This window comes from Rhinichthys klamathensis, unplaced genomic scaffold (genome assembly GCF_029890125.1).
Source record: "Rhinichthys klamathensis goyatoka isolate OS25496 unplaced genomic scaffold, OSU_Roscu_1.1 h1tg000484l_1, whole genome shotgun sequence".
NCBI lineage: Eukaryota > Metazoa > Chordata > Actinopteri > Cypriniformes > Leuciscidae > Rhinichthys > Rhinichthys klamathensis.
In genome coordinates, this window is record NW_026606971.1 from 38,171 (window position 1) to 326,528 (window position 288,358).

Consider the following 288,358-nt stretch of genomic DNA (forward strand, 5'->3'; position numbering starts at 1 on the left):
TAAAAAAAAAAAAAAAAATCTTTGTTTTAGGCACACACAGATATCACGATTCAGTCAATGCATCTCAACAATGGTGATGAACAGAATATTCAATTAGGAAAAGTAAATTACAGAGACAATTCAGATCATAATTTATTCATACCGCAATGCATGATGGGAGCCATTAATGAGTTGTGATTGGTGGCAACAAGGATTATTATTGTCACCACGGTTGAGATTCACAGGCTGATTATTGATGTCTGCGTTTCTAAATAAATGCATTTGAAAGTGATTTGATCAGAACAATTTTTATTAAATGGTTTGGATTTTAAGAAACATACGATTATCATATGCTGTGCTGTAGAACCACTAAACTGTTGCTATCAAATTAAACAAGATCATCTGAATGAGTTTCATTTGTCAGATCACAGCATGAGTATGTCAAAACATAACCAACACTATCAGATCACACTTGTTTTTGTTCATTTGACTGTTATAAATCAATAACAGCAGACAAACTAAATTTAAACTTAAAGTATAAGGATCAAGAGCCCAACTAAAGCAAACACTGATCGCCATAACGGTGGCTTACAATTTTAGATTTTCTCCTTCAGTGATTCTGCTTGATAACATCAGGTGTCTTCAATAATGCTCAATCATCACTAAATGAATCACTTAATTATCTCATTAACTTTAACACTCATGTCTGCATCATATCTTCCATCTGAAAGCAGGTGAAGGCGATTTACTACTAATCAAAGAACCGGCTTTACTGAAGAGACGCGCATAACAATATCGTGCGATATATCGCCCAGCCCTACAATATATGGTGTATGTGCAATTGTATCAACATGCGTTTTCTAGTTGAAACAACAGTTATACTAGTTAATTCAACTTTTAGCTTAGTTGAGGACAATTAAACTTAAATGTTCTTGTTGTCTGGACAATTTCTACAAATTTAGTTGTGTCTACAAAAAAAAAAAGTTGAAATGGCAATTATTTTTTACAGTGTAATCATTAATTAATGGTTTAGTTCTTCATGAATCATACATTAACTCATGATTATCTATGCATTAGTTAAACATGAATTAATGCATATTAGTGCACCCGTATTGTAAAGTGTTACCAAAATTTTTTACAGTCATGGAAACGGATTGCTTTAAATTCCTCAAGCATGTTTTTTTTTTACAAAGTTGTAAGTTGTAATGCAAAGACATAAAAAAACAGTGTTGGGACAACAATGCAACTTTATTTAACTGAAAATATGCCACTTGTTGTATATAGGCCTTTATCTGAAATTTAACTGAATCAACACCAATTTTAACAACATACTAAAGTACTAAAGTAGTTAATAGACATCACTGCAATACAGTCACTGCCCTTTAAATTTAGCAACATGCAGCATGTCATCATGGAGGGGTTTGCGATACAGATGTTGTCTTAGTTATATAACCATAGACTGTAAAAACGCTGGTTATAATGGTTATAAATGGGTGTCAGATGCAGGCGCTGCTTCACTCCTCCAGATGGAGAGGAGGCGCTGATGCCTCGTGTTTGCACTCGGGCTGTCCTCACAGAAGAAGACATGGCGTCACGACTCTTCATAAACACTCTCAGGTGAAGAAGATATGGAGAACTTGAGCTGATTTCAACCTATGATTTCAACTCAGACATGTTTTTCGGTAAGATCATATTGCTGCTGTTTTCACGTGTGTGTCTTTATCGCTTCCAGTGACTTCGCCTTTACTGTCACTCATCATTCGTGTGAATTATCGGAGGCATTTATTTACCAACTCCATTAACCAGTCAACTCCCCCTTACATCACTTTATCAGTGTGTACTTTATATTTCTGCCTGTTGAACCTCTAATGATTGTTAAATACATACACCACACCAACATGAAGTATTTTATTCCTTTGTATTAATTTAGGAGTAATAAACAAGCGGCAGAAAGGATCCATGAGCTGAACTGAAGCGACATTTGATGTAATTTGACAGGTTGTTTTTGCACGTTTATTTATTTCTTTTTTTTCGTCAAAACACATTAATCTGACATTAGACTTGCTGTCATTATTATACAATATATTTATACCTAAATTTACAAATTGAAATATATTTTTATAATACATTTTATATTTTATATATTGGTATAACATTTATATTAGTATATATATATATATATATATATATATATATATATATATATATATATATATATATATATATATATATTTTAGGGCTGGGCAACGATTAATCACATCCAAAATAAAAGTTTGTGTTTACGTAATATTATGTGTACTGTGTATAATTATTTTGTAAATATAAATACACACACATGCATGTATGCATTTAATAATATATATATATATATATAAGATATTTATATTTAATTATATATAACATAAATGATGTATAAATATATATACAGTATACATGCAAATATTTCTTAAATATATCCATGCATATGTGTATATTTATATATACAAAATAATTATACACAGTACACACACATATATTAAGTAAACACAAACTTTTATTCTGGATGCGATTGATCATTGCCCAGCCCCTACTATTTTTTATAAAATTTGACAAAATGAACAAGATTTTAGGTTAAAATGGATATCTGTTATCCTAAAAAATAATTTTCTCAATAGCTTTTCGACAGTTCGTTTAAATTGTCCTATGCATAAACTAAGAACAAATATTCAATGTAGCCTTTCAATTGATATGAAGTCATTAAATTACATGCATAGTTATTACACAAGTGCTGTAATAGTTATATGTGACGCACAGCATGCTTGAATCCCGATGTTGTCTCTCTGTTGTTCTCTCAGCCTGACGGACTGTTGCGATGGAGATAATGGCAGTGAACCTGCCGTCGAGCGCCAGTCTCCCTGCGTCTCCGTGTGCCGAGGACTCGGGCTTCCCGCTGGGCTCTCTAGACAGCGAAGACTACGTGTTTGTGGAGGCTCGGCATCCCAACAAGGTGCTGGAGGGCTTGAACAGCCTGCGGCTCAATAAGGCCTTCTGTGACGTGACTCTGTGCTGCGGGGGGCAGGAGTTTCCCTGTCACCGCATCGTCCTCGCCTCCTTCAGCTCATATTTCCAGGTAATGACACATCAGGCAAGCTGAGGGCACTGCAAAAAATGACGGAGAAGGAGAGAGAGAACGCTCGAGGGAGTCATTCCGGCGAGCGTTTGCATCAGAAACGACGGCAGTGCGGCTCATGAGCGGCAGCTGCGCGTCTGTGAGAGGAGGCGGAGAAGGCGAGAGCGAGGCTCGAGGGAGGGAGTCCGGCGAGCGCGTCGCGGTGGCCACAGGCTCCGGCGGCCTTTGAGAACGGCGCTTATTTTGCGCGGTCCTGCAAAGGGCGGAGTGACAGCTTGAGGGTTGAACACTTCGAGCCGAGCCCGCAGGGTCGTGTTGTAGTTACTGTTGGTGTCCGAGTTGTCCTGGGTCTCTTCTGTGTATTCGCAAAATCCATTGCACTGCTTGCGAGTGTAGGCTACTTGCTGACTAGCGGTGGTGGCAGAGTGATCTGAAACGTTTAACATGAACGCGCTTGACGTCACATCCGCAGACAGCGCGGGAAAAATCCGACCCGACAGAAAATAGGAAAATTAGGATACAGGTTTATAGGTGCACCCACTGTGAGCGGACAAGGTGTCAGTATGCTCATCAGGAGATGTTTGAGTCATAAATGGTAAAATAAAAAGGCTATTGTTACGTTTATTTTGGGGGAAAAGTTGCATATAGCCCCTTTAAATCAAGATGTATTTACTAGATGAATGAAATTACATAAGATATTATGTCCTGTTTTCCGGGGAATTAATCAAAATTGATGCTATAGGATGTTGCGCGTACACGGTCAACACAAAATGATCGAATCACTCTCTTACTACAAAATGGCCATTTTGTAGTGGTGTCCGAATTCTGCGTGAACGACATCATTCCCTACATTCATTCACTACTTTTTATACCCACAATCCCCTCTGAATTCGACTGTGTATTCGATGTACACATTTGTTGAAGCTCTATTTACCAAAATCCAATGGGGAGAGGAGCGAGCGAGTTTGTTACTTTACAGCTTTCTTATTTCTGCTTTAACATTAAGTATGTGAGCCCAGCATTTTTCCTAAATATCTGCAAACATATTATGGTATTTTTATGCTTTAGTAGAGTGGAAAAGTTACATACCGCACCTTTAAAGCTGTGTTGTGTTGTCGGCACAGACCATGTTCGGTTTGTGTGAATTAGCTTATTCAAATATTTCAAGTTAAGAGCAATTCAAATGTATGATTACAAAATAAAAACCTGCAAGTTCTGCTTGCTTAAACATAACATTTCTTAACTTAAAAAAATGGATGTAACTGTTTACCTCAAATTATTTGAGTTTTGCCAACTTATTCAGGTGTACAGTGTAGAAAACAGTGATGAATGCTGAAGTTTTCAGTATTAGAGAGATGTTCCAGCCCCTGCTGAAAGCCTAAAGCTGTGTTGTGTTGTCGGCACAGGCCATGTTCTCCACCGACCTGATGGAGTCGCGTCAGGAGCGCGTGGCCATCAACGGAGTGGAGCCGCAGATGATCGGGATGCTGGTGAACTACGCCTACACGGCGGAGGTGGTGATCTCCAAGGCTAACGTGCAGGCGCTGCTGGCGGCCGCTAACCTGCTGGACGTGCTGGCGGTGCGCGAGGCCTGCTGCCGCTTCATGGAGCGCCAGATGGACGAGATCAACTGCGTGGGCATCCACTGCTTCGCCGAGGCGCACTCGTGCCGGGAGCTGGAGCGACGCAGCATGGAGTACATCCAGCAGCACTTCAGCTGCGTCTGCCAACAGGTCAGGCTTCACACACTCACACTGCAGTGCTGATTCAGGCTTCACACACTCACACTTCTGATCCTGAAGCCATGCTCACCTTACCACAGCAGGGCCATGCCGGCATCACACGTTACCGGTCACATTAAAGAGGTAGTTCACCCAAAAATGATAATTAGCCCATGATTTACTCACCTTGAAGTCATCCTAGGTGTCTATTACATCCTTCTTTCAGACGAATACAATCAAAGTTATATTAAAAAATGTCCTGGCTCTTCCAAGCTTTATAATGGCAGTGAATGGCTGTTTCTGTTTTGAAGTCCCTAAAAGTGCATCTATCCATGATAAAAGTGCATCTATCCATGATAAAAGTGCGTCTATCCATGATAAAAGTGCGTCTATCCATCATAAAAGTGCGTCTATCCATCATAAAAGTGCATCTATCCATCATAAAAGTGCATCTATCCATGATAAAAGTGCGTCTATCCATGATAAAAGTGCGTCTATCCATCATAAAAGTGCGTCTATCCATCATAAAAGTGCATCTATCCATCATTAAAGTGCGATAAAAGTCCATCTATCCATCATAAAAGTGCATCTATCCATCATAAAAGTCCATCTATCCATCATAAAAGTGCATCTCTCCATCATAAAAGTCCATCTATCCATCATAAAAGTGCATCTATCCATCATAAAAGTGCATCTATCCATCATAAAAGTGCATCTATCCATCATAAAAGTGCATCTATCAATCATAAAAGTGCATCTCTCCATCATAAAAGTCCATCTATCCATCATAAAAGTGCATCTCTCCATCATAAAAGTGCATCTATCCATCATAAAAGTGCATCTATCCATCATAAAAGTGCGATAAAAGTCCATATATCCATCATAAAAGTGCATCTATCCATCATAAAAGTGCATCTATCCATCATAAAAGTGCATCTATCCATCATAAAAGTGCATCTCTCCATCATAAAAGTCCATCTATCCATCATAAAAGTGCATCTATCCATCATAAAAGTCCATCTATCCCTCATAAAAGTGCATCTATCCATCATAAAAGTGCATCTCTCCATCATAAAAGTGCATCTCTCCATCATAAAAGTGCATCTCTCCATCATAAAAGTGCATCTATCCATCATAAAAGTGCATCTATCCATCATAAAAGTGCATCTATCCATAATAAAAGTGCGATAAAAGTGCATCTCTCCATCATAAAAGTGCATCTCTCCATCATAAAAGTGCATCTATCCATCATAAAAGTGCATCTTTCCATCATAAAAGTGCATCTATCCGTAAAATAATATTGCCAGCAGAGTAAAGGAGCAGAAGGAGATGCAAGAGCCTGAGAAATGTATGAACTTTGACAGCATTTATACATATATATATATACATCAGAGAAGGAACGGGTACGTTAATCATATAAAAAAAATATATCCTTTCTAAGAATCATCTCTGGCCTCTTGGTATTACATTCTGCAAGCGTAGCTAAACATTGAGGTTTTAACACTATAGAAGCAGAACGAGTCCATGTCCATGTCTGGACTTTATGCTAATAAACCATAATAATAAGTAAAACCACAAACTCATGTCACATTTGATATTAGACCGCATACCAGTAGAGCTGGTAAGTCCCGCCCCTTCCGCTTACCCCGCTGGACCTCTAGGTTGAAAAATTGTCAATGCAAGTGAATGAGAGAAAATAATTATTTTCTGATCCCGTTTGAATTTTGCAATGAATGTGAACATATGTTGTCTGTGAATTTTTTATATAACTTTTCGTGTAAAGAATGCTACAATTTAGCGGGTAGAATTTTCATACGGTTAGACTTTGTGTGAGAGCACTTTGTGGACTACAACTCTTCGCTGCTTTCGACGCGTTTGATATAGTCACCACCACTAGCACACGGATCCCGCTAAACATGCCTGTGTTTGAATGGTGACATTTGGGTACAAAACACACAGGCATCTCGATCTAATTCCTTAGATTATCGCACCGTGATTTGTGGAGGGAAAATGTGTTATGCGGTGACGTCACATATGCGACGTGTAGTCTTTCTCGTTATGTCTATTCCACAACTGCTAGCCAAAGAATCATACAATATACTGTCAAACATATGTTCACATTCATGGCACAATTCAAACGGGATCAGAAAATAATTATTTTCTCTCATTCACTTGCATTGACGCTTTTTCAACCTAGAGGTCCACTTGGAGTTTTACGGATGGGCGGGACTTACCAGCTCTATACCAGACATGTCTACACTTTTAGAGAAATGGCAGCAGAATTCAGACATGCACATTTTGAGGTGAACTAAAGGTCTGGTCTGAATAGAACTTATCAGTATATGAACTATGAGTATATGATATCAAAATATACCATAGAGAAAAAGAACATTTGTAAATGGTTTGATGCAAAAATAAAATTAATGAAAGTATATTTTTTAGGTTGAAAATTGTACAGTATGTGTGTGTGTGTATATATATATATATATATATATATATATATATATATAAATATATTCATAGAAATAACCATAAAAGAATAATCAAAAGAATACATTTTTATTTTATATTATATTATTGTTATGATATTCATGTAATTTAAAAAATTTAATACATAGAATGAAAAAAAGGGCCTCATTACAGGGAAAGGGTTACAAGTAAGGGTTAATGCCCTCCGAGGTGTCCTCCGCTGCGCGTCGGCCGGTTCACACCTCGCCGTCGTCCATTAAAACCTGACAATGGACACCTCGGAGGGCATTAACCCGCTTATACCATGGTCACTTGCCAAATAAAACATTTTTAAAACATTAGTTTATATTTTAATTAGGCTAAATCTAGTTTTTACAAATAATAACTTGCCTGACGGTTTATTTAGCAACCGGAGATATTTATAGTCCGCTCAGCTTGTAGAACCCTTCAGGTTCAAAAATGCTTTTTTTTTCATGAAACACAAAGGTAGGCATAGTTATTTTTTTATTACACATAAAACAATTAATCAAAAAAAACAATTAGTTCTGCGCTCCAGCGATTTGCGCTTATAGAGGGCAATAAATGAATCCGATCAAAGAGAGGGTCATTTGCCTACATGCTCCCAGTGTTATTGTCAAATTGTGTCGTTTCTCCGTTTTATTTACATTTTTTTCTTTCTTCAGCAGCATCCCAGTCGTCAAAGTTGTCTTATTCTCCATAAATGTAAAAGAAATAACGAAGTCGCTCATTGTTGTATTAGTAGGCTGTGTAATATCCAACTAACGTTAGATGTTTGTTTTGATAGAGCAAATTGTTAACGGATACTTTGACTGCCTGTTGCTATGGTTACTCACAGCTGTTGTAGGCAGCGCATTTATTTATTAATTTCGAATGGTAAACAGTCAGTTTCACCAGAGCTACTTTACTAGGTGTCCTCTATCACTTTTTAACGGACACCCTGCAGCCAATCAGAATCGAGTATTCACCCAGACCATGGTATAATATTATGACAAATAGTTGGTTATTGCCCTTGATATTGTAATAATAATTATTAATGTCAAATAACTAAATGCATTACAAATGCCTGTGTGTGGAGAAACGGCACTTTCTTTTAGACAAAACAAACCAAGAACCTTTTATTTATTCATCCAAACGCTTCTGATTGGCCGTTGCATTCATACGCTCAACAGATTTCCAAAAGTTGTGATTGGTCCAAAAACGCTGCAAAAAACAATGTGTAAAAATAAATCTTTGATGCAACATCAACAAACCTGTAATTCCAACACATTTTATACATTTTCACAGTATCCTGTAATATAAGTATTTGTATTATCTGTGTAAGTGTAATCTTATCATTGTAAGTGAAAATAAAACCTAGAATGTGTAGAAAACAGTGATGAATACTGCAGTTTTCAGTATTAGAAATATGTGACATGATTTTCCGCCTTGACTCTCTTAATTGTTAAATCATGAGGAATCTAACTGTCATTGATATTATTTTTTAGATACGAGTTATACATTATACTATGGATATACAGTATATCTATATAATCTCTCTGTCTCACCCTACAGGAGGAGTTTCTTTCTCTGTGTGCCGATAAACTGACCGAGATCATTTCCAGTGACGATCTGAACGTGCCGAAAGAGGAGACCGTGTTCGAGGCGGCCATCGTTTGGCTGGAGAAAAGCTCCTCGCGCAGACAGAGCTTCGAGAGGGTCAGTCATACTCATAACTCATATTAATATATCCCGACCAGCGCTTTTAGTAATGCCATAGCACTCATGGGGCAGTTACTATAGACTTTGAGGATGCACAATTTCTTTGGACACTTCAACAATCACACTCTGAGACATCTTATTTAAAACATAAATTCAAACAATTATATAATAATAAATTAAAAATGTGGAAATATGCAACTCCACTTCCCTGCAATACTACAAAATCACAGGCAATCTGAGGATTTCAAAACATTTGATGATAGTCCACTCAAAAGTTCTGTCATCATTCACTCACCCACATATTGTTACAAACCATAAAACACAAATTAAGTTATTTTTTATGAAACCTGAAATTTGAAAGTCCATTTCACCACCATAAAGTTCATAAAAACATCAACAAAGTAATCCATATGAATCGAGCATCAGGCAAATACGGTTGAGCTTCCGTTTACCATGTTTCACGTGCTCATCTGCATTGATCAATGTTTACATGTGAATATTAGCCTAGATATAATCTGTTCATTTTATAGTGTCTCTCCAGAAGACTCGGATTAAACCGCTCGATTCATATGGATTACTTCTGCGATGTGTTTATAACTTCTCAAACTGGGAAAGTTTTGGGGGAATGGACTTCCAATGGAAATGGAATGGGAAAAATGTCAAATGTCATGAGCATGTCATTATTGCAGCTCTTATATATAGTGTTCTTTATCGGCATCGATGGTTCCATTAAGAACTTTGAACATCAATGGAACCTTTCCTTTGCACAAAAGATTTTTTTTTATAATGGAATGAAAGTTCTATAGATTGTAACGATGTTCTTCACACTAAAAAAAGGTTCTATTAAAGGGATACTTCAGGATTTAACATTAAGCTTTGTATTAGTAGAAAACCTGTAGTATTTTCAAATTACCGTGCTTTCCACCCTCATATCCCCCTGAGACGAGAGATTTATGTATTTTTTATCTGTAAAAAATCCTCCGATGACGCAAAAATCGTCATTTTGCGTCATCGGAGGATTTTTTGGCCCGAGGCTAAAGACTACAGCCAGTAGTAGGGGCTGTCCCGCATGTTCTCAACCCGCCCATAGAGGGTGGATCTCACTCACAGAATGTACACATAGTGTCAGACATCTTTTTTTGGAAGCTAAGATAGCAGGCTCTTGTTCTGTGGAGAAAGCTGAGTAGTAGGGGTTACCATCCTCTTTTTCCCGGACATGTCCTGCCGTCGATGTCCGGGATTCAGCTTTTGCTTTCTGCAGTCGCCATTCACAGGGTTCCCGCGGGGTCTTAAAAAGCCTTAAAAGCATTGAATTTATTAATTTGGAAATAATACCTTAAAAAGACTTTAAAAAGTCTTGAATTTTTATGTCTGGGCCTTAAAAATTGTGCTATGTAACTTCTCCGTATTGTATTTTTCCTCAAAAGTTTCATTTGTCAACCACTATTATTATGATTTTCGATGTTTATTGTTCAGGGGTCTCTCAGCTCCCCATATTCCCAGCATGGAATAAGTAGCTAGCTAATGTTAAAAAACAACTTAACATTGTTCGGCAAACTTTCTTGTGGCCTACTGAAATGTTTTTATTTTTCACACCTGCTTGCCTTATCATCTTTTACCCATTCCACATTTGAAAAATAAATGAACACAAGTTCAAGGATTTTGTTTTTCTTTGCTGGTAGGGACGTGAAATAGGTATTAATTTTTTATATAAATGGTCTTAAAAATGTCTTAAAAAGACTTGAATTTAACTTGAAGAAACCTGTAGGAACCCTGCATTCATTGTTTACTTGCACACCTTTTGTTTCAATCTAACTGAATTCATTCTGATTGGTGAATCTGAATGTAGTGTTTACATGAACGCTAAACAAGTGATCGGTTGCGTTTTAACATTGCTAAGAAAATCCCCGCTCCTCCGTGAGAGATACGAGACCGGTGCGTCTCACAGGTGTCGCTCATCGGTAATCACGCCACCGGCCTCGTGCCGTCCTCCCGCGGCCCTAGTCTCGTCCTGCTCGCCACAGTAAACATAATGAATGGCGACTGTAGAACGCAAAAGCCGAATCCCGGACATTTTGGGCGATCTCGAAACACATTTTCGGGCAGACTCATCACGGAGACTCACTAGTAGCCTAGACTTGTTGTTTAACTACTGCGCTCTCTTACCGGTAGGCGTGGCCTCCTAGGGCAGCGAAGCAAGTGCATTCTGGGAGTGGTTGTCTTTCATCCACATAAGCCAAAAATACATTTTCTGTCTTTTCTCAGTCTAGAAAGCTCCAAATTCAACAATAATTTCACATTTCTTCTACATAAATGACCCATTTTAAATACACATTCATCTTTCCAGAGGTGAAGTCTCCCTTTAAAGCTACAATATGTAATTGTTTTCGCCGCTAGGGGTCGCTAACCTCTTACAATAACAAAGGCGTAGGTTGATGACGCATAAGTGGATTTATGGAACTTGTCGTCATGCCGATGGATCTAATAATGTTTATGGATGAGTGAATACACTGATGATCATGACTGTGGTGTGAAGCAGGGTGCGATTGCTAATGAGAGAGAGATCTCAGCGCCACACGTGAGTCTCGTGGATATAAAGGAATAAGGACATTTCATTCTACCAAACTACCCGCAAGTGCTGGATTACTCACACAGGTCAGTTTATTAGACGAATTAAACTTGTGAGGAAACGCAGCGCTGTTTCACTCGGTCTACACTATCACACTAAACTGCATTTGAGTGTGTTGAAAGTTAAAATGTTATTCTGTGTTAGTTTGTTTGCTATATGAAACTAGCAGTAAGCTAGATCAACATTAGAATAACATACTGATCATATTCTAACATTTCATCATGTTGAACTATATAACATTGATTCGTTTTATGTACATTTGCTCACCTGTCTAATAAAGCACATGCAAGAGCTCTGTCAAGTCGGAGTCAGTCGCGGACGTGGAGCTCTCGGCATCTCATAAACGCTACGCTGATATTGATCCTCGATTTAGTTCTCCTTTTTTCCCCAAAGTCTGCTTGCCACGGTCCATAATGTTTGAACAAAACAACAACAGCGTGCCGCTAGACGTTACACACTACGCTGTTGTCCACGTCTGTGGCCATGGTTACTATGGCAGTACTACTAGCGGAAACCAGGGATAACGTGGATATTACGTCAGCCAATTATTAAAAATGGAATCTCTCTGAAATTAAAAATCTTTGGGAACTTTTGGGAAATTGTAAGTATGCAGGAAATATATCACACTGTGCTAGTGATTCTTGGATATTTTATTACAATAATCTTACATATTGTAGCTTTAAGAACTTGCCACTGAAATGTTCTTTAGGGAACCAAAAATGGTTCTTCTATGGTATCGCTGTGAACCTTTATTTGTATGTGTAGGATAAAAAGGTGTTCATATAGGAAATAGCCTGGTTGGACAGTGTTTTTGTGACATGTTTCCAGGGGAGCCGGGGGTTTGTGTATCATGATCGCAGCAGGTGTTTGGGATTAGCCGCCTTTGTTTGTTTTGATGAACTAAGCCTGTGACAGGTCACATGCTCTTTACAGGTGGTGATTATGAAGAGAACAGTCAGACTGTGTGAGAAACGCTAAACTAGCCCTGATTGGATGGGATCGGATTGCTGTGTTTGCATATGGTTGCTATGCAGTTTTTTATAGACCTTAGTTGCCGCTCTTGAGAAAAGCTCATTGCAAATCTCATGGGAATGTAAACCAGTCTGAATGTGTTTAGGTTGCAATTAGTGGCATTTCCTGAGATGAGCATTATCATCACAATTAATCATAATGTGGTCATAAAATAATTGTTTGCCCAAAAATGAAAATTCTGTCATCATTTACTCACCCTGATGTCGTTCCAAAACCCTCCAACTTTTTGTTAATCTTTGAAACACACAAAATACTTTTTTTTTTTTTTTTTTTTTTTTACTCTTTATTTATTCAAATTCAAATAATAACAAACATAACAGAACAAAACAGAACAGCAGGGTGTTATGTTACAAAGATTCCCTTTTACACTTGGGTCTTATAGAATATCCATTTCTTCCATCTCTTTTCAAAAAGAGCTGATTTCAGCCTAATAAAGTGAGTGATTTTTTCCATTGTAAAGATTTCTTCCATTATCTCATTCCATTGTGACAATGTTAATGTGAGACTCTTCAGCCAGTTCCTTGTAATAGTTTTTTTGCTGGCCATCAATAAAACTTTGTAGAGATACATATCCTCTGTTCGTATAACTGAATAGGAAAGTAAACCAAGGTACATAGATTGGAAGTCAGTTGGAAACGCATAGCCCAAGACAACCCTTATTTCAGTTGCTATAATTTCCCAGAAGGGTCTGACTTTGGGACAAGACCAAAATACATGAGAATGATTGGCATTCGTACTGCCACAGAGTCTCCAGCAATGCTGGGGGGTCTTGAGTTGCTTACTTTTGATATGAGGTGTAATGAAATATCTAATTATGTTTTTCCAGCCAAATTCTCTCCACTGTCTTGAGCTGGTGGAAGTGTGTTGAAATAAACAAATAGAATGCCAATCATCCTCTGACACCTGGATTTGTAGTTCAGATTCCCACTTTTGTTTTATATACAGTGAATTAGTACCGTTACAGTTTTGCAGGCATTTATACAGTCTAGAAACAATTTTTGAGGGTAATTTTTGGTATGCTCCCGACACCAATTCTACCAGTTCACAGCCCTCCTGTGATAGGTGAGACCTTATCTCTAAATCATAAAAGTGCCGTAATTGGATGTACCTAAACAAGTCAGAGTTGTTCAGGTCAAATTCCCTCTTAACTTCCTCAAATGATTTAAACACCGAACCTTTGGTTAGCATACACACTGCCGTGATTCCCTTTCCAACCCACTTTCTAAATGTGCTGTCCAATTGACCACTTCTAAAATCAGGAGAGAAAGAAGGCCAAATCAAGAATTTACTTCAAATTTGTATTTTTTCACCGTGTCCCACCAGAGCTTAATGGTTGTTTCGACTATGGGACTCCCCTCTTTCAACTGTATACTAGTTTTCTCACCCAGTCTTGATTGAGGTAGAGACGAAGGGATATAGTTAACTTCAATTTGTTTCCATTTGGAATAATACTTAGGTGAGCACCAATAGATAATATACCTCAATTGGGCAGCTGTAAAATATTCTTTGAGATTCGGAAGGGAGAACCCCCCTTTCAATTTCTCCAACTGAAGCGTTTTAAATCTAATCCTTGGTTTTGCCCCTTTCCATACAAATCTACTCACTTGCTTATCCCATTTAGCAAACTGAGAATCTGGTATTACAACAGGTAGAGAAATAAATAAGTATAACAATCGGGGTAACAGATTCATCTTAAACACCTCAATCCTGGAATTAAAATCTAAAACTAGGTTTGTCCATTTAGTCAGGTCCTTTTGTATTACCTCATTTATTTTACTATAATTAGCCTCGTATAATGAACTGAGATCTCGCGTCAAAAAAATACCTAAATATTTAATTTGTTCTGAGTCCCATTTGAGTTTGTGTTTTCCCCTAATTTGATCAGATGGACTGTAACTAATACAGAGGACTTGAGTCTTAGCAATATTTAATTTGTAGCCTGATTTTCCTCCAAAGTCTTTTAAGATGTTTAAAAGTTTGGGGAATGTTTGATTAGGATTTTGAAGATATACTATTACGTCATCTGCAAAGAGACTTATTCTTTGTTCTTCATTGGACACCATTACTCCTTTGAGCTCTGATGTTTGTCGCAAGCATTGGGCCAGAGGCTCAATAAACAGGGCAAAGAGGGAGGGGCTTAAACAGCAGCCCAGAGTTTCTTGGAGGAAGATAACCTGTGCTTTACACCTTTTTAATTTAGTTAGTAACCTACTTCTCTTAATTGGATTGCCAAGACCATTTACATTTATTGAAACAATTTTGAGTTCACCCAGTCCACTCATGTTTGAAGAACATAGAGGAAAAGAAAAACCCCGCAAACAAACATGAACTAAGAACAAAAACTTCAAAAACAATCCGAACTGAACGATACCTGTGACTTCCATTCAGTGGGAAAATTGTCTGTCCCACGTTGGAGGGTCTAGGGATGATTCTCCAAAAAAAAGAGGTCCCTATGCAAAGGTTGAGCGGCGTAGATATCACCTCCATCCTTAAAGTCCAACGATATAGCGCCATCTACATGTGCCGCTCTACCTAGACAATGAATGAGGGAAGATTGAGAGATTGATTTGTGATTATGAAAATGTCCATATCCTAGAAATCAGATTCCGCTTCTTTGAAAGTCCTTCAGCCTCAATTTTGCCCTTTGCGCTGTAGTTGATACATAGTCCTTGGATGATTGGCCCTCCCGCTGCCATACGTTTAACTTTTGGAGCCAGATTTCCGCGTCCTCTTCCGTCACAGCCGGCAACTCCACATCGAGACCTCGCCTCCTTAGCTCTAGCCTCGCTTCGCGTGCGGAGCCGTATACTTTAGCACCGTCCTCCCAGTGAATACGCATATTTGTGTACGGCGTTTGAAAGCGAATGCCTTTCTCCTTCAGCACCTTTTTGATTTTCTGGTACTCCTTTCTCCTTTGGACAATTTCTGATGCGTAGTCGTGGTCAAAATAGATGTTCCTGCCGCTTAGTTGGAAAACTCCCCTTTTCCACGCTTCCTTTAGTATCATCTCTTTAACCCTCTGGGGTCCAAGGTGTTTTGGGCTCCTTGAGATGTTTTGACATGCTCTGACATTTGTGTTTTTTTCAGTTGCTTATAAACATATTAATGGCACAGGTGAAATTACACTCTATTTAGCACACACAGGACTACCATAATATGTGAGCAGCATGTATGTACAAGTTTGTATTTTTGAGAGAATATTGTTTATGCGTGGTTATTGAAAAAACTAAAAAATAAAGTTTTTGAAATAAGGACACAAAAAACATACTAAATATGTGTCCACAAGATTTTTGACTAATGGACGTTGTAGCCTAGAGTTTTTGCTTCAAAATGATCTGAAAATCACCCTTACTAATCATTCACATAAAACAATAGATTGTTTTAAATTGTGAAAAGAAATTTTTTGTTTGCCAAGGCAATATGCGGATGGGCGGAACGGCCCAACCCCTATCATGAATAATTAAGTGGTTCTCAGACAGTGACCCTGCATAATAATGAGCCTTTCATTCAGGGGTGTCACACAAGAAAGAATGCAAGGACAATATATATATATATATATATATATATATATATATATATATATATATATATTGTCATTGCATTCTTTCTTGTATATATATATATATATATACACACACACATACATTATATATATATATATATATATATATATATATATATATACAAACAATCAAAATATAAATGAAAGCCAAAAGCACATTTTTGTCATACCTGGAAACAAATCCTGGTCAAATGCTATATGGGCCATTCTACAGAATTGGTTCAAAGTTACAGTTGGAAACATCTTGAAAAGAAAATAGTCTTTTTCCATAAATGTCTTATAAAGTTTTATTTTTTAAAGTAGACCAATAAAATAAAAATAAACCAGTCGCATTTCAAAGTCGTTCGCGAAATGACCGCCAGGTGGCGCAAAGGGACATTTATCAAAACGTAAGTGGGGCTAATGTCAATTAACAGTAAGGATACAATTCTACAAGTTATGGTAATTTGCAAATAAGCCTACAACAAACATTTATTTTTAAACAAATATTTTTAAATATGCAACATGCACGTTTAAACAACAAACAATACAATCTGAACCAGCGCTTCCTGTATTGAGACATGCAGCGCGTTTCAGTTACGATCCTGGTTCCAGTGGCCTTAATACATTCACGGCTTTTTAAAATGTCAAAAAGCGTTTTGAGATGGTTTTGAATGAAATATTGAAGTTTATAATTAGGGTATTTTGGCACACCACGCCGAGTGGCTATGCATTATTGATTATTCTAAAATCTGGCTTTATTCTGGCATGTTGAATTAGAGTTTGACAAACACGGCGGCGCGTTCATTTGAATTTATTTTTCTCATAACAGCTAAAAGAACTTACTGCGTAATTGTTGGTCATACAGATAAGATATCATCTTTTAAAACTGTAAAAGGTCTACTTTTATTCATGTAGGCTAAAGTAGGCCTACACTCTCTGGCTAACGAGAAAACGTTTTCTCGCTCATGCGAGAAACATACGTTTGGGCATCTCTCAGTGAGAAAATTCATAGCCGAGCGGTAGAACTTACGGTCCGATCATCAAGATGACACGGGTTCGAATCCCGATCAAACATGGTCTAATGTAAATTTTATATTTATTAATGCAGAGAGATTTGTCTAGCTCTAAAACTCTGTTACACCATACAGTTTTTGCTTATATTTATAAAATAAAATTACCATGCATTTCCATTTTACACTAAGGAACAATAGTATCCAACAGAACGACTTTGCATCTGTATAATAATAGGCTACCAATCGTAATTTCAAAAGCAGTTCTGTTCTGTAAAAAAGTAATTTTATATATATAGCTAGCCTCTCTCTCTATATATATATATATTTTTTTATTTATTTTTTATTAGGCCTATTATTATTATTTTTTGATTCCCTATAGAGTTTTTAAAAACATGGTTTTAAGTAAAGTGTGATTTGCCAGAGGGGACGGGGATTTCCTTCTGGTCTAAACATCCCTGCTTCTGCTGAATTATTTGAATCCCCACACCCCTCCCTCCACAGTAATCAATGCTATAGGCTACTTCACCAATAGACCATATCAAATATAAAATAGAGATATGCAACAAGCATGTTTAAACGACAAACAATAAAATCAAAACCAGCGTTTCAGTTGTTCATTAGTTCAAGTGGCCTTAATGCATGCACGGCTTTTAAAATTTCACAAAGCGTTTTGAGATTATTTTGAATGAAATATTGAAGTTTATAATTAAGTGTTTTGGCACGCCGAGTGGCCCTATGCATTTTCTAAAGTCGGGTTTTATTCTGGCATGGTGAGTTAGTGTTCGACAAACGCGGCGGCGCGTTCATTTAGATTAATTTATTTTTCTCATTATTACAGCTAAAATAACTTAATAGGCGACTCCGTAATTTTTTGGTCATACAGATAAGAGTAGAGTAGCTTACATCGTTCAAAACTGTAAACTTGTATTCATATTAGGCTAACGACAAAAACAGTATAGGCTATCTGTCGTCTCTGTCTCCGGGACCTGCGCGTCACAAAAATGAACCGAAAGCCACTTCAGCTCAGTCACTATAAGAAATCGGCTATGTCTAAAGCCTTTTAATGTCTAAATATTCAGGCTAATAAATGTTATCTGATTATGTAATCCAAATGAAAACAAGAGGTACAGAGGATCTACTCAAACATGTATGTAAGCGCTTCCCAATGAGAAAATGACAAGGGTGAAAATCTCGCTCTAATTAAAGGTTCTCTAAGCGATCCTGGGTGACATCACTTCTTGTTGACGTTCGAACTATTGTCAAACAAAACGGAGGCTAGCTAGACCCTCCCTCCTCCTCATCCGCACACTAACCCCCCAAACCCCGCCCCCAAACCCTTCTTGTCGGTCATTGGCTGGAACAGTTTGTTATGTTTCGGGGAGCGGGTCGCCGCAGTTTGCTTTTGTTGCTGTTTGTGGAGCCTGGGCTGTCTACAGAGATCGCGTTTCTTTACAGTGTGTTCAGGGGACAGGCAGCCAGTGGATAGTGAGGAGGTGTTTGCTGTATGTGACAAAAAATGTTTTGGCCTAAAAAACGCGTGACATCGCTTAGAGCACCTTTAAATGTAGCAGGCTAAATCGCCCTGAATTAAAATGTAAAAACAGATCAAATAATGTATTTGTCGAAATGTTGCGATATTGTTTCATTTAAGTTCATAATTATTCTATACATGTTATTTAATTTAGCAGCATTACCACGAAGCACCGTGGTTCGATATTTATTTGAATAATAAAAAATAAATAAAAAAACTTAATTCACAAATTGCATGCCTGGTTGTAAGGATCCAAAGATCCCTGTAGAATTTAATATTGAGTTGAACATTTTGTTCATGACAACAAATTAACATGCGTTTTTTCAGATTATATTTAGTTTTGCTTGGAAAAAGCTGGCCCAAGCCAGTTTTATTTCATCAATTATTGAAATAATGAAATATTTAGTAATAAACTTTTATGACAGAAATATCACTAGGCTACATGTAACTTAAATCATTTAATTCCTTCATTATCAACACTGTCTAGAATAGCGATTTAAGTGTGAATTGCGACTTCTCTTTGTGTTAAGTCAGCCTCAGACAGATAGCCGGTGGGGGGTTGGAGGGACAGTTCAGTGTATCGTGCGCGCAGGACAATAGGCCTGTTAATGTTCCTCTTTCATATGGAGAGTGTCGGATAATGCAGCGACATATACAGTATTATCAGCTGATGTGTTTTTACCCTGTCCCTGAAATGCGTAATTTAGAGAGAGACCCGGCGCGCGCAGCGAGGGAGACTAAATAGACTTGTTAAAAAGAAATTCAGCGCGAGAGAGGCAAAGAAAAACGCATGTTTTTAATTTAATTATGTTTCTTTGGACAATTTTCGTTTTGTACTGTTTTAATTGTTTAATATAGCTGTCATTTCTTTGGCAATACAAATTTAAAATGTGCAAGAATAAGATTAGCCTACTGTTTCTTATTTTGCATCGCAAAAGAAATAAACTCTAAACCCGATGCAACCCTGTTTTAAATTAAAAAAAAAACTGTCCCGACACACTTTATTTAAACCTTGAAATGTTCGAACTTGGTTTCAAACTTAAGTAATTTTAGTGTTCTTTTACATTACACAATAATTTAGCAGACTAAAGACGAGCTTCTTCATTTTCATTTTCTGATGCAATCGGCTGACAATCTTCCTTCATCAGTTTTTGTCGTTTGTGCAGCGGCTGCGGTTCTACAGGAATGTAGCAAATTTATGTTGTAATGATAATTAAACAAAACTCTTGACTTTAAATAAGTAAACAGTTAGCTATTTAAGCATAAGGTGGTCAAATATAAACGCTGTTGGCCAACAACATGTATGCTACATTGAGATTCGATCTCGGGTCGCTTGAAGCTTCTTGAAGCTCATGTTATTACGTTGATCACTGAGCTATCGTCTGTACGCTGGTAAAACTAATGTCTTATGCTCTTGTAAAGCCTCATTGATGTAGCCTAAATGTTTTTATTGCAATATTTTATGTTTTCATTATTTATTCAATTTCATTTCAGTAGCCTAATTTCAGTATTGTGATTATGAATTATTTTAACTACGTTTCACTTGTTGAATTCATCTGCTACCAGCTTTCAATCGCTCTGAATGAGCCGCAGATTACGCATTAGAGAGAATAAACGAACACTTTTCAGAGTCTATGATTGTAGCGCCTCTTAGCGGTAAAAGGCAGAAAATACACCCCACATTTTACCGCCGCGGTGGAACGGCTGATGTGGGCATTGTCATGGCTTGCCTCGACATTTGCGTTTGAATAGCGCGCGTCCTCCGTGGGCGTGTCACATTAACGCGTAATGAAGTGTAATGAGCTGGGGAAAAAATACTGAAATCACTCTCTTTTCATACAGATTACATAAACTGAGAATATTTGTTTTTTATATAAATTACTTCTTTGAAAAGAAGAGAATTCAAGCTTCATAAAGAAAAATCTCTCGTGCCTGTATGACAAGTATTTGCAGAGTTATAGTTAATCTTAGGACGCGTTTCAGAATGGACTGCACTGACAGAGAGAACGCAGAACGCGCATCATGTTTATTTTTCTTTATTTGGCGAAAAGCACAACACTTTGTTTTTATTGTGAGGTTCCACAAAAAAAATACAAACTTAACAGGATCGAATGATGTATAACACTTATATGTAAGATCAAAATCAACAAAGTAATTTGAGTCTCTTTTGCACTGATAAGGAAAAAAGTGAGCTGGTATCGCCGGCGAGACCGCCGACCCCAGAGAGTTAATAGTGAATTCCTGGAAATTGACTATGATAGGTCTTGGTGCGGCACCGGGTCGCCTGGAAAGGGCTCGATGGGCTCGCTGTATTTTAAGGTCCAATTCAGCTGGTAATGCCAGCTGTCGCTGGAGTAAGTCTGCAACAAAAATCGCCATTGACGCCGGCTTTTCTCCTTCGTCAACTCCAAAGATCCTGATGTTATTTCTGCGGGATCTAGACTCCAGATCGGTCAATTTGTCTTGAAGGACCTTTTGTCGCTTCATTCCCTCCGCCAGCGCCACAGCCAAATCTAAAGTAACGTCCTCAACACGCCCCACCCGGGACTCCGCTTCTTCCACTCGGTCTGTCAGACCTCTCAAGTCCTCCGCCATCGTGTCAAGTTTGCCGCTTAGTTCCTGCTGTAAAGAGGTAATATCCTGTCTCACTCTGGTGTTGTCCTGTTCCAGTTCGGTTCTGAGAGACTCGATAGCTTGTAGCAAGACGTTCGCTGTAACACCATCTGCAGCAGGGTTAGCAATAGCTAGCTGCTCTGCGTGGCTAGCCTTGGACGACGAAGCGTTTTTATCCCGAGTTTTCGACATTTTCGTTGAATTACCGTCTTCTTCCTTTCTCGATCCACCTGTTGCGTGTTTAATCACCAAAAAGGATAAACCAGTCTCGAGTATATGGTGGAAAGGATTATCAAAATTGGAGAGCGATCAACAAGCACGTCTAGTCTCTACGCCATTACACCGGAAGCCCACAAAATACGTTTTTAATGAAAACTTGAGAGATTTCTGTGTCTTCGGTAATTTTTGACTGAAACTTTTTTCTATTTTTTTTTTTTTACTTTGTCAGTATGGTACGAAACTTGTTAAAATTGCTATGTGAACACAAAAAGAAATCGTGGAAATTATTCGAACAGGTTAAATTGTCCTTAACAAAAATTGTTACACAAAAATGAGCGCATTGGAAATAATTGGGAGACTAATGTTATCTAGTGGAAACGTTTGGTACTGCAGCCAAACAACATCTGACTGAAGCTCATTTTCTTTTAGATATCAGGCTCAAATTTGGAGCACACCTTGTTTAGATTTATGGTTTTGCAGTTTTTAATCTTTGTTTAAATTTTCTTGCAGTTTTTTTTAGAGTAAAACGTGATTTTTAAAATATATACGGGCGATTCCACAGTTTAGGTCTAACTGCAAGGACAACAGCCTGCTAAATCAATCTTCATGGAGAAAGCCATTCTCCTCAGGTTAACATTCTGAGAAAACCTGGGGTACAGCTGTGTGAAAGGCAGGATAAATCTGGCAATGGTAAACTAGTAAACTTTGATCAAAGTTGAGTTGATGTCAAATTTAACGTATGTAACATGGACGGAAAAACAGTGTAAGTTCAAGCAAAAAGTGTACTTAATCTAATTCAGTTTAATAAAATTCTGGTTGAATCCCATTTCATGTTTTGCTTTGTTCCTAATTTGGTATAGTTATGAGTCATGCGTTGTGTATGGTTCACAAAACTGTTAATAGGACATCCATTGCGGCAGGGTGGCCATCTAATATTATCTGTTCTATAAACTTAAAGGTGCATTTTGAGTCTGGTATGTTCATTAACTGATAGCCAGCAAAATGACTAACAAATACCACAGGTATATTTTTCAAATTTATTTGCCAAATGTTGAAGACAAAGGAACTCCTACAAGTGTGCTAAGTTATAACGTGTGTAACGTGGACGGAAAAAATTAAACAATCCTGCAAGATTGCCTCTGTAACACAAAATAATACCAGTATAGTAATATTTCAATATCATGAAAACTGGCAAAGAATAGAACAAGTTCATAACACATTAAAATAACCTGTTATCAAACTATCAAATTTAAAGATCCTACAGATTGTGTTAACGCACTATTAACGTGTTAACTTCGTCAGCCTAAGCTATATTCTTACGAACATTGGAGAGAAAAAAAAATTATCAAAAAAAAACAAAAACAGAAAAATGTCATTGACGATGTTGAATTTCATGAACAGCTTATTGAGTCAAAAATACGCCGAAAACAACGCTGGAAGTTGGACAGACTGAAAATTTCCATCTAATTTACGAACAAGATGTGCAGAATCTGTCAAAATGTATAAAACCACCATTCATGCGTGCTCTTTCACGGAGAACGCCGCTTTCGGTCCGAAACCACTCGCAATCATCCGACTTGCACACTCTTTTATCCTTTCTCACCACAATGATCCTATTTAATGTTTACTTAACAAAAGTTTACCACGTTCGTAACATTTTAACGTTCGTAAACTTTTGGACAGAATCCACAAACTTACCCACATTCGTCGAAATCCGTGAAATCCTTTTAACTCTTCCTCCCACGCAGAGCGACCGTGACCTAGGCAATCTTATTTCTGACAGGAGAACCGTTGAAACATTAGGAGATGGAAATTCAGCGTCAGAATAAAATGTTCGAGCGTTATGATTTTTTGACAGAAAATCTCGGCCCCTGTTTCGTCCCGATTTATTAACAGTTTATCATGTAGCAGCGCATATGAGAATTTAACCCACACAAGATGTTTTTATCGTTATGCTAATGATAGAATTACATGGAAAATGTATATCTCCGCTTCCTTTAGAATCATATTTTAACGTGCGTAACTGCTTGGACAGAAAGTGTAACGAACGTTAGTAAATGTTTCCATTGCATCGTGGTGGATTAAGGGAATTATACTTTAAGTGTTAGTAGTAGGATTTTGTAGAAGACGCACCAAAATAAATGTTATGCGCCAAAATTCAGGATTTTATTAAAGGAAATGAAAGAAATGACTTAGGAAAAATCCAGATGCACTGAATGTCCCACCCTGACATCCGCAATTTCTGGGGACGGAAATAAAATAAAGTCTCATTACACGATAATGCCAAGGCTTAGTGGGATAAAAGTAACTTTATTATTTCTTACATCTATCTTTAACAAAATGGTGAACTAAAAATAAAAAAAGACAACAACTGGGTATTATTCAATATATATTGTTCATCACACCCCTTGTGGACCGAAACTGTGGAATCGCCCATACATCAAAATTGAAAATAGTATTTTTATGCATTTTTCATAACAATAAACGTAAAATTCTGTTACTTTTTTTAAGTTCACTTTTTAAAACTTTTTTCACTTCAGCAATAATCTGCCAAGTGCCGCTTTGAATAGAGATCAAACTGAAGTCTGTGCTCTAAAGCATTCAAGATTTACGACAGTTTAAGGTGGAAGTTTAATTTTCAGGTCTATGCTCAAAAAGTGAATAAATGGATTATAAATACAGCGTAAATAGAATTAAGTATAAAAATAATCCCTAAAAAGACAAAATATTGAATAAAAAAACATTATTAAACTAAAATATAGTAAATTTCATTCACCCAAAAGAAAAACTTGAAGAGCACTGTCTAAAATGGATGTTAAAGTTTATTCCACCAAGACACTTCAAAAGGTTCATAAAGACATTGTAAAAGTAATTGAGTGGTTTAATCTTAGTGTTCTGAAGAGACATGATCGCTATATATAATGAACAGATTTAACTTATACATTTGATTAATTTATAGTCATTGATCAGTGTATGGAGCACACCAGAAATGGTAAACGGACGTTCAGACGTGCTTGTTTGATGCGTTGTAATCAGATTTTGTGCATGATAATGGTAGTGTAATGAAATGATGAGGCAAAATGACAGCTGATGTTGCTTCTGGTTCATTTGTCACACAGGACATGGTAAATGAGATCAAACGCATTGCATTATGGGATACAGTAGTCCGTATGTTTAAATGGTACATAATGATATGTCACAAGATCAAGGCAAATTTGATTTCTCATGTCATGACCCCTTTAATGGCTTTCCTGAAGTAAATGTAACATGAAATATTGTTTACAAGCTGTTTTCTTTTAATGATGTTTGCAGTTGAAACACTGATTGAGAGAAAACCGTTCTGCGAATCCCTGAACTCGTGTGACTGTGAGTGTGTTTCGCAGGTTCTCGAGCACATCCGTCTGCCGCTCATCAGTCCGTACTACATCCATGACGTGGTGGAGACGCTGGATGTCGTGAAGGAGTCGCTGAAGTGCCAGAAGCTGATCTCTGAAGCCAAGGACTATCTGCTGCTGCAGGACCGCAGAGGAGAGCTGTACGGGCCCCGGGCTCGGCCCCGACGCGCCACAGGTGAACACACACTGCCTATGAGCATCTAGACCTGTCCTGCGACAACACCTTCTGTGTGCAGGATCACCACACTTACACACGCTACCCATTACACTGGTTTCCACAGCTACATCCCAGCCAATTCCTTTATGATTCAGGAGTTTTATAGCCTGGTTAAAACCAGACAATTCTCAGTTGTAACTGAGTTATGGTCTGGCAAAGCATCATAGACAAATCATTTCCAGAGGGGCGTCACCAACGGCTGTCGCGGATAGACCTAAACCCAATCAGAGCGATGAAGGAGATTACGTATGCAGAGCGGCGGAGAAACATCTCCGAGTGTTGTTCTTTGCTCGGTTTTTAACAAAAAGGAAACGTTCAAATGGCTTAAAACAGACGCGATAGCTGATTCGAACGAGTGATGTTCGACGGCGGCATCCATCTTTGTAATGTAGGCTACAAAATCTGCTTCAAAATCCCAGCGCTGTCGTCATCGTGTAAAGCCCGCCCCAACGTTTCTGATTGGTGCCTCGATTTCGGCGGATTGGAAATGGGCTTGAATGAGCTCTTTGCCAGACTAACTTTCAGAGCAAATCTAAATTTGCCAGAAGTTGTCTGGGTTTTCCCAGGCTAGGAGTTTTGGGGGCCAAGCACCAAATTCTTCGTCCTTCTTCTTCCTCCTCTTCCTCCCACTTGCAGGAAAGCGGTTTTATGAAATTTGGCACACAGATAGAGGAGAAACTGGTCATTAAAGGCCCCCTGAAATCAAAATTTAAGGTTTTTAGCTTTTAAGTATGAATATGTTAGCCCTAAGTTTATGAATAAGCTGGTGTGTGTTCCAAAACAATGATAAAATTAGCATTTAGGCGATATAAGCATTCAAAACTTAGTCTCTCACCTCCGCTAAAAAGATTTTTATGACATCACCGCAGACTTCAGCTTCTCTGCCAATCTTCTGTCCAATCAAATGCTCTCTAGAATCTGAAGCTCCGCCCATTTTGCTATACGTTGGTTAAGAATGAAATGGCTAGAATTTATTCACTTCTACTATTGAATCCAGCGTATCATCAGCGCTCGGATTCGCTTCCATGGTGCCGTCAAGTACGACTGCAGTCTGAGAGGAAACTAAACGCCATTGGCTGTTTGAAAAGGGGGAGGAGCCATTCAATATGTCCCACCTTAACTTCCTTTTTCAGTGGAAATTACGTCAACGCATCTAACAAAGCTCAGCCTTCCAAGGCACTTCAGTGGGACTTTAATCACAACAATTTTTGAGTGTCTAACTCAAACCCTCTAGCGCCACCAACTGTCTGAATTTTCACAAATGTTTATGCTAATCATTTTTTTATCGTAAATTCAAATTTTTTATCTGATTCCTTGTCTCAAGATGATTTGATTGCAAAAACTCATATCTGATTTCCACCAAAGTTTGTAAAAACGTTTTGATAGACCCAACCGTTTTCATATAGCGCATCAATGAAGAACACGCCAAAATGATTGCGCTGCTGTATCTCCACAACAATTTGGTTTATTAAGACAAAACTTGGTACGTGTCATCACATGCATGACCTGAGTGTACATGCACAGTTTCGGCACAGCGCAGCCTAGTGGTCAGGAGAAATGAAAAATATATGTTTTTGCTTATAACTTCTGAACAGCTTGACCAAAAATCACGAGACAGGTCTCATTAGATTTGGCAGAGCAAACCAAGTTAAACGATACCCAATTTTACATTTTAAAATGCTATATTTTACAAACGCATCAACGTATTGTTATGAAATTCTGGATATGCCATCGGCACCATGGCCTGAAGACTCTTACCTTGTTGTCCAAAAATATAATGAAATTTCAAAACATACTAATAGCTTTTAAATGATTTTACCTGTTTGAATTTAGTTGAAAACCTACTTTTTCGAACTCCTGGTAAACCGTTTACATGACTTTTCCAAATTTGATTCAGATCATCTTCAGACCATGCTGGCAAAAAGTTATCAAGAGATTTTATGGACCAAATAGTTCTCATTTAACACACTGGCGAATTTGATGGCATGATGCCAAAGTGAATCTAAGGCTGTATATCTGCAACGCTTTCACATATTGACACCAAACTTTGTATGTGTCATTCTCACCTCACACTGACCACAACACATCAATTTGGTGACAGCACCACCTATTTTTTAACACTTTGCCTAAAATCATCTACAAATATTGGTGTGCTTGGCCCTGATAATTGCGGTTTGCAGCTATATTTTGGCTAACATTTTATTTTTAGGTGATACATGTACTTACTAATTACGTTACTAACCCTAAACCAAACCCTAACCGTAACACGTAAGTTAATTAATATTACTCAGTGCTTATTTGATGTAACTATGGAATAAAACCATATCTTGTCATTGTTATTAGATGGATCTGTTGAGCTAAGTTTACTGAACGCAGTTTGTTTGATAGGAGTCCACTTTCCACATTTTACAATGGTAGTGAAGTCATTGACACTCTGAAATAACACACATGGAAGTATGGGAATTATGCAATGTCCAAAGAAGTCCCAAGATAATCCTGTGATGCTTTGATCTGGAACAAGCATGATGTCTGGATGACCGTACTCATGCAGTGGCTGGTGTGTGTGTGTGTGTGTGTGTGTGTGTGTGTGTGTGTGTGTGTCAGGCACAGCTGAGGTGATTGTGACAGTAGGAGGAGAGGACGATAAGGTTGTTCTGCGCAGCGTGGAGAGTTTCGACCCGCTCACCAGCCAGTGGAAGAGTCTGGCCTGCCTGCCCTTCGCCGTCAGCAAACACGGCCTCGTCGTCTCCGGTGAGTTTGAGCTTTTAACATGCGCGATGACGATGAGGATGTTTGTGCTTTAGAAACGCACGTATTAATGCGCATGTGAACGCCATCAGCGTGTATCACAGGTTCAGTTTAAAGTCTGTGTAGAGAGAACGGTGTCATCTTAGTGGCCCCTAATTTAATAACAAATTATCATTTCGACGGAAGTGAATCAATCAAAACCAACTTTAGCTGGAAAATAACATTATTCAAGAACCGCTATAAAGCCAAACCAATCTCTGTTACCTTAAATTATATGTTTATCTCTGTAAAGCTGCTTTGAAACAATCTACATTGTTAATAGCGCTATATAAATGATGATGACTTGACTTAACGTATTCTGCTTGCTTCCAATCCCTCAAAAAAACTCAAATCATCAGTAAAATAATCTTCATAAAGTTTTGGAGAGGTTGAAGCGAATTCCAAGGACATTTGCGGGCTTCATTAGCTGCGTTTCCATTTACCCTTCAAATTGCGCAAATTGAAACTGCGAATTGAAAATACGCTCAATGGAAACACGTCATAAACAAAAATAAAAAAATACGTCTATATATTTTTTTTTTGCGCAGCATTTGGTGTGTAGGTAGGCTACAGTTCAAATTAAAATGTTGGTGTTCAACTTTGCGTTTTAAAAGTACAACCGTTCATTTTTCGTTTTGCAATTACGGGTAAAATAAGGAAAAACGAATGGACACAAAAGTACACTGACCGTTTGGACATAATACGATACAGAGTTCTTTATTAAATTCATAAAAGAAACAATAATTACAGGAATACTGGATTCTAAACCTCAAAGAAATGCCACAATCAAGACCTCGGAGCAGAAATGAGGGAGAAACAGCCAGGAATAGGCTATAAGTGGCGTTCTCAGTAAAAAAAAAAATTTATGTGCAATTATTTTTAAAAGTACTTTAAATTAAATATGTAATATGTAAAAAAAAAAAAAAAAAAAAAGATCGGTAAACTAATTAATTAATAAGAACAAAAGTAGATCAAGAATCGTTTTGGAATCGGATCGTGACTCCCAGAATCCCATCGGATCGCGAGTCGCCTAAAGATACTGGTGAGTGTTTGAAAGGAAGTGACATCGCTGTTCAACTTCCTGAGTCAATCGTTAATTGGCATATTCACTTTGTATTTGTAATGATTGTGTTGCCGATATAAAGTTAACTAACTAACATTGTTGCAATTTTTAACATTTAAAATGTAAAGATACATTGAAATATAACTTTTTACTTGTTCTATTGGTTCATAAATGAACATGATTACATATTTAGCTTGTGATCATTACAGTGCATCCGGAGAGTACTCACAGCGCTTCACTTTTCCCACATTTTGTTATGTTACAGCCTTACTCCAAAATGGATTAAATTCATTATTTTCTTCAATATTCTTCAAACAATCCCCCAATAATGACAACGTGAAAGAAGTTTGTTTGAAATCTTTGCAAATTTATTACAAATAAAACACAGAAAAATCACATGCTGTATTCACAGGCTTTCCGGATGCACTGTATATGAAAACACATCGTGACTAGTTTATCTAGTTTTAACTAGACTTTCTGCATATGGAAACAATACTTTTGTAAGCGAATACTTACGAGATTTCAAATACCATTCAAAAAATGTCTCTTCTGCTCACCAAGGCTGCATTTATGTTATCAAAAATACAGTAAAAACAGTAATATTGTGAAGCTTTAGTGTTTAAATCAGTGTTTAAAACAGTTGTGCTGCTTTATATATATATATATATATATATATATATATATATATATTAAATAAATGTAATACATTTATTTAAAGATGAATAGATTTTATTTATTTGATGAATAGGAAGTTCAAAAGAACCATATTTATTTTAAATAAAAATATGTATTTTTACTGTCACTTTTGATCAGTTTAATGCATCCTTGTGGAATAAAAGTACAACTTTCTTTAAAAACTAAACCTAATCTCCTATAGTCATGAAGGCTCCTCTTCCTTCATATTTCTGTGTGGTGCACAACTAGAAAAAAAAACAACTGCAATTTATTTAGAATAATAATCTTTTGTTGTATTATAAAAGTATTAAGACTCACGTTGGATTAATTTAATGCATCATTGCTGAATTTAAAATTCCTTTAAAAAAAAAACATACTGACCAAAAAAACTACTTTTTGTGTGTAGTGAAAATGAGTTGTTGAACTCAGGTGGCAGTTAATTAGTGTGTGTGTGTGTGTGTGTGTGTGTGTGTGTGTCCAGGCTCCATGCTGTACCTGGCCGGCGGTGAGTTTCCAGACGGCTCGGCCAGTCGCGAGATGTGGCGCTATGACCCGTGTTTTGACTCCTGGTTAGAGATGGCACCCATGAACGTGGCTCGATCAGAACTGGGTAACACACACACCACATCTGCACAGACTTATGCAACAGAGCAGCTCGTGCTGCGTTCCCTTCAGCTCCAGTCATGAACGTGCAGTGGAACGACACGAGGCACAGGGTCACATGTTTAATCTGGTGCTCTTCGTGTGGTGGGCAAAAATGACCGGATTTTTTTTTTAATGAGAGGATTGTACTATATTTTAGTTTGATAATGTTTTTTATTTAATATTTTGTGTGTTTAGGGGATTTTATGCTACTAACTTATATTTACGCTGTATTTATAATCCATTTATTCACGTTTTGAGCATAGACCTTAAATATCCAACTTAAACTGTCGTAAATCTTGAATGCTTTAGAGCACAGCCTTAAGTTTGATCTCTTTTTAAAGACGACACTTGGGAAATTATTGCTGAAGTGAACAAAAGTTACAAAATTTTACGTTTATTGTTATGGAAAAGGTGCAAAAATACTATTTTAAATTTTTAAATGAAATCTATATTTTCAAAAACATGTTTTACTTTAAAACGGCAAGAAAATCAAAGCCATAAATCTAAACAAGTTGTTCCTAATTTGAGCTTGATATCTAAAAAAATGAGCTTCTGTCAGATTTTGTTTGGCCGCAGTACCAAGAGTTTCCACTAGATAACATTCGTCTCCCATTCATTTCCAATGCGGCCATTTTTGACCGCGAGGAGCACAAGTGACTTTTTTTTTCAGGACTATTTAACCTTTTTGAACCATGTTCATGATTTTTTTGTGTGTTCACATAGCAAGTGCCAAAACCTTTACCAAGTTTCGTACCATTCCGATGAAGTAAAAAAATAATAATAATAATTTTTCAGTCCACAATGACCATTTTGAGAGGGTTAAAAGCGGTTCATGCTTCCAGCGACCACAGTAACTGATCGTCTGTGTGGATAAACACACACCTTCCAGAACCACTCTCAGTGTTTTTGATTGCTAGATGTGTTTTTGTTTACACCTGCAAAGCATTGCCCTTCTTCTTTTTCCCATTTTCCAAAAATAGCAGGCAATTAAATGCTTTCATGATCTGAAGTTGTTGGAATCCAGTAGAAATATCCCACATCCAACTTGCAATGGAACACAGCAATATATATATATATAGACCCTCTTGTTTGATAACTGAGGTAACCCGTGTTGTTCTCCCAGGGCTGGTGATGCTGGACGGGTATGTGTTTGCTGTGGGCGGCTGGGAGGGCCGTTCTCGCCTGGACTCGGTCGAGTGTTATAACCCTCACACAAACACATGGCAGTTCATGGAGTCGGTGAAGATGGCGGTCACCAGTCCGGCTGTGGTGGCGCTGGATGGGTTGCTCTATGTGACAGGTAGCAGGTTTCCTCCGACACACGCTCCAGGCACTGTCGCACACTGAACATTTGAGTAAAACACAACTGTATGGACTGAAAATAATGTACAAATAGACAATAAATGTCTAAAAGGCATCACTGCCGATCAAACCGTTTCAGAAGTGTGTGAAAAATGTGAGTTTGAAGGAGTAGTTCAATTCTGAATAAAAATTCCCTGATAATTCACTCATCCCCACGTCATCCAAGATGTTTACTTTCTATCGTTACGCCCCTACTGATAACGTTTCCCTTGTGAAATCACACAGGAGGAGCTGTTTTAGAAGATGGCGATGGCACAGACTTGGCGCAGGTGTACAACCCTAAGACCTGCGTGTGGGCCGAGGTGGCGCCCATGCAGATCGCCCGCTCGGGATCGGCTGCCTGTATCCTGAAGGGCAAGATCTACGTCATCGGTGAATATGGAGAGCTTGAGCCGTCATCCGTCAGTGTCACGAGTCTCGTCCTGTACAGTGCAAAACATGCCTTTCTCACAGTCCAGACGGCAAACATTTCTGAAATCAAGATGCATTTACTAAAGTAGGGAAGTGACATAAGATGTTCAGTCTTGTTTTCTGGGGATATAAATCAAAATGAAGCGAGTTTTTGCGTAAAACAAGCTAAATTATCAGCCAATGGGGTGAGAAAAATAATCTCATTTCTGTTTGAATTACGTTTATTTTCTTTTTTACCCCATTGGCAGATAATTTTGCCGTTTTTAAGCACCAACTCGCTTAATTTTGATTAATTCCCCCGTAAAACGGGACATAATATCTCATGGCATTTCACTCATCTAGTAAATGCATCTTGATTTAATAATCTTTAGATATTTGGACTGGGAACAAGACAAAGACACTGAGTAAGTAAGCATTGTTGCAGTGTGTCTGACAGATGTTCCCCTGTAGGCGGCTGGCACGCGTCCACCGAGAACACGGATAAGGTCGAGTGCTACGACCCCAAGACCAACCAGTGGACCATGTGCGCGCCCATGAAGGAGCGGCGCTACCGGCCCGGCGTGGCCGTGGTGGACGGCAAGATCTACGTTTTGGGAGGAGAGGAGGGATGGGACAGGTGAGGGATGATGCTACTCTAGAGTCCTGTGAAATTCCTGAACTTTCCCAGCACATTGAATTAATAATTGATTAATATTGAGTGTCAAACCGAGATCCGATCAGTTGTCCAGATACTTAAAGGGATAGTTCAGCCAAAAAATTAAATTATTATTTACTCACCCTGATATGAACCTTTGTTCATCTTCGTAACACAAATTAAGATATTTGTGATGAAATCCGAGAGCTTTCTTGACCCTCCATAGACTGCAATGTAATCACAACTTTCAAGGCCCAGAAAGGTAGTAAAGACATCGTTAAAATAGTCCATGTGACTCCAGTGGTTCAACCATAATGTTATGAAGCGATGAGAATACTTTTTGTGCACATAAAAACAAAACAAAAATACAGGCTTTATTAAAGAATTTAATTTAATTTAAATGGGGAAATGATTCGCCCTCTTGTGAAATTCCCATCCGCGGTGATTCCTATTGAAATGACTGGATTTTGCTCGTAAGAATATTTGCCGAAGAAAATGTGACTATAGTTGGGGTTCTTAAATCTGGCCCTCGAAGTCCACTTTCCCTGATCACACACACCTGAACAAGCCAGTCAAGGCTTCAGGACCACTAGAAAGCGACAGGCGGATTAGCCTATCCAGTACAGCGCGGTGCGGCTGCGTTGGCAATTTAAAGGTGCAGTGTGTGATTTTTAGCGACATCTGGCGGTTCGGTTGCGAGTTTTCACTAAGGGCTCAGCCCACTGCTCACCCCTCCCTTTCGAAGAAGCTACGGTGGCTGAAACGGGACAAACATATCGTCGTCTGGAGACAGCAGAGAATAGCCAGAGTAAGCCAAGAGTGTGTAACATTGTCACTGTTTCTGTACCACAGTCCATTATAAACCACATCATGGATAACGTTTACAAAGCCATAGTCAGGTGAGGATCAAGGGTCTTAATATATAATATAATAATAGTAATCAGCTAACCAGCACACGTAACCAAGTTCAGTGAATTGTAACGTAACCAGCACATTTCTCCCCACATAGCAAACCCATAATACAGCGAGGGAGAAGAACCACATGAAACTATGCAACTATATATGTTTTCTAACAGGGTAGTAAAAGTTTAGCTGGCTAATATGAGCTGTTACTGTGGCTGAGCTGGTTAAAGCGTAAAGCCTTGTTTAAACTCGACGCGTCCGCATTATATGAGCCCAAAGGTGCGCGAGGCAAAAATGACATGATTGTAACAGCGCGCGCCTCCGCATCCCCTAGACACCACTTACTACACACAATAGGCTTTTTTCTCTGATTTTGAAAATTCTTCGCGATCGACTTAAAATGCTTCCAAGATCGACAGGTTGGTGATTCCTGTGACATACTGTTTTACGGTCAATGACGAGTACTAATCAGCTGTCTCACGAACGTAACCAGCACATTTATCCCCACATAGCAAAGCCATAACACAGCGAGGGAGAAGAACTAAGTTACATGAAACAGTCCAACTACATATTTTACACCACCGACAAGGGAAAAGTCACTACTCACAGTGTCTATGGCTTCTAGGTTTCTGCGGCTTCTCTTTCAAGGTAGTGACGAAGTGCACTCTGTAGCGCTGTGTGTTCGCGTTCGGCTACGGTAGACGTCACAACATGTCGACCTTCATAGAAGGGGGTGCCCGCGGTTATGTAGATATAAATGCCTCATTCTAAGGTAATAAAAACATTACGGTTTATTAAGTAAGTTCTTTATACACCACTGAAAACATAGTTATGGATGTCATATTGCATTTCTGTTAATAGATACTCAAAATTATTGCACATTGCACCTTTAAAGAAAAAAAATGGTGAAAAAATGCTTCCAGCTGACAAAACCTCGCTGCAGATCAAGTGGACCGTCTGGCGTTTTAGACGAACCATATGTAGATGTGCAGTGAGTGGAAGTGGATTGTTTCTGAATGGCAGTTTGCAATCTTTTGTTCGGGTAGTAACGTACACATACACAGTTTTATGCACTATTGTAACCTTATTTTTCCTTGCATGCACATTTTTTAAGGAAATTACAGGACATATATTTTATATAACTTTAAGAACAATTGTTTCAAAAACGAATGCACTTTAAAAAGTGAATGTCATTTCATTTCAATAAAGGATGCGATGTTACTTTGATTTGGTTTATATTTGCCTGTTGCGCCCTCTTGTGGACATAGGAGACAACACAGTCCTTTTTCCCTGTAACGTTAAATATTGCCTTTAGAAATCAAGTTAAATTCAAATTTTGCTAATATTTAATAAAGAAATAAGAAATTTTTGCCATTTTGACAGCTCTTCTGACTTCCCTCCCCACACACACACACACACACACACATAGGTATCACGACACTATCGAGCGGTACTGCGAGGACTCGGACAGCTGGGAGCTCGTGGGAGAGATGCCCACCAGCCGAAGCTGGCTCAGCTGTGTGTCCCTGCGGCTCCTGAAGGACACACACACACACACCCGTCCCGGGACGGCCCTGGAGACCGAGTTCCCCGTGGACTGAGAGCAACGGTACCACACCGGCAGCAGAACCGGCCCGGGACCGAAGGCTTCAGGCTCTCAGAGCGAACGCTTCCGTAAGGAACGGAGAAGGCCTGACCCGAGCACTGGACGGTCTTCAGAAAACACTCATGTCATAAGCTAGTCTCCAGCGTGACCCAGCGTGAGGCTGGGTCGACGGATCGATGGTATCTGTGGTGATCGTAAGTGTGTTTGTGTGTTTTTGCGCCACATCTCAGAGTCTCCACAGTATCAGTTTAATGTGATGTTACGCTGAGCACCTCACGATTGTGACTTGTAATCAAGTACTGATTTGTTTTCTAATGAAGTATTGTGGTGTAAATGTTTTGTACTCTTTTTGTATGGTGATTTTTGTTGTATTTATTATGGGATGTTTTCTGTTGTACCGAGTAACTAGCACAGATACACTGAAACATGTTGACTGACATTCATCAGAACCGTGAATAGTCTGCGTATTGTGCACAGTATGTGATTTATTTCAGTATGTATACCCACATTACCTACTACTTTTGCCAAAATCTGCAGGATACAGCGACTGAGCACGTTGTGCTGGGTGCTGTATCCCACAATGCACCGTGTGTAACTTGATTGTCCACTGTATGATGAATGAACCTGAATTACAGCTTCAATTTTTACCATCTTTTCCCTGTCTCATTATTTGTTTGGATTTCTGGAATTTAAAGGATTAGTTCACTTTTAAAAAACCTTTTGCTGATAATTTACTCACCCCTATGTCATCCAAGATGTCCATGTCTTTCTTTCTTCAGTCGAAAAGAAATTAAGGTTTTTGATGAAAACATTACAGGATTTTTCTCCTTATAATTGACTTTACAGGAACAAATCAAAATGAGCTTATCTTTTTTCGAGTCATTTTGTTCGTTGAATGAATGAAATGACTCGAAAAAAGATTTGTTAATTTTGATGAACGAGTTTGAACAGGAGAGTCACGAACGTCCATCACAGAACGGAGCAAGGCGAGCATTTGTGCTTATAAAACTTAATCTTTTTAATTTATTTTTGAAATGACCGATCGTTTCGCTTTATAAGACCCTTATTCATCGTCTGGTGTCGTTTAAAGCCCTTTGAAGCTGCACTGAAACTGTCATTTGGACCTTGAACCGTTTGGTGCCCATTGAAGTCCATTAAATGGAGAAAAGTCCTGGAATGTTTTCATCAAAAACCTTAATTTCTTTTCGACTGAAGAAAGAAAGACATGGACATCTTGGATGACATGGGGGTGAGTAAATTATCAGCAAAAGTTTTTTTTAAAGTGAACTACTCCTTTAAGTGGGCTGTAATGTATAATTCATAAAGCAGTTGTTAGCGACATCAGGGGGCTGTTAAGTGAACTGCAGCCAGCAACACAATGCTCGTGCACAAAACACACATGCACAAACACCTCAACACGATCCACGGCCTGAAATAACTACACATTAAGTAAAGCATACATCAGCATCAACAAACAATACTTGATAAATGCATTCACAACCTTGCAAGCATGTTATTGAACTTTAATACATAAAGTAATACATTACTTTTCTATTAAACTTTTGGCCACAATAGAATAATACAATAGAATAATAACAATAGAATAATAACAAATAGTTTAGCTTTTAACACCTTTTACATGACACTGTATCTTTTCATGGCCATAGGTTAAAAATAAAATAAAAAATCTACTACACTATTTCAGTAAAAAGTCATTTCAGTCCTCCTGATGTTCTCTTGTAACTTTCCTTATGTGGGCTTAATAAATTGTGGAATTAAGCAGGATTGACACTCATCCCTGATTTGTGTTTTGTCTTTGGAAAAATGATTCAACTTTGCAATTAGTAATTAACTGTTCAGATGCAGGAGGAAAAACAAGAAAAAATGTGAACATTTAAGATCATCATATACAAATGTTTACATATGAAAGAATTGTACAAAAAATGTTCAGTGAATTGTATCTGTATAATATTTATGAATATTGTGCTGCATTAACATATCGGAAAACGCAAATCTGTTTTTCAAAGTAAACTTGTACAATATTTCCCTAAGATTATATTGAAGATGTTATATTGATCAATTAATTACAATCTCCAGTCATAACACACAAAGCTGTATCTGCATTTCTGTTGATTAAAAGGGGAGGGTTTTAGTTTTGTCACTTTGTTTTAGGCTACTCATATGCATTGCATAGTGGGCTACTCATTGCATAGTGTTTTAGGCTACTCATATGCATTGCATCCATCTACATTGTAATCAATATCTAGCAAATTTAAAATTGAAATTAAAAAACAAGAAACTGGTGTGAAGTCACACACACGTCAGTGTGATCTCGGTGTATGTCCGTGTCTTCAGTCTCTTTAGCGGCTCCTTTTTCACCATCAGCTGATCCTGAGGAAACTGGACTGACGTCTAAATACTGAGAGTCCTGCAAAAAAACACACGGACAGTTACATGATTATTAGAATAAGGGCATCTTCCTTCCTTTCTTCCGTCTATATCTTGTGTTTCATGTGTTTTTTGTTCTGAAATTTGTCTGATTTCAATATTAAATTAAAAAACAAATGATCAGGATGATACCCTGATTTTATGATACATTACTGCTAAATTACAGAGACTTAAAGTGCAACTAAATTATGATATTATGGTATTCGCATGTTACACATATATGAGGTCTGTTACTGAACTTGGGTCAATTTAAACACTTCAGATAAAATTATACTCACAATTTCTCCAGTTTATAATTTGGATCATCCTTCAGTGTAGAGAACAACTTCACGTTTGAATCTTTTAAGTTATTTAGGGAGTTAGTTAGAGGGGTTATTTTTGTTTTTTTATTTGATACAAGGGCTCCTTCCAGAGTATATTCTTACATATATTCCTACATATATTCTAACATATAATCCTACATATAATCCTACTGAGTATATTTTATATAATCACACTGTTCACAAAATATGAATATGTGAATGAGAGGGGACGATACAAGGTTTGAAGCAGGTCATTGCCCATGGTATGAGGTAATGCAACCAGATATAAATGGAAAGATAAGAATGTTTTTATTACTTTTTAATCACTGTACTCGCTATACCAGAGTTATTTGATAAAATAGAAAACTTTCAAACTCGTTTTCACGGGGCAAAAGATAAATTAATTATAAGCGCGGTCACCCATTGCTGGACCAGCTACACTGAAAAAAAATTGGACTAGGATTTACTTGAAAAAAAGCTAGGCAACTTTTTATACTCAGAAAATGCTAGTAAATTTACAAAGATTTGCCAAGTAAAAACCTAAACATATTTATCAGTAGCTTTAATTAGAAATCTTTAAGTTAAATTTACTTGGAATATGGAATTAAGTAAACTTTACTTAACCTAGTTAAGTGAAAGTAACAAAGAAAATAAGTAATTTTAACTTGGCTAGTAAAAGGTTGATTAATACCGATTTAGTTGAAATTTCCTTTGCATTACATTTTTACTAAAACAAAAATATTGAATTTTATTAGTCATTTTTAATATGTGCTTTACTTAGATCATCTAAGTAATTTATATTGCATCATATCAGATGTCAAGAATCATGTGAATGCAAAGACCTCAACACAATGGCGGTAACATTTGATGGGTCGTTTTTGTGTTTGAATGTGTCATTTTGAGCAAAAAATTTACTTGAAATGTCACAAAATGGCAAGTTACTAATACTGACAACAAAAATCAATTATAAAACAGTGTAAATACAGCTGGAAACCAGTGAAAAATGAACCTCATTAATTATTCAAGGTCCAGTGCATGATGGGAACCCCAGTATCAGAAAAGTTGAGTAATTTTTACTTAATTCAAGCGAGTAGAAATGAAAGTGTAAATATCAACTCAATAAAATTAAGTACTGATATGGAATTTACTTAGTTTTTTTTTATTCTTGCCTGAACTAACTTTTTCATGTAAATTACATTGTTGTTTTTTCAGTAGTATTTACTTCACCAAAAAATAATTTTTTACAGTGTAGGGCAGACTCAACTGGTGGTTTAAAAACCCGCTGTCTGCTCCAACCCCAGATAGCACTCCAGGCCACCGGACACGCCTGTGCAGTTCCTCTGGCTTCGTGGGACAACTCTACCCTCAAATCTGTACACTAAGAAATGTTGATAAAAACTGGATAACAGATGCCTACATCTCCCTAAAGAATCTTTTACTCCACTCTAGTCAGAGGGGTGGAGATGTTTGGTCTCACTATTCCCCCAGAGTGTACCTTTGTGACAAAAGCCTATTGATAAGAAAGACGGATGGTCTATCTTTGGCCATGATTGATAGATAACAGAAGGAGGCTTGCGCATGAAGATACATTCTGGGACAAACATGAAGGTGGGACTAGAATATGTACCAAAGGGGGGGATGTGTTGGAGGTTTTCCTTTGCCTCACGTAAAAGTCTGTATTGCTGTGTCTCAGTCAGAAACCAGGTTAAATCAGGTTTTTAGGTCAAAAGGGTCTGTGAGGATGGAAAAGTTCCTAACAAGCTCAGAGAGAAGATGTGTATAGGTAGATAAGATTATACTAAAACGTTAATTAAAAATGATGGATGGCACTAGAACACTGCAGGTGCAGGGAATCAGGTGACCTGAGCTTGATAGCTGATTGGCTACCTAGTGATAAGAAAATGTTTTAGACCTGGTGTTCCACCATTGCAAGTCAGATGAACAGCTGCATCTCACTTTGTTGCTTGTCAATAAAGTTACTTCTTCTGAAACCTGAAACTACGATTCTTGAAAGATTTCTTTAAGACCCGATTTGAAGACTTTGAATTTGCCACAACAATACTTACTGAACTGATCTTGATTCTTTAATCGCAGGCAGCAGCTTCTCAAAAACTTGCAGTTTTTCGTTGCCTTTTTTCTACAACAAATTCATTAATATCAAACTCATCCAGCATGTTCTCTGATGTCAACAACACAAAAACTAAAGCTGACCACTGAGATGAACAGAGTTTGGCATCCTTTATTCTTCCAGATTGCAGATACTTATTTGTATCTGTATCAGATACAAATACTTATATACTTACTAGATACTGTATTTCCTCCACTAGTGACCGATCACCCAGTTCATTCAGACAGTGGAACAGATTGATGGATTTCTCTGGAGAGTCAATGGTCCTGATCTTCTTCTTGATGTAGTTAACCGTTTTCTTCTTGTCAGTTTTGCTATCAGATCTGCTTGTCTGTTTCATTAGTCCTTGCAGAAGAACCTGATGAGACTCCAATGACAGACCCAGAAGAAACCGCAAGAAAATGTCCAGATGTCCATTTTTACTCTGTAGAGCCTCGTTCACAGCTCTCTGATGCAGCTCAGATAATGAAACATGTTTAAACATGCACTGAAACCAGTCATTAACTTTGGACCACAAGCTCTGTTGAATGATTGTGTCAAACACATTGATGTTGTTGTTTGTGAAGCAGAGGTGCACATATAGAGCTGCTAGATGTTCCTGAATACTCAGATGAATAAAGCAAAAGACTTTCCCCTGATCCAAGCCAGACTCGTCTCTGAAGATCTGAGAGCACAATCCTGAGTACACTGATGCTTCTGTCACATCAAGGCCACACTCTCTCAGGTCTTCCTCATAGAAGATCACATTGCCTTTCACAAGCTGCTGAAAAGCCACTTTTCCCAGTTTGAGGATTGTGTCTCTATCTGTCGCATTCTTCTCATAGTCCTTCTCATGTGTGATGTTGGTCTGAAGGATTAGGAAGTGTGTGTACATCTGAGTGAGAGTCTTGGGAATCTCTCCACTTTCTGCTTCGCTCAACATCTTCTCTAATACAGTGGCTGAGATCCAGCAGAACACTGGGATGTGGCATATGATGTAGAGGTTTCTTGAGGACTTCAGGTGTGTGATGATTGTATTGGCCAGATTCTGATCACTGATTCTCTTCCTGAAGTATTCATCCTTCTGTGGATCATTGAATCCTCGTACCTCTGTCACTCGATGGACACACTCAGAGGGGACGAGATCCGCTGCTGCTGGTCTGGAGGTGATCCAGATGAGAGCAGAGGGAAGCAGATTCCCCACAATGAGGTTCATCAGCAGCACGTCCACTGAGGCTGATTCACTTACATCACACAACCTCACATTGCTCTGAAAATCCAGAGACAGACGACACTCGTCCAGACCATCTAAGATGAACAACACTTTATATTTATCACTGGATATTTCTATATCTTTTGTTTCAGGGAATAAGACATGAAGAAGATCTAAAAGACTGAGTGTTTTGTCCTTCATCAGATTGATCTCTCTGAAAGGAAGTGGAAACATGAGCTGGACGTCCTGGTTCTCTTTCTCTTCAGCCCAGTCCAGGATGAACTTCTGCACAGAGACTGTTTTTCCAATGCCAGCGACTCCCTTCGTCAGCACAGTTGTGATGGGTTTGTCTTGTCCAGGTAAAGGTCTAAAGATGTCATTGCATTTGATTGGTGTGTCCTTTTTTACTGGTCTTCTGGATTGTGTCTCGATCTGTCTCACCTCATGTTCATTACTGATCGCTCCACTCTCACTCTCTGTGATGTAGAGATCTGTGTAAATCTTATTCAGGAGTGTAGGGTTTCCCTGCTTTTCTGTTCCCTCATACAGACGCTCAAACTTCTTCATCAGATTTGACCTAAAAATTGTGAGGACTTCATGGCTGTAAAATTTAAATTAAAATACCACATTATTACATGAGTAACTAAACACAACATATCTTTATACTGTACCATAATTAAATTATATATTTTACAGGAAGGTTTTACCTGAGATCAGTCTGTGTATCTCCACTCCTATAACCTAATAGCTGATTCATAGACCCGTCACCCATCATAGAGACACAGCTGGGCTCTGGCTCTGATCTCTTCTGATGAAATGAACTATAATAGACACAGATTAAACTGAATGCTTTTAATTACTGAATTTAACAGTTTTTCATTAATTTATCATAATCAAGACTATAAAGATCACTTTGTTTTTTTATTTGTACTGTCATTACAACAATTCTACATTTGAAATACCTATAAACATACAACAAGAGTCTTGTATATAATACTACTTATACTTTTCTGATAACATAAAATTGAACAGAACAAGAAATGGGAAAACAAAGCAGCTTTAGCAATACTAATTTGAAAAAGTTGTATTGTAAATTTGAAAAAGTATTGCGTTACTTTACTACACAGCAAAATCCCCAGTGTTAAAATGAACACTCCTGGTGTACATACACTCACCGGCCACTTTATTAGGTACACCTGTCCAACTGCTCATTAACACTTAATTTCTAAGCAGCCAATCACATGGCGGCAACTCAGTGCATTTAGGCATGTAGACATGGTCAAGACAATCTCCTGCAGTTCAAACCGAGCATCAGTATGGGGAAGAAAGTTGATTTGAGTGACTTTGAACGTGGCATGATTGTTGGTGCCAGAAGGGCTGGTCTGAGTATTTCAGAAACTGCTAATCTACTGGGATTTTCACGCACAACCATCTCTAGGGTTTACAGAGAATGGTCCGAAAAAGAAAAAACATCCAGTGAGCGGCAGTTCTGTGGGCGGAAATGCCTTGTTGATGCCAGAGGTCAGAGGAGAATGGCCAGACTGGTTCGAGCTGATAGAAGGGCAACAGTGACTGAAATAACCACTCGTTACAACCGAGGTATGCAGCAAAGCATTTGTGAAGCCACAACACGCACAACCTTGAGGCGGATGGGCTACAACAGCAGAAGACTCCACCGGGTACCACTCATCTCCACTACAAATAGGAAAAAGAGGCTACAATTTGCAAGAGCTCACCAAAATTGAACAGTTGAAGACTGGAAAAATGTTGCCTGGTCTGATGAGTCTCGATTTCTGTTGAGACATTCAGATGTTAGAGTCAGAATTTGGCGTAAACAGAATGAGAACATGGAACCATCATGCCTTGTTACCACTGTGCAGGCTGGTGGTGGTGGTGTAATGATGTGGGGGATGTTTTCCTGGCACACTTTAGGCCCCTTAGTGCCAATTGGGCATCGTTTAAATGCCACGGCCTACCTGAGCATTGTTTCTGACCATGTCCATCCCTTTATGGCCACCATGTACCCATCCTCTGATGGCTACTTCCACCATGTCACAAAGCTCTAATCATTTCAAATTGGTTTCTTGAACATGACAATGAGTTCACTGTACTAAAATGGCCTCCACAGTCACCAGATCTCAACCCAATAGAGCATCTTTGGGATGTGGTGGAACGGGAGATTCGCATCATGGATGTGCAGCCGACAAATCTGCGGCAACTGTGTGATGCCATCATGTCAATATGGACCAAACTCCCTGAGGAATGCTTCCAGCACCTTGTTGAATCTATGCCACGAAGAATTGAGGCAGTTCTGAGGGCAAAAGGGGGTCCAACCCGTTACTAGCATGGGGTACCTAATAAAGTGGCCGGTGAGTGTATAGGTCCAACTACAGGGTGTTAAAAATTAACACTGAAGCAGTGTTGAAGTTATTGAGATAATTAAGTGATGATTGGCCATTAGTGGTGACACCTAATGTTAATAAGAAGAATCATTGAAGGAAAAAGATACAACAAGAACAGAAAAAAGAGAAACACAAGAACTACTGACTCTGAGCCATTACACATTATTGCACTTATTAATTTGTACACCAGTTTGACGTTATTTCTGTCATACATCTACAGACAGTCTTATTTAGATTCACAGAAGTTTAGATGGTGATGTTTTATGAAATGTTTCGTTTCATGTTACCATTATGGTGATCGTTGTTTGCTTTAGTTGGGCTCTTGACCCTTTACTTTTTAATATAAGTATTTATCTGGCCGTTCCAACTCTGTGTTCATGAAGCACATTTGTTGTGGCAAGAGAAACTATGATCTGGGCTGCGTTTCCCAAAAGCATCGTAAGCCTAAGTTGATCGTACAGACCATTTGTTGCAATTGTTCTGCGATCAAGTAAGGTTTAAGATGCTTTTGGGAAAAGCAGCCCAGGTCAAGATAGTTATGTTTAGATTATATCAAATCCTTCATTCATGTAGTGGCCTGATACATTGAAGAAGCATTATAAACTGATTATACAAATGTATTCATATTCATTACAGTTGCAAATTCCAGCAGTGTTTTAATAATCTGAAGGTTTTAAAATCACACACAGACATCAAGAATCTACATATGAATCTCAACAATGGTGACAATCACACAAATGCTTTATGTTGCAGTATATGATGGGAGCCACCAATCAAAACACATCCATGACTCACATCATGCATTACAGCGTGAATAAATTATGCAGCTGAATTGTCCTGTAATTTTCATTGTTTTTTCCTATTTGCTTTTATTTTGCTATTGTTTTGTTATGACTTTAGTAGCTTGTTTTGTGATGTTCAGACTTGATCTGTTTGTCACTAGTTTGTTTATTGTCACCATTGTTGAGATTCATATGCTGATCCTTGATGTCTGTGTGTCCAAACACAATAGCTTCTGTGCAAAAAGTATTATCATAATTGTTCATGTTGTTGGATCTCAAACTGTAGAATCTCAGGGCTACAATCACCAATGCTAAAATTAGACATCAGGCATATAGTCAAATATTTAGACTCTGAATGTGAATCAGGTCTCTACATGATGATAATGTCATCATCAAAACATACTGTGAGCAGGTTTTCTCTTGCAGTAATAATTGTGCTTTATAATCACAATGTTGGAATAGACAGAGAAAATCTAACAATATAAAATAAAAGGGTCAAGAGCTCAACTAAAGCAAACGCTGACCAGCATAATGGTGACTTGAAACGAAAAATTCCATAAAACATTTCTAGTGCAATAATGTGTAATGGCTCAAAGTCAGTAGTTCTTGTGTTTCTCTTTTTTTCCTGTTCTTGCGGTTTCTCTTTCCTTCAGTGATTCTTATTAACATCAGGTGTCACCACTAATGGCCAATCATCACTTAATTAATCACTTAATTATCTCTTCAACACTGATTTAGTGTTCATTTTTAACACCCTGTAGTTGGACCTATATGTACACCAGGGGCCTCATGTATCAACACTGCGTACGCACAAAAACACGGCGTACGTCAGCTTACACGTTCACGGCCAGATGTACTAACAGTGAAATTAACTTAAGAATGTGCGTTCCTCCAAGTAAACTTCATGTCTGGCGTACGTATATTTGTCGTGATTTTTGTCCGTTGGCGACTCATAGAGGCAATAAAGTGAAGTGGCAAACATTACACTACAAATTGTTCTATCGCACCACCAGCTGTCAGATATTGCTTATAATTTGTAATTGATAAATTATTTGACATATTATTGTCACACGAGTCTTATTAAAATATTCTATTATGCAATTAAGTAAGAACATATATAAAGCATGTGCAAATTGATACAAACCGTCTAGCAATGGCAGTGTTGGCTTAACTAGGAATAAAAAATAAACTTCATTAATTCGGTCAGTAAAGATAAAAAAGAAAGTAATATTTTTGTTCAGCAAGGACACATTGAATTTGTTTAAAAGTGAGAGTAAATGCATTTATAATGTTACAAAAGATTATAAGATTTCTATATCTGTTTGATTTAAGTTTTTATTCATTAAAGAATCCTGAAAATACTATATCACGGTTTCCACGAAAATATGAAGCAGAAGCACACCTGTTTTCAACACTGATAATACTCAAAAATGTTTCTTGATCAAATCATCATTTTAGAATGATTTCTGAAGGATCATGTGACACTGAAGACTGGAGAAATGATGCTGAAAATTCAGCTTTGATCACAGGAATAAATTACACTTTCACACAGAATACATTTTCAGTGAAATTTCATTTCTTGCTTGAGCCATGTTCTTGCAGGTTTCTTTTGCCAAATTGGACTAATTACCATATTTAAATTAATTTAATTGGGGGAGGAGACTGGGTGGGGCGTTGTGCTCGTGCATGTGCGCTCAATTTTACGTTAATTGGGATGTACAAAGAGAATATGCGTGGAATCCTTCGTACGCAGAGATTCATACATCTGCTTTTTTTTGTGCGTACGCACATTTACAGCTTTGTCCGTACGCAATGCTTTAGTATGAATTCAACGCAAGTCTTTGTACATGAGGCCCCAGGAGTGTTCATTTTACACTGGGGATTTTGCTGTGTAGTTGCTTGTAAAAAGTAATCTGATAACGTACACTGTATATGTGTATATGTTTATATATATACTGTGTGCATATATATATATATATATATATTAGTGCTGGGCAAGTTAACGCGTTATTATCGCGTTAACGCATTTATTAATTAATGCCGACAATTTTTTTATCGCGCGTTAACGCAGAGGTTTTTTTATTTTTTATTTTGAAAGTCCGTTGCTCACTGCCTCTGAATACACATAGGCCTACAGTCAACCCATGATCACAGGAGGGGTGGGATGTTGGTCAGCCAGCAAATTACCCACCCAAACAAGCAGTGGAGAGGCTTTGGCAGGTTCTCTCAGGTGAACAGAAAGGGAGACAGCGCTCCGCGAGTGAATGACAGGCGCTCTATGGATAGTAACCATGGCACCGGCTTCTGTGCGCTACGCAGCTGTAGCCTTTTTAACTTTAATTAAAATTATAGATAACTTTACCTGATAGGCCTGCGTTTAGTTTAGCGGGGATGCTCTGCCATGTGAATTCCCTCCTGTTGATGTCCTGATAACTATTTCGATTCTGGAAACTCACAAACAGCGAGCCGAGGATCAGTCTCTCTTCCAATGATTTGTGCTGCGCGTCGTGTACAAAAAAGTTAGACAATTCAACTTCGGCACCGCGCGGGCGCGTGCGTGAGGCGAGCATGACTGCAACAGTTTCACAGGAACGCACCCGCTTGTCGCTGCACCTGTGCTCGACCACTTCACCTCACTCTACCTCTGTTTAATGTAATCTTACGTGGGAAACCATGGCATGCCATGACCAAACCTAAGCTGCTATCAGAGAAGTAACGTTGGTCGACTTATATCTGTAGTAGTGATCATGACCCTTTGACTACATAGACTGTTTCTGCTGCTCCCTGATACAAGATACCTGTTCAGAAAAAAACAAACAAGAAAACTGGACTCGTTTTAACAAGCTAGATAAAAGGTAATGCCCTGGCAGTGGCAAATAGCTTTGTTTAAATATTTGATTTGATTACATTAATGTTTAAGTTGAGATTTACAAGAAATATTTTATTGATACTGTGTAAAGGGAATACTGCTGGTATAAAAGCACCTTATTTGTTTAAAGTTTTTGCAAACCACATGTTATTGCACTTTTGTAGCAGTACATTTAAATCAAAAGTGCGCAATACACTACTAGAATTCATTATTCAATTTTGCGCGTAACAATGCGATTAATCGCGATTAATCGCAAGAAAATCATGCGATTAATCGCGATTAAATTTTTTAATCGTTGCCCAGCACTAATATATATATATATATATATATATATATATATATATATATATATTGTGTAAATGTTAAACCTGAGTTCAGGCCCTTTGTTGTTTTCACTCTATATGCTTCCCCTGGGTTCCATTCTCCAGAAATATAGCATAAACTATCACTGCTATGCCGATGACATACAACTTTACCTTCCAATCAAATTTGAAAACGATAAATCTAGGGGTTAATTTTGATCCTTCACTACAATTTAACAAACAGGTGAACATGGTTGTTAAGAGCAGCTTCTCCAACCTCAGATCTGTTGCTAAGGTAAAACATTTTCTTTCTCAAAAAGATCTTGAAATTGTCATTCATGCACTAATCTCTTCTATACTGGACTACTGCAATTCTCTGTATGTCGGTCTTCCTGAAAGCACTCTATCTCGGCTTCAGATGGTCCAAAATGCGGCAGCCAGATTGCTGACAGGAACAAAAAAACGGGGAGCATATCACTCCTGTTCTTGCTTCACTGCACTGCCTCCCTGTCAAATTCAGAGTTGATTTCAAGGTTCTTCTTTTTGTTTATAAGGCCATACAAAAATCAGCCCCGGATTATATCTGTGAACTTATCCAGCCATATACAACCTCTAGGTCTTTAAGATCCTGTAACCAGCTTCTTTTATCAGTCCCTCGTTCACGTTGCAAATCCAAAGGCGACAGAGCTTTCGCGGTTGCTGCACCTAAACTTTGGAACAGCTTACTTTTTAATATCAGGGCCTCTCCATCGCTCAATGTTTTTAAATCTAGTTTAAAGACTCATTTTTATACTCTTGCATTTGAGTGATGCCGTCTATGTTACACTGTGTATTTGTATGTGTATGTAGAAATGTTTTCTTAATAGTCTATTATTATTAGTTTTTCTCTATTAACTTATTTGACCATCTGTAAAGCACTCTGGATCAACAAATGTTGTGTTTATGTAGTGCTCTATAAATAAATTGACTTGACTTGACTACACATTTACCTATTTCGGCCGTAGACGGTGATATTGACCGCACTGAATTTCGCGTTATTCTTTTGTTACATTTCCCGCGGTTGACCTTTGTCTCTCTCACTGTCCGGGAACACTTCCCATAAATCCTGATGTACTAGTTACATCATAAGAAGATTGGCATCTATGCTATTATTAGTCTCTCTGTTTATCCCGAGGTTTACCGCAGTCCGCCGTATCCAGATCAGATGAAGTATCTGCATCTGGACCCAACGACAACGCAGTCCTGAAGTGTCAAGTAGTCTTATCTTATGTTTTCTAGAATTATCATAAATACCAAAAAAACATAAAATAAAAATGTTAATATTATTTTTTCTAGAAATTTTATACCCGAGTGTATCTCCACTCTTCAAATGTACTATGGTTGCATCTCAGTCAGCTCTTTACTGTTCAGTAGTCAGGGCAGAGATGAGTTAGTTAGTCATTTAAAGGTTAGACATTTTAAGTACTGTCTTAATTGCAGAATCCTTCCAGGGTATAGAAAGGGTTGCTACCTAAAAAGTCCCACAATGCACTGCGTAAACCCGGAAGCATTGATGCTCCCTCTGGCGGTGTCGCAATTCAAAGTAGAGTGACCACCTGTCCCGCTTTACGTAGTAGTGTACAGCAATTTTACCCTTGTCCCGCCTCATGCAAATTGAGCATCTGTCCCGCTTTTTCATTCGACCCTGCCTAAATACACGGATGTGTCCATAGGCGGATCGACAACAGAACCGGGAAGATAATACAATGCTGAATAAAGTCGTAGTTTTTGTTATTTTTGGACCAAAATGTATTTCCGATGCTTCAAAACATTCTAACTAACCCATTGATGTCACATGGACTACTTTGATGATGTCTTTATTTCCTTTCTGGACAAGGACGGTATACCGTACATACATTTTCAATGGAGGGACAGAAAGCTCTCGGACTAAATCTAAAATATCTTAAACTGTGTTCTGAAGATGAACGGAGATCTTACGGGTTTGGAACAACATGAGGGTGAGTCATTAATGACAATTTTCATTTTTGGGTGAACTAAGCCTTTAAATGGGACGGTCTAGCCTACAAGGGAATGTTCTTGTCGCCTAGCAACTGTGATAGCTGCTGTTGACAAGCATCAGTGATGTACTGGACTTTATATTCAACTACCTTAACCCTCTGGGGTCTAAGGTGTTTTTGGGGTCCTTGAGATGTTCTGACATGCCCTGACATTTGTGCTTTTTTTCAGTTGCTTTTAAACATATTAATGGCAAAGGTCAAATTACACTATATTTAGCACAAACAGGGCTACCATAATATGTGAGCAACATGTATGTACATGTTTGTATCTTTGAGAGAATATTGTTTATGCGTGGTTATTGAAAAAACTTAAAATGAAAGTTTCTGAAATAAGGCCACAAAACACATACTAAATATGTGTCCACAAGACTTTTGACTAATGGATGTTGTGGCCTAGAGTTTTTTCTTCAAAATGATCTGAAAATCATCCTGCCTAATCATTCACATAAAACTGAATTGTTTTATATTGTGAAAAACATTTTTTGTTGGGAAAGGCAATTTGCGAATGGGCGTGAACGGCCCAACCCCATCATGTATAATTAGGTGATTCTCACCTGAGAAGACAAAGACCTGCATAATAATGAGCCTTTCATTCAGGTGTGCACACAAGAAAGAATTGCAAGGACTATATATATATATATATATATATATATATATATATATATATATATATATATATATATATGTGTGTGTGTATAATCAATATATATATATATATATATATATATATATATATATATATATATATATACACACTCACTGGCCACTTTATTAGGTACCCCATGCCAGTAACGGGTTGGACCCCCTTTTGCCTTCAGAACTGCCTCAATTCTTCGTGGCATAGATTCAACAAGGTGCTGGAAGCATTCCTCAGGGAGTTTGGTCCATATTGACATGATGGCATCACACAGTTGCCGCAGATTTGTCGGCTGCACATCCATGATGCGAATCTCCCGTTCCACCACATCCCAAAGATGCTCTATTGGGTTGAGATCTGGTGACTGTGGAGGCCATTTTAGTACAGTGAACTCATTGTCATGTTCAAGAAACCAATTTGAAATGATTAGAGCTTTGTGACATGGTGGAAGTAGCCATCAGAGGATGGGTACATGGTGGCCATAAAGGGATGGACATGGTCAGAAACAATGCTCAGGTAGGCCGTGGCATTTAAACGATGCCCAATTGGCACTAAGGGGCCTAAAGTGTGCCAGGAAAACATCCCCCACACCATTACACCACCACCACCAGCCTGCACAGTGGTAACAAGGCATGATGGTTCCATGTTCTCATTCTGTTTACGCCAAATTCTGACTCTAACATCTGAATGTCTCAACAGAAATTGAGACTCATCAGACCAGGCAACATTTTTCCAGTCTTCAACTGTTCAATTTTGGTGAGCTCTTGCAAATTGTAGCCTCTTTTTCCTATTTGTAGTGGAGATGAGTGGTACCCGGTGGAGTCTTCTGCTGTTGTAGCCCATCCGCCTCAAGGTTGTGCGTGTTGTGGCTTCACAAATGCTTTGCTGCATACCTCGGTTGTAACGAGTGGTTATTTCAGTCACTGTTGCCCTTCTATCAGCTCGAACCAGTCTGGCCATTCTCCTCTGACCTCTGGCATCAACAAGGCATTTCCGCCCACAGAACTGCCGCTCACTGGATGTTTTTTCTTTTTCGGACCATTCTCTGTAAACCCTAGAGATGGTTGTGCGTGAAAATCCCAGTAGATTAGCAGTTTCTGAAATACTCAGACCAGCCCTTCTGGCACCAACAATCATGCCACGTTCAAAGTCACTCAAATCACCTTTCTTCCCCATACTGATGCTCGGTTTGAACTGCAGGAGATTGTCTTGACCATGTCTACATGCCTAAATGCACTGAGTTGCCGCCATGTGATTGGCTGCTTAGAAATTAAGTGTTAACGAGCAGTTGGACAGGTGTACCTAATAAAGTGGCCATACACTCACCGGCCACTTTATTAGGTACCCCATGCTAGTAACGGGTTGGACCCCCTTTTGCCTTCAGAACTGCCTCAATTCTTCGTGGCATAGATTCAACAAGGTGCTGGAAGCATTCCTCAGGGAGTTTGGTCCATATTGACATGATGGCATCACACAGTTGCCGCAGATTTGTCGGCTGCACATCCATGATGCGAATCTCCCGTTCCACCACATCCAAAAGATGCTCTATTGGGTTGAGATCTGGTGACTGTGGAGGCCATTTTAGTACAGTGAACTCATTGTCATGTTCAAGAAACCAATTTGAAATGATTAGAGCTTTGTGACATGGTGGAAGTAGCCATCAGAGGATGGGTACATGGTGGCCATAAAGGGATGGACATGGTCAGAAACAATGCTCAGGTAGGCCGTGGCATTTAAACGATGCCCAATTGGCACTAAGGGGCCTAAAGTGTGCCAGGAAAACATCCCCCACACCATAACACCACCACCACCAGCCTGCACAGTGGTAACAAGGCATGATGGTTCCATGTTCTCATTCTGTTTACGCCAAATTCTGACTCTAACATCTGAATGTCTCAACAGAAATTGAGACTCATCAGACCAGGCAACATTTTTCCAGTCTTCAACTGTTCAATTTTGGTGAGCTCTTGCAAATTGTAGCCTCTTTTTCCTATTTGTAGTGGAGATGAGTGGTACCCGGTGGAGTCTTCTGCTGTTGTAGCCCATCCGCCTCAAGGTTGTGCGTGTTGTGGCTTCACAAATGCTTTGCTGCATACCTCGGTTGTAACGAGTGGTTATTTCAGTCACTGTTGCCCTTCTATCAGCTCGAACCAGTCTGGCCATTCTCCTCTGACCTCTGGCATCAACAAGGCATTTCCGCCCACAGAACTGCCGCTCACTGGATGTTTTTTCTTTTTCGGACCATTCTCTGTAAACCCTAGAGATGATTGTGCGTGAGAATCCCAGTAGATTAGCAGTTTCTGAAATACTCAGACCAGCCCTTCTGGCACCAACAATCATGCCACGTTCAAAGTCACTCAAATCAACTTTCTTCCCCATACTGATGCTCGGTTTGAACTGCAGGAGATTGTCTTGACCATGTCTACATGTCTAAATGCACTGAGTTGCCGCCATGTGATTGGCTGCTTAGAAATTAAGTGTTAACGAGCAGTTGGACAGGTGTACCTAATAAAGTGGCCGGTGAGTGTATATATATGTGTGTGTGTGTGTGTGTGTGTGTGTGTGTGTGTGTGTGTGTGTGTGTGTGTGTGTATAATCAAAATATAAATGAAAGTCAAAAGCACATTTTTAGTCATACCTGGAAACAAATCCTGGTCAAATAGGTTATATGGGTCATTCTATAGAATTGGTTCAAAGTTAGAGTTGGAAACATCTTGAAAAGAAAATTATTTTTCCATATAATGTATTATTTTTTAAAGTAGGCCAATAGATTTTATCATAGGCTACATATTTCAAAGTTAAGGATTCATTATTTTGATATTGCTTGCATTGGATAACAGTGCAACAGTGCAGGATAACAATTCGTTTATTTTTGACAAAACATACTATATATTTAACATATTAGCAGAAACTGTCTAACAAAAGCTTATTTGATGTCTATTTTATAGTAAATACAGTAAAAACTTTATCTGTTCGTTCATTCGTTCACACACCCAGACACCCGATTCATATTTAAACATATTTAAAAACGTCTTTCTGGTTTTACAGATACTATTCTATATCGCGATTAGAACAAATCTCAGTAGGCTATAGCAATATAGTTTGGATGTGTTCATGTAAAATAATGTTTACTAATGTAGGAGCGAGAGTGAATGAACGGCACAGCGTGCCTGTGAATTCATCCATTGATTCACACAAAGACACGCATTTTATATTTAAACAGTCTTTGTGCAGTTTACAGACACTATTCAATAACGCGATTAGAACAAAGCACTTAAGAATAAATGACTTACTACATCAGTTTAATCCGTGCTCCTCGAAATGAAACAGCACTTCTGAGGTAACTTTTCCAAGATTTTTATAGATGGTATTATTCCTCACTGCGCAGCAAGACGAGGTAAATGTAAGATTTGTCTTAAACTGGATGTTTTATCCAGCTGATGTTTTCATGGCTTGCCTCAACATTAGCGTTTGAATAGCGTGCGCTCTCAGTGGGCGTGGTCACATTACGCAATAATTAGGTGAAAGGAAAAAGACTGACATCTCTCTCTATTCATACAGATTACATCAACTGAGAATAGTTGTTTTTTATATAAATTACTTCATTACTTCATTCAGCTTCATAAAGAGAAATCTTTCGTGTCTCTGTGACTAGTATTTACTTAGTTACAGTTCATTTTTCGGACGTGTTTCAGAATATACTCCACTGACAGAGAAAACGCACATCATGTTTATTTTTCTTTATTTGACAAAAAGCAGAACACTTTGTTTTTATTGTGAGTATGCACACTTAACAGGATCTAATGGTGTATAACACTTAGGTCCAATCAATGGCACAGTAAACCAGCCCAATCTCTTCCATCTCAGATATGGGTATTACTTTATTTTATTTTTATTCTAAACTGTTTTAATTATTCTTATTATTTTGATTATTTTAATTTCCTTCTATGTAAAGCACTTTGAATTACCATTGTGCATGAAATGTGCTATATAAATAAACTTGCCTTGCCTTGCCTAAGAAGAATGGCATCTACGCTAATATCAGTCTTTCCATTTATTCCGAGGTTAACTGAAGTCAGCCGGATCCGCGCCGTATCCAGATCAGATTGTGGACCTGCGCCTGTACACGACCACAACACAGTCATGAAGTGCCAACCTCATCAGCCCTGTGAAGGCCTCATGGACACCTCAACAAACTCGTCTCCATACCGGCGTGATGACTCCGACCTCCAACCAGAGGCAACTGGATAATATTCTGAATGTTCTGATCCAATCTGACTTCTGACCTGAAATGCTGCCTGAGTCATAATCATACACTGTTCTTTCGTTGGCCAGAGGAGAACTGGCGCCCGACTGAGTCTGTGTTCTCCCAAGGTTTTTTTCTCCATTCTGTCACCTGATGGAGTTTTGGTTCCTTGCCACTGTCGCCTTGGCTTTTGGCTTGCTTAGTTGGGGACATTAAATATTCAACAATATTATTGATCTGCCTTACTTCAGATGGACTATGACACAATTTTCTAGTGGACAAGAACAAACTTGTATTTATTTTCATGTTATCACTGTGAAGCTGCTTTGATACAATCTGTATTGTAAAAAGCGCTATATAAATATAGATGACTTGACATTATGACTTAAAGAACCGTATTATTTACTCAACTGTGGCAGAAACGGGCTTCCATACGATGACGGTAACGAAAGGAGATTAGTCAAAGTAAAAAGTATTTATATGCCTTAATGTAGCAAAGTTTTTAAAACTTAAAATTTTAAAACAAATTAAAATACAATATATATATATATATATATATATATATATATATATATATATATATATATATATAAATATATATATATATATATATTGTATTTTAATTTGTTTTAAAATTTTAAGTTAAGTTTCTATATATATATATATATATATATATTTTTTTTTTTACCCCATACAATACCAAATAATTTTTACTTAGTTACTTTAAACCACTGACCATAATACCAAGACACTGGGTAAAATTCATATGTTTTCTAGAAATGTTATCAAAATACCTGAGATCAATCTGTGCATCTCCACTCTTAAAATGCACTGGCCGATCCATAGACACGTCACTCCTCATTGACACACAGCTGGGCTCTGGTTCTGGTCTCCTGTGATAAACACTACAGAACAGATTGATTATTTTATGAGGAGGCAAGTCTTTTTTTTTGTTTTTTTTTTAAAATAAAATTTTCTTTTTAAAATGAACAAAATCCTTTTACCATCTTCTATTACTCGAAGCTGATTTATAGTGATTATTACCTGCTTCCTGGAGAAAAAAAATGAATCTCTGAAAGTTTGTGTGTCATCATCCATGGTGAAGCTGAACAGTTAACATAATCTGATATTCACCACTGACTCTGGATGGAAATGACAAACAAACACAAAAATTCAACTGAATGAATCACGAAACCGTCTGAATAGGTTCACTCAAATTTACAATGTTAGTGATAGAACAAACATAAATGCTAAATTAGTCCACAGACAACACGAAAAACCAATGAAACCATTTACAGTTGTTTAAAAATCTGCAAACGAGGAACTCCCGCACACTATCAGAACTTGCATGTAACAATTTATTATTAACATTTATTATTATTAATATTATTATTATTTATTAGCAACGATTCGTTTTTTTGCATTCACATTTTGTGTATGCAAGTTCTGATAGTGTGCAGGAGTTTTTGGTCATTTTTTCCTACGCACCTATTATCTGCAGCTCTGCGCTGTCTTTTTGTTTAGTTGATTAAAAATGAAAAATATCAAAAGCATATCAAAGAACTAATGCTTCCTTTAGGGAAAATGAACACGGATGTCACCTGCAAAGCGTCTTGAGACCTAAACACTCACCTTAATCAACATTTATCTACATACAGATATATTCCCAAAATCCACCAAATTTTCCATCAAGTAAGCTACCCTTAAATTCATTTTAAAGGTTTCTATGAAGCACTCTTATAGTCCGTAATGTAAAAAAAAATCAATTATGGCTGTTAAAATGGCGAAACACTATGAACATTTACTTTCATTTTTTATTTGTGACAGAAAGCAATGATGACATGTTACGCGGGCGATAGGCTACGTGAACAGGCTCGTTTGAGACGCACCCTAGACCAGTGGTTCTCAACTCCAGTCCTCGGGATCCACTGCTCTGCACATTTTGTATGTCTCTCTTATCTGACACACTCAGTTCAGTTCATAGAGTCTATCCTAACGAGCTGAGGATCTGAATCAGGTGTGTTAAATAAGGGAGACATACATAATGTGCAGAGCAGTGGGTCCCGAGGACTGGAGTTGAGAACCACTGCCCTAGACTGTAAAAAAAAACACAAAAAAAACAGCCTAGCCTGGAATTAAGATGAGACCGCTGCAGTGAGGGGAGGAGTGAAACAAGTGCAGGTCAGCAGGTGAGATGGATAGATTTCTCCTGTATAATATTCTCCTGTCTCTCCGCGCCGCATCGAGATAAAAACATCTCAACTTTTCAGAATGCCGCCGGAGCGCCTCCGCCCTAGCGCTTTTGAAAAAGGAGAACGCGGCGCGCCTAGCGTTTTCTACGCTTTTTTTTTTTTTTTTTTTCGCTATAGGGACGTCCCGCGTGACACTCTAATGCTGCGTTCCAGGCAGGTTTTTTAGCACGTAAATCACGACTTCAAACCACGACTCACGACTTTGTAGCATTCCAGGCCAGTCACGCCAAACTACCTGAGCGCAACATACATACTTATTTTTTCAGACACATATCATTGTAATACACAATCGTGTGTGTATATACATACTTATTGTTTCAGACACATAACATTGTAATACATAATCTTGTGTGTATTATTATCATTATTATTATATTATTATTAATTTGACTGCAACGTTATATTGTCCTAAAGTGTATTCTCACTGTGTACCGCCTGCAGAAACACTGCATCCGTAGGGGCTGCCATTGTTGTTTTGTATGGTTTTGCGGGCTATGTGACGTCAGAACTCGTAACTGGGAGTACATCGATCTAGTACGAGTTCACGGGTGGGAAGTCACGGGTTTGACTGCCGTTCCAGTGCACTTTCACGGGTATAAGGTTGGAAAAACACGGGTTACAGGTTGCCTGGAACGCGGCATAAGTCACACTTTAAGCTCTAGTTCACGCTAAGGAACCGAGAGTTGTCATCCAGTCTCTTTGGTAGAGAGAGAGAGAGAGAGAGAGAGAGAGATGAGAGAGAGAGAGAGAGAGAGAGAGAGAGAGAGAGAGAGAGAGAGAGAGAGAGAGAGAGAGAGAGAGAGAGAGAGAGAGAGAGAGAGAGAGAGAGAGAGAGAGAGACGAGGAAAACAAACAAACATGCAACTGGAAGTTATCGCGGCCAGAAAAAATTTAGAGCTCATTTTTTTTATCGTGCGATTAATTGATTTATTGACAGGCCTAGTTCAGATGTTCTCGTTTATTATCTTATTCATAAGTGTTTATAAAAACCTTGCACGAACACTCAGTCACATAATCATTATTCAGATCACCACTAGGGGGGGCTTGAGATCATCATGGGGGGGCTAGGCAAACATTTAAGAGAAGCAGAAACCCTGTAGCGTATTAATATATATCAAACACAGAGCGTTACACCTATGGTTTCATTTGGATATAAAAAATAAAATAAAAAAAAACATCTCTTTCCACAAAGAAAACCTTCCTGACAAACCAAAAACAAACCTTAAAAAAGGCTAGTTTTGGGAATGTTCAGTCTGAGACTGTGTAGGGAAAGGGGAATAGTTCGCTGGGTTACTCCTGTACCTCCATTGGCTCCTTTCCTCAGTTGTTTGTAATTGTCGGCTTGCTGCTGCACCAGATCCAGGATGGTTTTGGAGAGAGTGGCGTCGGCCAGAGGATAAGCTTTAGGATTGACGTCCGTCTCCGCCTGGAAGAGGACAGCATTAACAGCTGAGTGTGCCAGCGCTCTACTGTTTGAGCTACAGCATTACACCTTTGTGTAATGGAGTTTTTGGAAAATGATCTTAAATTATTATAAAAAAATCTGTATTCATATGTATTAATCATGTTGATAACAACAATATTTGTAAATAAATAAAAAAAAAGCAAATTAATCATGTCAATTTCCCGCACCTGTCTTGGACGTCCAAATGAGGTCCAAAAAAATTGACCTAATATGGTCAAATTTTGAACGTCAATATGACGTCCAAATTGGGTCATGGTTGGATGTCCAAATAGTGGACCTAGTTTGGACGTCGAATAGTCCAGAATTGGTCATGGACTGACGGACCCAAAGTAGTATCAACCAGAAACCACCTGTCAAAAATGATTGATTGACAGGTGGGCACGGCTATCTTTTGATCTTGTCCCGCCCCTTCCGGTCCCGCCCCTTGTCCCACCTCTTCCGGTCCCACCCCTTCCTGTTACCTTTGACCCAGTTCCGCCCCTTCCTGTTACCTTTGACCTAGTTTCCGCCCCTTCCGGTTAAACTTTCTGTCAAAATGATGGATGGTTACCTTTGACCTAGTTCCACCCCTTGCGGTTACACTTTGTCAAAATGATGGATGTGTGACAGATAGTTTGATCGTTTGAAGTTAGTTTGATCAAGAAAAAGGGGCGTATAGGATGTGTGACAGTTAGTTTGATCGTTTGAAGTTAGTTTGATCAAGAAAAAGGGGCGTATAGGATGTGTGAGAGTTAGTTTGATCGTTTGAAGTTAGTTTGATCAAGAAAAAGGGGCGTATAGGATGTGTGACAGATAGTTTGATCGTTTGAAGTTAGTTTGATCAAGAAAAAGGGGCGTATAGGATGTGTGACAGTTAGTTTGATCGTTTGAAGTTAGTTTGATCAAGAAAAAGGGGCGTATAGGATGTGTGAGAGTTAGTTTGATCGTTTGAAGTTAGTTTGATCAAGAAAAAGGGGCGTATAGGATGTGTGACAGATAGTTTGATCGTTTGAAGTTAGTTTGATCAAGAAAAAGGGGCGTATAGGATGTGTGACAGTTAGTTTGATCGTTTGAAGTTAGTTTGATCAAGAAAAAGGGGCGTATAGGATGTGTGACAGATAGTTTGATCGTTTGAAGTTAGTTTGATCAAGAAAAAGGGGCGTATAGGATGTGTGAGAGTTAGTTTGATCGTTTGAAGTTAGTTTGATCAAGAAAAAGGGGCGTATAGGATGTGTGAGAGTTAGTTTGATCGTTTGAAGTTAGTTTGATCAAGAAAAAGGGGCGTATAGGATGTGTGAGAGTTAGTTTGATCGTTTGAAGTTAGTTTGATCAAGAAAAAGGGGCGTATAGGATGTGTGACAGATAGTTTGATCGTTTGAAGTTAGTTTGATCAAGAAAAAGGGGCGTATAGGATGTGTGAGAGTTAGTTTGATCGTTTGAAGTTAGTTTGATCAAGAAAAAGGGGCGTATAGGATGTGTGAGAGTTAGTTTGATCGTTTGAAGTTAGTTTGATCAAGAAAAAGGGGCGTATAGGATGTGTGAGAGTTAGTTTGATCGTTTGAAGTTAGTTTGATCAAGAAAAAGGGGCGTATAGGATGTGTGACAGATAGTTTGATCGTTTGAAGTTAGTTTGATCAAGAAAAAGGGGCGTATAGGATGTGTGACAGTTAGTTTGATCGTTTGAAGTTAGTTTGATCAAGAAAAAGGGGCGTATAGGATGTGTGACAGATAGTTTGATCGTTTGAAGTTAGTTTGATCAAGAAAAAGGGGCGTATAGGATGTGTGAGAGTTAGTTTGATCGTTTGAAGTTAGTTTGATCAAGAAAAAGGGGCGTATAGGATGTGTGACAGTTAGTTTGATCGTTTGAAGTTAGTTTGATCAAGAAAAAGGGGCGTATAGGATGTGTGAGAGTTAGTTTGATCGTTTGAAGTTAGTTTGATCAAGAAAAAGGGGCGTATAGGATGTGTGACAGATAGTTTGATCGTTTGAAGTTAGTTTGATCAAGAAAAAGGGGCGTATAGGATGTGTGACAGTTAGTTTGATCGTTTGAAGTTAGTTTGATCAAGAAAAAGGGGCGTATAGGATGTGTGACAGTTAGTTTGATCGTTTGAAGTTAGTTTGATCAAGAAAAAGGGGCGTATAGGATGTGTGAGAGTTAGTTTGATCGTTTGAAGTTAGTTTGATCAAGAAAAAGGGGCGTATAGGATGTGTGACAGATAGTTTGTGATGTATTGGCTTTGATGATGACAGTTAGTTTGATCGTTTGAAGTTGGTGTTTTGTCACCGCATCCCCTCCATAACCCTGAGCTTTATCACGGGCAGCTGTGAAAGTGATAAGAAAAAAAATGTAGAACTATTCACTGAACCAAGCATTTCAGTTTAAATAAAATGGTGGAAGTTTATCTGTTCTTTAAAAGAATATAAAATAAAACTTACTAAAACCTCACACAAAAAGTTTACATAAAATGGAGCCACAAAAAAATTGCAAACAGTTAAAAATGTATTAGAGTTGAAGAAAAAAAAAACATACAGCTTATGAAACAATGTATGAATGATCTGACACTGCCTCAAAAAACATAGGGAGCGCGCGTCTATGTGTGTGTGTGTGTGTGTGTGTGTGTGTCAAAGCAGGAATTCCCCTACCTCTGCATTGCTGGGGACGTTGGAAGTTTCTCACACAGAAGTTGAAAAAGCATTATGTTCATTTAAATCAGTGGTTCTCAACCTTTTTTGGGCCAGCGCCCCCTATCCAATATCCAGGTCCCCGACCGCCCCCCACCCCCAAACTAATGAGCGAGCAGGAACGAGTAACAGATGAAATAAGTACAAAATTGTCATTTATTAATACAATCGAACTATACTCCACAGCGATTAATCCAAAAAACAAGCTATAAACTGCATTGAATAGCAATAGCAGTGTTTCTCACAGGATTTTTGGTAAATCTGTGGTGGGTGAACCTCAGGCCTTCTAGGGGGGTTCGGGGGGCAAGCCCCCCGTAAGAAAAATGTGTGCATTTTAATGTTAAATGCATCAATCTGGTGCACTTTGAGAGTTCAAAATTAAAAGCTCCAACCCATATTCAGTGTGCAAATTAAACAAAGAAAAATTCAAACCTCTTTTAGTTGTGTTTGTCTACATTACACTACTACATAATAATAGTTATATTATATTAATCCCATGACATAAATAGCCATATATTATAAAACAAATGCACTGAAAAATAAAGGACAGTCATTAAAGCGGTAATGTTTGCACGTAGGTTTTATTAGCATTTAGGAGAGTATTGCAAGAAGCTGCTTACATTAACCTTACTTAAAAATAAATATACAATCATGATTTTTCATGAAAAATTATGTTAAAATTGTAGGCCTAAAATACCTTGGTATCAGGTATAATTAATACAATTACAATTAATTTGGTTTGTCGTGATTAATTTGTTTTCATAATCAGTAAAAAGAAAAATCTTCTAACAAGAATAAACACACGAACAATTCAATTATTATTGTATTATTAATTGTTTTTATATCTTGAAACTAACGTTACCCAAGCAGCGTTTCGCTCTCAGATGTGATGGCGGAATGAATAGCCTACATTACCAAAATGTGATTGCAGAATATATTTATTAAAAAAAAATTATCCATCAAATTGTCATTTTCAAATTGAGTTAACAATAATGCCTGACCAGTAAATTACTTGGTGAACAAAGAAAACATTTTGGCATTAGGCATTGGAATTAGTTAATGCCTAAAAAATGTAAAGTTTTACCTTATAAATAGAATTTAGTTTAATTTTGAAATTCGTCGCCGGAGTAAATGGGAACATGATTTATTGAAAATATTTGAAAAAATAGAAGTGTTTCAATACTTAAGTCAATACTTTTTAATGGCATGTCAACTTTCCATTCCTCCGCTGCGTGACTAGCCAGCGCTGGATTGTTGTCAGCGCGAAACACATGTTTGAGCGCGTGAATGCAGATTCTAGCCAGCGCTGGATTCTAGTCAGAGCGCTGGTCTATAACTGGAAAAATAATATAGTCGTTGCAAAAGTAACGATACATAGCTTAGGCTACATGTACATTAAACTGGAAGAAGAATCACAACAAGCGTGTCGGTGAGAACACTCATTTAAACAGCATTCACACCCGAACTTGACTGCACATTATATTTTTGACATTATTGATACTGCTTTCAATCGTAATGCAATAGAAATGAACACAAAAAACCTGCTAGTATACTGACGGTGGACTTGCGGTCAGGAGTAGGCTAGAACGGCCGCGGACGAATGATTTTCTTTTTTTTATTTGAGCGCTGCTGACGTTTTCTTTCACGCGCATCATAGACGTGCGCGCACACACAATATGACATCACAATCTACGCATATGTTTTACAACATAATTTAACATATATGGTCTTAACACTTTTTTAATAGCCCACTTAAAGTGTTTATTACAAATAAATTACTAAATGCTTAAAATGAATCACAGTAAATGAACACAAATTTCCGTTACTCGTGAACGCCCCCCATTAACACCTGAACGCCCCCCTTTTAAGACTCTTGCGTCTAACGCCCCCCGTTGTTCTCTGAACGCCCCCTGGGGGGCGGTACCGCCCCCGTTGAGAACCACTAATTTAAATGAAATGGTTATAAAATTTACATTTAGTCATTCACAAATATTTGACACTGACTCAAGTTGAAAAACCATGCTGTTCAATTAAAAGTATATAAATTAAACAAAAATAAAATCATCTTACTGTTTCACCATGGTTGAAAAAAAAACCCCACAAATGTTTCCCCTGAAGTATTTTCTCTCTGTCACACCAGCGTGTGGCTGGCCTGGTATCTGTTTTTGTGACACGTTCCTGAGCCCATTGAGAAATATCTTACACAACAGTAGAAAAGCATTGTGTTCCTTTTAAAAGTGTATAAATTAAAATATATCATATATAAAATGAATAGTTTACTAATTTAACTAAAGTTGAAAAGCATGTTGTTCATTTAAAATCTTACTAATTTACTGAAGTTGAGAAGCATTCTGTTCATTTAAAATAAATATTTTACAAATGTACTGTACCAATTATGTTAGATTTAGATAAAAATAAAATCACCTTACATTTTCACCAGGGTTGAAGTAGCTCCTATCACATAGATGTCTATATTGACCATTTAAAGGTATTGTAGGTAGGATTTTTATAAAAAAAAACTATTTCCCAAATTTGTTTAAACTTTCTGTATATATCAATGCATAATTAAAATATAAGTACTCTGAAAAAGAAAGTATAAAAATCGAGTGTCTGTAGACCTCTCACGACCAGCTCATTATTTCCATTCACTCCACCCCCTCCCTTCTGGGCTCCTTCCAAAGCCACGCCCCCAAAACACATGAACTCGCGACTCCGACCGCTGAGCTGAAGACGTATTATTTACCTGAGACTAGCGGAGAGGAAGGACCGCATTGCATGTAGTGACATCATGTCAGAATCACATGTAATAAAAAAAAATCTAACTTTATCATTATGAAGATAAACAAATAAGATGTATTTTAGTACTCACTATCAAGCTAGCATATTGATATTGGTAAAGTTTAAAATATATACTTATTGATTCGCTAACGAGCTAGTTATCTATAAGGCAAAGCTAAAAACAGGTTGCATGATACACGTTTTTCCATTGCCATCATTTACACTGTGATGAAGATGAATTTCGTGTAAGATTCATAACATATATGGTGTTCTGCATGTAAGAGTTTCCATGATGAAAGCATTGTTGACTCTGATGAGGACTATATCTGATAATCACTCTCCAGAGACAAGTACCGCATCGTCAGCTCGAGGACAGATAAATCGTTGTTTATCCAAAGACCTTTTGTTCATTACCTTTTCTTGTAACGGTACTGTCTTCCTTTTTTTGGCTGGTTTGCCTTCGCGAACTGCATATGTGAATTTTGATTGGTCTTTCTCTGCCATTGTTTTGCTATTCCTAGGTTCCGTGCCTCTTGAATTCCTCAAATCAAACGGGTACGCGCAAGTGGGCAGGTCCTGTGTGGCAAAAGGGTGGTTGCCATGGTTGTGAGAGTCGCCTAAGCAAATCCTTTGTTTCGTCCCGGATGGAAATAATGAGCTGTGTTTAGTGCAGATTAAACGGTCTAGAGTCACTCGATTTCTATACTCTTTTTATCAGAGTACTTACATTTTAATTATCCATTGATATATATATATATAGAAAGTTTAAACAAATTTGGAAAAAAGTTTTTTATAAAATTTCTACCTACAATACCTTTAAAGTTGAAAAGAACCCCAGAGTATTTCTCTCTCTCTCTCACACCAGCGTTTGACAGTCAGAGGGGTGTGTTCAGTGATCAGAATGAGACTGTGAATGTTTTGCTAAATTTATTTATAAGCATTAAAAGTTTGAAATAGATCTTTTTAAAAATATGATTTTAATTAAATTCAATGAATTCATAAAAAACAAATATGCTATATCGATGGTCTCTGGGGAAAACTTGACTATATTTTTTTTATTTATCAGGGTGCATGTAAAGAACTTTGAAATTTGCGGCTCTCACAAGTTCTCTCACACATTGTGTGAAATGTTTAATAATTCCTCAAGTAGTATCTGTGAGAAAATCCCCACATAGGCCTATCTGTAGTGAGAGAGCAACAACGAAGACTTCTAGAATCTGTGATGCCTCAGGCCGAGCCCCATTGATAGCCTGCTTATAAGCTCCTTCCGATCACCAGCACATCTTCAGAGAAATACGTTACTTTACAATAATGTTAGCTTCAGGATATAGGGTGACAGAGCAGATGAGCCTCTGTGCATCATGTAATGTTAGTCTGCTAACGCCTTTCCAGAGCCAAAGTTTCGTTCGTACTAAATTTATTTCAAAGCATAATCGTAAAAGTTTAAATATGATCTTTTAAAAATGAAAAAGATTGTTTAAATTAAATCTTTATAGTTTTAATACATTCATATCTTTTAGAAGGTTACTGTAATGATTTTGTTTAACGGTGACCTAAAGTATAATTGTTATTAATATAGCCATAATGATTTTTGTACTGTAACAGCATATTCTACCCCGTACACCTAAACACGACCATCACAGAAAACTGCATTTTTTTATAGCGTGTGAGAGTGCAAAAAAGTATGTAAAAAACAAAGTTGGTTCCATAAAATCAAATAAATGATATTCAAACAATTGAACCTTAGTTTTAGCTAAATTAATATATATAAAAATTATATATATAAATATAAAATATAAAAACTCCTTACATTTTCAAAGAACTGAAGAAGTAGTAGAAAGTAGATATATGCAATGATAAAAAACAACAACAAATAGTTTAAGTTGTCATAAACAAAAACCCTCCCAGATCCTTCAGGGATAAACTACAGGGTGAGATTAAGCTTCAGACCCGCACAGAGACAACAGTGACAGGCCAGCTGAGCCTCTGGGGTCACAATGCCGCAGCATATGCAAAGTTAGTCTGCTTTCCACTGTTTTATTCATATTAAACTCGTTTAAAAGCATAATCTTCAAATTTTAAATGAGATCTTTTAAAATTAAGATCGTTTAAATCAAATCTGTAAAGTTTTATTAAAATCGTATCTTCTATTTATCTTCTTCTTCTGTATGATATAAATGATTTTCATAAATTTAACCTAAGGTATTATTTTTACTAAACATCGTTTGTAAAAAAAAAAAAAAAAAACTTATTTCAAACAGTATTTTTGTCCATGCGACATGAAACATGTTGTCAGTTTGCCACAATGTTTTTGTTGTTTTAAAAGAAATCCCACGACTCTACATTGCTCTTATTTAGGGTGCTTTCACACTTGGATCGATTGGAGACGTTGTTCCGAAACAAAGGGGCGTTTCCCTTTTGGCCCGGTTCGTTTGGTCATATGTGAACACAACAATCGCACTCTGAATCGGAACAAAACAACCGAGAAGAGGTGGTCTCGGCTCGATTCCATACGAACCCTGGAGCGGTTCGTTTGTAGTGAGAACACAACCGACCCACGAACCGGAACAAATCAACTTTTGGCAAGGTGGTCTCGTACCTTTATGTACTGCTGTCGGATTTTTTTCGCCTTGGCGCGGCACTGCTCGAATGACCGTTCATAACCCCTCTCTTTCATTTTATAGCTGATCTTCTTGTACACTTCTGTGTTCTTGTGTGTAGTGTCCAACATCCGGGAGATGTGTTCTTCCGACCAAATATCTATGAGGCATTTCACCTCTTCGTAGCACCAAGTCAACCCGCGATTCATTTTGTGTTAGGCTACTGTTGTCATGGCGATGTCCCACAATGGAATGCGCGACCTGCACGCATGAGGTAGTGACGTAATGACGTAAGGAAAGCCCTGGAAGGGTGCGCGATTTGGACCGCTTTACAACAGTGTGGTGTGAACAGAGTGACTATTAAATTGATTCGGAACAAAGTATTCTGTTTCGGATCTGTTCCGGAACAAAACAAATCGATCCAGGTGTGAAAGCACCCTTAGGGTGTATTCACACCTGCCTTGTTTGGTTCGATTAAATCGAAATCAAGTTCGTTTCCACCCTTGGTGCAGACCTTTTGGGCAGGTGTGAATACAGCAATCGAACTCGGGTGCGGACCAAACAACCGAACCGAGACCCAGCTGAAGAGGTGGTCTTGGTACAGTTCCAAACGAACTCTGGTACGGTTCGTTTACGGTGTGAACATGAACCGACCCAATTGCAAGAAAGCACTGCGCCTTTGAGTTAAAAGGCTTCCGTAGTCGGAGATTTTGGCATAATGGTTTGTGTTATTGTTGGTTAAGTGCGAAAGAGAATTCCATTCCCGCGCGCTGTCTGGCCACACGATACTGTTGCGCGTCTTTCTGCGCGTCGTGTGTGCGTCATTGGAATGGAATGAATGAATGAGTGTGTGCATCAGGACATTCACATACAGAGCGTTCTCTTTAGTCTAATCGCGCATAGATGCAAAAAAAGCTTTTGCAGTTCATATAATGTAACGAGAGTTACAATACAAGGATGACGCTGCGTTAAACTGGACAAACTTAAAATCGCAAGCGTTAACATTGACAGCACTTGTTAGCAGTATATACAATAAGAATCTCATTATTTGAATGTGTAAACATAGCCCCTCTCTATGAATCAAAACTTTATACCTTATCCGTCTTCTGCGCAGTTTCTTCATATTGCGTTTGTACAGAATAACACAAAATTAGTCAAATAACAAATATTGCAGTACGAAATATCTCCATACTGAGCCTTTTTTGCACTTCCTGATTTCCCTACTTGAGAATCCTTGTCCAATGAATGGACGACCTTAGCACACGTGTGGTTTTGTTTACAAATTTTGGTTCACTTGCAAAAAGAGCAGTGTGAAAGCGAACCGTACAAAAAAAAAAAAAAAAAAAAATTATTTGGTCCGGACCAAAGCAAGTGAACTATCGGACTTTTTAAGTTTGTCCAGTTTAACGCAGCGTCATCCTTGTATTGTAACTATCGTTACATTATTTGAACTGCAAAAGCTTTTTTTGCATCTATGCGCGATTAGACTAAAGAGAACGCGCTGTATGTGAACGTCCTGATGCACACACTCATTCATTCATTCCATTGAATGAATTAATTTTACTTAATTCATTCCATTAATCCATTAATTTTCCTTTAAGCGCACCGGAATGGAATTCTCTTTAGAAAAATCACCACACATGTTCAGAGACGCGATGTGCCTCTGTGGTCCATGACGCTCCATAAGTAAAGTTTGTCTTGAACGAATATTTAATTTTACTCGTCTTAATTTAAAGCATGATCTTACTTTTTCTACGATAGCTATGATCTATTGTACGTATAAGATCATTTTTACTTTTCTTGTATCTCCCAAACTCTCCTTATTCATTGTGGAAACACACAGGGTGAACCCCTTCACTGAGAATATAGGCTACTATCGGTTATCTACTCAAACTATATGTAGAATTTTAAAATGTTAGCCTTTGTTGATGCGACAGGCCACATGAACAGACTTTGGAGAGAGCTGATGATACTATAGCGGGAAGCATGCCCTTTGACCTCCTCGATTTTCTAGGCTTTTTGTCAAATACCCTACAACTTAGTCCTTAATGATACGCTGTGTAGGAATTTCTCCCATCTAGCGGTGAAATTGTATTTTGCATTCAAACGTATAGTGCTCTCCAGCGTCTCGCTTTTTCAAATGCGTGTTGGAACTACGGTAGCCGTTATGTGCCAAGAAGCTATGACAACACGTCTTCCAATAGCACTTCATCGACTTTAACTATACATGTTCTACTGTTATGCTGCCATATAATGAATTACACAACCACAGAATGAAAAAAGCTTGTAATTTAGACCGTAACATCGACTTACCTGTCGAGAAGAAAGCAGACAACTTCTCCTTCATTAGCTCTATCCACCTGGGAAAAGCTATCCCCATATTTACCCTCGTTTTGAATTTGCCGGACACGTTCCCCCTTTAAATGAATTTGTATGCTTTATCACGGCTACGAGGATTGCATTATGAAGTACTGTGCAGTGCAACCTTTCAAGCGCCTCTCACTGACCACTTCAGATGGTTTCAGTCAGCCGGCTCTGAACGAAAAGGTTGGCTAGTGCTTTTTGTTCCTCTCTGCTATTATAGTTTTTCAAGATGGCGGAACGACACGGAGGCCTCCACGGACTTACCCGTACCATGTAAATAAAGATAAGAAATTATTTGCTTACGAGGATAAGTCAGTTCGTTGGCAAAGGTAATTTTACACCAATGAGAAAATATTTATGAATAAAGACATTGATTTTAGCTAATAAAATACTTCATAAAAAACTACCATAAGTTTAATTTCAGATGTGTAAATTACAAAACTCAAAATACAATACAAAAATGAATCTACGCATGAGAGGTCTTCAGAAGTCATAACTTCAAACCAAAAGATTAAAAACCAAAGATTAAACTAAATGACACTAGGTTCCAGCGTACCCCCCCAAAATCAAATACTGTTTTACATTTTTCAAAGTATAATCTAGCTTTAAAGTAAGAATAAAAAAAATTAAATCATGCATATCTACATACTTGTTGTGTTTTGACAAGGCCATTAGCTGATTCTTTTTGTTTTATAAATTTACTTGACTTATTTCTACAAATATCAGCCTGATAAATATGTACTTAATACACAATGAAACGAGATAATCATGCTACCAATTACGTCTGACACAATGTTTTTTAAGAAAAGTAGTGTTTTAAAATGCAACTAAACCAGATGATTTTTCTTTTGACAAACCAACAGAAATGCATGTCAATTACTAAGTTTCAGGTATAGTGCAAACATGCAATGTTCGAGAAAGTGTAATCTTTGCGAGGTCTCACCCACAAACGCAAAACTTTGTGTTGGGTTGATACGGGCATAGCTTTACTAAAGGAATATGTTCTGGAAGTAATTTTCAAACCTTCTTTCAAAAGTAATTTTATTAATATTATGGTTTCATGTTGATTTAAAGTATTTGTTATTAATTAATACCTTTATTTTTATCTAACACTTCAATATCCAGCACAAAATTTTGTTCAAAAATTGTTCTCTGATCCCAAATAATTAGATAATGTAATGTTCACAAGCTACAGTTAGATATTGTCCTGCATAGTATGTGTGTAAATAGTAGTGCTTAAATCTTTGGCTGTATTTTGTCACACCGTAACGATGCAAAGTACCATACTCTAGCCTATGGACTAACTTTATACAGTAATGCAAAAGACCAAATCACTAAGAAAGGAGGGTTGAAAAGCACTGTTTATAATAAATAGACAAAAGTTTGCAAATGATGGTTTTATTACTATTCAGATAGCTAGCCGATGTCACTGTTTCACATGTTGGACCGTATGTGTTTTAGGTGAAGACTTTTCTTTGAGAGCCGTCAACATTCAGTGTTTATAGGAATAAATGACCGTTAATAATTTAAGTGATACTATTTCTGTTTGAGAACTAAATTGATACTTTGTTTAGTGCAACCTTCCCTCTATCTATGTTGTGGAATCACACAAAGTATTAACATGCTGCAAGTATTACTTACTTAAGTTACTTATAAGTAAGTATTAACGCGAAAAGTAAGCGCATGCTGTTTTTTACACTTAAACTATTACAACAGAATCACACCTGACTATTGCACTGAGAGACGCATATTCATTAAAGCTCGAGGCTGTTAAACAAAGTTCGGTAAAACCTGCAGATAACATTGCACAAAGTAAATTCTAGTGATCAACTTGCTAAAATGTAAATACAACATGAGCCATACAGAAAAGCCACTTGTGATCAGTTTTGTAATTGACATTTTATATACTAGTCAATTAGGCCGTTTACATCTTGCTTCTTTTTGTTTTTGTACAGTTTGCAAAAACTAAAGTCTCTGAGCGTGGTCAAACATATAGGAATTTATGAAAAACATGCACAAATATAGCATAAAGAAAATTACGGTCCTTCTACATGAGAGTGTTTAAGACTAAACAAATCATATTTCTTTTCAGAATATTATTTCTAAAATTAGTTATTTTCATATTTCTGCTGTGTCTACGAAACATCGACATGAAAGATGAGTATTGCTGTTTTTCTGTTACCTATAAAACTATTATACTTCAAACTCGTCTAGCTATTGCCCATTTCACAGCACAGTCATAGATACACAGTTATTTTATTTATGTGGCTAAACAACGGTTAAGCTAATGAATTATCGGCTATATTTTTACGTGAAAAGGCGGGATGATTAATTTTTTTATCCGTCTACACCGATACTTTGACACAAGAGTTTTAGGCAGGGGTCTTTTAGGCCTGATCCAGAAAACAGGTGTTGTGTTTTATGTCTTAATAATTGTTCTTCTTTTTTTATGAAAACATGTGATAAGCAGTTTTGGCCTCATCAGCAGACGAAATGTTTTAACATATCGTAAATTTCAATTGTTAGATAAATTATATCCAACTATCAGCAGTTATATGTGAAACACGCTCAGTCGCATTATGAGTTGGATTCTTGTTTATATTAAACATTTTTATTGAACCGCATGTTTAACAGTGCTAGTGTTCTTAAAATTGTTTACCACGGTTTCATTTTTAACAACACTATCGCAACACTTATCGTATTGCCGGGTGTGATTGTAATGTTTTGTATGGTGTCTTCTTTACACTTTCACCCCATGGATATCGGTTTCCTACAGTTAGCTGTAGTGAACTCTAGGTCTTCTCTTTGTTCATATACGACAGTATTCACATGAATTGGCTTGATTTAATAAAATGATGGTTTAAACCACATTATTTTATTATACCATTTTTAAATAGCGCTTAAATGTATATTTTATATTTTAACCCTTTATGCGAATATAGAATAGGCCTACCGCACAAGGATCTCTGAAATATTTTTTTCGTGTAAAACATCTATGTAGATCTATCTATGTTTTTAAAAATACAAAGACATCTTTCTACCAGCGACCCTCAAAATCTGGGCATACAACAAAACACAGTGCATCCGTGTACAATGATTGATCAGAAAATTACTTTTGTTCCTTTGTTTGAAGAAACATTTTAATCAGCTGGTGCTTGATAACTATTAAAATTATTAAACAACCCTCAATTCGGTAATGATGCGATATTGATATCACGTTTTAATTTCACCTCAATACATTTGAATGCGCTAAAGGTCTATAACTGAACTTTAACATCTTAATATTTGGTAAAAGTTGACTTAAAGCCTTACTTTCTAAACGCTTTTTATGGAACTTGTTGCGAACATTCACCCATCCATTTGTTAAAAAATATATATAAATATATTTTTTTTGATGTAATTAATAGAATTCTCTCTGGCGGTATATGCATAACTTCTCCATGACTTTACTTATGATTCAATGAGGCTTTAATCCTACGTAGCGGTTTACGACGTCATGACGATGACACCCCTATACAACTCCTACGGGGCGGGCTGAGCACTATCAGTTGTCCTGATAAACTCTACACAGAGCCCAGCCTCAGTTATCGCACACAACCCCTGGCTCTAGCTCTAATAGGACTGCTGTGCTACAGCAACATCTCATCGATCAAAAGTCGAAGGAACATTGTCTGGTTGTTACATGGACTGTCAAAGCCCGCTTCAACATTCATGTTTGTCTGAGCCTGCCACAAACTACACTTTTTTCGACTCACACTTCTAACCCAAAAACTTTGTTAACGCACAAAGCCTGTCCGATTGTGCTGTAAGGACTTCCAGGAGATTCCAGGAACTAACAGAATCTTTCACCATCGAACAGGTGACCGAAAAATCTGAAAACTTCAGAAATGGCGACGCAAAAGCTGATGGAGAGCGACTCCCCGTTGAGTTCTGGCGTAGCGGGGACAATGCGTCATCCGGTGTGTGAGTGCGCCACGGGGAAAGAGTGTCGTTTAAGAGCTACGCTAGACTATGTTTAAAGATCATTTTAGAGGCCCGATGGTTAGCTTGATGCACAGGATCATCGAGGCTGCGTTTGATGAGAATAACGATTGTGCGAGGGACACCAAACGTGTGAAAAATCTTAAAAAATAAATGGATGTCATAAGAGGCTTGGTTGGATCCTGGACAGATGTTACGCCCATGTTTTTAAACGGCAAAGAACCGATCGGCGTAATCCTCAGAAAATTTCTGGATGTGATGCTTGAATCTCGTGAGGAATTCGAAGTCGACAAACTACTCTGTATGAGTACGTTTGTAACAGATCTCTGTTACCCCTTTTCCACCAAGGCAGAGCTGGTGCTGGTTCGGAGCCAGAGCCTAGTTTCAATTCGGTTCTTTGTTTTTCCACACGCAAAGCACCAGCTCCGAACCAGGAAAAGTGGTTCTTAAGTAGCACCAAATCATTGCTGGTCTAGAACAGAGCCAAGTAAGAACCGCTTGCGTCAGCGGCTGGGGGTGGGGTTACCGTGACCAACAAGACGAATAGAAACTTGTGACCGCCATTTTTAAATAGCAGCTAGTCGAGCTAATAGCGGCTTGATTATAATATGCGTCTATGTAAGTTACGGCGAGCTGCACAAACGCGTTGGATTCCGATGTATTTTTGCAAACCCATGAGCATCCATAGTAACGCCACGTCCGTTATTGTTGATGGCTTGTTCGAGATGCATCGGAGCGGCGCGGACCGATCGGAGCTGCGGGAGTGTTTGGAGATCATACGACTCCTTGTGCTTTTGGATCGCTTTCGCAGTGCTTTGATGTCATGCGGCGATCGATCTGCGAGAAGCCGATGCATCTCGAACAAGCCTGGCGTGTTTGTGTTTGGCGCTACCGCACTAGCGTTGCTGGGCAACATGAGACGTATGCAGTGACGAAAGATCTGGCTCTGTTGTGGCTCTCTAGCCGGTGGAAAGGCAAACCGGTTCTTAGTAGGCTTGTCAGTCGAACCAACTCCGAACCAGCTCTGGCTCTGAACCAGCACCCGGTTCTTGTTGGTGGAAAAGGGGTAACGTGTGTCACTGTTGTCAAAAAATGCATAAACAGATGTTGATGAAATAGTTGAAAGTCTGGTCAGCTATGCCCTAGAGCAAAACATGATTGCGTGCCGCGACTTTATATTCTGGCTGGATCACCTGTAAATGTCGTTATTGTTTTACTTTTTTTACTTCACTATGTTGAAATAAAAAATGACAAAATTGTATTTTGTGGTCATGTCCGAGCTCATAAAAACTGTATTACACAACTTATTCTATAGGAGGTAAAAAAATATTATATATTAGAAAGTAGCTAGGATGTATTTTATTTTGCGCATGCTTTAAGTTAACTTTTACCAAATATTAAGACGTTAAAGTTCAGTTATAGACCTTTAACGCATTCAAATGTATTGAGTTGAAATTAAAACGTGATATCAATATCTCATCATTACCGAATTGAGGGTTGTTTAATAATTTTAATAGTTATCAAGCACCAGCTGATTAAAATGTTTCTTCAAACAAAGCGACAAAAGTAATTTTCTGATCAATCATCGTACACGGATGCACTGTGTTTTGTTGTATGCCCAGATTTTGAGGGTCGCTGGTAGAAAGATGTCTTTGTATTTTTAAAAACATAGATAGATCTACATAGATGTTTTACACAAAAAAATGTTTCAGAGATCCTTGTGCGGTAGGCCTATTCTATATTCGCATAAAGGGTTAAAATATACATTTAAGCGCTATTTAAAAATTGTACAATAAAATAATGTGGTTTAAACCATCATTTTATTAAATCAAGCCAATTCATGTGAATACTGTCGTATATGAACAAAGAGAAGACCTAGAGTTCACTACAGCTAACTGTAGGAAACCGATATCCATGGGGTGAAAGTGTAAAGAAGACACCATACAAAACATTACAATCACACCCGGCAATACGATAAGTGTTGCGATAGTGTTGTTAAAAATGAAACCATGGTAAACAATTTAAGAACACTAGCACTGTTAAACATGCGGTTCAATAACAATGTTCAATATAAACAAGAATCCAACTCTAATGCGACTGAGCGTGTTTCACATATAACTGCTGATAGTTGGATATAATTTATCTAACAATTGAAATTTACGATATGTTAAAACATTTCGTCTGCTGATGAGGCCAAAACTGCTTATCACATGTTTTCATAAAAAAGAAGAACAATTATTAAGATATAAAACACAATGCCTGTTTTCTGGATCAGGCCTAAAAGACCCCTGCCTAAAACTCTTGTGTCAAAGTATCGGTGTAGACGGATTAAAAAATGAATCATCCGGCCTTTCACGTAAAATTATAGCCGATAATTCATTAGCTTAACCGTTGCTTAGGCACATACATAAAATAACTGTGTATCTATGACTGTGCTGTGAAATGGGCATTAGCTAGACGAGTTTGAAGTATAATAGTTTTATAGGTAACAGAAAAACAGCAATACTCATCTTTCATGTCGATGTTTCGTAGACATAGCAGAAATATGAAAATAATAACTAATTTTAGAAATAATATTCTGAAAAGAAATATGATTTGTTTAGTCTTAAACACTCTCATGTAGAAGGACCGTAATTCTCTTTATGCTATATTTGTGCATGTTTTTCATAAATTCCTATATGTTTGACCACGCTCGGAGACTAGTTTTTGCAAACTGTACAAAAACAAAAAGAAGCAAGATGTAAACGGCCTAATTGACTAGTATATAAAATGTCAATAACAAAACTGATCACAAGTGGCTTTTCTGTATGGCTCATGTTGTATTTACTTTAGCAAGTTGATCACTAGAATTTACTTTGTGCAATGTTATCTGCAGCTTTTACCGAACTTTGTTTAACAGCCTCGAGCTTTAATGAATATGCGTCTCTCAGTGCAATAGTCAGGTGTGATTCTGTTGTAATAGTTTAAGTGTAAAAAACACCATGCGCTTACTTTTCGCGTTAATACTTACTTATAAGTAACTTAAGTAAGTAATACTTGCAGCATGTTAATACTTTGTGTGATTCCACAACATAGATAGAGGGAAGGTTGCACTAAACAAAGTATCAATTTAGTTCTCAAACAGAAATAGTATCACTTAAATTATTAACGGTCATTTATTCCTATAAACACTGAATGTTGACGGCTCTCAAAGAAAAGTCTTCACCTAAAACACATACGGTCCAACATGTGAAACAGTGACATCGGGTAGCTATCTGAATAGTAATAAAACCATCATTTGCAAACTTTTGTCTATTTATTGTAAACAGTGCTTTTCAACCCTCCTTTCTTAGTGATTTGGTCTTTTGCATTACTGTATAAAGTTAGTCCATAGGCTAGAGTATGGTACTTTGCATCGCCACGGTGTGACAAAATACAGCCAAAGATTTAAGCACTACTATTTACACACATACTATGCAGGACAATATCTAACTGTAGCTTGTGAACATTACATTATCTAATTATTTGGGATCAGAGAACAATTTTTGAACAAAATTTTGTGCTGGATATTGAAGTGTTAGATAAAAATAAAGGTATTAATTAATAACAAATACTTTAAATCAACATGAAACGATAATATTAATAAAATTACTTTTGAAAGAAGGTTTGAAAATTACTTCCAGAATATTTTCCTTTAGTAAAGCTATGCCCGTATCAACCCAACACAAAGTTTTGCGTTTGTGGGTGAGACCTCGCAAAGATTACACTTTCTCGAACATTGCATGTTTGCACTATACCTGAAACTTAGTAATCGACATGCATTTCTGTTGGTTTGTCAAAAGAAAAATCATCTGGTTTAGTTGCATTTTAAAACACTACTTTTCTTAAAAAACATTGTGTCAGACGTAATTGATAGCATGATTATCTTGTTTCATTGTGTATTAAGTAAATATTTATCAGGCTGATATTTGTAGAAATAAGTCAAGTAAATTTATAAAACAAAAAGAATCAGCTAATGGCCTTGTGTCAAAACACAACAAGTATGTAGATATGCATGATTTTAACTTTTTTATTCTAACTTTAAAGCTAGATTATACTTTGAAAAGTGTAAAACAGTATTTGGGGGGTACGCTGGAACCTAGTGTCATTTAGCTTAATCTTTGGTTTTTAATCTTTTGGTTTGAAGTTATGACTTCTGAAGACCTCTTGTGCGTAGATTCACTCGGTTGAAAAATTGAGTTTTGTAATTTACACATCTGAAATTAAACTTATGGTAGTTTTTTATAAAGTATTTTATTAGCTAAAATCAATGTCTTTATTCATAAATATTTTCTCATTGGTGTAAAATTATCTTTGCCAACGAACTGACTTATCCTCGTAAGCAAAGCATTTCTTATCTTTATTTACATGGTACGGGTAAGTTCATGGAGGCCTCCATGTCGTTCCGCCATCTTGAAAAACTATAATACCAGAGAGGGACAAAAAGCACTAGCCTAGCTCAACTAGCCAACCTTTTTGTTCAGAGCCGGCTGACTGAAAACCATCTGAAGTGGTCAGTGAGAGGCGCTTGAAAGGCTGCACTGCACAGTACTTCATAATGCAATCCTCGTAGCCATGATAAAGCATACAAATTCATTTAAAGGGGGAACGTGTCCGGCAAATTCAAAACGAGGGTAAATATGGGGATAGCTTTTCCCAGGTGGATAGAGCTAATGAAGGAGAAGTTGTCTGCTTTCTTCTCGACAGGTAAATCGATGTTACGGTCTAAATTACAAGCTTTTTCATTCCGTGGTTATGTAATTCATTATATGGCAGCATAACAGTAGAACATGTATAGTTAAAGTCGATGAAGTGCTATTGGAAGACGTGTTGTCATAGCTTCATGGCACATAACGGCTACCGTAGTTCCAACACGCATTTGAAAAGCGAGACGGTAGAGAGCACTATGCGTTTGAATGCAAAATACAATATCACCGCTAGATGGGAGAAATTCCTACACAGCGTACCATTAAGGACTAAGTTGTAGGGTATTTGACAAAAAGCCTAGAAAATCGAGGAGGTCAAAGGGCATGCTTCCCGCTATAGTATCATCAGCTCTCTCCAAAGTCTATTCATGTGGCCTGTCGCATCAACAAAGGCTAACATTTTAAAATTCTACATATAGTTTGAGTAGATAACCGATAGTATACTCTCAGTAAAGGGGTTCACCCTGTGTTTCTCCACAATGAATAAGGATAGTTTGGGAGATACAAGAAAAGTAAAAATGATCTTAATAGATCATAGCTACCGTAGAAAAAGTAAGATCATGCTTTGAATTAAGACGAGTAAAATTAAATATTCGCTCAAGACAAACTTTACCTATGCAGCATCATGGACCACAGAGGCACATCGCGTCTCTGAACATGTGTGGTGATTTTCTAAATGATACAACTTAATCTAAATAAGAGCAATGTAGAGTCCTAGGATTTCTTTCAAAACAACAAAAACATTGTGACAACATGTTTCATGTCGCATGGACAAAAATACTGTTTGAAATAAGATCTAAGACGCCAAAGCACAGTTCTTGATTTATAAAATTTTGTATTTTATTTTTTGAACAAACGAGGTTTAGTAAAAATAATACCTTAGGTTAAATTTATGAAAATCATTTATATCATACAGAAGTAGAAGATACATAGAAGATACGATTTTAATACAACTTTACAGATTTGATTTAAACGGTCTTTTAATTTTAAAAGATCTCATTTAAAATTAAGATTATGCTTTTAAACGAGTTTAATATGAATAAAACAGTGGAACTTTGTATATGCATTGGGCATTGTGACCCCAGAGGCTCATCTGGCCTGTCACTCCTCTCCTCTCTGTGAGGGTGTGAAGCCTCATCTCACCCTGTAGTTTATCCCTGAAGGATCTGGGAGGGTTTTTGTTTATGACATCTTAAACTATTTGTCTTTTTTTTTATCAGTGCATAGATCTAGTTTCTACTACTTCTTCAGTTCTATGAAAATGTAAGGAGTTTTTATATTTTATATTTATATATATATAATTTTTATATATATTAATTTAGCTAAAACTAAGGTTAAATTGTCTGAATACATTTGTCATTATACATTGAGTTATATACTTTATTTGATTTTATGGAACCAACTTAGTGTGTGAGAGTGCAAAACAGTATGTAAAAAACAATGTAGAAATGCAGTTTTCTGTGATAGCCGTGTTTAGCTGTACGGGGTAGAATATGCTGTTACAGTACAAAAATCATTATGGCTATATTAATAACAATTATACTTTAGGTCACCGTTAAACAAAATCATTACAGTAATCTTCTAAAAGATATGAATGTATTAAAACTGTAAAGATTTCATTTAAACAATCTTTTCATTTTTAAAAGATCATTTTTAAACTTTTACGATTATGCTTTGAAATAAATTTAGTACAAACAAAACTTTGGCTCTTGAAAGGCGTTAGCAGACTAACATTACATGATGCACAGAGGCTCATATGCTCTGTCACCCTATCCTGAAGCTAACATTATTGTAAAGTAACGTATTTCTCTGAAGATGTGCTGGTGATCGGAAGGAGCTTATAAGCAGGCTATCAATGGGGCTCGGCCTGAGGCATCACAAATTCTAGTCTTCGTTGTTGCTCTCTCACTACAGATAGGCCTATGTGGGGATTTTCTCACAGATACTACTTGAGGAATCATTAAACATTTCACACAATGTGTGTGATAACTTGTGAGAGCCGCAAATTTTAAAGTTCTTTACATGCACCCTGATAAATAAAAAATATATAGTCAAGTTTTCCCCAGAGACCATCGATATAGCATATTTGTTTTTTATGAATTCATTGAATTTAATTAAAATCATATTTTTAAAAAGATCTATTTCAAACTTTTAATGCTTATACACTATGAAATAAATTTGGCAAAACATTCACAGTCTCATTATGATCACTGAACACCCCCCTCTGACTGTCAAACGCTGGTGAGAGAGAGAGAGAGAGAGAGAGAGAGAGAGAGAGAGAGAGAGAGAGAGAGAGAGAGAGAGAGAGAGAGAGAGAGAGAGAGAGAGAGAGAGAGAGAGAGAGAGAGAGAGAGAGAGAGAGAGAGAGAGAGATACTCTGGGGTTCTTTTCAACTTTAAATGGTCAATATGGACTAGCCTGGTTAAAACCAGACCATTCTCAGTTGTAACTGAGTTATGGTCTGGCAAAGCATCATAGACAAATCATTTCCAGAGGGGCGTCACCAACGGACGTCGCGGATAGACCTAAACCCAATCAGAGCGATGACGTATGCAGAGCGGCGGAAAAACATCTCTGAGTGTTGTTCTTTGCTCAGTTTTTAACTAAAAGGAAACGTTCAAATCGCTTAAAACAGACGCGATAGCTGATTCGAACGAGTGATGTTCGACGGCGGCATCCATCTTTGTAATGTAGGCTACAAAATCTGCTTCAAAATCCCAGCGCTGTCGTCATCGTGTAAAGCCCGCCCCAACGTTTCTGATTGGTGCCTCGATTTCGACGGATTGGAAATGGGCTTGAATGAGCTCTTTGCCAGACTAACTTTCAGAGCAAATCTAAATTTGCCGGAAGTTGTCTGGGTATTCCCAGGCTAAATATGGACATCTATGTGATAGGAGCTGTTTCAACCCTGGTGAAAATGTAAGATGATTTTATTTTTATCTAAATCTAACATTATTGGTACAGTACATTTGTAAAATATTTATTTTAAATGAACAGAATGCTTTTCAACTTCAGTAATTTAGTAAGATTTTTTAATGAACAGCATGATTTTCAACTTCAGTAATTTAGTAAGATTTTAAATGAACAACATGCTTTTCAACTTTAGTTAAATTAGTAAACTATTTATTTTATATATGATATATTTTAATTTATACACTTTTAAAAGGAACACAATGCTTTTCAACTGTTGTGTAAGATATTTCTCAATGGGCTCAGGAATATGGGATGATTATAGTATCAAAATGATTAACACGTGCAAGCACACTTATCAATGAACTTGATACATGTTGCAGAAATGTTTTATCCATGCCTTTCAACTTGCGTGTGCAAAATTCTAAATTGAATGAATGTGAAGCAATTTGTACAAATAGAGACATTTTTGTGAATACAAATGGTTTCCTTTGTATTAGTGTATCATAATTTGCGCATGCAACACAGAAGATGTGCATGTGTGGATCAGGTGACACGCGTGCATTCATTGACGTCTTTTCTTTGTCGATCTCACTTGATTCATTTGGATTTTGAGACTTTCTTTTCGCGGTTTTTAAGCATTTCACAACCCACACACAAACAACTACAAATGAATAGGCCTGGTGCTATTTATTAATGTGTGCACAACTACCCATCTATTTGACAAATTCACAAATGTGCGTCACTACATTTAAACTAATACAATACAACTTGTGTGTGCAAAATCCAAAATCACATGAATGTGCAGCATTTTGTACAAATAGAGACATAGTTGTTAATACAAAACCTCGATTTTGTATTAATGTAGGCCAGAATTTGTGCATGCAACAAGTAAGATGTGCATTTGTGGATCAGGTAACACGCGTGCATTTATTGACTCGTTTCTTAGTCGATCCTATTTGATTCATTTGAATTTTGAGACTTTCATTTCGCGGGTTTCGCCTTGCACGATCCACACACAGCTGTCTGAGAAAACCTGCTACCACTAGATGGCAGTATTCTGCTGAAACAGACAACGGCAGCATAATCAAGCGTTCTTCCGCATTTAAGACGCTTAATGAGAGTGATATTGAAGCACCAAATTTAGTACACAATAATATAGGCCTACCCTATTAATAAAGCATACTTTATAGAGGTAAACAGATAACATCAGATTATGAACAACACCCATAGAAAACCATAATAAAACGCTTAACGTGCTATCGCGCGTTGCATGTTCAATAAGGTGTATTGGCTATTAAGTTTAAATATCACCGTCTTACTGCATTGACGTTAAGCTTTTTCTTTATAATATTATGCTCTATGGGAGGAAAACTATATAGCCTACAGACAAGAGACTACATGAACGCAACGTACGGCGTTTCAAGTTAATAAAATGTTCCTTCCCGAGCCTGTTAAAAAGAAAAAGCTTAACACGAAATTCTGCAGTTGCGTTTAACTTTGCATGTGAATGGGAGAGCAACCGGTCCGAGAGCGCAGTGAAGTAAGTTTTAGGTTTGATATTCGCCACATTTTATATAGGGACCATCTACAAACTCCACTCACAGTCAAAAAAATATAAACGTCCAGTCATTCATTCAAATGTTATATTATAACCTTGGAAGTCTAGTGGGCAGACTGACTTGCCTACTGTTACTGTATGTCCAGCCAATATCTCGATTGAACAGTACAATTTTTTTAATTACTGTAAATTGTTTTTCTATTCATGTTCCAAAGGTTGTAGTACGTTCCTAGTGATAAGTCAGGTGAAATTTTACATTATTCACCTGTAAGTCACCAAAAACCCGTTTGGTTAATTACAGTAATTTGTATATAAAATAATAATAGTTTACTGTAAATAGGCTACATGAAGGGAGGTATTGGGACAATTACACCTGTAGTAAGCAAGCCTAGTCACTAGGAACATACTACAACCATTTTGAACATGAAAAAACCCTTTTGGTGAATTACAGTATTTTTCTGCAGAATACAGGCTACATGAAGGGAAGTATTGTCCAAATTTTACTTGTAAGTCAGTCTTACAGAAACCTTCTAAGAGCTTCTACGGAATTTGAAAATGTCTGTTATTAAATTTTAAAAGTAATTGAATTAAAACAAATTATACGTTTTAACCACTGATCTATATAGAATGACATTATATAGATCAGTGGTTTTAACGCAGTTAGTGGAATTGGCAGACGTTCCCTTGTGCATCATGAGCTGTGGTTAGCGCAGCTCTGTTTTTAATATTTAAAAACAGACATTTTCAAATTCCAAAGCTTGTATACTATGTATACAATGTGTAGTCAGATAAAAAATAAGCATATAATATGAACGCAACTGCGAAATTTCACCTTTTTTTTTAACAGGAAGGAAAATGCCATTAACTTGAAACGCCTTGTCTGTAGGCTATATAGTTTTCCTCCCATAGAGCATATTATAAAGAAACAGCTTAACGTCAATGCAGTAAGACGGTGATATTTAAACTCAGTAGCCAATATACTGTAGGCTATTGAACATGCAACTAATGGTTTTCTATGGGTGTTGTTCATAATCTGATGTTATCTGTTTACCTCTATAAAGTATGTTTTATTAATAGGGTAGGCCTATATTATTGTGTACTAAATTTGGTGCTTCAATATCACTCTCATTAAGCGTCTTAAATGCGGAAGAACGCTTGATTATGCTGCCGTTGTCTGTTTCAGCAGAATACTGCCATCTAGTGGTAGCAGGTTTTCTCAGACAGCTGTGTGTGGATCGTGCAAGGCGAAACCCGCGAAATGAAAGTCTCAAAATTCAAATGAATCAAATAGGATCGACTCAGAAACGAGTCAATGAATGCACGCGTGTCACCTGATCCACAAATGCACATCTTACTTGTTGCATGCACAAATTCTGGCCTACATTAATACAAAATCGAGGTTTTGTATTAACAACTATGTCTCTATTTGTACAAAATGCTGCACATTCATGTGATTTTGGATTTTGCACACACAAGTTGTATTGTATTAGTTGAAATGTAGTGACGCACATTTGTGAATTTGTCAAATAGATGGGTAGTTGTGCACACATTAATAAATAGCACCAGGCCTATTCATTTGTAGTTGTTTGTGTGTGGGTTGTGAAATGCTTAAAAACCGCGAAAAGAAAGTCTCAACATCCAAATGCATCAAGTTGGATCGACAAAGAAAAGACGTCAATGAATGCACGCGTGTCACCTGATCCACACATGCACATCTTCTGTGTTGCATGTGCAAATTATGATACATGAATACAAAGGAAAACATTTGTATTCACAAAAATGTCTCTATTTGTACAAATTGCTTCACATTCATTCAATTTAGAATTTTGCACACGCAAGTTGAAAGGCATGGATAAAACATTTCTGCAACACATATCAAGTTCATTGATAAGTGTGCTTGCACATGTTAATCATTTTGATACTATAATCATCCCATACAGGAACGTGTCACAAAAACAGATACCAGGCCAGCCACACGCTGGTGTGACAGAGAAAAGACTTCAGCGGAAACACTTGTGGGTTTTTTTTTTCAACCATGGTGAAACATTAAGATGATTTTATTTTTGTTTTATTTATATACTTTTAATTGAACAGCATGGTTTTTCAACTTGAGTCAGTGTCAAATATTTGTGAATGACTAAATGTACATTTTATAACCAATTCATTTAAATGAACATAATGCTTTTTCAACTTCTGTGTGAGATAAACCTTCAACGTCCCCAGCAATGCGGAGGGAGGGGAATTCCTGCTTTGACACACACACACACACACACATACATAGTGCGCTCCCTATGTTTTGAGTCAGTGTGAGATCATTCATGCATTGCATTGTTTTTGAATGAAACTAATACATTTTTAACTGTTTGCAATTTTTTTGTGGCTCCATTTCATTTAAACTTTTTGTGTGAGGTTTTACATAAGCTGTATGTTTTTTTCTTCAACTCTCTAATACATTTTTAACTGTTTGGAATATGTTTGTGGCTCCATTTTATTTAAACTGAAATGCTTGGTTCAGTGAATAGTTCTACATTTATTTAAACTTTTTGTGTGAGGTTTTAGTAAGATTTTATTTTATATTCTTTTACAGAACAGATAAACTTCCAATTTTTTTTTCTTATCACTTTCACAGCTGCCTGTGATAAGCTCAGGGTTATGGAGGGGATGCGGTGACAAAACACCAACTTCAAACGATCTAACTAACTGTCATCATCAAAGCCAATACATCTCAAACTATCTGTCACAATCAATCATTTTGACAGGAGGTGCAGGCTAGTAACTACCGAGGAACTCCCGCACACTATCAGAACTTGCTTGTAACAAAATTTATTAACATTTATTATTATTAATTTTATTATTATTTATTAGCAACGATTCGGTCTCACGACCTTCATCAGGCATAGAATGGCGTGATGAAGGTCATGAGGCCGAAACGTTGCTAATACATTTTGTGTATGCAAGTTCTGATAGTGTGCAGGAGTTCCTAGTTTGCAGATTGTCGACCGATCGTTTTTGGTAATTTTTTCCTACGCACCTATTATCTGCAGCTGTGCGCTGTTTTTTTGTTTAGTTGTTTAAAAATGAAAAATATCAAAAGCATATCAAAGAACTAATGCTTCCTTTAGGGAAAATGAACACGGATGTCACCTGCAAAGCGTCTTGAGACTTAAATACTCACCTTAATCAACATTTATCTACATACAGATATATTCCCAAAATCCACCAAATTTTCCATCAAGTAAGCTACCCTTAAATTCATTTTAAAGGTTTCTATGAAGCACTCTAATAGTCCGTAATGTAAAAAAAATCGATTATGGCTGTTAAAATGGCGAAACACTATGAACATTTACTTTCATTTTTTATTTGTGACAGAAAGCAATGATGACATGTTACGCGGGCGATAGGCTACGTGAACAGGCTCGTTTGAGACGCACCCTAGACCAGTGGTTCTCAACTCCAATCCTCGGGATCCACTGCTCTGCACATTTTGTATGTCTCTCTTATCTGACACACTCAGTTCAGTTCATAGAGTCTATCCTAATGAGCTGAGGATCTGAATCAGGTGTGTTAAATAAGGGAGACATACATAATGTGCAGAGCAGTGGGTCCCGAGGACTGGAGTTGAGAACCACTGCCCTAGACTGTAAAAAAAAAAAAAAGAAAAAAAAAAAAGCCTAGCCTGGAATTAAGATGAGACCGCTGCAGTGAGGGGAGGAGTGAAACAAGTGCAGGTCAGCAGGTGAGATGGATAGTTTTTTCCTGTATAATATTCTCCTGTCTCTCCGTGCCGCATCGAGATAAAAACATCTCAACTTTTCAGAATGCCGCAAGAGCACCGTAGGTCACGTAGCTGATGGTTGCTTAACAACGACAGACGCCCCCGGAGCACCACCGCCCTAGCGCTTTTGAAACAGGAGAACGCGGCGCGCCAAGCGTTTTCTACGCATTTTTAGGCGCTATAGGGACGTCCCGCGTGACAGTCTAAAGGCCCATACACACCAGGACGAATATCAGCGCGTGTTATTCGCCAGCGTTTTTCAACGCGTTTGTGTTCACACCCAAGCGATTTTCGCTGACGATGAGCCGACTGAACATGCCAATGCATTCCCTGACATTAGATGGCGCTTAATGTAAAACAGAAATATTCCCATGTGGTAGTCGCTGTCACGTTTGTCATATAGTGCTTTATGTTCCGACATCAACGAGACCAGCAGCTCTACATTCATCTTGCCCTGCATCTTCCTCGTCTTATTTCTCCTCGGCAGTGTAGTAGACGCTACTTGGCGTATATCTTCTTCGCCGTTGCGTATGTGTGCTCGGCAAGACCGTTTTGTGTTTGCGCGCCCCCAAGTTGTGTTTTACTGTAACTTCAGAAGCTCCAGACACGCGAGTAAAAGCGCCAATCTCATTGGTTGGATAGTTTTTGACGCGGTGCGTCAAACCCAAAAAACGAACCCGAGGCTTTTTTTTTTTTAAATGACGCTTTTACGCGTGGCGTTATTCGTGTCGGTGTGCACACTCATATTGGCGCCCTTTGTTTAGTCACGAGGCGTTAAACGTCGGCGAATATCGCGCGCGAAATTCGTCCCGGTGTGAACAGGCCTTAAGTCACACTTTAAGCTCTAGTTCACGCTAAGGAACCGAGAGTTGTCATCCAGTCTCTTTGGTAGAGAGAGAGAGAGACGAGGAAAACAAACAAACATGCAATTGGAAATTATCGCGGCCAGAAAAAATTTAGAGCTCTTTTTTTTTAATCGTGCGATTAATTGATTTATTGACTTTAGCGACAGGCCTAGTTCAGATGTTCTCGTTTATTATCTTATTCATAAGTGTTTATAAAAACCTTGCACGAACACTCCCATAATCATTATTCAGATCACCGCTAGGGGGGCTTGAGATCATCATGGGGGGGCTAAGGTCCTGACACTCCCTGTGCCAGTCTCTGGCTTTACGCTGTATACAGGTAAGTTTGGCCGTTTCTCCATAACGAGGTAGGGTAAGGAGTTCCAGCGATCCTGTAACTTACTCTTTCCTGTAATGGCCAGGTTCTTAATAAGGGCCCGATCTCCTTTCTCCAAAGTCTGATGTTTCACTTTACGGTCGTACAGTCTCTTGTTCCTTTGCTGTGTCTTTAGAGAACTCTCAGAGGCTAAGTGGTAGGCATTCTGCAGCTTTTTTTTTCTCATTCTCTCAACATACTGCTGATGTTTCATCCCACTCTCACCAGCCCCCGAAGCCCCAAAGCATACATCCACCAGAAGATGAGCCTCTCTCCCGAACAACAGATAATAAGATGAGTAACCAGTTGCTTCATTTTTACTACAATTGACTTAATGCACAGCTGCACTACTTCCTGAACTTAAGCCAGCTCCTTTATTTCCTGTCTTACATTATTGGACACACTGATTAATTCAGGTGTGCCGGACCTCAGTAGTCATAGCAACAATAATCAGACACACCTGGATTAATCAGTGTGTCCAATAATGTAAGACAGGAAATAAAGGAGCTGGCTTAAGTTCAGGAAGTAGTGCAGCTGTGCATAAAGTCAATTGTACGCACACACCAACTGACTGATACTTTGGCTCTACCTGTTCTTCTCGGCAGGATCCAGGGTACCCAGCATGGAAAGAAGAGTTTGATTGAAACGCTCAGGCTGCGTGTCTCCTTGAGGGTGGTAAGGTGATTCCCAGAATTCCAAGAAGTTCTTTGATGAGCCTACTTTCAAAGTCACGCCCTGGTCAGAGTGAATACATGCAGGCAAACCATAATGTATGAAAAACTTTTCAACAAGGATCTTGGCCACTGTTAATGCTTTCTGGCCTCTTGCAGGATATGCCTGAGCAAAGCGGGTGAAATGATCTGTGATGACCAGCACGTTGGAGATTCCCTTTGAGTCAGGTTCAATAGACAGGAAATCGATACAGAGAAAATCTTGTGGGCCACTGCATGTTATGCTATTCATGTAAGCCAATTTTTGAGGTAAAGTCTTCCTAGCGATACATCATCCACATTCCTTCACATACTGCTTCACATCTTTGTTCATGCGTGGCCAGTAGAAACGATCTTTGCAAAGTTCTGTGGTTCTCTCAATTCCAAGGTGACCTGACTCGTCATGAAGAGACTGTAGCACCTGGGCCCAGTATCTTTCTGGTAAATCTAGCTGCTGTCTCTCTCTCCCGCTGGTACTTGTCGTAACTCGGTACAAGATGTTGTGGCGAATGTTCAACTGTGCGATGATGGGGTCTTGCTCTTGTGCCAGTCTCAATTCAGAGTTGGACAACTGCTCCTTTTGTCCCATTTCCAACTGTATTGGACAAACATACACAGAGGGAATGGTTTCGTTGTCTTCCCCAGAAGTTCCCCCACCGCGCCTATGTTGGACTCAGGGGAACTGGAACTGTGTGGAGAAAACAAGGCCTGTATGTCAGTCATAGATTTTCCTTCATCTGTAAAGAACTTTGACAATTTCTTGGAAAACTCAGAGGTTGAAACATCAACAGGTGCCACTACCACTTTCCACGACTCTTCTCCATCAGGCCGCAATAGATCAGCTGGAATGTGGGCAGGGTCGATGACCTCACGACACTCACGTAGCACCAAGAGGGTACCAGGACTTGGCCTCAATCTTGAGTCTCTAACTCGCACTCTTCCAAAAACTTTCACAGTCTGAACAGCATCTTCAATACTTGCTACTTCGGTAGTTGCAGGTACGCCAATCAACAGTATAGCATGAGGCTCCTCAATCTCTGCCTCCTTACACCATTTGGAGAGTTCAGCGAGCAGAAGTGGGCTACTTCCAAAGGCCATGCTGAAACTTCAGGCAGATAATTATCAGTTAACTTATTTACGCTTAAAATATAACTAAGCTCTTGTTTTCAGTGTCTCTTTTGTCTTCATCAGGGTAAAAGGAAGTAACATCTCGGGCGAGCCCCCAAATTATGTAGCGCCCCTACCCTTGACCTTTAATAGGGTGGAGCAGGTTCTAAAATTGTCTCTCGACTTTATGATGATGTCCCTCCTATTACCCTAGTTCACTACTGTACCCAGATTAACTATATTTATATTATTTTAGTAATGTGATTATATTGACTGGAATGAACCCAACAGAGAAAACCCTAAATCAACCACAAAAATAAAATAAAATAAATGAATATGGTATTAATATACCCTGGAATGAGTTATCAAAAGTCAGAAGTGTATATCACTTTCGATAAATACCTGTCCAAATACCTGTTGTACTTCACAAATTCTCAGAAAATTGATCTCGTAAATTAAATGAATTTCACCTCAAATAATATTCATTGACCCATGGAAATAACAGCAGACACAGATAAATGCAATGGGGAACAATCAGTATCCCATAGTACACTTAGGTCGTATCAAAACCACAAACAACAGTATTAAACACCAAAATAACAGAACAACAGTCGATTTAAAAGCGTGGGCACACACACACACACCAGTCAAAACAACCCACCCCGTTGCAGGCCTGTTAAGTTGCTGGGGAGCGTTGTGGCCTTGAAAACAGCAAATGGCCTCTTCACTCGAATGAGCCAAAATAAATCAACTGATCACCTGAACAAACCGATGAACTCCGCGATTTTCCTACTTGGAAGCGGCTGATCGTCTTGTTGTCTCCTGGCAACCAGTAGCAGGGCAGCGAGGTCCGGACCCCGGAACTTTAACTCAGTCATACAAATCACGATTCACAAGTCTTTGGAATTAATTAAACTCAGATCACTATTTTAAGACAAACTGCCCTCTGGTTTCTCACTCTCAGCCTCTATAATGAAGCTTCGTGCTGTGCTGGGAAGCAGGCTCAGAGAACCCTTAACTCTTATATTATACTCTTGTGCGGAGTATAAAACACACAGGCAAAGAAAACGAAAGTCCTCAAAACGCTGGATAAAAGTTTAAAACACTGATTAAGTCGTTGTTTTCACCTTATGTTTTAGTCTTAAACTCACAACTAACAGAACTCACCCTCTCACGATCGCAAATCTCCCTCCTACTCACGATCGGCAAATCTCCCTCCTACTCACGATCGGCAAATCTCCCTCTCCCCCTCTCCAATCAGAAGTTCGCTTATCTTCACAGAGGCGGGAATAAGTAAAACAACAACCAATCACCAATAAATGGACAAGCATGCTGGGCAAAGACACGTGTTTAGCATGTACATCCCAATCAAACTTTCATGTAACTCTTAAAGGGGCAGTACATATTAAATGAACACGCAGACCCATAAAACATATAAATACATATTTAATAAAATAAATAGCAGTAAATAGCTGTTAAGGTACTTAATAATAACCCTCACTGGGTTACACACACACACACACACACATATATATATATATATATATATATATATATATGTGTGTGTGTATGTGTGTGAATGAATATTCTGGGTGGATAAAACAAATTTGAAAATAAAATAAAATATGTTAAATTATTTAAAATGTATATAATGTTATAAAATATTTAGACAAAAGCAAACCAAGATTGAGCTGATTTACAAAACCAAAAACGTCCCCGTAATAACAAGGTCCCGAGTCCCGACTCCAAGTGCCATAGTATGTGCTTATTTGCGGGACTTCCGGTGTGTCCATATATGTCAGCGTGGCTGCGGCGCAGTGGATTGTGGGTAGGTCCTCGGGTCGGCCATAGCATTAGCAGTGTTTCCCCGCGGCTGAAAGAGAGAACAGAGTCATGACGGGATTCAGAGGTTTCGCTCATCTCTCCGTGAGTCCTCCTTCTCTCACACTGCACGGCTTGCTCCCCGCTGTTTAAATGTCGTGTTTTAAACACATACGCGCTTTTTAGGGTCACCACAAGCGTCTCATTGCAGTGTTGCGGGCTAATGCTGCTAGTGTCATTGATGAGCCGGTGTTTGGCCAGCGAGCAGCCGCTGGAAACTTTCCTCTCTTTATTAAACACCCGAACACACTGATCACGGACCCGGCAGATCCCGGTGTCCTGATAGTGCTGGTTTATTGTGAATCTGTTGCTGTTTCTGTGATGAAGGTCACCGTGACACACACACTGATACTGTACTTTCAGTCACATGTTACCTTTGACCCGGTCATCATCATCATCGTCCAGGATCATGATGAGACCTTTAGATCATAAACAATATGATGATGGAGTCTGGGTTCATAGGAAAACCGAGGGAAATCAGGGATTAAATTTAAAAATTGTGATTTCTAGGTTTGAAAAAAATATTGAAAATTGACAAATTAAAAAATAAACGTTTGGTTAAATGTTTATGTTCTACACTGATAAAAGGCCTTTTGATTTTACTCTTTTTTTTAAATGTATTAAGGCAAGTGGGTTGCGCAACATTTCTTAAAGGGACAGTTCACCTAAAACTGTAAACGTTGCCATCATTTATTCACCCTTATGTATGAGTTTCTTTCTTCTGTCGAACACAAAAGAAGATATTTTGAAGAATGTCGGAAACCAAACAGTTCACAGACCCCGTTGACTTTTTATTTACTTTTTATTTACCATCCATCAACTGTTTGGTTTCCGACATTCTCCACAATATCTTCTTTTGTGTTCGACAGAAGAAAGAAACTCAAACAGGTTTAAAACAACATGATGACATTTTATTATATTTTGGGTGAACTATCCCTTTAATTAGTTATTTTAGTTGAAGTCAGTCGATGTTTTTATGTTATGTCGACTCATATTGATCAGATTTTGATTTCGAGTTGTTAGCGTTTGACAGGTATTCCTTTTTAGTCTTAAAGTCACCATTAAATCAAAATTGACAATCGTTATTTGTTTATGGAATATTGCAGTATTTTGCAGTGACATCTCTTCTCTGAATTATATAATTATAAATGTATTACAATAGAAAACAATTATTTTTTAGTAAAGAAATACATTACTCTTGTACAGTGGAATTTAGATACCTCTCAATTAAATAACACTATCAATAATAATAATATTAAATCATCAAAACTTTAAGGAATAATCCAATTTTCTTCCACATTTTAATTTTAACAGTATAAAGCTCAGTTTTGTGCATTATGTTGTTTGACAAAAAAGTTTGTTTCATTTCATATGATTAAAAGATAAATTGAATTAATGTTTTATGTCTTCATTTGATTATGAGAAAATACACAACACATACTTTGTGTGTGTGGGGGGGGGGGGGGGGGGAGATGTTTCATAGAAATTATTTTTTTAATTATTTAAATGGTTGTTTTTATGAATTCAATTATTTAGACATTCTTTTTGATTATTAATTATTTTTAATTTAATTAAAACATTACAATGGAATCCATGAAACAGAGAATTTGGTAAAAAAAATAAAGCGGAATTTGAGGAAGAAAATTTTAATATTTAATAGTGCCATAAACATGTAATATTTGTCAAACCTTTAACACATTTTAAAGTTTCATGATTTCAATTAATTAGACATGCTTTTTGATTACTAAAAAGTTTATTTAACCATTAAAATGTCCCAAAAATTAAAAGGAAAAAAAAAGAATTCAGAAAAATTGAATGGAGAAAAATAAAATAAAACGCAATTTGGTAAAAAATAAAACTGAATTTTGGAGAATTTTTTATTTATTTATGACATAATTATTTTTTTTCTTCCTCAAATTCAGTTTTATTTTTTATGAAATTATCTGTGTTCTAGATTCCAATTTAATGGTTTAATTAAAAAGAATGTCTAATTAATTTAATTCATAAACAACCAATAATAATAATGCAATTTAATAATTTAATAATAATAAAAAAATCTATGAAATGTTTTTCCCCCCACAAATCTTGTCGTAAGCTTCACGAAGGGGTGTTCTGGTGTTCTCACAGTGAGTGTTTCCCCAGAGACGCTGTTACGCCTCCGCCAGGAGGAGCGAGGCGCTGACCGAACCTCTGCTGACCCGAAAGCCTGCAGCTCCACCAGCCCTGACGCCACAGGACGTCCAGGTGAAGTTGTGTGTGTGTGTGTGTGTGTGGTCACATGACCCCTGCTGCTCTTCTGACGCTGTGGTCTGCTGCAGGTGTCCAAGCTGCCCAGCGGCCTCCTCGTGGCCTCTCTGGAGAACTACTCCCCCGCCTCTAAAGTCGGCGTGTTTGTGAAAGCCGGGAGTCGATATGAGACCGCGGAAAACCTGGGAGCCACTCACATGCTGCGGTTAGCCGGCAGTCTGGTGCGTTCACACACACCAGCAATGAATACATAGCAGTATATGTGACCCTGAGTCACAAAACCAGCCACAGGTCGCACGGGTGTATTACATGGTGAACACATTACATGGGCCAAAATTATCGTATGCCAAAAATCATTAGGATATTAAGTGAAGATCATGTTCCATGAAGATATTTTGTAAATTTCCTACCGTAAATATATAAAACATTTATTTTAGTGAGTGATACAGCACAATCGCGAACATAAATGGACAACTTTAAAGGCGATTTTCTCAATGTTTCGATTTTTTTTTGCACCCTCAGATTCCAGACTTTCAAATAGTTGTATTTCGGCCAAATCCAAACGTATAAATCTCAATTTTAAAAATGTTTTACCCATGTGACTGGTTTTGTGGTCCAGGGACACGCATAGCAATTATATAGCAGTGAGGTTTATTGTATTTGTTCTGTCTATAGTCCGTTACACCTGACTTCCTATATACCTATTAAAACCCACACTTCACCCAGTGGCCAACAGTGGAACTACAACACATTATAAATCTAGCGTACTGGCTCTTGCAATCATACTGAATCTGCTCTGTGTGAGTTGATCAGACGTGCAGGGGATGTTTCTGTGTGTATAAGTGTGTTGTGTGTTTCAGACCACTAAAGGTGCGTCAGCCTTCAGGATCTGTCGGGGTCTGGAGGCAGCGGGAGCCAGTTTGAGGTCAGCTTTTTCTTATAGTTATCCTTGAATACTTTCTGTATCGCACGCTATCGTTCCTCTCACTGTCCGGTTTCACTTGCTGGTGTTTAGCGTGACGTCTTCGAGGGAACACATGGTGTATTCTCTGGACTGTCTACGGGATGATTTGTGAGTATCTCGCAGGAAATAAGCAGTAGATGTGTGTGAAAGCGTAGATATAGCTTTAAAAACCACACCGAATATTACGATAACGGCACAGAGAAACAATATCGTTGGAATCACTTTCGGCTGATAAACGATAAACATTGTCAGCCAATCAGGATCCATCCTAAAAACACAACACTTTTGTTTTTGCCCCCATTTTTAATGAGCTGAACTCAAAGATCTAAGACTTTTTCTATGTACACAAAAGGAACTATCCCTTTAATAAGGGGAATTTAAGGCGTTGTGTCAGTAAAGAAAAAAATTGAGTGTGTAATAATGACTTGAATCTTTTATTATGGCTTACCCGGTTTTGATGTAAAGTAAATGGAGTCTGAGTCGACTCTGAAAAACCTTGAAACAAACACTCCTATTGTACGTGAGTCTTCTGAAGCCATTGGGCAGTTGTTAAAACAGACTCAAATGTATAGTTTTATTCAGTTATTTATTTATTACTTTGGGTTAACTATCATTTAAAATGTCTGTTTGTTTTAAGTCTAAATCAACTGCGAACTTTAATCCCTAACTAAGTAAATCAGTAGTTTTATCATTATTATTTTGTGTATTTTACTCAAATCCATTGTGTGAGATTATTTGTCAGTATTCAGTTTTATTAGTTGTATGTCTCCTTGGCATCAAGAATTGCTAATTTTTTTATTGTTACTGTGGCAAACAATGTGGATATAGCAGATACTGCAGTTGCAAAATGACGGTCTAAAAGATTGGATTTGAAAACTAATGGTGTGTGTGTGTGTTTGTGTGTGTGTGTAGTGAGGGCGTGATCGAGTACCTGATCAATGTGACCACTGCCCCTGACTTCAGACCCTGGGAGTTGTCTGACCTCTCGCCGAGGATCCAGATCGACAAGGCCGTTGCAGACCAGAGCCCACAGATCGGTACCGCACACACCGATACCAGCAGACATGAGTGTGTGACGTCATCTGAGGACACGCGGAGTCTGACGCTGATGTGTGTTTTCCCTGCACAGGTGTTATTGAGAAGCTGCATGAAGCTGCGTATAAGAACGCGTTATCCAACTCGCTGTACTGTCCAGACCACATGGTGGGGAGGATCGGCGTTGATCTTGTGAGTGGCTGACCGCAGCTCTTCATCTGTTGTGTTTCCTGAGCCGTTTGCTAACTCTTCTCCTTCTGCTCTTCAATTCCAGCTGCAGCAGTTCTTCGCCAATAATTACGCCAGTGCCAGGATGGCTCTCGTTGGATTAGGTAAGACTTTCTCTTGAATCTCATGCAAGTCTACTTGCTTGGTCAAAAATGTGGTTTGTTTGCTCTTATACATAAAACACAAGGCTTCTTCGGATATTGCCTTTCATGTGGTGTGTATTATAGCTGTTAATGTAAATGGTCTGCAAAGTTTTAAAGATCAAAGTGCAGGATAAATGGAGATTTTGTCTCCTAAAAGAAAGAACCGAGTCTGAAACGAGTCATCAGTAATTCCAGTCACTTCCTGCTGAACCTACATAGGTTTGTTACAAATTTGCATAATGCCAGCCAATGGTCAGAGCAGAGTAGACCAATCACAACAGACTGAGTCGTCTGACCAATCAGAGCAGAGTAGACCAATCACAACAGACTGAGCCATCTGACTAATCAGAGCAGAGTAGACCAATCACAACAGACTGGACCATCTGACCAATCAGAGAAGAGTAGACCAATCACAACAGACTGGGCCATCTGACCAATCAGAGCAGAGCAGACCAATCACAACAGACTGGGCCATCTGACCAATCAGAGAAGAGTAGACCAATCACAACAGGCTGGGCCATCTGACCAATCAGAGAAGAGTAGACCAATCACAACAGACTGGACCGTCTGACCAATCAGAGAAGAGTAGACCAATCACAACAGACTGGACCATCTGACCAATCAGAGCAGAGTAGACCAATCACAACAGACTGGACCATCTGACCAATCAGAGCAGAGTAGACCAATCACAACAGACTGGGCCATCTGACCAATCAGAGCAGAGTAGACCAATCACAACAGACTGGGCCATCTGACCAATCAGAGCAGAGTAGACCAATCACAACAGACTGGGCCATCTGACCAATCAGAGCAGAGTAGACCAATCACAACTGACTGGGTCATCTGACCAATCAGAGCAGAGTAGACCAATCACAACAGACTGGGCCATCTGACCAATCAGAGCAGAGTAGACCAATCACAACTGACTGGGTCATCTGACCAATCAGAGCAGAGTAGACCAATCACAACAGACTGGGCCATCTGACCAATCAGAGCAGAGTAGACCAATCACAACAGGCTGGGCCATCTGACCAATCAGAGAAGAGTAGACCAATCACAACAGACTGGACCGTCTGACCAATCAGAGAAGAGTAGACCAATCACAACAGACTGGACCATCTGACCAATCAGAGCAGAGTAGACCAATCACAACAGACTGGACCATCTGACCAATCAGAGCAGAGTAGACCAATCACAACAGACTGGGCCATCTGACCAATCAGAGCAGAGTAGACCAATCACAACAGACTGGGCCATCTGACCAATCAGAGCAGAGTAGACCAATCACAACAGACTGGGCCATCTGACCAATCAGAGCAGAGTAGACCAATCACAACTGACTGGGTCATCTGACCAATCAGAGCAGAGTAGACCAATCACAACAGACTGGGCCATCTGACCAATCAGAGCAGAGTAGACCAATCACAACAGGCTGGGCCATCTGACCAATCAGAGAAGAGTAGACCAATCACAACAGACTGGACCGTCTGACCAATCAGAGAAGAGTAGACCAATCACAACAGACTGGACCATCTGACCAATCAGAGCAGAGTAGACCAATCACAACAGACTGGGCCATCTGACCAATCAGAGCAGAGTAGACCAATCACAACAGACTGGGCCATCTGACCAATCAGAGCAGAGTAGACCAATCACAACAGACTGGGCCATCTGACCAATCAGAGCAGAGTAGACCAATCACAACAGACTGGGCCATCTGACCAATCAGAGCAGAGTAGACCAATCACAACAGACTGGGTCATCTGACCAATCAGAGCAGAGCAGACCAATCACAACAGACTGGGTCATCTGACCAATCAGAGCAGAGCAGACCAATCACAACAGACTGGACCATCTGACCAATCATACCAGAATAGACCAATCACAACAGACTGGACCATCTGACCAATCAGAGCAGAGTAGATGATAGACCGAATCTTTTATCGAACCAGTTCACACACGGTTAGAAAAGAGCTGAAGCTGCAATTCTGAGATAATTTAAGTTCTTTTCGGTCTTTGATGGATGTAAACATGTTGTTGGAGACCTTAAAACAAAATAAGTAGCCTTTAAAACAGCATAATAGGGGCATGTCGAAAAGACAAAAATACTGTTTTGTAGCTTCTATTAACTAGCCCAGACCGTGTGATGAGTGAATGTTGTTGATGATGATTGTGTGTGTGTGTGTGTGTGTGTAGGAGTCAGTCATGCTGCTCTGAGGAAGGCGGGAGAGCGGTTCAGTGGACACTCAGGGGCCGGGGCACCAGGAGCCGCAGCCGTTTACCGTGGCGGTGAGTGAGCACATGCGTTTCCCTGCAGTGATGATCGTGTGTGTGGGACTGATGAGTGAGCGGTGGTGTTCTGCAGGAGAGCTGCGTGTGCAGACTGGAGGAGGGCTGGTCCACGCGCTGATGGCCTGTCAGGGGGCCGTGACGGGCTCCGCCGAGGCCAACGCCTTCAGTGTCCTGCAGAGGCTTCTGGGAGCCGGACCACACGTCAAGAGAGGGTCCAACGTCACCAGCAGACTCAGCCAGGGCATCGCCAAGGCCACCGCTCAGCCCTTCGATGTGAGGAACGCTCTTGTGTCTTCACTGCTCTGAAGGACACATGCTTACACAAGCGCGCGCTTAGTGCTGGGCAAAACATTATATCATGGTATTTTTCAAACAGATACCGGTTTCACGGTTTATGACTTTTTTTGGGGGGGTTTCAAGCATGACTGGGTGTTAACCACATTTTCTGCTGATTGAGAGAGGGAATACTGCAGTAGATTGACTTATAATGCCCTATTTTACTGTCATGAGGGAATATTGTAGACAAAATCCACACTAATATTAATACAGGTTTGCAGTGTTTACAAAGAGCTCCAACAGGAGGCGTTTTAGGAGCGGCAGAAACAGCGGTTTCCACGGTAACGGCTGTACACAAAGCAGTTTCCCCGGTAACGGCTGTACACAAAGCAGTTTCCCCGGTAACGGCTGTACACAAAGCGGTTTCCCCGGTAACGGCTGTACACAAAGCGGTTTCCACGGTAACGGCTGTACACAAAGCAGTTTCCCCGGTAACGGCTGTACACAAAGCGGTTTCCCCGGTAACGGCTGCACACAAAGCAGCGCAGCGCTTATAAACGCTGCTTTATCATGAAAGATAAAGAAAGATTAAATGAAAATAATATCGAAACTTTTCTAAAGACCGTCAGTTCACTTTAGATACATTCATATAAAAACACCCGTGCCACATTTTGACTTTGAAACGTGCAGCGCTCGTGTTTATTCAACGATAAAGGCTTTTGGTAAATCTATTTGTGGCGGGCTGTGTGGATATTGTGAACCAATGTATGGGAAACACTGTAATATAATTTGACAGCTATAATAGTTTATCCTATTCATCTCCACCGTCACGTGTAGTAACACACACAGATGTGCATCGCCACAGTGTAACAGTGAAAATACCCTCTCAAATAACCGCGTTCCCAACATTGGTAAAGCGATATACACCAGTATTGCTGTATATTAAAAATTGATATCATAACAAAAACAAACACTGGGATTCGGTATGAACCGGTATATAGCGCCCAGCACTACTCTTGCTGCAGTTGAGATGCTTCTGGTGTGTTTTCTGCGCAGGCCACGGCTTTCAGCTCCACGTACTCGGACTCTGGGCTCTTCGGGGTGTACATCATCTCTCAGGCAGACTCGGCGCGCGAGGTGAGTGTGTTCAACAAACCCACACAACACTTCAAAACACTGCTTTATATCTGAATTGACTTTAGTTTATACTTGATGAATTTTGCAACATTGACACAGTAATGGAGCTCAATTGAATGTGGGTGAAATGTTCCTTTCAGGGGCGCCTGCAAGATTCTCATTCGTGGTTTGCAAAATAAAACACACATTTTTTTTTTTTTTTTTTATGATTTGAATCATGCCGACAGTGCTAGTACTAGTTTCGGGGCAGCGCCACCTTGTGGTTAAAAGTTATAATGAAATTTCCAAAAGGTTTAATGACTTCTTTTTTTTAAAGATTTATTTTTGCCATTTTCACTTTATTTTATTTTGAGAGAGGACCGTTCAGAATGGGCAGGAAGCAACGTGGGGCAAAGAGAGAGGGGGGCGGGATCGTCACTCGGACCCGGGACGCCTGAAGCGCAACCACGCTATGTCTGCGCTGACGAGCCATTAACTTTTGATTAAATTAGCCTATTGTAATGAAACTGGTCTACTTTTTTAACTCTTTCTAGACCGTGTTTTCGATTTTCACCATATATCTTTAGACTCTGCTAGCAAAAAGTTACGGGTTTCATGCAGTGTTGCCAGATTGGGACGGTGATTTCCAGCCCAAAAGCTCACCAAAACCCGCCCACTACAAGAAAAAACCGCCCAAAATTTTACTGCCAAAATAATGTGATATAATTTCATTACCATGTCATTTAAGGTTGATAAGCACAATTTGTATCTCCTTAAAACAAAATGATGTTGATGATAAAATAAAATAAAAAATAAATAAATTTTCCAGCAAAACAGATCAAAACAGGGCAATAATTAAGGAGAATTAGCCAATATGACTAAAATGTCCAAGTGGACACTGTCAAAACGGCAATCAAGAAATGAACCGATGACTTTAACCCTCGGAAGTACACATTGCAGAACATAACGCAGAATTTAGCAGTCAAAACGGATTCATCGTTGATTCAAACCTTTTTCAGCAGCTGTCAGGGACAAGTAGAGTGCAGTCTGGATGGTGTAAAGTTGCAGATGTTTGGTTAGGCTAGTGTGCACATATGACATGGACAGGAATCGTCCCATTTTTTATTTCAATTCAAGTCATTCAACTGTGCTCTCCTCTCAGAGTTATTCACCATAGAGTGATCTCCTTCCACGTGTGCGTTTTTTAGAGTTGCTCACTACTGTACACTCTTTTGTATAGGCTATGTCACTTTGCCTTAGCGATCACTTGAATATACAGCTACAACTCGCGCTCAATCGCGTCTGCCTGGATCGCTGATTGGCTAAAAGTGCGTGCTCGTCGGTGATGTCAACACTAACGCCAGCTGACCCTGCATGAGCGTGTGTGTACAGTAATGTCATGATGACTGATTTTATGGACTACATGCACTTTAGTTTCGTTTTTTTAACCAATTAGACTTTAAAATGTAGATGTTTGAAAACCGCCGAAATGATCCCAAACCAGCCCACATTTTGACCACCCGCCCAAACCCTTTTTTACCCGCACAATCAAATTCAAAACCGCCCAATTGGGCGGGAACCCGCCCAATCTGGCAACACTGGTTTCATGTCAATAGACAAACCGGTTTCATTTTACCGCATCAACAAAGTTGATTAAATGATACCAAAACGACTCGGAGGCTGTATCTCCGCAATGCTTTGGCACATTGACACCACACTTTTGTTATTGTCACCTCACTCTGACCACAACACATCAGTTTGGTAAAGCATGTTAACAGTAAATGCCCAATGCTCTCTCTCTCTCTCTCTCTCTCTCTCTCTCTCTCTCTCTCTCTCTCTCTCTCTCTCTCTCTCTCTCTCTCTCTCTCTCTCTCTCTCTCTCTCTCTCTCTCTCTCTCTCTCTCTCTCTCTCTCTCTCTCTCTCTCTCTCTCTCTCTCTCTCTCTCTCTCTGCAGGTGATCAATGCAGCCGTGGCACAGGTGACGGCTGTGGCTGAAGGTAAACTCACCGAAGAGGATCTCACCAGAGCAAAGTGAGTCAGCTGACCAAATCACCAGTCTTTGCATTGGCAAAGCTTTTACACCCATAATGCACTGCCGAATAATCAGTGCCTTCTGAACTAATGCAAATGAAATGCTTGTAGTTACAGGAAATATTTCTATAAAAACGACAGGCTTTCATAAAGCTCAGAGTTGGTGTGTGTGTGTGTGTGTAGGACCCAGCTGAAGGCGGATTACCTGATGTCCCTGGAGAGTTCGGAGGGTCTTCTGGAGGAGCTGGGTGTTCAGGTGATCAGCAGCGGCTCCTACAGCTCACCAGAGTCTGTCGCGCAGGCCATCGACTCCCTCACCGCCAGCGACGTGCTCAAAGTAAGACTCTTAACCGAGCGGCAACTGTCCGGTCGCTCTCATGAAGCAACACGAACGTGACTTAAACTGCAGTTCATCGACTGGCCACTAGAGACAGGCTCCAAAAGAGAGTCACTCCCATAGACACCCATGTTAATATGTCCAACTTTACAGCTGAGAAAAATGTGTTTTCAGCCTGGTTCAAAAAGTGCTTTTGCCCTATAAAGCTAATTTTGGCCTTCATGAAAACTGTGAGGGGGTGAATTTTTTTTATAACTAATCAGTTTAAATTAAATTGAGCCTTAAAGTTCTGCATAATTAAGGGTGTGGCCACTTGAGTGACAGGTGGATTGCCGCTAATGTCACTTCTAGCCGTTTGCCTGTAGGGCTGTCAAAATTGCTCAAAAATGACGTTCAAATATTCCCTAAAAAAAAAAAAAACATGTATTCGAACATCTGGTTGCGCATTTTGTCAATGTCAATTACGTCAATAACACGACAAATTCATAAAAAGAGACATAACTACTTGTATAGGTAGTTTATTTAAGTTTAAACATATTTGACAACGTATTACCAACACAAATGGCCAAGACCGCAGACCTCACTCTCACTCGCACTCAGGCACTCTCTCTCGCCCTCACGCTCTCTGCGCAAAACGGTTTAAACGAACAACAACAATAAACAAATGTTGAGTGCTGATCAAGAGTTTTGTGCAAGCGATTAAAGGTCGTGACTCCTGTCCCAAATATACCAGGCTTCATTCAGTGATTGAAACAAATATTATTCACATTAATTGAAGTTTTACAGTATTTTAAACCGACATTGAACGCTCCGAGCGAGCTGTGCTGTGGTAAACATGGACCTTTCCTTGACATGAAACGGTAAATGATCAAACCAGTGGAAGCCTGCAGTGCACGAATCTGCTGTATCTAACCTACCGTATTCATGCAATATCTATTTAGTCAGTGCAGTATCCTACACTTTAGGAAAAAACACCACATTCTAATATTAATTTTCACCTTCGAAATTCAGATTTTTAAAACTATTCGAATTTAGAATATCCGGGAAAAAAATTCACAGTATTATCTGGAATCTTTTTCTTTCGGTTCAAATTCAAGCTAGTCGGACTGATTGAGGGTTTTTCAGTCCGATTGTGGCGTCAGTCCCATTATAAACTACACCACTGTTCAAAAGCTTGTGGAGTCAGAAAGATTTTTACGTTATTTTTTTATATTAGTGATCTAAATAAACAATTCTCGTGACTAATAATATAAGCTAATAGCTCACCTGGTGGGTTTGCCAGTGGCTTCACTTGTTCGTGAAATGGTTAAAGCAGTAAAAAAAACATCTTTTCTTTTGTTTTGTCTACAGGCTGCAAAGAAGTTTGTTGAAAGCAAGAAGACCATGTCAAGTTGTGGACATCTGGCCAACACACCATTTGTTGATGAATTGTGAGGGGAAAGTCCTAGTGTAAAGTGCACACATTGTGCAGCTGCCTCCTCAAGTGTAAAAATAATCCTGATTACTGTTGACGGTTGTGTTTTTTTGGCCTGTTCATCATGAAGTCTGGTCTTTAGTAATGGTTTACTGAGAACACAGCCATCCTTTTCACTGTATATGTGCTGTACATTCATTAAAGCAAGTCTATCGGTCATAAACACTGCTCGTCTGCTTCATGATCTGTAAATATTTCTTTCATAAATGTCTATCTGTGTCAGTTCTTCCGGTGGCCGGAGGAGGGAGACAATGAGGAGATAAACGTGGGGGGAAATAACATAGTGTGTAAGGTTTTAAAAAGGTATGTGTGAATTATTAAAAGTAAAAGACTACAACAAAAGATGCATTTAAAAAAAATAATTTCACCAAAACTCTTTATTTCACTAGAATAAGGTCATGCATGATTAATGCGTTTTTGTAATTAAAACATTACCAGGCATGTTTTAATTAAGTCAAAGATTTAGCATAAATGTGTTAAAAGTATCTCTCATATATATATATATATTTAAACTAACCTATATAGTTTTAAATTTAAACTCTAGTCATAGATCAGTCAATAAAAATAAAAACAAATTTCAACATACTTTTCTCCTGGCTTGTATTGAGTATTTGTCATAAGGTTACTGAAGAATGAACACTAACTTACTTGTTACCTATTTCCATATGTAAATCAATTATGATTATATTCTATTGTAATTTGAGCAGTATCCATCCACATGCTCATACATTAGACAAACATTTTCCAGTGTCTATCTTCATTTTTGTCTGCTTAATATCAGGTTTTTTTTTTACATTGTCCTTTTTATTTATTTTATCTGTAATGTAAACATAAGCACATGATATAATTGGTGCCCGAATGCGCAACTAAACGCATTTGTATGGCGATCTCGTGCTTTTTGGACCCCGCTGCTCGTCATTCATAATACAAACACGTTATTGTCTCTTTCTCCTTCGTCCATAACGCATATATTGTTCATGAAATGTATTTTGAGATTCCTGCCAGCATTAAGTGGGTAATTACAGAAGTGCTGACAGATGTTGATGATGCCCACACACACACACACACACACACACACAGAACTGACCTCCTCTAGTCACGCGGATGAGTCTCGCGAGAGCATAGACGACGGCGAGATCTCGCGGGCCTGTTGTGTCTGACGACAGACGCTGCGTGGGGGTTTTCGCTTGATGTCATTGGGAAAGACGCGAGAGAGGAGCGTTTACATCGCATGCTTCTGCGGCTTTCTTCACGAATCCACGCAGTTTAACGATCTTTCTCCGCACATTTCGACGAGTTTTTCGGCCACGAAAGTGATGCGGTGCAGCCGTGCTCGCGCTCGTCGTCCGTGAAGCTGCGCGCGCAGCTTGAGCTGAAAGATGGACCACAACACCGTCGACCAAAACGGCCGCTAATTCGTTACTTTCACGCCTTTTTTTGCTGTTAAATCCCACGATCGAGACTTTATTTGAGATGGATACGTGGACGTCGAGTGGAAGTAGGCCCTCCGGATGGCAAACAAACCGTGCGGAGGATCTGTAGCCTGTTAGCAAGTAACGTTACGTTAACAGAAGAAGAAGAAGCCCGCAGTGTGTGATGAGGATGATGATGATGATGGAGCATCAACTGTCAGGAGGAAGATCAGAAACACAACCTGGTCTTTAGGGATCGTGTGTTTCCTTCTATAAATCTGCTGGACTTCTTGCCATATCATATCATAACACACACACACACACACACAGCGCGTATCATGCGGGCGGACTCGAGCAGTGCTGTTGTTCACTGATATATCTGTAGTGTAGAGAGACTAGCTCAGTTGTTCACTCCTGAATCTGAGCCCAGGGCACCTGAGATGGATAAACTCACCATTATTTCAGGATGTCTCTTTCTGGCTGCGGATATATTTGCCATAGCGAGCATTGCCAACCCGGACTGGATCAACACTGGCGAGTCAGCAGGTGAGAAACCACATCTGATCAATAACTCGTGTGTGTGTGTGTCTTTAAAGAGATGTGTGTACATACCAGCTTCGTCCTCATCTGTTCTGATAATAATAAAGTTCTGGCTCAGATTACATTATAAAGATAGACATCTAAACTTGACGTTAAAAGCATGATTACGGCCATTTGGTTCTTGTGTCTTTTTACACACAATCGCATTTGAATGTACATGAACTAACGTTACTTGAGCTGATCAGCATTTACTATTATAATGTTTGTTTAATGCAATCAAATGTAGCAGAGCTGGGCTGTGTATTATTGAGACAAAATGAACGATTTGATTCACAAGCTTGCGATTCAGTTCTGATCTCGATACTTTTGGATATATATATATATATAACATATCAGTCACAGTACATGCATCATTTGTTACCTGAATTTCGTAGAAAGTGACTGAAAATAGATTAAAGCTTTTTAATATCAAAAGTATATCACTTATAAATCATAACAATAAATTCTGAATCATATAAATCATAATTTTCACAGGGACGGCGGATGTAAAATAGCCTTTTGGCTAATTCTGGCACACTATACATTTATTTATGTATTATTAGTGTGCATTGTCCCTGTTAAATACACCTGAAATAAATAAATATCAAAGCGATTTATTGGATGGGAGGTGTTTTGTAATAAACAGGACGGACTACTAAAACATCAAATCTTTGGATTTAAAGGGATAGTTCACCCAAAATAAAATTCTGTCATTAATTACTCTATCATGTTGTTCCAAACCCGTAAGACTATAGTTCATCTTCAGAACACAAATTAAGATATTTTTGATGAAATCTGAGAGATTACTGTCCTTCCATTTACAGACTACGCAACTACCATTTACCACCATTAAACATATCTTCATTTGTGTTCTGAAGATGAACAGCATTTTCATTTGAGTGAACTAACCCTTTAAGAATCAATATATGTTTATCAAAATGAGAATCTTTTAAAAACCAAATATCGATATTTTCAACACAGTCCTAATATTTCCCAACAGGTTTCCATGATCATTGCTATATCAGTGAACTTTAGCGCAGTCATTTGATACTCATAGAATGGTCTAAAGTTTGCAGCTCAAAAATATTGTTTGGTTTGTAATTAAATATTGAAACTTGCTTTTTTTTGTTTTAAGCTCATTTAAAGATGCGTATACAATTGATTGTTTTTCATTATAACGTAATCTCATCTATTAAACATTTTGGTAATCAGTAATACAAAAAAAAAAAGCCATATAAGCATGTTTAAAATCATTATCCAGTAATCAGGAGCGACCCAAAAGGTCACAGATTGCACCATGATTCTTTATTAATATTTAACCATAGATATTGTAATGATCTGACCGCTTCTTCATGCGCATATGAGCTTTAGATGATTTTACCCAAGTCATTCATTCAGCAGGCCTGTTTTAGTTATTGTCGGGTGTTATTTATTAGGCGCTGTTATTATTAAAGATGTAAAGTGTGTGTGTGTGTGTGTATAAACAGCTGCTCTTTGTTCAGCATTCATGACTGCTCAATAAGTGGGTCAGCAGGGGTTCAAGCTCAATCCTCCACTGCGAGTCACTGCCCTCTCTCACACACACACACACACACAGTCTCGCGCTGCAGTGCTGAATCAGGTGTCAGAACACACACGGCCATGTCAAGATATTCCTTTGTGTCCGCTTCAGCACACGATGTTCACCACACGCGTCCTATCGGGTTCATTCAGCCCACGTGACTGTCTGGGGTCGGTGGCCCACACTTATGATGAAACCAGCGGCCAGAAGTTGTTATAGCTGAATGTCAACAAATTAGCTATATATATATATATATATCAGGGCTCTAGAGTGCGACCAATTTGGTCGCATATGCGACCAAAATTTGTAAGGGTGCGACTAAATTTTTTCCAAGGTCGCACCGGTGCACCTAACGTCCTCGCGTCCGCTGCCAAGTTTCCATGAGCGAAGCGCTTGTTCTCCTTTGTCGGAACTCACAGCACACTCATGGTTGGATCATATCGTGGTCTAAACCAATCAGAGACAGAGATAGGGCGGGTCTTTGCCTCTGATTGGCTGTGGTAGGCCTACACTGCTCCGTGCTGTGTGACTGAAATTGCGACCTGAGCACCAGAGAATCAGTTACGGCAATCAGCATCAGCAAAAGAAACGCAAGAAAACAGACGACGAACAATGAAAAGAAATAGACCCATAGAGTTTTTTCTTTTAGAAAAGTAGGCCTGTTTCCACCAACACTCTGCCCGGTACGAATGGGTACCGAAACCCGGTATTCAACTTCTGAAAGACCGCTGTATCGATCAGCTCGGACGTGAGTTCTGATGTCGGTAACTTACTGGAGAAATTAAGAAAATACAAATTTATCTTGCGAGCCTTTTCTGTGTATAATAATATTACACCATTTTTGCTATTCGCAGTCCAAGAGAGAGAGAGAGAGATCTCACGCGGAGCCACAGCGCGCAAAACACGACAGCTCTGCTTAATGAGTGACGACGCAGAACTAAACATTCAAACGTAGCCTGGTTACACTTTAGGTCTGTGATATTAGTCTGATTTTGTTTTAGATTTCGGCTTCCAAAGATTGTAAAAAAATATATTGAGGTAAAACCATTAAAAACTACAGACACATTCGGTCTGGCGCAGCTTACTTCCATTCGCAGCAGTGCGCTGTCACTTCTCCCTAAAACTCAAACTTAACGACAGAATCAGCTCGTGATTGTTGTAAAATGCAGTCCAGCTACTGTTGCTAAATTGCGGGACGCGTTTAATAATAAAAAGAGCTATTAAAAGCACAAAAGTCTGCACAAGAGATGCTGTTCCCAAGGCGACGCGCGCTCTAAAAACAGAACGTAACGAGACAAGCAAATTATACTTTGGGTTTCATGTGCGTGTCTAAACTATTAAATGTACACAAAAATATGTCAAAATGACCGGCTTGTATTCACAGCTCTTGAATTAATAACTTCAGCTTTAATAAGCATTATCTATCTATGATAAAATATGCAGTGTTATTTTACATTTGATTACTTTATTAGATTTCTTTTTAGACCATACTTGAACAGTAGCTAATGTTAGTAGACCTTCCTGAAATTAAAGCACTGTGTAGGCCTATATAATGTGCATCTTTGTTTAATTGTTTATCTTTGTTTATAAAACAAAAAGAACCGATAAGAATACTGTTAAAGTACCGGATCGCTAAGGAGTATCGGTAAGAGTAGTAGTAATACCGTTAAAACCTTATGGATACCCATCCCTACTCCCCGGTCAATGCTCCGACAACAGCCCAGACATGGAGCTACTTCAGCCACCCGTCTCCCCAGTCCCTGTAAGATGCCAAGCCCTGGTCCTTCCTCGGTGAGCCTACCGAGCCTGAGCTAGAGACTCAAAATAGTTAGTTTGGCAGCTCAGTGAAGCACAATTTTTTTTTGTATACAATATAATTGTGCTTCAAATTAAAAAAAAGTATTTACCTACACCTTATTCTTGTTTAAAATCATTTACATAATATATATGCATGTATATGGAGCATGATAAAAAGCTGAGCTTGAAATTGTGGCGTTAAAGGCGACGGGAGCCGAGGAAACATTTGGGTGCACCTAAATTTTGTGCTGGTGCACCTAAATAAAAAAGTTAGGCGCACCAGTGCAACCAAGGCAAAAAGTTAGTCTGGAGCCCTGTATATATATATATATATATCACTAAAACACTGTACTTAATGAAAAACTAATGTGTGCTATATATTTAAATATATATATATATATATATATATAATATATATATATATATATATATATATATATACACACACATATTAGTTTTTCATTAAGCACAGTGTTTTAGTGATTATAATTATGATCCACAGCATTGTGTAATTAACACTTACGCACATTAACCAAACCCACAGCCCAATTCTGTAATGTGTCCAGGGGTCTGGTTTACTTTTCTTTCTCAGTTTGTAATTAAAAGAAAAGTTACCCAAAACTAGTCTCATTTTATAGTCCTTTTTTATAGTGGTCAACCGAATTTTTTTTTATTTTTTTTTTTTTTTTTTTTTTGATGGCCGATATCTTACAGAAGCAGGACGGCCGATATAAAGCCTATATACATTTATTTTAATTAATATTTAATAAATTGGAAATAAATGTAAATAATAAAGATTTAAAGTAAACATGCTTATACTTTAGATGGCAATTGATTCTGCATTCCTTTTACAGTATTTTTCACAAATAAAGTAATTGTTTAAAAAAAAAATATGAATAAGCAGCAAGTAAACACTGTAACAGGGCCCTCGGTAATCTGGTAAGTTTGTGCGCACTGGTAATCATATTTTTGTTATTAATAAAGTCTAGGTAACACTAATTGTAAGTGAGCGCTGTGTGATCAGGCGTTCGCAGCGACGCCCGGCAAAATAAAAGTCCCGCTTCTAACACACCGGATTAACTTATCAGCCGATGTTTACAAAAAATACCAAATATCGGCCGATATAAACCACTACTCTTTTATGCTGTTATGAAATTAGTAAATGGGTGATGGATCCACTGGGAGTCAAACACATGTTTTGGCATCCAAACACACACGATATGCTTTGCAATATATTACTGGAGTGTAATATGGCAATATAATATAATGCTTAACAATAGCTATGTTTCCAACCAACTATTCTCATGTGCGTTTTGGGATATTGCGTAAGAAAATCGCTGGATGGAAACGCCAACATGCTCATAATTTCAAGAAATGCACATAAAAAAACTAGCGATGCACCGATACCATCTTTTTCAGAATCGATCCGATCCGATACCAAAAATTCTGAGTATCGACCGATACAGATACCGATCCGATACCAGCGCAGTTTTTTTTTAAATCAAGTAGAATTTTTATAACTCTGTGTGTTGAACTGATAATCACTCTTTTGTGTGTTAAACACAATCTACTTATACAGACAACTTCATTATAAAGAAAAACAACAAATCAAAAAAATATATGATCATATATGACAAAAATGCTATTATAAACTAGATTAGTGGATAATACACATTGCTCTTTGTATTGTTGTAAAATATATTCATGAAAAACAAGATCAATAAAATTGAGACATGTTTTTAATGTATCGCACAGCTGTTTAATGAGGCAGCAACATATGATAGATAGGACAGAACAAGAAAGGCAATTAATAATCTTTCATTGCGTCACTGTGATATGAAAGGCTCCAATACAGTGCGGCACAAAGCGCGTATGCGCATCCCGAGCGCAGAATGATGCGCTTGAAGCAACACAGAGTCACAGCGCGCAGCGCGTCGAGTCCGCATTGAAAAGTTCAAAGCACAAAGGAAAGACATATTGATGCGTAGTGTATTATACAGTATCTATCTATGCAATAGTTTATTGAGCCTTTTCTTTTAACAGTTTTAAATTTCAGTTACTGTGCGCGTGAAGAACAATTATAGTGCAGCTGACTCCATTGTTGTGATCTAACAGACACCCGGTAGAAAGTAACAGGATTAAGTTACAGCAATAAAGTCCAGCAAGATAAAGTTGTTTTATGCGAAACCATAGAGCTTTATCTACAGATCAAGGATAATAATATTAACATTGAATCATCTTGAAGAGAGTTTCATCGTTGACTGTAACCGAACGCGACACGCTGTTTGAATGCTGAATGGAGAATGACTGACAGCCGCGAGAGGGAAAAGTTTACGTGATCTTGAATTTAATGACTTAAATATTAATTTTTATCTCACATAAGGGCTTCAGAACACTTATAATAGAGTGCACGAAAACTTTATGGTACTTTAGAATGTTTTTGTGCCTTTTGTGGGGCTTAACAATAACACAGAATATACGCACAATATCGGATTTGGATCGGCCTCGTCTGATCGATACCCGATCCGGCAAAAATGGCAGTATCGGAGCCGATACCGATACTGAGTATCGGATCGGTGCATCCCTAAAAAAAACATATGCTCTCAATTGAGACATGTGTATCCGATAAGAAGACATGCGTATGAATTACAATGGAAACACATTTACCGAATAAATCCGTTTGATGCGCAACAAAAAAAAAACTCTCTTCGCCTCAACAGAGGCTGTGATTGGATAACTGGAGTAACCAGTGGACCAATCGCATCACAGCATCTCACGTGTTGGTTTGGTCGCTCTGAAACGCCTGAGCCAAAGTCTGTCATGAGAAGGATCTGGTGTAATGATGGCCTACTGGATCACATGATGGTGTTTGCTGCGTTTCATCTGTCGCTCTGAGACGCATTTATCATTTATGACGGAGGATTAAAGAGACTCGATTGCAACAGCTTCCTTTTATATGACTGATGTTTTACACCAATTCAATTTCCAGGAAGTGATGTTTGTTCTCTTGAACACGCGCGATGGAAACACACAAATTGTTAATGTGATTGTTATTCCAATTTTGTGAATGTTAGATACTCAACTTTAGATTGAGATTTACAGTCAAACCAAACTTTATTCAGACACCTTCGACATTTCTCACATTATCACAGTTTATTCGCTATAGCTTAGAAAATGGTAATAAAACTCAGTTATCAGATCAGTTGATATTTCAGTGGTTTTGTCCGTCCTTCGGTTAGACTCTCACAGATGAATTATGTTGAGTATCTGTCAGCTGTTAAATTTAACTACACAATTAGATAATACCAGTTTAGCTCAACCGATTACCAAGCAATGCTTAATGTTGTTCAGTCTGTGTGTAAAAAGAGCATTAGCAATTAAAGACAAAACACACTTCAGCAAAACATGCTCAGCTCAAAGTGTCGGAATAATTTCCGGTCCCAAATTTTACTGGTAGTCACTGTATGAAGAGTTTTAGGGATTATTTTGCTCTCCTCACTCACATAAGTGAACTATAGTGTCCTGCACACACTAGAAAAACAAATATACAGTTGAAACTCTGAAAATTTCGTGCAAAAGTTCATTTATTTCAGTAATTCAACTTAAAAGATGAAACTAATATATTATATAAACATATTAGTTATTACATGCAAGTATTATTTCAAGCCTTTTTTTGTAAAAATAGATGATTATGGCTTAGAGCTTAGGAAAACCTTTTCACAATATTCTAATTTTGACTTTGGGGGTTTCATAAGCTGTAAGCCATAATCATCAAAATTATAACAAATAAAGGCTTGATATCTCACTTTGCGTGTAATGAGTCTATAATATATTAGTTTCACCTTTTAAGTTGAATTACTGAAATCATTTAATGAATTAATGAACTTTTGCACGATATTCTAATTTTTCGAGTTTCACCTGTATCTTCTGGTGTCTGAATAATTTTGGGTTTGACTGTATCTAACGAAGAAAAAACCCTAGCGATGAACAGTAAATCAGCCAAAGCACTGATGATGAGTCCCGTGAAGGCGTCAGGGCCGCGTCGCTAGAGTCAGCCCGTCCCGCAGACGAGCACTTCTCGTGGAGGTCTAGTGTGATCAGTGAATCGGCTCTTTGTGAGCCGGTGTCAGGCGGTTTGCTTCCTGTGAATGGTAAATCATGAGTGTTTGTCCTGTCCTGTGTGTGAGGGGTCTGAGGCCGGAGTGAGCTGCTGATTGGCTGATGATGATCACGCATTGTTTCGGCTCTCGCAGGGAAATGGTGTCTTTGATCCACTTCTAGACGTCTCGACTAACGGCTGCACTGAAGGTGTTGTTGCTGTGAGTTCTGATAAGGCGCTGGTTTTAGTGGTGTCCGAAACCATTGGTTATTGTAAACAGCTGTTGCGACGCGAGCAATAACGCTACGTTACAACATCAAGCAATATTCCAATAATTTATATAATTATAACACTTTATATAGGGCCATTTTGCATTAAGAGTAGCCTAGTTTCACGTTTAGTAGCCTACATTTTGCTTACTAATTATTTAAAATAGTAGTACTGTACTTTTGTACATGTAATTAAAACGTTTTCATTATATTATTAATTTTACTTTAGTAAAAAGATCTGAGTTCTTCCTCCACTGGTAGAGATTGGAGGAATTAAGACTAAAAATAGAAGATAATAAGGTTTTGTCAGTGACACTTTTTATATATTTGTTGATACAAGTTATGACTAAATTAAAAGACAAAGTCGTTAGTGAAGATTATGCAACAGTATTTAGAATATAATATAATATAATATAACATGCAATGCAAACTAGTTTGGTTACAGCTCAGCTGTATAATTCTCATTCTATCATTCCCCCTGCCTCCATTACATATCTGTGTCACACAAGTGTTTGATCACCACATTTGAGTGATCATTGCAAAACGTGTTTATAAAATATATTTATTCTGTTTATACTGTGTAAAGTACCCATCAAAAGTTTGTACACACCAGTAGGAGAGTGTCCAAACTTTTGACTGGTATACTGTACTATAATACACATAAATAATATTGCTACTGTATTATAATATACACATAAATAATATCGGACGATATATCGGTATCGGACTTTTTTACTCCCTAATATCGGTATCGGTATCGGCCCCCAAAAATCCATATCGGTCGGGCTCTAATTGTGGGTTTATATCTCTCAGTTCTGGCTTTATAACACACAATTGTGGGTTTATATCTCTCAGTTCTGGCTTTATAACACACAATTGTGGGTTTATATCTCTCAGTTCTGGCTTTATAACACACAATTGTGGGTTTATATCTCTCAGTTCTGGCTTTATAACACAATTGTGGGTTTATATCTCTCAGTTCTGGCTTTATAACGCACAATTGTGGGTTTATATCTCTCAGTTCTGGCTTTATAACGCACAATTGTGGGTTTATATCTCTCAGTTCTGGCTTTATAACACACAATTGTGGGTTTATATCTCTCAGTTCTGGCTTTATAACACACAATTGTGGGTTTATATCTCTCAGTTCTGACTTTATAACACACAATTGTGGGTTTATATCTCTCAGTTCTGGCTTTATAACACACAATTGTGGGTTTATATCTCTCAGTTCTGGCTTTATAACACACAATTGTGGGTTTATATCTCTCAGTTCTGGCTTTATTATGCACAATTGTGGGTTTATATCTCTCAGTTCTGGCTTTATAACACAATTGTGGGTTTATATCTCTCAGTTCTGGCTTTATAACGCACAATTGTGGGTTTATATCTCTCAGTTCTGGCTTTATAACACAATTGTGGGTTTATATCTCTCAGTTCTGACTTTATAACACACAATTGTGGGTTTATATCTCTCAGTTCTGGCTTTATAACGCACAATTGTGGGTTTATATCTCTCAGTTCTGGCTTTATAACGCACAATTGTGGGTTTATATCTCTCAGTTCTGGCTTTATAACGCACAATTGTGGGTTTATATCTCTCAGTCCTGGCTTTATAACGCACAATTGTGGGTTTATATCTCTCAGTTCTGGCTTTATAACGCACAATTGTGGGTTTATATCTCTCAGTTCTGGCTTTATAACACACAATTGTGGGTTTATATCTCTCAGTTCTGACTTTATAACACACAATTGTGGGTTTATATCTCTCAGTTCTGACTTTATAACACACAATTGCGGGTTTATATCTCTCAGTTCTGGCTTTATAACACACAATTGTGGGTTTATATCTCTCAGTTCTGACTTTATAACACACAATTGTGGGTTTATATCTCTCAGTTCTGACTTTATAACACACAATTGTGGGTTTATATCTCTCAGTTCTGACTTTATAACACACAATTGTGGGTTTATATCTCTCAGTTCTGACTTTATAACACACAATTGCGGGTTTATATCTCTCAGTTCTGGCTTTATAACACACAATTGCGGGTTTATATCTCTCAGTTCTGACTTTATAACACACAATTGTGGGTTTATATCTCTCAGTTCTGACTTTATAACACACAATTGTGGGTTTATATCTCTCAGTTCTGGCTTTATAACACACAATTGTGGGTTTATATCTCTCAGTTCTGACTTTATAACACACAATTGTGGGTTTATATCTCTCAGTTCTGACTTTATAACACACAATTGTGGGTTTATATCTCTCAGTTCTGACTTTATAACACACAATTGTGGGTTTATATCTCTCAGTTCTGGCTTTATAACACACAATTGTGGGTTTATATCTCTCAGTTCTGACTTTATAACACACAATTGCGGGTTTATATCTCTCAGTTCTGGCTTTATAACACACAATTGTGGGTTTATATCTCTCAGTTCTGACTTTATAACACACAATTGTGGGTTTATATCTCTCAGTTCTGGCTTTATAACACACAATTGCGGGTTTATATCTCTCAGTTCTGGCTTTATAACACACAATTGTGGGTTTATATCTCTCAGTTCTGACTTTATAACACACAATTGTGGGTTTATATCTCAGTTCTGGCTTTATAACACACAATTGTGGGTTTATATCTCTCAGTTCTGGCTTTATAACACACAATTGCGGGTTTATATCTCTCAGTTCTGACTTTATAACACACAATTGTGGGTTTATATCTCTCAGTTCTGACTTTATAACACACAATTGTGGGTTTATATCTCTCAGTTCTGGCTTTATAACACACAATTGTGGGTTTATATCTCTCAGTTCTGGCTTTATAACACACAATTGTGGGTTTATATCTCTCAGTTCTGGCTTTATAACACACAATTGTGGGTTTATATCTCTCAGTTCTGGCTTTATAACACACAATTGTGGGTTTATATCTCTCAGTTCTGGCTTTATAACACACAATTGTGGGTTTATATCTCTCAGTTCTGGCTTTATAACACACAATTGCGGGTTTATATCTCTCAGTTCTGGCTTTATAACACACAATTGCGGGTTTATATCTCTCAGTTCTGGCTTTATAACACACAATTGTGGGTTTATATCTCTCAGTTCTGGCTTTATAACACACAATTGTGGGTTTATATCTCTCAGTTCTGGCTTTATAACACACAATTGTGGGTTTATATCTCTCAGTTCTGACTTTATAACACACAATTGTGGGTTTATATCTCTCAGTTCTGGCTTTATAACACACAATTGTGGGTTTATATCTCTCAGTTCTGGCTTTATAACACACAATTGTGGGTTTATATCTCTCAGTTCTGGCTTTATTATGCACAATTGTGGGTTTATATCTCTCAGTTCTGGCTTTATAACGCACAATTGTGGGTTTATATCTCTCAGTTCTGGCTTTATAACACAATTGTGGGTTTATATCTCTCAGTTCTGGCTTTATAACGCACAATTGTGGGTTTATATCTCTCAGTTCTGGCTTTATAACACAATTGTGGGTTTATATCTCTCAGTTCTGACTTTATAACACACAATTGTGGGTTTATATCTCTCAGTTCTGGCTTTATAACGCACAATTGTGGGTTTATATCTCTCAGTTCTGGCTTTATAACGCACAATTGTGGGTTTATATCTCTCAGTTCTGGCTTTATAACGCACAATTGTGGGTTTATATCTCTCAGTCCTGGCTTTATAACGCACAATTGTGGGTTTATATCTCTCAGTTCTGGCTTTATAACGCACAATTGTGGGTTTATATCTCTCAGTTCTGGCTTTATAACACACAATTGTGGGTTTATATCTCTCAGTTCTGACTTTATAACACACAATTGTGGGTTTATATCTCTCAGTTCTGACTTTATAACACACAATTGCGGGTTTATATCTCTCAGTTCTGGCTTTATAACACACAATTGTGGGTTTATATCTCTCAGTTCTGACTTTATAACACACAATTGTGGGTTTATATCTCTCAGTTCTGACTTTATAACACACAATTGTGGGTTTATATCTCTCAGTTCTGACTTTATAACACACAATTGTGGGTTTATATCTCTCAGTTCTGACTTTATAACACACAATTGCGGGTTTATATCTCTCAGTTCTGGCTTTATAACACACAATTGCGGGTTTATATCTCTCAGTTCTGACTTTATAACACACAATTGTGGGTTTATATCTCTCAGTTCTGACTTTATAACACACAATTGTGGGTTTATATCTCTCAGTTCTGGCTTTATAACACACAATTGTGGGTTTATATCTCTCAGTTCTGACTTTATAACACACAATTGTGGGTTTATATCTCTCAGTTCTGACTTTATAACACACAATTGTGGGTTTATATCTCTCAGTTCTGACTTTATAACACACAATTGTGGGTTTATATCTCTCAGTTCTGGCTTTATAACACACAATTGTGGGTTTATATCTCTCAGTTCTGACTTTATAACACACAATTGCGGGTTTATATCTCTCAGTTCTGGCTTTATAACACACAATTGTGGGTTTATATCTCTCAGTTCTGACTTTATAACACACAATTGTGGGTTTATATCTCTCAGTTCTGGCTTTATAACACACAATTGCGGGTTTATATCTCTCAGTTCTGGCTTTATAACACACAATTGTGGGTTTATATCTCTCAGTTCTGACTTTATAACACACAATTGTGGGTTTATATCTCAGTTCTGGCTTTATAACACACAATTGTGGGTTTATATCTCTCAGTTCTGGCTTTATAACACACAATTGCGGGTTTATATCTCTCAGTTCTGACTTTATAACACACAATTGTGGGTTTATATCTCTCAGTTCTGACTTTATAACACACAATTGTGGGTTTATATCTCTCAGTTCTGGCTTTATAACACACAATTGTGGGTTTATATCTCTCAGTTCTGGCTTTATAACACACAATTGTGGGTTTATATCTCTCAGTTCTGGCTTTATAACACACAATTGTGGGTTTATATCTCTCAGTTCTGGCTTTATAACACACAATTGCGGGTTTATATCTCTCAGTTCTGGCTTTATAACACACAATTGTGGGTTTATATCTCTCAGTTCTGGCTTTATAACACACAATTGTGGGTTTATATCTCTCAGTTCTGGCTTTATAACGCACAATTGTGGGTTTATATCTCTCAGTTCTGACTTTATAACACACAATTGTGGGTTTATATCTCTCAGTTCTGGCTTTATAACACACAATTGCGGGTTTATATCTCTCAGTTCTGGCTTTATAACACACAATTGTGGGTTTATATCTCTCAGTTCTGACTTTATAACACACAATTGTGGGTTTATATCTCAGTTCTGGCTTTATAACACACAATTGTGGGTTTATATCTCTCAGTTCTGGCTTTATAACACACAATTGCGGGTTTATATCTCTCAGTTCTGACTTTATAACACACAATTGTGGGTTTATATCTCTCAGTTCTGACTTTATAACACACAATTGTGGGTTTATATCTCTCAGTTCTGGCTTTATAACACACAATTGTGGGTTTATATCTCTCAGTTCTGGCTTTATAACACACAATTGTGGGTTTATATCTCTCAGTTCTGGCTTTATAACACACAATTGTGGGTTTATATCTCTCAGTTCTGGCTTTATAACACACAATTGCGGGTTTATATCTCTCAGTTCTGGCTTTATAACACACAATTGTGGGTTTATATCTCTCAGTTCTGGCTTTATAACACACAATTGTGGGTTTATATCTCTCAGTTCTGGCTTTATAACGCACAATTGTGGGTTTATATCTCTCAGTTCTGGCTTTATAACGCACAATTGTGGGTTTATATCTTGCAATTCTGACTTTATAACACAATTCATATATTTATAATAAAGGGTTAAGTATCCCTACACATAGGCCTAGTAGTATCACATTAAGCGTGTGCTCTCGCCTGGTCAGGCCTGTCATCTAAACCTCATTGCGCTCAGACTCCTCATGCTGTTGGGCAGGAGTGTGTCCATCCATCCGCTCTTAAATACTGGGAAGCGAGTGGCTTTTACTGCTGCGTGATGCTGTGTCCGTTGGCTTTTCCAAAGGGAAGGACAGGAGATTCTGCAGAGGAGACCTTCAAACTCCCCCCGAGCGCTCGCGGGCACAAAACACGGGTTGGTGGTCGTGACATTTACAGAGCGATGAAGCCCTGCGAGCCTTTAGTTCCCAGAGACACCGGCAGTGAGAGGAATGATGAATCTGTCGTACAGCGCTGGTGTCTCTCTCACGGCAGGATCTTACACTCCAACACACAATATTCAAGTGTGTTTTAAACTGAAGGTTTATTTTTGTAATTATTCTGAGTCTTCGTCTACATTAATCCGGATAAAATTAAAAACTGAGTTTTCATCTCAAAACCATCTTCGTCCACCAAACGAAAAGCCAAAAATGGAGAAGAAAAGAAAGATGTGTTTTAAAACGTTAACGTATTAGTGTGGACAAGGCCTTATTCCTGTGTCAAATGTGCTTTTTAGTTTCGATCACATTTAGCCAACCTGGTCCGCTTTTTGTTTAGTCATGTTTTTAGTCGACACATGCCCGGTTTCACAGACGAGGCTTAAGATAGTCCCGGACTAGGGTTGCCGCGGTGAGGAAAAGTTCCCACCGGTTAATCGACGTGTCACAACACCGGTAATCCCGGTGTCACCGTGGGGGGCGGGGCGGGGGGGGGGTTAAATAGCTTTTAAATGTGTGCGCGTTATACTTTCACTTTCGAAATAAGCGTCAATTGGCAATTCAGCGTCAATTGCTTGAATGGACAAAAAAACAACTCGGCTCGCTGATAATAAAACTTTTATTTATAGACAGAACTTTTATTAGCATAACGAACGAATAAAAATAACCCCATGCATAGGCTGAAAATCGTCAAACTGTGGGCCCAAACAAATAAGAACCATAAAACGTTTATTAACGAATAAGAAAATAAAACAGGCCTAAATAAATTACACATTCCGCCATTATCTTGCTTTTCTGTAATTTGACTCGTTCTCATCTCCACACGTGCTAAATGGACTCCTGATGCTTGCTGATCTGTGACGTGACTGGCTCTTGGCACGCACTGCGCAGTTCAGTTTTTAATTATAATGTATGCTCTCTTCTGAACTAAATAATTGATAATTATTATTTTTAATTCATTCAAATAAATATTTTAGCAAAAACGAATACTTTAAAAAAGTCAAGACATCGCGGTGTCACGGTGGGAAAGTGATGTCACCGGTGATGGGGCTTAAAACCGGTAACACCGTCAACACCGTCTATCGCGGCAAGCCTATCCCGGACTAAACTGCATGTTTGAGCTGTTTTATCTGAAAGCAACTTGCACTGATATATCTTAGAATATAGTGTCACTGTTTTGTCTCAAGATATACACACCAGTAATGTTTTCTACTAATGCCGAGTTCACACTGCGGGACTATCTGGGGTAACACTTAGTTGCTGGTGTGTGTGTGTGTGTTCACACAGCACGATGGCTCAGCGACAGGAGGTTTCACATTGCATGACTTTACTAAAGAAAGAATCGCTGACAACTTCTGTCTGGTCCACAAACTATGTTTCACAACTAAACACATGCGAGAAGTGACGAGGAAATAACGCAGGATCACGCGTGCGTGAGGCTGAAATTGTTGTTAAAAGTGATAGCCTGCAAGAAGCTTGCGATCCACATTGTCTGTGCGCTGATTTGCAGAGAAAAGGAGAAAAATAAACAGATTATGCTGGAGGGAATGGTTGGGGAGACGCCGGGAGCAAGGACTGTTTCTGCAAAGAGAGTTGGGTGTAAATAAATAATTTTGCAATGTGCTGCTGGTCAAGCAAATGTGTGTGCTTTGTTTCTGTTTGATATAATTGTAAATATCTATTAAAATACTGATATGCTGGTCTATAACTACTCCCCGCTGTCCGGTATCTTGCTCTCTCATTGGCTGTCGGTCATAGGTTACACATTCACTCGTCTGCGTTTCTCTCAGATCGCGTCGTTGATAACTCACACTGCGTGACTGTCACTCGCGTGAACGAGCACCGATTTGCCTGTGATTTCGGGCATTTGTCGGCGATCTGATCTCCCAAAACATGTCGGCGAGCGAAAATCGGGCCTAGAATCGTTCAGTGTGAACTCGCCATAAGACATGTTTAAAGACTTAAAAGCCACTGAAATGTCCTTATTGAAGGCCTTATCCTGAGTTAATCTAAGCCCGGTCTGTGGAACTGGTAGGTTAGTCGACTAGAAGAGGCTTGGTCGACTTTATTCGATTTTATTAGTCGCGGAAAAAAAAAACGGTGGCAAAATCACGACAGATCGTTAATGGCAGGAAATCCAAACATTTATCTGTCATTTATCATCCTCAAATATCACTTGAAACATGTAAGTAGCAGCAACTTTACAAGCCCACTCGCGCTAATACTAACCTAGATAAATGTGCGCTATTAGTAGGCACATCTTCATGTGTTTGTGTGGAAAGCCGCCATCACTTGAGTTTAACTTAAAATACAAATTTTTGTTTATACAAATGAGAGTAATGCAAACTGTAAAGGGTCTACTTTTATTTCTGTAAACTCACAATAACAACAAAACGTTGTGCTTTTGTAAAATTATGAAAGCAAACCGCACTCTCTTTCTCGTATACTTGCCTCACAGACATGAGAAATATATCTATAGAAAGCTTGAAATGTCTACTTTTAAATGTACCTGTTCAAATGGAAAATAAATATTCTCAGTTTATGTAATCCGTATGATTACTAGCTATTGCGGAGATGACGAGTCAGCATATCTGACTTAATCTCTGCAGCCGAAAACACAGAAAACATCATCAATAAATGATTCAAATGTTTAGACGGTCTCGTTTTGTTCACGACACATTCATAATCATTACGTTTGGCGAGCTTTATGCATGCGCTTGAGCGCTGATTAGGCTATGTATTTCATATAGGCAATTAAAGGCTTGTTATTATGATTTATGGCTTATTAATATAAACGCGTGATTAGTCGACTAATAGCTTGAATGAACGACGACTAGAAGAATATTTAGTCGAGGGCAGCCCTAAACCGGGCTTAATTATGTCTTGTGTAAAATCCCATGTCACTTGACGCACATTATTTTAACAAACACATGACATTAACCCCTGCCATCTATAATAAAAGTGTCACATAATGATCAACTGAATGGATGATCAAAGTACTCATGTTTAAAACAATAATACAATTTGGTGAAAACAAAAAAATTTATTTACCCAGAAATAACAATTCAAAATGATATACTGCACTTTTGGACATACACCTATGGCTGATGCGTCATATTTCAGGTTTTTTATTTGTTTTTATTTTTTTATTGCAACTTCCTAATTAGCATGTGTAGATGCACCTTTACATAGCATTATGCATTTGTAGGTTCACTTATTTTTTGCGTTTTTTTTATTCCACAAGATTAAGACGCTGTGCCAAGTTAAATAGTTTTGAAGTATTATTTTTAAAAAGCATTTCACACAACCCCTGCGTTCTGTTCAGTCCGTCTTCTCTCTTTTCCACTCAAAGCAAACTCCACACATGCATTGATGCGCTTCGCTGAGCATTCGGTGTAAATACAGCACTTCAGTGATGGTCCGTCCTCTGGTCTTGTTCTCCTTACCAAGCCAACACAATCCAATTAGAGCAAATATTAAGCGCGGGAAAAGGCCCGAGAGCGTTAGCAGATGTGTGTGATTGTGAAAGCCAGGTGACCCGGTGCTGAGGAACCCCGCTGAGCTTTCCTCAGGCACAGATTCTGTGCGGTTTCCCCGTTATTTTCTCCCGAATCATTGAGCCACATACCGAGGAGCTCTTAGGAAGAGGACTTTATGAGAAGGACTGACACGCTCTTATCCGAACACATGAAAGGAGTAATAAGGCCGAGCTCTTGGAAAGTGATGAGGCCGGTCTGTTTATGCCACCGACTCCGAGAAAATAAAGCCCATCTCGCTGACTCAGTTCAGCATTTCTAGAGCTCATTTACCACGTTTATTTTCTTAGTATATGTCCATGACTCTTATGGTTCATATAGTGCTCCACTTATGTGGGTTTTCAATGGCGAATAATGATGATAATCAGATTGCAGCGTTTCCTATGGTTGGTCGAATGTGAGCTAGGATTATACAGTTTATTTAAAGCTACTGAAAAGTATTCTGATAATTTCACTCTTTTAAAAAACTACTCATGCCACTTAAAGTAATTTAAAACCGAAGCAGGGCTCGACATTAAGACTTGTTCAGGATGAGTGGAGTTATGTTGAAGGGGAAGTAGGGAGGGATGGATCCACCATCATCTAATCAACATCTTTAAGATGCATTTAGAAAATAGAGAGAATTTCCGTTTCATGATGACTTTAGTTTTAACTTATACATTTCAGAATCGACTTGGTACCAAAAGTACTGGTACTTCAGACGACAACGTGCATGATAATGTCATGAATGCAGTTTCATCTCACCTGTAACGAGCCTTCAGTTTGACCATATTATCCTCTTATAATATATTATTATTACTATTTAGTAGTGTTTAGCTACATCAGGTTTTGCTATGATAAAATCTAGGGCTGTGAAACGATTAATCTCGATTTATCGATTAATCGCATCCAAAATAAAAATTTGTGTTTACATATGTGTGTGTGTACTGTGTATAATTATTTTATATAAATACACACACGCATGTATATATGAAAGAAAAATGTTAAATATAAAATAGTTATACACAGTACACACACACACATATTATGTAAACACACATTATGTAGGGAAACACAAACTTTTATTTCGGATGCGATTAATCGTTTCGCAGCCCTATTAAAATCGTACATGCTTCCACCAGTACATTATCCTCATGTTTACTGTGTGTGTGTGTGTGTGTCTGAGAGGCATCAGTGCAGTAAAACAGAGCAAGCCTGCAGGTGTGTGTTCGGCCTCCGCTTTCCTCCCACTAGGGTTCATAGGGCTGTTTGACTCATCTATACAGCGCTCATGTCTCCGGAGCGGGACTAATGAGAGGACGGCCATGATCAGGAAGCGTTTCCGCTTGTTTCACACACAGGCTGCGAACAGCAGAGCCGTCCAGAGTGTCTGAACGTGTCAAGCCGCTGTTGAAATGGGCGTCTCCCAAAGATTACTGGTGTTTATCTGCCAGTGAACTGCAAACAGAGCCCACTCGTTGTGAGAGAAAAGCATGTAGCTTTTGAGCAGTTCTCAATTAAAGGTGCAGTCTGTAAGAATGACAACTAGTGGTCGAAATAGGTACTGCAGTCGATTTAAAAATCAGGTCGTTTCTCCTGTTCCTCAGACGGGACGGCGCTCACACGGGTCGCCAGTTTGAGCACACACAACGGGAACGAGCGCAACGGACCATGAAAATTGGCAGCGTTCAGTATCACAGACCAAAACAATACCGAACATCCAAGCCTGGAAACACACATTTCACAGTAAAATAACCGGCTGTAGAAGGGTTTTTCAGAGAATCCAGTATGTGAACTTAGCATGTTTCCTCAATATATGCAAACTAGGGCTGTCACTTTACGTTGAAAATCGATTGCACAATCAATCGGACCAACCAACACAAGTTTCGAAAACGAAAATAGGGAATCGATTTTAACGGCCTTTTTTTTTTTTTTTTACCAAAAATGTGTTTTAGGTGGACAGATCAATACAGTATCAGAACATGTAGGATGCTGGAAAATAGCAATGTCTTTTCTGTTAACCAAATTCGCTATTACCTCAATGCAAGTGAACAAGTGCGCCGTTATTTGTTGCTTAGTGACATGTGTGTGTGTGTGTGTTCAAGTAAGCCAGAAATGCGCAGATTCTGTGCAATACGCTGTATTAAATATATCATGAGGACTCACGAGTTGCGTATTTGCGCTAAATCCGCACAGATTTGTCTTACACGAACTTCCCCAGCAAAGTGAGTTAACACAGAAACACACCAGATTGGCTCGTGATTTGACAGCGTTTCCCGCCAAAGTTCATTTTTACCCGCGTTTGGCGGGTCGGAGGGTGTTAATTTCAATCCCTGAAGTTTGCACTCCTGTTTATCATTGTGCACGAAACTTCACGCCAATAAATCATCAGAAATATTGCGACTCAAGCGCCCTCTTTTCGCCCGTCCTAATGCCTGTAGGGTGTCCGTGGATTTGCCTGTATTTGGTGTTGAAAATGGAAACGTCTTTAGACATGGAAAATCGATTTTGCAATCGATTCAATGAACACTTATGTCTCTAAAATCGATCAGGATTTTTCCACAAAAGTGACAGCCCTAGTGCAAACATATTTGTATTTTTATGCTTTAGTAGAGTGAAAAAGTTACATACCGCACCTTTAATTAAACAATGTGTCAGAAAAGACGAGGTAAACATTTAGCAATCAGAGGCCATTTATTACCTTTCCTATTTCTTTTACACTCTCAAGACCTAATTCTGCTTCAAGTGCACTTGATGAAACTTGTATCTTTGAGTTGAGCATTTTTCTTCTAGACCTATTAAACTGTCTACCGCAGTCGAATAAGAAAAGTAACACAAAACAGTAGCCTAAATTACAATCAAATCCATGCTCATCTCGAATCGAAATCGAATCGTGACCACAAGAAGCGAATCGTGAGTTTCCCACCCCTACTAATTACCGTTAAACTATTAGCGACAGACACTGATCTCTATGTATAGGTTATTGTCTATATTATAGATTAGTGTTTGTTTATTTGACACTCCCCTTCATAGTCACAACTTGCTAGATCTTGTGTCGTCTAGAATTACGAGTTTCCCACGAAGTAAACATGTCTTTGTTTCTCAGAACTTGTAATCACGCTATTGAAGGCTATAAAATGCACATCTACTTTGACGACAACTTTTTTTTTGTAATAGTTTTGAGTTTACATTTCATTTTACATTTGCACTGACAAGGATTTCGACCCAGAAATGCATCCGACTAGTCACATTTACACAAAAAGCGACTTACCTGTGAGCACAAGTATAACTTTGGCATTTCTGATTTTAAAATTGTAAAATGTAAGTTCTGGATTTGCTAAATATTCATGACCACATTTACTGAATTTGATTGCGGAAACATTTGGTTGTGTGTATCGATTAAGGACACCTGGTCTGTGTGATAATCACACACACAGCAGTTTCAGTCAACAACACAATCTGCTGAATGGTGTGTTTCTAGTTTCAGCCAATGGCTTCTTGGGAATCTGGCCGAGCTCCAGCTTGTTCCAGGTTTATTTATCCAGATGTGCTGTTGTAACTGACGTTCTTCTTGGTGTGTGTGTGTTTGGTGCAAGGACACAGTGGGTTTGTGCCTAAACTGTAGTTGTGGGTGCGATTCAGCCTTGTGTGTCTTTGTTTTTAGTGTACCATAGCGTGCCAGCTGGTTGTAATGATGGCGTTAGACATTGAAGTTGTGAATCAGCGGGGGATTGGTGGAGCTGGGGGAAATGTTTACCGGATGCAGACACTAGTCTTTATCAAGCTCTTTAAAGGCTTTCTTCCCACCAAGACAAAATGCTTCTTTCCCATCATCAAACTCAGGCTTAACCTCGAAGATCTGTTTTACATTTGCAACTCTGTAATGGAGGGATCGTGGTGATAAAGCTTGAGTTTAAAGCTTGAGGTTTCTTGCATTATACAATGTGAAATCCTCTAGAGCTTGTAATGCAAATGAACTAGTTTTTTGTTGCCCGAAGCAGAATGAGTACAGCTGTTTTCTGAACTAATTGATTTCATAGTGCCATCTATGCCGAGCATAATTTACTTTTTTTTACTTTATCTAAAAGATACTTCAAGTAGTTTTTCTCAACTGGAAAAAGTCAACAAAGCTAAGTGTCTGTTGCTATTTTACGTTATACAAATACTCTTATAACCAAATTTACTGTAACTATCAAAATGAAGGCATATAACAATTGCAGTTGATGAGGATCATCTAACAGAAAACTCAAAAGCTGGGAAATCTTCATTCAACAATAGGAAAACAGTAGCGCGAATAAACACAAGGAACCCAAAAGTAAATTCAGGGTTCCAGACTGCGACCAAATTGGTCGCATATGTTGACCATTTTTTGAGAATGTGCGAGTTAAAATGTTATGTGGTCGCATTTGTGACCATTTTTTGAGAATGTGCGAGTTAAAATGTTATGTGGTCGCATTTGTGCGAGTGGACGCTTGAGCAACAGAACGCCGTTGTATCAGCTGCTGCAGTCCGTAACTTATGTTCAAAATGAACGAGTAGGCTACATCATGAATCCATTTTCCAAACCGTGTTTTTGACTTATTCTGAATCACTACGGTACGCCTATAATAAATTGTTTATATTCGGACTATTTTATCCCGGGGTCGACTCGGCTGCGGAGTAGCCCAGTGCCTGCGTGACTCGCCATAGACATTAACGGAGAGAAGTTCCGTCTACAATGTTCTTCCGCAAGACACGTGCAGTTTATTTATTGACGAACGTAGACGTCACGCGCATTGCACACTAATGGTGAAACGCGCCAATTACGAATTCACAAATTAAGGCATATAAAAATGATAAAAATGGTCTCACGAATCACAGAGCCCCTTCCTCCTACGTCTTTTCAGCGGTTATATTTTCCTCTGTCGAGTGATTACTCTCATGATCGCTCGACAGAGGAAAAGGAAATTATTATAAAATGCAGAAGGTAATAAGGAGTGTGAGATTTCTGCTTTTAGTTATAACTATAAACTTTGATAACGAAAATTCTGTATCAGTTTATTATAATACTCTAATCTTTTAAAATAATGCATTTGACATTTGAATGTTTAATGATTTTTAAAAGATAGAAAGATGATAATAGACAGATAGATAGATAGATAGATAGATAGATAGATAGATAGATAGATAGATAGATAGATAGATAGATAGATAGATAGATAGATAGATAGATAGAATATGATTCAAATGTAAATAGATAGATTGTATATAATTCAAATGTAAAATGCTTAAAATTACAGATTAAAATTACTGTCCAAAATCCATGAAAATCCTGAAATTTGGCAATGATAATTAATATATTACAGCTATTTCTGCTGCAACCCAGAAAGCCTTTGCTAGCCTTGGTCCATTAAAACCACTATTCATCAGCATGCATTGATTAATCCCATGGCATGTAAAAAATAAAATAAAAAAAAAGGTGCGACCAAATCAAATGCTGGTGCGACCAACTAAGAAAGTTGGTAGCACCAGTGCAACCAGTGGAAAAGTTAGTCTGGAGCCCTGAAATTATTGTAATATATAAGTTTGATATATTTGCCAAAATCAGGCAGCCAAGCGAATCTGTTATATTTGAATCGAAGTATATTTGGGTTGGCTTGGTATAAACTAGGGATGCTCCGATAATCTTGTTCTATGACCTGATCGGTAGTCACGAAATTTTGCCGATCTCACAAACGAATCGCAATTTACTAGAGATGCACCGATTACAATTTTCTAGGCCGATTCCGATTTCCGATTTTTCTTGAGTTTGACCTGCCGATACAGATTTAAGCCGATTCCGATTTCCTTTTTTTAAACCACTTTACAGCGCACACAAACATATTATTTTCTATCTTCTCTTTAATAGAACATTTTGCATAGAACTTTTTTTTACCAGATAATCACTATAAAATAGGACTATATAAATTACTCCTGGTGTGGGAAATCCACACACATCTAAAGTGCAGTGTTATGGAAGAAGCATTTCTTTCTTTTCACATCCAATATCCAACTTAAAAAAAATTGATATATTTAGCAAACTAAACTTTTGTATGAAAACAGGTAATGGCAATAAAATAATATATAAATAACAAATAAAAATAAAATAAATATAGCCTACCCTTGCAGTATATATTTCTCAACACACACACACACAGGCCTATTGCAATCACTTGTTGCAAGTTATATTTCTAAAATAGTTTTTCTCTCTGACACATGTCCGGCTAAACAGGACAAGTGGAGCATGTGCAGAGAAACGATTGGGAATAAAAACAAGTTATATTCTATAAATATTTTTGAGTCTTAATTTTCTTTTCTGACATAGCCTGGCTACTTCAGTTCTTGTTAAAACACACCAGACGTGCAAATTCTGTGCATTTTGGGCACTTTTGGGGTGAAATCATATTTATTTTGTCCGTCAAAAGTATGCTTTCACTTTAATTGAGCGCGAGCAGAATAGACTCGGCGCTGAAACCCGCGCTTCACTGTTGCTCACGCGCCGCTCCTGCTCGACGCTCACGCGCTGCTCCGGCTCCCGGTGTGAATGCACTCATTGATTAACATGCACGCCGAAGAAAAAAAACCCCACTGCTCACGCTTGCGGTGTGAAACGGTCGTAATTCACGAGGTTTCCTACATGTGTGTGTTCCGTGTGCACGTGTGATGCTGATGTTGCGCGATGTTAATCATGCGGCGCCCGAGTGCATTTGACCGGCATAAAATCAAATGTCAGACTGACCGGCCGGTCGCCGATCATGGCCGATCACCTGAAAATCGGCCGATTCCGGTCACCAGCCGATCAATCGGTGCATCTCTACAATTTAATGATGTGAAACCGTAAAAAGTCGCCGCCAACGTGCATGTGAACAGTATGAGGAAGCTTTAGCGACATGTCCTGGTTTGCAACTACGCAAAATATTAGTAAACCATAGTAAATTGCACATCTTTATTCAGAGCGGGTTGTCTCGATTCAAACGAGCCCACGCACAACATAACATGATGCGTAGGATCGCACAGTTTTTTCCAACGTCATTTGAAAGTTTGACCAATAGAAACTGTTTGATTTGGTTTAAGATCCGCTGTTTCACAGCTGGAGCACGCTTGGATTGGATTGATCGCCTAGATTGGCAGGTCTCGGTTTCCCATAGAATAGAAGCGACTTATATAAAGTTATAAAAATACAGTGGTTGCCCCGGTTACTACGGAACAAATTACAGTAGCACAACATTCTATCGTGTTACTGAAAAACGCCAAATACAAGAGAGCCGGTTCCAGATTGTTCCTCTGATATTCACTGTCAATTGACCGTTCGCAAAGACCCTCCCCCTTTAGTTACTGTTGCTATGTCCGATAAGCGACGCACGCCGCTCTCACGCCCCACCATGTTCTCACGCAGTGAAAAACACATTGTGAAGCAGAGAGGACACTGACAACGTGCTGACAGACACAGACCAGGTTACTTTTGATATGAAACTAAGTCTCAACTTTTTAATTTAAGAAGAAATTGAAACAATAAATACCGTTTTGTGGCTCTTTAATGTGTCTGACAGATCGCTGCCTCAGTTAAAGCTGCTCGTGAACCGATCAGTTAATTTATAGCATCAACTAAACATGAGTGAACAACATAAGCATGAATGTTGTTTTAACCGCGGAAAGACCGTTTTTCAAGTTAAAATCCTCCAACGTTAGTCTACTAACTCTCCTGACTGCTTTGACGGACAAAAATGGCGGATTCGGCGGATTATGATTGGTCAGATCGCCTGTCAATCAAACTCCCTGCGAAGGGTCAATTAGTAAAAAAGTATGATTGTGAGTGGCAGCAAGTTGTAGTTTTTACAGTATGTTGACCAAATGTGCAATTCTTATTGGTTGGCTGGTTTTATTCGCAGTGCAATGGAAAGGAGATTACACATCTGTAAAAAATAAATTAAAAAAGTACCGCATTGATGGCAGGAAAATGCATTAAGAGCTGTTCATTGAAATTAAAATGTTCAGCGCACCAAAATTCCCCACTGTATATGCGTATTATAGTGTGAACAGGCCATCAGGGATCACTTCCAACCAATTTCAACAAACTCAAATCCAAATGTGCATCTGGGATTGTTTTGGGAACTTGTGCTGTCTGACTAACAGACTGCTTTTGAATGCTGTACACACACATATTTCTAGTGAAACGGCACAACTCTTAATGCAGAATCAACGGGCCACTTTATAAATGGACCACTTTTGTCAGTGTAGCTTCAAGCTTAAACGCATTGTGTAACTGGGAGAGGTGCTGAGTTGTTATCATTCTCCCTGTATGTGGAGTAAAGGACAGGATTTCCTCCGTTCTTCCATGTCCAGGATGTTTTCCTGGTGGATTCTCCACAGTCCGCTGCCTATTTTCCAGGGCGTAATGTGAATTCCTCCTGTATGTGACCTCTAGTTCAGTGATGTGCTTTAAGAGCACTTACAGCTTCTCTAGGCCTGCTCTTGGCCTTCACAGACGTACAATGTGAGCTTGCTGTTGTGTGTATAAAGGACATGCTGTCTCCGAACTCAACCTCATTCCTCTTCCCAGAACTTGCTCCTAGCAGACTCGTTTAAGGTGTAGTGGAGATCACGCCTTTTCGGTTACGCCTCCTACACTTTGAAATACCTTGCCGTTCATTAAGTCTTCGTCAACTATGGATATGTTAAAAAGGGACTTAAAGACTTCTTTATTTTATCAGACTTTTGGTGTTTGATTGGGTCGGATAATTGCGAGTGATTTCATTGTATGATTTATATTGGTGTCATTCTGATGTTTTTAATGGTTTTATTTGTATCTCTGCACGGCACTTTTGGTCCATTCTTATGATTTGAAAGTGCTTTATAAATAAATGTTGAGTTCATTTGATGGCATGTTTCATGTACATTATGTTCTCAAAACCTTCAGCCTAGTATGTAGACATAATGGTGTCTTCAGTAGACTTTACAGAGGGGATTTTTGACCTAAAATGTCTATATCCTTTGGGCATGAATGAGGAATTAACTCTCAATTGTTGTTTGATTTTGATGTTTAACAATGTTAATTAGTGGATTTACACAGTGATATATATATATATATATATATATATATATATATATATATTATATATATATATATAAGAATCATGTAATCGTTATGTACTTTAACGTCAAATTATGTGCCGTGTAGATATTGTTATGGTACTTTTTGTCATATTCAATAATGGGAATGAGAATATTTATGGTCAGATTTTTTTAATTTTCAAAGCTTTGATTAGATGTAGTAGTTGTGGTATGTATAATTATTTAGACTGTTTATGTAAATATTTTTCTATGGGATAAAGTCAGATTTCGCTATATTACATTGATAACGGTAATAACGCTTGTGAATTACTGCAGGTGTACGCTTGGAAACACATGGCACTGATGAAGGGTTTGCACTTTAGTTGTGGCCTCTGAATCTGGACGATAAAATCGTGAGAGCTTTTTGACCAATTTTCGTGTGCAGATTTTTTTTTCTTCGTACTTTTAAGGCTTTTTGGGGGGATTTACGCACCACAAGAAGTATCTCCTCAGCAAGATCATATTTGTACACAATATTCATATAATCATAAGATCATATTTATATTCATTTTACGGAGACACAGTTATGTTGCCAATGCCAAGTGTAAATTGACACTTTGATCCGATCAGTAACTTTTTAACGCAAGATGTAACCTGCTACTCTACATATAAAAAGTTGTGTTGTAACTAGGGCTGTGTATCACCAACAATGTCACGATACGATACGTATCACGATACTAAAGCCACGATACGATATGTATCACGATATGGATCAATTTGGAATTTAAATTTCTTTTGAGCTGAGTTTAGTAACAGTAATATCTGCTTATTGAATAACCAGTGTTATAACAGTTGTGATAACTGAAAAACAATGAGTTAAATGAATAAAAAAGCTTAGAATGGCTCTTCCTTCTGCTTTTAAAGTCTGCCTCAATAACTGAAATGACAATTATAGTGACACTGAAGCATGTCTACACTGCTCAATGACTAAACAAAACTTAAAACATTCCATAAAAGCAAAAACGGTAACAACTTAAATTTAACTTAGTTTTCTCAAACTCTTTTAAACACCTAGTATTTAACAGGTCTTAAGTGTTGGAATGTGCACCAAACAAAGTAATTTCTTCTACGTTGAAATCATTTTAAATGATTACATTTTCACATTTTTATGCAGAAACAACAATTGATTGACATGCTCAGGGTTAAGAGAGTGACAGCAGAATATCTCGCTTAACTTCATCATACAACCGGGGAATTGCCGTTTCTGTTAAAAACCTTTATGCTTATTTAAGACATAACCAACTGTGTTTAGAGGATACTTACCAAGAACGAATTTTTTACATCATTTTGCGTGTTTTAGTCTGTTAAAGCGATATAATCTCGCGAGCTGTATGTGAGGCGGCTTTACTCTAGTCTATGTGCACGCAGAGAAAACCAACTCTCAGAGAGCGCGCAAGTACTGAATAGTTTAAAATCGTTTGAATGTTTAAACTGGTAAGACTTAAAGACATGTAAATGGTAAACTTTAGCCACGATGGCCCGATTATGCAAGTGAATATTCCATCATGTCCCGACTCCTAACCGTGAGCGTGTAGTTTCACCGGCTGCAGCGCTGGACGCTTGCCCGAGACGAGAGAGAGAGAGACGCAGCACTGCATTGAACTCACGCTGTTTGTGAAATTTCGTCTCACAGAAAGTTTTAAAATGATGACTGATTTGATTTTATAATCTGTGTGGATTCATTTACTAATACTACAACCTACATGCTAAAGTGAATCAATGTTTCCGGGAATTTCCCGCATTATAAACTGCGGGAATTATTCAAATTATGCGCAATCCCGCGCCGAAATTCGAGCCCTGAATTGGCTACATTCAAAAGCACAAAAGTATCGATACGGCAGCTGCTGTATCGATACGCGTATCGCCAGGAGTTCATGACGATATATCGTTGTATCGATATTCTGAGCACAGCCCTAGTTGTAACTTTATTAGTTACATTTTTAAGCAATACAATAATACAATCCCTAAATCTGAAACCAGTTCCATCAAACTCATGCTCATCAGCCACACATGATTTGTTTATATATTTTTTTAAAGTTTAACATGTTTTCGGCCAGGTTTGTGTTATCGACCTAAACATAGGCTTCAACACAAATGATATAGGGCTGAATTAACAAGCATGACTTGAATGTTCAAGCATGACTAACATACCATACGTGTTTAGACCGGCTCACACTGCCACAAACGCGTGTCTTTACGTGTAGTTGTTCGCCTCTGAAAGAAGGCAGTTGAAATGGTTGTGAATGAAACCATTTTTCACAGACAAGAAGCTTTATATACTGTATATGCCATTATTGTTCATTATTGGTAAAGCAATGAATGCATGAACTTGTTCATATATTGTGTAAATGTGTGTCTATGGTATTTGTACACATTTATGATCCATAAAGTGTAGGAAAAGAGTTTTTTTTTTCGGGCGTATTTTTATATACAGTGCTTAGTATAATGAACACACCCATGCTAAAGTTGACTAAAAAGAGGAATAAAAAATCATCTTTTGGAATTTGATCTTAATGCCTTAATTAAAAAAATGAGGAAAAATGCAAGCTTTAAGGACACCAATTTTCTTTGTGAATGAATAATGTATCGTAAATAAATAAATGTTTTCTTCCTTAAAATTAGTCAGGACACCCCTATGTTAAATTCCCATAGAGGGGCAGATCAGTTATTTCATGGACCCAGGATACTATGCATCCTGATAAAGTTCCCGTGGCCTTTGGGATTAAAACATCCCCACATCATCACACACCCTTCACCACACCTAGAGATCGGCATGGGGTACTTTCCATTAGATCATCTCCCAATGCTAATCAAACCAGCGTTTAGGCTAACTGAAATAAAAGGGTATGGTGAAGGGTGTGTGATGATGCACGGCTGTTTTAATCCCAAAGGCGAAAGTGTGTATGCTTTCTGCTTTTTCCTCACTACCCAAAATGTTACAAATTCACAATTATTTCTGCTCCAGTTGTTTGACCAGTTTGGGAAAACCGATTGCTCAAACAGTTCGAGTTTAAAAATGTATTTATTTATACGGATAGTACTGTAAACTTACTTACTTTGAGGTCACTGAAAATGAATATCTCTTAATATAAATCTGTGAATTAATTAAATCCCACTGTTGACATTGACGCCAGACTCGACAAACACCAGTGGACCCCTTTCACAGACTAGGGAGGGTAAATTTGACTTTTTTCCTTCTCCCTCTCTCTCTCTTCTTCTGACTCTGTAATCGATCCTTCTCTAGATAGTTTTTCTTCTTTTAGAAAGTCATGGGAACGGTATCAGGGTTTGTTTCTTTTGCTGTTGGAGCAAATGGGAACGCGAGGATCATATTTGCCGCAGCCTCTCTTTCACCACTATAGAAGTTACCCGTGGACTGACGACTTCTGAGAAACCTGGAGATGTGAAAAGAGTCCATTGAATATTCAGTCTGTGAAAACTGGGTTAACACGCCGGTTCACCAAAACCCAGCAGCGGTTGTTGGTGTTGGGTCAGTGTGACTTCAGCTGGGACTCTCCCTGGTTGATCGGTCTTTGGCAATCATGAGATTGTTGAGATGTTAAAATTGGCGATATAAAAAAGGTATCACATCTACAACTGGAATGACATGTAGCCTACATAAATATAGGTAGGCATGAAAACAAATATAGCCAATACAAATGGTAGGGATGCACTGAAATTAAAATTCTGGGCCAGAACCGAAAATGACCACAAAAAAATATATATTTTATTTGTAGAATTGTGTTATTGTAAGACTTTTTGTTTTTTAATTAAATACAATAATGAATCTGAATTTTAAATATACAAGCCAATAAAACAACCACACTTTTTTTTAACTAAAGTCAAATTGGACAGAATATAGGCCTATATTAAAACATAGAATATCAATATCTGCATATTTTCGGCTTATATTTTCGGTCTTTTTTTTCTTTCGGCCAATAAACCGATAATTTTCGGCGGGTGAAATTTCGGGGCATCCCTAAAAAATGGTCCATGGCGAAAATCCTTTGGATAAAGATTATTTTTATAGTGCGATTTCTGGTCCTTACACATTAAACCTGGCGTATGGTCTTAACTGGATTGGGTGGCTGAGCCCTACAGGTTAACACAGTCTCTCTCGGGTTAATCTGTGTGTGATTGGCTGTAAAGCTGGCGTATTGGCGTGAGGATCTGGCCGGCTGGGAAGACAGACCTTGAGTGTAATGTAGGGTTGCATACTAGTATACCAGCACTTAAATTGTGGTACTAAAATTTTAACGGTACACTATGGTTGTTCTGCTTATTTCAGTACTAGCCCAGACAACAATGTGCATTCAGCGCTTTTCAGCTCTTCAGGCAGTGAAATGTATTATAAATCCATGTAAATGTCAGCCTTGAGAGTGCCGTGTGGTTGAGCACCGCCTCAGGGATCTGCGTCTTCTTGACAGGTGCCAGAGCCATATAGAGAGAGAGTTGCGACAACGGAAGTTCTAAAAGCTTGGTTGTCACGTGATTCGCGTAGACCTCAGATAGTTCCAGGAAGAGCTTCGGCGCCAATTCAAATCGATGGAGGTAGAGAGCTGAACTGTGATTTTTGTTAGTTTGTAGTCAATAAATGCGTTGGTTTACAATATGTATATAATACATTGACATTTGGATGTAGTATGTGTATGTAGTTACAGCAATATTGTTTTTAAAAGATAAATATCTGCTGATATTTAATGTTTATTGTGGTCAACCAGTGTTGCCTGCCTTTGTTAACATGTTTTCTGGCTAACTTTACCTTGGTTAAAGACCGTTTTGCAGTTGTTTTGAAGTATTTTTGTGTTCTTAAACTTGAATGTTATTTAAGGGTTATCATGTAATGTTCACTATGGTTTCACAAGGACAGGTGACTTGCAGGAAACAGGTGAAGCCATTGCAAACAAGTAAAATGTAAAATTGCATTCATCGTAATGTTTACAATGCTTATGCACTTATTACTATATAAATGAATACATAATATATTTCATTTTAAAACAAAACATGATTATACACACACACACATACATTATTTCCTAAGTGTCCAAGTACATTATTTCCTTAACATAATTTGATAAATTCATGACATACATCACTTTAATCTATAAAACCTATTTAGTTTAAATTCATTTTTAGTACATTTAGATAATACATATTTTATGTTTTAACCCCCCCAAAATGTCAGGTTGTGCAACTGTCCGCACAAATGAACAGACTAAAATACTAATTTAAATGGTGTTTTAAATGAAATTCTATGGCATCATTTTAACCTTTCATATAAACAAATTTTATACGTTTCAGTAGATTTATAGCTGATAATTGAAAACCTTTTGTCTAGCAATTTGTATGTCAGGGGGGCACAACTGCAAACATGGCTCTCTTATTATGGTAATTGCAGTGTGCATGATAATGCATTGTCCAGAGGAGCCATAATGATCCTTGTAGATCTCTATCAAATACTGATAAAAACTGCTTTCAAGTATGGGTAGGTTGGTACACTTTCAGGTGAATTTAAACACTTAGAAATGTTCACAGCTGAAACTTGTTCAAATACATTGTTCATGACACAAAAATTTACATTACATCAGTTTTGAAAAGATTTAAAAAAACATTTATTTGTTTATTTGTCAATGACCTATATATATATATATATACACACTTTTGCACTGAATTAGCACAATGGGATTTATAAATGTCTAATAAACTGCACGTCAAGCATGTTGTCTGGCATTTCCTCTATGTTGTTCTTGTACTGTCAGACACAGAAAATATGCTCAAGTCAGGAGCAATCTAAATAGAACTAAACATTTTGTGCTGATACTTAGGTGTATCTGCACTTTTTCCACAAAGACCAACACTGGGAAGTTTAATGTTTATTAAAAATAAGGAGCAAGTAAAGTCTTGCAAAATCCAAGGAGCTGAGACTGATGAGGGTACAGCGTCAGTGCAGGAGTCTTCAGGATCCACCGAATCCTCTTTGTGCTTCTTGTGTTGAAAGAGATAAAGGAAACAAAAACGGGATAAATTATATATAGGAGTTAGTATATAATACAGTTATGGTATTTATAATACCCCATTTAGCCTAGTGTGATTTGATCTAGAACACGGCTTGCTGCCGTTTTAAGCAAGTTTTTTAATCTTACTTATAAACTTCCATCTCCCTTTCCCATCAATACAAATCAGCTGAGCTAAATCATAATATAGACAGGTAATAGTCAACAGAAACACAATGAATAAAAAACGCCAACCATACGTTTTTCCTTACTCAAATATGAAATCTAAAGTAAGGATTTTTCCCGTTATTGCACATTTATGGAATGAAACCGATATTCTCATTTTATCAATTACAACTATCACACTCCCCAATGTCCCCATTGTTTTATTATATTTAACCTCTGTTTAGAAGTATTTCCCTCTTATTACACAACAAAGGATAAACATGCATTAATAGAACGGGTTTAAACATTAATATGCTGTTCGTGGTTTGTTATGCGGTATTAACTTTATCCAATTACCTTTATTTTACCTGATAACGTCCCCTAAAACTACTAATTTAGAGAGCAATAATCAACTAGCATGCTTTAATACAGTTAAAGTTACAAGTTAATTTGATTCAGATGTACTGATAATATACAATCTTATTCTTTAAACGTCTTACCTTTTAAAAGTGCATCACAAACCGTCTGTTCTGCTGTAACTCTACCGCGCTGCTGCTACTTCCGGGAACTATTGAGAGGCTCCGCGAGCCGCCATTGCTGTAAAAAAACGTTCCATTGGAGTCAATGGAGTTGTCGCAACTCTCACTCTATATGGCTCTGACAGGTGCAGTGTGTTTTTCTGCACAAAACAAGCTCTGAACTTTTGTACTCGACAGATATGTTGCTGTTGTTTTTCTCTCGTGTGCCGTGTTGTAGTTTAGTCCCTAGCTAAACACTAGTGCTGGGGGGTATGACCAAAAATCCACATTTTAACACATCCACGGTATATGACGGTATTTTTTTTCAAGCATGACTGGGTGTTAACCACATTTTCTGCTGATTGAGAGAGGGAATACTGCAGTAGATTGACTTATAATGCCCTATTTTACTGTCATGAGGGAATATTGTAGACAAAATCCACACTAATATTAATACAGGTTTGCATTAAGGCTGTTTACAAAGAGGCGCTTTAGGAGCGGCAGAAACTGCGGTTTCCCCGGTAACGGCTGTACACAAAGCGGTTTCCCCGGTAACGGCTGTACACAAAGCGGTTTCCCCGGTAACGGCTGTACACAAAGCAGTGCAGCGCTCATAAACGCTGCTTTATCATGAAAGATTCAATGAAAATAACATTAAAACTTTTCTAAAGACCGTCAGTTCACTTCAGATACTTTCATGTAAAAACACCCGCGCCACGTTTTGACTTTGACACGTGCAGCGCTCGTGTTTATTCAACGATATCAATGCCAACCACAAATAGATTTTCCAAAAGGCAGAGTTGATATTGTGAACCAATGTATGGGAAACACTGTAACATAATTTGACAGCTATCTATCATAGTTTTAACCAATCCATCTTCACCGTCACGCTTAGTAACACATACAGCTTTTCACCGCCTCAGTGTTACCGTGTTCCTAACGTTATTTAAGCGACATACACCAGTATTGCGGTATATTACAAATTCATATCATAACAAAAATAAACACCGGTATTCGGTATGAACCGGTATAGCGCCCAGCACTACTAAACACCCTGATAAAGAGTGATTTTCGTGGTTGAATGTGCCTTGCTCGTGATTGACACTGTGTGTGTGTGTGTGTGATTGCAGGAGCTCTTACGGTGGGGCTGGTGCGTCAGTGTCAGACGATCCACGGCCGGGACCGGACCTGCATCCCCCCCCGACTGCCCCCGGAGTGGGTCACCACGCTCTTCTTCATCATCATGGGCATCATCTCCCTCACCGTCACCTGTGGCCTGCTCGTGGCCTCGCACTGGCGGCGCGAAGCCACCAAATACGCCAGGTGGATCGCCTTCACGGGAAGTGAGTGACACGTCTCCTGTTCCAGTCGGCTTTCCTCGGGCCCGTTTCTGACCCGCCCGCCACAGATGTGTAGTGTCAGTGATTAGAGCTGGGATATCGGATATTAGCATTATTATCACGATAATTGAATAATCAATGTAAAATGACAGAATATTGTAAAAATCAGGGTTTGATTTTGATTTTGGTACTAGCCAAAATAAAAAGGTTGGGTGGGGGGAGGAGAAAGAAAAAAAATCACTACGTCACAGCTTATTTATAAATTATAAATGGATATTATAAAGGATTTCATAGCTTACATTCAATTCTTATTCAAACAAAATCCTGTCATCCAGCAATCTCTTTCATCCTCATCACCAAAAATGTGTTTTAGATGGACAGATCAATACAGTACAAAGAACATGAAATAAAAAGTAGGATGTTGGAAAATAACAATGTTTTTTTTCTGTTAACCAAATGCTTTTTTTTATTGCTTCAATGCAAATGAACAAGCGCGCCGTTATTTGTTGCGAAGTGACACGTGTGTCTGTGTGTTCAAGTAAGCCAGATATGAGCAGACTCTGCCCAATACGCTGAATTTAATATATCATGATGGCTCACACGTTGAGTTTTTTTACTAAAGGTGTGCAGATTTGGCTTACATGAACTTCCCCAGCAAATATTGTTCAAAATTAAGATTAATGTGCCAAAGACGCCACCAAATATACCTTTTTTTATTATCCAAAACTATCTAAGAAGTGCTTATGTGTCCCAGCAGCTTTTTCCCCGTCTGAAAGAGTCTTTAGTGCCGGTGGGAACATGCTGTCGCTCCACAGAGCATCTTAAACCAGAAACCGCTGATAGACTTGTGTTTCTTGTTTAAAAACTTGTGAAACACTTGCATAATTGACCCTTCGCTAAGCCCCGCCCTCCTTAGTTACTGTTGCTACGCCTGTCAAGCTTTCGCGGCTGCCACGTCTATTACAGTGTGAATGCACCGGTGTCAGACATTCCCAAGGAGATATTTAGTCATTTTTGGCGAACAAGTGAAATATCTGAGAGAGCAAGACAAAAGGGACAGCAGTATGCATTCGAGGGATATATCCACGACATAATATGCAACCGATTAGAGAATAATTTAATCAAAATTGAAGCTAAAGCCTACAACGTTAGGTCCCAGCGCAAGCAGCAGCCGCCTCCATTCAAATGGGAAACACAAATTGAACAGCTATATTCATGCACAGCAGAGTAAGTGAAATGTGAAAATAATCTAATATCAAATCAATTTAAATCAAAAAGCTTATCAATCTAACACCGGGAGAGCCGCGATCGGATTGGGGTAAAGTTACAGGGATAAAGTTAACGTTAGTAGGCCGTCCGCCGTCGATTAACACAATGCTGAAACATATTTTAAAGTATGTCAGTGAGCCTCCGTCTTGCCTTTAATCGTCTTATTTTACGTTCAAATATATGCATTATGAACAAAGAACCGCCATTATTTCCAAGAAATAGGCGGGTTTTTTTTGTTAATCCTGTCGACATTTAGTTGTGAATGGGTCTCCACAGTCCACACTGCTTGATCCACGCCCGGCATTTCTCCCCTTTGGCTTTTAGGTTTCGGGAAGAGAAAAAATGCCACCCCACCGTCCAAACTTTTAGAATACCGGGTATCAGATTTGCACAATCCATACGCACAACGCGTCGGCATGTTTCCCTCGCTCGAAAGCTTGACAGACCTCCCGCGCCTAGTTACGGTTGCTAAGCCACGATTGGCCAGTGGCGGTTTTCGGGCGTGGCTTAGCGAAGGGTCAATTTACCCCAGTTGCACAAGTGTAAAATGTGGTCTGTGAATTAGACTGCACCTTTTGTACCTATTTTGCACTGTTTCTTTTTCATATTGTTACATTTACATGTTAATTTAATAAAAGTGGTAAAAGAAAAGTGGTACATTTTTCACGGGGCAATGGGAAACTCATCTTTTTTTAATTATTCTAGAGCAAATGCAAAAATACTGAGATTGTGGCCAAAAGTGACATCCAGTCTAGGAAAATTTACATATTTACCCTTCATTAAAATATCATTACAAATTTGCTAAAGATTTTGCAAGCATGCTTTTTTATTGTTTTGCTTGCAGGACTCCCTGGTAGAAGAGATATTTTGGACCTTACTGGTTAAATAAATAATTTAAAAACATAGTTTTTGGTCGCAATAGCTTGAAGTCAATTGCTTTATTTGTGATGTAATGAAACTGTGCGGACATACATTTTGGCCAGGCTGTCAAACAAACAAATTATGAGCGCATGTAAAAACGAGAAAACCAACTAAATATTAATAACCAATTATGTTGTAGTCAATCTATGCTTTTTTTTTTCCTGTGAGCTTTTTGATTATTTATTTATTTATTTATTTGCATAGTGAAATAAAACCTGCAGCTGTAGTTTGCCTATTTTGCCAAATCATTTTGTCAGATAAGCAACTTAACCAAGTTTAGCCTCATATTTAAAATATAAAAAACGAAAATGAAAACTAACAAGTTCGATTAAAGTTTGGAAAATCCTCATATTTGTATACTTTAACTGAACTTGTAGGGTCAATAAAAAACAAACATCCCCTATGGACATCACTTTTGGCCATTACTGTATATCGATTTATCGTCAACATTGGATATCATATTTTAGGTATATCACCAGTGATATTCAACTAACACTTTCCATTATTGATATGTCTGTCTGCTCAAACCCATTGCAGTTCTGTTTGCCACCTCTAGGGCTTCAGAAACCACAGACGTCAGCTTTTAAGACCTACACACACTACACACAATATGAACCATTCTTAAATAATACAAATATATTATTATTGACGAATTTTGTACGACAAACCTGCGCCTCTGCAGTGAAAATAATGGCTACATCTGTTTTACTAGGTTAATTTAATTAAATTAAATACATGAAATGTCTATTTTGTTGGGAATTGATTGTCATATCACTTCTTAAACCCACAGTACACTTAATTGTTGTAATGGAAAGAGTGAAAATGTAGACTTTCCATTGAAAAGTAGGGGTTATTTCACAGACGTAACTGTTCCCAAGCTGGAGCTACACGTGCGCCTGACAAAATATTAGTTTTACCCCTTCAAATGAGGTGTCGGTTCCCAGTTGTGGGTAATACGAATAACAGCGACCGCTTGACAGTCGCGCACACAAGCCGGCAGTCAGTGAGATAGATGATCTCTGTGGTTTGTGTGTCTGTCCGGCATGTGTGTAGCATCTGTTGTGTTCGCTCACTGGAGACACTATTAACTTTCTTCTCTCTGTTCTTCAAGATCCCGTGTGTATCCTATAAAGAAACCCTTCAATTTAGACTTCCTCTCAGGATACGAGGCGTTCAAGGGTAAAGTGGGAAATGGCTATAGTTAGCGGCGCTGCAGATTAATCACCTTAATGCTTAATATAATGTCGACTTGGCTTCAGCTCAAGCCGTATCGCTGTTGCTAAGGTGTTCGGGGGGGTTTAGGACATGTGGTCACTAGGGTGTTAGCAGGGGTTTTGCTAGGTGGTTGCTAGGGCGTATCTAGGTAGTTGCTTATAGAGTGTAACATTCGGGTGCCATAAGTAAAAACTACATTAATGTTCTCCATAGAGAATTTAGTTTTTAACAATAACTACTTATTAAACTTTAAAGACAGACCTACAATGAGTTTTGAGGTTATTAATCAATGGTAAATGCTTTTGTTGAAGCCATCCGTTCACATTATTTCAACTTACTTTTTAGAATTATTGTTTAACCCTCTAGAAACTGAAGCTAAAAAAAGTGAAAAGGACCTACAACAATGTGCTATTTTCAAGTGCAAGATGTCTTTTTTTTTCCTTGAAAACAAATGGCTGTCAATGAATTAGTTTATCGTTATTGTGTGGGGAGTTTGCAAATGGAATTTAAATTGACAAAAATAAAATAAAATGGAATAAATGTACAGATTTTTATTTAGAAAAACTCAGAAAAATCGTTTGCTGGCAGAAAGCATTACCGTAATAAGCCGTATATTGCAGAAAATGCAATTATTTTGATGTGCAAATGTTTGAAGAGTTACTGTAACATGAATAAAGCTTGGTTGGATGTGTCTGTGAGAATGAATCGATGGTGAAAAAACATAAATTACCATAAAATAAATAAATTACCCATGATAATACTGTACAGAACAGTCCACCAATCAGAGTCACAGCGAGCAAGTTGCACCAAAAGAGCTGTTTAGCTCCGCCCACTCCCATGATGCACTGCAAATTACGTAAGTCTGTCTAGCGATGGGGTCAAAATACTTTAATAAATGTATATATCTTGCAATAAACTTAAAATATATTGTTTCTATAGATATGATCAACAACTTTAAATGAATTGGGGGTTTTTGTCCACCAACTTTTTAAATTAAATTATGTCATTTGAAGTGATTCAGGGGATTGTAGTTCTTTCCCTCAGCAAAGTTCACATAGTATTTTTAAATACATTTTGCCTTAAATAAGAGTTGGTAATGTTGTAGTTCACCTCGTTGCTTATGGCTTATAACACTTTAACAAATGTCATTTTTTTTTCTTTTCTTTTTTTAAATGCCTACTGGAAAAAGTATTATTCGAGATACGGCTCCGGTTGCTCCTTCAGTCCAAGTCTATAAAATTTTGATCACCTTTTAATTGCCCGCCAAATTAAGAAAACCGAAACCATCTGAGGTAGAAACTAAGCACCCACATAGCTCTCCTGAACCACCCCGGATGGTTTGAGTTATTGTGAGCGTATTAAGCTATTTTTAATTGGCCGAAAAACTTCAGATTAGCTCCTGATTATCTCTGCCGTCTCCGTTGTGCAATCAAAAAGCCCAAAATGTATAATCGGCTCACTGGTGTGTCACAATAGCCAAGTACAGTGTGATTATGAACTGGTCTTTGGCAGAGAGAGATGCTGTTGAAAGTCGTTTTCGGCGCTGAGATTCGCATGGTTGCCATGGTAACGGGAGAGAAATAGTCCCAATTGTCCAGGCTCCGCTTACCGTCTCTGAACCTCGGTGAGTCACTTGTCTTTTTCTATCGCTGTGTGTGTGTGTGTGTGTGTGTGTGTGTGTGTGTGTGTGTGTGTGGGCGGTAGTTACGGCGTTTAAAAGAGCAACAGCTCCTTAACTAGACCAGCTCCGCAGGCTGGGATCATAACCTCCTCCATCGGGGTCACGGTTGAAGACCGGCGGTTTAGCTGAATAGCGCAGGATTGCTACAACACAAAACACAGATATGTTATAATGGTGCTCATGGTTGAAACCTCTCCAGATAGGTCATTCTTTTCATGTTGTTTTTTTTAATGTAGGGAAAACATGAGTGTTTAAAATGCTGATATTTCTGTAATTTTATCGATTTTAAAGTGAGACAAACCAACTAATTCCACCAAACCTGAGAAATCATCAGTTCACACCAAAAAGTAATGTCACTCCCTGAAAGAAGGAACTACTTGACTGTTGATATTTTAAAGGGATGTGGACTGATATTGAGCACATATTCCCAGCCATGTTTTGTTTGAAACAATTCAATTAGAGATGGAAAAATAAGAAACACTCTGAATATTTTAAGTGGCAGTTTTTCACGTCAGCGGCACACGTGGAGACGGCAAAACAATGGGCATTTCTGCTCAAAACAAAGTAGTAAAATCTCACCTCATACTTACATTATTGATATAATGACAAAACAACTATGATTTCACTGTTACAAAAATAGTGAGTATTATAGGGCCGCCCCCTAATAGTCAACTAAACGTTAGTCTACCAAAACTTTATTAGTCGGTTAGCCGCAGAAAAAACTCCACAGGAAGTGATTAAATCAGATCGTTAACTGGCGTTATATGACACTCTTCTTTCAGACGAATACAATCGGAGTTATATGAAAAAATGTCCTGGCTCTTCCAAGCTTTATAATGGCAGTGAATGGGTGTATGTCTTAGGAAGTCCATTAAAGTGCATGCATTAAAGTCCCTGTAAAGTCAAAATTAAGTATGTGTTCTGAGTTTGTCACACCACAGAAAAATGTGTTATTAGTCACCCTGCCAAATTTGAATGATAAAAAAAGCCAGCAAGTACATAAAATAAGCTATCAAAATCTTGAAAAAATGAGCAGTATTCTCTGCTCTCAAACGCTGGGGGCGTGTCCACTGGCTGCGCTGAAACCACGCCCACTCGCGGGAAAGCTGCCGTCATCGACTCGCCACACTCAACTCTACAGCCGGAATGGATGCTCGCACGGTGGGCACGCACTGCCGATGATGGCACCAGTTGTCGGCGCGACGGGAGGATGAATGCCGAGGCGGGAGATAGTCGGTTCGGCCCCATTCACCAGTAACAGCGGATTATCAGTGAGTCCCAGTTGTCTCCGACGAAAGTTTATAAAACTATCCCGTGTAAAATGATCACTTACAGAGGCGGGTGTTTGGCAGTGATCCTCAGCTCTCCATCAAGGTTGGCTCTTCACAAAATTAATCCACTTCTTCTTGATGTGATCGTTTTTAGGAAATTTAAATAAGGACACCGATCTGTTTTGTATGTGATCCGGTGATCGCATCCAGGTAGTAGGCCTACGCATTTCCGTGACGAAGGCATAGCTAGCTAGCAATCTGTAGGCTGCTGTAGTAACTAATATTGACCGTAACTCACGATTGAGCGGCAAAACTGATGTGAATGTGCTCTATAATATTGTTAGGGGAGCGGACAGCCTCAGTGGCTCCAGTGCGTCATCGAGCCCCGTTTTAGCCCCGCCCAAAAAATCCAGAAAATAGCAATGGTAAAAAACTGTTTAACGGTCTAACTCCACAATTCAGTAATTCACAGTTCACAGTCTTTGTAATATGTTTTAGCAATACATTTCTAACATTTATAATGTGTTTAGATTTTTTTATTTTTTTATTGCCTTTACAGGGACTTTAAAGTAGGGATGTCCTGATTCGATCACGCGATCGGAAATCGGGCCCGATCACGTGGTTTCAGACTCGATCGGAACCGGAGGTTACCTCCCGATCAGGACTCGGATATATGTAAATTAGGGGTGTAACGGTACATGTATTCGTAATTATTGAACCGTTTCGGTATGAGGCTTCCGGTTCGGTAGCTACGCATACAAACCGATTCCTAGGACCATTTTTCCTGCAGACAAAATCCGCGCTGGCGCGATCACCACAAGGTTACGCAACATCAAATGGCAAACGTAATGAAAGCGGAACGAAACTGCGCTACTCATTATATTGTGCTTAACGGACCATTATCAGTTCGGACCAGCAACATCTGTGCAGCGCGAGATCAAGCGACACTGTGCTAAGAGATCCAGTGGAGAAAACATTTGAGTTCGCCACTGAAGTAATAACATTGCTGCGAGATCTAGTGAGAAGCATTCACATTTCTCCGTTATTAACCGTAGATCTCTATTAGATCAAACAGCGCTGACGTGGACACCAGGAGAAACATTGTGCCGTGAATAAACATGGATTTAATGTTGCACTTCAAAACTCAAATATTATATAAATATATATTTAAATGTTATTTTTAATGTGATTACCAAAACATTATTTGTTCATCCTTCAAAGATTACCCCCCATTTATAAACCTGAAAGTTTCAAGATGTAGGAAAAATCAAACTTATTTAAAAATAGTTTTTCTTTTAATAAATAGGAAATTTATCTGGCATTTCTTTCTTTTTGCTGTATCGTATCGAACCGCACATTTTGTGAACTGTTACACCCCTAATGTATATATATTCTCATTATTTTTTTATACACTTTTAAAACATTTTTTTGTTTTTGTTTACATCCCTGCCGGGTATTTTAAGTTGAGGTGCTATTTGTTTTTATATTGGACTTTTTCTATATTTACTGTTGCACTAAAGTCCAAAAGTGAAGATGTTATGTTATTTATTACTTGATTGTTCAAGCTACCTCACAGCAGTGCTCTGTTTGAGTTGTTGAATGTTAAAATAAGGTGAATTAAATCAAAAATACTGGGGGTTTTTCTCTCTTCTTTATTCTTTTTTTATGTATTATATAAGTATCGGATCGGGACTCGGTATCGGTAGATACTCAAAATCAAATGACTCGGACTCGAGGGCAAAAAAACCTGATCGGGACATCCCTACATTAAAGTGCTCCACGGCGTCTCCGGCAGTCATTACGTTATGCGTCAAGTTCAAGGGTAACTCTTTAGCCGTAAATCATGTGTACGACACTTTAATCGTGAATGCATGCGCTTTGATGGACTTCCAAAGACATACACCCATTCACTGCCATTATAAGGCTTGGAAGAGCCAGGACATTTTTTTAATATATCTCTGATTGTATTCGTCTAAAAGAAGAAAGTCATGTACACCTAGGATGACTTCAGGGCGAGTAAATCATGGGCTAATTTTCATTTTTGGGTGAACTATCCCTTTAAAGGCTCATTATGGTTTAGTATTCCCACCAGTATAGATTTAAGTAATTCAGTTAATAAAAACTAGTGGCTAATGGCTTAAATAAACTAGTCCACAATACTAGTCCACCGGCCTTATATTACAACATTTTATGTTGTAAGTGGGACTTGCAAATATGCATGTCAAAAATAACCTGCAAATATTTTAATAAAAGCTTGTTTTAGATCTGCTGTACGTTCACGTTGTGTCCACATCCCGTGTGCAGTGTTGGAAGGCCTGCGTATAACCCGTTTAAAGCTCACTGCAGGAGTGTTTGGGCTCCAGGTGGGGTGAACACAGGTGTCTGGGCTAAAGCTGGCACTGGCCTCACGCCACCCGAGCCCTGAAAGAGCAGCTCTGTGTGACGAACACAAGCCCCCTGTGTCCCGCGCACCACGCCCCGCTCCACCAGGCTACGCTCGCGGCCCGGCGTCTGCTGTCAGGGCCACAGCTGCGGCTTCAGCGTATGGCAGACGTAAACATTAGCTGCTGTCTGCTCGGACCTGACCAGCATGCACTGCTGGACAACATGAAATAAGAAGAAAGTAAAACAGAGGGAGCCTTCATAACTTTCATAACATGAAAAAATGCCATGCTTTGAGGTTGTTGATGCAACATTGGTTCATTTGGAGTTTCAAGACTGGCGTACTGTTAGCATCAGAGTGTTTTGTGTATGAGTGTATTATGATAAATCACATGCAAAATTACATATGAATTGTATATTATTTCAATCAGTTGTTGGCTGAAATGTAAAAAAAAGGTAACACTTTACAATTAGGTTCATTAGTTAAAGGGGTCATATAATGCCATTTTTGTACAAGCTAATATGATTCTTTAGGGTCTAAATTAAAAGTTTGTAATATACTTTAATTAAAAATTCTCATTAGTATTGTGAGAAAACACTTATTTTACCTGGTCAAAAACAGCTCTGTTTTCAGCACGCCGTTTCAGTGCATATGCCTTTAAATGATCATGAGCTGCGCTCACTCCGCCCCTCTGTTCTGTGCATACACCGTTTGAAACACAATAACACAATAACCATAACGCGTTGTTCAGTTTAAACGTGGAATTATATTGAGAACGTCATACATAGAAAACATGCCGTAATGTACCCTGACTGAGTGTAAACCTTAGACGCATTCATTGTGAAGCGTGCAGCTAGCAATTTGCAAAGATTAATATATTAATATAAAGTTTAATAAAACGTTACACTCACTTCAGTTCTTCTGGAGATTCAGCAGGAACACGAATATCTGGTAACGATCCTTTTTAGCAAAGCTTCTTAGCAAATCCAACTTTATACTGATCCTCCTTTATAAAGCAGTCTGGTGAGAAATGATTCGCGCAAACATGAGAGCATTGACGTTGCTCGTGGGGAATATTCCCTTCGAAAAACAAAACTCAGCCACTGCGTCTTCAGCGGTTCGGATTTAGGAACATTAAAATGACTGTGTTCGTTATTACACCCAAGAACAGAACACCACAATCGCTTAGACGCCATTCTGCTCATAGACAGCGCTCCAGCATATCAACAATGACCGCGCCGGTCCGCGCCGCGCAGACTATGATTGACAGCTCCCTCATGAGCGAGGGCGGGTCTGTGTTGAAACGCTCCCGTCAATCAACAATCGTGGGAGGGGCGTGCGAGCGTGTGACGTCACAGGCTCGAACGGCTCGATTTGAGGCAGGGGAAAATATATAAGGAGATTAAAACAAAACCACTGGATGGATTTTTATCATTATATGATGGTTGTGTACAGACACTGCCAACACACATTTCAGTACAATCAACTTGTAAAAGTGCATGTACCATTATATGACCCCTTTAACATTAGTTAACTACCTTGGTTAACAAGAACTAAGAATGAACAATACTTCAGCATTTATTAATCTTTAGTTAATATTAATTTCAACATTTACTAATACGTTATTAAAATCAAAGGTTGTATTTGTTAACATTAGTTAATGCACTGTGAACTGACATGAACAATGAACAGCTTTTATTTTATTTTATTAATTTTAATTTTATTCATTATTAACTATTTAAATTCTGTAACAAATGTATTGATCATTGTTAGTTCATGTTATTTAATACATTAATGTTAACCAATGAACCAAAATAATGTTCAGCTATTGGTAGTGACAATCTTTTCTTTTTTGTTCATGTATGAGTTAATTGTATACAGTATAGCTCAAAACTAACACTTAGGGGCACTTACACGACACCAAGTCTTTTTGTGTATGAGTGTATTATGATATACAGGTCTTTCTAAAAAAATTAGCATATTGTGATAAAGTTCATTATTTTCCATAATGTAATGATAAAAATTTTACTTTCATATATTTTAGATTCATTGCACACCAACTGAAATATTTCAGGTCTTTTATTGTTTTAATACTGATGATTTTGGCATACAGCTCATGAAAACCCAAAATTCCTGTCTCAAAAAATTAGCATATTTCATCCGACCAATAAAATAAGTGTTTTTAATACAAAAAAAAAAAAGTCAACCTTCAAATAATTATGTTTAGTTATGCACTCAATACTTGGTCGGGAATCCTTTTGCAGAAATGACTGCTTCAATGCGGCGTGGCATGGAGGCAATCAGCCTGTGGCACTGCTGAGGTGTTATGGAGGCCCAGGATGCTTCGATAGCGGCCTTAAGCTCATCCAGAGTGTTGGGTCTTGCGTCTCTCAACTTTCTCTTCACAATATCCCACAGATTCTCTATGGGGTTCAGGTCAGGAGAGTTGGCAGGCCAATTGAGCACAGTAATACCATGGTCAGTAAACCATTTACCAGTGGTTTTGGCACTGTGAGCAGGTGCCAGGTCGTGCTGAAAAATGAAATCTTCATCTCCATAAAGCTTTTCAGCAGATGGAAGCATGAAGTGCTCCAAAATCTCCTGATAGCTAGCTGCATTGACCCTGCCCTTGATAAAACACAGTGCACCAACACCAGCAGCTGACATGGCACCCCAGACCATCACTGACTGTGGGTACTTGACACTGGACTTCAGGCATTTTGGCATTTCCTTCTCCCCAGTCTTCCTCCAGACTCTGGCACCTTGATTTCCGAATTACATGCAAAACTGAGCAACAGTCCAGTGCTGCTTCTCTGTAGCCCAGGTAGGGGTGACCCCGAATAGTCGAAGATTCGATGCTTCGATAGGAGGAGCCTGATTCGACTACCAATCTCACGGTCGAATCTTCGCAGATGTGTTATTAAACGAGGATTATGTCATTTTGGCTATGAGTGTGCTCAATGTCTGATTTCACATAGAACTACTGGTTTTCTGTCAATATGTTAATATACAGCCTATTATGATAATGCTGTCGATAAAAATGTGCAAAGAAAGAAGCTTTTAATAAATATTTTTAACGTGCGCGCAGCGTGAATAAATCCGAACACCCCGTGACAGATTTAAGTTTCACTTTCGATATCGTGACCGACAGAGGAGCGTCTTGTCGGCAGGGATTTAAATCTTTAAAAATGTCTGGGATAAGACAATCTAAAGATGCACACCATCAGAAAGGATATTCTCCAAGGCTGGATTTAGCATCAGGAAAACCATGATCGCACTTCTGTTAACAGGTTGGTTTTCCTCGGGACGTTCTAAAACGCTTAACGTGAAAAAAGCTTTTAAAACGCTTAAATGGCACTTTTACGTGCTTAATGTATGTACACAGTAGGCTACACACCTTAAGAACCCATTCTATGTGCAGATAAGCAGATGAACCCAGAATATGAACGCAACGCGTTTCTCCTATTGAAAGTCACGTAAAGCTTTTTCTTTAACGGTTTTCTATGGGAGGAAAATGCTTAACGTAGCCTATAATAAAACGCGTTGCGTTCATATTCTGGGCTCATCTGCTTTTCTGTAGGCTATATAGTATGCTTTATTAATATAAGGTGTGTACAGAATTTGATCTTTTAATATAACAGTTTTAGGACAAAGCCGTTAAGCGTTTTTCACGTTAAGCGTTTTAGAATGTATTTTATCCGCGCACACAATTTGAAAAGACTCAAACGGACACAGAGTGAAAGACTGGATTTAGTTTTTTCGATCAGGTATGGGTACAAGTGATTTCAAAACATTTCAGCTGGTTCTAATTTGATTTTTGGATACTGTGAACACGTTTAGCTAAAAAGACTGCCGCTCCAGTTTAGCGTTTATTGTTGTTTCTGCAGTTAAAAAGACAAAGTTGAAAATCCTGGCCATACTTTCGTTATTTTAAAAATTTCTTTATTTTTATTTTTATTAATTGATCACTCAGGGTGATCTAATTTAACTATTTGTGACTTGTTTTGAATATTTGTTCCCCTGCACTTTAGGCATTTTGCACACATTTGTTCTGCTTCTTGTGACTTGATTCTGACTTATTTCGTTTTGTATTTTTATTTATTATAAATGTATATTATGTTCTTAATTGTTGATTATTTTTCAGTGCATCGATGTTGCGCTGTAGGCCTACTTAGAGCATGCTCGTACAGGCAATTCAGCCGATTTAATTTGATTTGCATGTGAAATGCAAATCCTATCTGCAGTGTGGCCTTTCTGCAGTTATTTATGTTATTTCTTAGTTTTATTGATCCAAAATGTTTTTATACATTTTCTTCTATATCTTTGTGTGTTTTTTTGTACATAGCGGCTTTAAAATGTTAAAGCCCCGCCCCCTCCCCAACACCACACACATGATTCGACTATTAGTCGACTATAGGCAGGACTTGACGAATCTGATTCGACTATGAAAATCCTTAGTTGGGGACACCCCTAAGCCCAGGTCAGGCGCTTCTGCCGCTGTTTCTGGTTCAAAAGTGGCTTGACCTGGGGAATGCGGCACCTGTAGCCCATTTCCTGTACACGCCTGTGTACGGTGGCTCTGGATGTTTCTACTCCAGACTCAGTCCACTGCTTCCGCAGGTCCCCCAAGGTCTGGAATCGGTCCTTCTCCACAATCTTCCTCAGGGTCCGGTCACCTCTTCTCGTTGTGCAGCGTTTTTTGCCACACTTTTTCCTTCCCACTGAGGTGCCTTAATACAGCACTCTGGGAACAGCCTATTTGTTCAGAAATTTCTTTGTGTCTTACCCTCTTGCTTGAGGGTGTCAATGACCTGATGACCTTCTGACCAATGACCTGATGACCGATGACCTTCTGGACAGCAGTCAGGTCGGCAGTTTTACCCATGATTGCGGTTTTGAGTAATGAAACAAGCTGGGAGTTTTTAAAAGCCTCAGGAATCTTTTGCAGGTGTTTAGAGTTAATTAGTTGATTCAGATGATTAGGTTAATAGCTCGTTTAGAGACCCTTTTCATGATATGCTAATTTTTTTAGATAGGAATTTTGGGTTTTCATGAGCTGTATGCCAAAATCATCAGTATTAAAACAATAAAAGACCTGAAATATTTCAGTTGGTGTGCAATGAATCTAAAATATATGAAATTTTTATCATTACATTATGGAAAATAATGAACTTTATCACAATATGCTAATTTTTTGAGAAGGACCTATATTACATGCAAAATTATATATGAATAGTATATTATTTCAAGCAGTTATTGGTTGTAATGTAAAAAAAAAAAAAAAAGTTAAGCTATCGGGTAAAATTTCTATTTGTGCGTATCGCGTCTAAAAAAGTAAAAGAAAAAATCATGTATGAGTTAATTGTACACAGTATTGCTCAAAACTAACACTTGGGGGCTGTTAACACGACACCATTTTCAACTAAAAACGTAAAACTTTTTATGCGTTTTAGGCGTTCTTTTACACAACAACGGCGCTTTGGGCGCCTGAAAACATTAACTCTGGAAAACGGGTTTTTAAATTGGAAGTTTTTGAAAACAGTCTCCGTGTAAACAACAAAAACGCGAATCTCTGAAGACGATGGCGTTTTTAGTCGTTTTCCCCAATCCGTGTGAATGGGGAACGTTTTGACAGTGAAAACTCAAAGGAAAACTTCTCAGTTTTAAGCATATTGTTGTCGTGTAAACGTGTACACCCTTAGAATACAAATGATGAATCATCATTAAGCTTTTGTGGTGCCAGATTGTAGATTTTCCACATGCATTTCTGTATCCGTCAATCCATCCAACAGAAATAGACTCTCAGACAGGTCTGCGAGCAGCATAAATGTGTCAGGGCTGAAGCCTGTTTCTATTTCCTCTCTATTCATTCAATTAGTTTTTTCTTCATTGTGCTCGAAAAAGCACCTCACCTCTTTTCAAGGAACATGTTATTCTTTTTTTAACAGAATGGTAGTTTGGCATTTACCACAGCAGGAAGTGCCTTTTTTACTCTTTCCTGAGGCCATGACCTTTTGTCCACAGCCTAGTTACCATTCATCTCCTTAACCCACTCCTTTGTGTGCGTCTAAGAGCTGAGGCCGACTAAAGTGGTTTATGCAATATGTGTTCAAAGGCAGAAGCTTAATGCTGACACACACCGCCTCAGTCAGATCAGTGCACTTCTTCTCTCAGGGTCGGCGTGTTTAATTGCAGCGCTGCATTCTGCTGAAAGATGCTATTATCTTGCTTATATGAGCACCAAGATTGAGCCGAGACTGCACTCAGGCATCTATTAGCAGTGTCTGTTTTTATCTCGCTAAAAGCCTTTCTGCCAGGCTAACATGAACCCATGCTGAGTGTGATCACTCCGGTCTGTTTTAAACGTGACGGGCCAGAGGGTTTTTGAAGGGTTTATGATTGGGAATAGAGATTACAGGGCTTCGTTTTAAAAAATTTTTTTTTTTTTATTAGGGGTCGAGCATCCATACGGTTGAGAGTTTAGGCAGGGTTTATCATAGGCCTGGGCGATATGCAAAATAATAAAAAAAATCTCAGGTTGATAGTTTTCCATATTGAACCAAGAGGGTTCATCAATTACATTTTAGAATATAGGTAATTAACAAAAATAGAATAACATAGCGTAAACTTTAAACTGTGCAAACATGCTTTTTCTGCCTTAAAGGGGTCATATAATGCCATTTTTGTACAAGCTAATATGATTCTTTAGGGTCTAAATTAAAAGTTTGTAATATACTTTAATTAAAAATTCTCATTACTATTGTAAGAAAACACTTATTTTACTTGGTCAAAAAAAGCTCTGTTTTCAGCACGCCGTTTCAGTGCATATGCCTTTAAATGATAATGAGCTTTGCTCACCCTGCCTCTCTGTTCTGTGCATACACCGTTTGAAACACAATAACACAATAACCATAACGCGTTGTTCAGTATAAACGTGGGATTTTGAATTATATTGAGAACATCATACATAGAAAACATGCCGTAATGTACCCTAAGTGTAAACCTTAGACGCATTCATTGTGAAGCGTGCAGCTAGCGATTTGCAAAGATTAATATATTAATATAAAGTTTAATAAAACGTTACACTAACTTCAGTTGTTCTGGAGGTTCAGCAGGAACATGAATAGCTGGTATCGATCCTTTTTTCATGAGCAGCTACTTAGCAAAACCAGCTTTATTCTGACCCTCCTTATAAAGCAGTCTGGTGAGAAAAGATTCGCACAAACATGAGAGCATTGACGTTGCTCGTGGGGAATATTCCCTTCGAAAACAAAACTCAGCCACTGCGTCTTCAGCGGTTCGGATTTAGGAACATTAAAATGACTGTGTTCGTTATTACACCCCAGAACAGAACACCACAATCGCTTAGACGCGATTCTGCTCATAGACAGTGCTCCAGCATATCAACAATGACCGCGCCGGTCCGCGCCGCGCAGACTATGATTGACAGCTCGCTCACGAGCGAGGGCGGGTCTGTGTTGAAACGCAGCTGTCAATCAACAATCGTGGGAGGGGCGTCCGAGCGTGTGACGTCACAAAATCGAACGGCTCAATTTGAGGCAGGGGAAAACATATAAGGAGATTAAAACAAAAACACTGGATGGATTTTTATCATTTTATGATGGTTGTGTACAGACACTGCCAACACACATTTCAGTACAATCAACTTGTAAAAGTGCATGTACCATTATATGACCCCTTTAAAACAAAAGCAGTTAGGTTGCCTTTCAACTTATCAAAATAGGGTAGAGGTTAGGGGTTAAAAAAAAAAAAAGTTCAATGTTAGATCAAATACAGTTCAAAAAGTATAAACTATGCATTAGGGATGGGCATGATTAATCGACGATCAATAATTGATCATTAAGAATTTCGTCGATCATGTTAATTTGTTACCGATTAAACTAATGCAGGTTGCGTCTTCAAGAAATGAAATTAATTTCACTGTGTGGCAGCAATTAAACATTTTATCACCCGGGGGCAATATTTGACGCCATACTCGGTTACCTGCGAGTTTCCGTTTTGATTTCAAAAGAAGAATCGGGTGTTTTCAGCGTCTGGACTGACGGTCACCGGGTTGCGGTCGCGTCTGACCCCAGATCATGTCAGCATGCTTATTTTTCTCAACAAAAATCAGTAGACTGGTGCAGAAGTTGCATGTGAGCTACTAGTTATTTTTTATGAGGGTTCGTTAAGTAGCCTAATTTGCTAAGTAGCCTAATTCATTGTTAGGTAGGCTAATCTCTCTCAGCCTCTTTCTCGACGATAGTTTTGAGTTACGTTTTGACACAACCTGTCAGATCGAAGTATTATTTGTTATGTTTTTGGTTAAGTTAATTGTTTAACATGATTCTTTTTTATTTAATTATTTATTATTTTGGAACAAACGAGGGTCTCTGTTTAAGAACGCAGATTAATAATAATAATAATGCATTTTAATATAAAAATATTAATGATGAATCGATAGTCAATCGTTAATTCTCCCGACGATCGACTAAGAAAATGTAATCGAATGCCCATCCCTGCTATGCATTGGTTTTACATCTATGACATGATTGAGGTAGAAATTTGAGTAAAATGTGAACTTATTGTGCCACACAGATTAAAAAGGGACCGCATTTTCATGCTCTCGGTGATATCGCTGGGATGGAAAAGGTTGTTTGTTCATTGCACCATTTCACCTGAACCAGTTCCTTATAATTGACGTTGTTACCTTTTTTGAACAATTTCCTCCTATTTGGAGCGAGGGATCAGTTCTGCTGTCGTTTCCCCTACACCGACTGGCTGCTGTGTTTATGACTGTTAGGGTAATTCATATCAGGTCCAGAGCTTATCATTGTGATCAATATAACTGGTTTATAACCAAGCCCCAGTTTATCATTCATGGGGCCACTTTTGGGGAGGGGATCAACCACCAACCGTACAAATTTTCATGTCACAATATCACATTTCACAGCACTTTCATTCAGTGTGTGGAGAGACAAATTACTTCTTGTTGGAAACTCCATGTACTAAACCTAATTAGTACATGGTGTTACGCCTAACTAGTTTTTTTCTCTCTGTGGATTTTAGAGAAAATGTTTTTTGCCTGTCCTCCTACATATTTTGGCCGGTCTTAAAATGTGGACTTTGGTAATCTTCAAATCAAACCTCAAAAAAGATATCAAATGGACTTTTGTTAATCTACTATTAAAGTAGGGCTGCAACAACTAATCCATAAAATCGATTATTGTCAATAGTGAAAATAATCGACTTGAATATTGATTAGTCATGTCGCTTTACAGAAGTAAATAACCCATGTCTAAGGACAAACACATGGAAAATAGCAGAAGACACAGTGAACTGCTGCAGAAAGGTACATGAACCAAGTTGTTCGAACCATGAGAATGCTTTATAATTATAAGTGTTTCAAACAAAAGCTTAAGTCTTTACCGCGTCTTGCTTTGACAGATGCGCGTGCTGTTTAATGCAGGAAGTAATACTATATCTTTTTTTTTTTAAATAACAAATGCCATAATGAAATTCTAAATCAATTAATTGAAGTTGTCAATTTGAACTAATTCACGGAAAATAACAAATATACCGAACACACTGACTCTAATTTTTGCTATTGAAGATGAAATCAGAAACAATGAACATCCTTAATGTTCTTACGCTTGCAGTTCATGAAACACAGAAGGAACATGAAAGGATTGAGTCTTTAGGAAACTTAAAGGTCCCCTGACATGGGGTTATTTTATTATTTTATAATGTTTCCTGGGTTGTCCTTATAATGTTAGTATGTTTTTTAGATCAAAAATAGTCATAATTTAGAAATAAAAGGCATTTTTCCTAGCCTGATTTTAGCCTCTGATTTGAACGCTCTGTTTGAAGGGGCGTGTCTGCTGTGTGATTCAGTGGAACCACCCACTGCTGTGATTGGCTGACATGCTTGCATATGAAATAGCTATGTATTACATGTGAAACTCTCTCGAATACTTTTACTACCGCTATTATACGTTTTTACTATTACAGCTATCGAGATTAACGAATCGTGAGAAGTTTTTAAAGTATTTAGATCTATTCCCATCACATAAAATGTTGCCGTGATGAGCATTGAGCAAGCAGATGACAGTCTGTTGATCACGAGAATGAAGATCTTATCATTGCAACTCAGTTTCTGCTCTCTCTAATGCTTTCCCCAATGCAAACACGATGATGTAAATACCTAATACAGTAAGAGCTTCGTTGTGCAGTGTAACGTGCGTCCTTGATTTCATAATGAGTTGTCCAGATAAACTCGCGCTGTGTGGAAAGATTGTTCTTTGATCTCTTTCTGTATAATTTGTTCAGAATTTAAATAAGATTATTTTCATCCTACTAAAAGAAACGATGTGAAGTTGATATTTTAGTCACTGGCTTGACTTACTGATGCATAAACAGTATTGAACGATTTTGAGAGAAAGATTAACTTACCTGTCTGAACTTGAACAATTAGGCTACACATCAGAAATTGTTGCTTGGTAGCTCGATCGATTTATTTTCAGACGTTCATCGAGTTGAGGAAACAGTCGTCGGTGAAATGTTTGGACCATACACAACTTGTCGGCGCATTTCCAGAGAAAATAAAATTAACCCATTGTTTCTTCAGAGGCTCGGATGAAGGAACTAAAAAATACTTTTGTGTTCATTTGTACATCCGAACACTGATCAACTGCCATGCTTCGCTCGTTTGCAAGCCATGATATCTCTCGAGGAAAAACTCAAATCTCAAAGCTATTTCTCTAGGAAAAACTAAAATCGCGCCGGCGCGTTCGTACTTCCTGTTCCTAGCTCGTTTTCTCATGGGTAGTGTTGTTTTTGGCGGCCTGTTTTAATTTTAGTTTTAGTCTAGTCTTTGTGTCAAGCTGTCATTTTAGTTTTTATTAGTTTTAGTCACGTTCATACTCTTTTTAGTCTAGTCTAGTTTTAGTCGACGAAAACTGATGACATTTTAGTCTAGTTTTAGTCGACGAAAGACATAGTCTAGTTTTAGTCAATGAAAATTGTATTTTAGTCTCTTTTTAGTAATGCAATTCTATTTAACCCAGTCAATATAGTATAATAGCCTACCTATAGTATAGACGAAACCAAAATTTTCTTTTAGCCAAACCCATTTCAAACAATCTTATCTTCTTATAGTTATCTTATTATATTATTGTTACCTTATAGACTCAAGAATACATCCATTCCAGACACGGAAGACGCTCTGATTTGAATTTACAACATATTTATTTTACCAACCAAACATATTAGAAGTAGCCTACACACATGATGAAATTAAAGTTTTAATTAAAGACTTAACTTTGTTTGTTGTCGTTTATGCTAACGCCTGTTTCACACATACTCCGTTTGCAGTGCGTATGTGGTGTGTACCTATTTTTCCCGTACCCATGTTAGAGCCTATGGTTAGAGCACTCACACCGCACGCGGATGCGGTCCGGCAATGCGCTCCAGGAGCGGTGCGTGCATAACAGCAGAGCAGAGATCTACACAGTACCTCAACAACGCGACATAATGGATGTAGGCTAAAAATATTGATTTGAAATAAAAATAGAGAATAAATGTTGTGATTGTGGTACAGCCGTAGATCAGTTGCGCACTGCAAACGCAACACACGTGAAAGCACAATAGTGCGTGCCGCTCCTGCATACACACCGTAACACGCACCGCATACGCACTACACACGGAGTAGGCTATGTGGGAAACTAGGGGTGGAACGGTACACAGAAGTCACGGTTCGGTTCATACCTCGGTTCAGACATCACGGTTCGGTACGATTTCGGTACAATGGAGGGAAAAGCAAAACAAAAATGCAGAAGGCATTGTATTTTTTAAATAAGTTTTATTAATAAAGGCATAGAACCAGTTTATTTGTAGTGCACTGACAATAGTTTTATATAATTCGTTTATTAATTAAATTAATAAAAAGACAAAAAGACCTTGCGATATGTTTGGTAATTGTACCTGAATTAATTTAAAATTAATTTGCTATATTTCAGATAAATATATTTGTTTTCCTTAATTTTAATTAACATTATTAATTAACAATGTAACATTATTCTCATCTGAATTATAAATAATTGATTTCTGTATAAAATAATATTACCATTAAAAACGCATTCGATTTTCTTTTTTAATCAATGTAGAATGTGTAAGATTAGTGCTCCGAGGACGATGAAAACCAATGCGATGAATGTCCAAAAGATGGGACCCACAGACTGTTTTGAAATGGAGTTGGATAAATATGTTTTGCTTTTAAAACAGTGTGTGTGAGAGAGAGAGAGAGAGAGTGAGAGAGTGAGAGAGTGAGAGAGTGAGAGAGTGAGAGAGTGAGAGTGAGAGTGAGAGTGAGAGTGAGAGTGAGAGAGAGAGAGATTTTGGTTGGGTGACAGTTGTAGGTTACAGTTTGACAAGAGTTTACAGTGTGACAAAAGCACAATGTTGTGTTTTATTGCGAGTGTACACAAATATAAGTAAACACTTTGCAGGTTTAATGATCTGTATGAACAAAATGACGGAGTATGTTTTTTATGTTTCCACTGTTCAATCGCGGCCGCGCCTCTCTCTCTCACACACAAACACACACACTCCAGCATTGCAATCTTGACATCGCAGCCTGTTCATTATGCGGTCACACCAAACGCGAATAGAGCGTTAAATTCGCGTCTATCGCGTCTATCGCGTCTAGTTCGACGCTAGTCCAAAGCGAATAGGACGCGCGTATAAAGCCAATGTTTGAAGTGAACGCGCGTTCAGAGCTAAGCCGATGGTACAGATTATGTGTCCCTAAAGAACCCGCGTATCTAACAGTAGTTCCGCATTACATTAATTAATTTTCACGCAAGTTTTATTTATTTTTATACCGTGTATTCTCCGTGTAAATTCGTGCACCGAACCGTGACGCCCGTACCGTTTCGGTTCGGTACGAATACATGTACCGTTCCACCCCTATGGGAAACAGCTGTAACTCACGCAGCTGCATCTTCTAAATAATGCCGTGAGTGGGGCTTGTGGATGTGAAGTCGCCTGCGTCTGCGCAGTGCGATCTGATGCAGCCCCTGAAGTGACACACGAAACAGAAATGCTGCATAATAATAATGCAAGTAAACGAGACGAAATAACGTTAAATAACATTTCGTCTCGTCTCGTTTTGGTCAACGAAAATGAAGAGACATTTTAGCATAGTTTTTGTAAACCACATTTAGTCTCGTTTTTATTCGTCAACAATATTGCATTATACATTTAGTTATAGTCATCGTCACATGACCAGCATTTACGTTGCGTCTCGTCTCGTTTTCGTCACGTGATAAAGGTTCGTTGACGACGATATTTAGTCATAATTTTCGTTGACGAAAGCAACACTACTCATGGGCGAGCCAAATTCTCTGGGCGGGCAAAGCAGAGAAGGGGGAGGTAACCTTTCCCCTATATGACGTCATGCGGAGGAGATTCAAGATCAGCTCGTCTGAGATCTCATTTTCTCACAGGCAGAGAAAGATAGCCAAAACTCGGTTTACACCGACTGAAATTTCTAGACACGAGGGGACCAAATACAGGCTAGGGGGACTAATATTAATGTTAAAAAAAAACAGAAAGTGAAAATTTCATGTCAGGGGACCTTTAAAGGCTAAATACAAAACACACTAAAATCGTTGTGACATTCACCGTCTTCCCTAATTTTATAACGGGAATAAAATAGTTGTGAATACGTTGTGAATTAGCCATATGGTACTGCTTCGGTGATTTACGCCCTGAGGTTTTAGGGGAAATATTGATTTTTCCTAAATGTATAATTCCCTTATTCTATGGGGAAAATGTGTCTTTAGCCGCTTTCCGACCGGAGGGACTTTTGCAGTTCCTAGAACCTAACGTTCCTATAACCCTTTTTTTCGCCTGTTCCGACCGGACTAAGTTGGGGATTTTTTAGTTCCTCAGACCGTAGTTCCTATAACTCTTTCAGTACCTAGTCTAGAGCGAGGACTTTTTTAGTTCCCTTTCCCTAGGTCTACGTTGATTGGTTCAACTTATAAGTCACGCCCACTGTCAACACATTTTCTTCACTGTTTGTTGCAATTCGCCTATGTATGCTATGCTAACTCATAACTTAAGACAAACATAACGCATTCAACCAGCTAATTGCTAATGCTTGCTAAACTTACCCGTCGTTTTGTTTGCCTCGTGCGCTCTGCTCTTCTATCTTCTTCCATCATATTACTTAAGATCATATTACGCTGGAGCCTTCGTCTTCTGTGTTTCTCTGTACAGAACTCAAGATCTTTAAACGCCGCCGTTCGTACTCGTTATTAAGGTCCCGGCAAGGCAGAACAGGAACATTCCGATAGCCTCCTCCACGCTGGTTTGTTGTTGTTGTATGTGGCGCCGCCGCCGCCGTGCTTGCGTCACTCCCTTACCCCTCCTACCAGTTCCTATGGCCACTTGGCCAGTGCGAACGCAAACAGCAAAACCGAGTTTGGGGGAGAGTAGTTCTTAGAACTGTTTAGAAGTGGACAGTTCCTATAACTAAGTTCCTGTAACTACTTGGTCGGAAAGCGGCTTTTTTCAGCCATTGTTGTCTTTTCCCTTGTAATTGCTGCTTTTTTTCAACCACCCCACCTTAATATGTCTTAATTATTATATTTGTGTAAATTCTTCTTTTTGTCCTGATAATAACGCTTGCTTTTTTTCTCTTTTACAGTGATCTTGTTTTGTATGGCCGCCCTCATATTCCCAATAGGATTCTACATCAATGAAGTAGGAGGACAACCGTACAAATTACCCAACAACACAGTGGTGGGCTCCTCTTATGTACTGTTCGTGCTCTCCATCTTCTTCACAATAGTGGGGCTCCTGTTTGCGGGAAAAGTCTGTCTTCCTGGCTGAGGGGACGGTCCCAGCTGGGACAGCTGGGGTGTTCAATGTGAAACGGAAAGAAACGGCACTCATCGAGAAGGGGCGACGACAGGGGGATGGTGTTATATGATATAATAACTCATTAAACTGCAAAACTAATAAGACGATTACTGCACGCACTACATTCGAGTGCGTCCGACCACATGCTCCCCTTCGCCCAACCTGTGCTTAGTTAAACCTGTGCTGTCTTTATGTTGCACCTTTGAGTTTCAAAGGATTGGGGGCGTTGAAGTACACGGGCCCGTCTGGAAAGGACTGAGTGCATCCACAGCGCCTGCTTCCAGTACTACCGTACTTTACTTTGGGATATAGTTCCGTTATCTTTGGTTCGTTTAAGTTTCGTAGAGCTTCACGCACATGTATGCCCTCTGCCTTTGTGCGGAAAAAAATGACAAAAAGTGGTGGAGAATGCGGGCACAGACACATTGGGCCGGACATCAGTCCAACGGGAGGGGTCCCAATGGGACTCCCCACATTCTCTCTGGCGGCCCAAGAGCTCTCCAGGACGCTGCACTGTTACAAAAGAGGGAAAACGGTAAAAGGGAACAGTATTAAGAACATTTTTGCTCTGGCACTACTCGAGGCAAGCGCTCCAGGACTGCCGGTCAGGACCCTGCAAGGCTGTGCCTCGCTGTTAAACCACGCTCCGATATTTCTCTGAATCTGACGTCATACCAAAAGAAACTCCCGCCTGTCCTCGCTCGACTACGGGGCGAGTTCTGTTGAGTCACAGGCGGATTGTGTTTGTGCTTTGACTTTATACCGGTTCATCTCTTCTTTGTTTTGATCTCTGGATTTGCAGAGCCCTTTTGGATTTGCAGAGCCCTTTGTTTCGGTTTGATTTTCGAATGTGCCATAAACCTGTTTGTGTTGTATGAATGCTAAGGGCATGAGTTCAGTTTCAGAGGAGCACTGTGCGGTATAGCCATTTCAGTAGGTGAAGCACTACAAAAACAAACTCCTTACCTCATTATTTTGCGATATTTTTTTTATTTTATTTTTTATTTTATTTTCTCACCATGACGAAATGTGTGCCCTGTAAGTTATGTTCTGCCTTGATCACGGACGTTTCATTAAAATGCTGCGATTTATTTATCTGACTCTGAATAAGAAAGTTTGCTTGTTACATCAACCCTGTTTTTTGTTCTGTTTTTGAAGCGCTCCCCGTTTTTGGAAAGCAAATGTACCGTGTAAGAGTGTCTTTACAGTGGAACGAAATCAGAACTGTGTTTTATTTATGATGGATGTGTGATATGAAGGTTACATTTTGCCCACAAGTTGTTATTGTTGTTTGTTTTTTTATGAATTCTCCTCTTAGTGTGTGTTTCGGTTTTATTTGAATGTGCTTTTCTGTTCAATCCATTTATTGGAAGGTCATATGCTCACAGTCGCCTTTACATTCTTTACTAAATTAATTTCATTAATGCTTCGAAAGACTGCACTCTCATTGGAAACATTCATATTCATTGTAGGGATGGTAAACAGATGAGATATATTTATTCCAATTTTAGACGGTTCTCGTAAATATATGGGGTAAGGAGTTAAACTCTTGGATTGAAGAATTGATAAAAGTGTTTATAAGATAAACTCCCACCTGCATTCAGGCAAGATGTGTACAATTGCTTTTGGCAAAAGACGTATCGCACTGGGACCTAAATTAATGTGAACTGCGAGAACGACGGTGGACGCCATCACCTCCGCGCTAAAGACTGCTTCTGCTCTGGATATTTTTGGAAACCCATTATAAAATGGAGAAGAAAAAAAAAAAGTATGGGGTAATGACCATCAATGACATATAGGGTAATGAAAAGCTATTTATGATTTCAAAAGGGAAGGAAACAAATGTATGAGTAACAGTATTATCTATCAAAGGATGGTAGCAGTCCTTGTGCACAGTTACTGTTAACACATTCATGTTACTGGCAAGACAACTGTTTTCTCTGCTACTCCTTGTTTCAGTATCTCACTGTATACAATAAAAGGCATAAAAGAAGGTCGACTGCTTGAGTTCAATTTAGCATTGCTTTATTGGGAATCCAGTTGTAACTATTGCTCTACTTTCTGTCCCTATGGCGGAAAATCAGCTAACTTTGCATGCGTGAAGAGTCTGTGGCTAATTGCGTTTAGAGTCATTTTTGCAAGCATTGGATGTATGGTTGCCTAGCAACAAGCCATTACATTTGCAATATTTAAAACATCAGCCCGCTACCCTTTTTGAGCTTCTCACTGCAGACTCCCTTTGCTCATGGACACGGGTTTTTCAGTATGTGACATTTAAGTCAAACCTATTAAAAAAGTTATATTCCCAGGAACTGCCATCAAATAACCTCATTTTTTAAAAACTTTTGCAAGTTTGGGAAATTGAAATGGGTTTGTTAAATTCAAATTTGAGAATGCAATGTTAAAGGGCGCTCTGTTTCAGGTTGGCTGACAGGTCCTGGTCTAATTTAACACATGGGTCATCCCTCATATACTACATTGTTATATCCCATGGGTTTTAGTTTAAATTTATGTTAATAACTAAATATGAACACCCTAGCAACATCATAGCAACACCTTATCAACCACCCACAGCATCGTAGCAACCAATGAGAAAAAAAAAAAGAAAACTATATACACGAAAACAAACAAAACTAATAAAAAATAACACAAGCTAAAAATTACTAATAACTAAATTTAAAATGAAAAAATATAAAAATGAAAACTAATTCAAATTATTAATAAATTATCAATTTCGTTAAATTGAAACTGAATTATATTAATCATGATTCTTTTTTATTCACATCCCTATTGTTTAACATCAAGAAATAAGCAAACTTGCATACAGGCAGGGCTTTAATTAACCCTTGCCAAGCACCAGATTTGTATAAAAATCTGCGTTTATATGAAACGCTGTCATTCGTATTTTTATGAATTCTACAAATGCGATGTAGTTAAAACATGAATGTGAACAGACGTGAACGACCTCTCATGTCTTCTTGCACCTGAAAATGCCCGTATTGGTGAGCGTCCTTGTTTCTTAAGTGAACATAAACAGAGTATCAGTATATTGGAAGGAACTGTGCATTATTAGCTCTTAAAGTGACAGCAGTCTAATGTATACCTGCTGCAGTCTTGTCATTTATGTTAATTAAACAACGAAAGACAAAGAGAAATTCACTCGCTGCTCTTGACAGAATAACTTTCATAACTTTAGTACAGATTTAATTTATACAGTGAAGACTATGCAGTGTTATTTTACATTTGATTGCTTTATTCAATTTCTGTACCTAAAAATTGTGAATTTTCTGGTGTCTGGTATCTAATATTTTGGTGTCATAATTGCCTGTTTTTACAACAACAAAAAAGTTACATGGCATGTAATAAATCTATATATATATTATGGCCTGTATATTTTCTTAAATCAGTGGCCATTATTACCATGTGTGGCAAAAGGTTAGTTTTAGGTTATTTGTGCTTATATACCATACATGTGTCCACGAATATTTATTTATTTGACAGCAGATATTCACATACATGGGTTGTTGTTGGGTGTTATGCAGGTGCTATAGGTTCGTATGATGGGAAGTCCGAATCTTTTCCGCAAACTGGTTCTTAAGGACAGTTCGTTTCAATTAACCGGTTAAAAAAAACGATTAACAATTTCTTTGTGTTCATAATCACACAAGGACGTCACATATACCCAATTATATTATTAAAGCACCCAATAATGACCTGAAACGCGGATGTTTTACAGAAGCATACTGTCAAACTTTGAACTGGTTTAGCCAGTTTACTAAAAAGAACCGTTCGCGAACTGAACATCAGTCTGGGTCACTGGCTCCAGTGATAAAGTGCCATCCGTGTTGATGTCTACATAATATCATATCTTAATTATTAGCAAACTGTAGCACTGATCATGAATATGTCAACATGAGCTCGTGAGCTGCACTCGTGCTGAATGGCTCAGTGTGTTGCTATGGAGACGCCTAACACAGCAGCTGTCAGTCACGGATGAGTTTCAGCCGCACAAGGACGTTTACTGATTTCTGCGCGAGGATCATATTAATACTGTACGCGCGCGAGCTTCTGAACAAACTCCATCACGTGAAGGTAAACATTATTAATAAGCTCGCGACACCTCACCATGATTATACCATTACTGCATGCTTGGGTCGTTGCTACGGTAAAATCACAAAACAGTAATGTAGAATTTCCTTTCAGGATCTTTCTTTCTTTAATTAACATAGGCCTATTAAAATGCATGAGATGGAGATATTAGCGTCGTGATAAAACTGTTACTAATAACAATAATAATACCGGTTAACCTAATGCTAGTATAGGCTACGGCACTTAAAAAAAAAAAAAAGGTAGATTTTGTTAATGTTTTTTTTTTAAAACCTACAGTAAAATTGTGAATATCAATAATCAAAATAACTGTTTTCTGTATTTTATAATGCAATTTATTCCTGTGATCAAAAGCTGAATTTTCAGCATCAATTACTCCAGTCTTCAGTGTCACATGCTCCTTCAGAAATCACTCTAATATGATGATTTGCTGCTGAAGAAAACTTTATTTATTCTTTTTTTTTTTTTTTTTTTTTTTTGGATTCCTCGATGACTAAAAGTAAAAAAAAAAAAAAAAAAGCATTTATTTGAAATAGAAATATTTTTCAACATTAGAAACAAATGAACTAAGCAGTTATTAGAGTTAGTCCTCAGAGAGTTAATCAGTGTTCATCACTTTACTGTTATTATCTCACAGAGAGCCTGTGATCTCCGTATGGAGCAGAAGAAGACGGGACCGCTCGAGTGGTGAACGCATACAACAGATCCAGCTATTATGTTCATCTGTGCGTGATATGCAGATTATAACGAGACATTTTTCCCTGTCTTATTGACATGGTCTTTAGGGCAGAGAGCAGTGAGTCTCACATGGAGACGAGTGATCAGTCCACCATCTTCAGACTAAACCAAACTTCAGATGTACTGGTGACTTCATTACTATAATGCAGTTATTACCTTAATGCATCAAGGTGTATGAGTGATGAAGCTGTTGTTGCAGGATCGCAGTGAAGTGTACGCGAGCTCAGAGCGATGGCTGGAGGACTGTGGACTGACTGTCTCTCGCCCCTTCTCTCTCTGCAACACTCGTCCTGTGTGAGTTTACTACTGACTCTTACACACACCGTCTACACGCTCCTATTATAACTAACTGAGCTAAGGTACAGTCAAACCAAACATTATTCAGACACCAGATATCATTTTTAATATATTTTTTTCTAGTGTGTGCAGGACAGTATAGTTCATTTATGTAAGTGAGGAGAGCAAAATAAAGTAAACTGTGACATATATTATACCCAATAACTCTTCATACAGTGACTACAGTAACATTTGTACAAATTTGGGACCAATAATTATTCCCGACAGATCACAGATTTGTGGGTTTTTTGGCACCGGTTATGCCATCAAAAACGAATTCCCCACACAATATCGGTTCAGCAATCGTTTCGAACATGTGAATTAGTTCGGGTTTTAGAAACCAGGTGGTAGAATTGTAATTACCTGCTGTTCTCAAAACAAGGACACATTATGCTTATTCTTATGGAAATATAAACCATGCTTTCGGATCTGATACACATCACTAATACAGATAATAAACATACCATTATTTGACAGAGTTTCAGGTAACAATGTGTGGCCTCGTTTTTACAGTGAGAAAAGCATAACCTTGTGAAAAGAAGTGCGCTTAGTTGAATTGAATGTGCACTTGTAGAGCATTTAAAAAGTATATTTTACTTGCATATAATATAATATTCATGCAATTAAGTGTACTTAAAGAGAGTACACTTTTTATGATTTAACACACTTAAGTACACTTTTAAAAAAGTGCACTGCAATAGTCAAATAAAAGAATAAAAGAAAACGTTAAAGTACATTTTAAATCATCATCTTTTAATAATCTTTTGTCGTGCTTTAATGTACACTTATTTTGATGTGTTGACTGACATACTAAAAGCACATACTTGATTTTTTAACTATACTCCTATTTTATGTTAAAGTCCCCATGAAATCAAAATTGAAGTCGTAATGGCTTTTAGTATGAATAGGTTAGCCTTTCTGTTATCTACAAAACAATGACAGCATTCGCATTTAGGAGATATAAGCGTTCAAAACTAACAGTCTCTCACTTCCGCCAATATTGATCAATGGTTTTGATGACATCACTGCACCTCAGCTTCTCATCAGATATTTTCTGTCCAATCAAATGCTCTCTAGAATCTGAAGCTCCGCCCCCTAAATTATAAATAGACGCTGAATCTGCAGCTGAAGTCAGTCACTTGTTCTCACATTTGCTGTTTTCTATATGGTGAATGGCACAGGGCACTATAGGGAATGATTCCGAGTCAGTGTAAATATGCTTTCCATCGGGGAGTAAGAAGTCTGGTTTTTACATAACTAATAATTAGACACTGCGTTAGAAACAGCACTTTACACACTTTTTAAACTACATACTGTCTCTTTAGCATGATTAAGCTCACTGAGCTCATTGGCTCTGACTGAGCTGTGATGTAAACAAAACGCTATTGGCTATTTAAAAAAGGGGAGGAGCTGTGCAATATGCCCCGCCCTGTCTTCCTGTTTCAGTGGAAATGACATCAGCACATTGAATAATGCTGCGTGTTTCAAGGCACTTCAGACAGTGGGCCTTTAAATAGTTGATTTTGAATGTACTAAATTGCAACTTTATCTCATTATTTCCCGTGTTTCTTGGTTACCAAGTATGTTTTCTTTGGTTGTCATGCCTACTCATTGACACCTGATCCTTGTTCACTCTTGCACTCAGTTCAGTTTGCTCATTGTCTGGTGTTGTTAACTGTGCTCTAGCACACTGTTTCCGTTGACTGATTACTCTTTTGTTTTGTTTAATAAAGTTTATGCTGCTATTCGATCTGCTTTATTCGGTCTTCTTCCTCGTCCTGAACGTGACAATTATGAAATTACATAATAAATATGTACTTTGGTACTTAAGTCTTATATAAGTGGGTCATTAATGCTCTTATGTTTTCATGTGTAAAGACTTGGGAGCCAAAAAAATTTGAATTATGACTCTTTCAAACCTTAAATTGTTCTCTCTCTCTCTCTCTCTCTCTCTCTCTCAGATCTGAAAGAGGAGATGTGCTGAGCAAACAGATGCACGTCAGCAGCGAGTCACTGGCTGACTTTGAGGAACAGCTTTACATGTGAGAATAATCTCCACTACTTGTGTACAGTCGCCATGATGATGCTTTATCATTCTCTGAACATGCTATTTATATGCTATATAGCCCTATCAAAATGTGGAATTAATTGCATTATATGAGAAAATACATTAGAGTATATGATACAGATTAAATAATGTAACAATAATTGTTTTGTGGGGGCAAACAGACAAGTGAAGCATTGCATTGACAGAAAGTGACTTTAGAAGTCAATATATTATAAGTTTTATTACAAAATTGATAAATCAAGGGTTATGATTAAATGTGTTAATCTTATAACACATTTTTTTTTTAATATGATAAACTAAATTAACCTGACAGCCCAAGTATTAATTTGAACAGAGTGTCTATTTATACCTTGTTGGCAGAGGCTATTTACACTAACTCCGCCCACTTTTGCAACCAAAGATTACAAAAGACACCTGTCTGATAACTGGATCGGTGGTGGGAGGCATTAAAGGGATAGTTCACACAAAAATAAAAAAAATCTGTTATCATTCACTCACCTTCAAGTTGTTCCAAACCTGTATGACTGTGTAGGGGAGGGCTTTAGGCATGTGGACTACAATACACTGAGGTACAAATGGTATAAATAGCAACTTCTATCTACACTTAGTGCAAAGAAAATTCTGCTGTTTGCAAATAGCCTCTGCCTAATATGAATCTGATGGTTGCCCAGCCAGCACAGCCATGTGGGGCCCACATGGGTTCGACGTGGGCTATCTAACTGGGACCCAGCCAGTTTTGCTCCCGGTTTCCATGTAGGCCCCACATGGGTTTGCCCAGATGAAATGAACACTGCTCAGTGTGCACACTACAGGCTGTTAAATGTAACACTGATCAGTGTTGGAGTTAATGAGATAATTAAGTGATTGAATATGATTGAGCATTATTGAAGACACCTAAAGCAGAATCACTGAAGGAGAAAATTGTAAGCCACCGTTATGGCGATCTTTGTTTGCTTTAGTTGGGCTCTTGACCCATATATTATTAACTTTAGATTTTGTTTGGCTGTTGTTTCTGACTTATAACTGCCAGATGAACAAAAAAAAAAAGTGATGTAATGGTGTTGGTTATATTATGACAGTCATCGTTTGAACCTTATGTTTAGTGATTTATGCTGTTGGTTATAGCGTAACTGTGATTCTGCATACATTTCCAGAATTTTAGATATAATATAAAGGATTTCTTAAAAGTTATTTAAAAAAAAAAACGTTCTTTTAGGCACACACAGACGTCAAGATTCAGTCAATGCATCTCAACAATGGTGACGAGCAGAATATTCAACTAGGAAAAGTAAATTACATAGACAATTCAGATCATAATTTATTCATACCGCAATGCATGATGGGAGCCATTAATGAGTTGTGATTGGTGGCAGCCACTGCAACATGCATTATTATTGTCACCATTGTTGAGATTCACAGACTGATTATTGATGTGTTTCTAAATAATTTTATTTGAAAGTGTTTTGATCAGAACAATGTTTATGAAATATTTTGGATAAAAAAATTACTGATAATCATTTGCTGTAGAATCACAAAGCTGTTGCTAACAAGTTAAACCAGATAATCTCAATAAGTTTCATTTTTCAGATCACAGCATGATTATGTTCAAACCATGACTGTCATAATATAACCAACACCATTACATGACTTTTTTTTTTGTTCATCTGGCAGTTATAAGTCAGAAACAACAGCCAAACAAAATCTAAAGTTAATAATATAAGGGTCAAGAGCCCAACTAAAGCAAACAATGATCGCCATAACGGTGGCTTACAATTTTCTCCTTCAGTGATTCTGCTTTAGGTGTCTTCAATAATGCTCAATCATATTCAATCACTTAATTATCTCATTAACTCCAACACTGATCAGTGTTACATTTAACAGCCTGTAGTGTGCACACTGAGCAGTGTTCATTTTATCTGGGCAAACCCATGTGGGGCCTACATGGAAACCGGGAGCAAAACTGTCTGGGTCCCAGTTAGATAGCCCACGTCAAACCCATGTGGGCCCCACATGGCTGTGCTGGCTGGGTGATGGCTTCGCTAGTGTTAAATTCAGATGTTTTGATCTGTTTTTTTCTTCTGTAGTGCCATTGAGATGTACCACGACCGAATTAAGTGGCTCAGTCAAGGAAACCGAAAGGTAACCTGGATCTCTGGGATCTCTTCACTGCATGAATCTGGTTCAGGCAGATGAGCTTTGGTACCCAGTGTTGGTTTGGTTTGATCTGTCAGGTGTTCGGGGTGGTGAACGGATCCCGAGTCGGAGTGCTTGTCGACACATCTGATTTCAACGCCTCTACAGAGAGACTCGGAGATCTACAGCGAGAGCTCTTAGTAGGGTCCCAACATGCTTCATACTTTATTTAGCTAATTGAATCAATTACACGGCTCATTTTTTTGTGTATTTTCTTCTTACTTGCTCATGTTACACCATCAAAGACTCTCATTGAGGAGCAACTTTGCTTCAAAAACCAGCTGTATCTACTGTCCTACAGCTCGGAGGTCAGCAGCCTTTGGGACAAACCACTAGATATCAGCCCACTAAGGTGAGAGAGACTGTTAAGGTGAGAATATTATCCGTTTGTCTCATTTGCAGTGTTATTTTCATGATTCATACGGACAGTGATCCTGTAAGCCGCCCCCTTTGGGTTGTAGAAACAGCTCTGCCTGGCCATTATTTTAATTAGTTTCTGTTTAGAGTGACTCCTTGTTTTATTTTAGGTTGTCATGAGGGATGAGTGGGGACATGTGAGAACAGTTTGTACTTGTATTAGATGCCAAGAAATCACTAGAGAGGAGGGGATGGAAGGACAAGAGAGAGAGAACCGGGAGATGAGATAATGAGAGAAGAGGATAAAGGCCACGGTTCCGACACAAATTAAAACTGATTTTGGCCTCTCGTCATACAAAATGAATCATTCTTCAAGACATTTGTATTTGAAACATGGTGATGATAATGAAATGAGACACTCATAGGCAACAGCCTAACTGAAACAGAACGTCATTTGGCTTATTTGAAACACTCACACACGCAGCAACTCAACACAAATAGGGAGACTGACCTTACAGTGTATTTAAAAAGAGTTTACATTAGCGTGTGTTGCTAAGTCTGAGGTGTAATTGTAGATATCCACACTTCAACACATCCACTATCTTTATCATCACTCTGACTAACTTCCCAGCATTTGTTTAGCCATAGTTGTAAGAAACACAGATGAGTCTCTGATGAGTTTGAACCAATAATCATTTTTATTTACAATATGCATCTAACTTTATTAATAAACCTAATCCTGTGAGAATCAGCTGCTAAAGACTCATGCAGATATAGATATTCATAGGCTACAAATGAATAAGTTGCAGACGCATTCATCTTGCTCTCGAGTGTTCACAGAACAACTTTGATTGTGTCTTTGTGTCTTTAGTAAATCCTGACATTCGTTTTTAACGACAAAAGAGGTTTTGCGCTTACGCAAGATGTTAGTAAATCTGGCCCTATGTTTCCACAAAGGATGTATGCCATGCTTCCTTAGAATATGACATCTAAAATAAGACATATTGTGCAGCATAATTAAGATACCTACCTTTTGAGCAGCTTTCATGCGGGGAGCTCGTCCATGACTCCTGCGGAGGCAGATCATTACACAGCAAATTCCCCAGTGTTAAATTAACACCCCTCAGTGTTCGTATGTGTGCACACTACAGAGTGTTTAATCAACACTGAAGCAGCATTGTAGTTAATTAGAAAATTAAGTGATGGTTGAGCATTAGTGTTAACAAGGATGTGACGGTGAGGAAATTTTTCCCACCTGTAATCGGCGTGTGACAACACCAGAAATACCGATATCACTGTCGGGGATGGGAGGAGTTTTCCCCTCTTTTGCACCTCGCTTTTAAATCACCAATTTGAAAGCGAAAGTAAAATGTGCACGTCCACACTGGCATTCACAACGGTGCGGAGCAGAGCGAGCGTTTTCAATAAATTCCTATGAAAGTTAGGCTTTCATAATGAAGTGAAAACGCTCGCTCTGCGCCAGTCGACAAGCACCGTTATGAGTACTCGTGCGGCAGTGTGCATTTTACTTTCGCTTTCAAATTAGCTTAAATAGGCGCTTTTACATTTCGCTTTGGAACCAAATCTTCCCTCATCGTCTTGTCAGTCACGAGTGAGGTGAAATCTGACTCCTGCAAATTATCTGTGCTGCGACTCTTGTTCGACTCACGCTGCATTGAGCAGACACGTTCAGTTTTTAACTGTAGTGTCTGTTCTTTAACTGAACTAAATTAGTTTTATTACTGTAAAAATCTAAACAATGGTGGGGATTGGCAAGTGATGGAACCGGTGTTGCGGCTGTACACCGGGCGGTAACACAGGCATCACTGACTATTGCAGCAAGCATAATTAGTGATGAACACCTGTTGTTGACAAGCAGAATCACTGAAGGAAAGAGGAACAACAAGAACAGAAAAAAGAGATGAGACCAGAAGAAATACAACTGACTTCCAGCCATTACACATTATTACACTTATTACTAACATTAACATTCATCTACAAAAGTTGTTATTGAGAATTAACTTAGGTTTAGATGTTGATGTTTTTTTTAATGTTTCTTCTTAAGTCATCAATATGGTGACCAGTGTTTGCTTTTGTTGGACTCTTTTCTTTTTAACCTTAGTTTTTATTTAGCTGTTGCAACTTTGTGTTTATACAGTAAAGCACATTTGTAATAGCAAACAAAAATATGATCACAAACATTATAATGGATGTGAAATTTTAATATTGATGATTGTAGTCCATCAGCTATAAGCTGAACTATTTCATAAATACATTGTGCATGGAAACTACTGCATCATGTAGGCCTAGACATACACGGACATCACGAATCGGCATACGAATCTCAACATGACAAACCGATCAACTCTGAACATCTCAAAACAAGCTAATAAATCCACAACAAAACAACAGCAAAATTAAACCACATAGTATGAGTTAATGAAAATAATAGGACTATTTATTCACGCCACAAAACATGCTGGGATGAGTTTTGATTGGTGACTCTCAGCATGCATTACAATATGAAGCATTTTTTGTTTGATTTTCTCCATTGTTGAGTAAAAAAACCCAAAAAACTTTTAGATTAACAGCACTGCTGGATCACAAGCTGTAGCATTACAGGACTACTATAATGAAAAATTGATAAAACGTCACCTATGTAATCAGTTATTAAATGTTGGATGAGTTCAATGAATCAGGTTACTACATGATGACTATAATATCATTAGTACATATCATTAGTACATAGACAACATCACATGACCACATTTTCTCTTGAGTTTTGTTTGCAACAACAAATCTGCTTTATAAAGTTGCAGCAGCCAGAAAAAAAAAATAATGTTAAAAGTAAAGGTTCTGAAAGAGCCCGACCAAATCACACACTGATCACCATATTGGTGACTTCAAACAAAACTATTATTTTCAATAAAGCATCAACACCTAAACCTCTGAAAACCTCTCAATAAGAACTTTTGTAGATGTATGACAGAAATAAAGTCAAACTGGTTAATACTAAGTGCAATAATGTGTAATGGCTGGAAGTCAGTTGCTGTTGTGTTTCTGCTCGTCTTTCCTTCAGTGATTCTGCTTATTAACAGACGGTGTTCGTCACTAATGCTCAATCATCACTTAATTAATTGCAATCATCTCATTAACTTCAACACTGCTTCAGTGTTATTTTAACACTGAAGTGTGGACACATGAGAAGTGCTAATAACACTGGGTGTTTTGCAAATTCAGCTATATTATCACTTTTGTTTTGATACACATAAAGAATGTGAATGAAAGTCTGCAGCAGGAGGCTCTTTCTTAATGTCCCGTCCTGTCTCAGGCTCAGGGAGTGTTATGCGTGGGTCATGCAGCTTCGTGCGAGTGGAGGCTGTGATCTCCTACAAGCGATACAGAGGGCACTGACCCACTCACAGCTGGACACGCTGCTCATCATCCAGGGCGATCGGTGAGAGTATATTTTGCTATGATGAATCACTCTTACTTAACTGAAGCCTGCAGTCATTTCATTTCCTTTGACCTTTAGACATATTTGCAGTCCATTGTCCCGAAATAGTTTGAGTTCTATAATTGGTCTTATCTGAGGAGAAGGTTTTAAAATAGCAGTCAAGGCCTATTTCCTCTCCCAGTAAAATACACTGAAACAGCAGGGCAATGGAAGTAAAGATCCTTTTCACTTTCTCCATAGAGAATTGGATGTTAAGTGATAACATAAGCCTTTTTTCCACCGTTGGGCCATAACAAGTGGAAATATAACTGGAACTATTTCTTACCGTTCTTAGAACTGGCATAGTAGACACCACAACAGACTGGGCCACCTGACCAATCATACCAGAGTAGACCAATCACACCAGACTGGACCGTCTGACCAATCATACCAGAATAGACCAATCACAACAGACTGGACCATCTGACCAATCATACCAGAGTAGACCAATCACAACAGACTGGACCACCTGACCAATCATACCAGAATAGACCAATCACAACAGACTGGACCGTCTGACCAATCATATCAGAATAGACCAATCACAACAGACTGGACCGTCTGACCAATCATATCAGAATAGACCAATCACAACAGACTGGACCATCTGACCAATCATACCAGAGTAGACCAATCACAACCGACTGGACCACCTGACCAATCATACCAGAATAGACCAATCACAACAGACTGGACCGTCTGACCAATCATACCAGAATAGACCAATCACACCAGACTGGACCGTCTGACCAATCATACCAGAATAGACCGATCACAACAGACTGGACCATCTGACCAATCATACCAGAATAGACCAATCACAACAGACTGGACCGTCTGACCAATCATACCAGAATAGACCAATCTCAACAGACTGGGGTATCTGACCAATCAGAGCAAAGTAGACCAATCAAAACAGACTGAGCCATCTGACCAATCATACCAGAATAGACCAATCACACCAGACTGGACCGTCTGACCAATCATACCAGAATAGACCAATCACAACAGACTGGACCATCTGACCAATCATACCAGAGTAGACCAATCACAACAGACTGGACCATCTGACCAATCATACCAGAGTAGACCAATCACAACAGACTGGACCACCTGACCAATCATACCAGAATAGACCAATCACAACAGACTGGACCGTCTGACCAATCATACCAGAATAGACCAATCACAACAGACTGGACCGTCTGACCAATCATACCAGAATAGACCAATCACAACAGACTGGACCGTCTGACCAATCATACCAGAACAGACCAATCACAACAGACTGGACCATCTGACCAATCATCTCAGAATAGACCAATCACAACAGACTGGACCATCTGACCAATCATACCAGAATAGACCAATCACAACAGACTGGACCGTCTGACCAATCATCTCAGAATAGACCTGTTACGTCCTCAGATGACATAGAGGTATGAGGAGGACGTAAGTTAATTCAACGCATTCTCATCCTTTGGCGTCATATAGGTGACGCCATATGACATTTCGTCGAAATCTTACGCACATGGCATCCTTTAGCGTCAATATAACACGCACTGTTATGGGTAGGTTTAGGTCTGGGGTCGGGTTACGGTTATGACGCCTTGAGATCTGCGTCTCATATTCACGCTAAACGATGCCATGTGCGTTGGATTTACACGCGCGTCACCTGTATGACGCCTTGGGATCTGCGTCTCATATTGATGCTAAAGGATGCCATGTGCGTAAGATTTCAACGAAATGTACAAGCGTCACATGTATGACGCCAAAGGATGAGAACGGGCTGGTTAATTAATAAAATTGAAAACAGACTCCTATAGTTTTGATCTCTGGGGAATAAACTACTGTGGGTGAATGACACCAAGACAACAAATTACTGCAAGCAGGTGGTTCGCTTTATTTCCAACACGAACGTTATAGTTTACATGAATAAAAACAAACAAACAAACTTAACAGCTATAGACACAAAAACATTGAAAAATAAGAATTGAAATAAGCCACAGAGAGAAAGAAAATGAGCGGTGCTAAACAAACAAAATAACAAAACCAAAACACACTAACTTAGCCCCACTCTCTAAACTCACTGAAAACAAAACCAGAAAATAAAGAATTCTTCAGCGCTTAACACGCCATAACTAAAACTTCACTAACTACCCAAACAAAAATTACACAGTTGCACACGCTCCTTCCCTAGTGTGTCTAACAAGTATAACCCTACGTGCATGTAAGATGTAGGTCACGTGACGTACTTTCCTTTCCTCTGCTCTCCGGGCTGGTGCAGACAAAAAGTCCTCTAGTAAGAAAACACAATCAAATAAGGACGCAAGCGAACCACCACAAAGTCAGTATTTCTCAACAACAGTAGCATGAGCCAACAAACACTCCAAAAGCTCCTCCTCTTCCGATCTTCGGAGTGCCTTAAATCCTGAACCACAGCCGATGATTGGTGGTCTCCGACCAATAGCAGCACCTACAAACTCAAGGACAGCAGAGAGCGGGAAAACAGAAAGAAACCAACAGCAGAAGGGAGAAAATGCAGCAACCAATAAAGTAACGGGGAGGGACAAAAATGCTAGCACGTAACACCCGCACCCTTAAAATTAAACCTTATACATATAATGGTTTATAACGTACACAAAACAACCCCTCACACGAGTTATGCTCTAGAAAGGGCATCCGCAACCACATTATCCACTCCCTTTTTGTGCCGAATCTCAATATTATAATTTTGAACTACAAGAGCCCATCGCATTAGCCTTTGGTTTTGGTTGTACATTCGACACAGGAATGTAAGAGGGTTGTGATCGGTGTACACAACTACAGGATATGAAGTCGACCCAACATATACTTTGAAATGCTGCAATGAAAACAACAAAGCCAAAGCCTCTTTCTCAATTGTAGAGTAGTTACATTGATGTTTGTTAAATTTCTTAGAAAAAAAACAAACTGGGTGCTCAATTCCTTCCTCGTCCTCCTGTAACAACACAGCGCCAGCTCCAACTGCGCTTGCATCCACCTCTATCTTAAAGGGTACAGAAAAATTAGGGGCAGACAACACAGGAGAGCTACATAACAAATGCTTAACGGTTTCAAAAGCACACTGACTCTCAGCTGACCAAATGAATTCTTTTGCGGGGCTGAGCAAGTCTGTCAGGGATTTTGCAACAGAAGAAAAGTTCTTACAAAAACGTCTGTAATACCCTGTCATTCCTAGGAATCTTCTTAACTCACGACGTGTAGTAGGCGCAGGGAATTCTTTAATAGCATCAACCTTGGCCTCTATGGGACGAACTTGACCTTTCCCCACTTGCTTACCCAAGTATGTTACAGTCGCTTTACAGAACTCACACTTAGCCAAATTCAAAGTTAATGAAGCATCAGCAAGTCATTGGAATACCATAGTCAACACTGACATGTGTTCAGGCCAAGTAGAAGTATAGACAACCAGATTGTCTAAATATGAACTACAATTAGGTACATTTGACAACACTGTATTCACTAACCTCTGAAAAGTCGCAGGCGCATTTCTGAGGCCAAACGCCATAACATTATATTGTAGGAACGAGTCTGGCGTAACAAAAGCAGATATGTCGGATGTCCTAGGTGTCAAAGGCACCTGCCAATAACCTTTGAGCATATCAAGCTTTGTGACAAATTTAGCAGAACCCACATTGTCAATGCAGTCCTCCATCCTTGGCAATGGGAAACAATCTGGTACTGTTACAGAATTCACTCTACGAAAATCGGTACAAAATCGAAACTGTTCCATCAGCTTTTGGAACCAGAATACATGGAGAGCTCCACGGACTCACGCTGGGCTTTGCAAGATCCTCCTGTAACAAATACTCAACCTCTTTCCTCATTGCAGCCCTCTTTACAGCATTCATCCGATAAGGATGCTGCTTAATGGGAACGGCATCGCGAACATTAATGTCATGATAAAGCACATCAGTTTGCTTAGGTACATCCCCAAAAATCTGAGGAAAACTTTCAATCAGTGTTACAATATCCACACGCTGATCCTCTGTCAAATGACAAAGCAACTTGGAGGGGTCAGCTAAAATCTTAGAATTAGACAATGGTGTAAAAAGCAACGGGTCAACCTTTTGTCTCACCTCATCAGCATCAAACTCAGCATCACCAGGAAATGATGGTTCTGTCTTACAACTCACGGCAACAGATGAAATCACGGGCCCTGTGTTCTCCTCTGAACAATGAGATGCTTCCTTCCTGGAATGGTAAGCTTTGAGCATATTAATGTGACACACGTTTCTGCCTCTTACGATCAGGTGTTTTGATGATGTAGTTCGTGTCATTTTGTTTACCTACTACCTCGTAAGGACCAACAAAACGTGCAGACAATGCAGACCCCATAATTGGTAACAACACGAGCACCTTATCACCAACTGAAAATGATCGTGACACTGCTGCTTTGTCAAAATGTTGTTTCATGCTAGACTGAGCTTCGGAAAGAGCTTCTTTGGCACGAGCACAGGCTTCCTGTACTCTTTCACGAAAACAAGCCACATAGTCAAGAATGTTCTTTGGAGGAGTTAAACATCCAGACCAAGCATCTGCTCCTTAAGAACTTTCAGTGGTCCTCGGACACTATGTCCGAACACAAGTTCAGTTGGACTGAACCGTAAAGACTCCTGAGTGATTTCACGAACAGCAAAAAGGACAAGTGGTACTCCCTCATCCCACTCATTCCCCGTCTCACAACAATATTTCTTCAACATGGCCTTAAGTGTTTGGTGGAATCTCTCGAGCACACCTTGACTCTCAGGATGGTAAGGACTAGAGGTGCGGTGACGAACACCCAGTGAACACAAAGTTTGTGTGAACAACTTGGACATAAAATTTGTGCCTTGATCTGTTTGTACTATCTTAGGCAGACCAAAGGTAGAAAAGAATTTGACTAATGCCTTAACGACTGCTTTGGACGTAATTTTTCACAATGGCACTGCTTCTGGGTAGCGAGTTGCTACGCACATCATCGTAAGCAGGAACTGATGTCCAGTCTTTGTTTTAGGCAATGGTCCGACACAATCCACGATCACGTGCTCAAAGGGTTCCCCAAACACCGGAATTGGAACCAACGGCGCGGGAGGAATAACTTGGTTTGGTTTCCCCATAACCTGACAAGTAGAACACGTTCTGCAATACGCTGCAACATCCTTTTCCAACCTAGGCCAAAAAAAATGACGCAACACACGGTTATAGGTCTTTGTCACCCCTAAATGTCCTGACATAACATGGTCGTGGGCAAGTGAAAGCACCTGGGTACGATACTCTGTCGGCACAACTACTTGACAAACAGTAGAGCATTCTACATCCTCGACTACTCTAGGTCGCCATTTCCGCATTAACAAACCGTCTTCCATAAAATATGACGTATCCCCTTTAAAATCAGACACTGCATCAAAGCACTTCATTAAAGTTGTATCCTCCTGTTGGGCTTTGATTAACTTTTCACGGCTAACAGGTAACGAACGTGTCAGCAGACCACTAACCTCTTCTTTCACCGTTTCCTGAGGCACGTGACCGCCTACAACAACATCACCATCTGTGCACATGAACGTGTCGTCCAATGTAAACTCTGTCCCCATCTTCTTCACCTGGGCACGAGTAAACACACAGGCTGGAAACGCTTCAGGATACTTTAAAGTTAACTCTTCTGTAACAGAAGTAACCACAGGTTTATCCAACACCTCCAATACTGGTAGCACTCTACCCCCAGCCAAGTCATTACCCAAAATGAACTCAACACCAGACACTGGCAACGCAGGTCGCACACCGACGTCCACAAAACCTGCAACCAACTTAGTCTGTAAATACACACGATGCAGAGGTACCTTCAATATGTTCATGCTAATACCTTGCACCAGGATACTGGAATCCAAACAGGACTTCTCTGAAAACGGCAGCACATCCCCACGTATGAATGAGCGTGCAGCTCCAGTGTCCCGCAAAACCCGAATCTCAACTTGATCATCTGGTTGGCCACTGAAAGAAACAAAACCTTCCAACAAGAATGGTTGGTAAACAGAGTCAACAGATACTGGAAGTGTTTTTACCAAACCAACAGACTGCGCACCAGAAGAATTTAGCTGTTTCCTTTTCAGCACTATACAATCTGCAATTACATGACCCATTTTGTGACAGTAAAAACACTCGCGTTTTTCTTTAGCTGGTTCCACCCTTGTTTTAGTTGAAGCGATGTGCAGCGGAAACAATGGGGGACCATTTCTATCATTTCTATCACAACGCATGGTAGTAAACACATTTTTATGAGTCAACGCAAACTCGTCCGCTAGTATAGCAGCGGCAGATAGTTCCATCACCTTCTGTTCATTCAAGTACAAAACAATGCGTTCAGGCAAACACTTTTTAAAATCTTCAAGGAGCGCTAATTCACGCAAGGAAGGAAAATCACTAACATGACTCGAAGCGCACCACTTATCAAACAAAACCCCTTTCTCACGTGCAAATACGACAAAGGTCTGATTACTACTCTTCCTATGATTCCGAAACTTTTGTCGGTAAGCTTCCGGCACCAATTCATATGCGCGCAGAATAGATGCTTTCACGATCTCATATTTCAGACTATCTTCTATAGACAAAGTAGAAAAAACTTCCATAGCTTTTCCCACAAGCCTACATTGCAACAGCAAAGTCCACACTTCCTTTGGCCAATTTAACGAAACTGCAATTCTCTCAAATGCACCAAAATAACTGTCCACTTCCATCTCCCTGAATAACGGCACCAATGAAATGTTTTTACTTACGTCAAAAGCAGTGGTAGACAAACCACGCTCCATCGAATCTTTGCCACCTGAATCAGAAGCAGACAGGCCAGTGGACTTAGACGAAAGCTTCCCCTCCTCTAACTCCAAACGGCGCAGTTTTACTTCTTTATCAGCCTGAATCTCAAGCCGCCGGATTTCAAGCCGCAGATCAAAATCAGCTCGTCGAGCGTCAGCTCGATCCTCCGCCTCCATGCGTATGCGTACGAACCTTTACGTGCGCGCTCTCACCAGAGCCCAGTGCAGGCGGGGAAAATGGCTCAAACAGGGGTAGGCCTGTTTTAGCCTCTGCCTCAGCGTCCGCCTCAACAAGCTTAAACTCCTCATCGCCCGCCTCCGCGCATTCACGTGTGGTTATTTCTTCACTGATTTGATCTGCTTCTCTAACCGACTCGGGCAAACTCAAAACATTTAATTCTGAAAGACCGTCTAAAACGACAGTTCTAATCTCTTTTTTCAATGACTGCCGACGAACTGAGATTTGGAAGTGTTCAGCTATTGCCAAGAGATCATCTTTACGACATTTATCAAAAATGTCCAACGACGGGTTCTCAATAAATCTATGTACATTCGAAGACATCACGAAGCCTACCAACAAAACACTAAACCACATAAAGCTCAATGCTACAATACTGACAACACTAGTCACTTGAGTCCATCCACCACAGACACTCCCAGAGTAAAACAAGGGATTATGCTAACTACCGGAAACTTCCTCAATACTGAGAAAATATCCCGGATGAGCCCCCAAATTATGTTACGTCCTCAGATGACATAGAGGTATGAGGAGGACGTAAGTTAATTAATAAAATTGAAAACAGACTCCTATAGTTTTGATCTCTGGGGAATAAACTACTGTGGGTGAATGACACCAAGACAACAAATTACTGCAAGCAGGTGGTTCGCTTTATTTCCAACACGAACGTTATAGTTTACATGAATAAAAACAAACAAACAAACTTAACAGCTATAGACACAAAAACATTGAAAAATAAGAATTGAAATAAGCCACAGAGAGAAAGAAAATGAGCGGTGCTAAACAAACAAAATAACAAAACCAAAACACACTAACTTAGCCCCACTCTCTAAACTCACTGAAAACAAAACCAGAAAATAAAGAATTCTTCAGCGCTTAACACGCCATAACTAAAACTTCACTAACTACCCAAACAAAAATTACACAGTTGCACACGCTCCTTCCCTAGTGTGTCTAACAAGTATAACCCTACGTGCATGTAAGATGTAGGTCACGTGACGTACTTTCCTCTGCTCTCCGGGCTGGTGCAGACAAAAAGTCCTCTAGTAAGAAAACACAATCAAATAAGGACGCAAGCGAACCACCACAAAGTCAGTATTTCTCAACAACAGTAGCATGAGCCAACAAACACTCCAAAAGCTCCTCCTCTTCCGATCTTCGGAGTGCCTTAAATCCTGAACCACAGCCGATGATTGGTGGTCTCCGACCAATAGCAGCACCTACAAACTCAAGGATAGCAGAGAGCGGGAAAACAGAAAGAAACCAACAGCAGAAGGGAGAAAATAAAGTAACGGGGAGGGACAAAAATGCTAGCACGTAACAAGACCAATCACAACAGACTGGACCATCTGACCAATCATACCAGAGTAGACCAATCACAACAGACTGGACCACCTGACCAATCATACCAGAATAGACCAATCACAACAGACTGGACCGTCTGACCAATCATACCAGAATAGACCAATCACAACAGACTGGACCGTCTGACCAATAATACCGGAATAGACCAATCACAACAGACTGGACCATCTGACCAATCATATCAGAATAGACCAATCACAACAGACTGGACCATCTGACCAATCATACCAGAATAGACCAATCACAACAGACTGGGCCATCTGACCAATCATACCAGAGTAGACCAATCACACCAGACTGGACCATCTGACCAATCATACCAGAATAGACCAATCACAACAGACTGGACCATCTGACCAATCATACCAGAGTAGACCAATCACACCAGACTGGACCGTCTGACCAATCATACCAGAGTAGACCAATCACAACAGACTGGACCATCTGACCAATCATACCAGAATAGACCAATCACAACAGACTGGACCATCTGACCAATCAGAGCAGAGTAGACCAATCACAACAGACTGGACCATCTGACCAATCAGAGCAGAGTAGACCAATCACAACAGACTGGGTCATCTGACCAATCATACCAGAATAGACCAATCACACCAGACTGGACCATCTGACCAATCATACCAGAGTAGACCAATCACAAAAGACTGGGCCATCTGACCAATCAGAGCAGAGTAGACCAATCACAACAGACTGGACCATCTGACCAATCATACCAGAATAGACCAATCACAACAGACTGGGCCATCGAACCAATAAGCTGCAATGTGTATTATGGGAGAGTTAAAGTGTTTTTTGATTTTGGATGCATGTAAACCCATTGTAGGAGACTCCAAAACAAAATTATGAGCCTTTAAAATAGCACAATAGGGGCACTTTAAGTGTAATAATAAAGTGAGTTAATTTGGCTTAGAACTCTACATTGTAGATGTTCATGGAGGAAATAAATGGGAAAAAATGCTTTGGAACCAAGGCAGCTGAACAAATGGGTGGTAAATGTTTGCACACTGTTATATAATGATTATTTAATGCATAAATTTTGTTTTCAGGCCTGATCAGATGGTGGAGGTTATATGTGATTGTTTAGCTGTGAAGCCAACGCCCTGTGTTCATGCGGTCGCCTACAACTGTAGCAGTCCCGCCACCATCGTGAGCATTGACTCCTCTTTATTTAATATGCAGAGGCACATTCTCCACCTCACTGACTGATGTGTCCTGTCATAGGAGACTGTGAAGCGAATGGCAGACGTTTCTGGAGGGAGATATCACCTGTTTTCCGCTGCACTGGTAATCTGCAAAAAAATCTAAACGAACGTGAAAATATTCACAATTATCTCTTAAACTGACATGAAACTGAAATTACATGCAGTGGCACCAACAAGTATTTGGACACTTAAGCCTATATTCGTACTATTACCGGTAGATAACAACATTTAATTATTTTGTCAAACACACTATTTAAGCAAAAAAATATATATATATATCACAAAATTATGTTTTTTTTTAGGTTTGAAATTATAATAGATATAATGTAAAAAAGTATTTGGAAACTTGTTATTGTCAAATGTTAGTGGTTCATGTTCATACTTAAAGGAATAGTTCACCCAAAAATGAAAATTTGTTTTAAAATGAACTTTCATTCATCTTCGAAACACAAATAAAGATATTTTCTAGTGAAACCGGATTTCTGTCCCTCCATTGAAAGTCATTTCTACCAAAAGTTTTAATGCTTCAAAAGAGAAAGTTTAACAAATCTATATGAATGGACCAGTTTAATACAAGAGACTCGTTCTGCTTAAACACACAGAAGTTTGTTCTCACGCGTCGAGCAAGTACGGTTGAACTACCATTGACCATATTTAAAGTGCTTTATGTATATGCGTTGTTCAATTTATATGTGAATAAAAGTCCAAATTAAACCTGTTCATCATAAAAAGTGGCCATGTCTCTTCAGATGATTAAACTGCTTCATTCATGTGGATTTAACAATGTGAACTCATTGAAGTTGGAAAATGTTCATTGCGTATACCGTACTTTCAATGGATGGAGAGTAATGTTGATTTAAGAATATTAAAAATGTCTTTATTTTCCAAAGATGAACAAAAGTCTTACAGGTTTGGAATAACATGAGGGTCCAATCCAGTCAATGATGACAGAATTAAATGCTTTGGGTGAACTCCCTTTAATGTGATTGGACACATGTGTGAACTTGAGAAGAACTGATTCACACAGCCACTAAAAAACATCAAAACAGCAGCTGATTAAAAGTCACTGAGCAGAAATGATGAAGAAAGGTGAAATTAGTGAAGAGAAAAGCTTCTGCACCATTTCCCCACGGATGATAATTGCTTTGATATTTCGTTCCAATGACCTTCAGACATGTTTGTGTCGTCAGTGTTCAAATACTTTTTTGGTACCCCTGTGTGTGTGTGTGTGTGTGTCCCAGGGCGTGGTGGACAGCAGTACAGATGTAGATCTGCTGTGGGAGGAGATTAAAGCAGCTCGGGATGTTCTTACCCAAATTCAGGACATGCGTCAGGGTCGAGTCGGACACACAGCTGTTGAGTCAGAGGTGAATATAGTAAACATTATTCTCTGTATCAGTGTCACTGTTTTTAAACTCCCTGAAACGCCTCCATTGTAGTCTTGAGTTTCTTCCGGGAACGAACACGTCACAATATTCCTCAATTTAATAATGAATACGCTAAATAAAGGGGCGGGGCCTGGTTGAGTGAGTTAGTAGTGTGTTGAAACTAACGGTTATGGTAAGGGGCGGGACAATTCCCAAACACGCTTGAAACGCTTGACCAATCACAACACATTGATCCAGCCGACCAATCAGAGCACATTGTGCTTTTCAGAGGGAGGGGCTTCATAGAGACAGGAACTAAACAGAGCGTTACTGACAGACTGGGAGGAGAAGCGCCGCAACAATGGAGAATATGGGGAAAACTATGTGTTTTGTGAACATTCAAGCATGAAAACCTGTTCTAGTACAACCTAAAAACAAAATCAAGACTTAATAGGTCATAATAGGTCCCCTTTAACACACTTAAATACACCTTCAAAAAAGTGCACTTTGTAAGAACCTTAAATTGCATTTTAAATAATTATGTTTTAATAATATTTTGTCATGCTTTAAAGATTTGCACTAGTATAGACGTTGCATGTGTAAAATAATTTATTATAATTTTTTTGGTAGTGTGTTATTCGATATTACATTTAAATGTTTTAAATGTACTAAACTGCAACTTCATCATTACAACTGGTGTACAAATGGATTCACGAATATATATAAAATACATTACATACATAAATACATATAATGCCATTTCTATTGAAACTTGTAAGTATATTTTAGTTTACCATAAATGTTTTTCAGTACATTCAGCAGTACACATATAAAACACATGTAAAAATGTAAGTAAGTTGTAAGTTTTGTAAGTAACACATGTAAGTTTTATATACTGTAAGTGGGTCAAAATACACTCTAAAGTTCAACTAATGGCAATTAATATAAATTTAAACTATAATATATTTTCATTTAATTAAAAATAACATGCAATTAAGTGTCCGAAAACTCAGTTTGAACCTAAGTATATTATTTCCATAAGTACTCTTTTTTTAAAGTATGCTAAAGTGTACTTCATTTTCACATGTGTAAATATGTTGAGCTGAATTTTACTTTAAGAAATTCCATCATAGTATATGTCCACATTCACAAAAACATTATTGATATGATATCATGTTAGCACCATGGCACTTTTTGTTATTGAAATATTTGTGTTTCTCGGACGATTATGAGGGCTGGCAATGTTTTCAGATTTAACCTCTGCCTCCCCAGATCTCCAGGGGTTTGGACAGTCTCACTGTTTCTGAGTCCAGTCCTGTAAGTTGTGCTCTCGCTGGTCCGCTGCGCATCAAACCCGCGGGTCGAGCGTCCAGCAGCTCCAGAGACTGGCTGAAGACCCACGGCCTCAAGGGTATCTCACACGCCTCGCCTTTACAAAGTTTAATCTACTACGCATTTTACTTCTGCAACATTACAGACATTCTGACGCATGACATATGACAAATATGACATATTTCCAAGTGAAACAGAACTTTGACCAATAAAAAAGTAGGCTGACAACATATGGTCAATCGCAATTTTAATGTTGCCCGTAAATATAATATTTTTTTTTTAAGTTGGCATGAAACAGATGTTAAGCTAGTCTGTTCTTCCCTATTGTGCCGTATTTAAAAGAGTGAAAAGGCTTCTCAAACAAAAAATCCGTAAAATTTACGGTAATAAAACGGTAGCTGTGGTTGTCAGAAATTTACCGTAAAAAATACTGTAGCAACATTTTAGGTTTACAGACTTAAATTTACAGTAAAAAAAAAACATATTTCATTGTCTGATATAATGTTAATTTACCAATCTATCGAATAACTAACATCTCTATTGTACTATTGTAATACACTGACAACCACAGTGGTGATGAGAGTCACATGATGAGTCAAAGCTCATCAGAAGCAGCGTTTCCACAAGAAAATTAATACTAATATATAGAAGCTGCACAGTGTCAAACACGCAAACACTAAACACCATCATGGTAAAATTTTAAAAATGCAATAAACATTATTTTAACAACATTAAATGTAACATTAAACCCTAATGTACATAACTGATTAGAAAAAACTATGAAGAAACATAGTTATTTCAACAAAAATACATCAAATGTGAAGTGTCATGCAGGGAATTGTGGGAATGTCAATTTACAGTTTTTCACTGTAAATTATACAGTACAATGACTTTTTCACTTCCAAAAACTAATTTAAATTTTATAATTTAATGATGTACATTTAACGGTATTTTACTGTAAAATTACAGTAAATGTACACTTAGATCTATCACAGTTATTTACCATATAGTACGGAAACTTTGTGTTAACCAATTAACAGGTGTTTTACCGTTAAAATCATGATAATTTTTCCCAGTGGGCGGGGCTTAATTTTGTCCATGGAGATTTGATTGGATGGTTGTGGTCTGCTATTGGTGGATTGCTATTGGACAGGTTGCCCCGCCCTCACACCAATAAACACATCATCAGAGACGAGATGAGATGTCATTTCGATTCAATAGTCATTTTCTGAAATGCATAACTTGGACACAGTTACCTCTGGTAACAGATCGCTCTAAATTATAATGTGGACTTATAATTATAATGTGCAATATTCCATTTAAAAACAAAAAATTATTTGTAGTTTGATGATGATTTTAAGATGCTCTAAATGTTCTCAATAGTCGAGCAGTGTAACCACAGAAAAGCACAGTCTGACAATCTTCCAGTGGTATTTTTGCAGCATGTGTGCGTTCAGTCGCGAGTGTGTTTCTTGTGCGAGTTCTCTTGGCTCACAGTTGTGTGTTCCTGCAGCTCAGAAGCTGGATCTCTATCAGCTGCTGGCTCGCGATGCCTATTCTCAGCAAGAGACGTTTGTGCCAATCTTGGGAAAGACTGTTTCCTCTACCGTTCACGAGGTGATGAACATGTCCTGCTGCATTTAAGAGTCCAGTTTGAGTGCCGTCTGTTCACCTGTGCCGCAGGACTAACTCGAACTGTGTGTGTTTGCAGCGGGTCATGGTTCAGTGTGACTGGCATGATGGAACAGTGAAGAATCTGCATGTTGATCTTCCATCACTGCAAAAGTATCAGGTACATTTTATTTTACCCACAAACTCCATATGATGAACTTGGACCAGCTAGAAACCATGTAAAACCAGCTGCAACCTAACTAGAGCCATAAGCAATGTTAAGTTTTATTTAACTGGATTTTGCTGAAGTTTTTGTCCAACTATGCAGAATCTTTCAGTATTGTTCTCTTCATTTGGTGTTTCATGAGCAGAAGCGTCTGATGGGGGCTGTGTGTCTGTTTGAGAGGAGAGTGGAGTGGCTGAACGGGACGGCCAGCCGGCAGATTTGGGGAACCGTGTGTGAGCAGAGGTGAGAACATTAGCCTTGAGACGGGGGTGTCCCAATCAGTTCAGTAGCACATCACAAATCATATCATATGCTCTGAAGGGCACTGCGGAGGGCTTAGAGAACCATATTTATTGACACCCCAAGTTAAAAAAAAGTGCACTTTAGTATACTTTTAAAAAGAGTACTTATTACAATATATAAATAAAAGAATATAAGTGTGAACTGAATGTAATATTTCCAACACGTATTAATGTTATCTACAGTTAAATGAATATGTATTATAGTTTAAATATATATTAAATGCACTTAAGAGTGATTTTTTACCCACTTAAAAGGACTTAAGCACATCTTTATATGTAATTTCATACACTGCAAAAATATTTTCTTACTTAGTATTGTTGTCTTGTTTCCAGTCTAAATACCTAAAAATTATCAAATCAAGAAGCATTTATTAGATAAGTAAAATTACATAATAAATTATATCTTGTTTAAGTGAGTTTTTGCTTAAAACAAGCAAAATTATCTGCCAATGGGGTAAGAAAAATAATATTGATTCAAATGGCAGATAATTTTACTAGTTTTAAGCAAAAACTCACTTATTTTTTATTTTTATTTTTTTTTTTATAGATATAAAAAGATATAATTTATTTTATTAATCTAGTAAATGCTTCTTAATTTAAGATTTTTTGATATTTGGACTGGAAACACGACAAAAATACGTGTTTAAGTAAGTAAGAAAAGCATTTTTCAAAATATCTTTATATTTCTTACTTTAAAATGTCTGACATATTTTAATTTTTAAAATATGTTTTAACATTTATGACAAGCATTTATAGTAGAGAATAATATACTTTAATGTAATTTCTATTGAAACTTGTACTTAAATATATATATATATATATATATATGTATATATATATATATATATATGTGTATATTAAATAACACACTACAGTTAAAATTATAATCAAGTACTTTACATGTGCTTTATTTAGTATGTCAGTCAACAAGTGCACTTTAAAGCATGAGAAAAGATCATTGAAACATAATAATTTAAAATGTACTTTTATGTAAAACTTTTAATTTGACTTTTACAAAGTCACTTTTTAAGTGTCCTTAAGTGTATTTAAAGAGAGTCAATTTCATAACTGTTTCTTAACACACTTAAGTGGTCTTTTGTTTCATTAATATTATATTATCTGCAAGTACAGATTATTTTTTAAATACACTACAGGTGCACATTCAATACATTTAAGTGCACTTCTTTTCACACTGGATATCATGTTCATGCATGTCGTCCTACAGAAGCAACAGTTTTATCAGCAGACATGCAGTGTGCCACGTTTAGGGTTCCTGTCGCTTGTAGTTTTCCACTGGTTTTACTTAAGGACTTCAAAACTTTGTACAACTGTACAAAAGTAAACAAAAATAACCTTAAAATCGAAAGAAATGTAATAATCCCATGAACGGTAGACTCAACAATATACAAAACAACAACCGCCGACGTGCACTTTACAGTCTTGATGGTTTGAGTGCTTTTTAAATGCTCTCAGCAGTCAATGGTAGAAGTACAGCCTCACGCCAAACACATTGCGGTCGGCACAAACAATGTTTATCCCTGTAAGATGACCTTGAGTATTAGTGCATATTGATCCTTGTTTGCCAGCCTTTAAGCTTTGTGTAACTCCATTACAGGAGGAAGTGGAGTGTGTTTGTGTGTCTCAGTCTCTCTGTGTTTCCCTGTACAGGGTCCAGGTTGTTCTAGACATGTCTGGGATGAACACACACTACCAGCTGCACATCCAGTACGCTCTCCGGATACTCCTAGAGGAGCAGCTGGCGGATACACACAGCTTCAATGTCACTGTGTAGGTCACACACACTGTCGGCGGTTTTCACTTATTTATAGTGTGACAGATTATGATCTGCTTTGTCATTTGGTCCCAAAGTCTCCTGCTGCTTTCTCCCTAGAACTGATTTTATATAATGAGATTTTTCTCTATATATAACCAATGCCAGTCAAAAGTTTGAACATGGCCAACTGAAAACCTTTTAATCTAAAGATGCTTAGGTGCTTAAAGTTATACAATTCTGTATACAAATATAACATGGCTATTTGTGTACTAAAATTTACAGTGATAACATTTACACCCCGAAGGCTTTAGTTAATCTTCGAGGAATATTTGTAATGAAACCTGATTTTTGTCCCTTCATTGAAAGTCCGTGCAACCAAAAAAACGTTCAAGCTTCAAAAAGTTTATAAAGACTTTGTAAAAGTGATGCAAAATAATCGAGTGGTTTAATAAAGACAATGATGTTTGTACACGTCAAGCAAGTACAGTTGAGCTGGCAGATTGACCATATAATAAAAGCTGAAGTTAAAGGAGAACTCCGGCGCAAAATGAACCTTTGGTCTAATTACACATTGTTACCTAGTCAACCGTTATCTAAGATTTGTTTTCATGATTATCGAATGTAAATAGTTTTATCTCTAAAAACAGTTTAGCCTATAAAGCTTTTATAACGCTAGTATATAGGGCATAGTGTGATGACAAATAAAAATCGCTTGTTAATACCACTAACAAGGCTGAAAATAGCCCCACACTAACACGGTAGCATAATGAGGGTCCCTACCTTCAAACCGAAGCATTGAGAACTTTGTCAGTGTCCAGACAGTTTAATAAGAAGATATTTTAAACATACAGTCAACTTCGTGTATACAGGCAGAATCCATCTTTGAAATACAGCCTTTACCAGTCGATCTACGAACGCCGATCCAAGCCTGCTGTTCGCGCTCACCTTATCATTCTCACCAGCGCACTTGGATCGGCGTTCGTAGATCGACTGGTAAAGGCTGTATTTCAAAGATGGATTCTGCCTGTATACACGAAGTTGACTGTATGTTTAAAATATCTTCTTATTAAACTGTCTGTACACTTACAAAGTTCTCAATGCTTCGGTTTGAAGGTAGGGACCCTCATTATGCTACCGTGTTAGTGTGGGTCTATTTTCAGCCTTGTTAGTGGTATTAACAAGCGATTTTTATTTGTCATCACACTATGCCCTATATACTAGCGTTATAAAAGCTTTATAGGCTAAACTGTTTTTAGAGATAAAACTATTTACATTCGATAATCATGAAAACAAATCTCAGATAACGGTTGACTAGGTAACAATGTGTAATTAGACCAAAGGTTCATTTTGCGCCGGAGTTCTCCTTTAAATCTGTTGTAAAGAGATCGTGTCTCTTCAGAAGACTTGGTTCAAACCGCTCGGATAAGTTAGCTGGAATCTAGACAAAGGGTGGACATGGCTTTAATTTAAAGGGGTCCTCTTTCACTTTTTTTTTTTGCTTTAGTTACAGTAGTGTGTAATGTTGCTGTTTGACCATAAAAAAGATCAGCAAGGTTACAAAGCTCAAAGTCCACTCAAAAGGCAGATATTTTATTTAACAGAATCCACTTTTCAAGAACTACAACGAACTTGTTCATTAACATTGTCAGGGTCTGAATCGGGCTCGAAATGGTTTGAAATTGACGCCAACGCTTAGTGCTGCCAATCACGACATGCTGGGTCAGCTAACCAATCACAGCACATTTCGTGTTTCGGAAGGAGGGGCTTCATCGAAAATGATGCGTTCAAGCAGCTGAGTAGAGAGAAGCCATAATAATGTAAAATATGTAAAAAATAATGAAATTTTTAGAACAATCAAGCATGAAAACCCAAATACAAATTCAAGACTTCCCAAAAAGCGCATAATAGGACCCCTTTAACTATTTTTAAGTCGTTACATAGTTCCCATAGTTCCATTTGTGTCGTTTCATAGTTTTGATGGTGCCATTATTCTAAAATGTGGACAATAACGAAACTAAAGAATTAGCAGGAGTGTCCAAACATTTGCCTGGTAGTCTTGAGTTAAGAATTCCTCATTTTTAATTACCAAAACCGATGCATCGGGATGTCAAAGAAGAGCCTGCAGGAGCAAAATATATATAAATAATAAAAAGCACAAAAATGAACATTTGCATCTAGACCAGGAGTGTCCAATCCTGCACCCGGAGGACCACTGTCCTGTAGAGTTTAGCTTCAAAACAACCTGAACCAGCTAATCAAGCATTTACTTCCCATATATCCCATATATTATTTCCCATATCTTACTAGACGTACTGGAAACTTTCACTTCGTGTGTTGAGGCAAGCTGGAGCTGAACTCTGCAGGACACTGGACGCCTCATTGGACACCTCTGGTCTATACTTTAAATTGGCATGATATATTAATATTATGTATTTGTAAATCTAGTGCAATTTGATGCACTAGATTTAGTGCACCTGAGGTGCATTTGGTGCATAAATGCAAATGTGAACTTTTCAGCTAAATAAATGTGTCTGTGCGTGACACAAATGTGCCGGAGCAGCAGAACTGAGGTACAGGTTATAGGGAGCGCTGGGACTTTTCTCTGTGGGCGCTTGGCCGACTTGTGGTCCAGCTGTCGATCCCCAATTTAGATGCCAAGTAAATAAACAAAGGTTTTAATAGGAGAAAAATAAATTCTGACATTGTTTGGCCAGCCTATTTAAGCTGCAGTGGTAAATCCTGACAACATAGTCATAATATATATATATGAAATATACAGCAAGCAGCATTTTTTCATTAGGCATGGTATAGAAGTGCTAGTCCATCTTTGCTCACTATGTATCAAATTATGAGTCATGGTAATCATACACACTCTTAATAATAAAGGCTCTTTGATGGCATCTATGGAAGAAGCTTTAACATTCATGGAACCTTTCAAAAGGCTCTTTATAGTGGAAAAAGATTATTAAAAATCTTCACACTAAGAACAATTGATTATTTTAAGATCTGACAGATTCCCAAGCCAGGGAACGTTCTCATAACTTGAAACTTCATAACTGACTAAATGTTCTTATAAGGTTCTCTCAAAGAATGTTCTAAAATGGAATGTTTCCTTAACATTCATATAGCCAAGAAAATGTTTAAAGGTGACCTATAATTCAAAATTGAATTTACCTTGGTATAGTCAAATAACAAGAGTTCAGTGCATGGACATGACATAGAGTGAATCTCAAACTGGACTGTTTTCGCGTTCTCATTTAATTCACGTTTATGAAAAACACCCCTGAAAAACGGTCGGTTCTCCACACAATACCGACTGTGACGCAATAGTCGGGATCATTAATATGTACGCCTCCAAATATTTGCATAATGCCAGCCCTCAATGCCAGGCGGAACTGCGCAGCCGAAGCATGGCAGTTGCTCAGTGTGGATGTACACATGAACACAAAAGTATTTTTTAGTTCCTTCATCTGAGCCTCTGAAGAAACAATGGGTTAATTTTATTTTCTCTGGAAATTTCTAAAAATTTCACCGACTGTTTCCTCAACAATACAGAGCTGGCCTCGGATCGAGCCACCAAGCAACACTTTCTGATGTGTAATTGTTCAAGTTCAGACAGGTAATCTTTCTCTCAAAATCGTTCAATACTGTTTATGCATCAGTAAGTCAAGCCAGTGACTAAAATATCAGCTTCACATCGTTTCTTTTAGTAGGATGAAAATAATCGTATTTAAATTGTGAACAAATTATATACAGAAAGCGATCAGAGAACAATCTTTCCACACAGCGCAGGTTTATCTGGACACTTGCCAAACTCGTTATGAAATCAATGACGCACGTTACTGCACAGCTCTTTTTTTTTATTTTTTATTTTTTTTATTAAGTTTTCTGCAGACATATAAAGGGTGTTACAAACAACAGATGTAAAATGAAACAAGGTGTCTGAAAGAGAGAGAAAAGAAAGAAATCAACAGAACAGTTCCGCACATCAATATAGACCCTCACCAATCAGTCAACCCCCCCACCCCACCCCACCCCTAAGGCCACTCATAGCTCTAACGTAAAAAAATAAAAATAATAATAAAAAAATAAAAAAATTATATATATAATGTATATATATATATATATACTACATCATAGTGTTTGCATTGGTGAAAGCAGAGAGAGTGCAGAAACTGCTTTGCAATGATAAGATCTTCATTCTCGCGATCAACACACTGTCATCTGCTCAATGCTCATCACGGCAACATTTTATGTGATGGGAATAGATCTAAATACTTTAAAAACATCTCACGATTCGTTAATCTCGATAGCTGTTATAGTAAAAACGTATAATAGCAGTAGTAAAAGTATTCGGGAGAGTGTTTCACATGTAATGCGTAGCTATTTCATATGCAAGCATGTCAGCCAATCACAGCAGTGGCCGCGGTTACACTGAATCCCACAGCCAATCACAGCAGTGGCCGCGGTTACACTGAATCCCACAGCCAATCACAGCAGTGGCCGCGGTTACACTGAATCCCACAGCAGACACGCCCCTTCAAACAGAGCGTTCAAATCAGAGGCTAAAAGCAGGCTAGGAAAAATGCCATTTATTTCTAAATTATGATTATTTTTTATCTAAAAAACATACTAACATTATAAGGGTAACCCAGGAAACATTATAAAATAATTAAAAAAAAACATTCTAGGGCACCTTTAAAAAAAAACAAATGACATTTTGAAATTTCAAGATACATTCAGAAATAGCGTTTTCATAACTTAATGGGAAATGTTTTTAGACCATATTTTAGTTGTGTTTAGACCACCGAAATGCTTCTTGTATGACACTGGAACCTTTTGGTATCCTACTTTTAAAAGTGTCATTTATAAGGGTAGCCTACATTGAAATGTTCTCTGGTGTGTGCACATGTACCTGTGCGAATACATCACATTCATAATTCACTTGTCATGAATCAGGTAATGCACAGAATCATTGTTGCATCATCGCGCACACTTCCACAGAGGAAATGAAGGCATTAATGGCTCACTGTAAAGCCTCTGTAGCATTTATCTCCGGCGGTTAGTTGTCTGCTCCTGTTTTAGCGTAGTCATGAGCGCTCTACTTTAGTCTGGCATGAGCAGTAGTGGATATGCAGCGCACACACCTGCTCCTAATACTGCAGAGCATCATCATGTCACATGACTCAGGCCTTACCTTCAAGAACAGTGTCACTCCCTTATTTAATGAACCCACGCTCCGTAACTTTATGGCGGAGCCACTTTTACATGTATGTGTTATGGATCAGTCATGTTCTACAGTATAGCCTTTTAACGCTCGCTGTTATTCTCTCACATTATGGGGGTAAATCGGTGCCAGACTGAAGCTACCTGATGTGACTGTCACTGTAAACTTAATTTTTAAAGTTGTAATTTAAGTATTTCCATAACTTGATTGTTTATATGGCAAGTAAATGCCCAACAGGATTTGAAGTTATAGCCATTGACAGTTAGTAGCTTACATGAGGTCGTCATATGAGATTTTTTTATCCAATAGAGCGCTGCAGAGATGACGCATTTTTTTAGGTCAACCCGTAATTTAGCGTCACCATCTTTGACCCAGTTGAGAAAAATATTTTAAGGGAAAAACCCCCCCCGTTTTTGCTGTTAAAAAAACACGAGAACGAGAAAAAAAAGCTCAAGGTCTAGAGACGCATTTTTAAAAAATATTTTAAAAGTTTATAACTTGAGCGTCTTTTAAAAGACACGAGACGCGAGCGCAGCGGTTAAAGACCGATTCCATCTAGACTCCCGCGTTTACATTGAAGAACAATGCAAAGGAATGGAAAAACGCGTTCTGTGTGAACCGGCCCCTATAATAATGTTTTGGTATAGCGTTCCCATTATTCTCTGAACATTCAAAACATCCGGTTTGTTAAATGTAAATTAAAAAAATAACACTTGCAAAAACATTATAGGGAAACACAAATTTTTATCACTCTTCAAGCATTCTGGGAACGCTCTTTAAAATTTTCTCTGAAAATTCTGAAACAAATAGTTCCTTAAATATAGTATTGATAATGTTTTTGTGCTGACCTTTTGAGAAGAACAAACAGTCCATTAACGTCACTGGAAGAACTAGCCAACGTTCTGAGGACCATCTCTGTTAAGCTTTGTTCCATTTCCCATGAAAGTTAGAGTTATAATAGTTTGTAAACACAACGAGACTGTGAAAAAAAACTCTAAACGTGGCTGAATAACTACGCTGAGGATGTGAAGTGAAGTGAAGTTAATGTCCCGTGTGTTGCTGCATTCACTCTTCTGTATGTTCCTCAGGTTTGGATCAGATGTGAAGTCGTGGCAGGAGAAGATGGTTCCCTCCACCCGTGAAAACCTCCAGGCTGTTTGGCAGTAAGACCAGAGGATGTGCTTTCATGTCTCTCTCATGTTCTCTTCATTAGTGTTTGCTATTGATATTGCTCGTACTGCACTACAAGACACTTTTATCAAACTCTATAAAAATGAATGAAATCCTCCATCGGGTCTTCAAAAAAAATTACTGCATTTTGCCTTAGTGATTGCATTCTGTGTTCACTTCTCACTGCATTTCAGTGCCTGTATTTGAGCCTAGCACCTGTTTTTGTCCCCCCGTTCAGTTTAAGTTCATCCCGAAACAGTAAATCTCTGCGGCCTGTGTGTGTGTGTGTGTGTGTGTGTGTGTGTGTGTCCTAATATAGCCTGTTCTGCTTCTGGGGTCTAAAGTTTAATTGAAGCCTTGTAAGAAAGAGTCTTTTGGTGATAAATCTTGCTACTTATAAACTCCCGAGACCTCAGTGTGTGTGTGTGTGTGTGTGTGTGTGTGTGTGGGTGTACTTGTACGACTATCTTTGTGAGGACCAGTTTGAATTTTAGACCATTGGAGTGAGGACAAAGAGAGTAAAGTGAGGACATTTTGGCCGGTCCTCACTTTCTGAGACCCCTTTAAAGGCCTGTTTGAGGGTCAAGACTTGGTTTTAGGGATAAGGTTATAGTTAGGTTAAAGGTAGGTTTAGGGTAAGGGTTCGGGGTTAAGCACTTAGTTGTGATGAGTAAGGTTAGGGTAAGCGGCTAGAGATTGCATTGTGTCAATGAATGTCCTCATAAAGATAGATGTACAAGAGCGTGTGTGTGTGTGTGTGTGTGTGTGTGTGTGTGTGTGTGTGTGTGTGTGTGTGTGTGTGTGTGTGTGTGTGTGTGTGTGTGTGTGTGTGTGTGTGTAAAAACAGAACGTTGTGTGTGATGGGTACATTGAATTTTTATTTCGATTGTATGTGGGCACATAAAAAAGTAGACATTTAACAGATTATTTTCTCATATTTCTTAACTCTATATGAACAGAAATTATGGTAGTACTTTAAGTCTATTTTTCTGCTATGTGAAAAAAAAACGAGCAAAACGCGCCGGCGCGTTTCTGGTCCCCAGAGGGTTAAGGGTAGGGATTGGGTAAGGACTACATTTTGGGACAGGAATGTTGATCCAGGACCATGTCTTACTTGGCAAAATCACGGTGACCGTCAGGTTAGTGTGTGTGTGTGTGTGTGTGTGTGTGTTTGTATGTGTAGGATGGGTAGGTTTAGGGGTCAAGTTAGTGTGTGTGTGTGCGTGTGTGTTTGTATGTGTGTGATGGGTAGGTTTAGGGGTCGGGTTAGTGTGTGTGTGCGTGTGTTTGTATGTGTGTGATGGGTAGGTTTAGGGGTCAAGTTAGTGTGTGTGCGTGTGTGTTTGTATGTGTGTGATGGGTAGGTTTAGGGGTCGGGTTAGTGTAAGGGGAATATACAGAATATAAAGTTTGGAAAGTATATAAACAAATAAAATATGTGTGTGTGTGTGTTCAGGTGGGTTCAGGCGTTAGAGTGTGTGGGGGGTCGTGATACTCTGGCTGCTCTCCGGCGCGCTCTAGAGGAGGAACCGCAGGAAGAAGAAGAAGCGTCTCTGACTCGTGGCGTTTACCTCTTCACCACCGGCACGCCTGATCAACACTCGGTTAGTCGGACACTCAAGCTTCTGTTTCATCACACGCAAGACAGACAAATGTTTTGTGACTGTTATTCAAACACAGAAAAGGAAATCAGTCAGTCAGTGTTTTCAAGTCCTCCTGCAGTCAATCATTATATCCCTTAAAACTCAGCTTTGATCACCAAAATGACATATTTAAGCGTTTTTTCCTTCCGTTTTTATCACATTTCTTCATGGCTTAAAATATCTTGAATGTAACTCGACACCCTTGCCTCATTTAGTATGCGTGGTTCTATGAATATGCAAATGAGCCCCGCCTCCGCTCACTCACAGCAGCTCAGAGATCCACTGGTTGATCAGGGGTGTGTTTCCCGTAACTCGCTGCTTCACTACTATAGTACGAGGCTTTGTTGAAGAAATCAGCTTGCTAGTCACGACTGTTTCCCGAAACCATATTGTCGCAAAGTGGTCGTTCAACCACGCTGGTTAATGGTTGAACGAATGGCTGTTTGCGAATGTTCGTTTGAACGATGGTTTCCGGAAACACCGACTCGTTGAACTGCTGCTAACGCCAGAACTTGCTTCTAAACGATGCTTTTAGGAAACACAGCCCTGATTGGTTACAAAGTAACGTTTGTGACGTCAGAAATACCAGCAATTTCAAACCGTGTTTTTGAGACTGTCTTTGGTTCACTGCAGTTTTAAGGAGAAAATACTCAGCAATGCTGTCGACTTATGAATTTACAGATAGACATATGAACAACATTATCTGATCCTCAGGAATCTGTCACTGATTATGTGTCTGAGCGCTGCATCGTTTCAAACCTGAAGCTCCACGTGTGCCTGTTCACCGGAGAAGAGGAAAGCGTTCGCTGTCCCGCGCCGCGTCACGCCACACGGGCCCTGAGCCGCCTGGCACACGCGGGCCACGGGCGCTTCCTCTGGACCACCGAGACTGGTGAGGACAGGGTGTTGAAGTGAGTTTGTCATGGAAGACGAGTTCAGGTACTAAAAACAAGTTTAGTTTAACCCTCATCCTTCCCTTGGGTCATTTTGAGCCTGAAATTGAGCCAATTTTTTTAATTGAGTGTTCATTCGTCGGTGTCCAAGACCCCCATGACTTTTGTCGTATTTGAACCAGGAATACACACACACACACACACACACAAAAAATGTAATGGATTCGAGAAGTTTTGTGGTTGAAATTTTAAAATGTAGCAAATCGGGTCAAATTGACCCGCTTAGGAATGAGTGGGATGCGAGGAATGCTTCAGAAACACATAGAAAAACCAAAAAATTGCTCACAATTCAAACTAAAAATGCTAAAACTTTACCAAAAAAGTATTTATAATGTCTACATGTGTATCTGAATGCATACTGAAGAGAAACTGAGTTTAGGACCCAGCAGAACAGCTCATTTGCTCCATATAGAGCTATAAGGCCATCTAGTGGAAATATCATGTTATATTATTATTTTTCCACAAGAGGTCGGCAAAGACACCCAATGGAAGATATTCTGAGCTGAATTGAAAGATTCATGCATGAAATTGTGAATTATTTTGAATTTAAGTTGAACAAATGTGAGGAATGTGCTTCTAAATTACTATTTATTATTTATTGATTGATTAAATCTAGTAATTTAAAGGTAAATAAAATAAAAAAGAACAAAAAAATTCCCAAAAAATAGCATTAAAACATAGAAACAATATTATCAAAATGAAATAAAATAAGCTTTCTGGACAAAAAAAAAGCATAATTTTAGGGCCCGTGAGGGAAGGATTTCTTACAAAACGCGGGGGAAGGATGTTGAAATGTACAGACGATCCTTCAGTTTTGTTGTTCACCTTTTGAGGCCATGTGTAAAACTCGAACACTGTTTACTTGACTTTGCTGCTTTCCTCTCGGTCATATGTGCAGCACATGGTGCCTGAACCCAGTGCGCCCTGCAATGGTTAGTCTTGTGTTTGTGTGTGTGTGTGTGTGTGCAGTGGAAAATATGAGCCTCTTCCTCGTGTTTCCCTGCAGGCATCGTGGAGAGTGATGACATCAGTGCCCTAATTGGAGAAATGGAGACGGCCGCTGATTATTGTCAGAAGGTGAGTTCAGATCACATGACCTGGACTTGACCCGTGTGTGTTCGCGATGCTTAAAGCATTCATGGGAAACTGAAGAAAAGTTCACACCTGCAAGAAGTGATCAGTTGTTTATCGAGGATCGTCCAGGTCTTGTGTTTGCTCAGGAACAGCTGGATTTGTGGGAGATGTTTCATCGTCGGAGCTGCGTCCTCATCCTCAAGTCCGCTTGCTCAGCCGTGTTTCCATTACAGATTTGCGCAAAACTTTTGCGATTTTTTTCTAAATGTTGATAATAAACTATTGCGAAATGACGGCGTTTCCATTAACCGATGTTATGCGACTAAAACGTCATTTTTTCCTCTCATGATGATAAGTCATTTGCGACAGATTTTGGTATGTATATATGTATATCGTATGTCGGGTTTTTGTGAAATTGACGTGTTTCCATTGGGCGTATTTTCAATTTGCGCAATTTGAAGGGTAATGGAAACTCGGCTGCTGACATCAATAAATCAATCAATAATTTACCCTATTTACTTTCTTAACACACACAGGACTGTTCAAGTATGATTGAATTAAACAAAAGTGACAGTAAAGTAAAGACGTGTCATTTCTATTACAAATGAATGCTGTTCTTTTAGACTTTACACTTTCTTCTCATATATTCCTTCCCTCAAACTGCCTGGCTTCATTCCTGTTACATGCACTTTTCACAACTCCAATGGATAAAGCCTCACTTTTTTTCACTCTTGTTTCACGCAAAATGATCAGATTACGAAAGTAAAATGGATTGCGATCACCATTTCATGTTGCCTTGCCTGAGAGCTGTTGCTGATGTGCTGATTATTGTAACGCTTCATATATATGGGACTTTCCTCCATGTTTCCCTGCAGTGCTCTGAGCTACTGGACTCTCTGATCCAGAAGGGCTCCGGCAGAGGTTCAGGAGAAGCGAATTCCTCATCCCTCAAACCCCAGGCCTGGACCCGCAACGCAAAACTGCCGTGTCCCAGACCCACGACACTCAGCCTGGCTAGACTGGTCAGATCACGCCCCTCCTCATGACTCTAGATCTGTCATACCGTCAGTTTGACATGCTAGGCTGAAAAGAACAGCACTGCTGATCACATCAGGCTTCATAACTAGCATATCGTAAACGTCTCCGTCCACACGAGCGTTCTCCAAAAGTTTCTCATCCACTCTGAAACATCAGAAAAAGGCTAAATTCACCTTACAGCACATTATTGTGGACAAGGCCTTATAATTCACCAGTGATTAGTCTCGCGTAGCCAGAGCTTCAGACTGACTCCATCGCAGCTTTCATTGGCCAAGGACTAACCAGAGCCCATTTGACTGACATGTAAAGCATCCAATCACAGTTCGTTTTGCTCTGCGTCATGTTTAGGGGCGTGAAAATGTAACGTCGATGTCCCTACAATAACAGACTGTTGTGTTAAACTCTTGGGCGTATTTTAAAGAGGCTATGCCGTGAACTTCACATATGTCACATACTTTTGTATATCCAGCGTTTAGTTGATCCTGGTAAGCGCTCATTGCCAGTTGTAAACACGCCGGTGTTTTTTTTTTCCATGAGGGGGTTTGGCTTCACGGCAGCTTTGTTTCCAGGCAGACAGTTCAAAAACGCGACACACATGTCTCCCCGTTTCAACCAATGAGATCACTACTTTGAAAATCCCGAAGTATTTCCCGAAGTATTTCCCATTTAGTGTGCCTTATGCATCAGACCGATGGTTTGAGACTACACACAGCCAGACTTCTGATTATCAGCCAGTCCTGTTTAGCTTATTCTCACCTAGAACTATGACAGAAAGAGATAAGTCTGTCAGACGTGTTTTGTTGTTATGTGCTGTTTAAGTGTAGCTTTATATGAAGTTGTTGATATCACAGATTATGTTAACCATCTCAAATCATGCTGGTAAGATGGTCTTTTCAGTAGGACACTTCAGTAGGTTCATTGAAAAATGTAAAATCTGTGATTTATTAACCCTCATGTCGTTTTAAACCCGTAGTTCTTCCTTCTGAGGAACACAAAAGAAGATATTGTGAACAATGTTGCTAACCAAACCGATATGATGATCATTAACTTCCATTGTACGGACAAGAGACACTGAGACATTTCTCAAAATATCTTCTATTGTGTTCCACAGATGAAAGAAAGTCATAGAGGTTTGAACTGGCATGAGTTTATTAAGGGACTCATTAAAAGATGTTTCCACTATGAAGGCGTTTTGATCATGATGTATGATGTATGATGTATGATGTGAACAGGAAGGCAGGCAGATGAGCAGGTCGGCACAGAACGGGTCGGCTTGGAGGGCGAACAGCTCTAAAGCAGAAATCCCAGCAGGTTTGACGTCTTACCAACATCCTGACTGCAATTATTAGAGATCATATACCAAATGGTCTCTATTCGCCATCTGAACTGTTTGTTTTAGCTCTCTCTCTCTCTCTCTCTCTCTCTCTCTCTCTCTCTCTCTCTCTCTCTCTCTCTCTCTCTCTCTCTCTCTCTCTCTCTCTCTCTCTCTCTCTCTCTCTCTCTCTCTGTGTGTGTGTGTGTGTCTCTCTCTCTCTATATATTTTTCTCTCTCTATGTATATATATATATGTATATATATATATATATATATTATTTTTTATTTTTTTCTTCAGACACCATATATCATTTTTTAATATATTTTTTACTAGTGTGTGCAGGACACTATAGTTCATTTATGTGAGTGAGGAGAGCAAAATAAAGTAAACTATGACATATTATACCCAGAAACTCTTCATACAGTGACTACCAGTAACATTTATACAAATTTGGGAGCAATAATTATTCCGACACTTTGAGCTGATCATGTTTTGCTGAAGTGTTTTTTCTTTAATTGCTAATGCTCTTTTTACACACAGACTGAACAACATGAAGCATTGCTTGGTAATCGGTTGAGCTAAACTGGTATTATCTAATTGTGTAGTTAAATTTAACAGCTGACAGATATTCAACATAATTCATCTGTGAGAGTCTAACAGAAGGACGGACAAAACCAGTGAAATATCAACTGATTTAATAACTCTCAGTTCTGCTCATATTTTACTACCATTTTCTAAACTATAGCGAATAAACTGTGATAATGTGAGAAATGTCGAAGGTGTCTGAATACATTTTGGTTTGACTGTATATGTATATATATATATATTTTTTTTACTTTTTGCTTTATATTGCTCCAGATAAAGCAACTCATTCTGTCCACGTCTGATTCTGTAAGCATGTCAGTGTCTATATTTGTCTCAGTCTAAAACATCCTCTGATTGTCTCTCAGACTAAACGCTGGGCTATTTCTGTGAATCATGGTGCTTTCATTTTTTTTCAGAGTATTTATTTTTAGTCTTTTATATTTTCCAGTGCAGTCAGCTGATTTCAGCACACCAGCTGGGCCGTCAAAGTCTGCTGATCAGAGGAGAACCATTGTGTCTCAGTCGGTCTTCTTCATGGAAGACGGCAACTTCGGTTTGTGGAAATGGATTTTCCATGTTGTCATAGCCAGAAACATGTGATATATCCATTATCCATATCTCATATCCATTTCTGGTTCATGTTGTGTCATATAGCATTGATTGTCTTATCTAGGTGTTGTCTTCAAGAAATATCCAAAACCCAAGAGTGTGCGTAAGTCTATCAACACCATTAAACTGCCGAAACATGAAGACATCTGTTCAACTAAACAGGTACTGTACTGTATGAACCATCCTGTTATTGTTCAAAATAAAAATGCCTAATTTTTCCCAATTCTACACTAGCCTCAGATAACAAAATAAGTTCTAAAAACGATTCGCTAACATTCCCATTAGGCTATGAAAACAATATTTCTGAATGTTCTCTGAACATTCCAAACATACATTTTTTTAATGTTGTAAAAAGTTTTTTTATTGGAACGTTAAAGGAAACATTCCATGAAGATTCCATACAATAATTAAATCATGCACACATAATGGAAACGTTATTTGGAATGTTCTCTGAACATACTGAAACACGCAGTAACATAAAAAAAAAAAAAAAAACATCCAGAAAAAAAGTTCCATGACCGTTGTATAAATAATGTTTCTGCCCTAAAGTTTTGAGAACATTATTAAAGACCGGATAACTTTGAACGAAAGTTGTATTTATGTCACTGGAAGAAGGTTTGTTAATAACTTTGAGAGAACCTTTCGGGGACTTTAGCAAAAGTTCTGAGAGTGTTCCCTGTTAGCTGGGTTTCTGTTCTGACCTAGTAGCTAACTTTTCATGTAGCAGATCGTCAAATGTTGTGATTGGCTGGATCAGTGTGTTGTGATTGGCTGGATCAGTGTGTTGTGATTGGCTGGATCAGTGTGTTGTGATTGGCTGGATCAGTGTGTTGTGATTGGTTGGTTCAGTGTGTTGTGATTGGTTGGATCAGTGTGTTGTGATTGGCTGGATCAGTGTGTTGTGATTGGCTGGATCAGTGTGTTGTGATTGGCTGGATCAGTGTGTTGTGATTGGCTGGATCAGTGTGTTGTGATTGGCTGGATCAGTGTGTTGTGATTGGCTGGATCAGTGTGTTGTGATTGGCTGGATCAGTGTGTTGTGATTGGCTGGATCAGTGTGTTGTGATTGGTTGGATCAGTGTGTTGTGATTGGCTGGATCAGTGTGTTGTGATTGGCTGGATCAGTGTGTTGTGGTTGGCTGGATCAGTGTGTTGTGATTGGCTGGATCAGTGTGTTGTGATTGGTGGGATCAGTGTGTTGTGATTGGCTGGATCAGTGTGTTGTGATTGGCTGGATCAGTGTGTTGTGATTGGCTGGATCAGTGTGTTGTGATTGGTTGGTTCAGTGTGTTGTGATTGGTTGGATCAGTGTGTTGTGATTGGCTGGATCAGTGTGTTGTGATTGGCTGGATCAGTGTGTTGTGATTGGCTGGATCAGTGTGTTGTGATTGGCTTGATCAGTGTGTTGTGATTGGTTGGATCAGTGTGTTGTGATTGGCTGGAACAGTGTGTTGTGATTGGTTGGATCAATGTGTTGTGATTGGCTGGATCAATGTGTTGTGATTGGCTGAATCAGTGTGTTGTGATTGGTTGGATCAGTGTGTTGTGATTGGTTGGATCAGTGTGTTGTGATTGGTTGGATGAGTGTGTTGTGATTGGTTGGATCAGTGTGTTGTGATTGGCTGGATCAGTGTGTTGTGATTGGTTGGATCAGTGTGTTGTGATTGGCTGGATCAGTGTGTTGTGATTGGTTGGATCAGTGTGTTGTGATTGGTTGGATCAGTGTGTTGTGATTGGCTGGATCAGTGTATTGTGATTGGCTGGATCAGTGTGTTGTGATTGGTTGGATCAGTGTGTTGTGATTGGCTGGATCAGTGTGTTGTGATTGGTTGGATCAGTGTGTTGTGATTGGCTGGATCAGTGTGTTGTGATTGGCTGGATCAGTGTGTTGTGATTGGCTGGATCAGTGTGTTGTGATTGGCTGGATCAGTGTGTTGTGATTGGCTGGATCAGTGTGTTGTGATTGGCTGGATCAGTGTGTTGTGGTTGGCTGGATCAGTGTGTTGTGATTGGCTGGATCAGTGTGTTGTGATTGGCTGGATCAGTGTGTTGTGGTTGGCTGGATCAGTGTGTTGTGATTGGCTGGATCAGTGTGTTGTGATTGGCTGGATCAGTGTGTTGTGATTGGTGGGATCAGTGTGTTGTGATTGGCTGGATCAGTGTGTTGTGATTGGCTGGATCAGTGTGTTGTGATTGGCTGGATCAGTGTGTTGTGATTGGTGGGATCAGTGTGTTGTGGTTGGTTGGATCAGTGTGTTGTGATTGGCTGGATCAGTGTGTTGTGATTGGCTGGATCAGTGTGTTGTGATTGGCTTGATCAGTGTGTTGTGATTGGTGGGATCAGTGTGTTGTGTGATTGGCTGGATCAGTGTGTTGTGATTGGTGGGATCAGTGTGTTGTGATTGGCTTGATCAGTGTGTTGTGATTGGTGGGATCAGTGTGTTGTGATTGGCTGGATCAGTGTGTTGTGATTGGTGGGATCAGTGTGTTGTGGTTGGCTGGATCAGTGTGTTGTGATTGGCTTGATCAGTGTGTTGTGATTGGCTGGATCAGTGTGTTGTGATTGGCTGGATCAGTGTGTTGTGATTGGTTGGATCAGTGTGTTGTGGTTGGCTGGATCAGTGTGTTGTGATTGGCTTGATCAGTGTGTTGTGATTGGCTGGATCAGTGTGTTGTGATTGGCTGGATCAGTGTGTTGTGATTGGTTGGATCAGTGTGTTGTGATTGGCTGGATCAGTGTGTTGTGATTGGCTGGATCAGTGTGTTGTGATTGGTTGGATCAAAGTGTTGTGATTGGTTGGATCAAAGTGTTGTGATTGGCTGGATCAGTGTGTTGTGATTGGTTGGATCAGTGTGTTGTGATTGGTTGGATCAGTGTGTTGTGATTGGTTGGATCAGTGTGTTGTGATTGGCTGGATCAGTGTGTTGTGATTGGCTGGATCAGTGTGTTGTGATTGGCTGGATCAGTGTGTTGTGATTGGCTGGATCAGTGTGTTGTGATTGGTTGGATCAGTGTGTTGTGATTGGCTGGATCAGTGTATTGTGATTGGCTGGATCAGTGTGTTGTGATTGGCTTGATCAGTGTGTTGTGATTGGCTGGATCAGTGTGTTGTGATTGGCTGGATCAGTGTGTTGTGATTGGCTGGATCAGTGTGTTGTGATTGGCTGGATCAGTGTGTTGTGATTGGCTGGATCAGTGTGTTGTGATTGGCTGGATCAGTGTGTTGTGATTGGTTGGATCAGTGTGTTGTGATTGGCTGGATCAGTGTGTTGTGATTGGCTGGATCAGTGTGTTGTGATTGGTTGGATCAGTGTGTTGTGGTTGGCTGGATCAGTGTGTTGTGATTGGCTGGATCAGTGTGTTGTGATTGGCTGGATCAGTGTGTTGTGATTGGCTGGATCAGTGTGTTGTGATTGGCTGGATCAGTGTGTTGTGATTGGCTGGATCAGTCTGTTGTGATTGGCTGGATCAGTGTGTTGTGATTGGCTGGATCAGTGTGTTGTGATTGGCTGGATCAGTGTGTTGTGATTGGCTGGATCAGTGTGTTGTGATTGGCTGGATCAGTGTGTTGTGATTGGTCAAGCGCTTCGAGTGTGTTTGGGAAATGGCACAACGCTTACTATAACCGCTAGTTTCAACAGACTACTAATTAACTCAACCAGGCCCCTCCCCTTTATTAAGCATATTAATTATTTAAATGAGGAATATTGTGACGTGTTCGTTCCTGGAAGAAAATCAAGACTACAATGGAGGCGTTTCAGGGAGTTTAAAAACAGTGACACTGACATAAAGAATGACTTTGCTTTGACTTTTTCATGCTCAAACTGCTACATTACACACTAAAAACCGTTAGATTAATCATTATTAAATCAGTATTTGTGTGTGTGTGTGTGTGTGTGTGTGTGTGTGTGCTCTTTAAGTGGCTGAAAAGGTTTGGTATAAAGAATCTGAAGTTGGACCTTCACAAACTGATATCTGGGCCTGAATGCTGCCATCACAACAAACTGGTGCGGTCCGTCCAGAAGCGAGTGTCTGCTAAATACTGCGGCATATTCCCGAGTGTCCTCCTCAATGTGAGCCCAGCGCTGTGTAACACCAGTCACACTGAGCATATGTGTGTGTTCTGCATGTTTAGTGTAACATGTTTGTCCTGATGTTGATCACAGGGGGCTGTGAAACACCTGCATCTGACTCCTGGAGAGTTAAAGCACTACCTCAGTCAGACGGAGAAACTGATGCAGCGATACAGCAGAAGACTGGAGTGGTTACTGACAGGTACAGTACAGGTGTTCATCACACACACTCTCTGAAACACAACTAGCACTCTCATGTAGCTCTTTCTGGCAGGAATGTGAAATATGATTGTGTGCTTGCTTTTATATGAAAAACTTTGCGAGATGGATTAGTCTGTTTGTTAACCGTCACCCGTATAATAGAGCATAGATCTGAATATAAATAGAGTTCACGAAAGCTTTGCAATACAGATCCCTCAGGGCTATTAGCACATCTTTCCCCCGCGAGTCAAAATGACCCGAAGCCTTAAAATTATACTTCTCCAGAAAGCTTATTTTATTTATTTATTTTATTTTAGAGATTTTTTATTTTTTATTTTATTTACCTTTAAATTACTAGATTTTATCAATAAATAATAAATAAATAGTAATTTAAGCACATTCCTCACATTCTTTCAACTTAAATTCAAAATAACTCACAATTTCATGCATGAATCTTTCAATTCAGCTCAGAATATCTTACATTTGTCTTTGCCGACCTCTTGTGGAAAAATAATAATATAACATGATATTTCATGACTCTTGCCACTAGATGGCCTTATATCTCTATATGGAGAAAATGAGCTGTTTCCCGTCAGTTTCTTTTCATTATGCATTCATTTATATTGTACAAAATAAAATCAAGGCCATATGCCTAACCAAGTTTTGTTCCAAATTTTAATATTGAGCCCGCTAAATAGATTTAAAGTGCCATTTTCATAGTAACTCACTGTCCAGTTATGAAATGGTATTCACAGGTATTTTGAATGATACCTAATTTATAATGATTACTAAGATATCTGATAAGGAAAAGTGCAATTAAAAAGCGCAGCAACTGTCCATCTACCGTTCTACAGTAATGTACTATAAATAACTGATGATCATGTGTTTCTCTCTTTGCAGTTCGCAACTATTTCACGTTTTGGCAAATTAGTGGCTAATATTCATATGGATTTGTACAATCTCATTCATATATTTTCGTAAAATCTGTTCGGAGTGGATTTTTTAGTTTTTCTAAAAATCATACATTTCCATGGGAATCACAATCATCCGAGAAAATTACTTTTTCTCCTGAGATCAGGTTGGTGGTATATGTGTCTGTACATGGATCATATCAGTACCAAACACTAAACTTGTTCCAAAACATACTGCTCTTTTGCACAGGCAATAGTTTAAGGGCTCAAAGGCTGTTCTTGAAGGATAGGGATTCAGTTAGCAGGAGACAGAAGCTCACTGGGTTTTAGAAGAAATCCCCTTTCTCCTGCCATGTGTGTATCTCCCGTGTGTGAGCAGGCAGCAGGCGGATGTTCGGATCCGTGCTGGAGAAGGACGTGTGTGTTCTGCTGGATGTGTCCGGATCAATGGCCTCGTTCCTCCCTGAACTCCAGAAGGGACTGACCACACTGATCTGGGATCAGCTGCATGCCAACAGCGTCAGGTGAGGGAACTCCTTTTGCTCTATAGAGGGAGATATAGAAACATCTCTTTCACACTCACCCGTCCTTCCATTGATGGGCCGAACAGATAGTCCCGGTCTGAACTCATGCCGTGGATGGAGTGAATGGACCGTTCTCCCAGACTGAGGCGACGTCTACATTAATCCGGATACGTTTAAAACCGCTCTCCGTCCACACTAGCGAATAAACGCTAAATTCCCCTTTACTGCGCATGCGTAAAACCTCTCAAAAGCTCACTGAGATGATACAGATTACAGACGGAAAAATAAATAATAACGTTGTCACGCAATTCTTCTGGCAGGATCATTTTATTTATTTAGCAAATATCTCAGCATTCACTGATGTTGCTCTCAGTCACCATTATATGTTTGGTGTAAATCACGACTGCTCTCATGTTTTGTCACAGGACAGCAAATGCGAGTGAATTTTCTGTCATCTGTGCAGGACTGTGATATGAAGAGTGCACAAAGAAACATATTTTAGCAACAGTGTGAAAGTGAACAGCACATAACAGGCACAATACCGGTATAAACATGAATATCTATTGGTACAACATGCGTCACATGACTAAACTTATCACGACTAACATCATCGTTTTTAAATACCTCCGTTTTCACAGTCCACACTACAACACGAGAACAGTGTTTTTAAAGTTATCCTTTTAAAGGCCTGTGATGAGACATTTCCAGCCACATGGGTTTGATCTGGGCTATCTAACTGGGACCCAGCCAGTTTTGTCCACGGTTTCCATGTAGGCCCCACATGGGTTTGCCCAGATGAAATGAACACTGCTCAGTGTGCACACTACAGGCTGTTAAATGTAACACATATCAGTGTTGGAGTTAATGAGATTGATTATTGATCATTATTCAATCAATTAATTGTTTATAGCATCTGATTGCATCTTCTTTTGCTGTTCTCAACATAACAAACAGATACAACTGCCAGAGAAAAACTAATGTTAAAAATTCTAGCGCCCAACTAAAGCACACACTGATCACCATAATGGTGGCATCAAACCAAACTATTATTTTCATAAATCATCAACATCTTAACCTCTGTTAATTCTCAAATAAAAGAATTTCTAAAAAGAAATAAAGTCAACCTGGTTGGTAATAAGTGAAGCTGGTAATGCTGTTTGTGGAGTTGTTTAATCAGATCCTGAGAGATTTCATGTATTTTATCTTCAGTTGATTTCATAAGGCTGTGGCTGGAAGTAGCTCTTGTGTTTCTCTTTCCTTCAGTGATTTTGCTTGTTAACAGCAGGTGTTCATCAATAATGCTCAATCTTCAATCAATAAATTATCTTATTAACTCCAACACTGATCAGTGTTACATTTAACAGCCTGTAGTGTGCACACTGAGCAGTGTTCATTTCATCTGGGCAAACCCATGTTCAAAACATGGAAACCATGGACAAAACTGTCTGGGTCCCAGTTAGATAGCCCAGGTCAAACCCATGTGGGCCCCATATGGTTTTGCTGGCTGTGTCACCAGACTAGAAATGTGAAAAGGTTCCATAATGGGTTCAAAATACACCTGAAAGTTTCCTATCCTAGCCTCCTATTGTGGTTAGTGAGTTTGCTGGCCGGTGTGGGTGTGTTTGTGTGTGTCAGGTTTACGATGCTGGCGTTCTCTGAAGGGGTGTGTGTGTGGCAGCCGGCGCCGGTGGAGTCCAGTGAGGATCAGTGTGTGGAGGCAGTGCAGTGGTTGAGTCGACTCACTCCACACGGGCCTTCACACACACTGCAGGCACTGCAGGTACTCTCACAATAACTGCCTTCACACACACACACTCACACACACTGCAGGCACTGCAGGTACTCTCACAATAACTGCCTTCACACACACTGCAGGCGCTGCAGGTACTCTCACAATTACTGCCTTTATACACACTGTTATCACATGGCTTTCTGGAAAACATCACCGGGATTGGTCAATGGCTGCAGTGTGTGCTCAACTCAGCTTACTAATTTTTGTTATAAGAACATTTCCAAAATTTTTGTTTTGGTTATGGAAACTTTAAAATGTCCACGTTTACATGTTTAACCCTCCTGCAGTTCTCCTGTTTACAGCTGGTGTTAAGATGCGTTTTGGTGGATCGGATCACAGGTGGACGAGGGAAACATTCCCGTTCACACCTGGTGTTTCAATTCGTCACTTTTGTCCACTTTCAACCACTTCAGCTCAGATTTCTTCAAGAGGAGGGTCTACGGGCGGGAAATGGATGTGTTTTTCAGATCTTTTCATCTAATGGATGAAATAAGCTCACGCAATTTACATATGAACGTGACCAGAGATGACTGGACTGCTTGAAACCTTTTTCATCTTCAAACCAAACTTGGGTCTCAGCCGACATAGTTTAAACCCCGTCTGGCTAGAGCTCTTCTCATAATGTTTAGCATTAGTCCAGTAGAAGGTGTTTTTTTTGGCTGTTTGAACACATTTGACCACATGAGTGTTTACTCTAAGAAAGCAATTCAGTTGAATGTGTTTTCGACTACCTCTGGAAGTGTTTGAAAGTGGACAAGCTTAAAATATGTAATACCCCGTTTACACCAGTATTTAGCGTCGTCCACTTGTGATGCGATCGACTAAAACGCTTCTTAACTCCAGCTGTAAACAGGGCCTCAGTTGTTCTGGTGTTTGTGAGTAAGTGTGACTGTGTGTAACGCTTCTTAACTCCAGCTGTAAACAGGGCCTCAGTTGTTCTGGTGTTTGTAAGTAAGTGTGACTGTACACAGCAAAATTCCCAGTGTTAAATTAACACTCTCGGTGTTCATATAGGTCCAACTACAGGGTGTTAAAAATGAACACTGAAGCAGTGTTGAAGTTAATGAGATAATTAAGTGATTAATTAAGTGATGATTGGCCATTAGTGGTCACTCCCGATGTTAATAAGCAGAATCATTTAAGGAAAGAGAAACAACAAGAACGAAAAAAAGAGAAACACAAGAACTACTGACTTCGAGCCTTTTCACATTATTGCACTTATTATTACCAGTGTGACTTTATTTCTGTCATACATCTACAAAAGTTATTGAGATTCAACGGAAGTTTAGACGGCAATGTTTTATGGAATTTTTCATTTCAAGCCACCATTATGGTGGTCAGTGTTTGCTTTAGTTAGGCTCTTGACCCTTTTCATTTTTTATTGTTAGTTTTTCTCTGGCTGCTCCAACATTGTGTTTATAAAGCACATTTGATATTGCACGAGAGAACATGCCAACAGTATGTTGTGATGATGACATTATCATCACGTAGTGACCTGATTCACTGATGTCATTCAGAGTCTAGATCTTTGACTATATGATTGATGTTGTGTTTTAGTATGGGTGATTGTAGCCCTTAGATTTTACAGTTTGAGACCCAACAGCAATTATAACAATTTTGAAACTTTTTTGTGCACTGGAGCTCTTGTGTTTAGACACACAAACATCAAGAATCAGCATATGAATCACAACAATGGTGACAATAAACAAACTAGTGACACACAGATCAACTCTGAACATCACAAAACAAGCTATTAAAGTCATAACAAAACAATAGCAAAATAAAAACAAACAGGAAAAACAATGAAAATTACAGGACAATTCAGCTGTATAATTTATTCATACTGCAATGCATGATGGGAGCCATGGATGCATTTCGATTGGTGGCTCCCATCATGCACTGCAACATGAATATTTTATGTGATTGTCACCATTGTTGAGATTCATATGTAGATTATTGATATCTATGTGGTATTTTAAAACCTACAGATTATTAAAGCACTGCTGGAATTAGTTACTTTAATGAATATGAATAGAATCTTTGTATAATCAGTTTATAATGCTGGTCGAGTGAATCAGGACACTACAGGATGGTAATCTCATCATTTAAACATAACCATCATGACCTGGGCTGTGTTTCCCAAAAGCATTTTAAACCTAACTTGATCGTAGAACAATTGCAACAAAATGTCTGTACAATCAAATTAGGCTTAAGATGCTTTCGGAAACACAGCCCATGTCATGGTTTCTCCTGCAATAACACATGTGCTTTATAAACACAGAGATGGAGCAACCAGAGAAAAACTAATGTTAAAAAGCAAAGGGTCAAGAGCCCAACTAAAGCAAACACTGATCGCCATAATGGTGACATGAAATGAAACATTCCATAAAACATTACCATCTAAACTTCTGTTCAATATAATTAAGAATGTGTGTAGATTTATGACAGAAATACACTGGTAATAATAAGTACAATAATGTGTAATGGCTCGAAGTCAGTAGTTCTTGTTGTTTCTCTTTCCTTCAATGATTCTTCTTATTAACATTAGCTATCACCACTAATCATCACTTAATTATCTCATTAACTTCAACACTGCTTCAGTGTTCATTTTTAACACCCTGTAGTTGGACCTATATGAACACCGAGAGTGTTAATTTAACACTGGGAATTTTGCTGTGTATGTAACGCTTCTTAACTCCAGCTGTAAACAGGGCCTCAGTTGTTCTGGTGTTTGTGAGTAAGTGTGACTGTGTGTAACGCTTCTTTGCTCAGGCCGGCTGTGGTTTGTCAGATGATGTTGGTCTGTATCTGATCTGTGATGGAAGGAGTGACTCGAGCCACAGTCTAATACTGAGAGAGATCGAGACCCTGAGACGAGAGAAGAGCTTCACCGTCCACACCGTCGCACTCAACCGCCATGACAGGTCAACTATAAACGCCCGTTCACACCAACCACAATAACTATACAGATATAGTTCTGAAAATCATTCTCAATATTAAAGAATAGCAGAGTTCACACCTCGACTATAGCGATAACGGCACAGAGAAACAATATTCAATTCAATTTAATTCAAATTTATTTGTATAGTGCTTTTCACAATACAGATTGTTTCAAGTGCATTTCAGAAATGTACATAGAAAAAATACAGTTAGTTAATCATGTATTAATTTAGGGCATAACATATGCCAATACCGTTGGAATCACTTTCACAACGATTTTATCCAGATGATGAACGATAAAATCACTGACAGCCAATCAGAATCCATCCAGCTGTGGAGTTTGAGCATTTAAAGTGACATAAAAACACGTGCTTAAAATAAACAGAACGATACGGTCTGCTGGTGTCTACGCTAATCTTTATAGTTATCGTTTTTGGTGTGAACAAGCCTGCTGCAATGTTACTTTGGCAACAGATTTTGTGTTTTATGAATAAATGTTTTTTATGAGATTGGAATAATGTCTATGTATCAGCGAGTCAAAAAAACTCCTAAAATCAGTGACATACGGCGAGTGATTATTACACAGCAAAATCCTCAGTGTTAAATGAACACTGAGAGTGTGAATTATATAAACTCAGAGCAGAGTGTTAAATGAACACTGAAGCAGTGTTAAAGTTAATGAGACAATTAAGTGAATAATTGAGTGATGGTTGAGCATTATTGAAGACACCTGATGTTAACAAGCAGATTCACTGAAAGAGAAAAACAGATTTTTAACTCTCTGGGGTCGGCGGTCTCGCCGGCGATACCAGCTCACTTTTTTCCTTATCAGTGCAAAAGAGACTCAAATTACTCTGTTAATTTTGATCTTACATATAAGTGTTGTACATCATTCGATCCTGTTAAGTTTGTATTTTTTTTGTGGAACCTCATAATAAAAACAAAGTGTTGCGCTTTTCGCCTAATAAAGAAAAATAAACATGATGCGCGTTCTGCGTTCTCTCTGTCAGTGAAGTCCATTCTGAAACGCGTCCGAAAAATCATCTGTAACTCTGCAAATACTCAGTCAAACAGGTATACAGGCACACAGGCATGAAGCCTGAATTATCTTCTTTTAAATGAAGTAATTTATATAAAAAATTTTTTTTCTCATTTTATGTAATCTGTACGAAAAGAGAGAGATGATAGTCGTTCTCGTCTCAGCTCATTAAAGTTAATTTGACCACGCCCACGGAGCGCGCGCTCTATTCAAACACAAATGCTCTGAGGCGATCCACACCCACATCAGCTGGATAACCCACCGAAAGAGACTCTGAGAGACGCTGTGAGGAATAATAGTACTATCTTAATAATAACCCTCAGAAGTAGGCTACAGGTAGTTTCATTTGGAGGAGCAACGGATCCAGCCGAGGAAATAGGTACATTCTTTATTTTCAAGTGCTTTGTGCTAATCGCGATATGGAATAGTGTGTGTCTGTAAACAAAAAGACTGTTTGAATCGCGTTTTTGTGTGTGAATGAATGAACAGCTTTTACCTAACTATATTGCAATACTGAGATGAGTAAAAATCGACTGAAATATGTTGAAATAAAATATTTTTGTATAAGCAACGTATTAAACTGCAAATTAACATTTATATGTCCTAATCATAAAAACGATATGTTACATATGAAAGACAAGATGTCGTTTTTACTGTAAAATACTGCCACATCAAATAAGCTTGTTTGCTAAGATGTTATTATAGTATTTGTTCGATTGTAAGCTACACTGTAAAAAATTTACTGTAAAATTTACAGCAACTTACTGGCAATTTTGGTTGCCAGTAAGCCTGTAAATTTTACAAGATTACCGTAAATCATAAACTACAATTAACTGTAAAAAATACAGCACACCTGTAAAAGCAGAAAAACAAGAGCAGCTGTGAATTTACAGTTTTTTATTGTATTATTTACAGTATGATGATTTGATAATTTGAGGAAACCGATTATCTTAAATTGGTCAATTGACATTTCATATTTATACTGTGATTTTATTTCATTTGAGTCCAGTAAAAAAAAAAAAAAAAAAAAATTTAAATGAGTTAACAAACCATCTCTTTAACTCAATCCTCTTGCAGATAATTGTAAGTTAACAACAGCATACACCGGAATTGACGAACTTAACAAAAAGATCATCAATACATCAGCAACTACAGTCACTGCCTTTAAATAAAGCAACACACAGCATAACATCGGTGTTTCTCTGCTCCTCCTGAACTGAAGCACAGGCTCTACTCTTCAACACAATGGTGACACACAAAACGCAACAGAAACACTTTAAATCCCAACAGAACATTAAACACTAACAGATCTCCACTATATCATTATGTCCAAAAACACATAAAATCACACTTCATTTCAGCATTTACTCTCCTGAGCAGTCATTCATATAAATATATATTCACATTTCACATTTATTGTCACATAAATACATGCACAGAAAATAACTTATTTTGTTTAGTAAATTTGACTTAGATTGTATAGTAAACTACTGACTTTCAGCCACAGCCATATATTTAATCAACTGAAAAGAAATGAAGACAGTACATATCTAAAGATCTCAGCAGAGGAGGAGTAAAGAACTCATTAACAGCATCACTTGTCAAGGTCTTTTTGAGAATTAACTGAGGTTTAGATGTTGATGATTTATGGTTTAGTTTGTAGTCACCATGATGGTGATAAGTGTTGGCTTTAGTTGGGCTGTTACCCTTGACATTGCAACATTAGTTTTTCTCTGGCTGCTTTACCTGTGTGTTTATAAGGCACAACAGTTATAGCAATAAAGCCAAGCGAAAAGAATTCTGGTGACTCTGGCTGTGTATTGGTGATGTCATCAAAAGAGCTTACAGATCAGTAGCACCTCATTTCACCCAGAGTTGAATATCTTCTCAGTCATATGGTTCTTTCCATATAATTGATTAATATAGCGATTTTCCATAAGACAATTTAACAGCATTATCATTTGAATGATTTTAAAAACAATATGGCATAGATAGTTTAAAAAACATCATGTTATTGAGTCACACACAGACATCAACAATCAGCGTATGAATCTCAACAATGGTGACACTCAAATGAAACGCTTCATGTTGCAATGCATGCTGGGTATCACCTTAATACAGAACTCCCAGCATGCATTGCAGCATGCATAAAATATGCAGCTGAATTGTCTTATTTTCTTTTCTTCTTACCATGTGCTTTTATTTTTGTTGTTGTTTTTTGATGTGACTTTTTAGTAGCTTGATTTGTGATGTTCAGAGTTGATATATCTATATTATGTTTGTCACCATAGTTGAGGTTCATATGCTGATTCTTGATACACGTGTGTTCCAGTTGCTTGAAAGGTTTTGTGAATCTTATATATGTCAAACACAAATTACCTAATATAATCACAACTGAACATCATCATCATGCTGTAGAATCACACGACTATAACAATCAGTAAGGAGAAATTTATTATACCTCAATTTCATAATCAAAAAATTACTCTAATTAAGATCAGCCACTAGATGCTGTCAAGGCTGATATCAATAGACATCCATCAACACCTGAACATCATTTTACTTGACTTGTATTGCCATAACAAATTTGTCTTAAAGTCACCAATATGGTGATCAGTGTTTATTTTAGTTGGGCTCTTGACCCTTAAATCATTAATTTTAAATTGTATTTGATTGCTGTACCTGAGTTATAACAGCCAGAGGAACAAATAGAAAAAGGTGATCTGATGGTGTTGGTTGTGTTTTAACATAATCATTATTTGACCTGAATCACTGATCTCATTGAGAGCATAATTTCTAAGTCAAGTTTACCTTATGAATTATAGAGGCACTGTCATTGTAGAGCATACCGTTTTTATCCTTATCAATGAAATCCAAATGATCAAATCAATAAAAATTAAAAATTTCCAAAAAAAAGTTTATGTAGGCACACACAGACATCAAGAATTAGCAAATGAATCTCAGCAATGGTGTCAAACAGATCACCTCTAAACATAAGCTCATTATTTATTCATGCAGCAATGCATGATGGGAGCCATGCATGAGTTTTGATTAGTGACACCGACAATGCACTGCAACATGCTTTTTAATTGTCACCATTGTTGAGATTCACAGGCTGATTCTTGATGCCTGTGTCTAAAAAAGGTTTGTTTTAAATAAGCAAAAGTTTTAAGAAATTATTTGGATTACATTGTAGAAGTTAAAAACATTATGTTGTACAAGGACAGTGCTGCTTCAATTAATAAAGAAAACTGAATTCAGAAATTGGTCTGTATATGAATTCAGTGTTTCAGGTCAAAGATTGTGAAATAACAATTATGTTAAAACACAACCAACACCATCAGATCACCTTGTCTATAGGTTCATCTGGCTGCTATAATTCACGTACTGTAGCCAAACAAAATCTAAAGTTATTGATTTAAGGGTCAAGAGCCCAACTAAAACAAACACTGATCATCACAATGGTGACTTAAAATTCTGGTTTTCTCCTTCAGTGATTCTGCTTGTTAACATCAGGTGTCTTCAATTATGCTCAATCATCACTCAATTATTCACTTAATTATCTCATTAACTTTAACACTGCTTCAGTGTTCATTTAACACTCTGAGTTTATATAATTCACACTTTTCAGTGTTAATTTAACACTGAGGAATTTGCTGTGTACCATTCTCACTGATGCTTCCAAGACTATCACAACATCCTTGCAATTTTAACAAGTCCTCATCTATCAGATGTTTCCTAATATCATCTTTTTTTTTAAAGTCCAATTTTAGGGGGTATTTTCAACTAAAAACAGACAAAACAATATTTACACGACAACAGCGTTTTAGGGGCCTGAAAACACAAACTTTTGAAAACAGTTTTCTTTTTCATGTAAAATACAAACCGTGAATTTGTGTTTGTGAAACTGTGACGTCATGCGCATGTGTATTATGTGTTCAGTCTATAGATGTGTAATGTTTCTTTATAAAGTGACATCGCCATCTACTGGCCTGGCATGAGTAATACAGCGTTTTAGTTGTATTTACAGATCCATGTGAATGGGGATCATTTGGACAACATTGTTGTCTGTACTTAAAAAGTTTCAAAGTGCAAAGGAAAAACTTTAGCATTATTACACTGTTGTCATGTAAACATGCCCTTAGATGGTTTTCAAGCCACAGATCTTATGCAGTTTAAACTTAAATGGTTTATATGAACAAAGTAGAGCTGGGCGATATATCGCATGACATTGTTATGCGCATCTCTTCAGTAAAGCCGGTTCCTTGATTAGTAGTAAATCACCTTCACCTGCTTTCAGATGGAAGATATGATGCAGATATGAGTGTTAAATTAACACTCAAGAGTATTAAAGTTAATGAGATAATTAAGTGATTAATTGAGTGATAATTGAGCATTATTGAAGACACCTGATGTTATCAAGCAGAATCTCTGAAGGAGAAAATCACAAATTGTAAGCCACCGTTATGGCGATCAGTGTTTGCTTTAGTTGGACTCTTGACCCTTATACTTTCACTTTAAATTTTGTTTGTCTGCTGTTATTGATTTATAACAGCCAAATGAACAAGGAAAAGTGTGATCTGATAGTGTTGGTTATGTTTTGGCAAAATCATGCTTTGATCTGAAAAATGAAACTTAATGAGATGATTTGGTTTAATTTGTTAGCCACAGCTTTGTGATTCTGCAGAATATGATTATCAGTATTTTTCTTATAATCCAAAATTTTTAATTAACATTGTTTTGATCAAAACACTTTCAATTGAATTTCCATAGCAACACAGACATCAATAATCAGCCTGTGAATCTCAACAATGGTGACAATAATAATGCATGTTGCAGTGGGTGCCACCAATCACAACTCATTAATGGCTCCCATCGTGCATTGCGGTATGAATAAATTATAATCTGAATTGTCTATGTAATTTATTCTGCTCGTCACCAGTGTTGAGATGCATTGACTGAATCTTGTCGTCTGTGTGTGCCTGAAAGACAGACTTTTTTTTAAACAACTTTTAAGAAATCCTTTATATTATATCTAAATTTATTTATGCAGAATCACAGTTATGCTGTAACCAACAGCATAAATCACAAACAAAAAGTTCAAATGATGATTGTCATAATACAACCATCACCATTAGATCACTTTTGTTCTTTGTTGAGCTGGTAGTTATAACTCAGATACAACACACAAACTTAATTTAAAGTTAATAATATAAGGGTCAAGAGCCCAACTAAAGCAAACAATGATCGCCATAACGGTGGCTTACAATTCTGCTTTAGGTGTCTTCAATAATGCTCAATCATCACTCAATTAATCACTTAATTATCTCATTAACTTCAACACTCTTGAGTGTGGACTCATATACACTCCCAGGAGTGTTAATTTAACACTGGAGTTTTTGCTGTGTACAAAGACCCGTAGTTAACTGACAAGCTGAGCCATATCGCATCAATTATCGCTGGCGATATGTCCGCGATATTAATGTGATATGGCTCAGCTTGTCAGTTAACCCTCTGGGGACCAGAAACGCGCCGGCGCGTTTTGCTCGTTTTTTTTCACATAGCAGAAAAATAGACTTAAAGTACTACCATCATTTCTGTTCATATAGAGTTAAGAAATATGAGAAAATAATCTGTTAAATGTCTACTTTTTTATGTGCCCACATACAATCGAAATAAAATATTGTGCTTTTGTAAAATAAAGAAAATAAACAGGGTGTGCGTTCTGCCTCTCGGTCACCGTGAACTTTTTTTCTGGAGCACGTCTCTAATCTTCAACACAACTCAGCTAATACTATTCACCCAGCCATAAGCAATATATCTTTTAAATCATTTGAGTTTGTACTTTTAAATGATCCGATTCAAAACTAAAATTATTATTCTCCGTTTATGTCATCTATATAAAAAGAGAGACGTGTCAGCCCATCTCATTATCGTTCTCTCAGCTGATTATCTGTGGTAATGTGACACGCCTACGGAGAGCACGCGCTATTCAAACGCAAATATGTGAAGCAACACATTGAGACGCGTTAACGCCCATAAACTCTGAAAACACACATTATTTTTTAGTCAGATTAATCTACTGTCGTCTTGCGCGGCTATATGTGGAACAATCCTGGGACATTTACCACTGGGTTATTTTCACTTCGAGGATGAACAGATTCAGCTGAGAAGTAAGTGTTTTTTGCAAGTGCTTTGTTCTAATCGCGATATAGAATAACGTAGTGTCTGTAAACGGAAAAATAGCATACTGTTAAATGTGAATCATGTTTGTGTCACACAGTTTGTGTGTGTGTGTGTGAATGAATGAATGAACGCACAGATACGCACTGTTACAGACTAAATAACAGACAACATTTCGTTGACTCGTTTTGGATAAAGTTTTTACTCTAAAATAGACATCAAATAAGCTTTTTTAGGAGTTTCTGCTCATATGTTAAATATATAGTATGTTTTGTCAATAAACTAATCAACTAAGATGTTATAGTGTTTGTTCAAGCTATATCAAAATAATGAATCCTCAACTTTGAAATATGTATGATCAAACTAAGACATTTATGGAGAAAGACAATTTTCTTTTCAAGATGTTTCCAACTCTAACTTTGAACTGAAATAAAACCATGTCTATATGGTGAAGGGTGTGTGATAGAAGTGTCCAGACGTATGCACCCTGTATTTTCCTTATAATATCCAAACAATCTAAAAGCCATTCTTTTTTAAATCTCCTCATTCTTTGTGCAAGGCTCCTGTAATGATATGGCCTGATAGCACCTAATAGGGCCATTATGGGAGGGTCTTTGTCTTTCTCAGGTGTGGAATGCCATACATATTAATGAGAGATCAAGCCTCCTGCATAAAGCTTTCTCAAACAAAACACGTCATTAAAAATGTAAAAGACTTTATTGACTTATCTGAATGAGTAGTCAGGATGATTCTCACATAGTTTTGGAGCAAATATTCTAGGCTATGTGATACAATTTTCAAAAGTCTTGTGAAGAAATAATCAATATGTGTTTTGTGGTCTTATTTCAGCAACTTTCATTTTTATTTTTTTCAATAACCACGCATAAACATTATTCTATTAAAAATACAAACATGTACATACATGTTGCTCAGATCTCATGGTAGCCAAGTTTGTGCTATATAGAGTGAATTTACACCTTTGCCATTAACATGTTTATAAATAACTGAAAAAAGCACAAATGTCAGTGCATGTCAAAACATCCCAAGGGCCCCAAAAACACTCTGGTCCCCAGAGGGTTAACTACGGTTCTTTGTAGTAAATGCCGCTCCATCTGAAAGCAGGTGAAGGCGATTTACTACTAATCAAGGAACCGGCTTTACTGACGAGATGCGCATAGCAATGTCATGCGATATATCGCCCAGCCCTAGAACAAAGCGGACTTTATGTGTCTAAGATTTAAAATTCTTCAACTGAAGTTTCAGCGCTTACACTTAGAATGTCTAAAGTGGACTATTGAAGTAAAGTGTGTTTAACTAATGTAACTAATAGTGTGATGTTTGTGAACAGATCGGGCAGTGAGTTTCTGAAGTGTCTGGCCCATAAAACAGGAGGCCGATTCCATCAGGCTCCTGAAAACACAGATCCGGATCTGATCGGGAAACTGCTGTCAGACGCAGTGCGTATATGTGCTCAACACTTCTGTTATATCACCATTCTGCAGGAGTGTGTGCTGTTCAACTCGTTCAAATGCATTTCTGCAGATTCTTTGTGATGAAGTGTGTTGATTCTTGTATTTCCACAATCAAAGGATCCAGTGCTTCCAACATTTGAGGGGGACGATCTGAGGAAACTATCAGAAGAGATTGAGAAGCTGAGATTGTTCCAGAAACAAGCTAAATCTTTCAGGTGTGTGTTCATTCAGGCAACAGTGCTTATGTATGGAAGCCCGTTTCCGCCCCAGTTGAGTAAAAAAATAACTTGAGAAAATTAGAAACTTTCTCATAATAATGACTTAACATCTCTATAGTTATGACTCATTATGACTTACAGAATTATATTTTTTCTCATCTGTGGCGGAAACAGGATTCCATACTTATGTAATGATTGATGTTATTGTGGACTTTTTAATATAGTGACTTGTCTTTTGTTTTCATAGGGAAACTATTCTGGGGTCGAGGAACCTGGAGGGAACGTAGACGCTGATCTCCATGCATGTTCAAATCACTTTATTCAGAATAAACCACTATGGAGTAAAACATGTGGTGAAATAAATATAGTGTGTTTCACTCACTAAAACATCTAACTAATTTAATAAGGCCTAATGTAAGAATATTTGATAACACTTTATTTTACAGTGTCCTTGTTACACATTTTACATGTAGTTACTGTAGTAATAACTATAAATTATGTATAATTACACACAACTAACCCTAAACCAAAGCAATTCCTAACCCTATAGTAAGTACATATAGTTCAATATTAATATACACTATTATTACTCAGAAATAATCTCAACTCAAGAATAATATTTTGGAAACATATTGTAAATAGCTATCAGTTATAAAAAGTATGGTTGAATGAAATGTTGCATGTTCGCTAAATGCGTCTGCAAAGATTTTAGTTAAAGTCATGTTTTTAATTAATTCACTATTACACATTAAGTGTTTGCAGTTTAATATTAAAAGATATTAATTTTCAGTGGACTCAAATTAAGTAACTTCACTGTACTAGTTTTCAAACTCGAACTGTTTGAAGCAATCGGTTTCACAAATGACCTTCCATTGTATTTTTACGGTAACATACTGTAAAAAAAGCTGTATATTAACGGTAGAGGGCTGTAAATTAACAGTACATTAACAACCACAGCTGCCAGTAGATTACCATTATTTTATAGCTCAATTTTTTACAGTGTATGGTAAATTGCCTGTATTGGCTGTAAATGGTCTTTACATGATGTCAGTGGTTAAATGCTTGGTAAATAAAACTTAATGTCTTTTTAGTTTTACGCATTTGTGTTTAAAGACCTTAATTGCTTGAACCCAGATAAATGCTGCTTGCAGCATTACTTATTATTACCATTGTTGTATTTATATTCCCCCTAAATGACTAAGTATTCCATCACACATCTCCATAACCTTCATAAATCATAAGATTTATCATTTCCTTCAGGTTTTGAGCGCTGTCCACTGGTTAAAAGCTTCAGGGGGAGTCCGTGGCAAGCTCAGTCTTGGGTCAGGGTGCTCTTGAGGCTTGATGTGTTATCCAGGTTCAGATAAGAGGTATGAAGAAAAATTACTCTGAGACTTGTTTAAGGGGGGGTTTACGAATCACCACATTCAATGGTTTCATTTTAATAACAAAGTACAGAATAAAAAAATCAACATAAAAAATACGAGAAGTCTTCACCCCGAGGGTTTGGCCTCGAACAGTCAGAAGTTTCACAATTTAAACTCAGGGGTTACACGGTTTTCCCCTAGGCACAGCATTGACATAACAGAAATACAGCATACAACAAGCATTCAGTTTAGACACCTTGGGTTCCTGGAACCTTGCAGACAACTTTTTTATCTTTGGTCATTTTTTTCTGAGGTACTACAGCAAATTTTTCTTTGAAGATGTGAGATGAGAGGTATTTCTCTGGTGCTCCTCGCGTGTCAGTCAAAAAACTTTTTTTTTTATTATTTCAATTAAGTTAATGTACTATATTTCAGTATGATAATGTTTTTTATGTAGTATTTTGTATTTTTAGGGGATTTTTTTATTTTTATTTTATTTATGCTGTATTTATAATCCATTTATTCAAATTAAAATTTCCAGCTTAAACTGTCGTAAATCTTGAATGCTTTAGAGCAGTGGTTCCCAAACCTGTCCTGGCGACCCACCAACACTGCACGTTTTCTTTGTCACCCTAATCAAACACACCTGATTCAACTAGGGCTGGGCGATATATCGCACGATATTGTTATGCGCATCTAGCCGGTTCCTTGATTAGTAGTAAATCGCCTTCACCTGCTTTCAGATGGAGCGGCATTTACTACAAAGAGCCGTAGTTAACTGACAAGCTGAGCCATATCGCATATCGCGGACATATCCCAGCGATAATTGATAATTGACGGCTCTTTGTACACAGCAAAAAGTCCAGTGTTAAAGTAACACTCCTGGGAGTGTATATGAGTCCACACTCAAGAGTGTTGAAGTTAATGAGATAATTAAGTGATTAATTGAGTGATGATTGAGCATTATTGAAGACACCTAAAGCAGAATCAGTGAAGGAGAAAATCTAAAATTGTAAGCCACCGTTATGGCGATCATTGTTTGCTTTAGTTGGGCTCTTGACCCTTATATTATTAATTTTAGATTTAGTTTGTGTGTTGTATCTGAGTTATAACTGCCAGATCAACAAAAAACAAAAGTGATCTAATGGTGATGGTTGTAATATGACAATCATCAACATATGAACTTTATGTTCGTGATTTATGCTGTTGGTTACAGCATAACTGTGATTCTGCATAAATATCCAGAAATTTAGATATAATATAAAGGATTTCTTAAAAGTTGTTTAAAAAATAGTCTGTCTTTTAGGCGCACACACAGACATCAAGATTCAGTCAATGCATCTCAACAATGGTGACGAGCAGAATAAATTACATAGACAATTCAGATTATAATTTATTCATACCGCAATGCATGATGGGAGCCATTAATGAGTTGTGATTGGTGGCACCCACTGCAACATGCATTATTATTATCACCAGTGTTGAGATTCACAGGCTGATTATTGATGTCTGCGTTTCTAAAGAAATTCAATTGAAAGTGTTTTGATCAGTACAATGTTAATTAAATATTTTGGATTATAAGAAAAATACTGATAATCATATGCTGTAGAATCACAAAGCTGTTGCTAACAAGTTAAACCAAATCATCTCATTAAGTTTCATTTTTCAGATGATTATGATTATGCCAAAACATAACCAACACTATCAGATCACACTTTTCCTTGTTCATTTGGCTGTTACACATCAAAAACAGCAGACAAACAAAATTTAAAGTGAAAGTATAAGGGTCAAGAGTCCAACTAAAGCAAACACTGATCGCCATAACGGTGGCTTACAATTTGTGATTTTCTCCTTCAGTGATTCTGCTTGATAACATCAGGTGTCTTCAATAATGCTCAATCATCACTAAATTAATCACTTAATTATCTCATTAACTTTAACACTCATATCTGCATCATATCTTCCATCTGAAAGCAGGTGAAGGTGATTTACTACTAATCAAGGAACCGGCTTTACTGAAGAGATGCGCATAACAATGTCATGCGATATATCGCCCAGCTCTAGATTCAACTCATTAGCTCATTAACCCATGTGATAATGAGCTGATGAGTTGAATCAGGTGTGTTTGATTAGGGAGACAAAGAAAACGAGCAGTGTTGGTGGGTCGCCAGGACAGGTTTGGGAACCACTGCTTTAGAGCATAGACTGAAGTTTGATCTCTTTTCAAAAACGACACTTGGCAGATTATTGCTGGAGTGAAAACATTTTAAAGAAGAGACTTAAAAAAAGTTACAGAATTTTACATTTATTGTTATGAAAATGTTTTATATGACATATTTTCCAAAATATGTTTTACTAAAACTGAGAAAATCAAAGCCATAAATCTAAACAATTTCAAAATTTTAGCCTGCTATCTAAAATAAGCTTTCAGTCAGAGTTTTTTTTGGCTGCAGTACCAAACGCTTCAACTAGATGAAATTAGTCTCTCATTAATTTCCAATGTGCTCATTCTTGACTGCGAGGAGCACAACTGTGACTATTTTTTTAGGACCATTTAACCTGTTCGAATCATGTTCATGATTTTTGTTGTATTCACATAGCAAGTGCCAAAACTTTTACCAAGTTTAGTAACATTCCTATTAAGAAGAAAAAAAACAAATGTAGAATTTTTTGGTCAAAAATGACCGAAGAGCACCAGAGCGTTACTTTACTCAATCAGTTTTTTACTCGAATCCAAAATCTCTATCATCATATTTTTCTCATCCGAACTGGGTGTATATGATGCGTGAGACTGTGGGATGTGTCTGTTGAGAACAACACTGCACACCAGCGCCACCATCTGGGGAAGAGCGGGAACACATAAAGACAAACACACAAAGACAGACAATCAGCATGTGTGCAACACTGGACACACTTCCAGATTCAGATGGACTCACCATGATCCCTGCCATTCCTAGAAACCCTCCCACCACCATTGGCGCCTTTGAGTTGAACATGCCCTGGATCACACTGGGACAGGTCTAACAAACACACACACACACACACACACACACACACACACAGAGATGAGTGTCTGCTTCGTTCCTAAAACATCACACATGCAGAAATAAAAGTAAAGACCCCTTCACACCATGGTTGATAACTATAACAATAAAGATACAGTTTACAGTAAAAATTTACAGATACAGTAAAAATCTTTCTAAATGTAAAAGAATCCACAGCACAACTACACAGATAACGCACAGAGGAACAATATTGTGGAATCACTTTCAGAATACATTTTTTCCAGCTGATGAACGATAAAAAACATTGACAGAGAATCAGAATCCATCCTGCTTTAAAGAACTGAATTTTTAAGACTAATATACAACTACAGCACTCTTAGAATAAACTGAACATCCACCTTTGTGGATACTAATGCGCAAAGCTTCTAGGTTGAACGTTGAGTCTGCGTGTGACGTACAACACGCCCAGCCAGCACAGCCATGTGGGGCCCACATGGGTCTGACGTGGGCTATCTAACTGGGACCCAGACAGTTTTGTAGTGATGTTAGGTCTGACACCGACGCTCCGAAGCTTGCTTCAAACTCGATCGGTCCTTGCAATGAACCACTGCTTCGGAGCTTGTATCATTACGTCACTAGTCACGTGAAAATGACGTCTGAACACAGCAAAATTCCCAGTGTTAAATTAACACTCTCGGTGTTCATATAGGTCCAACTACAGGGTGTTAAAAATGAACACTGAAGCAGTGTTGAAGTTAATGAGATAATTAAGTGATTAATTAAGTGATGATTGGCCATTAGTGGTCACTCCCGATGTTAATAAGCAGAATCATTTAAGGAAAGAGAAACAACAAGAACGAAAAAAAGAGAAACACAAGAACTACTGACTTCGAGCCTTTTCACATTATTGCACTTATTATTACCAGTGTGACTTTATTTCTGTCATACATCTACAAAAGTTATTGAGATTCAACGGAAGTTTAGACGGCAATGTTTTATGGAATTTTTCATTTCAAGCCACCATTATGGTGGTCAGTGTTTGCTTTAGTTAGGCTCTTGACCCTTTTCATTTTTTATTGTTAGTTTTTCTCTGGCTGCTCCAACATTGTGTTTATAAAGCACATTTGATATTGCACGAGAGAACATGCCAACAGTATGTTGTGATGATGACATTATCATCACGTAGTGACCTGATTCACTGATGTCATTCAGAGTCTAGATCTTTGACTATATGTTTGATGTTGTGTTTTAGTATGGGTGATTGTAGCCCTTAGATTTTACAGTTTGAGATCCAACAGCAATTATAACAATTTTGAAACTTTTTTGTGCACTGGAGCTCTTGTGTTTAGACACACAAACATCAAGAATCAGCATATGAATCACAACAATGGTGACAATAAACCAATTAGTGACACACAGATCAACTCTGAACATCACAAAACAAGCTATTAAAGTCATAACAAAACAATAGCAAAATAAAAACAAACAGGAAAAACAATGAAAATTACAGGACAATTCAGCTGTATAATTTATTCATACTGCAATGCATGATGGGAGCCATGGATGCATTTCGATTGGTGGCTCCCATCATGCACTGCAACATGAATATTTTATGTGATTGTCACCATTGTTGAGATTCATATGTAGATTCTTGATATCTATGTGGTATTTTAAAACCTACAGATTATTAAAGCACTGCTGGAATTAGTTACTTTAATGAATATGAATAGAAGCTTTGTATAATCAGTTTATAATGCTGGTTGAGTGAATCAGGACACTACAGGATGGTAATCTCATCATTTAAACATAACCATCATGACCTGGGCTGTGTTTCCCAAAAGCATTTTAAACCTAACTTGATCGTAGAACAATTGCAACAAAATGTCTGTACAATCAAATTAGGCTTAAGATGCTTTCGGAAACACAGCCCATGTCATGGTTTCTCCTGCAATAACACATGTGCTTTATAAACACAGAGATGGAGCAACCAGAGAAAAACTAATGTTAAAAAGCAAAGGGTCAAGAGCCCAACTAAAGCAAACACTGATCGCCATAATGGTGACATGAAATGAAACATTCCATAAAACATTACCATCTAAACTTCTGTTCAATATAATTAAGAATGTGTGTAGATTTATGACAGAAATACACTGGTAATAATAAGTACAATAATGTGTAATGGCTCGAAGTCAGTAGTTCTTGTTGTTTCTCTTTCCTTCAATGATTCTTCTTATTAACATTAGCTATCACCACTAATCATCACTTAATTATCTCATTAACTTCAACACTGCTTCAGTGTTCATTTTTAACACCCTGTAGTTGGACCTATATGAACACCGAGAGTGTTAATTTAACACTGGGAATTTTGCTGTGAAGCAAACACACTGGTTCACTCCTGTAGTGAACCACCTGACTGCTTTGACAGCCCGATCCAGTGTTGACAGATTTGAAACCTGGCGGCTGTATTTCTTATAAAAGTGAAGCCAAACCATGGCAACACCGTGGGTTGTAGTAGTCAGTGTTTGGATTGGCGTTATTGTTGAGGAGAGTGGATTTTATTTTTTATTATTAATTAGAGAACATATGAACATTGTTACATAAAAACATCAAAGACAGAAACTTCAAAAACCCTCTGCTACATTATACAAGTACAACCAGTTACACAAGCACCTCCTTTTCAACATACAAAAATATCAGTCCCACCAGTTAAGTTATAGAGTTCTGCTTCCTACAGCTAAACAAGATAAAGCTTTCACACATGATGCTTCCCTGCTAAAAAAAACTATAGAAAACATTACAGAAATTCTATTGGATTTAATGGTTTACATTATGGAATTTTATTGGTTTTCATAGGAATTTTATTGGTTGTAATGGGAATTATAGTGGTCTCTGTGGGTCTCTGATATGTGTTGGGTTATATTGGTAGGGGCATTAAATCCTAATGGAATATGTCCCAAACACACTACAAAAAAGAAATTATTTTATTTTATTATTTTATTTATTCTTTTATATTTTATTCTATTATCATTTTAATAGAAACCATTAGAATTTCTGTGATGGTTTCCAACTTTTTTTAATCTGGTCTGATCTTCTGTCTTTGTCTAAAGAAATAATTACACACACACATTATGCTTAATGTTTTATTATCAAGGTGAACACATGAAATTCATCAGTATCTGTAAAATTCACCTACATAAATGAGTTTCACAGCACTAACACTGTTTCAGCTTTGATCGCCTCGGTAAACACGTAATAAACGGGGCGTTAACATAAGCCTACTGGCATTTTATGGTTGTCAGCTTTGTTGCATTACATTTACTTCACCAGGAGATGGTGCTGCAATTTCTCTCTGAATGAAGCTTCGAGTAATGAATCATTTTCGACACAATTGTATCAGAAAGCAATAATGCTTCGAAACGCTTCATTTGGCCATCACTACAGTTTTGCTCCCGGTTTCCATGTAGGCCCCACATGGGTTTGCCCAGATAAAATGAACACTGCTCAGTGTGCACACTACAGGCTGTTAAATGTAACACTGATCAGTTTTGGAGTTAATGAGATAATTAAGTGATTGAATAATGATTGAGCATTATTGAAGACACCTGATGATAACAAGCAGAATCACTGAAGGAGAAAATCACAAATTGTAAGCCACCCTTATGGCGATCAGTGTTTGCTTTAGTTGGGCTCTTGACCCTTAGACTTTCACTTTAAACTTTGTTTGTCTGCTGTTATTGATTTATAACAGTCAAATTAACACAGAAAAGTGTGATCTGATAGTGTTGGTTATGTTTTGGCAAAATCATGCTGTGTTCTGTTAAATGAAACTTATTGAGATTATCTGGTTTAACTTGTTAGTAACAGCTTTGTGATTCCACAGCATATGATTAACAGTATTTTTTTAATCCAAAATATTTAATGAACATTGTTCTGATCAAAAGACTTTCAAATTAATTTATTTAGAAACACAGACATCAATAATCAGCCTGTGAATCTCAACAATGGTGACAATAATAATGCATGTTGCAGTGGCTGCCACCAATCACAACTCATTAATGGCTCCCATCATGCATTGCGGCATGAATAAATTATTATCTGAATTGTCTATGTAATTTACTTTTCCTAATTTAATATTGTTGAGATGCATTGACTGAATCTTGACGTCTGTGTGTGCCTAAAAGAAAGTTTTTTTTTTTAAACAACTTTTAAGAAATCCATGATAACATACTGCCAGACTGATTCATTTATTATGATAACCTGGTTTGTGTACATCAAGTTCAAATAAAAAGAAAAGAAATCAAATAAAGAACCTCTCATTTGAACTTCAAAAATGTATTTTTTTTAACACTGCACAGATTTATATAAAATGTAAATTATTTTGATGAATTTGCTTAAAAAAAACTGATACGGTACCCTCACCTATTACCAGTTCACCTATATATTCTATATTTATAATCTTTTCTCTTTAATTTTGCCTCTGTCCCAACTTTTTTGAGTGTCTTGTAGCCATGAAAATATATAGGCTTATAGGAATAATTGTAACCACAGTTATAATACATTATAATACTTATCTATTCATTGAACACATACATAAGCCATTAAAACACATGACAATCAACAAATTTCAGATGTGAGAAGGAATCTGCAAATATTATAATGCATTTTAACTTTGGTGTACCTTTACGTTACCTTTGTGCGTAATGCTTTATAAAGGCTTCAGCTAAAGTGTTGGCATTATTATTTCCTAACTGAAAAGTGTTGGATGTGTGAAAGCACTTCGGCTCGTGGGTCGAGAGCTCTCAGACCTTCTCTATGGAGCTGATGGTGACTCCCGCTGCACAAGAGACGATGAGATGACGGTCCTCGATGTCTGGCCCGATCTCGTCCAGAACGAAGGGAATGATGTGTGGCTTGACCGCGAGGAACAGGACATCGCTCTTCTTCACAGTCTCTTTATTGCTGGTCGTGAAGGATGCTCCCATTTTCTGAAGTACAGAGAAAGTGTGTGTTTAAAGATGTTCATCAGACTCTCACGTGTGTCAGATGAAACACTCACTCTTAGCCCGGCGACGGTCAGCAGGTCTTTGTCGGGAGAGCTCGCTGTTATCCTGTGCGTGGCGATCACACCTGATGGACAGGAGAGGGGAACGGAAAAGCTTCCTTAAAGTATTGATGAGAATGTGATTCTATGTTAAAGGGTAAATCTAGTTAAGTCGAGGTACTACACGCATATATAGTCATAATAGCCGAAAGTTATAGTATATATTAGTTATATTACTGGTCAAAAGTTTGGACACATTACTAATGTTTTTGAAAGACGTCTGCATTTATTTGATCAAAAATACAGACAAAAATACAACATATTGTGAAATAGTATTACAATTTAAAATAAGGGTTTTCTATTTGAATTTATTTTAAAATATAATTTATTTCTGTGTTGAAAAGCTGAATTTTCAGCATCATTTCTCCAGTCTTCAGTGTCACATGATCCTTCAGAAATCGCTCTAATATGATATTTGATGATCAATGTTGAAAACAGTTGTGCTGCTTACATTTTTTATTACCTATGATACTTTTTTTCAGCATCCTTTGATGTATAAAAAGACAAAAAAACAGCATTTATTCAAAATAGAAATCTTTTCTAACAATATAAATTGTTAACTATCACTTTTTATCAATTTTCTAACAATATAAATTGTTTACTCTAACTTTTTATCAATTTAACGCATATGTGCTGAATAAAAGTATCAATTTCTTATAAAAAAATAATAATAATAAAAGAAAAAAGACTGAGCGCAAACTTTTGAACGGTAGTGTAGGCTATTGTAACAAAAGATTTCTACTTCTTTGCATGCACATATAATAAGATAACATTTAATCATGTTAAAATAAGAGACTTCTAATTGTACTCTGCTTTGATATTGCTTGGGAGAATATAAACTTTTGAAAAATATTTTTTCACTAGCATTTTATTGGCGGTTTTATCATAAAAAGAGCAAGTGTGTTGATTTACATACATTAGGTTTTATTCACTGATCTATATAGAAACTTTTATGAGACTATTTTCTTGCTCTCTGTTTAACTATCGGTAGCTTACTTTATTAGAGACTTTAAATTAGAGTCTGTTTTCATTTTCATAAACAACTTTTTGAAAATAAATAGTTCTGATAATTACCAACTACCAAGACAGAGATCATTACAGTGTGTCTATATTATTTGATATAATGTGCTTATTTAATAAAACGATGCCTACTTCAGACATTTAAAAAATGAATAATGGGCATATTTAAGTGTATTTAATACAGAAAAGTCTTATTTTGTTCCAGATGATTAGTGTTTTGGCGCCTCTAGCGGTCGGTGTGTGTAAATGCTGTAACGTTACCTGCCAACGCGAAGCCCTTCACCAGCGCATGCGCCAACTGACCCGCTCCGATGAAGCCAACGCTCATTTTGACCTACTAACAACCACACGATGACCATTCACCAGCAAACACAAATACACAAGTTAACAATCATTATACAAACTCTAATATAGATCAGCTGAGGTAATATCTGGACAGAGTCTGCTTACTGAACACTTTTCTATTTCTTGATCGGACCGAACCAGCTGTGAATTTCTATTCACGACATATGTGTGGCGGCGGGCTGGGCCTCCCCGTCCACCTTTGTCAGGTTTTATAACCTAGAACTTCCCGCTCTGCAGGCAAAACTTCTGTCAGTTTAGGTGAGATGTACGTTCTGTACAAAAAAGTTTGTGCGCAGGCTACTCTCACGTATTCTAGCTCTTCTGGTTGAGCTGCACTAATGGGTAAATGCTATATGCTTATGCAGACCGGCGACGCCGCTCTGTATTCCCTATGAGTGCTTATGTCCAAGTGCTGGCCCGCGTTGCTGGCCACCTTATTTTCCCAATTATTTGGGTTCCCCGGAAAACCCTGGGACTCATGTGTGGATGCTTGGCGCGCACGGCGTTGACAAGGGGTTCCCGTAGCGTAAGCTAACTTACGCAATACGAGAGAACCTCTCGTAAGAGAACGTATCGGTTACCTAACGTAACCTCGGTTCCCTTTCGTTGTCACTCCGAGTTCCGTCAGATGACGACGAATGGGGGTTTCGCTTAGCCTATCCGCTTCGAGTAATACAAAACGAGCCAATGGCAAAGAAATGCCATGGGTCTGCAGAATTTGCATGGAGCAGCTCCACCCCACCTCGTGGGTATAAAGGGCGGAAATTCCAGCAAAGCAGTATGTTTTCGCTTCGGAGCCAAATTGATCCTTCGTTCCACAGGCCATTCCTGAAGTTGTCAGTTCTACAGACAAGCGAGATTCTCTGGTGTTGGTGTGACGGCGATCTCCGGCGAGCGCGCGCTTCCTGCCTATCTGTCTGTGATTCGACAGCGAGTGTGTCTCCCCGGGCGCTTCAACACAGTCAGAGTTTCTTTCCTCTCACAAAAGAGCTTGCACGTGGCACGTCTTTTTAAAGATGCATCGCCCGTGCACTTCTGGTTGCGGTAGACTCGTTGACATCTCTGATGGGCACGAGCGTTGCATAGTGTGTTTGGGCATTGATCACGCTAGAGCAGCGCTCGTGGATGACTCATGTTCTCTCTGCGGGGACATGACCATCGCAACATTACGGTCGAGACTCAGTGATCTCGCAAGAGTGAGAGTCCCCTCATCCACCCCCCGTTCTACTGGTTCTAGAAATAGAGCTGGTACTTCGGCTGGTGGCCAGGGTGATCTGAGGGTGACGGTTTGGAACAAAGCGCCGACTATCAGTCCGTGCCCAGCCCCACCCTCTCCAGTGTTGCAACCCGTGAGTGCTCAGGGGATTTCCGCGGGACCATCTTCGGATGCCCCGCGGGTTTCCTTTGGCGCTCCAGAGGAGGACGCGATGTCTATCGCAGCATCACAAGGTGGGTCTGAATCTTCTGGAAGTGAAGACTCAGCGCAGCTGCCACCTGCCGGTGTGCATACGGTTGTGCCTGAGTCGGATCCGGAGATGACGGCCATGCTTGCCCGGGCCGCCGCGAGCATCGGGTTAGAGTGGTCCCCTCCACCCTGTCCCGAGCGCTCGCGGTTGGATGATTGGTACTTGGGTAAGGCCGCGGACCCCCGTCCGCGGCAAACCCTAATACCTTTCTTCCCGGATGTGCATGATGAGATCTCAAAGTCCTGGAAGACCCCCAGCTCTTCCCGTGACCGCTCGTTGGTCTCATCCGCCTTTCCTCCCCTCGATGAGGCGGCTGCCCGTGGGTACGCTGGGCTCCCCCGGTTGAACGCTCTGTTGCGATGCAACTGTGTCCTCAGAGTGCTTCTTCTCGTGGTGAGCCTAAGCACCCATCCAAAGCCTGTAGGTACTCGTCTACGCTTGTGGCGAAGTCCTACAGAGCGGCGGGACAGGCAGCCGCCTCTTTGCATGCCATGGCCATTCTGCAGGTCTACCAGGCCCAGATGCTCAGGGACATGCACGAGGGTAGGACAGACCCAGGGCTCTTCAATGAGCTGCGTGCCACCACCGACCTTGCTCTCCGAGCGACGAAGGTGACCGCACGCTTCCTGGGTTTGGTGATGTCCACAGCCGTGGTCCAGGAGAGACACCTGTGGCTGAATCTTGCTGACATGCGGGATGCCGAGCGGTCTCGGCTGCTCGACACCCCCATTTCACAAGACGGCCTCTTCGGCGGAGCAGTCGAGGACTTCGCCCAACAGTTCTCGACTGCACAGAAACAGACTGAGGCGATCAAGCACATTCTGCCCCGACGGCCCGCTGCTGCCTCCACCCAGCCGACCGGGCAGAATACTCAGTCTGTTCGCCGCCGAGGGCGCCCTCCTGCGGCTCCCGCCCCTCCCGCCCGGCCCAAGCAGCAGCCTTCACCTGGGCCCGGTCATAGGAGGAAGCCGCAAGAAGGCGCCCCAGCCCTCTCCTGCCCCGCCCCCCGCTAAACACCGGGCCAAGCGGCGCTCCTGCGACGGGCTGCTCAGGGATGATGTTCACTTCTCGGGAGATGGTAGCAGGACCACTCCTTCCCCCGGTGGAGGGCCGAGGGAGAATCTTTTGTTCCACCGCTGCTCACCCACGGGTGGGCAGCACCCTTATGTGGTTAAAGAAAGAAGTGACACATTCATCCCTGAGCACACAGAGTTCTCGGACGACACGGTGCGCCGCCCCCGGGCCGTGCACCCCTCGTCCTCCTCTGTCCCAGAGCCGGATGACAGTGCGCGCCATCCCCGGTCTGCTCTGTCAGGACGCGGTCAATGACTGTGCCCCCACACCGGGCCGCTATGCCGTCCACGTCTGGGCCAGTCATTCCGCCTCGCTGCACCACCGGTGGGAAGTCTGTAGTTCGTTTGATCCCGCTGGTACAGTCGTTGGGAGCTTGGCAAGAGCTTCCCAACCTGTCCCGCTGGGTCGCTCGAACAGTCAGGCTCGGCTACGCGATTCAGTTCGCGCGGTCTCCTCCCCGCTTCAGGGGAGTCCGCTCCACTATGGTCGGTGGCAATGCCCCTATCATGAGAGCGGAGGTTGCTACCCTGCTGGCGAAGGGTGCGATCGAGACTGTCCCTCCAGCCGAAATGAGGTCCGGCTTCTACAGCCCGTACTTCATTATCCCCAAGAAAACTGGTGGGTTACGGCCAATCCTGGATCTGCGCGTGCTGAACCACTCCCTTCACAGGCTGCCGTTCAAGATGCTCACCGCCAAACGCGTTTTCGAATGTGTGCGGCACCAGGATTGGTTTGCAGCGATCGACCTGAAGGACGCCTACTTTCATGTCTCCATTCTCCCTCGACACAGACCGTTTCTTTGGTTTGCTTTCGAGGGGCAGGCATATCAGTACGCAGTTCTCCCTTTCGGGCTAGCCCTGTCTCCTCGCGTCTTCACGAAGGTCGTCGAGGCAGCCCTTGTTCCCCTCCGGGAACACGGGGTTCGCATCCTGAACTATATCGACGACTGGCTGATTCTAGCTCACTCTCGAGGTCAGCTCTGCGAACACAGGGATTTGGTGCTCCGCCATGTAGCCCGTCTGGGCCTTCGGGTCAACTGGGAGAAGAGCAAACTTTGCCCCGTGCAGAGGATCTCTTTTCTCGGTATGGAGATCGACTCGGTCGCCATGTCCGCGCAGCTAACGAGCGAGCGCGCACAATCACTGCTGACTTGCCTGAGACAGTTCGAGGGCAAGAGTGCGGTTCCACTGAAACTTTTTCAGAGGCTCCTGGGGCATATGGCATCTGCAGCCGTGGCAACGCCGCTCGGATTGCTTCATATGAGACCGCTTCAGCTGTGGCTTCGCGACCGAGTCCCGAGTTGGGCATGGCATCACGGCACCTTCCGAGTACCAGTTACTCCGACCTGCCGTCAGACCTTCACCCCGTGGTCGAACCTCAGTTTTCTACAGGCCGGAGTGCCCCTGGAACGAGCTTCGCGGCATGTTGTTGTAACGACGGATGCCTCTGCCACGGGCTGGGGCGCCATGTGCAACGGACGTGCTGCCGCGGGCTCCTGGACAGGACCCCACCGCTTATGGCACGTCAATTGCCTCGAGTTGCTGGCGGTACAGCTCGCCCTGCGCCGCTTCCGAGCTGTGCTCAGGGGCCAGCATGTACTAGTCCGTTCAGACAATACCGCGACTGTAGCATACATCAACCATCAGGGTGGTCTGCGCTCCCGCCATATGTTTCAACTCGCCCGCCACCTCCTCCTATGGAGTCAGAAGCATCTGAGGTCGCTTCGTGCCATTTATATCCTGAATCCTATATCCTCTGAACTGTGTAGCCGACGAGCTCTCACGGCTTCAGCCCCTCCCTGGAGAATGGCGACCCCAACCCCAGTCGGTTCAGCTGATTTGGGACCAGTTCGGGGACGCACAGGTAGATCTGTTTGCCTCTCACGACTCGACCCATTGCGCCCAGTTTTATTCCCTGACCGAGGGCACGGTCGGCACGGATGCTCTGGCGCACAGCTGGCCGCGGGGCCGCAAATATGCGTTTCCCCCAGTGAGCCTTCTTGCGCAGACCCTGCGCAAGGTCAGGGAGGACGAGGAGCAGGTCATTTTGGTCGCGCCTTACTGGCCCGCCAGGACCTGGTTCCCCGAACTTGTACTCCTCGCGACAGCACCTCCTTGGCCGATTCCTCTGAGGAAGGACCTCCTTTCTCAGGGATGAGGCACCCTATGGCACCCTCGTCCCGATCTTTGGAACCTCCACGTGTGGCTCCTGGACGGGACGAGGCAGGTTTGAGTACCCTACCACCAGCGGTGGTGGCTACCATCACTTCCGCTAGAGCTTCGTCCACGAGACACCTCTACGCGTTGAAGTGGAACCTCTTCGTCAGCTGGTGTTCTTCTCACCGAGAAGACCCCCGGAGATGTTCGATCGGTGTCGTGCTTTCCTTTCTTCAAGATGGGTTGGAGTGAAGGCTGTCTCCCTCCACCCTCAAGGTCTATGTCGCCGCCATTGCCGCACAGCACGACCTTATAGAAGGTAAGTCCGTAGGGAAGCACGACCTGATCGTCAGGTTCCTGAGAGGAGCGAGGAGACTGAATCCTCCTCGCTCTCCTCTCGTACCCTCTTGGGACCTCGCAGTGGTTCTAACTGCCCTGCGGAGTGCTCCCTTTGAGCCTTTGCAGTCGGTCGAGCTTAACTTCCTGTCAATGAAGACAGCGCTTCTGACTGCATTGGCCTCCATTAAGAGGGTAGGGGACCTGCACGCATTTTTCGTTGACGTAGCGTGCCTGGAATTCGGGCCGGCTTACTCTCACGTGATCCTGAGACCCCGGCCTGGATATGTGCCCAAGGTTCCTACCACTCCCTTCCGGGACCAGGTGGTGAACCTGCAAGCGCTGCCCCCGGAGGAGGCAGACCCAGCCTTGGCACTGCTCTGTCCAGTACGTGCTCTCCGCATCTATGTAGACAGAACGCAGTGTTTCAGGACCTCAGACCAGCTCTTTGTCTGTTATGGTGGGAAGCTGAAGGGAAAGGCTCTCTCCAAGCAAAGGTTGTCTCACTGGATAGTGGACGCCATTGCTTTGGCTTACCAACAGCAAGGTCGACCGTGCCCCCTTGGTGTGACTGCCCACTCCACCCGGAGTGTGGCGTCCTCTTGGGCTCTAGCGCATGGCGCCTCGCTAACAGACATCTGCAGAGCTGCAGGCTGGGCAACACCTAACACATTCGCCAGATTCTACAATCTCCGAGTGGAGCCAGTCTCCTCCCATGTACTGTCTTTTTCAAGCTAACATGGGACCCGTTAGGTGTCTTCGCTTGCTCGCCATTCCACTCCACGATATTCTCCTCAGGTGAGCTTCCCCGAAAGCCCTGAGTTCCTCCAGCACTCCTGATGCTGGCGCCAGTGTCTTTTGCCTGCGCGTCGGCTAGGTGCCTCCCATGTGCATGGTACCTCCTCTGAGCTACCCCCACATGTGTATTTCTGCTGTAAGCCTCTTTGAGCATGTGTCTTTCCCTTGGCAAGCCACCTTGCCACCCCTGGGGTTGAAATATTCCACCTGCGGCTGGACACCCCAGTGATTCCCCATATGCATCCCTCGGGTCATATGTGTATTCTCTAAGTCCACCCCCCCCCCCCCCCCCCCCCCCCCCACCCCCGGGTTGGCAGTAATTGCATATTCCCTTAAAAACCTTGGGATATGCTCCCCAGTGTACCTTGGTATTCCTGTGCTAATAGGAGTCCTTCGTTAGGGTAATCTCAGATTACGCAGGGCACTGGAAGACAGCCGAGAAGGTGGCGTGATTAGACTGATATCCGACGGATATCCGACGGAACTCGGAGTGACAACGAAAGGGAACGTCTCGGTTACGGATGTAACCCTCGTTCCCTGAGTAGGGAACGGAGACATTCCGTCTTCCCGCCACTTTCCGTTGTACCGCGGGGATCGCCTGAGCTCAGTCTTGGATCCTCAGCGAGGAAACATACTGCTTTGCTGGAATTTCCGCCCTTTATACCCACGAGGTGGGGCGGAGCTGCTCCATGCAAATTCTGCAGACCCATGGCATTTCTTTGCCATTGGCTCGTTTTGTATTACTCGAAGCGGATAGGCTTCTAAGCGAAACCCCCATTCGTCGTCATCCGACGGAACTCTAGAAGAGGGAACGAGTGTTGCGTAACCTGCCGTGCTCGCGCCACAAGCGTTTTTCGCTTCAGTCGATGAAAACCAAAGAAACAGCCTACGAGCCCTGCTTATACGCTAAGCCACGCCCATACTGGCGGGCTTTGACGCTGTGAAGGCGCGAGCGCCCTTCATTGGACGTGACGTCACGTCGGGCTCAGTGGTAGGCTGCTGCAGTTCCCGCAGGGCAGCCTATGAGCACGCTAGACAGCCTGCTCTAGGTCTGCTAGCTGCTGCACTGCGTTGACAATGGATACAAAAATTAAGGATAATATTTTGGCTTCAATATCTCGAAAAGATTAATCTTTCCCACAGCGTAAGCTAACTTACACAATACTCGTTCCCTCTTCTAGAGAGAACCGAGGTTACGTTAGGTAACCGATACGTTTTCACATATTGAAAAATATGTGACAATATATTTTCTAATATATCATAATGTATGTAATTTTATATTCAGTAATACACTTTATAATATATAGATGTACATGTGATCAGATATGGTACTGCATGTGCAATATATTGCAGATATATTTACTCATGCAACATAAACACACATATGTAGAGAAATATATAATGTTACATATGTCTTATATATTTTTTAATTATTTATAAATGTTTCATAATGTTTGTAATTATGGTGTTTATTTTTCCTTAATTTGGGTGAAAGTTAAAGTTTGGTTTATTTGATAGGTGTGAGGTGCTAACCTAACCCTAACCCTATACATTAATGGTAAAGTAATGTAGATATATTGGATAGTTGCTTTTATTTACTATAAAACAATGTTTATATAAAGTGAACTCCTTGAATTAAAAGTATGTAGATATATTGGATAGTTGCGTTTAATTACTATAAAAGTAAGTTTATTCAAAGTAAACCTATACATTAATGTGAAAAGTACGTGTTTTACATCTAAAAATCTGTACTTTGACGGGGAGTTCTTGTGGATGTAATTGATAATGTTATGAATTTACCAAAGAATACTGTGTAAAAACAGAAGACTTCTTTAATTGTATAATTGTAAGGTATTCCTGCAATAATTTCCAGTTATATGCAGATTTATTCATTTGTTTAATGTTCTACAGACATTTTTTAATGAGATAATTCTTTTCATTCTACAGCAGTGGAACTGTAAAAATACAGAAAATGTTTACAGTAAATATCTGTATTTTAAAAAACAGAATTATTCCGTAGAATACCGTAACTTAAGTTTTTTTACTGTAATTTGACGGTAAGTGTTTACCGTTTTTTTACGATTGTTTTTTTTTACATGTATTTACCTTAAATTTAAGGTTTCACAGTAAAAAAACACATAGTTGTCTTAATTTTAAATAAGCGATTTTTTTTTGTCTTTTTACATAGAATTTAATGTAATTTAACATTCAAGCCAATTAAACAAAAGAATAATCCTGTAAAAAAACTATAATTTCTCCTTATGTGAATTTATAGATTATTACTTTTATTTTATGGTTAATGTTTTTAATAAAAGTTTTTTTCTGTATTTTAATGACATTTACACGTAATGTTAAAAAAAAAGAAAATATCTGTAAAATAATACAGTATATTTCTGTGAATTGTTTTTTTTTTTTACAGTGTAGCTAATATATATATATATATATATATATTTTTTTTTTTTTTTTTCTCAAATTTCTTACACACTAAAAGTGGAACTTGACTCTCACTCAGTGAAACCATTCACACATGTACCTAATCTTCAGACCAAGTCTGCGAGCACATTATACACTTTACACTCGCAAAACGCTATTGCAAAACAAACTTTTTACAAAACTCTAAACACAGTTTTCTACATAAGACACATCACTCAAAACTAACAGCTATTTAAATGCCACAATCATTCCCCGATTACCTACACCCAATGATCATGTGTGAAAACACTTATACGTAAATTGGTCACTTAGAAATCAAAACTCAGTTTTGAGAAAGAGATTATTTTTACACCCTTGATTATTGTCACCTTGGAATTATAACCCAGCCAGCACAGCCATGTGGGGCCCACATGGGTTTGACCTGGGCTATCTAACTGGGACCCAGCCAGTTTTGTCCATGGTTTCCATGTAGGCCCCACATGGGTTTGCCCAGATGAAATGAACACTGCTCAGTGTGCACACTACAGGCTGTTAAATGTAACACTGATCAGTGTTGGAGTTAATGAGATAATTAATTGATTGAATAATGATTGAGCCTTATCGATGAACACCTGCTGTTAATAAGCAGAATCACTGAAAAAAAAGTAACACAAGAACTACTTCCAGCCACAGCCTTAGATGAAATCAACTGAAGATAAAATACACAAAATCTCTCAAGATCTGATTAAACAACTCCACAAACAGCATTACCAGCGTCACTTATTACTAACCAGGTTTACTTTTATTTCTGGTAGACATCTACAGAAGTTCTTATTGAGAATTAACTGAGGTTAAGATGTTGATTATTTATTGAAAATAATAGTTTGGTTTGATGTTACCATTATGGTGATAAGTGTTTGCTTTAGTTGGGCTATTGACTTTTTAAAATCAGTTTTTCTCTTCTCCGTTGTATCTGATTGTTATGTTGAAAACAGCAAAATAAAGTGCAATCAGATGCTATAAACTGATTGATGATTAGAATATAATCATCATGTAGTGGCTTAACTCACTAATTATGTGTGTGAGTTTTATATGGGTGATATGTTATTCATTTTGTTTTATTGTTGCGATTCTACAACAAAAGATCCAGCACATTTTTATCAGAACATCAAATGATTATTAAAACACCATTTACACATTTTGTATTTTTGCGATTTTTACTCACACACAGACATCAAGAATCTGCATATGAATCGCTACAATGGTGACATGCTTCATGGTGCAATGCATTCTGGGAGCCATGGATAAGTTTCGTATGATGCACCCAGAATGCATTGCACCATGAAGCATGTCACCATTGTTGAGATTCATATGCTGATTCTTGATGTCTGTGTGTGAGAAAATATCACAGACGTACAAAATGTGTAAATGGTGTTTTAAGAATAATTTGATCTAATAAAAAAGTGTTGGCCCTGTAGAATCACAACAATAAAACGAAATGAATAGCATTTCACCCATATAAAGCTCACACACAATGATGTTTTTCTTATCGTCTATCAGTTTATAGCATCTGATTGCATTTTCTTTTGCTGTTATCAACATAACAATCAGATACAACTGAGCAGAGAAATAATAATGTTAAAAAATAAAGAGCCCAACTAAAGCAAACACTGATCGCCATAATGGTGATATCAAACCCACCTCTTATTTTCAATAAATCATCAACATCTTAACCTCTGTTAATTCTCAATAAGACCTTCTGTAGACGTCTACCAGAAATAAAGTCAACCTGGTTAGTAATAAGTGAAGCTGGTAATGCTGTTTGTGGAGTTGTTGAATCAGATCTTGAGAGATTTAATGTATTGTATCTTCAGTTGATTTCATCTAGGGCTGGGCGATTAATCGCACGATATTGTTATGCGCATCTAATCAGTAAAGCCGGTTCCTTGATTAGTAGTAAATCACCTTCACCTGCTTTCAGATGGAAGATATGATGCAGATATGACTCTATGAGTGTTAAATTAACACTCAAGAGTGTTAAAGTTAATGAGATAATTAAGTGATTAATTTAGTGATCATTGAGCATTATTGAAGACACCTGATGATAACAAGCAGAATCACTAAAGGAGAAAATCTAAAATTGTAAGCCACCGTTATGGCGATCAGTGTTTGCTTTAGTTGGGCTCTTGATCCTTATACTTTAAGTTTAAATTTTGTTTGTCTGCTGTTATTGATTTATAACAGTTAAATGAACAAAGAAAAGTGTGATCTGATAGTGTTGTTTATGTTTTGACATGATCATGCTGTGATCTGAAAAATGAAACTCATTCAGATGATCTGGTTTAACTTGATAGCACCAGTTTATTGATTCTACAGCATATGATAATGGTTATTTTCTTACAATCCAAAACATTTAATAAAAATTGTTCTGTTCAAATCACTTTCAAATGCATTTATTTAGAAACACAGACATCAATAATCAGCCTGTGAATCTCAACCGTGGTGACAATAATAATCCTTGTTGCCACCAATCACAACTCATTAATGGCTCCCATCATGCATTGCGGTATGAATAAATTGTGATCTGATTTGTCTATGTAATTTACTTTTCCTAATTTAATATTCTGCTCGTCACCATTGTTGAGATGCATTGACTGAATCTTTATATCTGTGTGTGCCTAAAACAAAGTTTTTTTTTTTTTTTTACAACCTTTAAGAAATCCTTTATATTATATCTCAAATTCTGGATATATACACAGAATCTCAGTTATGCTGTAACCAATAGCATAAATCACAATTAATTAGTTCAAATGATGAAAGTCATAATATAACCATCACCATTAGATCTTTTTTTTTTTTCTTTGTTCATCTGGCAGTTACAACTCAGATACAACAGCCGAACAAAATCTAAAGTTAATAATCTAAGGGTCAAGAGCCCAACTAAAGCAAACACTCATCTCCATAATGGTGACCTGAAATTCCGGTTTTCTCCTTCAGTGATTCTGCTTTAGGTGTCTTCAATAATGCTCAATCATCACTCAATTAATCACTTAAATATCTCATTAACTTTAACACTCTTGAGTGTGGACTCATATACACTCCCAGGTGTGTTCATTTAACACTGAGTTTTTGCTGTGTACAAAGAGTACACAGTTAACTGTCAAGTTAACACAATGTTAACTGACAAGCTGAGCCATATCGCATTAAATATCGTTGGCGATATGTCCTCGATTTTAACGCGATTTGGCTCAGCTTGTCAGTTAACTACGGCTCTTTGTAGTAAATGCCGCTCCATCTGAAAGCAGGTGAAGGTGATTTACTACTAATCAAGGAACCGGCTTTACTGATTAGATGCGCATAATCGCCCAGCCCTAATTTCATCTAAGGCTGTGGCAGGAAGTAGTTATTGTGTTTCTCTTTTCTCCAGTGATTATGCTTGTTAACAGCAGGTGTTCATCACTAATGCGCAATCGTTATTCAATCACTTAATTATCTCATTAACTCCAACACTGATAAGTGTTACATTAACAGCCAGTAGTGTGCACACTGAGCAGTGTTCATTTCATCTGGGCAAACCCATGTGGGGCCTACATGGAAACCGTGGACAAAACTGGCTGGGTCCCAGTTAGATAGCCCAGGTCAAACCCATGTGGGCCCCACATGGCTGTGCTGGCTGGGAAGGTTCTATCTGACATTTTTGTCAAAATTGAGTTATTCACATATTCTTATTCTGTGACCACTTCTTTACATTATGTGATGTTGTTTTTTAAGTTGTGTACATTTTGGAACTTTTTATTTAGAAAATAAAAATGTTATTTCTACACAGTCAAATGGAATGCAAAACCTTTAAAGCTCAATATCTCAAAACTGCTCAGAACGCAGATAGAACCTTATAATTCCAAGGGGAAGTTATATCAAGGGACACCCCATATATTTACATATGTAAGTATAAATATTTATTTATATATTTATCTATACACAAATATATACATATATATATATTGTTTTCAATGTTTTTTTAAATGTTTAGTTTATAGTTGTAATTGAATGATTACAGTAACAAACATCCATTAAATTGTTTCATTTTTGGAGTCAGATGAAACAAAGAGGTAATTAAATTACTTTGCAATGCTGAAAAGACAGTAACGCGCAGAAACCTTCACCCGTTTATGGACCGATTGTGCAGGGCCTTATACTTGCAACATAAACCAACAGTTCAAAATAAACCAGCAACACAAACTGCTAAAAGTAAACCAAAAGCTAATTTCAGCAGCAAAGATAAAACCAATTTTTTTTACAGTACAATTGTAAAACCCTGACTAAAATTGTAATGTACTGTACTATAGGTTTTACAAGAAATTTCTGAGAGTGCAGTTAGACACGAGAAGTCCTACTGTCAAATTACTTTTAAAGTAATAGAATTATTAACCTGGAGCATACTGTAATCTCACACATCAACAGTATTTTTTTTTTTTTTCTCAGAATACACTAATTTGACTGGTGGAAGATTTTTATTTTCTATTTATCTACCAGACACGGTGGAGTTTCATTAAAGCCGCCTTAAAATGCTCTACACTCACTTGTGTTTGCAGGTAAACACATGGACAATACCTTGAAATTTGATAATCCATTCATTAAATTCATGCATTGTAATTCCTAACACTGATTATACAATATTTGCTGCTCCTGCTGTAAAAAAAAAAAAAAAGCTTTATTTTCATTTTGCCTTGGTTGGAACATATTTTTATTTATTTTAAATAGTTCATGCATATCGCCATATGACCATGGCTAGTGGAATTTGTTGATTCAATGCCATTTATAACTTTTATACAATGCCATTATCATGACAGCATCATGAATTTATTACAATGTTGATTTCCCTGAAGCAATGTGGGCTTAAGTGTCTCGCTCCAGGGCAAGATCTTCCCTGAATGGCCAATCAACATGACTCGCAGGTCACATATACAGACTGTGTACAGATCCATCACTATAGGGTGGGGGACAGCTGTATTGAGTTTTATTTTATTATTATTATAGTTTAATTGAGATTATTATTGTTTTAGCACTTCCACCAAATGTGCTGATGAATTTTCTTGAGAAATTTATTGGAGTCAAAAAGGTTGTAAATCATGTTTGTCCTTTTGCCTTTGAGCTAACATAGGCTATCTGTGGAGAATGTACTGTCCCCATGAGGTACACAGAATGACTTTAAAAATAATGATAATAATAATAAAAATAACAACATCAATAAATATACAGTAAATACACATAAAAACACTCAAATTGTTATTTTTTGCCTGTTGCCAGTAATTTACTGTTAATTGTTTTAATTTATTGTTAATCTACAGTATGTTACTGTAAAAATGCACTAAAACGTACTCGGTTACTAACGTAACCTCGGTTCTCTCTACAGAGGGAACGAGTACTGCGTAATATCTTACGCTATGGGGAAAACCTCTTTTCCACGAGATATTGAAGCCAAAAATTATCCTTCATTTTGAATTAATGTAAAATGCGTTGCGACAGCATGCAGACATAGGCAAGGCGGCTCGCGTGCCGATTGGCTGACCTGTGGCAACAGCAGCAGCCTATCGAGAGAGGCCCTGTGTGATGTGATACCCAATGGGGGCGCTTCGCGCCCATTACATCACGTCCCGCTAGAATAGGCGTGGCCTATAAATATAGCTCGATTAGGCTGATACAACTGATTTTCATCGCCGAAGCGAACCAGAGCTTCCTTCTCTAGAGAGAACCGAGGTTACGTCAGTAACAGAGTACGTTCTCTTACGAGAGTATCTCTCGTACTGCGTAATATCTTACGCTATGGGGAACACAATGCAAAACGCCGTGCGTACTGGGATCCGACATCAAAATCCCAAGGGCAGTAGCCTGGGGCTCATATAATGCATAATCACCATAGACTCACAGAGAGTCGGAGAAGAGAGGCTGCAAGCATCATTCCCCATAAAAAAGCATCCCATAGGAGCAAGTTATGTTAACAGTGTTTCACGCAGACAGGGTGAACGTGTTCAGCCTGAACTGGGTATGAGTACGGGTTATTCAACACCCATGGAGCTGTTCTATCGATCAGTGAGCGATGCACAAGCAAAAACTACGCCGGCGCAGCGGGGCAGATAGTACTGAATTTCTAGACCGACAGCAGCTTGGCCTGTAAGGCGGGAACCTCTAGGTTATAAAACCTTATAAATGTAGACGGCGAGGCCCAGCCTGCCACCATACAGATATCTTGCAAGGAAATCTCGCTAGACCACGCCCACGACGAGGAGTGCGCTCTGACACCCAAAGGACACTGCAGGCCCTTGGAAGTGTAAGCCAGCGCTATGGCATCGACTATCCATCTGGATAGGCTCTGTTTTGATGCGGCTAGTCCCTTGGAGCGTCCGCCAAACAAAACGAAGAGCTGCTCGTTCTGTCTGAAGACAGACGAGCGGGATACATAAGTTCTCAGTGCCCTGACGGGGCAAAGGAGACTCGCATCCTCCTCCTCATCATGAACCGGGAGGGCGCACAGGGAAATAACCTGGGCCCTGAACGGTGTGTTGAGGGATTTGTGCACGTACCCGTGCCTTGGTTTGAGTATGACTTTTGAGTCATTAGGCCCAAACTCCATACATGATGCGCTTACTGAAAGCGCTTGTAAGTCCCCTGTGCGCTTCACTGAAGCGAGAGCCAAAATAAACACCGTTTTGAAAGACAGATGTTTCATGTCTGACAAGTGGGTTGGCTCAAATGGGGCACTTTTCATGGCATCCAAAACCGTAGAAAGGTCCCACACAGGGAGTGAGGGGGGTCTGGGAGGATTCAGCCTCCGAGCTCCCCTGAGGAATCGGACGAACAGGTCGTTTTTCCCCAGTGACTGGCCAGACATCGGTTTTTGCAAACGCCGCTATGGCCGCCACGTATACTTTGAGCGTGGATGGGGTTCTGCCCTTATCCAGCAGCTCCTGAAGGAAGGAGAGTACTTCCGTAACCCCGCAGTCTACGGGTGAAAAGCCCTGAGCTTGACACCAGGCAGAGAACACCGACCATTTCGAGGAATAGAGCCGTCTAATAGACGGGGCTCTAGCCTGCGTGATCGTGTTTAACACTCCCTCCGTGAGATCAGCGGGTACCCGTTGATGGCCCATGCATGTAGGGACCATAAATCCGGGCGAGGATGCCAAATCGAGCCCTTTGCCTGAGAGAGGAGGTCTCTCCTCATCGGTATAGGCAACAGGGCAGTGCTGGTCAGCCGCATTAGGACTGGGAACCAAATCTGTTTGTCCAGAGCGGAGCTACGAGCAGCACTGGGCATCCGCTTTCCGTGATTCGTTCCAGCACTTGGGGCAGGAGCGAGACGGGGGGAAAAGCATCGAGGGGGCAGCGGGGCCATACGTGGGCCAGCGCATCCCTGCTCTTGGAAAAAAGTTTGGACAGTGAGTGTTCTCTTGGGACGCGAACAGGTCCACCTGCGCTCTGCCGAATGTCTCCCACAGCAGTTGGATCGTCTGCGGGTGCAGCGACCATTCCCCTGCTGGGACATTGTTTCTGGACAGGCTGTCTGGTCCCAGATTCAGGTGACCAGGCACATGCGCTGCTTTCAGCTAAAGCAGGTTGTGCTGAGCCCAGACCAGGAGGCGTTCCGTCAGCCTGTAAAGGTTTCGGGACCTGACGCCGCCCTGGCGATTTATGTATGCCACCACTGACATGTTGTCCGACCGGACCAAGACGTGGTGACCTTTTATATGGTGACAAAAGCACCGTAGCGCGTTGTCGACTACCAACAGTTCTAGGCAGTTTATGTGTAGAAGCTTCTCCCGTTCTGACCACTGGCCAAAGAACGGTCTGCCCTCGAGCAGCGATCCCCATCCCGAGGTGGAGGCGTCCGTGGACACCACCTTCACACTCGAGGGATTCCCCAGACTCACGCCTGACTGATACCAGTCGGCTATTTTCCAAGGTTCCAGACCCGAAACGCATTTTATGTCGACCTTGAGGCGAAACAGACCAGAGGTCCATGCCCGGGGTGGAACTCGCGCTTTCAGCCAAAACTGCAGTGGGCGCATGCGAAGCAGGCCCAGCTGGAGTACCGAAGATGCTGAGGCCATGAGGCCCAGCATTTTCTAAAACCTTTTGAGCGGTACTATAGAGCCGCGGCGGAAGGATTTCGCGGCGCGCTGAATGTCCAGTCCGCATGCCGCAATGCATGCTGGGAGCCATACGTTTTATATTATTGTGGCTCCCAGCATGCATTGCGATATGAAGCATGTTACCATTGTTGAGATTCATATGCTGATTCTTGATGTCTGTGTCTTGGGAAAAAAAAATCCCCATAATGTATTTTAAAAGTCAAAAATCAGAATGTCCGATTTGTGGCAAGAGAGTATTGTTAGTGAATATAATGTATTAACATCATATAACCACTTTTGGACAGTGATGAGATAAGTGCATTATTCTATTTTTTATTGTTGAAAACTACATCACCTGATCATCATTGTTCTTGGCTTTCTTTGTAACAAACTACATGTTATGGTAAAACCTGTTACAAAAACCACAAACTCAGAACAAAAGCCAAGAGTCAAATCTGACCAACTAAAGGAAACACTCATCGCCATAATGGTGATCAAACATTTTCAATAAATCATCAACATCTAAACTTCTGTTAATTCTCAATAAGACCTTCTGTAGACTTAACAGAAATAAAGTCAGTCTGGTTAGTAATAACTGAAGCTGGTAATGCTGTTTGTGGAGTTGTTTAATCATCCTCTGCTGAGAACTAGAGAGATTTAATGTCTTTTGTCTACATTTGATTTCATCTAAGGCTGTGGCTAGAAGTCAGTTGTAGTTCTTGTTTATCTTTTTTTCTGTTCTTGTTGTTTCTCTATCCTTCAGTGATTCTGCTTGTTGACAGCAGGTGTTCATCATTAATGCCCAATCATCACTTAATTAATCACTTAAGTATCTCACTAACTTTGACTATGATTCACAGTTATTTTAACTCTCTGTAGAGAGGGACCAAATGTTCTCTGAGCAGAGTTAATTTAACTCTGGGGATTTTGCTGTGTATCAAGTTTTTGGACAAATGGGGATTAGTGGGTTTACATGGTGTGATTTTTTTGTAAAATGTAAAAATGATAACCACATTGAACGCATCTATTTCAACAGAGATGAATGGGAGGAGATGAAGGGTAAACTTGACTTTTTCTTTTTCAGCTGTTTCTTACCTGCTTTGTGCAACAAGAAAGTGTAAACATAATCAAAACCAAAACAAATCAAACAGTCAATTAGAATGCAGACATGTTCTTTATTGTTTTTAAATATAGATTATATTGTTGTATTCTTTGTTAAATACTCACCTTATGTCATTTAACTTGAGCCTGTGAATCAATTTTTTTAAATGTACATTATTTTTTAATCTTTTACTTATCAGCTGTACAGTGTAAATGTGATCAAACAAAACAGTCAATTAGAATGCAGAAATGTTATTTATTGTTTTTAAATATAAAATCTATTGTATTCTTTGTTAAATACTCACCTTGTCATTAACTTGTGTCTGTGAATCAATTTTTTAAATGTACATGATTTTTCATCTTTTACTTAACAGCTTTACAGTGATCAAATAAATCAAACAGTCAAGTAGAATGCAAGAAATGTTCTTTATTGTCTTTAAATATACAATATATTGTTGTATTCTTTTATTAAATGCTTAACATGAGGGTGAGTAAATGATTAAATGAATGACACAGGATTTTAATTTTTGGGTGAACTATCCCTTAAGAATTCTAAAAAAGGTGCCTGGCACTAAAGAAAATGTAAAAGGAAACAACATTCATATATATATTTTTTTTACATACACAGGTTTTAATTGAATTGTCTAGTTTAAAAAAAAACTATATATCTAGTTTAATTCAAGCACTTGAATCCATGTGCTCTATATGTGTGACCTTTAAAGGGATACTCCACCCAAAAAATGAAAATTCTGTCATCATTTATTCATCCTCAAGTTGTTGCAAACCTGTATGAGTTTCTTTCTTCTGCTGAACACGAAGGAAGATATTTTGAAGAACGATTGGAACCAAACAGTTGTTTGGCACCATTGACTTCCATAGTATTTTGTTTTTTTCTACTATGGAAGTCAATGGTGCCAAACAACTATTAGGTTCAAATTGTTCTTCAAAATATCTTCCTTTGTGTTCAGCAGAAGAAAGAAACTCATACAGGTTTGCAACAACTTGAGGATGAATAAATGATGACAGAATTTTCATTTTTTGGGTGGAGTATCCGTAGCCTCCTCAGACCTGGTTGTCCACATACGTGGACATCACAAAGTCCAGGGGTCAGAAAGTAAAAGTCCTGCCATATTTTTATTCCACCCACAGCAAAAACTCCAGTGTTAAATGAACTTTACTGGGAGTTTATTTGGATCCAGACTCAAGGGTGTTAAAGTTAATGAGATAATTAAGTGAATAATTGAGTGATGATTGAGATATTATTGAAGACACCAGATGTTAACTAGCAGAATCACTGAAGGAGAAAATCTATATTTTAGTCACCGTTATGGTGATCAGTGTTTGCTTTAGTTGGGCAGGTGACCTTTAAATGTTTAACTAAATATTTTGTTTGGCTGTTTTAACAGCTGGATGAACAAAGAGATCAGATCAGATCAGATCAGATCAGATGTTGTAGATCATGTTTAGACGTAATCATCATTTGACCAGAATCACTGAACTCATTTAAAGCCTACTCTCTGACTTAAATGTATAATGATCATAACAGCATCACAGTGATTCTATAACATTATATCCAGATTTTTCAAAATAAACCAAATGATATCTTACACGTTGTTTTGATAAATAAATAATAATCTTTCTTTTAGGCACACACATACATCAAGATTCAGTGTATGAATCTCAACAATGGTGACAAACAGAATATTCAATTAGGAAAAGGAAATTACTAAGACAATTCAGATCATAATTTATTCATACCGCAATGCATGATGGGAGCCATGAATGAATTTTGATTGGTGGCACCCAGAATGCACTGCAACATGCTATATAATTGTCACCATTGTTGAGAATCACAGGCTGATTCTTGATGTCTGTGTGCCCATAAAGTAATTAGAATAGAATAGATTTTAAGAAATCTTTCGGATATTATTTAAATTTCTGAAAATGTTATACTGTGTAATCAAAAGGTTAAACTCTACAAATGATGACTATGTCAAAACATAACCAACAACAGCACATCAGCTTTCCTTGTTGTTCATCTGGCTGTTATAACTCATGTACATCAGCCAAACAACTTCTAAAATTAAAGAATAAAGGGTCAAGAGCCCAACTAAAGCAGTCACTGATCACCATAATGGTGACTTAAAAAATGTGACGTTCTCCTTCAGTGATTCTGCTTGTTATCATCAGGTGTCTTCAATAATGCAATAATGCAATCATCACTCAATTATTCACTTAATTATCTCATTAACTTTAACACTGGAGTTTTTGCTGTGGGTGGAATAAAAATGTGGCAGGACTTTTACTTTCTGACCCCTGGACTTTCCACCTCTGACCAAAACTCGGGTCTTAGGAGGTTAAATGTCTACTCAAAACAATGGACCCTTAAAATTTGTGAGTATAGCACACACTGTCCAGAGCTGATTAACAGAACCAGCCAATGACAGAGGAATCACCCGATCAAAAATGTGAAATTCCTTAATTCGTCGAATAGCCCGTTCAATGTGGATTCTCAAACGAGCTATGTTTTGTGTGCGTGCAAGTTCCTGATTGTTGAACTGCCCACTTGGGCCAAGAAAGGGTGGGATAACTAGTGTGGCATGGATTTCATCCAGTAGGTCTTTAATTAAAAACCCTTTGTCCACCATCACTGCATCGCCCTCTTGAAGAAGATCTAGAATGCCAGATGACTTTGTTATCTCTTTATCAGAAATGCATCCTGTGTAAAGACTGCTTACAAAAGTTAAGCTTCCATCAGGTGAAATTCCAACCAGAGACTTGAGTGTTGTTGTGCCTTTGTAGTGCGAATAGGTTTCGGAGTTTAGTACCTTTGAGCTGGCTGTTTGGACTCGAATTTCAGTACAGTCTAAGATGACTCTGGTTTTGGGGTAGAGAGTCTTAAAATTATCTGGCATTAGCTCATCAACTGCAGCTCTACTTGGCCATATTGGCAGACTCCCTAACATAAAATACAAATAATTTGCCCACGTAACACAGGTTCGACTAACTGTACTTTATGAAACATTGAAACGCACAGCAAGATCTTGTTCAAGAAGGCCCTGTCTAATACGGCAAAGAAACATGAAAAACTGATTAAACAGTGAGAGATGTTGTGCTTGGAATCTAAGCTTTAGTGCATGTTGGTTGGTTGCTTTAATTCTTTGCACTTGAGCCCATGAGGCCATGCTCTCTGCTGTGGGCTGTAGAGCCAAGAAAACAGCTTCTAAAGTGTCATAGTCAGGGAATCCTGTGTAAAACTGGACGAGTTTTTGATTACGCTGAATATGTTGTATACCAAACTCTTGGTTTTTGAGCATTTCATTCTCAGCAGATAGACGAGAAATTTCCTCCCGTGCCGCCACAAGTTGCTCCTCAGAAGTCATGGGCTCCACAGAGTAGTCGTGATCGGGGTGAGGCATCTCTGTAGTATGACTGTAGATTGTTTTAATTCAGTTTTTTGAGAGAGGGAGAGAGAGATAAAAGTTAAATCTAATCATCTAGACTAAATATGTGTCTAGTTTATTGCTCATTTGCTGTATTTATCTACACTTTTTAATTTTCTAGGATAAATTTGTGCTCACCATTCTTCATTGCTTGGTCCATCATTAGTAGAACTGCAGAGAATAGAAGAGGACATTAAGACCCATACATATAATGGCCTGGTTTCACAAACAGGGTTTAGATTATACCAGGATTAGGCCTTAGTTCAATTAGGACATTTAAGTATCTTTTATTCACGTGCCTTAGAAAAACACATTACTGCTGTTCATATTCAGACAAATATTGAGAGATAATTTTATTTAAAATAGTTTAAACACAGTTTAAACATGCATTTTAGTCTGAGACTAGGTTTAAGCCGAAAAACAATATTATATACATGACTTAATTATTTGTCTTTATTTGAAATATACTGCTTACATATCACATTTACTGCCACAAAACTGATCCATAGAAATGCATTTACAAGGTCATTTAAAACTAATTAGTTTAGACAGTATTCACTCATTTTCCCAATTTCTGCTCACCTTTCATCTTCCTCACTTTCTTCCTCACGTTCTTCCACTAAACTACATTTTCCTTGTCTAGAGGCGGGCAGAAACAGAAGCAGGATTAATTCCTATCAAAATAACATCTCATACATGATTATGAGATTTAAAACATGGTTTTACCTCTGACAATGCACACACAATAAGCGATCACATTGATTATAAATTATGAACCAGGCAATAACAACCTTAACCCTCATTAACTGTAAGGCCACAACTTAAACTGTTGTAAATCTTGGATTTCAGACCTAAACTTGGTCTCATGTTTATGGTCTCATGTTTATGTTTAAATAATATCTTTTGTAAAACATATCTTATTTACTTACGATCGCATGGATGTCCGTTCACATGCTTGTCGAGTCCAGGTAAACACTGACGGGACTGAACCTTCTTTTAGCTGCCTGATCCCAGTCAATGTTCTTGAAAAACTTTCCGGAGGAAAATGTTTGGAACACACTCTTGTGTTCTTAGTAATCTATACGAATAGGATATATTAGCACTTAGTTGTTGTTTTAAAATATCATGTTGTAGCAACTAGCAATGTATTATTGTTTCAATGAAGGTAGCTACAACTTGCTTACAACATAGAAATTAGCAATTAGCCAACAGGCTAATATGCAGAACTGATATTATATAAACAATGCAGCACTTTTACCTGAAAATTGGGTCCAATGTCGCGTCTAATTTTAACAATCCATGTTTTCAGAAGTTGTTTTTCCTGTGGAAATTTGTGAAAGGATGTATTTTCTTTATTTTGACGGCTGAATGACCGACATCCCGGTACGCAACAGTACGCCATATAAACGCTCTATCCCTCACAGCCTCGTTCTGGAATCAAAATGGCGGCCGGCTGAATAAGGCGTATAGGCATCAGCTCACAGTGAGGGCATCCGCCATCGACGAGAGCGAGAGCTGCATGATCCTCACCCAGGCAGGAAACGCAGATGACATGACGGTCCCCGTCGCTGAGTGTGGCTCGGCACGGGATCTTTACATCTTGAAAAAGACGCAGCTCTTTTAGGAGAGAGAAATAAAAGAGAGAGAGTGTGAGTCGCAGCGGCGAACACACACACTTAGCAGTGAAAAGGATATATAACGCCGGAAAGCGTAGCAGGTACGGCGACTGAAGGCGGCGAGGTGAAGGCGAGCGGCTTCAGACTCGAAGGCTCGTCCCGCAGAAGGCTTACAGTCAGACGGCGCGGCTTCTCACTCCGGATCCAGCGATGCGTGAGCTTCGCTGAAGAGATGAAAATCAGTTGTATCAGCCTAATCGAGCTATATTTATAGGCCAAGGCCACGCCTATTCTGGCGGGACGTGATGTAATGGGCACGAAGCGCCCCCATTGGGTATCACGTCACGCAGGGCCTCTCTCGATAGGCTGCTGCTGTTGCCACAGGTCAGCCAATAGGCACGCGAGCCGCCTTGCCTATGTCTTCATGCTGTCGCAACGCGTTTTACATTTATTCAAAATTAAGGATAATTTTTGGCTTCAATATCTCGTGGAAAAGAGGTTTTCCCCATAGCGTAAGATATTACGCAGTACGAGAGATACTCTCGTAAGAGAACTCGAGTTAACTAATTTCTCTTGCAGAAACCGACTCCCTTAAATTAATTAAAATGTATAATGCATGATAACGTGAGCAAAGTATTACTCTGAAATTATTTCATTTGAAACCACAAAAAAACTTTTGTCAATAAAGAGATTTCCACTGGAGCAACTACACAGTTACTGCCTTTTAAATAAAGCAACATACAGCGTATCATCAATGTTTGTAGATCTTCTCCTGGACTGAAGCACAGGCTCTACTCTTCAGCACAATGGTGACCCAAAAAACAAGATTTTACAGTAAACTACTGGCAACAGTGTTGGCAGTATAAACCTGTTTTATAACTTATTTTGTTTTGTTATCAATTTATTTTGTGTTATGTGCCAAGCATAAAGATGCAGAAAAGTGCTTTGATATTACAAGTGTGTTATGTCATCATTGCTCATTATCACACAATACAAGATTACTTGTCAAATAAATAAATAAACTTTAAATTACTTTAGTTCAACGTGTAGAGATTGCAGAGTCATACATGGCCCTTGAAAATTATTTTCAATAATCCTGAAAATAGGTTAAAGTGTTAGTTCACCGTCATGGTTTTCAAAACTTTAGGGTTTCTTTCTTACGGAAGCGTATTGCATTCACTTGAAGACAAAAAATCTACTCTGTTTTTCTGAATTAATGAGTTAATTATCTCAGAATTACGAGATAATTTTTCATGGAAAAAAGTTTTTGCTCTGTTTTTCTGAATTAACGACTTAATTATCTCAGAATTACAAGATAATTTTTCATAATTTTTTTTTTTTTTTTTTTTTGCTCTGTTTTTCTGAAATAACGAGTTAATTATCTCAGAATTACGAGATAATTTTTCATGGAAAAAAAGTTTTTGCTCTGTTTTTCGGAATTTCTTAGTTTTTTGAGATAATAAAGTCATTAATTCAGAAAAACAGAGCAAAAAAAAAAAAAATTATGAAAAATTATCTTGTAATTCTGAGATAATTAACTCGTTAATTCAGAAAAACAGAGCAAAAAAAAATTCCCTGAAAAATTATCTTGTAATTCTGAGATAATTAAGTCGTTAATTCAGAAAAACAGAGCAAAAACTTTTTTTCCATGAAAAATGATCTTGGAATTCTGAGATAATTAACTCGTGAATTTAGAAAAACAGAGTAGATTTTTTTCTTCAAGTGAATGCAATACGCTTGAACCGTACTTTCTTCTGTTGAACACAAAAGATAATATCTTGAAGAATGTTGGTAACCAAACTGTTCCTGTGCCAAATGCCTTCAATGGATGGGGGGAAAAAACAGAGAAATTTCTCAGAATACTTTTTTTATGTCTACAAGAAGAAAGACATATTTGATATTTGCAACAACTTGAGGGTGAGTAAATAATGAAAGAATTTTAATTTTTACGTGAACTATATGTTACAGGTCCCAGGCAGTCGGGGGACTGCAGTTTAAAAACTTGCAGTAAAAGCAATAATTCATTTAAAAGCAGTAAATGAGAGCGAGAGAGAGAGAGACAATAGTTATTGGTTGTTTACAAGATCCTCTTTTTTTTTGTTTGAGTTTAAACATTGCACTTAAGAGTCATTAAGACACTTTGAATCAGAGGATTCATAAAAACATTGAAATAAATAAAACCTATAGATACTTAATCAGATCACAATAAATAAGTAAATGAATAAATCAAGACAGAAACCTTAACCATATGTACAAACATGGTCTAATTCTTTTCTACACAACTGGCTCATCTCAGGTAAGTATGCACAAACTGACTTCTTTATGACAAAAATATTTTTAAATTATTAATAAAATAAAAAATCAATTGAAACAAATGATGTAATTACTAAACATATAAATAACAGTTTGATATGAAGATGAATAAATTTAACTAACCTTAACAGTAAATTAGAGAGAGATCCTCTCTGTTGTCTGAAGGGGGTCGCACACCGGACGAGAAGCGCAGCGCCGCGTCGCGCAGCGCAGCGCCAGGTCTTTAAAATTCGAACACATTATTCTCTATGAGTGTACACACACCGGCGGCGCCATTCGGCGTCTGTCCGCGGCGCCCAGCTACGGCTCAGGACCTTGTTCAAAACCCTGCCGCGCCACAGAGCGCCATTTGCATAGTTTTATATTAAATTTACATTTATTTGTCTCAAATCGTCGTTAATGTACATGGCTTCACCCCGTGCTGTTTTCACTCGGGTTAGCTAAACGCTAGCTAAATAAATACTATTGTATTATGTGACATAGTTGCCTAGACAACGGATAACGTTACAACAAAATAACAGACTCAACGTGATAGACACTTTTACTTGATTAACGTTCAAACATCAGCTATTATTCAATGAACATAAAAAAAATAAATAATAAATCAAGATAAAACACACATCGTGCAGCTCTTCTACCAGGAGTTGATTCAAAATTGTGCTCGCGCGATTAGAATGTGCGCGTCCGGTGTGCGATACCTGGAGTTGTCCTAGACGTGGCGCGACGCGGCGCTGCGCTTCTCGTTCGGTGTGCGACCCCCTTGAGGATGCACCACAGTCGTCACGGCAACTCAACTCTCTCAACTGCCAGAATTCAGAAAATGCAGCTGAGCTGCCCAATGTAAACTCATTACAATACACCAATCTAATTATTAATAAAACGTATATACATGTAAACAGAAATATGTAAAAAGAAGAAAGAAAGAAATATACGAACGATCCAATATCCATGTGACCCAACTAAATGCAGGGTGGTCACATATACCTTTAAGATAATTGTTAAATAAAAGCACAATTAATTTTCTTTTTTAAATTAAGTTGTACAATTTGACACGTGTGTTGCTGATGCCTGTTTCATCAAACCCTATTTCAGTGAAGTTACAAGATGGACTTTTTAAACTTTACTCAAAAAACATCAAAAGACATATTTAAACTGGATCGCTAATCATTCACATCGGCCATTGTTGTTTGGATCTCGATAATTGTGTGTGACTGTTTTGTCTTTAATAATAGTAAAGATTTAGTATAGATGATATTATGATATGATATGTGTTGCGTCCCCTCACAGTCCTCATGCCATCCCTCTTGTAATTAATAATAGGGTCATTGTGTAATTTCAGAAGGAGCTTGAACTTTGAAAACCCCTGTATTATATTAAACTGACAGGTCTGTTGCCCTGTAGCAATATGAATAAACAACACATAATAGCTTTGGTCATTTGGTCATCTGTCAGCGGTCGCCTTTCTCTCCCTGCAGGGGTGTCATCTCATATTACACACTGTAACAAATTGCTGTAAAAATTACAGCAACTTACTGGCAATTTTGGTTGCCAGTAAGCCTGTACATTTTACAAGAGTACTGTAAATCATAAACTACAATTATACTGTAAAAAATACAGCACACCTGTAAAAACAGCAAAACAAGACCAGCTGTGAATTTACAGTTCTTTACTGTATTATTTACAGTATGTTACTGTTATTAATAATGCATTGAATTAAAACCTGAGACAACTCATTTCATTTGAGGAAATTTGCCATTAAATAATTATACCATGAGCTAATTTCATTTGAGTCTACTAAGAAAAAGACTTTATGAGTTAACTAGAAACATACATTTAACTAAATCCTACTAAACAACACACATGAATGAGTTGAATAACTTTAATGCATCAGCAAATACAGTCACTGCCTTTAAATAAAGCAACATTCAGCTTTACCTCTGTGTTTTTCTGCTCCTCCTGAACTGAAGCACAGGCTCTACTCTTCAACACAATGGTGACACACAAAACTCAACAGAAACACTTTAAATCCCAACAGATTAAACACTAACAGATCTCCACTATATCATTATGTGCAAAAACACATAAAATCTCATAAAGTAATTCACATAATTTTACTTTTTTGTTTAGTACATTTGACTGTGAGATTTTTCAGGAAACAACTGACTTCAGCCACAGCCTTAGAGGAAATCCACTGAGGAGAAAAGAAGACATTAAATCTGTGAAGATCTCAGCAGAGGAGGATTAAACAACTCCACAAACAGCATTACCAGCTTCACTTATTACTAACCAGACTCACTTTATTTCTGTCATAATCAGACTTACTGAGAAATAGCTGAGGGTTAGATGTTGATGATTTATTGAAAATATTTCATTTGAAGTTACCATGATCATGATTAGTGTTTACTTTAGTTGGGCTCTTGACTCTTGATAAGTTGAACATTAGTTTTACTTTGGCTACTATAACCATGTCTTTATAAGACAAATTTGTTATGGCAATAAAAGTCAAGTAAAATGATGTTCAAGTGTTGATGGATGTCTATTGATATCAGCCTTGACAGCGTCTAGTGGCTGATTTCAATCAGAATAATTTTTTGATTATGAAATTGAGGTGTAATAAATTTCTCCTTACTGATTGTTATAGTCGTGTGATTCTACAGCATGATGATGATGTTCAGTTGTGATTGTATCAGGTAATTTGTGTTTGACATAAAAAAGATTCACAAAACATTTCAAGCAACTGGAACACATGTGTATCAAGAATCAGCATATGAACCTCAACTATGGTGACAAACATAATCTAAATATATCAACTCTGAACACCAAAAATCAAGCTACTAAAAAGTCACATCAAAAAACAACAACAAAAACAAAAGCACATGGTAAGAAGAAAAGAAAATAAGACAATTCAGCTGCATAATTTATGCATGCTGCAATGCATGCTGGGAGTTCTGTATTAAGGTGATACCCAGCATGCATTGCAACATGAAGCGTTTCATTTGAGTGTCACCATTGTTGAGATTCATACGCTGATTGTTGATGTCTGTGTGTGACTTAACAACATGATGTTTTTTTTAAACTATCTATGCCATTTTGTTTTTAAAATGCAAAAACACATAAAATCACACTTCATTTCAGCATTTACTCTCCTGAGCAGTCATTCATATAAATATATATTCACATTTCACATTTATTGTCACATAAATACATGCACAGAAAATAACTTATTTTGTTTAGTAAATTTGACTTAGATTGTATAGTAAACTACTGACTTCCAGCCACAGCCATATATTTAATCAACTGAAAAGAAAAGAAGACAGTACATATCTAAAGATCTCAGCAGAGGAGGAGTAAATAACTCATTACCAGCATCACTTGTCAAGGTCTTTTTGAGAATTAACTGAGGTTTAGATGTTGATGATTTATGGTTTAGTTTGTAGTCACCATGATGGTGATAAGTGTTGGCTTTAGTTGGGCTGTTACCCTTGACATTGCAACATTAGTTTTTCTCTGGCTGCTTTACCTGTGTGTTTATAAGGCACAACAGTTATAGCAATAACGCCAAGAGAAAAGAAATCTGGCGACTCTGGCTGTGTATTGGTGATGTCATCAAAAGAGCTTACAGATCAGTAGCACCTCATTTCACCCAGAGTTGAATGTCTTCTCAGTCATATGGATCTTTCTGTATAATTTATTAATATAGCAATTTTTTCATAAGACAATTTAACAGCATTATCATTTGAATGATTTTTAAAAACAATATGGCATAGATAGTTTAAAAGAACATCATGTTATTAAGTCACACACAGACATCAACAATCAGCGTATGAATCTCAACAATGGTGACACTCAAATGAAACGCTTCATGTTGCAATGCATGCTGGGTATCACCTTAATACATAACTCCCAGCATGCATTGCAGCATGCATAAATTATGCAGCTGAATTGTCTTATTTTCTTTTCTTCTTACCATGTGCTTTTATTTTTGTTGTTGTTTTTTGATGTGACTTTTTAGTAGCTTGATTTGTGATGTTCAGAGTTGATATATCTATATTATGTTTGTCACCATGGTTGAGGTTCATATGCTGATTCTTGATACACGTGTGTTCCAGTTGCTTGAAAGGTTTTGTGAATCTTATATATGTCAAACACAAATTACCTGATATAATCACAACTGAACATCATCATGCTGTAGAATCATACAACTATACCAATCAGTAAGGAGAAATCTATTATAGCCTCAGTTTCATAATCAAAAAATTATTCTGATCAAGATCAGCCACTAGATGTTGTCAAGGCTGATATCAATAGACATCCATCAACACCTGAACATCATTTTACTTGACTTTGATTGCCATAACAAATTTGTCTCATAAAGACATGGTTATAGTAGGTAAAGTAAAACTAATGTTAAACTTATCAAGAGTCAAGAGCCCAACTAAAGTAAACACTAATCACGATCATGGTAACTTCAAATGAAATATTTTCAATAAATCATCCACATCTAACCCTCAGCTATTTCTCAGTAAGTCTGATTATGACAGAAATAAAGTTAGTCTGGTTAGTAATAAGTGAAGCTGGTAATACTGTTTGTGGAGTTGTTTAATCCTCCTCTGCTGAGATCTTCACAGATTTAATGCCTTCTTTTCTCCTCAGTGGATTTCCTCTAAGGCTGTGGCTGAAGTCAGTTGTTTCCTGAAAAATCTCAGTCAAATGTACTAAACAAAAAAGTAAAATTATGTGAATTACTTTATGTGATTTTATGTGTTTTTGCACATAATGATATAGTGGAGATCTGTTAGTGTTTAATCTGTTGGGATTTAAAGTGTTTCTGTTGAGTTTTGTGTGTCACCATTGTGTTGAAGAGTAGAGCCTGTGCTTCAGTTCAGGAGGAGCAGAGAAACACCAAGGTTAAGCGGAATGTTGCTTTATTTAAAGGCAGTGACTGTGTATTTGCTGATGCATTAAAGTTATTCAACTCATTCATGTGTGCTGTTGTTGTCTAGTAGGATTTAGTTAAAGGTATGTTTCTAGTTAACTCATAAAGTCTTTTTCTTAGTAGACTCAAATTAGCTCACGGTATAACTATTTAATGGCAAATTTCCTCAAATGAAATGAGTTGTCTCAGGTTTTAATTCAATGCATTATTAATAACAGTAACATACTGTAAATAATACAGTAAAGAACTGTAAATTCACAGCTGGTCTTGTTTTGCTGCTTTTACAGGCGTGCTGTATTTTTTACAGTATAATTGTAGTTTATGATTTACAGTACTCTTGTAAAATGTACAGGCTTACTGGCAACCAAAATTGCCAGTAAGTTGCTGTAATTTTTACAGCAATTTGTTACAGTGTATCCCTAGGACATAGAACAAATTAAACACAATATTAAATAAGACTACCACTGAGTGAGATAGATAGATATATAGATAGAATGAGAGATGGAGAGACCGGAAGAGAAAGATAAAGAGAGAGAGAGAGAGAGAGAGAGAGGGGATATAGATAGAGAGATAGAGATATAAATCCTACACTGCACTGTAAAAAAAATTCCTAATGTCACAGAAAATAACTGTGATTTTTTGACGATCATTTTCTTTCAATTTAAATTGTACTCAAAACACTGTAAAATTACAAATAATATCTGTAAAATAAAAATGCAGCTGATATTTTAGGTATTGTGACATTAATGACAAATTCCAGTCATTCACATTTTTATTACAGAAAATTGATTGTATTTTTCATACAATATTTTTCTATTTTCTTAAATTACATAAAAATGTATGTAAAATTACAAATATAATCTGTAATTAAACGGTAACAAAACAGTTAAATGATTACATGACTGGCAGCCCAAAAAAACTGTAACATTTAAGTAAAACATCATCAATTAAATAAACTGAAAAACACTGTTATTTACAGGTATTTCCTGCATTATTATGATCAAATACCTTCATTGTAAAAAAATCATAAAAAAATGGTCAAATGACTGGCAGCTATGGCTGCAAAACAAAAACCATAAAATTAAAGTAAAATATTCAAATTTAAATAAACTGAAAAAACACTGTTATTTCACAGGTATTTCCTTCATTATAATGATCAAATACCTTCATTGTAAAAAAATCGTAAAAAAAGGGTCAAATGATTGGCAGCAAAGGCTGCCAAACAAAAACCATTAAATTAAAGTAAAATATGTTAATTTAAATAAAGTGCAAAAAACGTTAACAGAAATGTGATGTCACCGTGATTGAGATCAGTGTTTGCTTTAGTTGGGCTCTTTACCTTTAATTTTATACCATTAGTTTTTTTCTGGCTGATTTAACTGTGTATTCAATATACAGTAGTTATAGCAAATAAAGCAGGAGAAAGTTTCAACTGATGTTGGTTATTTATTGGTGATGTTATAATCATCATATGGTGACCTGATTCACTGATATGACAGTAAAATACTTAAGTGTATCTGTTGAGATTACGTTATAAATAGACGTGCTTAAGTTTTAAATAAATTCTATGATTATCATACTTTTCCCCATGAACCTTGATATGTTGAAATAAGATTATTCCAATCTGAAATTTATGAAAAGTATCTATTATAAAGAAAATGTTTGAGCTGGTTTATTTTTTTATGAGTATGACATCAATAATCAACATATGAATCTCAACAATGGTGACAATCAACAAAGCCTTTATGTGACTTTATAGTAGTTGGTCACCATTGTAGTGATTCATACGCTGATTCTTGATGTATGTGTGAGTAGGGCTGCATGATTAATCGCACGATATTGTTATGCGCATCTAATCAGTAGAGCCGGTTCCTTGATTAGTAGTAAATCACCTTCACCTGCTTTCAGATGGAGCGGCATTTACTACAAAGAGCCGTAGTTCACTGACAAGCTGAGCCAAATCGCGTTAAAATCGAGGACATATCGCCAACGATATTTAATGCGATATGGCTCAGCTTGTCAGTTAACTACGGCTCTTTGTACACAGCAAAAACTCACTGTTAAATGAACACACCTGGGAGTGTATATGAGTCCACACTCAAGAGTGTTAAAGTTAATGAGATATTTAAGTGATTAATAGAGTGATGATTGAGCATTATTGAAGACACCTAAAGCAGAATCACTGAAGGAGAAAACCGGAATTTCAGGTCACCATTATGGAGATGAGTGTTTGCTTTAGTTGGGCTCTTGACCCTTATATTATTAACTTTAGATTTTGTTCGGCTGTTGTATCCGAGTTATACCTGCCGGATGAACAAAGAAAAAAAATGATCTAATTGTGTTGGTTGTATTATGATATTCATCATTTGAACTAATTATTTATGATGTTGGTTATAGCATAACTGAGATAATGCATAAATATCCAGAATTTGAGATATAATATAAAGGATTCCTTAAAAGTTGTTAAAAAAAAAAAAAAACTTTTTTTAGGCACACACACAGATATCAAGATTCAGTCAATGCATCTCAACAATGGTGACGAGCACAATATTCAATTAGGAAAAGTAAATTACATAGACAATTCAGATCATAATTTATTCATACCGCAATGCATGATGGGAGCCATTAATGAGTTGTGATTGGTGGCAACAAGGATTTTTATTGTCACCACGGTTGAGATTCCCAGGCTGATTATTGATGTCTGTGTTTCTAAATTAATGCATTTGAAAGTTATTTGATCAGAACAATTTTTATTAAAAGTTTGGATTATAAGAAAAATACAATTATCATATGCTGTAGAACCACTAAACTGTTGCTTTCAAGTTAAACCAGATCATCTGAATGAGTTTCATTTTTCAGATCATAGCATGATTATGTCAAAACATAACCAACACTATCAGATCACACTTGTCTTTGTTCATTTGACTTTAATAAATCAATAACAGCAGACAAACAATATTTAAACTTTAAGTATAAGGATCAAGAGCCCAACTAAAGCAAACACTGATCGCCATAACGGTGGCTTACAATTTTACATTTTCTCCTTCAGTGATTCTGCTTGTTAACATCAGGTGTCTTCAATAATGCTCAATGATCACTAAATTAATCGCTTAATTATCTCATTAACTTTAACACTCTTGAGTGTTAATTTAACACTCATATCTGCGTCATATCGTCCATCTGAAAGCAGGTGCAGGTGATTTACTACTAATCAAGGAACCGGCTTTACTGATGAGATGCGCATAACAATATCGTGCGATTAATCGTGCAGCCCTATGTGTGATTCTGTATGATCCGGTCAAAACATTTTCTGTATGACTTGATCACATCTTAGTATCACGGCACTGCATGATCTTCTATAACAGTATTGGTTTGCAAAATTAACAGCTAATATTTAACAAATTAATCAGATATTACACTCTTCAAGTAGCATCAATAAAGCATTCAACTACATGAGACTATTATAACTAATAAGTGACCAGATCTTCTGATCTGAGTTTCTCTAGGATTCCCCAATATGTATCAACAACACACAGTTAAAGCAGCTAAAGAAATCGTCATGTTAAAACCAAAGGGTCAAGAACCCCACTAAAGAAAACACTGATCTTTATCATGGTGATATCAAACTTTATTATTTTCCATAAAAAAACAACTTCTAAACATCTGTTAATTCTCAGTAAGAATGTTAGTATGCAATAAATAAAGTCTGGATTGTAATAAGTGAGGATGCAGAGATCTTGAGAGATCTGTTAGTGTTTAATGTTCTGTTGGGATGTAAATTGTTTCTGTATGGTGTGTTTTGTTGGTCACCATTGTGTTGAAGAGTAGAGCCTGTGGTTCAGTTCAGGATGAGCAGAATCACACTGATGAAATGCTGCATGTTGCTTTATTTAACTGACAGTAACTGTGTTGTTGCTGATACAGTGACGTATAGTCACAGTAAATCATGCATCACCTACATGTTTCTTAATAAAAAAAGTGAAATAACTGTGTTTCTGTTAAAAAGCTTAATGAAGATTTATACTTTTGCACTTATTTAAATTAGGCTATTTTACATTCATTTTATGGTTTTTGTGTGGCAGCCATTGCTGAAAGTCATTGACTGTTTTTTTATGGGATTGTTTTTACAGGTACACTGTAATAAATTGCTGTAAAAAAACAGCCAAATTTTACAGTAACATGCTGTTTTCCATTAAAACAGTAATATACCGTAGAAAAAATGCATTCGGGGTGATATTTGTCATTTTCGAGAAAGTAGCCTACAGGAATATACTGTGAATTAACAGCGCTTAAAGTCGACACTCAGAGGCTGTGTTCAAAATCATATCCTATACCCTCATTCACTATTCCCTATATTAGTTCACTAATATAGTCCACTTGACTGAGTGAATAATTCAGTAAATTTTCTAAGTTAATTGAGACCCTGATGAACACCTGCTGTTAACAATCAGAATCACTGAAGGAAAGAGGAACAAGACGAACAGAAAAAAAGATGAAATCAAGATTCATTCAATCTTAGCAAAAGATCTCAGCAGAGGAGGATTAAACAACTCCACAAACAGCATTACCAGCTTCACTTATTACTAACCAGACTGACTTTATTTCTGTCAGACTTCTTCAGAAGGTCTTATTAAAAGGTGACAGAGGTTTAGACGTCATTATATTTTCATTTGATGTTACCATAATGGTGATCAGTGATTGCTTTAGTTGGGCTCTTGACCCTTGACTTTTGAACATTAGTTTTTATTTGGCTGCTGTAGCTGTGACTTTAAAATACATTAGCTATGGCGCAAAGCTGAAGCAAACAAGATGACAATGGCTGTTTGCTAATAGTCACAATCATCATATAACAGCCCAATTCACTGATCTCATTTGCTGCCTAAAGTTGTTAAATGGTTGATGTTATGTAGTTTTGATTTTGTTGCCATTGTGATTTTACAGATTGAGATCTATTGGGGATTTGACGTCCAGAAAATATTAATGATTTTAAAAATGATATACTCAGAACATTTTGAACTTCTTGATCAGCCAGACACACACAGGCATCAAGAATCGGCATATCAATCTCAACAATGGTGACAATCATAAGTGTTATGCTGCAATGCATGTTGGATACCAAAAAAAGCCATGACTCCCAGCATGCATTGCAGCATGAATAAATTATGCTGCTGAATTGTCTGGTTATTTGCTTTAATTTTTACTTTTTGCTTTTATTTTTGCTTTTGGTTTTGTGTTGACTTTTAGTTGCGTATTTTGGGATTTTCAAATGTAATGTTATCTTTTTTGTTGATTGTCATCATTTCTGAGATTCATTGGCTGATTCTTGATGTTAGTGTGTGTCGAAGTAAAGCCACAGTTCAATTTTTTTATTGAATGATGAGTTTAAAAATCCTTCATAACTGATTACACAGCACTGCTTGATCTTTTGCTGTAGTTTCACAGTCTAGTAATATAATCTACACATTATTGATAAGGAATAGATGCCGGCTGAGATTGGTGATCCAAACATTATATAATGACATCATAATCATCAACACCTGATCTCATTTTTGTTGGTTTTGTTTTTGCCACAACAATTGTGTTTTAAAAACACACAGTTGGAGCAGGCAAAGTAAAGCTAATGTTAGTCAAGGGTCAAGAGCCCAACTAAAGCAAACACTGATCTTCATAATGGTAATGTCAAATGAAACAAAACAACATCTAAACCTCTGTTAATTCTCAATAGGAATTTATGTAGACGTATGAAAAAAATAAAGTAATCTGGTTAGTATTAAGTGAAGCTGGTAATGCTATTTTTTGGATTTGTTTAATTAAGAGGACTGCTGAGATCTTCAGAGATTTAATGTCTTCTGTGACTGAAGTCAGTTGCAGTTCTTGTGTTTCGCTTTTTTATCTTCTTGTTTTTCCTCTGTCCTTCAGTGATTCTGATTGTTAACATCAGGTGTTCATCACTAATGCTCAATCATCAGTTGATTAATCACTGATTTATATAATTAACTTCAACACTCTGTAGTGTGGAAACAATTTAAAACTGAAGATTTTGCAGTGGGGTTGAAAGGGTTAAATGTGTCAGATTAAAAAAACAGAGTGAAGTGTATTTTAACGGTAATCAACTGTAAATTAATTTACGGCATCAAACTGTAGAAAAACAGCAATTTACTGGAAACCCAGCTGCCAGTAGATTACCGTAAAATCAAGGAAAAACGGTTATATTCTGTAAAATGTAACAGTCAGATGTATTAAACAAAAGAAGTTCATTTCACTGAAATATTAGTGAAAGTTCATAGAAAAAAGTCAATAACTGATAAGGAGAGTAAATATTAAACTGAAGTGTTTTATGTGTTTTGCACAGGATGATATAGGAGAGATCTGTTAGTTGAATTAATGGGTTTTGTGGGTCACCATTGTGCTGGAGAGTAGAGCCTGTGCTTCAGTCAAAGATGAGCAGAGAAACACTGATGTTATGCTGCCTGTTGCTTTATTTAAAAGCAGTAACTGTGTATTTGCTGATGCAGTGACAATCTCCTTGCTAAGTACTAATGTTTTTAATTAATTCACTATTACATATTAGGTGTTTGCAGTTTTATATAAAGAGGTATTAATTTTCAGTGGACTCTAATGAAGGAATTTTACGGTACTATCAGTATAAATAACTCGAACTGTTTAAAGCAATCGGTTTTCCATATTATATGAGTTACCTGCAATGGTATTTTTACGGTAACAGACTGTAAAAAAGGAGAGCTGTAAATTAACGGTAAAGGGCTGTAAATTAACAGTACATTGCTGGAAACACAGCTGCCAGTAGATTACTGTTATTTTACAGGACAATTTTTTACAGTGTAGGGTGTTTGATCGTAATAATCCAGATAATAGCTGTAAAATAACAGTGTTTTTCTGTAAAACATTTAAGAAAAATATCTGTTAAATGTTTTTGCACTTAATTTAAATTAGGATATTTTACTTTATTTTTACGGTATTTGTTTGGCAGCCTGTGCTGCCAGTCATTTGACCCTTTTTTTACGATTTGATTTTTTACAGTGTGTAACAAATTGCTGTAAAAATTACAGCAACTTACTGGCAATTTTGGTTGCCAGTAAGCCTGTACATTTTACAAGAGTACTGTAAATCATAAACTACAATTATACTGTAAAAAATACAGCACGCCTGTAAAAGCAGCAAAACAAGACCAGCTGTGAATTTACAGTTCTTTACTGTATTATTTACAGTATGTTACTGTTATTAATAATGCATTGAATTAAAACCTGAGACAACTCATTTCATTTGAGGAAATTTGCCATTAAATAGTTACCGTGTGCTAATTCCAATTTGAGTCTACTAAGAAAAAGACTTTATGAGTTAACTCGAAACATACATTTATCTAAATCCTACTAGACAACAACAGCACACATGAATGAGTTGAATAACTTTAATGCATCAGCAAATACACAGTCATTACCTTTAAATAAAGCAACATTCAGCTTGACCTCTGTGTTTCTCTGCTCCTCCTGGACTGAAACACAGGCTCTACTCTTCAACACAATGGTGACACACAAAACTCTACAGAAACACTTTAAATCCCAACAGATTAAACACTAACAGATCTCCACTATATCATTATGTGCAAAAACACATAAAATCACATAAAGTAATTCACATAATTTTACTTTTTTGTTTAGTACATTTGACTGTGAGATTCTTCAGGAAACAACTGACTTCAGCCACAGCCTTAGAGGAAATCCACTGAGGAGAAAAGAAGACATTAAATCTGTGAAGATCTCAGCAGAGGAGGATTAAACAACTCCACAAACAGCATTACCAGCTTCACTTATTACTAACCAGACTCAATTTATTTCTGTCATAATCAGACTTACTGAGAAATAGCTGAGGGTTAGATGTTGATGATTTATTGAAAATATTTCATTTGAAGCTACCATGATCGTGATTAGTGTTTACTTTAGTTGGGCTCTTGACTCTTCATAAGTTGAACATTAGTTTTACTTTGGCTACTATAACCATGTCTTTAAAAGATAAATTTGTTATGGCAATCAAAGTCAAGTAAAATGATGTTCAGATGTTGATAGATGTCTGTTGATAACAGCCTTGTCAACATCTAGTGGCTGATCTTGATCAGAATAATTGTTTGATTATGAAATTGAGGTTGTAATAGATTTCACTTTACTGATTGTTATAGTCGAGTGATTCTACGTTGGATATGTTCAGTTGTGATTATATCAGGTAATTTATTTTGACATATATAAGATTCACAAAACATTTCAATCAACTGTAACACACGTGTATCAAGAATCAGTATATGAACCTCAACTATGGTGACAAACATAATATAGATTGATCAACTCTGAACATCACAAATCAAGCTACTAAAAAGTCACATCAAAAAACAACAACAAAAATAAAAGCACATGGTAAGAAGAAAAGAAAATAAGACAATTCAGCTGCATAATTTATGCATGCTGCAATGCATGCTGGGTATCAACTTTATACAGAACTCCCAGGATGCATTGCAGCATGCAACATGAAGCGTTTCATTTGAGTGTCACCATTGTTGAGATTCATACGCTGACTGTTGATGTCTGTGTGTGACTTAATAACATGATGTTTTTTTAAACTATCTATGCCATTTTGTTTTTAAAATCATTCAAATGATAATGTTGTTAAATTGCCTTATGGAAAATCGCTATATTACTCAATTATATGAAAAGAATCATATGACTGAGAAGACATTAAACTCTGGGTGAAAAGAGGTGCTACTGATCTGTAAGCTCTTTTGATGACATGTCAATACAGAGTCATAGTCACCAGAATTCTTTTCTCTTGACTTTATTGCTATAACTATTGTGCATCATAAACACACAGGTAAAGCAGCCAGAGAAAAGCTAATGTTGTAATGTCAAGGGTAAAAGCCCAACTAAAGCCAACACTTATCACCATCATGGTGACTACAAACTAAACCATAAATCATCAACATCTAAACCTCAGTTAATTCTCAAAAAGACATTGACAAGTGACGCTGGTAATGAGTTATTTACTCCTCCTCTGCTGAGATCTTTAGATATGTTCTGTCTTCTTTTCTTTTCAGTTGCTTAAATATATGGCTGTGGCTGGAAGTCAGTAGTTTACTATACAATCTAAGTCAAATTTACTAAACAAAATAAGTTATTTTCTGTGCATGTAATTATGTGACAGTAGCCTCCTCAGACCTGGTTGTCCACATACGTGGACATCACAAAGTCCAGGGGTCAGAAAATAAAAGTCCTGCCATATTTTTATTCCACCCACAGCAAAAACTCCAGTGTTAAATGAACTTTACTGGGAGTTTATTTGGATCCAGACTCAAGAGTGTTAAAGTTAATGAGATAATTAAGTGAATAATTGAGTGATGATTGAGATATTATTGAAGACACCAGATGTTAACTAGCAGAATCACTGAAGGAGAAAATCTATATTTTAGTCACCGTTATCGTGATCAGTGTTTGCTTTAGTTGGGCAGGTGACCTTTAAATGTTTAACTAAATATTTTGTTTGGCTGTTTTAACAGCTGGATGAAAAAAGAGATCAGATCAGATCAGATGTTGTAGATCATGTTTAGACATAATCATCATTTGACCTGAATCACTGAACTCATTTAAAGCCTACTCTCTGACTTAAATGTATAATGATCATAACAGCATCACAGTGATTCTATAACATTATATCCAGATTTTTCAAAATAAATTTAATGATGTCTTACACGTTGTTTTGATAAATAAATAATAATCTTTCTTTTAGGCACACACATACATCAAGATTCAGTGTATGAATCTCAACAATGGTGACAAACAGAATATTCAATTAGGAAAAGGAAATTACTAAGACAATTCAGATCATAATTTATTCATACCGCAATGCATGATGGGGGCCATGAATTAATTTTGATTGGTGGCACCCAGAATGCACTGCAACATGCTATATAATTGTCACCATTGTTGAGAATCACAGGCTGATTCTTGATGTCTGTGTGTGCCCATAAAGTAATTAGAATAGAATAGCTTTTAAGAAATCTTTTGGATAATATTTAAATTTCTGAAAATGTTATACTGTGTAATCAAAAGGTTCAACTCTACAAATGATGATTATGTCAAAACATAACCACAGCGCATCAGCTTTCCCTGTTGTTCATATGGCTGTTATAACTCATGTACAGCAGCCAAACAACTTCTAAAATTAAAGAATAAAGGGTCAAGAGCCCAACTAAAGCAGACACTGATCACCATAATGGTGACTTAAAAAATGTGCCGTTCTCCTTCAGTGATTCTGCTTGTTATCATCAGGTGTCTTCAATAATGCTCAATCATCACTCAATTATTCACTTAATTATCTCATTAACTTTAACACTGGAGTTTTTGCTGTGGGTGGAATAAAAATGTGGTAGGACTTTTACTTTCTGACCCCTGGACTTTCCACCTCTGACCAAAACTCGGGTCTTAGGAGGATAAATGTGAAATGTGAATATATATTTATATGAATGACTGCTCAGGAGAGTAAATGCTGAAATGAAGTGTGATTTTATGTGTTTTTGCACATAATGATATAGTGGAGATCTGTTAGTGTTTAATGTTCTGTTGGGATTTAAAGTGTTTCTGTTGTGTTTTGTGTGTCACCATTGTGTTGAAGAGTAGAGCCTGTGCTTCATTTCAGGATGAGCAGATAAACACCGATGAAATGCTGTGTGTTGCTTTATTTAAAGGCAGTGACTGTAGTTGCTGATGTATTGATGATCTTTTTGTTAAGTTTGTCAATTCAGGTGTATGCTGTTGTTAACTAACAATTATCTGCAAGAGGATTGAGTTAAATAGATGGTTTGTTAACTCATTTAAATTAATATAATTTTTTAGTGGACTCAAATGAAATAAAATCACAGTATAAATATGAAATGTCAATTGACCAATTTAAGATAATCGGTTTCCTCAAATTATCAAATAATCATACTGTAAATAATACAATAAAGAACTGTAAATTCACAGCTGCTCTTGTTTTTCTGCTTTTACAGGTGTGCTGTTTTTTTTTTACAGTTAATTGTAGTTTATGATTTACGGTAATCTTGTAAAATCTACAGGCTTACTGGCAACCAAAATTGCCAGTAAGTTGCTGTAAATTTTACAGTAAATTTTTTACAGTGTGTGGTTTAAGCATGGTTTCAACAGGTCTGGTGATGGGATTTAGCAATTAACTTTGATTTAGAAAGTTTTAGTGCAACTTACAATATTCACAGAGGCAAGACAATAGTGCATGTTGAGGATAGTTCATGTACATTTGTTGTGCTGTTAGCCTGTGTGAATTATAAGATTTTTAACCAGTGTATAATTTTTCAGACGCTTTGTGGGTATAAACCCAGAAAAAGGGACAAAGGCTGCAAAGGGGAAAAAAACTGTCAATTCACACGTCGCCAGCCTCTTGCGCAAGCTCATGGACTTTCAGTGGGATTTCATTTGAAAATGGTGAGTAAGATGTATACATTACACATGTTCAAACAGCAACAACTCAGGAGCTGGGGAAATTCATTCTAATGTTCATTCTCAACTGCCTTTCAAAGTTAGAATGCTGAATTCCTCTTCCATGCTCTTTTGCCATTCTTTTTTTGTTCTTTCAATGAATTGTACTCATCAGACTTTCTATTATTTTATGTTAATTATGTCTGTTTTGTGCTCTGTTTCTAAAATTAGCTTTTGTTAGGTCAAGCCATGTGATATAATTTTGTATAAAAAATTTGCAATTATGGAACTCATCTCTCTCTCTCATATACAGACCCAAGACTTTGCAAAGGATCCTCATTGTGTGCTTTGAGAAAATGGTTAGTGGTCTAAGCAGTGACAGTGTTTTTATTGTTTATTGCTCTTTATTGATGAAGAGTTCCATTAAGTGTTAAGTATTGGTTTGAATGTATTCATACATGTTGAATTTTAGTGGTTTAGGTAACACTAAGTGTTGTGGTTCAGTATTTTGTTATAATGAACAATGTATTTGAGTTTAAAAATGTATTTGCTACTTTTTAAGCAATGAAGATGAGAAAATGAGATTTGTTTGTGATTAATCTGAGCCTATGTGTAACATTTTTATATACTCCTCACAGTGTATATCCTTGGTTTGAGTGTTTTAACTGAATTTTAGCAGTTCAGGGAACATTAAATGTTGAGGTTTAGGGCCCTATCTTGCACCGACGCAGCGAAAAGCCAAACGCAAGTGTCTTTGCTAGTTTAAGACAGACGCAGTTGTTGTTTTCCGTCCAGCGACCACAGATGTCAGCAATGAACATTTCTGTGATTGGTCTGATCCAGGTGTGCCTACATTTGTAAGTATTTAACTTTCAGTGTTTGTATTACAATAAAAAAAGTTAATTTCAACAAGGAACTATTCGTTTTCTTTCACTTAAGTGTTATCTGATGGATTATGCCTATTCTTGTATTAACTCAAGCTAGAATATGTCTATAACAATCAGTGGTACACGTTACTATATGCTAAAAATAATTAACAATATTTAATGGAAACAAAATAAATGGTGATTTAACAGGAAAATAATGGTAACACTGCTGCCAGTTGTTTCCTGTTTTTTCTGTGATTCACAGTAAATTCCTGTTGAAAAACATTACGGGGAGTGCACTGTAAAAAAAACATTAACAGGAATAAACTGTTAAAATAACAGGAAAATAATGGTAACCCTGCTGCCAGTAATTTCCTGTTATTTTAACGGGGAAATAATTAACAGTGAACCTTGTTATAAAACCACATCCAAACATTTATGCTTCTGATATTTTTTTTTAGCAGTACTTGGGTTTCACTTGAAATGGTCGGTGTGATAAAAGTCGTATGAAGGAAGGTAGAAGTCAGGGTCGGCATTACTGAGGTTGCTTTTGGCACAAATTTAACATTAAGACACGTGCTGCACATAAACTCTTTACACTTTAAACCCAAAATCTTCTCGAGCTCTCCGGAGCATCCTCAGTCTGTCTCCTCTCTCCTCAGCCACTGTTCCTCAGTGGCTTTAAGCAATCTCTCCGGGCCAATTACTGAAACGGGACACAAGTGTGTGTCATTATGCACTTGACCACTATCTCTCTCCCAGTGCAGACCTCGCTGAAGCCACAGTCGGTAATATCAATTTTGAACAGTGTCAAGTAACTGAAGTGTCCTCCAAAGACTGCAATGTAACAACATTATAATTTGCTTTCAGAACAAGTCTATATTGTTTTTCACCTCTGGCTGTTTTTCTTTAGTTTTTTTATATTTGGTTTATGTTGCTGGCGAAGTACGGAGCCCCTAATGGGACCTTTGCAAAAATACAAATATACAGACTTTCATGTGCTCACGAGAAACATATTGAAATGAAGTACAATCATGATAAGTGCAATTGTCATTCTTTTATTGGGCCATTTCTGTCATTTTTTAGACCAAATCTATTACATATACGGAGCCCCTAAAAGGACCTCAGTATCATCAGTACATTAACAATGTGTAAATATGTCTTCTTAACACATCTTGATTATCTCAGAAGTATCCTCTGAAAATAAGCGTGGAAGACCAAGTAAGGGAGGTATTCTGTTCTGACACTTCTCTCTATCTCCATCATCATCTTTTTTATCTGAGTGTCAAAGAATCCAGGAGTATCAACTACAGACACACTCCTTTAGTTTTCTCATCACTTCTTAATCTTGCTTCTTCTCATTCTGCTCTGATTCATTCTCTCTCTCTCTCTCTCTCTCTCTCTCTCTAGTAAAAATATTGATGGCCTCTTAAATGCTGCTGTGACGCTCTTCTGTCTGCTTTCTCACTCTCTCAATCTTACCTTGTCTTTTTCCTCTTGATCTTTCTGACTGAAGTACGTCTCATCATCATCTTGGTGGACATTTAAACTCTGCTCTGATGTTCTCCTCTGTTTCCTTTATCACTCTCTCAATCTCCTCTTGTAGTTTTCTCTGCATTTTCTTGCGTATCATTTCCATCTCTCTCATATCCCTCATATCCATGTGCAGTCCATACATGTATATGTCTCATTGATGAAAACGGGTGGTCAAAGAATCTCTCAAACTCCTCCCGTTGTTCCTCCTGTCGTTCCAACTGTTTCCTCTCTTCCTCGCTCAGTCTCATTGCTTTAAGCCTTTCTTGTAAAAATCTTGGTGGACCTTCAAACTCTGCTCTGACTCTCTCTTCTGTCTCATTTCTCACTCAATCTCACCTTGTCTGTTTTTCCTCTTGATCTTTCTGACTCATTGATTGAAGTACATTTCATCTTCATCTTGGAGGACATTTAAACTCTGCTCTGATTTTCTCCCCTGTTTCCTTTATCACTCTCTCCATCTCCATTTGTTTACTCTGCATTCTAATTCTGTTTTCTCTTCACTTCTTAATCTTGCTTCTAGTTCGCATTCTGCTCTGATTCCCTCTTCGGTCTCTCTGTCAGTCTTTCTAGTAAAAATATTGATGGCCTTTCATGTTCAATGCTGTGGTGACTCTCTTCTGTCTCCTTTCTCACTCAATCTCACTGTGTCTTTGTTTTTCCTCTTGATGTTTCCGATACATTGATTGAAGTATATCTCATCATCATCTTGGTGGACATTTAAACTCTGCTCTGATGTTCTCCTCCGTTTCCTTTATCACTCTCTCAATCTCCTCTTGTAGTTCAATCTGCATTTCCTTACGTATGATTTCCATATGTCTCATTTCCATCTCTCTCATATCCCTCATATCATGCAGTCTGTACCCATGTCTCACTGATGTAAACGGGTGGTCAAAGAATCTCTCAAACTGCTCCTGTTGTTCCTCCTCTCGTTCCACCTCTTGTTGTATCCTCTCTTCCACGCTCAGTCTCATTGCTTTAAGCCTTTCTTGTAAAAATCTTGGTGGACCATGAAACTCTGCTCTGACTCTCTCCTCTGTCTCCTTTCTCTCAATCTCTTGTCTTTGTTTCTCCTCTCGGTGTGTTTTCTCCGCTTCCTCGCTCAGTCTCATTGATTTAAATCTTTCTAGTAAAAATTTTGGTGGACCTTCAATCTCTTCTCTGACTCTCCTCTCTGTCTCCTTTCTCACTCTCTCAATCTCCTCTCGGTGTGTTTTCTCCGCTTCCTCGCTCAGTCTCATTAATTTAAATCTTTCTAGTAAAAATCTTGGTGGACCTTCAAACTCTTCTCTGATTCTCCTCTCTGTCTCCTTTATCACTCTCTCAATCTCCTCTTGTCTATGTTCCTCCTCTTGTTTTCTAATCATTTCTATTCCCTTTTGATCGGGGACTACAAACCACCCAATGTACAGAACTCCTGTGTTCTGTCTCCTTTCTCTCTCAATCTTCTCCCATTGTTCCTCTCTCAGTCTTATTGCTTTAAGTCTTTCTTGTAAAAATCTTGGTGGACCTTCAAACTCTGCTCTGATTCTCTCCTCTGTGTATTTTATTGCTCTCTCAAACTCCTCTTGTCTTAGTTTCTTCTCTTGTTGTTTTCTCTCCTTTTCCTCTCTTTGTCTCCTCTCTTCTTTCTCTCGTCTGAATCTCAGAGGATCTTTAAGCATCTGATTACTGTAGTGTCCTCCTCCATTCTGCTCTATCATTGTGTCAATCTTCTGCAGTAGATCATTCACCTGATCTCTGTTATTCACATCTCTATTGTTGAAGACGTGAAATCTGCCTCCACACTGATCAACTAGATCTCTTAATCTACTGCTCTCTAAAATGAGTTTCTTCATGGGCTTTCCTTCTAGCAGATCTCCATGAGTGAAGAGAACGATGGAGTATTTTAACACTTCTTCACCAAACAGTGTTTTAATCTGTTCTGCAATCTGCTGCTCCTGTTCAATGAATATCATACTCAGATTAATCACAATGATGAAAGCGTGCGGTCCAGGACTGAATAAATAAACACTCCACGCTATCTCTGACATTAACTCATAATCTTTCATCTCTGTGTGAAAGAATCCAGGAGTATCAACTACAGTCACAGATCTGCCTGAAACAGTGGCGTGTTTATCTGAACATTCACAGGTTACTGATCTCAAACTCCTCTCAGATCTGAACTCTCTCTGTCCCAGTATTGTGTTTCCAGCTGCACTCTTCCCAACACCAGTTTTACCCAGAAGAACAATCCATCTGGAAGTGTCTGGTTCATCAAGAAGTCTGACTGGAATCGGCCTCAGCAGCTCTTCATCATCTGTACAATAGATAATGTAAGCAGTTCAGTTCAGTTCAGTTCAGTTCAAGTTTATTTATATAGCACGTTTAAGAACAACCATGATTGACCAAAGTGCTTAACAAAATTCAAGATAAAAAAATAAAATAAAATAAAAATACACAAACAATACACAATATACAATAAAAATAAGCAACAATAGGTCAAGATATCAAAGCTCAACTTGAATTGAAACCCAAGGCATAATAATGGGTCTTAAGCAAGGACTTGAATGTTACAATGGTCCGAGCTTTCCTTACATGAATAGGTAAACTATTCCAGAGGTATGGAGCAGCCACTGCAAAGGCTCTGTCACCTTTATTCTTCAACCTAGATCTGGGCACATCGAGAAGCAACTGATCACAAGACCTCAACGCTCTGACAGGTGTATGGACATGTAAGAGCTCCATTAAATAAGACGGTGACAACCCATTTAAGATTTTAAAAACCATTAATACAATTTTAAATTCAATCCTGAAACAAACAGGAAGCCAGTGCAGCGTGGCTAAGACTGGTGAAATATGGTCGCGCTTTTTAGTCCCGGTTAGAAGTCGAGCTGCTGCGTTCTGGACTAACTGTAACCGACGAAGGGATGACTGCTCCAATCCAACATACAAAGAATTACAGTACACTCAAAAAAATGATATGTTGGCTTTACTTAACTTTTTTATGTAAACAGGTTCCACTGGTTCCACATAACTATGTTTCGTTAAACAAACATAATATGTTCATGTAACTTCAACATCATGGAATTTGGTCATTTTAAGCGACCCAATTAAACTCTGAGCTAAAGAGTTAATTAAGTGAATAATTGAGTGATGATTGAGCATTATTGAAGACACCTGATGTTAACAAGCAGAATCTCAGAAGGAGAAAACCGGAATGTTTAAGTCACCATTATGGAGATAAGTGTGTGTTTTAGTTGGGCTCTTGACCATTAACTTATTAACTTTAGATTTTGTTTGGTTGCTGTACATGAGTTATAACAGCCGGATGAACAATAAACAAAGGTCATCTGATGGTGTTGGTTGTGTTTTAACATAATCATTATTTCACAATCATTTGACCTGAGTCACTGAACTTATATTAAACCGAATTTCTGAGTTAAGTTTAAAAATTATAAATAATTTAATAAACAATAAAATTATACACATCCGTTTTTATTCTTAAAGTCCTCCTGTGGTGAAAATCAAGCTTTTGAAAATCAAAAATTTTAATTGTTGTTTATGTCTATGTGGTGTTTTTAATATGCTTTAAGACAAACCAAGTTCATAAGTCGACACCATTGCTGAGTATTTTCTCCTTAAAACTGCAGTGAACCAAAGACAGTCTCAAAAACACAGTTTGAAATCGCTGGTGTTTCGGATCAGATCAATGTGTGATCGTCAACGAGTGGATCTCTGAGATGCTGTGAGTGAGTGGAGGCTGGGCTTATTTGCATATTCATAGAACAGTGTATACTAAATGAGGCAAGGTTGTAGAGTTACATTTGAGCTATTTTAAGGCATGAAGTATTTTTTCTTCAAGGAAAAAACATTTAAATAAATTTGGTGATCAAAGATGAGTCTTAAGGGATACAATTATTGACTACAGGAGGACTTTAAATGTTACGTTCACTTAAAGGGGTGGTTGATTATTATTTTACTTTTCTAACTTTAGTTAATGTTGCTGTTTGGGGATAAACAACATCTGCAAAGTTACAACGCTCAAAGTTCAAAGCAAATGAAGATATTTTCTTTTAAAGACATTGCTTTTAAAGGACTACAACAAGCGGCTGGTAGTGACTACACAACATTTCTCCCGGGTTAGTGACATCACCAACGCTAGAATTTACATAAACCCCGCCCCCTGAACACGAATATGCTAATCAATGACTAGAAGATAATGAAACATAAGCAACATAAATTCATCAACTAACCATTCAGAAATGTTGTCTACACATTGTCACTTCTTCCTGAGTCTCTCCATCTTTCAGACTCCGGTTTGAACATAAAAGGTTTTAAAAGTTTTTTAAATTTTCAGTGTGTGTGAGGTAAAAAGACACAAGCTGTTGAAGCTCCGCCCTCTGTGTCAGGAACAGCAACTCATTTACATTTAAAGGGACAGACACAAAAACGGTGCTCACCCTCAAAAAGTGACAACTTTAAAGGGTCATGAAACCCCAAACCAATTTTTCTGAGATTTTTACAGAGGTATGTGTGTTGAATACCATTGAAGACAATGTTAGCATCAGTTAGATTTAATAGTAGGGTTAAAATGGTTAAATTTGAGTTTTTTTCCGCTTTTTTCGTCTTCCGGGTTTAAAATCTTCAGGCTGTGACGTGGCAGTGCACTGTGAGTGCGTTGATGACTCATCGGTGTCTCATAATTATTAATGAGACTGAGTTTTCATATCCTATGAGAAGACACTGTCTCTTAATTATTCATGACACCGCGTGGATCTTTCCAATGACAGACATGTCAAACTGTGATATCGCGCAGTAGATGAGAGAGGCAATCACGGGACGCACGCAAGTTTTTGTTTTCGTGGTGCAAAAGTCCAATTGGGTTGAATGTGTTTCCCCGCGATGCTGCCCGGGCTAGACTCTGGCTCCGGGCGGTTGGTTTTCCATCAACCACGGACACATCTAAACGTGTGTGCCGCAAACATTTTTTCTCGAGAGAGCTTCGAGAATTGGAGAATGGTGGACTTCGCCTTGTTGACAACCAATGCAGGTTGCGTCTTGCGAGTGATGCGGTACCAAGTCCCGAGGACTTTTCTATCCCATCAGAGGTGTGTGTGTGTGTGTGTGTCTAAAATGAGAAGTCATCCACCTCCACAGAGCCATCTTTATTATGGGGGTTCAGGGGGCGCGTAGATCTAGGCTATGCACGGAACGTTTTTTTTAAGCGGCAAATTAATAATTTACAAATATATGTATTTATAGTGTCTATAAACAACTATATATTTTATAATGACATTATAATTATACATGTAGCCTACATTAATATGTTCTCAATAGAATTACGATTACTGTAGGCTAATATAGCAGGGCATTCAGTTACTTTTGAAAGGACAATAATAAAGTGTCGTATTTCATAAGACTTTAACTTTGCCAGCTATAAAAAAAATCTGGCATTTCCTCACGTTTTACCACTGCTTTTAGTGACAGTCGATATGCATGGGATACTGGCGATGACAGTGATGGCCTTACCACACCCCTTCTCACAGCCATCCACGCCCATTTAAGTTGCATTTTTCAAAAAGATTGTGAGCTAGACTTGAGCTGAAAGAGGGGGGTTTCATGACCCTTTAACATGCTATATAAAAATATCTGTAGGGTATTTTGAGCTAAAACTTCACATACACACTCTGGGGACATCAGAGATTTATTTTACATCTTGTGAAAAGGGCATTTAACCACCCCTTTAAAACATACCCAACTGTTTTTACGAGTTTACTAATCCGCAAATCTCAAATTTCGAACCTGATCTACGATCCCCATACTTGACATCAGACATCCTGCAATGTGACTATCACGGATGCACACATCATGATATTGATGCTAAAACGATATATCGTGCAGCCATAAGTTGGCCTATTCCTAATTCAAGAACACAATGGTGAAATGCAGAGATCAAACTAGCTGTATTACAATTGCCAGAAATGGAAAATGAATAACGCATTTTACAGAGCCACAGAAGGGACTTTGCCAGGCTTGCTGCGGTAGTATGCGATACTATGCGTGATCATGAATTCAAAAGTGAAGAGCAAGTACACATTCAAAAGTGATTTCAATACTGCACATATTGATAGTGGCTCTCTGCATGCAAAATATTTACAATATAATTACCCAACTATATATTTGCAAGAGGATGCAAAAGAATTGAAATATATATTTTCTTCTCCTCTCATCTTTTCACCACCATGTCCCTTTAGATGCTCCGTTGAATGAGTCACATCCCAACAGATGATTATTAAACCCTGCAACTGTTGATTATGAATGAAATTGAACTCTTAATACACAGATCTCACTGACACAATGTAGTCAATTTCAACAGCAAAATCCCCAGTGTTAAATTAACCCTGAGAGTGTGAATTATATAAACTCTGAGCAGAGTGTTAAATGAACACTGAAGCAGTGTTAAAGTTAATGAGATAATTAAGTGAATAATTGAGTGATGATTGAGCATTATTGAAGACACCTGATGTTAACAAGCAGAATCTCTGAAGGAGAAAACCGGAATTTCACCATTATGGTGATCAGTGTTTGGTTTAGTTGGGCTCTTGACCCTTAAATCAATAACTTTAGATTTTGTTTGGCTGCTGTATGCGAGTTATAACAGCCAGATGAACAAATAGAAAAGGTGATCTGTTGATGTTGGTTGTGTTTTAACATAATCATTAATTGACCTGAATCGCTGAACTCATCAAGAGCATAAATTCTGAGTTAAATTTACCTTGTGGATTTTAGCAGCACTGTCATTTTAGAACATACCATTTTTAGCCTTTTCAATGAAATCCAAACGATCTAATAAAAAATAAAAATTCCAAAAAATATTTTATGTAGGCACACACAGACATCAAGAATTAGCATATAAATCTCAGCAATGGTGACAAACAGATCACCTCTGAACATAAGCTCATTATTTATTCATGCAGCAATGCATGATGGGAGCCATGAATGAGTTTTGATTGGTGGCACCCAGAATGCACTGCAACATGCTTTATAATTGTCACCATTGTTGAGATTCACAGGCTAATTATTGAATTCTGTGTGTCTTTAAAAAATTGTATGCTATAATTAATAAAGTAAACCTAACTCAGAAATTAGGCTCTATATGAGTTCAGTGATTCAGGTCAAATGATTGTGAAATAATGATTATGTTAAAACACAACCAACACCATCAGATCATCTTTTTTTCTATTTGTTCATCTGGCATTTATAACTCATGTACTGCAGCCAAACAAAATCTAAAGTTAATGAATTAAGGGTCAAGAGCCCAACTAAAGCAAACACTGATCACCATAATGGTGACTTAGAAATTCCGCTTTTCTCCTTCAGTGATTCTGCTTGTTAACATCAGGTGTCTTCAATAATGCTCAATCATCACTCAATTATTCACTTAATTATCTCATTAACTTTAACACTGCTTCAGTGTTCATTTAACACTCTGCTCAGAGTTTATATAATTCACACTTTTCAGTGTTAATTTAACACTGGGGATTTTGCTGTGAGCAGTTGCAGGGTTTACTAATATCGACTCATTCTACGGAGCCACTAAAGGGACTTGTTGGTAGAAAAAATGAGATAAAATACTGTATATATTTCAATGCTTTTGCATTCTCTAGCAATTCTATAGTTGGGTAATTATATTGTATATAATTGGCTGGCTTCAGAGAGCCACAATCAATATGCACAGTATTGAAGTCACTTTTGAATGTGTGCTCGCTCTTCACTTTTTCTTTCACTTTTGAATTCGCAATCACGCATACTACTGCAGCAAGCCTAACAAAGTCCCTTCTGGTGCTCCGTAGAATGTGTTATTCATTTTCTGTGACTTGATTTTAGTTCAGGGCTGGCAATTGTAGTGCAGCTAGTTTGATCTCTGCATTTCACCAAGTGAAGAGACAACAAGCAAAACCAACTCCTGTCTCCGGAATTGATGTGACGCAGCTTCTGAGGAGGAGTAGGACGATGTCTGAGATGAAGTTTAGTGAAGAAGTGTTAAAATACTCCACCATTCTCTTCACTCTTTGAAATCAGCTAGAAAGTTTGAAATCTTAATACACAGATCTCACTGACACAATGTAGTCAAACTTTAAAACTTTCTAACAGACCTCCACGAGTGAAGAGAATGATGGAGTATTTTAACACTTCTTCTCCAAGCATCTCAATGATCTGAGGAATTGGCAGCTCCTGTTCAGTGAATCTGTCAATTACGCTAAGAGCAATGAGAAAAACGCACAGTCCAGGACTGGATATATAAACACTT

General features: G+C 38.4%; 7 protein-coding genes across 11 annotated transcripts in view; 4 read left to right on the top strand and 3 right to left on the bottom strand.

The window, feature by feature from the left end:
• Nucleotides 1-1,635: 1,635 nt before the first annotated feature.
• On the top strand, nt 1,636-35,928 carry si:ch211-256e16.3 (kelch-like protein 20). Its single transcript, XM_056237215.1, has 11 exons — nt 1,636-1,661; nt 2,814-3,088; nt 4,495-4,821; nt 8,851-8,994; nt 24,962-25,148; nt 27,795-27,941; nt 30,197-30,325; nt 31,484-31,660; nt 31,948-32,094; nt 32,584-32,749; nt 35,100-35,928. The coding sequence occupies exons 2-11, from the start codon at nt 2,831-2,833 to the stop codon at nt 35,269-35,271; spliced, it is 1,854 nt and encodes a 617-aa protein (XP_056093190.1). The 5' UTR covers nt 1,636-1,661; nt 2,814-2,830; the 3' UTR covers nt 35,272-35,928.
• A 4,374-nt stretch (nt 35,929-40,302) lies between these two features.
• Nucleotides 40,303-55,958, bottom strand: LOC130072215 (NLR family CARD domain-containing protein 3-like). Its single transcript, XM_056237230.1, has 4 exons — nt 55,686-55,958; nt 55,436-55,546; nt 42,054-42,167; nt 40,303-41,947 (listed from the first exon to the last, which is right to left on the bottom strand). Exons 1-4 carry the CDS (start codon nt 55,733-55,735, stop codon nt 40,318-40,320), a joined length of 1,905 nt encoding a protein of 634 aa, XP_056093205.1. The 5' UTR covers nt 55,736-55,958; the 3' UTR covers nt 40,303-40,317.
• Nucleotides 55,959-90,555: 34,597 nt separating this feature from the next.
• Nucleotides 90,556-102,938, top strand: LOC130072207 (cytochrome b-c1 complex subunit 2, mitochondrial). Its single transcript, XM_056237221.1, has 14 exons — nt 90,556-90,676; nt 92,774-92,875; nt 92,950-93,099; nt 93,739-93,803; nt 93,894-93,950; nt 94,755-94,879; nt 94,972-95,069; nt 95,152-95,209; nt 97,445-97,537; nt 97,614-97,813; nt 98,873-98,953; nt 100,888-100,964; nt 101,148-101,301; nt 102,652-102,938. Exons 1-14 carry the CDS (start codon nt 90,644-90,646, stop codon nt 102,733-102,735), a joined length of 1,377 nt encoding a protein of 458 aa, XP_056093196.1. The 5' UTR covers nt 90,556-90,643; the 3' UTR covers nt 102,736-102,938.
• A 1,582-nt stretch (nt 102,939-104,520) lies between these two features.
• On the top strand, nt 104,521-163,830 carry mosmoa (modulator of smoothened a). Its single transcript, XM_056237228.1, has 3 exons — nt 104,521-104,733; nt 139,150-139,362; nt 162,813-163,830. The coding sequence occupies exons 1-3, from the start codon at nt 104,628-104,630 to the stop codon at nt 162,995-162,997; spliced, it is 504 nt and encodes a 167-aa protein (XP_056093203.1). The 5' UTR covers nt 104,521-104,627; the 3' UTR covers nt 162,998-163,830.
• Nucleotides 163,831-167,775: 3,945 nt separating this feature from the next.
• On the top strand, nt 167,776-225,880 carry vwa3a (von Willebrand factor A domain containing 3A). 5 transcript variants are annotated; one of them, XM_056237224.1, is made up of 32 exons: nt 167,776-167,821; nt 167,920-167,992; nt 168,072-168,166; nt 170,170-170,250; nt 172,361-172,415; nt 172,508-172,609; nt 172,715-172,821; nt 176,158-176,283; nt 185,823-185,922; nt 185,998-186,060; nt 187,220-187,345; nt 188,618-188,756; nt 190,191-190,294; nt 190,389-190,469; nt 190,660-190,757; nt 192,485-192,604; nt 198,906-198,980; nt 200,444-200,591; nt 201,345-201,522; nt 202,590-202,660; nt 203,533-203,679; nt 204,928-205,006; nt 206,045-206,149; nt 206,270-206,367; nt 210,127-210,279; nt 210,373-210,481; nt 211,771-211,915; nt 213,551-213,695; nt 216,480-216,631; nt 225,218-225,326; nt 225,459-225,556; nt 225,807-225,880. In XM_056237224.1, the coding sequence occupies exons 1-32, from the start codon at nt 167,790-167,792 to the stop codon at nt 225,844-225,846; spliced, it is 3,354 nt and encodes a 1,117-aa protein (XP_056093199.1). In that variant the 5' UTR covers nt 167,776-167,789; the 3' UTR covers nt 225,847-225,880. The 5 variants fall into 5 exon arrangements, 3 of the variants coding, with proteins under 3 accessions (XP_056093199.1, XP_056093200.1, XP_056093201.1); XR_008804094.1 differs by lacking the exon at nt 225,218-225,326; XM_056237225.1 differs by lacking the exons at nt 216,480-216,631; nt 225,218-225,326 and having other exon boundaries at nt 225,807-225,846.
• Nucleotides 225,881-229,633: 3,753 nt separating this feature from the next.
• LOC130072200 (pyrroline-5-carboxylate reductase 1, mitochondrial-like) lies at nt 229,634-236,422 on the bottom strand. Its single transcript, XM_056237212.1, has 5 exons — nt 236,314-236,422; nt 234,988-235,058; nt 234,737-234,916; nt 229,863-229,946; nt 229,634-229,765 (listed from the first exon to the last, which is right to left on the bottom strand). The coding sequence occupies exons 1-5, from the start codon at nt 236,378-236,380 to the stop codon at nt 229,634-229,636; spliced, it is 534 nt and encodes a 177-aa protein (XP_056093187.1). The 5' UTR covers nt 236,381-236,422.
• A 44,347-nt stretch (nt 236,423-280,769) lies between these two features.
• The window catches only part of LOC130072201 (uncharacterized), a 15,394-nt gene continuing 7,805 nt past the window's right edge, over nt 280,770-288,358 (bottom strand). The window contains exons 4-5 of the mRNA XM_056237213.1: nt 288,204-288,358; nt 280,770-282,364 (exon numbers count right to left, since the gene is read on the bottom strand). The exon at nt 288,204-288,358 is cut by the window's right edge and continues 28 nt beyond it. Coding sequence (XP_056093188.1) covers nt 280,770-282,364; nt 288,204-288,358 — 1,750 coding nt within the window. The remainder of the gene's footprint in view (nt 282,365-288,203) is intronic.

Coding starts and splice junctions, on each gene's coding strand:
- si:ch211-256e16.3 (XM_056237215.1), top strand. CDS start 2,831: ATGGAGATAATGGCAGTGAACCTGCCGTCGAGCGCCAGTCTCCCTGCG. Junction 8,995..24,961: donor GCAGACAGAGCTTCGAGAGG/GTCAGTCATACT, acceptor TGTGTTTCGCAG/GTTCTCGAGCACATCCGTCT. Junction 27,942..30,196: donor ACACGGCCTCGTCGTCTCCG/GTGAGTTTGAGC, acceptor GTGTGTGTCCAG/GCTCCATGCTGTACCTGGCC.
- LOC130072215 (XM_056237230.1), bottom strand. CDS start 55,735: ATGATGACACACAAACTTTCAGAGATTCATTTTTTTTCTCCAGGAAGC. Junction 55,547..55,685: donor TTTTTTTCTCCAGGAAGCAG/GTAATAATCACT, acceptor TCTGTTCTGTAG/TGTTTATCACAGGAGACCAG. Junction 41,948..42,053: donor GATACACAGACTGATCTCAG/GTAAAACCTTCC, acceptor TAAATTTTACAG/CCATGAAGTCCTCACAATTT.
- LOC130072207 (XM_056237221.1), top strand. CDS start 90,644: ATGACGGGATTCAGAGGTTTCGCTCATCTCTCC. Junction 90,677..92,773: donor GAGGTTTCGCTCATCTCTCC/GTGAGTCCTCCT, acceptor GTGTTTCCCCAG/AGACGCTGTTACGCCTCCGC. Junction 100,965..101,147: donor GAGGATCTCACCAGAGCAAA/GTGAGTCAGCTG, acceptor GTGTGTGTGTAG/GACCCAGCTGAAGGCGGATT.
- mosmoa (XM_056237228.1), top strand. CDS start 104,628: ATGGATAAACTCACCATTATTTCAGGATGTCTCTTTCTGGCTGCGGAT. Junction 104,734..139,149: donor CAACACTGGCGAGTCAGCAG/GTGAGAAACCAC, acceptor GTGTGATTGCAG/GAGCTCTTACGGTGGGGCTG. Junction 139,363..162,812: donor GTGGATCGCCTTCACGGGAA/GTGAGTGACACG, acceptor TCTCTTTTACAG/TGATCTTGTTTTGTATGGCC.
- vwa3a (XM_056237224.1), top strand. CDS start 167,790: ATGGAGCAGAAGAAGACGGGACCGCTCGAGTG. Junction 187,346..188,617: donor ACACAGCTGTTGAGTCAGAG/GTGAATATAGTA, acceptor CTGCCTCCCCAG/ATCTCCAGGGGTTTGGACAG. Junction 201,523..202,589: donor CCTCTGGACCACCGAGACTG/GTGAGGACAGGG, acceptor GTTTCCCTGCAG/GCATCGTGGAGAGTGATGAC.
- LOC130072200 (XM_056237212.1), bottom strand. CDS start 236,380: ATGAGCGTTGGCTTCATCGGAGCGGGTCAGTTGGCGCATGCGCTGGTG. Junction 234,917..234,987: donor TGACCGTCGCCGGGCTAAGA/GTGAGTGTTTCA, acceptor TCTGTACTTCAG/AAAATGGGAGCATCCTTCAC. Junction 229,766..229,862: donor TAGGAATGGCAGGGATCATG/GTGAGTCCATCT, acceptor GCTCTTCCCCAG/ATGGTGGCGCTGGTGTGCAG.